The sequence below is a fragment of the Bubalus bubalis genome, chromosome 4, assembly GCF_019923935.1.
Source record: "Bubalus bubalis isolate 160015118507 breed Murrah chromosome 4, NDDB_SH_1, whole genome shotgun sequence".
Lineage (NCBI taxonomy): Eukaryota > Metazoa > Chordata > Mammalia > Artiodactyla > Bovidae > Bubalus > Bubalus bubalis.
This window is the reverse complement of record NC_059160.1, coordinates 162,943,993-163,218,177: the sequence shown is the minus strand read 5'-3', so window position 1 is coordinate 163,218,177 and position 274,185 is coordinate 162,943,993. Positions and strand designations below refer to the sequence as shown.

The window sequence follows — 274,185 nt, the reverse complement described above, 5'->3', positions numbered from 1 at the left end:
TTTTCACAAGAAACTTTCACAAGAAATTCACAAGAAACGCAGGTACAAATTCTTCTCTCAAATGAGTCAATTTCTTTCAACAATGCCAGTCCATTCCTTGAATTCAAAGCTCTGTGGCAAATTCTGGCCTCCAAATTTCTCAGAATCTGACATCTGAAAACACACTTTTCTTTCATGTGGGGTGTGTGTGTGTGTGTGTGTTGTCTGTAGCTGAGAGTTAACTGACCCTAACAGCCAAGAGTAGATGCTATGAGCCTGCACAGGAAGAATCCCCCAAGGCTACAGATGAACTCAAGCGTGGGCTGAAGGAATGTGGAACCAGCATTGATAGCATCTGCTGCAACGACATTTAAGAAAAAGTCACTGACCACAGACTCTCCACCCCCATAAAGGAAAACTTGCTGCCCAGCTTCAAGGAGTGTGCTCGATGGCCTCCAGCTGTCAGCTGCTTCAAGGTCCCTAGTCTTTCAGAGTGACCTTGGATCACCGCGGGCTGCTGCCTTCCTGGGGCAGCCTCTTCCAGCAGTGAGGTGAAGTAGAGTCCAAAGCCCTGACCATTCTGGTTTGAAGTGGACGCTGATGGCGCAGTTGCTCTGTGGCACCCCCAGGTAGGCGGAGGCTTTGCAGTCTCTGCCTGTCTGCTTTCGTCTCCTTCTCTTCACAGGTGCTGAACTCTACTAAATATCACACACCTCAAACTCCATCTATGTGGCTGCTCTTGGAGAGCTGAACCCTCAGCAAAGCCCACCAGATGCCTCTCCCTGTCTTTATTCAGAGTACAAGGAAGGGCAGCTTTTCCCCAGAAAGACCTGCCCGCCCACAATCACTTGTCTCCTCCAACATCAGGCAATTGGCGAAATCACATTCTAAATTAGCCGATACCCCTGGTCATTGTTTATTCCAATAATAGACTCAGTCATTGACTGCTCCTCCCTGGTCATGGGCCAGTCCCTCAATGCATTAACCACACAACCATTAAGAGTTATTCTGCCTAGAATTACCCCAGAAATACTCTCTCCTGGAAACCCGGTGCTCGATGGGTAGGTATCCAGGAACCTCTGTGATAATTAGACCATTCTCCAGTTACTGATGGAAGCCTAGCTCCAGTTCAAGAATGTTTCTGGTATGCATTGCTGACAGAGATCCCATGAGGTACCAGCATGGAATATAAGCACAGTCAAGCTTTTCTGGTCTGACTCTGAACTAATTGCACAAAATAAAACCAAGATCTAAAGCGTTTGCCGGGTGTCTCTTACACTCTAAAACCACACATTCGAACTAATTGCAACCTGATTCTGATTAGATAAGCACCAGGGCTGTCATACGTTTTTGTTTCTGGATGGCAGAGCTCAGTGGTTAAGTCTGCCACCTCACTAGCTACATCACCATGAACCAGCTACCTGGTCTTTTTGAGAATTTGTTTCTTCATGTGTAATGTAAGGATCATGATATTCGGCTTAGAGATCTGTTGTGAGGTTGACACGATGTATTGGGATGATTCCGATATGCTGTGGGCACTTTGCTCAGGCGAGTTGTCGTGACCCTGATAGCTACCTTACTAGGACACCTTCTTAGCAGCCACCATCTTTGAAGGTCTTCAGTAACTAAGAGAATATCAGAATATTAGGCTCACAAAGGCTTGGAAAGTATCACTGGCCTCGTAAAGACCACTAACTTCACGGTGAAGCAGAAGCAGGTCATAGGAATAAGCACTTGTGATATTAGAATATCTCCATATCTTAACGTCTTTCTCGCTCTGACTAAGGAGGCTTTCAGCATCCTGACTGCCCACATCCCATATAAGTAGTTGGGACTCTTATTAAGAGAGACAGAGAAAAAGAGCGTGATGCTTTCTTCTTGGCTCTTCTCTGCATCTCACAGATGCTTGTCATTCCATGGTTTTCAGAACTTGCCAGTTAGTTTTCTAAAAGTTTCAAGAGGTTCCAAGTGTTTAAGACTCTGAGTTTTTTTAAATCCCATTTAAATCTATTCTTATTATTTTTCAGAATTATTTGAACTACTGTTGCTTGTTTCTTTTCCTAAATGAACATTACAATCATCTAGTACCAAAAATATCCTGTGAATATTTTAAAAATAGATTTATAAGTCAACAGGAAGAATTGACATCTTCTCTGTTTCTAGTCAAGAACACAGCATGCATTTCCATTTAATCATGTTGTCTTATTATTCCTTGGTAGAATTAATTCTTAATAAAAACTTTATTTAGATATAGTTCAAAAATGACAAAATTCACCATTTTAAACTGTACAATTTACTGGGTTTTAGTATATGCACAGAGTTGTCCAACTATTACCAAAATCAATTTCAGAACTATGTAGAATTTTAGAATACTCCAAGAAAAACCCTATACCCCTTAGCTATCATTTCACTGTCCTCTGATCTCCCACCCCCTAGAAACCATTACTCTGCTTTCTGTCCCTGTGATTTTGCTTGCTTTAGATATCTCATGTAAATGGAATTATATAATACATGGCCTTTTGCAACTGGCTCCTTCTAACGGGCGGTGTTCTGAGAGGCAGCCTTGTTACATGAATCCGCACTGTTCCTCATCATTGCCTGTTATATTTTACTGGATGGACAAGCCATGTCTTTTTTACCCATTCAACAGCTGATGCACATTGTTTCTGCTTTTTGACTATCGAGAATAATACTGCTATGAGCATGTGTGAGGAAGCATTTGCTTGAGTATCTATTTTCAGTTGTTAGGGGGGTATACCTAGGAGCAGTATTTCTGCCTCATATAATGGCTCTATACTGAAGACTTGGAGGAACTGTTTTCCAAAGAAGCTACACCATTTTACTTTCCCACAGGCTACGTGTGAGGGTTCCAGTCTTTCCACATTCTTAACGACATGTGTTAACTTCCATCTTTTTGATTTACCCATCCTACTAGATAAGAAATGATATCTCATTGTGGTTTTGATTAGTCATTAGTGAACATCTTTTCATGTGCTTATTGATGATGAAGACGACATCTTTAAAAACTTTTCGTTTTGACATAGTTTCACGCTTACAGAAAAGTTATAGAAGAGCCTTCCTAAAAAGTCCTGACTACCCTTCCCCTGTACTCACCCTAACTGTGAGCGCTTCATCCCATTTGTGTTATCATTTCTTCTCTCTGTCTCTCTTTCTACACACACACAGTTTTTTAGTAATCTGAGAGGAATTTGCATATCGTGCCCCTTTATCTATGAATGCTTGTGTGAATTTCCTGAGAACAAGGGCAATTTTATTAAGTATAATTCAGTACATTTATCAAAATCAGGAAATTAACATTGGCAAATTAATGTTATCTAATCCACAGTCCATATTTGAACTTTAGTACTTATCTCGATATTCCCGATTCAAGCCCAGGATCAAAGATTGTACTCTGTTTCTTATTTCTTTAGTTGCCTTTAATCTGAAGCAACTCCTCGGCCTTTCTTCATCTTTCATGGCCTTGATATTTGAAGAGTAGGGGCCAGTTATTTTGTAGAACAGATTTGTCTCATATTTCCTTGTGATTAAATTACATTATGCATTTTTCGCAGGAATTCCACAAAAGAATGTCCTAGGGCATTGTGGCAGGAAGTTTACTTACCCCATCACTGGCAATTAACTTTGAATATTTGGTTAAAAAGGTATCACTTAGTATGCATTGAAAAATTACTATTTTTCCTTTTGTAATTAATAAGCAATTTTGAGATGGTATAGCACTCTGTCCTTCATTAGCTTTCATTCACTGGTCTCAGCATATTGTGCCTTTTTTTTGGACAGTGCTGCATAGCTTGCAGGCAACAAAAGCACAAAGTCCTAACCACTGGAAGCTGGAAAATTTCCAGCATCCTGTGTCTTTTTTAGAATAAGTTTTGGGGTATAATTTATATACAATGAAAATTTTTCTATTTTGCATTTCTAAGGGGTTAGTTTTGACAACTGTGCAGAGCCGTGCAGCCATCAGCATCATAAAAACGTACATTTCCCTTCCTCTACAAAGACTGAAAGGAGAAGGCGATGGCACCCACCTCCAGCACTTCTGCCGGGAAAATCCCATGGACGGAGGAGCCTAGTGGGCTGCGTTCCATGGGGTCACTAAGAGTCGGACACGAATGAGCAACTTCACTTTCACTTTTCACTTTTTTGCATTGGAGAAGGAAATGGCAACCCAGTCCAGTGTTCTTGCCTGGAGAATCCTAGGGACGGGGGAGCCTGGTGGGCTGCCGTCTATGGGGTCACACAGAGTCGGACACGACTGAAGCGACTTAGCAGCAGCAGCAGCAGCACAAAGACTGAAAAGGAGTCCTTCTTAACTATGAGGCAACAGACACAAGCTAGACATGTTCTACTCTAATCTTAAGAAACTCAGTCTCTCTGACGCAGGCCTGGTCTTCAAGATCATTGTCTTGGTAGGAACCCAAAGCAGAAGCCAGTGTTGAGGCCCAAAGCAAAACAACAACCCCTTTGTCCCAGGTGGTACCCACCTCTTCCCTGACTCAGTGAGTGAAAGGACTCCAGGCAACAGGACTCACGGAACAGGAAAACCCATCTGGAAATATTCCCACAAGTATTTCTCTGCACACTCAGAGTTCTGCTTGTCCTCAGCACAAGGCTCACACCTGCCCGGTGGCCTCTCGGGTGGGACGGGGCGCTCTGCCTGCCCGGTGGCCTCTCGGGGGGGGGGGGGACGGGGCGCTCTGCCTGCCCGGTGGCCTCTTGGGGCGCACGGAGCACTCTGCCTGCCCGGTGGTCTCTAGAGGGTAGACCAGATGCTCTGAGACGTGCGCCTCCCCCGCTCTAGAGCCCAGCAGGCAGCACACTCGTGCTGGGCCTTGGTGCTGTCGCCGTGTGCCACCCCATGGGGATGCTCCGAGACCTCCTCTGTTCTCCCTGGACCCCTGGAGAAGTGAGCACAGCTCTCCTTTCCCCACTCCAGGACCCTCCCAGGAGGGTCTCTGTTTTGGGGTCTCCGTTGGTTTCCCAAGTGGCTCAGTGGTGAAGACTCCACCTGCCAATTCCAGGAGATGCAAGAAATCTTCCTTGGGTTGGGAGGATCCCCCTGGAGGAGGGCATGGCAACCCACTCCAGTATTCTTACCTGGGAAATCCCATGGACAGAGGAGCCTGGGGGCTGTAGCCCACAGGGTCGCAAAGAGTTGGATACAACTGAGTGGCTAAGCACACATGCACGCCATTGCCTGTGCCGTTTCCTCTGCTGCCCACCCCAGGTAGTGTAACGAGTAGAATACAGAAGTCCCAGTCAAGGACGCATATGGATCCGTATCTACATGTTCTTATCAGGGAGCCATGACTCACTGTATTGTTCCCCTGTTCAACTCGCTCTTTTCCCCAGGCCCGTGGGATCTTCATCAGTCTGTGTGGCTGTTAGGTATTTTCTATGCCTAGTGTTCAGGCTCGGAGAAGGCAATGGCACCCCACTCCAGTCCTCTTGCCTGGAAAACCCCATGGATGGAGGAGCCTGGTAGGCTGCAGTCCATGGGGTCGATGAGGGTCAGACACGACTGAGCGACTTCACTTTCACTTTTCACTTTCATGCATTGGAGAAGGAAACGGCAACCCACTCCAGCGTTCTTGCCTGGAGAATCCCAGGGATGGGGGAGCCCGGTGGGCTGCCATCTATGGGGTTGCACAGAGTTGGACATGACTGAGGCGACTTAGCAGCAGCAGCAGCAGCAGCAGTGTTCAGGCTAATAATTGAATGTGTTGATGCCCCCAAAGCCTTTTTCTCCTAAAGCTGTTGTCTCTGCCATGGGTTATGAAAATCTGTTTTGAAGCTAAAAGTTGAATGCTGAGTCACTTTTTTCTGAATTACCACAAGAAACATCCCCCTCTCAATGGAGGGATACCAGAAAGTAGAGTAGGGTGGGAAGAAAGGGCAAGTCATTGCCTAATATTTGTCAATACTATCCCATCATTGTACAGCTGATTTGGGAGAAATAAACACATGACTTCATGTTTACCTACCTTAAATATTATCATTATTTACCTACATTTGTCTCTCCTTTTGACCTCTGAGTAAACCAAATAAGAAAATATCTTTATTTACTTTTTATTTTTCTTTTCCAGTAGTGTAGCAAGTGGGAAGGGACATAAAGGCAAACAAAGATGACTGCTGCTGCTAAGTCGCTTCAGTCGTGTCCGACTCTGTGCGACCCCATAGACGGCAGCCCACCAGGCTCCCCTGTCCCTGAGATTCTCCAGGCAAGAACACTGGAGTGGGTTGCCATTTCCTTCTCCAATGCATGAAAGTGAAAAGTGAAAGTGAAGTCGCTCAGTCGTGTCTGACCCTCATCGACCCCATGGACAGCAGCCTACCAGGCTCCTCCATCCATGGGATTTTCCAGGCAAGAGGACTGGAGTGGGGTGCCATTGCCTTCTCCCACAAAGATGACTAGGAAAGCAATAAAGGATTAGATCTTGTGATGGGATGTGAGTTCAGGCTTGGTAGAATAGTGCCTGGGCCTGAGGGAAAGAAAGGGAGCTTACTAAGCAGTAAGGAGGATGGTGTATGAGTTGATTAAACAGAGTAAGGTTAACTGGAGAGAAAAGAAGACCATGTCCTCAACGTTCATCTCAACCTAGGTATGTTCATTGTACAATAAATACATTTATAAAAACGCAATGAATCTAATACTTCTTTCGCTTCTCCTGGGATGTTATGAATGGTTTCTCAGTGTCCGTCCCAGACCTCAGGAGTGGGGGCTCAATTCTAGTGATTCCAGTGACTTCGACATCTTCCGTTCTCTGTGGGATCCGTGTGGGATCCGTGTGGGATCCGTGTGGGACCTGGGGCATCGCTTTAATCAGTATGAGGGAATCAAACCACAGGAAGCTGTCCCCTCCCACCTGTCAGAATGGCCATTATATAAAGCGTACAAATAACCAATTGTTGACCTGGATGTGGAGAAAAGGGAGCCCTCCTGTATTGTTGGTGGAAGTGTAAATTGGTGCTTTCACAGTGGCAAACAGTATAGAGGTTCCTCAGAAAGCTAAAAATAGAGTTATCATACGATATAGCAATTCCACTCCTAGGAATATATTTAAAAAAATGAAAACACTAATTTGAAAAAAAATACGTGCACCCCAATGTCCGAGCAACACCATTTACAATAGCCAACATATGGAAGCAACCCAAATGCCCTTCAGCAGATGAATGGATAAAGAAAATGTGCTGTATACATACATAATGAAGTAATACTCAGCCGGAAAAAGAATGAAATTCTTCCATTTGCAGTAACATGAATGGATCTAGAGAATACTATGCTTAGTGAAGTAAATCAGACAAAGACAAATACTTCATGATATCATTTATGTGAATCTCAAAAATAATACAAAGAAATGTGTATGCAAACAGAAACAGACTCAGTTCAGTTCAGTTCAGTTCAGTCACTCAGTCATGTCTCTTTGTGACCCCATGAATCGCAGCACGCCAGGCCTCCCTGTCCATCACCAACTCCCAGAGTTCACTCAGACTCACGTCCATCGAGTCAGTGATGCCATCCAGCCATCTCATCCTCTGTCATCCCCTTCTCCTCCTGCCCCCAATCTCTCCCAGCATCAGAGTCTTTTCCAATGATGCCATCCAGCCATCTCATCCTCTGTCGTCCCCTTCTCCTCCTGCCCCCAATCCCTCCCAGCATCAGAGTCTTTTCCAATGAGTCAACTCTTCGCATGAGGTGGCCAAAGTACTGGAGTTTCAGCTTTAGCATCATTCCTTCCCAAGAAATCCCAGGGCTGATCTTCAGAATGGACTGGTTGGATCTCCTTGCAGTCCAAGGGACTCTCAAGAGTCTTCTCCAACACCACAGTTCAAAAGCATCAATTCTTCAGCTCTCAGCCTTCTTCACAGTCCAACTCTCACATCCATACATGACCACTGGAAAAACCATAGCCTTGACTAGAAGGACCTTTGTTGGCAAAGTAATGTCTCTGCTTTTCAATATGCTATCTAGGTTGGTCATAACTTTCCTTCCAAGGAGTAAGCGTCTTTTAATTTCATGGCTGCAGTCACCATCTGCAGTGATTTTGGAGCCCCAAAAAATAAAGTCTGACACTGTTTCCACTGTTTCCCCGTCTATTTGCCATGAAATGATGGGACCAGACGCCATGATCTTAGTTTTCTAAATGTTGAGCTTTAAGCCAACTTAAACTTTCATCAAGAGGCTTTTGAGTTCCTCTTCACTTTCTGCCATAAGGGTGGTGTCATCTGCATATCTGAGGTTATTGATATTTCTCCCGGCAATCTTGATTCCAGCTTGTGTTTCTTCCAGTCCAGTGTTTCTCATGATGTACTCTGTATGTAAGTTAAATAAGCAGGGTGACAATATACAGCCTTGATGTACTCCTTTTCCTATTTGGAACCAGTCTGTTGTTCCATGTCCGGTTCTAACTGTTGCTTCCTGACCTGCATACAGATTTCTCAAGAGGCAGGTCAGGTGGTCTGGTATTCCCATCTCTCAAAGAATTTTCCACAGTTTATTGTGATCCACACAGTCAAAGGCTTTGGCATAGTCAATAAAGCAGAAATAGATGTTTTTCTGGAACTCTCTTGCTTTTTCCATGATCCAGCGGATGTTGGCAATTTGATCTCTGGTTCCTCTGCCTTTTCTACAACCAGCTTGAACATCAGGAAGTTCACAGTTCACATATTGCTGAAGCCTGGCTTGGAGAATTTTGAGCATGACTTTACTAGCGTGTGAGATGAGTACAATTGTGCGGTAGTTTGAGCATGCTTTGGCATTGCCTTTCTTTGGGATTGGAATGAAATCTGACCTTTTCCAGTCCTGTGGCCACTGCTGAGTTTTCCAAATTTGCTGGCATATTGAGTGCAGCACTTTCACAGCATCATCTTTCAGGATTTGAAATAGCTCCACTGGAATTCCATCACCTCCACTAGCTTTGTTCGTAGTGATGCTTTCTAAGGCCCACTTGACTTCACATTCCAGGATGTCTGACTCTCGGTCAGTGATCACACCATCGTGCTTATCTGGGTCGTGAAGATCTTTTTTGTACAGTTCTTCTGTGTATTCTTGCCACGTCTTCTTAATATCTTCTGCTTCTGTTAGGTCCATACCATTTCTGTCTTTTATCGAGCCCATCTTTGCATGAAATGTTCCCTTGATATCTCTAATTTTCTTGAAGAGATCTCTAGTCTTTGCCATTCTGTTGTTTTCCTCTATTTCTTTGCATTGATTGCTGAAGAAGGCTTTCTTATCTCTTCTTGCTATTCTTTGGAACTCTGCATTCAGATGCTTATATCTTTCCTTTGCTCCTTTGCCGGGGACCAGCCCCGGCTGATCCAGGGTATTCGAAGGAGAGACGGCTAGGCGAGGGTCAGGGAATAACTGCTTAATTACACTTTAATTAAGGATACAAAGAGTAATAGAATAAGGATAGCTCAGTGAGGAAATTCAGTGGAGAAAAGCGGCTGAAATAAGGATAGCTCAGTAAGAAAATTCAGTGGAGAAAAGAAGCTGAGTGGCTTGGTTTACGCGGAAAATCAATATAACCCGTGACACCAGGTTAGCTCTGACCACGGAGGCCGCAGGCGCCCTCTCGAATAGCGGAAGGTGCCCCACCTTAGACACCTTCTCGAGTGGGTCTTAGAAGCCCAGGCAAATAAATGGTCGCAGAGGACATCCACACTCCAGATGGACGCTCAGCCAGAAGTTAAAGGGAAGAATGACATGGGGAGACCAAGTTTCAGTGAACAAGGCCCGCACTTTATTTTCCAAAGTAGTTTTTATACCTTAAGTTATGCATAGAGGATAATGGGGGAAGGGGTAGAGTCATGCAGCAAGCCAGGCTTTTTTCCTGTAAACTTATCATATGCAAAAGTTCAGGTGATAGACATCATCTTCTGGCCCGGAGGCCTGTTAACATTTTAAGAAACTTATCTTTCTCTAAAGGTGATTATTCCAAAGTCAGGCGCCAGCCTTCCAAAAAGCATTGAACAAAGCTGCATTTTACATTTCTATACACCCATTATATCAATCAATACACTGCCAAGGACACAGTAGGTAAGGAGTATGGAGACTTAGCAGCAAACATTGGCCCAACAAGTGAAAAACCCTTCACCAATACATTTTCTAATCAATCTTTTAACTACTCAAAGGAATCTGTGTTTAGGCAGTTTAGAACATCTCCTGCCTCTCACAGTTGGGAGGCTCTGAACAATCACATGTGGCCGGAAAAACCCATTCAGGCAGGCTAGAGGATTTCCAAAGGAGTTTGTAGGTTGAAACACTGTCACATCCAGGAATTATTAACTGGAGCTGTGAGCTAACTCTTTTTTCAGAGAGAGGTAGTGGGGGACAGCCCCCCGTAAAGTCAGAGGTGTAGGTGAAAGCACAAAGCAGAAAGTAGGCAGACTCTGGTTTTGGGGGTAGATGCTCGAGAATTTCCAGGGGGACTCCTGAGGCTCGATCCCGCCTTTGCGTATGCCGAGCCTCCTTCCTCATGACCTTTGTCATGGGCGGAGTGCCTCACGCCGGCTCCCGGAAGTGATAGAATTCCAGTTGAGCTATTCCAGATCCTCACTCAATATTCAATATGCCGGCTCCCAGCACTCCTTTGCTTTTCGCTTCTCTTCTTTTCACAGCCTACCCAGACAGCCATTTTGCTTTTTTGCATTTCTTTTCCATGGGGATGGTCTTGATCCCTGTCTCCTGTACAATGTCACGAACCTCATTCCATAGTTCGTCAGGCACTCTATCTATCAGATCTAGGCCCTTAAATCTATTTCTCACTTCCACTGTATAATCATAAGGGATTTGATTTAGGTCATACCTGAATGGTCTAGTGGTTTGAGAGGAGATCTAATTTTGGAAAAATTTAGAATTGGATTTGAGCCCCTGATAGACTAGGCACATTGTTTTTCCTTTTTTGTGGGGGCCATGTTGCTAGCCATACAGGACCTTAGTTTGCTGCCCAGAGAATGCTCTCTGTGTTGGAAGCATGGAGTCTTAACCACTAGACCACCAGGGAAGTCCTAGGTACCTTTAAAGGTCACTCAGCATGACCACCTGCAGAATAAGTATAATTGGACTACAGAGCTAAAACAAAAAGGCAATGTAAAGGAAACCATAAGCACTGTATAAATTTAACTACTATTGCTATTTAAGCCAGCCAATCGCTTCACAGGCTTCAAAATTGTCTCCCAAGTTCCCTTGCTACTGTCAAAATTCCGCCTTAGGTTGCGTAAGACTTGTGAGCCTCCACCTGAATCTCCGTGTGTGCTCTTGCCTAAACAAAGATGCACATCCTTGATTTTATGTGGTGTCCATTTGCTTTTATGCCATCGTTAAAGGCACTTGGTATTAAAAATTTCCCAGCCATTGGCATACACAAGCTTGCAGTTAGTGGAACCTGCCAGGTATATCCTTAAGAGAGGGTCACAGTGGTGGGGTAGGGCGTCAACATACGTTGGGGGGAGGCACAAACGTTCAGTCCATAATACCTGTCTAGAATTAGCCCTGTTTGTTTTCTGATAATGTATTTGACCAATATATCCAAAGAGTAAAATATATGCACTTTTAAGTTTGTATGGTTATGGCCTATGTCTTCATTTATAAATAATAATAGGGGCTTCCCAGGTGGCTCAGTGCTAAAGAATCTGCCTGCCAAGGCAGGAGATACTGGTTCGATCTTGATCCAGGAAGATCCCACGTGCCTTGGAGCAACAAAGACTGCAAGCCACAACCACTGAGCCTTACTCTAGAGCCCAAGAGCCGCAATTGCTGGGGCTGCGCTCCAGCACCCTTGCTCCACAGCAGAGAGGCCGCCACCATGAGCAGCCCACACGCCACAGCTAGAGAGCAGACCCTGTGCCCTGCAACTAGAGAAAAGTCCACGCAGGACAAAGACCCAGCACAGCCGTAGATGAATAAATAAAACTGTTAAAAAAATAACTCATAGGAGTTTCAGAAAATATCAGAAATCAAAGCTATACCTGAGGGCTTAAAACAGCTGGCTGATGTGTAGTTGTGCTGGCCCTTTGGTCACGGGTTTCTGACACTCCCGGGGCCAGCACGAAGGCTGCCACTCCTATGGTCCTCTCAAGCTGGGTGTCAGCAGCCACTTATCACACTGGCCCAGTTCCCTGCTACCTTTTACACACATGTCTGCATTAAAACTGAGATAAAGCAAGACAAACTGGAAGTGATAACACATTTCACGAGAAACAGAATGCAAATTTACTCAGAGGAGTGAAGGCTCTTCCTAACCTGTGTTTAACATCTAAACGCCACACCCAGGTCACTCACGTTTCCTAACTTGCCACTGAAGCATCTGAGCTTGTCACCTCCAGAGTCCTCTTGAGGACGCTCCTTCAGTCGCCAAAGAGGAACCTGAGACCTGGGAGAGTGATCCATCTGCCCAAGGTCACATATTGGATTAGCTGCATGCTCCTTTTCAGTCAGTTAACCATGGTTAGTTAACAAAGTCTGAGAGGCATGCATTCCCCTAGTGAATGCCTATAAGGAAGGGTGGATTTGAAAAATAAAAATAAAAGCATGTGGGTTGTTAACCTCGGCCAAAATTGTTAGGCTGATTAGCATCTATTGGAATTTCCTGATGCCAAAAGCCATGGGAGGCTCAGACCCATTGTCAAGGGAGCAGGAAGGGAAAGGAAGAGGGCAGTGGATTTCCCTGGTCTGAAAATCCCATCCAGGAAGCGGCTGCCATCCTGGTGCTCTGGCTCCATGGTGCTTATTTCTTTTTGCTTGAATCCAGTGGCTTCAGGGCCCTTCAGGCAGGTGTGGGAAGAAGACCATAAAAGGAGGACAGTTATATCAATATATGAATCTTTAAAAATTATGCAAATGAACTTATTTACAAAACAGAAAGAAACTCACAGACATAGAAAACAAGCTTATGGTTACCAAAGGGGAACAAAGAGAGGAATACGTTAGGAGTTTGGGACTAAAATATACCTGCTGCTATATATAAAACAGTACACGACAAGGGCCCTACTGTATAGCACAAGGACCTGCTCTTATAATAACATACAATGGAAAAGAATCTGAAAAATAAATATATACACATACATATCTATATATGAATCGCTTTGCTATACACCAGAAATTAACAGAACATTGTAAATGAACTATATTTCAATGTAAAAATTAAAGGTTTATAAAAAAAAGACCACAGGCTTTGAGTCAGCAGACCTGAGTTCAGATCTTGCCTCCTTCTAACCACCTGAAAACCCCAGATAGATTTCTCCATCCCTCTAAACCTCAACTGTCCCATTAGTAAAATGCGAGTGAGCACTCAGTGAGGTGACACATGTCAGCAGTTATGAGGGGCCTGCTGCCCTGGCTCTGCTCTATTCCTACCTCTTAGCCCTCAATTCTTAGGTGGTTCTGGGAGGTTCTGCTCATAGCAAGACTGCGAAGGTTTCTGACTGTCTTCTCTGGTTCTGGGGGGTGCTTTACTTTGCAGGTACTCTGTAGGAGAACGTCAAGGCTGGTGATGCTGGCCGGCATCAGTTCAGGTGTCCTGGCAAATCAGTGATTACGGCCTCGAAAACCCCGAGTGCCTCCATTCAGCTAAGAACCTGACCCCTCCGCCCCACCAGGCACAGAAATCGAAGCTGTAACCCCTGCTAGAGTAGGGCCCCCGACACACTGCCAGCTGTACGGGTGGGTCAGTGCTTGAGCCCTGTTGGCGGCTCAGTGTTTTGAATAGTATTCCAGAAAGAAGGAGCAAGCTACCTGTCCACAGAGCCTCACTGTCACCGCCTTATCTGCAAAAGAAGGCAAGCATCAGCTTCACAAAGGCTGCAGTCTTTGGACAGCCCTGGTCAAGGTCAGGGAGGCGGTGGTTCCCGGGTTCTTTTTTGCGCAGTCACTCTAAGCTGTAAACACATGATCCTTGACCAAATAGCCTTTAATCCGCTTGACAGAAGAGACTTCTGAGCTTCCTTGGGGATGCCTGGGTCTCCGGTTTCTCCGGAACAGAACTTGCTTTTGTTTCTCAGGTTCTGGTAGTTAATCCCAGGTATGTTTGCTTTGGCTCCATTTCTTTGTCTCAGTGTTTCATTTGTGTCTGTTGTTTTTTCACTCCTCCGGATAAGGGTTCCCATTGCCTTACAGGAAAAAAACCAACAACTAATTCACCAGAAATCTTCCTGGTCCATGGCTTGTCAGCTTCGAGCACATTCAACACCTATTCAAGGCGGACATAGCTCACGGCATTTACATTGTCCCTGGATGGTTCAGGAAACACACACCTGTGACATTCCTGCTGTTCTATTGGTTTTTAAGGCTCCTCTGCTGCATCTTTTGGCAAATGGCAGTAAATTCATCTTATTGTATTAAAATAGATGGAAATACTCATTTGGCATAAATTAATATATGGACTATCATCGGCCTCCATCTTTTTGATTTCTGGAGAGTAAAACTTTTTCTTTCCTTTGTTTTTCTTTGACCAGGCCATGCAGCATGTGGGATCTTAGTTCCCTGCCCAGGGATCAAACCCGTGCCCCCTGCAGTGGAGGCAGGGGGTCTTAACCCCTGGACAGCCAGTGAAGTCCCTGGAGAGTGACAGTTCATGTCACAAGGCCTGACAAGGTCTGATCCCCTAAACCCAGAAGCTAGTTTACCCCTGGTCTGAACGCGCGAACCCAAAATATGGCCTACGTTCATTTGAGTTCGTTTTTCTAATGGACGGCATCCTGGCTAACGCAGAAACTGGTCCTCCCGAGGGTGGTGGTGGGGGTGTTCAGCCGCCCTGTGGTGTCCGACTCTGCGATCCCATGGACTGCAGCATGCTAGGCCTCCCGGTTCCCAGCTGTGGGGTATCAGGCTTCACACGGAAAAGCTGACAGGGGGCTGGGTGGGCCCTCAGGGAGGATGGTTCTTTGGTGAGAATCACACTTTCCCTGGCTGGGAGCTCGGCAACTCTCGAGTGCTGGTGCTTTTCCATCTGCTCCTTCACGACCGCCTGTCACCGGGGAGGCTGGAGGAAGTCCCTGGGAAGGGGTGTGTGTGTCGGATGGGGGTGGGGTGGGATACCGACAGTAAGTCTGATTCAGAAAAGGGGCCTGGAGGGAAAGGAAAGGAATAGAAGGTGCAGGTCTCGGTGTAGGGGCAGGTGCACAGTTCTCATCTCTGTTACCTGTGCGATTATCTTCTGGATGTGAAGGAAGCTTCACAGCTGGGTGGGAGGTTTAAGAGAAGTGAAAACAATCTGGACAGGCTCTGGAAGGAATGCAGAGTGACAGATGGGAGATAAGTAATCTCCTTGAAGACTAGTGAGTGGGGGCCGCCCTGATTCTGGGTGCCCACGTTGTAGCAGCCTCCACTGTGGGCTGTGTGATTCTATGGATGCTGAGCAGCTCATGCGGCAGAGCTGAGGCTTGGGACTTGTAAAGCTGCTCCCCAGGTTTGGCCCCAGAGGGTGCAGCGGAAGGTGGGGTGCTGAGGACCTCACTCTGGCTGACGTCTCCCTGGAATCCACCCTCGTTTGCGTGACAAATGGCAAGTCAGAGGAAGTCACACCTCTAACCACAGTAGCCCATATTCCCGGAAACAGCAACTTAGAAGACACAAGAATCTGGCTGAGACTGAGTGGGAAATGTGCCTTGATCACTCTTGTCTGGCTCTATAGGCTCTGTGAAAAATTATCTACAAGAACAATGTCTATTATGGAGACTCCATTTCAAAGCCTGGTTTCCCAAGGCCATCTTAGAGAATGGCATATTCTCTCCCATCATCATCTGCTTAATCCCAAGTGTCAGCAGGACTGAATTCCCCCTGGCAATACTGTATTTCCCATTTCAGAGATGGCTCATCCCAAAACTAAAAATTAGACCAATAGCTGTTTACGAGGAACTCCTGAACACTCTTTGCTGTGATTGTAGCAAGAAAAGCTTAGTTTGTCTTAAAGTGTTGTATATTTATTCTTTGCCGTCTATCAGTTTCCTCGGATGGGAGATCACCGTGGGAGATAAGCAGGTTGGTCCTATTATTTCCATACTTCGGATGGACCTGACGTGACCCACTTGCATTCTTTATCACCCTTTGCTCCACTCCCTGAGACTACAGTCATTTCCCTCGACAGTGCATGAAACTCTGCAATTTACTAGCTAATCACGGGGTTCTCCCAATCTCAGTCCTTGTCCATAAAGTCAGAGCACACAGTCCTCGGAGGGTCCCTCTAGTTCTGAGATGCTGCTGATTACAGCAGTTTCTGTTTAACCAATATAATAACCAGTATAATAACCAGTATAATACAGTTTGTTACAGTAAAACATTGTAAAGGCTCACTTGCAAAATCAACTTGGCAAAAACAATACATAAACATAAGGAGCCAGCAGTGTTTTTTGGCAACATCTCTCTCCCATTGGAAGCAGGAATCTATGTTAATTTTATTAAAAGACAGGCCATCTATAGTTTAGCAAACACGACTCCCCTGGGGTTAAGTGAAGGAAAGTTGTATCTCTGAAAATAAGATAATCCTGGATTGAGACTTAAAAGGTTTCTGTACGATCAGAAAACTGTAAACAGTTACTCAGCCAATATTTATCACATAAATGCATCAGAACTCTTCTTCCACGTGCCAGTATTTCACCCCTTTTCTTAAAGGCCTATCTGTGAAGTTACAGAAAAGAACCAAACTGTAGGGAAGTAAGGTTTTGAGATCATCAGCAAAAGTGTTTACCTAGCAAATATAATGGGATTTCACAAGTCTCATAAAATGTGACATTGAGGCTACCTCTGAGAGGAAATTAGCAAATAAAAGCCTACTTGTACAGAGATCACCCACCTATAGAAGGAAGCTGCTTCCATTTTCTCTCTTCTCTACAATCAACAGCTATAGACCACATGTTGGGAAGGGTGCATTCCCAGTAAGGTATGTTTTCATGCTTGTGGCTTATGGAACCGTCCCCAGTGTGAAAGCAGATGGGATATTATAGAGACAGAACTCAGCAGGGCATCACCGGCACTTCCCAGAGAAGAGGAGGCCTTGGCCACCAGATTCCCAGGGGAGGAGAAAGCAACAAACTGCTGTTACGTGGTGGCACCAGTCATCATCGAAAATCCTAGGATGTGCCTGTTGGCCATCTGTATGTCTTCTTTGGAAAAATGCCTACTCAGGTCCTCTGCCCATTTGGTATGATTATTTGGGATTTGGGAACTGAGTTGCTTGAGATATGTACATGTTTTGAAAATTAACCCTTGCAGGATATATTGTTTGCAAGTATCTTCTCCCGTTCAGTAGGCTGCCTTTTGGTTTTGTTGATGGTTTCCTTCGCTGTGCAAAAGCTTCCAGAGAATTCCTACAGATGGCCAACAGTCATATGAAAAGAGGCTAATCTTTAGGGGAACGCAAATCAAAACAGTAATGAGACACCACCTCACACCCGTCAGAGTGGTCGTCATCATAAAGAAAACAAATCAGCGGCACTGGGGAGGAGGTGCAGAAGAGGAAGGCTTCATGCGCCGTGGATGGGAGCGTAAGCTGGTGCAGCACCATGGAAAACAGCGCAGAGGTTCCTCAAAAAGTTAAAATAGAGCTATAATGCAGGCAGCATAATGCAGTCCAGCAATTCCATTCCTGAGTGTTTACCTGAAGAAAATAGAAGCACTAAGTCAAAAAGATATGTGCATCCCTGTGTTCATTGCAGCATTATTTACAATAGTCAAGACATGAAAGCAACCTAAGTGTCTGTCGATAGAAAAATGGATAAAGAAGATGTGGTATACAATGGATTACTACTCACCCATAAAAAAGAATGAAACCTTGCCATTTGCAACAAAATGGATGGATCTAGGGGGTATTATGTGAGGTGAAATAAGGCAGAGAAAGACCAATACTGTATTATTTCACTTACAAGTGAAACATATGGAAAAGCAAAACAAATGAACAAAGGAGAAGCAAGCGGACTCACAGGTACAGAGAGGAGACTAGTGGCCACCAGGGGGCAGTGCGTGGGGCTTGAGTGAAACAGGTGAAAGTGACTAAGTGTAAACGTTCAGTTCTAAAATAAATAAATCATAGGGGTATAACACACAACATAAAGAATATGGTCAATAAAACTGCTAAGAACTGTATGAAGACAGATGGCTACTAGACTACTGTGGTGATCGTTCTGTAATGTATTTAAATGTTGAAATACTATATTCTACACCTGAGACTAACATAATATTACACATTAAATATACATCTATAGTTAAAAAAAGATGACACCACCCTTTACTTGGCACTGGGTGGAACACTTTAGACACATTTCTCATTATTTTTTCTGGCCAATTCTTTAGGATGGAGATCATCATCTCTACTTAATAAATGAGAAAAATAAGGATCAGAAATGTTAAGAAATTTGCCCCAGGTTTGAGGAGGGGCAGAACTCAAGGAGATTAGAACTTACTTCTGTTTTAGCCTCTAGTCTAAATCTCCCTCTGATTCTGCACTCACCCAGCTCCTCAGGCGGCATTTTCTAAAAGAAGAGACTGGCCCACAGATGCAGTGAGACACAGGAGACAGTGGAGTTTGCAGACGGCAGGTCTGAGTTCCAATCAGGTGCTCTTTTTCATGGGCTCTTGGATAGTGAGAGGGTCTTCTGTCCGCATCTGCAGAGTGGGAGAACTCAGAGATCTTGCCAGGAAGCCCTCCTGACACATACAGTTCCTTTTCCATTTTGTGCTACCCAGTGTGATAAAGGGGCCTTGTTAGGTCAACATTCATATATGGGCTTCTGGGGAGTTTGGTGCAACCCTGTGGGTTCACAGACCAGAACATGCGAGGCTTTCATCCGTAGACCCAGCTTTCTCTGCAGAGCATTACAGCCTAGTACACGGCAACCCCACCAGGACACTGCTCCCCTTAAAGACCTGGCTGCCATGCAAGCCAGCTTCCCCCGGAGAGTGTCTTCACACTGTCCTTTTTAATTACAGCAAGATTAAATACTGGCACAACACTCCTTGCCCAGAAAGTCAATTTCAAAGGAGAGTAATGGAAAATTTTCTCTCCAGATAGTTGGAGCCTGGGATGGCATGGCAAATGCCCCCCAGAGGTCAGTAGTGACTTCGGTGGAGGAAGAGACTGGCACACACTTCTGGAACATGGTGGAGAGCATGTGTGCCCCCTCGCCAAGCATTTATCCTGGCAAGTTGTGCCGGCACAACATGGAGCAGTAAGCTTTGCACCCTGATGGGGACAAATGAACCTGCTTGTCATGGTTATTCTGTGACAGGCTGTGACAATCAATGAAGCTTCTAATGAGGAGAAAGCTTACCGATAAACAGCCTTGTAATAAGAACTGTTGCTGCTGCTGAGTCACTTCAGTCGTGTCCGACTCTGTGCGACCCCATGGACTGCAGCCCACCAGGCTCCCCCATCCGTGGGATTCTCCAGGCAAGAACACTGGAGTGGGTTGCCATGTCCTTCTCCAATGCATGAAAGTGAAAAGTGAAAGTAAAGTCGTTTAGTCGTGTCCGACCCTTAGCGACCCCATGGACTGCAGCCTACCAGGCTCCTCCGTCCATGGGATTTTCCAGGCAAGAGTACTGGAGTGGGGTGCCATTGCCTTCTCCGTGTAATAAGAACACTCCTCCCCTGTTTGCATAGCACCTGACAGTTTCTACAACCCTTCCGACATACATGGTTCAGTTTAAATCTCACGGCAGGCCTGCTGGGTGTTACCATCATTCTCAGTTCACGCAGCAGCAGCAGCGCAGCTGTGGTTCCATGTACAGAGCAGGATCTGGGTGCTAGGAACTGGGCAAGCACTTTTTTGTTTTTGAATCCCTCAGCACATGTTGTTGAGCCCCTACTCTGTGCCAGGCGCTTTCCTGAGGGTTGGGAATAAAGACATGGACAAAAGAGTAAAAGTGCCAGCCCTGAAGGAGCTGATGCTCTAGCTGGGGGAGGGACCAACAATGAGAATCAGGTGTTGAGATGATCAGTGCCTGGCAGAGAAATGAAGTGGGGAAGGGGAGAGGAGGCAGGTATGAGGGCGGGCCTGTGGGCAGATGGTCTGTAGCTGCTCAGGAGAGGACCTCCAGAGAAGGTGACATTTGGGTAACGATCTAGAGGTGTCTGTGGGTCTGCAAGGAGGGCGAGGCCAGTAGGCATGGATCCTGTGACTGCCCTGCACAGAAGACGAGGTTGGAGGGGCCAGGGGGCCAAGGGTCAGGGAGGAGCTGATGGGCCCTGAAGGACTCCAGCCTGACTCTGAGCAGGATGAGAAAATGCTGAATGTGATCTGGCTTTACTTTTAGTACTTTTAACCCCTTTAATTTTCAGAACAACTCGCCAGACGAGGCGCTATTATAGTCCCCCTTTAGATGAATAGTTAAACACAGAGGTTAAGTGACTTGCTGGAGAACACACGGTAAACATAGCAATCAGGAGTCCAGCTCTGGTCCGTCTGCCTGCAGAGCACATGCTCCTATGCCTTCCTAAGTGATACTGACTTTTCAGCCCTAGGAAACTTGGGTCGCCCCTTCAAGCGTGTTGCCCAGAATCACACACCCGGGCAGCTGTGAAGTCACTGGCCTAGTTGAAATTATTTTTCCCTTGCACCAATATGTCATGTTTGTTTATAACTTATCATGTCCATCTTTATGGAAAAAAGTGGGGAACAAATTTGTGAAATATCTTTAAAGTGGTATGAATCCTAGACTTTCCCTGCTATACCAGGCTCTCTCTCTCTCTCTCTCTCTCACACACACACACTGCTACTGCTGCTGCTGCTAAGTCACTTCAGTCGTGTCCGACTCTGTGTGACCCCACAGACGGCAGCCACCAGGCTGCCCGGTCCCTAGGATTCTCCAGGCAAGAACACTGGAGTGGGTTGCCATTTCCTTCTCCAATGCATGAAAGTGAAAAGTGAAAGGGAAGTCGCTCAGTCGTGTCCGACTCTTAGCGACCCCATGGACTGCAGCCTACCAGGCTCTTCCATCCATGGGATTTTCCAGGCAAAGTACTGGAGTGGGGTGCCATTGCCTTTTCACACACACACACACCCAGAGATAAATAGAAAATGAATCAAGGACCTTTATAAAAACCATCTGGTAGAGATTGTCAATCGTGAAAAGGGTAGGCAATGTCCAGTGTTACTCGGGCAAGGACAAAGCTGTTGTAAGATGTCACATGTGTCGGGGCACCTCCACTTGTCCCCACCCTGCTTTAAAAATAACACGAGTAGAAAAGGCCCAGAAAGGCAGGTGGGAAGTGCTGTTAAGTGGCAGTTGGACACACGAAATTGCCATAAAGTGCATATGAAAACTGATAAAATCGGAATAAAGTTATAGTTTAGTTTTACTATGTTACCAGTGTACCAAGGTCAATCTCTGGTTGGTTTGAAAATGTTCCATGGTTATTTAAGATGTTATCATTGGCAAAAGCTGGCTGATGATACACAGGAACTCTCTGTACTGTTTTTGCAAATTCTTGTGAATCTTAAATTATTTAAAGATAAAAAGTTTTTTTTTTTTTTAAGGGGAATGGGGTTCAAAGGCATGTTTGTAGCAGCATGGTTAGTAAGAGTAAAACCTGGAAGCAACGCAAATAGCAGTTTCATCAATAAGAGACTTGTTACCCTACCGCCAGATGGTTTAGGATATTATTATTGCTTAGTTGCAAATTTGTGTCCAACTCCTTTGTGACCCCATGGGCTCATTTGTAGCCCACCAGCATCCTCTGTCCATGGGATTTCCCAGGCAAGAATATTGGAGTGGGTTGCCATTTTCTTCTCCAGGGGATCTTCCTGACCCAGGGATCGAACTCGAATCTCGATTGCTGCTGCTGCTGCTAAGTCGTTTCAGTCGTGTCTGACTCTGTGCAACCCCATGGACTGCAGCCCACCAGGCTCCCCCGTCCCTGGGATTCTCCAGGCAAGAACACTGGAGTGGGTTGCCATTTCCTTCTCCAAGGCATGAAAGTGGAAAGTGAAAGTGAGGTCACTCAGTGGTGTCTGACTCTTAGCAACCCCATGGACTGCAGACTACCAGGCTCCTCCATCCATGGGATTTTCCGGGCAACAGTACTGGAGTGGGGTGTCATTGCCTTCTCCCCGAATCTCTATTAGGCAAGTATTAAAGAGAACAGAGCACTAAGAGGAAAAGAGGAAAAAGCAAAATGCAGAACAATGTATGCAACATGCTATGAATGGTGTTTCAAAAGGTGAGTGCACACAAATATGTCTGTGTAAACCATCTCTAGGAAGACGGATATTTAAGGAATCAGTACTAGCCAGCAGTTGTAACTAGAGAAACTGAGAGTCTGGGAGACAAGGGGAAGAGAGGCTTTTTCTTAAAAGAAAAAGCTTTTTTTTTTTTTTTTTTTTAAATCAGATACATGCAATTACCTATTTGAAAGCAAAATGTTCTGAAATGTGGTGCACCACCAAAAGGGAACCTCATGACCTTTCCAATTATTAATTATGTGTAAATAAAAGCAGGGACTGCATAGTAAATACCTGATGGATTTAAGAAAAAGCTTAAAATCTCTGTATGTCAAAATACCAAATTAAAGGTAAAAATAGAGGTGAGGAAAACTACTCATTCCTCAGTTCAGTCTCCAGAGCCAGTGTCCTAACTAAAACAAAGCGAGGAAGAAATTTTAACATTTGTGACAGCTGAAGATTAATATCTTTAATATATTAAAAGCCTGCTTACTCATCCAAAAGAAAAATATAAACACCATCAAAATAGAAAAGTAGGTAAAAGAAAAGGCAATGGTCTACCCACAAAAGGAGAAATGCAGTTGGCAAATAAACATACCAAAAATATCCAATCTTGCCAATTATCAGGAAAAAGTAAATTAAAACAAAGTAACATTTCCCACCTTTCATGTTAGCAGATAATGAAATAATAATACTTCCAACCCAGAATTTCTACCTCTATGAATATATCCTAAGGAAAGTAGTATAAGTGTGGGGAAATGTTTATCTAAAAAACAAAATTCCTAGGTTGGTGTTCCTAATTCTTAAAAAAAAGTCAGAAACAGCCTGAGTGTTCAACAAGAGGAGGCTGATTAAATAAATGAGAGCCAAGCCATTCTATGGAGTAAAATGTAGGCATTAAAAGAGTTACCATGCAAGATGGTCAGAGTATTGCTACATGAGAAAAGCAGATTCTGTAATGACATTCTATAGCCTATGTATAGTATTATGTACATGTTCTATCTTGGGGAAAAGTGCTTATGATTTTTGCCTTTCCTTAAGGAAAATATACCTGGGGCTTCCCTGATGGCTCAGACAGTAAAGAATCTGTCTGCAATGCAGGAGACCCTGGTTCAATCCTTGGGTCAAAAAGATCCCTTGGAGAAGGGAATGGCTACCCATTCCAGTATTCTTGCCTGGAGAGTTCCATGGACAGAGGAGACTGGCGGGTTACAATGCATGGTATATGGATAGATGATAGATATACCTAGAAAGTTCTTAAAGGAAATCTTCCAAAATGCTGGCAATAGTTCTCTTCAGACAGGACAACCACAGAATTTATTTAAAAAATTTCACAGAATTTATTTTGCTCATCTCCATGTTCTCTTTGTTTCTACCACTGTATGCGTGTATGTGTAAAAAATTCTACAATGAATAAGTAAAGTCCCTTTAGTCTATGAAATTGAACTACAATCAAACAGTGAAAATTTGTCAGGCAGGTTTGGACAGAGCCGGCTGCAGTGCCGTCTGAGGACTGCTCGTTTTCGTGCTCCCTCCTCCCCGCTCCCTGTGGACAGCCCCCATACTTGCTCACAAAGTCCCTTCCGCGTCGGAAGCCCCAGCTCAGCTCCTCTGGACACAGACAGGCACTGCCTTCCTCGTAGCACCTAGCGAAGAGCCGGTGAGCACCTTCTAGCTATGGCACTGGTTAACAGTGTCAGGGTCTTTTTCCGTCGCTGGAATACCTGGAGTCACCTAGTGTGATTCTATCCTGCATGCCTGCTCTGTGCCAGGCATTGGGTCAGTCACTGGGAGGAACATGGACAGGAATAAGTTATGGTCACTAATTGGTCACAGAGCTCTTAGTAGCAAGCAGCAAACCTGCTCCAGTCTGTGAATAGGAGAGAAATCTATTAAAGATGTCAGGCAGCTCACAGGCTTTGTGGGAGGCCAGAGGCACAGGCTTGGTTGCCACGAGGCCACACGGACTCCCAAACCTCACTGCTGCAGCAAGACGCCTGTGCCTGTGTTCACAGTCGCTGCCGCTCGTGCCATGGACGCTGCCCTCGGGACACCTCGCCCTAGGAGCGGCGCCAGCCACTGCCATCTTTCCTGGGGGACTCTGTATAGTGGCAGTTCCCCTGTGTCCTTTAAAGGGGGTCCTGCTCAGTGTGTCTGATTGTGGAACTGAAATCGCACACCTGTGACAAGGATTCTAGGATGCCAAGTCCTAGAGGCTACTTAGGTGTGATGGGACTCACATTGTGTGAGATTCTTCAAACTTGTTTAAAAAGAAACCAAAGGGCTACGAACCATGACAAATGTGCCCCTGGCTTTCAGGAACTCTGAGGCAGCAGCAGGCAGTTAAAACACATGAGGAGAAAGCAGAAGTGTGTAGGGGCCTATGGGGTCCCTGGTGAGAAGGGAAGTCGCCCCTCAAGGGAAAAGGAGAGCTCCCCCAAGCCGTGTTGGGGGTGTAAGACTTATTTTAGGGGAGGTAGAGGCAGGCACTGGAAAAGATCACCATGGCCAGCTCTGAAGAGCTCTAAGAGCCAGTCGAGTAAGAGGTGAACCTCTGTGGGCAGAGGAAAAGCCAGGGTGAAATTTTAGGCACTGAGGCAGGCTGCAGGGGGACATTTGGGGATACAGAGGTGCTACGGGTTGAATCATGTTACCCCCAAATTCATATGTTGAAATCCTAAGCCCTAGTACCTCAGGAAATGACTGTATTCAAGATGGGGCCTTTAAAGAGGTAAAGTGAGGTCGTTATTAAACTGTACCATAATCCTATATGACTGGTATCCTTGTAAGAAAAGGAGGTTAGGACACAGAAGAAAGACCACAGCGAGGAGACGGCCATCTACAAGCCCAGGAGAGAGACTTCAGTAGAAATCAACCCTGCTAACAGCCTTGATCTCGGACTTCTAGCCTCCAGAATTGTGGGAAAATAAATGTCTGTTGTTTAAGCCACCCAGTCTAAAGTATTTTGTTATGGCAGCCCGAGCAAACTAGTAAAATGCTAAGTTCCTCAAATATACCAGAAGGTTCTGTTTGATGCCACTCCCCAAAGGCCATCCTGGGCATGCAGGGCTTTTCAGAAGATCATGGTTGAACACAGAGAAGGAAAGCTGGCCTGATGTAGTCAGGAGCGACGACTTCAGATTGAAGAGGGGTTTTAGAAAGTCTGGGTTGTCCAGGGAACCCTGGCTGCAAGGGTGCTGTATTCTCAAGCCATGGAGAATGGCTTGGGACATTTCTGTTGTCTCAAAATATACCCTCAGGAAGCCTGCTGGGCTGACCACTAAACTATTCTTATGTTCCTTCTTGAAGCCCATCTTCTACACCTGACTTTGTAAATCTTCATTTCTTTGTGTATGAAATCAAAAAAGACACACGCCCTGTGCCTAGCCACCCACTCAGCACAAGGGAAGGCTCAGGAAAAGAGAGTTCTCTTCCTCTGCTCTTTCACAGCAGAGGCAAATGCATATTGGGGTGGGAACAGCAAGCGTAAACATATGATTGGGGTGGAGACCTAATTTATGAACAACTCATAAATCATCTGAAACCATACTTTCCTGTTGATAGTCAAGCCTCTGTAAACACTGAATGTGACCTTGGCGTGTTATCTTTTCTAATGATGCCAAACATGCGGTCACCGTCTCTGATATAAGTCCAGTGTGGCTTTCCCGGGATGCACATGCCTGCAAGGACTCCTGCTCATCACAATGGTAGGTAACTGGGTTTTATACAGAAAAGAAAGATATGTATAGCCTTTATTTTCATAAACTGTGATGGATGTTTCTACTGGGTGCTATTCAGGGTAAATACAACCTGGTCATGAATCTTCTATACTTGAAATACAGTGTGCTGGAGGATGAGCACCTGGGAGCTTGGGAACATCTTTGTGAATTTAGCATTATTTCTGTTCTCTAAGCTGTTATTTCTTCCAGTAATTTTGGGATTAAATTGGGTTTCATATATGCTAATTCTTTAATTCCTTGGCTTTGAGTGAGTGATTTGTGAAATTAAATATAACTTCAGAGCTACAGCACTGTGTCATTTTACAGGAAACCGAACCTGGGGAAGGCCAGAAGCTGCCTCAGGGATCTCACCAGGAGCCTGTGGGGCAGTTGAGCCCTCTCTAGGCCAGCAGTCCCTAAACCTGTCTGTGCAGTGAAGTCACCTGGGGGTCAGTGAGAACTACTGATACCCAACTCCCATCCCAGATATGCTGGTCTAATTGGTCTGCAGTGAGGCCTGCCTGAGTTCCAGGGTTTTTAAGCTGCCCAGGTGATTTTTATGCTCTGCGAAATTTGGGGACAACACCCTAGGCCCTTTTCATTGTTTCATGTTGTATTAAGAAAGAAATGTGCATCAAAATCTGTAAAGACTCATCCAGACCCTTCTCTATCTTTAATTTAAACTTGATCTTTTTCGAAGTATCCTTTCGTAGAATGAGTAAAAGGGAATGGAGTGGGCTGCTCTCAGGATGCAAGGGAAGCAGGAGGAAGTGCCCCCCACCTCGGCAGGAGTAGAAAGTGAGGCTGGAGAGGATCGTCCTTCAGAAACGGTCTTGAGACAGAGCTGGAAATAGTATAAACATGGTGGGATCCTCCCAATTCCACTCAGACCCCCCCTCCTCCAGCTTCAGAGTGAACTTAACCCTAAACTATAGCCCTGGCAGGGCCCCTGCCCAGCCTAAGAATCCCTCTGAGGTCACCTGACTCTTGATCATACAGGACAAGGCTCTTCAAGGCGCAGCGACTTAGCGCAAAGGACACAATTTCTAGGAGCACCACCAGCCTGCTTCATCTCAAGGCTGGGCACCGAGCCCCACCATCTAGAAACTATAACAGATGCCAACTTTATCGCTGCACCGTCTCCTGTGCCTGCAGGTGCCAGGGGCCCGTGTTCACTGAGGACAGGAGAGGAAGCGGAGAAAGGAGGGAGGGGCTATGGAGACTAGAGTATGGGAGCAGGAAGGGAGTTTAGGGTTTCTCTGCTTAGAAGTGGTCCTTGGACCAGCTGTATTGGCATTGTCAGGGAGCTTGCTAGAATGAGGACTCTTTAAATTCCACTGAATCAGAATCTGCTTTTTATTTAATAAAATCTCCCAGGGATTCATATGCACATTGAAGCAGCATTGGTTTTGATCATTTCTCTTGTGCTTCTCACCTGGGACATTTGGTAAATATTCAAAAGCCCACGCCCTACCCTTCAGTGAGCTTGAGACTGGGGGTTCCTTATTAGTAACCCAGGTGATGGCCACCCAAGTAGGGGAACCTCTCTTTTCACGAAGGGAGAGAGAGGGAGAGGAAGAGAGAGAGAAAATGCATGCCAGTGGGAAGCTATTTTTGAGACGGTGTCAGTTGTTAACTGAATAACTGGTTCTCCCCTTGTCACCACGTTCGGATTCCATCTTCCTGTCCCTGAATCACAGGCCTCTGCTCAGAGCTGCAGGAGTCATGGGAATCCTGCTCTCCTCACTCACCCTGGTCCGCAGCCCTGGCTCATGTCCATCGACACCTCTGTTTCGAGACTCGGTGAAACAAGACCTTCAAGATTTCTGTGGTCATTTCCCCTCTTCCAGTAGCCCCCTTTTTGGATGAAGAGAGCAGAAATTTTGCTAATGAGGCTGGCTTTTTTTTTTTTTTTTTTTTGAGAAAACATTCAGGTTTCCACAGTGATCTTAAGCTGAAGATTATTCAAAAGAAGAAAACAGGGAGAGCAGGTGCAGCCTCAAGTCCTGGTGTGAGCTAAACGTACGGAGGGTTTGTTGTGGGAATTCATTTATTTCTTTGATTATAAAATCAAGGCATTTCATTGTGGACAATTTAGCAAATAAAAATCCAAAGAAGAAGTAGTCATAATCCCTTAGCTCAAAAACGACTTGCTAAAATGTGCCACAAAACCGTCAGTCTCTCTGGGTATCTTTTTACATTGTAGGAATCACACCAAGCAAACGGCTTTGTAACCTTATTTCACTTAACGATACATAGTGATCATTTACTCACCTCACTTCATTTCCTCTCGCTTCCTCAGTTGACCGGTGTCTTTTCTGAATCTCCATCTTGTAAAGCAGTCCTGTTCTTGAGCATCGGTGATTTCTGTTTTCCCACAGCAGTGAACATCCCTGAGGAGCAGTTGATAGCCTCTGTGCTGTTCTATTTAGGGCCAAGTCTTAGAAGTGAAAAGACTTAGAAGTGAAGGCAAAGGCTGTAAATAGTCTGAAGACTTTGAACGGGTATACACCCCATAAAAATTGTTCTAATACAAACCGCCCTCGTGCATTTTACTTCCCATCTATGTCTCTATTTCCCTCTCATGTTAGAAATTAACTCATTATTTTTGTCGTCCCGTTATGACTCTATTTTCTCTATGGTCACATTTCTCGTGTTATATGTCAGTGGAATTTCTCATGTGTTTATTCATCATTTCTATCAGCGTCTGTGCCTGTGTGTGTGAAACATCACCTTGTCTTCTTTATCATTTTTCAGCTATGCTTCCCTTTTTCCCATGGATATATAGAAACTCTTCATATATTGATGTTCTCCAAATTTGGTAACTGTTTTTTTTAATTTTATGACTTACAACTTTTACATATTTAAACCTATTTATTTTCTTTTCCTTTTCTGCTTAGAATATTTGCCTGTATTTCTGTGATTAGTTTATGGTCTTATTGTAAACATGTAACCTTTGAATCCTTTTAGAAAGTATTTTATTGTGAGAACTAAAGTAGAAAATGAACTTTTTTTCTTCCTCAAATAGTTCACCATTTGTTCTAATACCATTTATTGAATAATCATTCTCTACAGATTTCAAAGACTAAATTTATTTTAATAATATATATTTATATTTACTCATAAATAAGTATATTTTTTGTTTTTTTTAATTTTGTTCCATTTATTTGTCTCTATATCAGCAACACACTACTTCAAGTAGCATCAGCTCATAATTAATTTTAGACACTTACAGAATAAGTACCCTCATCCCATCTTCCTTTTTAAAAGCTTCCTGGAAATTCCCACCTTAAAGTTTGTTTAGTTTGCTCGCCTCAAAATGATGACAAGAGCAACCTGATGCTTTCCTTTGTTCTACAGATCAAATATCAGCCTAGATGAGCTGATATGTTCATCAGCCATCAGCAATGCCTTTATCATCTGGAAAATGAAGTTCTTAGCCTTGTGGTCTAAGAACCCTGACTATCCCAATTAGCTTCAGCAAGTCTCCAATTGTGGTTTATTTGTCTTCATATCTTTGTCCTGTTTTATTATCTTTGTCATTGTTCTATTATCTTCTTGAAACTCTCTTCAATCCCTTATTTCTGTCATTTAAATTATACGTGCCCTGCAAAGCAGCTAAAAATCTCCTATCCACAAGGGTTTCCTGAACTCCTCTGTAGTAAAATAGCACACTAACATTATTGCTCTGAGTTTTCACTCACATTTTGCTTTTTCCCCAGTTAATTTTAGTAACTTTATAGATCTTGTTTCTTTGTTAGATTATCTGAAGATAGAAGCTCTACCTTCAAACCACCTGTCAGAGCCCAGCAGGGCCCTCCCTACAGGACACTCAGTCAATAATTACCAACTGAATCCATTCATTTTTCTTCCCTGGCCCTTCTTTACTTTACAGAACGCTCTTCTGTTCAGCTTTGTGGTTTTAGCCACCTTTGTGACTTTATGCAATGCCCAGTGCTATTTGATACCTAATGAGAGCTCCGCATCTAATGGTAAGTCCTGACTTTTCAATGTTTTGTTATTTGATTGCATCTCAGTAAATATAAACTATTGGCAGATGAATAACCTTAAATCTGCATGAGATAGAGGGTTAGGGCAGATGTATAAATGGAGTAAAATGAGGTACTTCAACATTCCATTTACATAAGAAAGTGGTTCTCAATCCTAGCTGTATGAGAATTGCCTGGAGAATTTTTGAAGCTTACTCAGCCTACCAGGCTCCTCCGTCCATGGGGTTTTCCAGGCAAGAGGACTGTGGGCTGCCGCTGCTGCCTCCGAATGCCCAGGCCCATTCAAAACCAGGTAAATCAGAATCTCAAGGATAGGATCTACATATTTAGAAGCTTCTTGATTGATGCGTACATGCAGTTAGGGTTGAGAGTCATTGATTATTCCAGTACTTCTCAAACGCTAAATGTGTGTGCAAACCCTCTGGGACTCTTACTAAAGTGCGGATTCTGATTCTTTGGCCTGGAGTCGACTGCGAGTCTTCATGGCTCATGCCCTCAGGTGGTCCTAGTGTTGCTGGCCCCTCAAGCAGACACGAGACCACCGTGTATCTACAGCAGTGGTTCTCATTCATGATTGAACATCTGAACCCACTAAGGGAGACGTCCAAAAATGCGGCAGCCTGGGCCTCACGTCCAGAGACTCGGATTTCTTTGTTCTGCGTTGGTACCCAGGCACAGGCTTTTTTTTTTTTTTTTTGTAAAGTGTCCAAGATGTTTCATATGTGCTTTTGGGGTTGAAAACCAAATAAAAGAGGAGAAAAGAGGCATTTATCCAGAGGTAATATAGCAGCAAAAAGTCACCCTAAGTACTCCTAGGCTCATAATTTGTTGTTGTTGTTTGGTTGCTGAGTCAAGTCCAGCTCTTTTGCGACCCCATGGACTGCAGCCTGCCAGGCTCCTCTGTCCATGGGATTTCCCAGGCGAGCATACCGGAGTGGGTTGTCATTTCCTTCTCCAGGGGATCTTCCTGACCCAGAGATTGAACCCAAGTCTCCTGCATTGGCAGGTGGATTCTTTTTTTCTTTTTTTCTCTACCTCAGGTTTGGCAGGTGTATTCTTTCCTGCTGAGCTATCAGGGAATTTTGGCTCATAATAGCTATCTAATTAAAGAGGGAGGGACTTACATTTTCTTGAAATGTCTGTTCTGAAATGAACTCTGAATAGATTTAATCTTGTTGTAAGGAAAATATGATAAGTAGTATGAGTTAGAAAGTGCTGAATTTAGCCATGAATGAATATATGAGTACTTTTCTGAGATGCTTGTAAAATCACCGAGAGTCTCTCTCTGAGTGGGGTGGAGTACAGGTGGTACCAACTAGCCCCAGTGTCCTTCTCCTTGTTGCGTGACCTTAGGACTCTGCTGATGATGCCACATGCATTATTTTAGGATGCAAGGATCTCAGTGGAGTCACACACGAGCTGAAATCAGACTGGAAGACTGAGAACTGTGAAAGCTGTCGTTGTGACAGTGATGGAATTGAATGTTGCAACACGTAAGTCGCAAGCCAGCCGGGCTGAGAGGGGCAGGCGGCCACTGTTGGGGTGCTGTCTGAGGAACAGCTGCTCCCTCTTTCAAAACCCGGTCCTGGGGCTTCCCTGGTGGTCCAGTGGTTGAGACTCATTGCTTCCAATGCAAGGGGCTCAGACTTGATTCCTGGTTGGGGGACTAAGATCCCACATGCTGAGCAGCCATGCCAAAAAATTTGAAAAACAAACAAAAAGCCCCAAATCCCCAAATCCCATCTTGAAGGAAGTTTAGTTTTCAATCCTATTTCTTTCTTTTCTTTTTTTAAATCATGGTAAAATATACATAACATAAAATTTACCATTTTAAAAAGTAACTTTCAGTGGCATTAAGTATATTTGCGGTTTTCTGCAACCATCTCCACCATCCATCTCCAGAAATCTTTCTTCTTCCCAAACTAAAATCCCAGACCTATTGAACAACAACTCCCCACCTCCTACTCTCCCTCGTTCCTGGCAACCACAGTTCTACGCTGTATCTATGAATTTGACAACCCTAGGTGGAGGTGTCCCCACTCCAGTGCTCTTGCTTGGAGAATCCCATGGATGGAGGAGCCTGGTGGGCTGCAGTCCATGGGGTCGCGAAGAATCGGGCACAATTGAGCGACTTCACTTTCACTTTTCACTTTCATCCATTGGAGAAGGAGATGGCAACCCACTCCAGTGTTCCTGCCTGGAGAATCCCAGGGACGGAGAGCCTGGTGGGCTGCCGTCTATGGGGTCACACAGAGTCGGACACGATTGAAGTGACTTAGCAGCAGCAGGTGGAGGTGTACAGTATTTGTCCTTTTACGACTGGTATTGGGAAGGAAGAAAACTCCCCCCCACCTAGGTTCTTCTGGCTAAGAACTAAATTTACATGAGACTGATTAACAGGAAAAAATCAAATTTATTTTCATATGTACGGGAATCCCACAAACATGAGAGGTTTAGAGACAGAAGCACAAAGGCAGGTAGAATGAGTTACATATGCCATCCTGTGCTAAGGAAAGAGATAGGGGCTTGGGCTTTGCACGGACAGAAGCGTCATTCACAGGATGAAAAGAGTGAGAGTATCCGTTTCATAATTCGATGTTTCAATCAGTTCAGTCGCTCAGATGTTTACCCTGACATATAAATGGGGTCACTTAAATACAATTTGTCTCTGGTAATAACTCTTCTCTGGGAAGAACCCTCAATTTAAATACTTCCTAGGGAGTTGGGGGGTGGCAACAGAAGTTTGTTTTGAGGCTGCGATGTGACTATTGCTTTTAGCTCAAAATAAGCTTCATGAAAAAGTGGCACCTATTGGGGTGGCTCATCCTGAGCACCCACACTGGCTTATGTCAGTGTAATGTCCTCAAGAATCATTCATGTTGTAGCGTGTCTCAGAATGTCCTTCCTTTTTAAAGCTGAATAGTGTTTCACTGCATATATACAGTAAACATTTTTCAGCTTTAAAAAGGAAAAAATTACATTCACTATATTATATCACATATATATTAGACAGATAAATATATTAAATTTAAATATATAATAATACATATTATCTATAAATTTAAATGTATTAAATTATGTCTATATTATATATAGATATCTATAGATAATCTGTATGGATACATAGATATCTATGCTGCTGCTGCTGCTGCTAAGTCACTTCAGTCGTGTCCGACTCTGTGCGACCCCAGAGACGGCAGCCCACCGGGCTCCGCCGTCCCTGGGATTCTCCAGGCAAGAACACTGGAGTGGGTTGCCATTTCCTTCTCCAATATAGATATCTGTAGATAATATTATATACATATGTACACATATATATAATCACATTTTGTTTATTCATGTATCTGTTAATGGGTTCCTTCTACCTCAGACTTATTTCTTTTAGGTCATTTTTGAATTTTGATAATAACTTTTATTATTAAATATCTATATCCATATGGGTTGCTAAAAATAGGAAAGAGTACCCACCAGTCTGAAGCTGTTCTAGAAGGGATCTGGCTTTCCTGCAGCTTTGCCTGGACTGTGGCAATTTGCAGGAACAGGAATGGCTCTGAACACAGGCAGAGGATATGGATGTGAGGAGCAAAGGATGCTCTGTAGTGACCCTTGTACTCTAAACCCGAAGTTGCTTCACTGCTCAAGTTTAACTCAAGTCACCCGAAAGGTTGTGCAGATGTTTTCTTCTGGATGCCAAAGTTCTGGTACTCGGGCCAAAAAAGCAGAAAGTACCTGCAAAGTGGTCCTAATTCTCCTCTTTCCTCAGCAGTTGCATCCAAATCAGCCGTCGCACCTCCACTCCTCCCCATCCCTATCCATCTCTTGTCTTGACATCAGTCTTGGCCCTATAGTGTTTCACAAGGACAAGAGTGGCTTTGATGATAGAAGCATTAGTGTAAAGAAGTGTTCCCCAAACTTGCCCCATCACAGACTCATCTGAGAAGCTTAATGAAATACAGATTCCTGGGGCCCACCTCTGAAACCTACTGAGTCAGGATCTACCGGAGGCCATGCAATTTGGATTTTAATAGGTGCCTCAGAGAGTCTTGTGATACCTATCACCAAGGAGTAGAAGCACAAAGACTTGACTTAACTCAAAACACCTGAGTGCTACTGAAGTTTAAGTACCTGGAAAGTTCTGAATCCATTTGTTGAGCATGCCCCATGCCAAGTGCTAAGTGGAACAAAAGGAATATCAGATCCAGAGACTGTATGTCTGGCTACCTGAAGCAGGTTTGCAGGTATTGCCTTGACTGAGTCATATATTACAAATGAACCTTGATTCTGTGCTCCTGAAACCTGATTTTTGTCTTTTTATCAAGTGTCAATGTGACTCTGGAGTGTGATAGCATCAGCAGGATTAAGCCCAGTGAGCCTTTCCTCTCTGACATCAGAGTACCCCTCCACAGGGCCCAAAGCATCCTTGTCCACTAGATTCGACCCTCCCCACCCCACTCTGGGATGCCGCATCACAGCCATGTCAATGTGATCTTTTTCTAGGGGTCTCATGGACCTAGTGTGGAAAACAGTGAAGTGAAAAGAGCCTTGATGCTGGGGCCAGAGTAACTGAGTCTGAATCTCCATTCCCTTGTATAGCAGCTGTGTGACTCTGTATAAGTTTCTTAATCTCTCTGAGACTCAGTTTCTTCACCATAAAATACGGATAATCAAGTGAATATGAGAATTAAATGAGGGAGTTCCTTGGTGGTTCAGAGTTTGCTGCTGCTAAGTCGCTTCAGTCATATCCGACTCTGTGCGACCCCATAGATGGCAGCCCACCAGGCTCCCCGTCCCTGGGATTCTCCAGGCAAGAACACTGGAGTGGGTTGCCATTTCCTTCTCCAATGCATGAAAGTGAAAAGTGTAAGTGAAGTCGTTCAGTCGTGTCTGACTCCTAGCGACCCCATGGACTGCAGCCTACCAGGCCCCTCGGTCCATGGGATTTTCCAGGCAAGAGTACTGGAGTGGGTTGCCATTGCCTTCTCCGGGTTCAGAGTTTAGGACTTGGCATTTTCGCTGCCATGGGCCTGGGTTCAATTTCTGGTTGGCGAACAAAGATCCTGCAAGATGAGAAGTAAGGCCCCCAAAATTAATTAATTAAATGAGATTCTTCATATAAATTCAGGCTACCCTCATGGCTCAGTCAGTAAAGAACCCTCCTGCCATGCAGGAAACATAAGAGAAATGGGTTGGATCCCTGGGTCGGGAAGATCCCCTGGAGAAGGGAATGGTGAACCACTCCAGGATTCTTGCCTAGAGAATTCCATGGACAGAGGAGCCTCAGGCAACAGTCCATGGATCACAAAGAGCTAAACACTACTGAGCGACTAACACACACACAGATTCATTTAAATTCATTAAATTAAAACACATTTAATGTCTTCTCTAGACCAGTTATGTCCCTCAATCCTGGGATAGAAACTGACTTCAGGTCAGAGCACAGAGCCCCTTCCCTGCCTCAGGCCACCTTGACTATCTCACTCAGCACAGAGCTTCACATGGAGGAGACTGGCACATTTTTTCTACTGCTCAGAGTCTTCAGCCCCCTTCTCCTACAATTATATCACCGCCTATGAAGTTTCTCTTGTGAATTTTTTTTTTTTTTGGTGATACATGTTTTGATAAGATTTTCTCTGGGTGAATTTCTTCACTCACTGCACTCTTTAAGGGACACTATCTAGATCTGAAGCTGCCCAGAAGCAATTGAGCTTGAGGTTGGTGGCCCAGGCCCAGGCTGCTCTGGACTCCCCACTACCCAGGTCATCCACCCTTGGGAAAACCTTCTTCCAGTGTTCCCTTTGGTTTCCATATTACCCTTTGGGAATAGGACTGAAATGTCCTCTTGTGTTAAAATAAGTTAAAGGTCACTTTGTGGAAGGAAGCGTTGTCACAAAGGCCAGGGAGATGGCTATTTTGTATGCACTTTGAAGATGGACAATTTAAATCTGGAGTTTACAGGTGGGTTTCAAGAGGGCAATGAGCCCTAAAATTGTTTGCACCCTTGAATGTGTGGGTGGATTCTCCCCAGGGAGATCTTTTCCAGTTTTCATCAGCTTCTCCCTGGGCTCCATGGTCCCTGACTGAAGTGACCCATTGTTCCCGTTGGCTGAGACGGCTCCTGACATAACAGGCCTCCGTGCCAGCGTTGGGACAACTGTCCCCTTCCCACATTCAGGCAGCAGTACTGCTGGCTACTTCCTGAGCAGCAAGGACAAGAAGCGTCAGGCTGGAGCAGGCTGCCTGGCCTCAGGGGAGTCCAGAGCTCTGGGCCTGTTGGAACTCGCTGCAGTCCAGTATGTGCAGGATGGAATTTAGCCATGAAGTCAGGGATGGTCTGTGTTCATAGTTCAGGCCCTGTGTATTGGGGTGCAGATTTCTGAGAGTGACATGTTAAGATTCCCTTATGTAGGTGAGGGGCACTCCAGACACCTGGAGTGTGGGCGGCTTCCAGCTCAAAGTTAGCCCCCAGGGAGGCTGGGCATCCTGTTCCTTGTAACACGTGTTGTTCTTCTCTCAATGGCAGTGTAGCTATACCTATGGGTTATGACAGAGACAAGTGCCAGGCAGTCTTCAACAAGGAGACCTGCACCTACACAGTGCTGGAGAAGAAGAACCCACTGAAGAACTGCACTGTCACGGCGTGGGTGTTATAACGTGCTTTTCATGGGCCCAGAGCTCCCCACCTGGGGGCCCAGCTTCTCCCAGGTCAGGCTTCATTCTCCTATGGCCTCTAATAGTCTGATTGTATAACCCTACCTATTAGTAAAAAATGTTTTAAGCAAGCACTTGAGTATGTGTGTACTTTTAATTGATAAATTATGTATGCATTGATATAACACACATTATGAAGCATGCAAACAGATAAAGGAGGAAACAAAAATAAATGCTGATAAAAGTTATACAATTTTTCCTCCACTGCAACAGATCATTGTGTGTCCCTCACTCAGAGGAGCGCTGCTGCTTTTCTTGCTTTCGATAATCTGTGCCCTGCTGCCCCAGTGCCCCACTGTCTGGTGGATGAAATCCTCTTTTCTTTGAGGTTTCCATGTTCATTCTTCCTTCCTGCTCTTCAGAGAGCATCTGCTGAGTCCTTCATACACGTCCGTGTTTGCCTGAGGTTAACCTGGGAGAAGTGCCTCCAAGGCCACACGCAGCCCAGTGGGTGTGAAAAAGCCTGGAGTCCTGACTTGCCATTGGGGAATGGCTTGGGTACAGGGCTCCAGTATCGGTTGTCAAAACCGAGGAACTTAAGACGGTGACAATGTTAATCGTCTCTTGCTGTTTCTGTGAACAGAACATTTGTTCAGTCAACAGGTCCTTACTGGGTGCCCGGCAGTGCTCTGGGCCTGGGGATGCAGTAGTGAGCCAGGCCCCTGCTCTCTTGGGGCTTAGAGTTGGGTGTGTGTGTGTGTGACAAATCACAAGCAAGCAAACAGTCCTCTGTTGACAATCCATGGACAGTTGGTAAAGAGCTTTATTTCACCTCTGGCCCCTCACCCCATCTGTGCAAACACACCATGTGGACTAGCTGAGCAATCTCAGTAGGTCCTGGATCTTGGTCACCAGAAGATAATTTAAAAAAAAGTGCCTTGGTCACTTTTAGTTGCAAAAAAAAAGTCTTAATCCAGAATCATCCTCTGAATCGAAAAAGAATGAGGGACCGGAACATTAAGAGTATGCTGCCATTTTGGCTTCATCTGCCTGACAGTGTTCAAGACGATTTACTTCCTCATGGGGCTTTCATGGGCTTCTTAGACATTCCCTCCTGCTCCTCTGTCTCCATAGCTCCCTTTCCAGTCTGGTTTCTCTGGTAACTCGGATGATAAAGAATCTGTCTGCAACGCAGGAGACCCGGGTTCAAGCCCTGGGTTGGGAAGATTCCCTGGGAAAAAAATGGCAACCCACTCCAGTACTTTTGCCTGGGAAATCCAATGGACCAAGGAGCCTGGCCGCCTACAGTCCTTGGGTCAGAGCGTTGGACACGCTTTAGTGAACAGCAGCAGCACCCCTCCGACCCCTCCCGCGACAGCCCCCAGCTTCTGCCTTTGCTTCCTGCTGCCTTCTGCTGAGGCAGCCTCGTCTCTGGTCATTCTTGGGTGAGTTGCATAAGGCTCTACCAAAATCATTTCCCTTGAAAATCCTACTCACATGGTCTTCCATCTTCCTGGGAAATCTGAGGAGCAGGTTAGCAGCTATTAATGGTACTGGGGACTTCTTCAAAAGGAAGACTGCCAGGGACCAGCCCCAGCTGATCCAGGGTATTCGAAGGAGAGACGGGGTAGGCGAGGGTCAGGAAACAACTACTTAATTAAACGTTAAGTAAGGATATAACGAGTAATAGAATGAGGAGAGCTCAGTGAGGAAATTCAGTGGAGAAAAGCGGCTGAAATAAGGATAGCTCAGCAGGAAAATTCAGTGAAGAAAAGAGGCTGAGTAGCTTGGTTTACGCGGGAGACCAATAAAACTTCAAGACAAGAAGCTTGCACCACTTACGTAGGCCGCAGGCGTCCTTCCGTTCTCCCAAAGGAGAGGAGATACTGAGGCCTCCCCGGTCGGATCTTAGAAGCCCAGGCATAATTAGCAAGCATGGCGGGTTCCACGCTCCAGATGGAGACTCAGCCAGAATTTTGAGAGAGAGAGCGACATGGGGAGACCAAGTTTCGGTGAACAAGGCCCGCACTTTATTTTCCAAAGTAGTTTTTATACCTTAAGTTATGCATAGAGGATAATGGGGGAAGGGGTGGAGTCATGCAAGGACAGCAGTTCCTGGGTCTAATCGAAGCCAGGCTTTCAAACTTATCATATGCAAAAGTTCAGGTGATTGACATCATCTTCTGGCAAGGAGGCCTGTTAACATTTTAAGAAACTTATTTTTCTCTAAAGGTGATTATTCCAAAGTCAGGCACCAGCCTCCAAAAAAGCACTGGACAAAGCTGCATTTTACATTTCTATACCCCCATTATATCAATCAATACACTGCCAAGGACACAGTAGGTAAGGAGTATGGAGACTTAGCAGCAAACATTGGCTCAATAAGTGAAAAACCCTTCACCAATACAATTTCTAATCAATCTTTTAACTACTCAAAAGAATCTGTGTTTAGACAGTTTAGAACATCTCCTGCCTCTCACAGTTGGGAGGCTCTGAACAATCACATGTGGCCGGAAAAACCTATTCAGGCAGGCTAGAGGATTTCCAAAGGAGTTTGTAGGTTGAAACACTGTCACACCCAGGAATTATTAACTGGAGCTGTAAGCTAACTCTTTTTTCAGAGAGAGGTAGTGGGGGACAGCCCCCCGTAAAGTCAGAGGTGTAGGTGAGAGCACAAAGCAGAAAGTAGGCAGACTCTGGTTTTGGGGGTAGATGCTCGAGAATTTCCAGGGGGACTCCTGAGGCTCGATCCCGCCTTTGCGTATGCCGAGCCTCCTTCCTCATGACCTTTGTCATGGGCCGAGTTCCTCACGCTGGCTCCCAGCAGTGATAGAATTCTAGTTGAGCTATTCCAGATCCTGAAAGATGATACTGTGGAAAGCGCTGCACTCAATATGCAATATGCACTCAATATGCAATATGCCGGCTCCTGGCATCAGACAAAGATCCTTATTTTAACATCTGGTAATGAACAAACAGACCAATAAAATTCCAATGCGGATAATTTCAAACTGTGAGGGGAGGTGTGTGGTGGTGGTGCAAACAGAGTGGTGGAATGTGGAGTGTAGAGAATTGTGTGGTGTGTGATATGGTACAAACAAATGCTTTGCAGTCAGATAGTGTAGTTTGGAATAGGGCTCTGACATTTATTTATTGAATTTTTAAAAACTGTGGCAAAATACACATAACTTAAAATGTATCATCTTAGCCATTTTGGGGTACAGTTGTGTGGTGTTAAGCACATTCACATGGCCGTGCAATCATCATCACACCGAATATCCAGAATTTCCCATTGTCCCAAACAGAAACTCTGTATCCATGAACACTAATTCCCCTTCCCCAAGTCTGGCAAACCATTATTCTATTTTTCTGTAGGTATCTCATGTAAATGGAACCATATTCCATTCGTCCTTTTGTGTCTTCTGACATTTATTTTTGCATCTGTGCGTTAAAGCTAAATAATATGTACCTTGTGAGGACATCTGGTATGAGAAAATCACTTAGGATAGTCGTCCTTTCAGAGCTTGCCTTCGACAAACCTTTCTTTCATTTAACCTTATCTAGTAAACTGGCAAAAAGACTGACCTGGGGCACAGGAAAACTTGTGCACCTGCACTCTGATCCCTCTGGGGGGCAGGCGAGAACCTTGGGCTGACCGTGACTTGACATCTCGCGAGACTGTCAAACGTGTGGTATGAGGCGTGGGAGGAAGGTTGTGTTCTCGCGAGAACTCTACCTTTGGGCCCTTGGCGTGTGTCTGGCCGGCGGCGGCTTGGGGAAGGCCTCTTCTGAACGTCCAGAGCGACACTCGGAGGTGGTAAGAACCGGAGTGGCCAGTGGGGCGGGCGTGCCTCCTTCCGCTCTCACGCCGCGGGAGGGCTGGGGCGTCGTGGCCGATTTTCGGCCCGACCCGGGCCTGTCTGGGCCTGCTTTTGGAGGCCAGCCTCTCCCTCGACTTGCCTGCCCAGAGGGCGACCTTCCACCTGCCCGGCGGCGTGGGCTTGCCCTCCTTTCTGTGGCCCTCGACTCTCGGCCTGAAGGGTCGCCTCTTCCTTCCTGCCCAGCCTGTCCTTTCTTCGTCCTTGGACGCACTTGGCCCGGAACCACCAACGCCAGCCTGCCCTTCCGCCTTGCCCCCGGCCCCGGGAGTGACAGCTCCGACTTTTTGCTCGCTCTCGCGGAAGTCTCGGCGCGAGGAGGGGCTTGTTTTCCCGAACGGTCCCAGAGTATATACATTCCTAGCCTGTTGGGTGGAGACAGACAGATTGTGGTTTTTTTCGGCCCTCTACCCGCCAACCCACCGTGATTTACGGTACGGTGCTTGTAATTCTCTCCAAAATCCTGAGAGGTAGCTCCCTTATCTCCTTTTTACACATGAGAAAAGCGAGGCTTGCTAGTCCATTGCTTCACTCCACCAACAGTTGTTTAATTCAGCACCTGTATGTTCAGGGTGTTGAGGATATGACACTGAAAAAAAATACGGGCATAGTCCTTATTTTCATGGAACTAAATAGTTGGGGCAGGAACAGCGATCGTGTAAAGAGGCTTACGTGCCACGCGGTGTAACATGGGGTGGTGAGGTCAAGAAGGGCAGAAGGCACAGAGTAAAACTCGACCCTAGAGGCAGAGCTTTTTTCACCATACTGTTCTGTGTTCTCTAATCAGGGTGAGCTTCACTGCACCATAACTGTTTCCACTACCCACTTGGTAATATTTACGGTTGTAGGCACTGTGGAGTTACTTGTGGATGGGGTGGGGCAGGTCATCATTGTCGCCTCATTTCTGCACAGGGGCACTAGTGCGACATTTCTGAACCTCCGAGAACCTGAGTCTTTGAGGAAGGCCCACTCAGATGCTGCAGTGCAGGTGGGCGTGTGGTGCATGTATCTTGAGGGAAGTCACTTGGTTTGCTCTTTGAAGGCTTGCTAGTGTGCATTTGCTAAGTGAGATGATATATGTAAAGTCTAGCAGGGTAACATATCTTACATTTTATTTTTCCCTCCTTTTCTATTGTTCTTGGGTCCCTAGGGAAAATCCTCAAGTTTTATGATAATGTGTTTGTGTTAAAATTAACTTCTCCAATTACCTTATTTTGGGCAAATAGGTATTTTAAAAGTGGAGAAGCATGGTGAGCCATGTAGGGAAAGGAAGATGTGACTCTCAAAGAGGGAGGAGATATCTTAAGAATTAGATCGGACTCCCTACCCCACCGCCATTTTATTTAAAGTCAGTTTAGCTGTGCCCGAATCTCAGGAGCCTCTGTAGGGGTTTCATAAAACTGCATAGGTGATTCTGATACAGATTCCTCTCCCACTAGCTTCTTGGCTAGAATTTTATGATAATTTCCCTCCCAGAGTAAGTGCTAGCATACTTGAAGGCATTCAGAGCAGGCATTGCTGTGACCGCTGAACTTCTAAATCTCGGTCTCTGATTTCAAAGTTTTCTTATTTTCTTAGTTTTTGGTGACTCAGTGTCACAGATTTTCCTCTAGACGCCAAGTTTGCCATTGTGTCCCTAGGGAATATCACAGTATGTGTCAGTGTAGACAGTAAATATTTGTAGAATGAGTAAGAAAAATAACAGTAAAATCTTAACACTTAAATGATCCGTTCAGCATCCATTGTGTGGTTAGAGAACACAGGCTCAGATCTTGGATTAAATCTTGGTTCTTTTACTTGGAAGCCTGTGACTGTAGGTGATACATCTAAACTTGTCAAGCCTTAGTTTCCCTGTTTTAAAAATTGTTTTTGTAATATGTAGGTACCTTAAAGTTTTCTGAGGACTAAATGAGAGGATGTGTTAAAAAAAAATGTCTTGCTTCATAGATACATTAAATACTTACAGAATCCATTCCTCCAGCAACTGTGTACTGAGCACCTCTGTGCAACAGTGAGCAGGACAGCCTCTGTCTGTGTGGAGCGTACCTTCTAGTGTGTTTTCTGAAGTGGGATCAGAAAATAAATGGTTTCTCCATGTCAGATTGTGATAAATACTATGGCAATAACGTTAAAATATATGAAGGGGAAACGTGTGGAAGGAAGACTTATTTTATATAGGATAATAAGGAAGATGACACCAGGAAGAGGAGCAGGCACAGATATCTGGAGGAAAATGCAAGTGCCCTGAGGCATTCCTGGTATGCTGGAGGAGCAGCAAAGAGGCCATTGTGGCAGGGCTGAGTGGGCTACGAGGAGGGGAGTAGTGGGCAGCAAGTAATGAGGTTTCTGCAGGAATCCTGGAGACTGAGGAGGGTGACTTATTTAACTGATGAACTACAAAAAATGTCTTCCTTTATTAGCATACCCATTCTCTTATCAGAAGTAATCAGAAACTATTCTAAATGCTGTATCATATATTAATTACATGTATTAATGTGTTACTTTATAATAATGTATTACATGTATACCATACACATATTAATGATTACATGTATTAATCTCTGACTCTTTCCAAAAAAGTATACCCAGTCTCAGAGAATCAAGACGTGTTTCTGTGAAGGATACACAGTGGCATGTGCTGCTGGATCAGAGCGCATTTTCTGAGTGTTACTGAAATCAGTGAATTCCAGTGTCTCTGTATATGTACCAGTTAGCTTGCGAGTCTTAAGTGATTGTTAAAAGGGACCAACCAGTATGTAAGTACGGGATTAAATTCAGTTTCATGAAGGAACTATAGATTGCTGTGGCAGTTTTATTACTCTTTTTGCTGCACTTTGGCCCTCTTAACATTTTGCTATCAGTTTTTGTTTTGGCTTTGTTTTCAATATAGGTATGTCTAAACACATTGCTGCACGTAGAAGACGCAAGCAGTGCAGATGGCCCGAGCTGATGAGGGAGCCAGGTTGACCACTTCTGCTCTGGTGAATTGTTTTAGTAGCGTTTCTGTGCTTGTCAGTTAGAGGAGCCATATGGTCCTTCTCAGCTTGTCTTCTCTGCTTGCTAAATCCTACATTACAGTCATAATTTGTGAACTTCCCACCTAGTCTACTATTACCTGAAATCCTGGCATGTCGTCCTTACTCTTTGAATTAGACAGATTCACTGGCAAGTCAACAAAAGGTTATCTTGAGGGTCCCTTTAAAACAACAACAACAAACTTGTGGCACGAATGCTTCATTCTGACTCTCTGAGCCATCCCTGATTCTCTTGTCATCCCTGATTTTACTTGGCTTGATGATGCAATGAAATGAGGCTGAGGGTATGTTTGGGGCTAAATATTCCTTTTAGCTAGCGTTGTCTTGAGCCCTCTAGACACGTGACAGCTTGGTTCAGGGAAGGAGTGAATAACTGGCAAGGCAGGCGACACAGGTTTTGCTTGTCAGTTGGTCATAGACAGGAAGTTAAGTCTTTTAATACTTGAACAATTATAGATTTGATAAGAAAATGATCTTGGGTATATTTTGAGTTTTAATTTGGCATTATTTCTAGACCTCTAGGCTTCAGAGGAGGGAAAATATTTTATCATTTGCTTATCTCTGTCAGGAAAACCACAAGATACTTACCATATAAAATTAGGGATAAATTATATTATTACTGTGATGATAGATAAATAACATCTTTTCCTACATTATGGCAAGAAGTTTCAAGTTGAAGATAGGGGACAGCCCTAGTTCTGAAAGCTTACCAAACTTCTGTGATGTAGGCTGGAATTTCTGTGGTACTGTAAAATCAGAGAAAAAAAAAATCCAGAGATGGCTGTAAACACAGTTACTGCTTCCCCTTTAACTCACACATCAGCTCGTGCTTGTGAATCTGTATAGTTGGGCTTTGATGGTTCTGGCATTAGGAAAGGCACTTTATATCAGAGCCTAGCATAAAATCATAGTTTCAGTAGCAATATCCTTGCTAGTTTTGTCTTGTTTGAAAGAAAACGGAAAGTAACAGTTATGGTAGAAACATTTCCACTTCTGAAAAACCTTTCTGAATGGGGCATCAAGTTGACTACTTATGTTTAAAGCAGAACTGTACCATACTTCCTGTGGCTGGTCTGAAATTGAGCATTCATTTCTCATGTAGTCATCCATCCATTTATCAGATATGTATTAAGCCTCTGTCGAGTTGAGGGTTAAAGCACTGCACAGCTCCAGGGACACCACTGTCTGTAGGTCAGTTCAGTAGTGCGTGTGGAGTATGAAGGGGGTTGGTAGCGCTATGATACTGATACCAGGCCCACAGTACGCGGCCCTGCTCTCAGGACCTCTGAGGCCCAGGAGGCAGACGCGGCAGTAAGGACAACATGTCTTACAGGTGTCATACTGGAAAGCCACACGTCACACCCCGCTAACTCGATGTGTATGTCGGTGCTTCACTCGTGTCTGACTCTTTGCGACCCCATGGACCCCTCTGTCCATGGAATTCTCCAGGCAGGAATACTGGAGTGGGTTGCCATTCCCTTCTCCAAGGGATCTTCCCAACCCGGAGACTGAACCTGGGTCTGCCGCATTGCAGGCGCTTCTTTACCGTCTGAGCCACCAGGGAAGCCTCCATAGGTTAAAACTATTGAGAAACGGGATGCTTGGTCAGAAAAGGCTCAGTAGTGGTGACTGTGCTTTTCGACTCAAGTATAGTCAGCAAAGCAGACAGGCGGGGGGAAGGCAGGGGCCTGGCATTGCTGGCAGAGCGAGCTGGGAGAGCCAGACTGGACAAGATGAGCCAGCCAGGTCTACGCGTGAGAAACTGCTGTCCAGAAGATCACGGTGTGGGGGCTGCTCTGGGGAGACAGCAGGAGAGTCAGGCTGAAGTCAGAAGACTCAGAACTTTATTAGAGAAATTTGGACTTTATCCTGTAGGCAGGAGGGGAGCCATTGGACAATTGTAGTTTATGCTCTTTAAATGAGACGATCTACTAACCTACTAGGAAATAGATGGTTCTCTTGTTGGGAGACAGTGAAGAAGTCTTGAAACAGAAGAGAGGTAAAATATCTTATGACTTTTTTCCCCTTTAGAACCTAAACATTTCATAAATATGAAAGGGCAAATAACAAAGTTTAAGGGAGTAAAAAGCTACCTGCAGTGTCTGAATGCGGAATTTGTTTAGATTTTTGTGATTTTTTTTCTCCCTCCAGTTTTTATATTTGTATACTCTTTAGTCACTTCATTATAGTAACAAGTAAAGCTGTCATAAACAGAATAACACTGACTCTCAGTAACTGTGCAGCTCAGTTCAAGTGAAGGAGAGCAGGCATTTGGTCAGGATCTGGTAGAGAGGGCATAGAGACCACTGGTTATGTAGGTGGTGGTCAACAAATTTCCTATTGTATTCACATTGTAACTATTTTAGGGACATATAAGAGAGATGAAAGTTCTTGACATTAGTCGTATTTTTACAGAGAATTGCTTCTTTCTAGCCATTGACTTAAAGTACAAAGGGCTATCCAATTTTAACTTTCATCATTCAGAGGTATGTTTGGCTTTATTTGTATCTTCACAAAATATGCTATGCAATGATATTTTGAATTAAGAGAGAAATTGTTTTCTCACTAATTTTGGTAGTGAATGACATGGGACCCCAGAAACGGTGCATCACAGATGAAGCAGGCACGTCCATAGGTTCTGTTCATCTGAAATCTGAGGGATGCTTAATTGAGGTTTCTAGTCTTCAGTGTCCACTGGCCTTTGCTTTTTGTCAAGTGGTTTCACTTTACTCTTAACTGTTACGAAAGTAGCTTCATATACATAGATGAGTCAGTCAGTTCAGTTGCTCACTCCTGTCTGACTCTTTGCGACCCCATGGACTGCAGCATGCCAGGCTTCCCTGTTCATCACCAACTCCCAGAGCTTGCTCAGACTCATGTCCGTCGAGTCGGTGATGCCATTCAACCATCTCATCCTCTGTCATCCCCTTCTCCTCCAGCCTTCAGTCTTTCCCAGCATCAGGGTCTTTTCCAGTGAGTTAGTTCTTCACATCAGGTGACCAAAATATTGGAGTTTCAGCTTCAGCATCAGTCCTTCCAATGAATATTCAGCACTGATTTCCTTTAGGATGGACTGGTTGGATCTCTTCTCCAACACCACAGTTCAAAAGCATCAATTATTCAGCACTCAGCTTTCGTTATAGTCCAACTCTCACATCCATACATGACTGTTGGAAAAACCATAGCTTTGACTATAGACGGACCTTTGTTGGCAAAGTAACGTCTCTGCTTTTTAATATGCTGTCTAGGTTGGTCATAGCTTTTCTTCCAGGGAGCAAGCGTCTTTTAATTTCATGGCTGCAGTCACCATCTGCAGTGATTTTGGAGCCCAAGAAAATAAAGTCTGTCACTGTTTCCATTGTTTCCCCATCTATTTGCCATGAAATGATGGGACCGGATGCCATGATGTTAGTTTTTTGAATATTGAGTTTTAAGGCAACTTCTTCACTCCTCTTTCACTTTCATCAAAAGGCTCTTCAGTTCCTCTACACTTTCTGCCCTAAGGGTGGTGTCATCTGAATATCTGAGGTTATTGATGTTTCTCCCCGCGGTCTTGATTCCAGCTTGTGCTTCATCCAGCCTGGCATTTTGCATGATATACCCTGGATACAAATTATACAGCCTGATGAGAATTAGTATTTTACAGTAAAAAAAAAGTTGATTTAAAAGGTGTGACAAGGCTGTATAGAATTTTGTCTTTGGCCTCATTATGCAGGTTATAAGGATTATTTTCAGAGAAAAGGGCATCAAAGTAGAGTACCATGAGCATGATAATCATCAGGCAAGTACTCATTGTGTGCCAGGTACTGTCCTAAACATTTTTTATAACCAATTCATATAATTGTCATTGAGTTGACCCATTATTATTGTCCTCATTTTACAGATGGGGAAACTGAGGCATAGATTGGTTAAGTGACTTGCCTAAGGTTACACAGCATCTAAATGACAGGGCCAAGTTTTGTACCCAAATGGTGTAGCTCCAGAGTTCATCCTCTTAACTGCTCCATATCACTGCCTTCCAGGTAGGGCTTTTATTTCACTACTGTATTCCCAGCACCTAGAATAGAGCTTGGCATCTGGTTGGTGCTCAGTTTGTTGAATGAAAAGCATCCATGAGCATTACATGCATAACTGGACTGAGGCCATGTGGGAGCGTGTTTGAGAGTCAGAGGGACACCGGGGTACAGGTAGAGAGGTATGTCACAGATGTGAGGAAATGTCAGAGCCTGAAACAAAAGCCGAGACCTGAACCTCAGCTAGGCTGCCGGTGGTGATCTCAGAGGGAGTCACGAACTACTGCCAGGAATTCTAGTAACAACTTCGGAAACCTTACTGAACCACGTTTGTTATTTCTTTGTAGTGATTAGCAGCAAAATCCTTAAAGACGTCTTGACGATTTGGGGTGTGGATCAGGGGGGACACAGAGGCTAAACGCAGGAGCAGGTGGGCCGCGGAAAGGCTGGAGAGGAGCCCCTGGTGTCCTCGAGGCTCTGCGGGCCGGCTTCGCCCGGAGTGGCCAGTGGCGGTGGCGCCCAAGCGACTCGGCACCAAGAGTCTTGAGGGAGACGGGGTGCGGGTGGGGCGTCCTCGGGCAGCGGGGGGACCTCGGGGGCCTCCCGAGTGGGCGGAGCCTCGGGCCCCGCCCCGCGACCGACGTGCGCGCTCCCGCCCGCCCGCGGGGCGCTGCCAGACGCGCTGGCGGGGCGGGGCGGTCTCCGCGGGCCCAGGGACCTTTCTCACCCCGGTCCCGGATAAAGCAGCGTCCTGCTTGCTGGGCAGCTCGCGCGCCGGCGCCTAGATTGAGAGGAGGTATGTCCAGCAGCCCAGGGCCGCGGCGGGAGCCCCCCGGATGGGCTCCCCTGGGTGGGCTGGGAATGGGCCCTGCTGTGCGCATGCGTACAGCGGTACCGGTACCTGCTCTGAAACAGAGTGAACGCGCGGCTGCGGCTTCCCGGGAGGACCAGACGCAGGCTTCTTCCGACAAGTGTGCTCCTAGAAAGTGTTGGGGAGCCTGGAAAGTCGCATGTGTCACTGTTGCTTTTGAACTAGAAATGCCGTGCTTGGCATTAGATGGTGATGACTAATATTGTGGTTCGTTTTCGGTTATTGCTTCTGAAAGTTGATGTGCTGGGCTTGGTTGCTTATAGGTACATGTATAAAGGTAGATCTGAGTGCAGTAAGGTCTGAAGTGTTAAACGATCTTAAAATATGCTGTCGTGAATTTAGTATTCCCTTATTTTGTGCGTTTCTTCAGGCGTTAACCTTTGCTTACATGCTTTAAAAAATGAACAGAATCATCCTGAATTTCAGAAACTGTGGGCTAGGATGAGATACGTATATATAACCTTTGAGTTAATGATTTGTGATTAAAAAAAAACTTTAGTTTTAAAAACTGACGGGAGAGAAAACCATTAAGAAATGTGAAGGGTAAAATTGTATGTGGACTGTTAGTGTAATTTTTTTCTTGAAAATTTGTACAAATATTCTGATATATGCTGTCTCTTCAGAGGTAACCAAATGGACCATTAGTATTCTAATTTAGCAATTCATAGAAGATAAAAAGTACGTTATGGGTCTTTTAGCAATGATTTAGATGCTAGGATTATAAATGAAAAATGGACATCTTTTTTGGAAAGGAGAGCGATTTGGGAAGGAGTCAAACACTGAGACCTGGAAGGCGCAGTTAGAAATGATACAAGCCTTCGTTTAGACAGAGGATGCAGAGTGATTGTGATAAGATGTGAGGTAAGATCCCAGGGCTCTTGCTCCTGTCTTTCATGCTTGGAAGTGTTTTGGTTCTTCTGAGCCTGTCATGACATGCTGTTTATTTTTGTTAGCATTATCTAAGGAAGAAGATTAAGAAAAATTGGTTTTTTTGAGGATTATGAATGGACTGAGATTCTTAATGGAAGGTGTTCCAGGAGTAACCCGTTGGAATGTTGATTTTAACCTCCTGTTGGCAAATAAAAAGAATATATGGGTGATGCCCTAAAGGAAGAGCAAACTGGTCAGGAGAGACTTCAGGACTTGACCCTAGGAACCCTAGTTCTAAACCCAAATCTTCCCGTTACGGCTGTGGTGGCCCTTTAGATGGCCATTTAAACGCTCTGGGTCTTTGTGGCATCATCAGTGAAATGAGACTAGTCCGTCACAGAGACGCCAAAGGTTTTTCTAACTTTAAATTGTGGTTAGTGTTGGTCACGAGAGGGTTATAGCTCTTTGGAAATTTTATGGTTAAACCATATGACTAGGACTTAGCTCATTTGCGGTTTAGTTGCTCAATTATTGTTCCCTGACCTTTGGATTTCATAACTAGATTTGTGCAGAGTATTGTGCAAATATGGCATATATAGTTTGTGGAACTCTTCTTTGAGGAAAGAAAATGAAAGTTGCTCAGTCGTATCTGACCCTTTGCGACCCCACAGACTACAGTCCATGGAATTCTCCAGGCCAGAATACTGGAGTGGGTGGCCTTTCCCTTCTCCAGGGGATCTTCCCAACCCAGGGATGGAACCCAGGTCTCCCGCATTGCGCAGATTCTTTACCAGCTGAGCCACAAGGGAAGCCCTTGAGGGAGTCTTCAGGGAGAAGGGGTGGGGTGGGGGCGGTTCTCTGGCAGCCGGAGGGCTGTCCGAGTGGGCTGCCCGAGTGGGCGGAGCCTACTTTGAGGAAAGTATATTTTTCCTGGAGCTTTATTTATGTGAGGAACGTATGTATTTCTCCCTTGATGTCTCTCCTTCCCTAAAACCTTGAACAGAAATCCTAGAGGCAGGGACGTTTTAGAAAGCATTTAAACTTTTAACTTGTCTCAAACAAAAACACCCCACACATTTAAGGCAATACTTTTTTTTTTTAAAGTCAATCCTCTTTTGAAGGTAGTAGGGCAGAAACGTGTGTGTAGACTTAGTATATTAATATATTAGAGGGTTTAGACCACTGAGTTTTTGCCATAAAAACTTATGTTTTGCTCTGTTATATAGTGAGAGAGTAGATGGAGAGCTATATTTATTAAACAAGTACCACACCCTGACCACTAAGTCTCTGAGGTAGATATTGTTATCTTCACTTGTTAATTAGAACATTAGGTTCAAAAATGGCAAACAGTTCAAGGTCATAGCATTAATTGATGGCTAATTGATTCTGAGTCAGAGCTTTGTCACTTCAGAGCCTTTTCTAGTTTTGGTGCTTCTTTGTATAGTCCAAAGGTGGAGATTCCGATGGAGAAGGCAGTGGCACCCCACTCCAGTCCTCTTGCCTGGAAAATCCCATGGACGGAGGAGCCTGGTAGGCTGCAGTCCATGGGGTCGCTAAGAGTTGGACACGACTGAACGACTTCACGTTCACTTTTCAATTTTCATGTATTGGAGAAGGAAATGGCAACCCACTCCAGTGTTCTTGCCTGGAGAATCCCAGGGATGGCGGGGCCTGGTGGGCTGCCGTCTCTGGGGTCGCACAGAGTCGGACACGACTGAAGTGACTTAGCAGCAGCAGCAGCAGCAGCAGGGATTCCGAAGGTCCCTATAACTCAGCTAAACCTAATCACAGAAGCAACCAAACGTTAAAAAGTGCAGTGTGCAGGGCTTGGGTTAAGTGCCTATAGGCAGGTATTATCTGTTTATCTTTATTGCAGCACTTTGTATTAATAGCTACTGTTGCCTCCGTTTTTCTAGAGGAAATTGTGGCCCAGGGAAGTTAAGTAACTAGCTCATGGGTCTCAAGGTTGCAGATGTAACTGGAATCCCGGTCTTAGGCCTCAGAGTAATCTCTCCAGCATCACACCTGCTGCACTGGCTCTGCAGCCTGTGGACTTAGAGAGCTCATCCAGGTGTCGCTGAAGGCGGCAGTTCAGGGCTGGCTTCACCTTCTGTGGCTTGAATTCACCTGTGTGGTGGAGTTCCTGATTTCAGCTCTGAGGCTTTCCACCTCACTGCGGTACAAGAAGACAAACGTGCACAGCTTCTTTCTTGGGATCTAGGCTATGGCAGCTGACCACCCCTTGACTGTGCCACAGGAAGGAAGGAGGGTCAGAGTCAAGGGCAGCAGAGGGACAGACACCCCTGGGCTGCGTGTAAGGGAATGAAACAGGCTTGTAAAGACTCTTAACTAACCAGGCGACTGTCTTAGAGGATAACTCTCGTTGTATTTTGAAAACAAGGTGGGTTAATATGTGGCGGAGAATCAGTTTTGTAACTTTGAAATCTCATCCTAATTTGTATCCATAGCTAGTAAGGGGAAAATCCAATTTGTGTGTTTTTACTATATTCTGTTCTTATTAGGCAGAGTGTAGTACTTGTATTGCTTTGAGAAGACCTACTTTTCTACATTGTATGCATTTGAATTTGTTTCCCACATGATCTAGAGCTGTGGGGTTTTTTAACATTGTGAAGCAACATTTTAATTTAATGTTACTGCTTAAAATTTACACTGCTAGGCATTGTGGCATTCCACACATGGTGAGAAACTAAGAGCGGGAAATTAGGCACAGGTGAAAGTTGTTTAATATATTTGAAAGCTGAACATGCTTTGCGTGTAACTTATGTGCAAAGTGAAGCAACTTGTGGTAATGAGGTGACATTCTGCTCTCCGAATATGAGCCAGCATTTTACCCACATTTTGCAGGTTCCTACTGTGTGCTCTGAGCGTACACTAATGGGTGTGTTTAAAACAGGGCAGCTTACAGTGAAAATGAAGGTAGCAAAGTAGCTACAGCTAGTGTTTTAAGAGGTAAAAAAATTTCCAAGGGGATTCCTGTCTAATCCAGTTAATGAAGCCCTTCCGTTTTCAGAGATGATTATAGGGAACCAGACTGTGGCAACAAAATAGCAGGGGGAAGTTAGAAAATTTCCTGAATCTTTGTTATTTTTAGTAAATCTAGTTCCTGAACGTGAATCTCTCTTGCTGAGGTGGTCAGAAGTCAGCCTACTGAATTTCTTCCTCCCTTTGCCTTGTTTCTGAGGATGGGGAATCTCACTGCATTTGGCTCTTCTTAGGTTCTAGCTAGCTAGCCACCTGGCCCTAAACTTCAGCCTGAAGATGCAGCGTAGGCCAAATTCCTTGCGTCTCACATGAAACGTCAGCCATTTGCAGGACTGCGCACTGTGCAGACTGCTGTTCCCCTGAAAGCTGGCTTGCTTCTCTGCAAAGGCCATTTCCTTCAGGATTGTTAGGAAATTTCTTTTGTATGTTGCCTCAAATATCTGCTATTAATCCTTCTCTACTCCTTTTGGGTCATTCTGAACAAGTCTAATTCTATTTGACAGTCTCCAAATATTCCAGATAGTAATCATGTTGTCCCAGAGACTTCTCTTATCTAGACTAAACAGCCTCTCTTCCTGGAGAAATTTTTCATGGTTTTGAGGCCCCCCCCTTTTTTTTTCCTCCCTAAATGCCTGTTTCTGAAGTTTGTTATTCAGAGAGAAATTTCAAAATTAGTCTAATAAACGTGGAACAGATTAGTCCTGTGGCAAACGTTATGCTTTCGGTTAAATGTAGTCATATAGTAAGTAATTTTTTCCTTGAGATCCAGTGTACTGCTAACTCATATAAAGCTTGCTTTCAATTAAAAATATCCATTCTTTTATAAATACTGTATCCTAATGCATATATGAAATTAAAAGACGCTTACTCCTTGGAAGGAAAGTTATGACCAACCCAGATAGCATATTGAAAAGCAGAGACATTACTTTGCCAACAAAGGTTCGTCTAGTCAAGGCTATGGTTTTTCCTGTGGTCATGTATGGATGTGAGAGTTGGACTGTGAAGAAGGCTGAGCGCCGAAGAATTGATGCTTTTGAACTGTGGTGTTGGAGAAGACTCTTGAGAGTCCCTTGGACTGCAAGGAGATCCAATCAGTCCATTCTGAAGGAGATCAGCCCTGAGATTTCTTTGGAAGGAATGATGCTAAAGCTGAAACTCCAGTACTTTGGCCACCTCATGCGAAGAGTTGACTCATTGGAAAAGACTCTGATGCTGGGAGGGATTGGGGGCAAGAGGAGAAGGGGACGACAGAGGATGAGATGGCTGGATGGCATCACTGACTCGATGGATGTGAGTCTGAGTGAACTCCAGGAGTTGGTGATGGACAGGGAGGCCTGGTGTGCTGCGATTCATGGGGTCGCAAAGAGTCGGACACGACTGAGCGACTGATCTGATCTGAATGCATATATATGGAAATCTAGAAAAATGGTCCTGAAGAATTTATTTACAGGGCAACAGTGGAGAAACAGACATAGAGAATAGACTTACGGACATGGGGAGAGGGGAGGAAAGGGGAGATGTATGGAAAGAGTAACATGGAAACTTACATTACTATATGTAAAATAGATACCAACGGGAATTTGCTGTATGGCTCAGGAAATTCAAATAGGGGCTCTGTATCAACCTAGAGGGGTGGGATGGGGAGAGAGATGAGAGGGAGTTTCAGAAGGGAGGGGATATATGTATACCTGTGGCTGATTAATGTTGAGGTTTGACAGAAAAAATTCTGTAAAGCAATTGTCCTTCAAAAAAAAATTTAAAAAAATCTCCATTTTTTGAAAACCATTGTTTTCCATTTTGTCCTCCCCCATTCAAGTAAAAAAACAAAAGCTGCATTTTGTTTTACAAGATTTAACAGCTCTGTAGGGATTGTCTTGAAATCTGTTTTTTTCACAGCCCCATGTTATCTCCAGCTTTAATGTCTTCTGTGTTTTCATCCAGGCAATTAGAGAAAACTGTTGAGTAATTGGAGAAAACAGGGGCATACCTCTAAAAACTTAACAGACTGGTTTTAATCCATAATCCTTGAGTACTTTGTAAAACATAATTTTATGATTCAATTGAGTTGTCCTGTTTCGCCCATGCTTACTTTATCCACAAAGGTAGTATACAGCCTTGTCACAGGTCTTACTGTTGTCCAGATACATCATGTTTACAGCATTGCCTTGATGGGCCAGTTTAATAAAACTACCCAGGAAGGAAATAACTTTGGATTCTAAGTAAAAAAAATTACTTGGAATCCATCTAAGCCCATGGATTCACCGGGCTTAGTGAATCCATACTGGGCTACTGTGATCACTTCTTTTTCTCAATATTTAGAAACCATCTCTGATTTTAGATTTATCCAGGATAGATAGGGCAGGATGACAGTGGTGGGGTGGGGGGGTTGCGGCGGATAGACAGGTTATATTTATTAAGGGTGTACTGTGTGCCAGGTCCTATGTTGGAAGTAACGTTAAGTAGTCATGAATAGTAACTGGGAGTTGGTTGGATAATCATTGGGGGAATGATTGCAAGGTGTTTGTTTGTAATTATAGTGCAATTTGGATTTTTTTTTTTTCTTTTAAAGGAACAAGGTGCAGAATGAGTACCTCACAGGACCAGAGTGGCTGCTCCACTAATAGAGAACCCCTTTTGAGGTGTTGTGATGCACGGAGGGACTTGGAGCTTGCTATTGGTGGAGTTCTCCGGGCTGAGCAGCAAATTAAAGATAACTTGCGAGAGGTGTGATGTATGCTTTTCTTTTCCCTTGTCTGAACTCTTAGCACAGGTCTAGTTAGAGCATAGCCAAGGGACTGGCTTCTCCAAACCAAAAAGTTTTTATCCCATGCCTTGCATCATCTGCCTGAAATGTTGGTGCCTTTGATTCCAAAGGGAAAATGGAGCAGATGTTAGAAGAATCTAGAAATTCTTGTGCCATCTCACAGAGTTCAGTCTAGCTTGCGTTTTGCTTGCTTCTCTGTGTGCGGCTGTGCCGAGCACTGCCATCAGCTAAAAAGTAGCAAAATGAATGGGCTCAGCTCACTGAACTGGTCAGTTGTGTTCCTGATGCACAAAGGATGGCATTTCCACATCCCCTACTGTCTCTTAATTTGGTATTGGCATGGCATGATTCTGTAAATGAGTTAGTTGTTAAGAGCAAGCCAAGACAAAATCTCTGTTCTTTCTATTGGCCTAATAGCATTCTGCTGGTGAATTGGTAGACCAAGTATTACATGACTGAAATACCATTTTACTATACAGAAAATGGTGTTTTGAAATGTAGTTCCTTATGTGGATTCTCGTGGATAATTTATAGCCATTAAGATTTTCTTCTGTAGGATTTTTATATTTATCCCTCTTTTGCATCACTGTTTATACTTCCAGAAACATTTAGCTAATAATTTTACGTAAACTGTCTACCCTCATAGTCCTCTGGCTGCTGACACGTAGTGGTTCATCTCTTCATTAAATTGGCCTGCTGTAAATGTGTTGCTTATTCGTAGGGTGAGAAAAGGGATAAGGGCTAGTTAGTTACATTCTTGTCTTATTTCACTGATGAATTTGTAAAACTATAGGTTTTCAAATTATGTGGAAAACATAGGGGAATCAGTATTACATGACATATCATTGTATTTTCTTTTGACTCCTTTAGGACACCCAAAATAAACCTTATCCTCTTAGAAGGAGGGGTTTTGAGGGTTTTAGAGCTTAAAGATGCTTTTATGACTGAAAATCTTAAACTGGGTCCATGGGGCTTTTATTGTTCCATGGGTGGGCTTTGGGACACTCAACCCTGAAATTATAGGCAAAATTTCAAGTGCATGCATTTTTCTGGGGAGATACTCCATACATGTCATCATTGGATAATCAGAAGGATTTGTGACCCCCAGAAATTTAAGAACCGTACCATTCTGTGGGAAACACTGTTCTTTGGTGAAGCTAACATATTTATGTTTCCTAGGTCAAAGCCCAGATTCACAGCTGCATAAGTCGCCACCTGGAATGCCTTCGAAGTCGTGAGGTGTGGCTGTATGAACAGGTAGATCTTATCTATCAGCTTAAAGAGGAGACGCTTCAGCAGCAGGTCCAACAGCTCTACTGGGTAAGATGACTGCAAGGCCATGATATGCTTTCTGGTTTCCAGAGACTGTCTTTTCGGTAATGAAGCATTAATATAGATTGAATCAAGATCTAATCTCAAGTGTTATTTGCTGTTTGTTAACTTGGACACACTTGGTGCTTTTCATATTGTCGTGGCTCTATGATTTCGTTTTTCTTCTAGTTGCTGGGCCAGTTCAATTGTCTTATTCATCAGCTGGAGTGCACCCAAAACAAAGACCTAGCCAATCAAGTCTCAGCTTGCCTGGAGAGGTAGAGGCCCTTTTTGTGTGTTTTGGTTTTAGCTCTATGACTTTGGTGTATTAAAAAGTCACTTTGTAACTCTTTGCATGACTTGGATTTAACTTAGTGTTAAACTTAATGTGCGTTTGATAATATCATCTTGCTTTAAATATTTAATATCATACTTGGTGGTACCTGGTTAAGTCATCTATCTTTGGTTGAGTTACTCAACCAAACTTCAAATAACTCACAATTTGGTTTTTATTTTGGATGAATTTGAAATAGATATTTCTTTAAAATAGCCAGGTTTTGTTTACTTTTTTCTCCAGATTGGGCAGTCTGACCCTCAAACCTGAAGATTCGACTGCTTTACTCTTTGAAGCTGACATAACTGCCCTGCGGCAGGCAATCACCACATTTGGGTCTCTCAAGACCATTGTGAGTAATGCTCATCTCAGAGGGTTCATAGTGAGCTTCTCAGGTCTGTGGCCTGACACATGGTCTTAAAAATAGCACATTTTCACTATGAAAAGGGACTTTCTTGAGACTTTGGTAAGCTTTAGAAACTTAATGTTCTGATTGAATTTATAGAGCATTAGGCTGGTAGTGCTTGGAATGTATTAATTGACTGATTGATTGTCTCTGAATTCATCTTTGTACCTCTTTAAATACCTTTGACTTATTTCTTAAATTTATGGCTTGAATGGTCTATATAGAGTCAAGTATCGTCTCATTTGGGTCTTGTTAATAGTTGAAATACTACCAGTTCTGGTGAAGGTTTCTTCTGTGAAGATAGTTATGTAGTAGATAAGAGAATTCTCAGATTTTATAACTACTTCATAGGTCACTGAATTTAGTGTGAAGAATATTTATTCTAGTGAACTGTAACACTTTGCTTAGTACTTTTGAAATTTAGGGATTACAAGTTCACTTTTTTGGTATGAAAGCATAACATTAGTAAACACAACTAATTTGCTTTTTATCTTATAGCAAATTCCTGAGCACTTGATGGCTCATGCTAGTTCATCAAATATTGGGTCCTTCTTAGAGAAGAGAGGCTATATCCCATTGCCAGAGCAGGTAAAATGTCATTTTGTTTCTGGTAACTGAGTTTTTATTTGGCTTGTATTTCTTTGGGGTTTTGATTATATCACTTTTTTTTTTTTTTTTTTGGCTATCATTTATATGTAAAAAGGCACCAATGGTAATAAATGAGTTTATACAATTAAATGCTTCCCTTGAGACTGAATGTCAGAAATTTAGAGGTTTTAGAGGTGTTCAATAAGCAAGTAATTGTTATCAATGAGTTCATAAGAAATTATCATTAGCTCTATGACTGGGTTGGTTCTCTTAGGGATCCTTCTCTTTATCATTTACTTCTGAAGGCAGTGTGGGAAGTGTGAATATAGGATCCTAAAAGTTTTGAGTTGAGAAGCTGATTTCCAGCTGTACTCTGTTTTGTACCTGTGAAAATGGAGGCTTAGGGAAATCATTTGACTTGTGCAGGGTCAGCACCGAGCCAAGATTAAAGAGCTTGGGTCTCCTGTTTTTCTGGCACTTTCTGCCGCATTTGACATTGCCTTGTTGAGCAGCAAAGTACTATGTGATTCGCAGAAGTCGGCGTCCAGCACCACAGCCGCCCCTCTCAGTGGATGGCTCCTTGGAAGCAAACCTGCCGTAGGCCGCCAGGCTCCTCACCCGCCCAGCACCGACCTCCAGGCCTGGCTCAGCCACGAGCAGACCTCGGAGGACAGTCAGGTGTGTTGCTGCCTCCATTGTTTCTGAGATAGATGACGAAATAGATGGGTTAGTTATTGACTGATAGCATGTCTTTGGTTTTTAGTTCTAGTCTGGGAAACGTATATTTTAAAAATAACATTTGATGACAATAGTGACACCTTTTCACTGTAGATAAAAAGCTTAGGAAAAAACTATATAAAGAAATGCAAGCTCATAATCCCACATGCAGAAACTACCACTGTAAACACTTTGTTTATGCGTACATATACTTGCATGAATGTATTTCTGTCATTTAATTTCTTCCATAAAATCCCTCATAATATATAGTATTTCATTGATTGGCTATAAACTTCACAGTTTTTCTGAATATAAATAAATTTCCTTTGCATGTCCAGGGGATAATTATTTATATGCATTCTTGATTAGTTCTTTAGGAACAAATTCTTAGAAATTGCGTTCCTAGATTATAGTTCTGGAGACCCTTTAAGGCTTTCAATACATATTGTCAATTTGGGTTTCCAGAAAGTCCATACCAGTTTATATACCTTCTTCCCTAAACATCTCTAACAGTGGTAATCATTTACAAGTTTCTTTCTCTGAATTTAACACAAAAGAACAATTTTACTTTTTGAGTTTCTTAGGTTACTAAGGAGATTGAGTATTTTTCATGTTTATTAGCCAACTTTGATGACTTTTCTAATTATATCTATGACTCATTTTTGTCTTAATTCATAAATGCACATGTAGAAACTACTTGTCTCTTTTCTACAAGATATGGTATAAATGCTTTCTCCTAGTTTGCCTTTTTTAAACTGCAAAAAATTTGTTTTAATATAATTATGTATTTTAATATCTCAGAGAAATCCCATGTCTTTTGGCTGTGTATAAACTTAGAAACATTTTGTAGTGTGGTAAATATAAGTAGAACTCTTATCATTGAAATTCAAGGAAGTCATAATATTCGAGCAAGTAATAATGTGTATTTCTTGTGTAGATGTCTGCTCGAGCCTGCAGTTTCTTGAATAAAGTCTGGGGCAACCTAAAGGGTTTGGAAAACTGGCTCCACAAGAGTCAGCAACAAGAAGTTTCTGAAAAACCAAGTTTCCAAAAGTCTAACAGCTATTCTACTACCAGTTCTTACTCCATGGAAATTGAAAAGGTTGGAGATCTAGAGCCTCTTGATCAAGATGAGATGGATCTTTCTGACTGGCTGGTAACTCCCCAGGAATCCCATAAGCTTGAGAAGCCAGAGAATGGCGGCTGTGAAACCACCAGTGAGAAGTTTAAGCTCTTATTCCAGGTGTTCCAGGAGTTCTACAGTGTGAATGATTGGCTTGTCAAGTCTGATTCCTGTACCTATTGTCAGGGTAACCAGCCCAAAGGTGTGGAGATTGAGAACCTGGGCAATCTGAAATGCCTGAACGACCACTTGGAGGCCAAGAAACCCTTGTCCACTCCCAGCCTGACTACTGAGGATTGGCTTGTCCAGAACCATCAAGACCCATATAAAGTAGAGGAGGTCTGCAAAGCCAATGAGCCCTGTACAAGTTTTTCAGAGTGTGTATGTGATGAAAATTGTGAGAAGGAAGCTCTGTGTAAATGGCTTCTGAAGAAAGAAGGAAAGGATAAAAATGGTATGCCTGTGGATCCAAAACCTGAACCTGGGAAACATAAGGATTCCCTGAACACGTGGCTCTCTCCATCCGGAAGAGAGGCAGCAGAGCAAGCTAGGGCAGCAAAGGCGACGGCTGCTCGAGTTGCTGATCCCTTCCAAGTCATAAGGAACAGTCCCTTGTCAGAGTGGCTTATGACCCCCTCACACAAAGAAGGATGTCCCAACAAGGAAGCGCCTCTTACAGAGGACAGGGCCGGCAAACAAAAGCTCACAAGCCCCTTGGCCACTGCCTGGTGTCCCTTTAACACAGCTGACTGGGTCTTGCCAGCAAAGAAGACAGGAAATCTTAGCCAGTTATCCTCAGGAGAGGACAAGTGGCTACTTCGAAAGAAGGCCAAGGTGAGCCAAGACATTAAAAAAGCACCATTTGAAGTGTATTCAATAGATTTTCTTAATCCCAAACCTTGCAAATAAATAGATCAGATCCTTAACTATCTTAACTGTTAAATACAGCCTAAGTATTACTTTTGGTGCCATGTTAGCAACGGAATGGAACATTTATGATCATTCATACTGAAGTTTGTGTGCATATTCTATACCCCAAATCCCCATCTGGCCTATTTTATTGCGATTTATGGGAACGATGAGGGGTAGAGAAAATAGTTGTCACATTCGCTCTGTTACTAGAGTGCCCAACGTGCGCATCATTCTTTACAGACACTAGACTGTTTGGAAGATGACTTGTTGGTATCATGCCTCCCAGCTGTCATGTAGCAACCCACCCTTTGTCTTGTTGCAGGAAGTATTACTTAATTCACCCCTACAGGAGGAACACAACTTTCCCCCAGACCGTTACGGCCTCCCAGCAGTTTGTGATCTCTTTGCCTGTATGCAGCTTAAAGTTGATAAAGAAAAGTGGTTGTATCGAACTCCTCTACAGGTTGGTATATGCCACTCGGCAAATGTTACAATTTTAGCTGCTTATGATTTGTCTTATGTATGAATTCAGTTTGCTCACCGAACTGTATTTCTGTTAATGGTTTGTGTATTAGGTGAGGTGGGAAAAGAGAGATCATAGAAACTTCATGTTTCACATGAACTTGCTCCATGAAATAACTAGGACATACTTGAAAGTGACCTTTGCAGATGATGCAGCGGTCAGAATTTTTGGAGCCCATATGGTCTCTAATAGCTTATTGAGAAATGAGAGCTTTAAAGTGGGAAGACATTTGCTTTTAATTGTACAGTGAAGTGACTTTTTATGTGGACTTTTCTTTACAGATGTGAAGGAATCAAGTACTAGTCAAGCAAATTTTCTGCAGATTATCACAAATCCATGAGCTGAGTGACTGTGGCTTGCAAAATCATTGTCTCTGGGTCTGATGTAGTTCCTTTTCTCCCCAATTTTGAACTAGTGAAGAGAAATTAGTCATCAAACTATGAATTACTGTGTAAAAGAAAAAGGCGATTTGTTGATGCTGAGGTGATTCAGGTTCTTGCTTTCAGAAGTATTAATTCACCCCTGTGCTAGAAATGCATCTTAGTGGGTAGGTCTTTCTCATAAGCCTCCATGGCTCCTTAGATTGGGTGGTTATTACAAGTACATTAAAACACTGTAGTTTTAAAAATGAAATAGTTCTATAATCAAAGTGTGTTGATGTATTCTAAAGTTAGTAAAATTACCTTTTGACTGGCAGTCTTTGGATGCTTCCCTTATCGTGGGTTTTCTTCCATTAATGGTGAATTCTTCTATTTAATTAATATACTATTGCATTTTACATCATAACCTTGCCAAGATAGTGGTTTTTTCTTACCAAAACACATATTGAAAATCTTGGCAATTTTTGACATTTATCACAAAACATTTTAGCTTAGGTGCCAGATTCTACATTATTTTTCTTCTTTTGAAAGACATTCCGATTTTGCAAGATCTGTCTTTATTTCCTTCACTAAATATTATGAAAGAACATCTCTTTCAGAAGGGCTCCATATTGCTTGAAGACTATATTCAGAGTAGTTCTAGCCTCTTCCAAAATATTCTGAAGAACTGCAGGCAGCAGAGCCCCAGTGCCGACTAATCAAAAAGCAAAGTATGTTGGAAGGTGTACTTGAACTGTTCACTATCTTAAGTGTTATTGGTGCATCCTGTGTAAATGGAAGCTGAACTTGACACCTGGTGCTTTTAACTAGGCATAAATTACACGTCTGCTCACTGCAGGCACAGCATACCTATACCTCTAATAAAAGTGTAATGCAGTGACATTTTAGTGAATAGGAAGTTTTGAACACTTGTGCCTTGGGGTGTTTATTGAAGCTTTATGAAAACTATCGATGTTTCCTTAGTATCCTTAAAGTTATGTCCGTGCTTTAAAAAGTTTGTCTGTAGGAGAGAGGTGGTATTTATACCACGTTTTAAAATTCTCTAAAAGAGACATCTTAGCTGCTTTCCAAACTATTAAGCCACTCAACTTGCCTGTTACTGGAAATACCTTTACAGTTTGTGATGTGGTAATCTAGACAGCCCCTTTGGGGAAACTTCACAGTCCCAGTGTCGTTGCCATACAGCTTCACTAGAGTTCTTAACCACAGCTGAAAGGAGCCTATTTTTAGTTCTTCCAGATACCATTTAGAACTTTAAAAGGTGGTGGGTAAAAACTTAAGCAGCTTTTCCATTATCCTAGGTTGCAGGAAACTTTGTAGTTGAGGTTTAACACGTTGTGTATCCCTAAATTAACATTAATCACTATGCTAATGAGTATGTAAACCATTCTTTTGCATTGATGCATTTTGTATCTCCCTCCATTCATTAAAAGCCTAACAGCCATATAGTTGTCCTGTGTATTTGTAAAACACCTTGTCACAAAATTATATGAATGTGGTATCCTTGGGTTACAAGTACAGCTGAGAAGCACTTGAACATAAAAAGTTCTTATATTCACTTAAAATAAAATGCTGTTTTATTACTCCTGAATTAGCAGATAGGTATGTTATTACTATCTGCTGTTGTCCACTGCTTTTCTGCCAAATTCCTAACTAGATGCGTTCAAAAAGGCTCTACTTTACTTTCTCGGTAATCACAATAGCCACCAGTTGTTTATTATGTATATATGTAACCTAGAGTGCATTATTTGATTAATTTCATTTCATAATGAGAAAACAAACTCAGAAATCAAGTAACTTGTCCTTCCTTCCTTTAGCTTTCCCAGGGCTTCCCCAGAAACCCTCAGCTTGTGTCTGTGCCGTCTCTCTCGTCCCCGCAAGGCTGAGTTGATCCTTCCTTCCCTTAGCTTTCCCAGGGCTTCCTCAGAAACCCTCAGCTTGTGTCTGTGCCGTCTCTCTCGTCCCCGCGAGGCTGAGTTGATGCCGCTCCGGCACAGGACACCAGTGGTGTAACAGCCTGAAACACCTGGAGGTGGTTTAGTGTCAACTCTGTTGGAGAAAAATGTTAACCTAGTTGCTAATGCTGCCAGTAGCCCTTCACGTCATCACAAACATGAAACATCCTTTGCCCTATGGGAGCAGAGATAAGTCAGGAGCGACTTTGGAGAAACATCCATTATGTTAATGTTGGAGTAAGGACTTCAGTTCTATTTTCACCCTTTATTGGGAATACAGAGCAATATTACAGTCTTGGATCATTAAATGAACAAATGTGGCTGATACAATATTGACAAGCACACCTGAATTCTGGGATTAGGTGGTTTTCCAGAAGTGGGTAGGAGCAAAAACAGGTGCGAGATCTTCTTATGAGAACCACATTACTCAGCCGCCACAGGGTGTTTTGTCTTCAACTCACTAATGGCTGGAAGGAGTGCCAGTCCTGGTCAACCATCCATGATCTTCATCACAGCAAGCTGGAATCTCTAGTTTTTCAAATGAGTTGTACATAAAAGAGTAAATGCCTCCAGACTGACTTATAAATTGATCAGGGTGACTACTAAAGTGTCCTCCGTTTGTAAACGAGCAGAATCTTCAGAGTGATTGTTGGAGCACAGAGCCTTTCATGTGCTCCCAGTTATTATATAGAGCATAGAGGCTTGTAAGCGTTAGTCCTGCTAGACCACCTCGTGCTGCCCCTCGAAGACCACCTGGGAGAGGAAAAGAGAAAATACCATTACAGACTTGTGCTGCATACTGTCCCATCAGAGGGTGACAGAGGTTCGTAAAGCTGAGACACACTCTTCGTTTTTATGAAGATTTCGTCCCAAGCAGGAGATTAAGGTCTGAAAATAATAAACCAAGACTGAAATTCAGTAGAAACAGATTCCCCCTAAATTACCTGCTTATATGTAAACTATGTATCCATAGTAACAACCCTTTTTCACTTTTAATTTCATAGTTATCAGCAAGGTTTTTTGACTTTTTTCAATCTGACTTGATCCTAGGACGTTTTTGGACAAGACCTTATGCTTATTATTGAAATCCCAAGCAGATCAGTAATTCCCTGCTAGTCCTAATTTTTAGAACTTCACCGGCACGGTCAACTGATTTAAGGCGGTATGTAAACAAGGCGATACCCTCTTTGGAAACAGTATTAACAGGCTTTGGACTCTGCACAGGTCCTCTAAATATTAACTTTGAAGACTCAGGACAGTGGTGGGAGATAAGATGGCTGTGATCAAGTTCTGAGTTGGGTGCTGATGAAGCACCAACTCTCCCATTACCTGTCCCTATTCTGATGCTTCAGAAAATCTCCCACTAACGAGCAAAGATGTAACTTAGCACCAGCATGTTGTCGTTCAGTCACTCAGTCGTGTCTGACTCTGCTGCGGCCACAAGGACTGCAGCCCGCCAGGCTCCTCTGTCCATGGGATTCTCCAGGCAAGAATACTGGAGTGGGTTGTCGTTTCCTTCTCCAAGGGCTCTTCCTGACCCACAGATAAACCCGTGTCTCCTGCTTGGCAGGCAGATTCTTTACCGCTGAGCCACCTGGGAAGCTCCAGGCATCGTCGTACTAGTTGAAACATTCCAGGATTAGGATTAGACTGAACTATTTTTGCTTAACAAAAGAATTTTTTCACATGGAAAAAGATTATGGACTAGGTATTTCATTTGAAATGCAAAAACAATGTTTCAACCAGTTACCTAAAAATAGTCACCAAGTCTAGTAAAAGGAATGGGGGTACCCAAAGAAGCTTTTAAGAAATACTGCATGTTCTCTTATCAGTTTCACAAATAAGTAGGGATAACAGACTTCAGGTAGTCTGTATTTATCTATGGAGTATTTGTTGCAAGTCATGTGTTAGGAAAGCAGAGGTCCAATGGTTAAGATATACCTTATTAGAAGCCCTTTAGCTACACTCCAATACATTCCATGAAATTCAGTGACGCTGCTGAGTTAGAACACTTCAGACCAACCATTTCTGCAATGCACGTCCTGCCAGATGGCTTCAGGTGATAGATTAAAGAGTTACTCCCTCTAGGAGCCTCTCTAGCCTGAGGACTGTAGATAGCTGACTGGCTTAGGCTTCAACTCTGAAGTACCCTAATTATCTCTCTTAAACAGAAACTGCAGGCATCACCTATAAACAGCCATCAAATATGTAGGAAGGGGGATGAAAAACATAAAAATTAATCACAGAAAATGGGAGATACCTCCTTCAAGTCTATCTCATCTCTCTGTATCTTGCCACACTTAAGATTAGGCATGATAGGTGAATTTGCAACTGTATTCAATGTGGCTGAAAAATGGGCTGACAATGAACTTTAGACCAAATTTCTAGAAATGGAAAAAATAAGCTATGAAACCCAGGAAAAATAAATGCCATCTGGAACAGCATCACTATGGTTCAGTTATTAGAGCTAAACTTTTTGAGTGTAATGAATGTTCTTTAAGCAGGTTACAAAAACAGAAGACTCTCCAGTGTAAACTGGAAACGATAAAGATTTAAGAACTTTGGGACATCAGTGGCATATTAAGTGTCTCAACAATTTATCCCCTAGAATGCCTTCTACTTTCATACCAAAATGAAACAACTTTAGTACAAAATATCATCGTTTTGTACTAGCCTTTTGTACTAGCCTTCTCTGAAGGCTAAGAAAAAATTGTTTCTAGCACAACTGAGCAACTGTTTCTAGCAAGAAGATACCAAACAGGTAGTGTATGATTTAGGAATCATCACAGTAATCCTGACTCAGGGAAAGTCAAAGTTGCTCAGTCATGTCCAACTCTTTGCGACCCCGTGGACTATATATAGTCCATGGAATTCTCCAGGCCAGAATACTGGAGTGGGTAGCCTTTCCCTTCTCCAGGGGATCTTCCCAACCCAGGGATTGAACCTAGGTCTCCTGCGCTGCAGGAGAATTCTTTACCAGCTGAGCCACCAGGGAAGCCTGACTCAAGGGTAGCCTTTTATTATGTTTTAGTTTTAACTCTTTCCAATAATGTCAGGGTTTTCCAGCTGGTTGATCTGTTAAAGAGTTTAAAAGCCTTGGCTTTAGGCTTTCTGTAACAAAACAACCTTTGCCCAACTAAGTACAGGAAGTTGATTAGCAAATACACTTGCTCTGAACACAGTGAACCAAATGAGGCCAATGGTTAATCTCTATAAAGCAAAACAAACATGAGGCTTATGTGTCACAATTTTATCTTCTATCTTTTGGATCCTTATACAATTCTTCCAAAACGGGCAAATGTCATCTCTTCTAAACCTGGGAAAATGAGGCCCAGAATATTTGAGTGCCTAGTTTATTTGGTATAGAGCTGATTACTGGCAGAGCTGACACTCTGAACTGACAGTTACTTCAGCACAGGGCTCAGCACCTTTTTCTTGAAATGGCTGGAAAAGAACTCCACTTTTTACCTGCATGTTTCTAAAGAATGTTTATCTTGCTGTTTCGATCCTACATATTGTAGATACTTTTATAACCATGTAAAATGTTAACTATTTTAAAATGTAAAATACATTCTTAGTCTGCAAACTGTGAAGAGACAGGCATCTGGCCAGCAGGAGTCTGTTGCCCTTGTTTTAGAGGAACGGCCTTACCTACACACTGAGACAGCTTACAAATTCAACAAATTTCTACACTATTTAACTTGTTTTTAAAAAATGCTCTTTAAAATTGTGATAAAATACACATACCATAAAATTTACCATTATTAAGTGTACACTTCAGTAGCATTAAGTATACTGACACTGGGCTACCATCATCCATCTTCTTTCCTTAATGGTTTAGGCTGACTCTAGACTAAAGAAGTACCTCAACTGTTTTCCAAATCCTTGAATCTGGGAGTTTTTAAATAAATTCCTGCCACACAAAATTCTGTGTTTTGTCTTAAGTGGAGTCTAAACCAGAAATCAATACAAGACACTTCTTTGCCTCTGTCAGCAATTTTGATGTGCTGAGTTAAACTAGGCAGCCAGGAACTAGGAACCAATGTTGGAATTCTGGGTCAGCAGATTACTTACCTCTCCTGTGTTTCACATTGCAATGGAAACTGAAATCTGAAAAAATGAAACCTACTTGTCACCTGACAATTAATATTCTTTTTTGCTTTTTCTCTTCTGAGCCATGAGCATTCTTTTCCATAATTTATGTTGGAGATGTCCCAGGCTAGGTTAAAGATGCTATTCCTGCAAGGAAGTCCTGGACACAGGAAACTAGGTTCTCATTTTTTTTCCTGTGATAATCCCAAGTATTCAGCCTTCCCCTTTGTATCTTTAAAATATGTGTAATGTGTCTTAAACGAGGTGGTAATTCAGTCCATTCTTATACTTAAGGCTGCCCCCGACACAGGAAATGCTGTAATGGCTGATGCTGAGTAAGAAAACAGGGACTGGTGAGCACTGAGCTGGAGCTTCAGTGTCCACCCACTGGGGTAGCAGCTCCCCCAACTCAGCTCCTGCCATTTGCGACCATATACAACGTGAGCCCTGTGTCTTCCATTTTTGCAAAAGAAGCTAACATTTCCAGATTTTTGTGTGAAATCTCCTGTTCCTTAAATTTTACTTTGATCTTTCATAAACACAGTTTGGGCTGATTAAACACTTGCTGGCTGAGTGCCACCCCTGTGGTGCCAATTAAGGTTGTAAACTCCTGTCTGACCCTAAAGATTTTCAGTGTGAAAGTATTTTCAGGTTTTTAACCAGGTTTTCTATGCCCACATTTTCATGTCTATAAAAGGTGTTTACTGTCTTCCTGTACCCAGGAGCTCTGTTGATGTGTATAAGAACATGCATGTGTTGCAAGTCTTGTGAGTTCTTAGGGATATAATTCCAAATGTTATCCATTTTCAATATTAAAAAAGCCTCTTGCTCTCAGATATACCATGAAATTTTAGATTTTATAATCCTGTAAGAGAGACTTCTCTGTCATTTCTAGTAAAAATGAGGCAAAAAATGCTACTTGATGTTTGTGATGGAGGAATTACATAAGAACAAAAATTACTTAGTGTCTGACGCATAATAAAGCAATCAAACAAAAGGACTTTCCAGAGGCTTGAGTACAGAACACAGAGAGGCAGTTATGGCATAAATGTAGGCGAAAGCAGAAATGTGAGAGAAACCTGGGGCTGCCACTAGTTTTATGATCTTTTGAAAAAGAACATCTTAACAATGTGCTCATCTGTGAAACTGGGGTGTGTGATTATCACTTCACAGTTTAACAAGTTAAATATTAAGTGGTTATTACTGAGAATAGAACCATAACTCAGCACATGTTCATCTCTTTTCCATCTTAAGGGCCAATTTGATATTTGATCTTCATCCAAGTAATTCTGATTCAACTCTTAGGATTTACTCCTCCCCTGTTCATAACAGCATCATGCACCGCAGCCAAAGGCAGCAGCAGCCCAAGTGTCCACTGACAGATGAATGACAATGTGGTGTGTATGTATGATGGAGTTATTCAGCCTTAAAAAGGAAGGACATTCTGATACATGCTATACTGTTGAGAACGCTATGCTAAATGAAATAAGCCAGTCACTAGAAGAAAAGCACGACACGACTCCACTTCCATGAGGGGCCTCAGGGAATCAAATTCACAGACAGAATTGGACTGGTGGTTGCCAGGGGCTGCAGAAGGGGGAAAGACAGAGTTGTTGTTTAGTGGGCAGAGTTTCAGTTTTATAAGACGAAGAGAAGTTCTGGAGTTGCATAATGATGTTAATATACTTAACATAATTGAACTGTACATTTAAATAGTTTGGATGGTCAATTTTATGTGTATTTTATGAAAATTAAAAAATAAAGTCACAAACCGTGGGATATCAAAGAACACTATACTGCCAAAAAAAAATTCTTTTAAAAACTACGGTATGGCCAAAAAGCATACTTCAACTATATTGAGAGACGATTTCACCATTTAGTGGTACCTACCTGTACATTTATACAACATGCCTGTCATGGTTCCAGCTGCTACTGTGTTAAGGTCATCTTCTGCGCCTCTTGTTTTCTCAATGATGACACCAAATGCACTATAAAGCAAAGCTACAAGGGAAATGGAGCTGATCAGGAATAAAAAGTGAACTGAAAGTCAGTATGGCAATCATATTCAGATAAACGCCTTCTACAGACATCATGAGGCATGTAAACAGTGATCACTGGAGCACTGTTTGTAATAACAAACGCCTAGCAACAAATCAAATGACTTTCAAAAGGGGACTGATTCAGAGAGACTGTCCACATAACGGAATACTATGCACTCAAAATGCAGGAAGGGCTCGTTTACTAACATGTAGAGCAGGCACATGATAGGCAAAGAAAATGTTTGGAAAGAAAAGAAATTTATTAGCTATTTATGGAAAGTAACACTGTGGAGACCCAGGAAGAATATCTTTTTCACTTCCATTTATTTGTTAACAGCTGAACTTAGAATTTAGAAACAAAAGCAAAACACATGCATTTCTAAGAAAAATACGACTTGAAGACAATTGAGATTTAGTTTCTGCACATGTGAAAACTCTAACAATAGCACTATTTAGTTTAACAAGTGTTTCCCCTAAATCGCCCTTCTATTGTGCCCCCAAGACCAAACAGCCATCAATCTATTACCTCTTCTCCTGCCCTTTCTCAAGATTACAGCAAACTCAGCCTCGCAACTCCTCTGCTGTAAGTTTTTATACTTCTACAAAAGCTCTTCTTCCAGTTTCAATTTATTTAACTGAAACTAAACTTGAGCAAAACATCATAACTGATCACATTATAAGGAAAACATCCAGGGTAACTGACCATTCCAGCTTGCTCAGAATTGATATTTCTGGAACATTAATTAAACTGAGCATGTCCAGGGGCTCACTCTAGGTATGCAAGCAGTCTCACAAGCATCGATACAAAGGAGGGTGGCTGCAAGGGGGAGGGGTTTTGGGGGCACAAGCAGCACATGGAAGTAGCCATTTACTAGGATCCCAAATGCAAACCTGACTTTCTAAGTGTGACCATGTACTGCTTCCAAAGCCTGTGACAAGGCTAGGACCTCTGTCACACAAGAGGCTTTTCTTATCTTGTGATAAGCTACCTACAGTTTCTCTTACTTAATCTGCCACCAGTTAAAAGACTTTCAGACTTTCAGATACAGAAAACTTGGGTTGAGGGCATAAGTGCCATAAGTGAGCTTCTTATATGAGTCATGAATAATCAAAAGAGTCAATCATTCATAAACACTACAGTATGAAAGCATTTGTTCCTAAGTGCTACTAAATTATAGCTTCCTTAGAACTGCAAGTATTTCCAATATCTACAAAGGCCCTATTGCAACTCAGGCAATTAGTCTGAGAAATCTCATTAGGTAAACAGGATGATGAATGGGCTATTAGGAAAACATATCAGGAGGGCTGGATTCCTCCTCATATCTACGATAGAACCTTGAACTTTTCCTAACACACAAAAACATCTGCCTTGGCGCTAAACTATCTGCACTTCACTGAGTTAAAATATGATTTTATTTGGTGTCTTGATGGGATAGGAGAGTATGTAGTGTTTAAAATATTTAGCAAATAGTATATTCAGAATGGTATTAGTACATGGCACTATTTTGCTATATATCAATAGTTTATGATCTTTTCCTAAGTAGTATTTACACTACTCACCAGAGTGGATTTAAACATAATTATGAACATCCCAGCACCAGAATTTTAGTTGATCAAACTGTTCATGATACATGTACATTCTTTCTTTGTAATGATGATGATTTATTATAAAGTGAGGTATCTACTTACCCAGAGAACCTAGGGTATTAGCCCAAAGTGCCCCTTGCCTAGTCACCATGTTCAAGATCCTACCAGGGCAGAAAGAGAAAGAATCTGTATTTAGAACCAGTATTTCTTTAGTATTTAGAAAAACCATATAGCATCAATTTTAAATATATAAAACAATACCCAAAGTTTTCTTAATTTTATTTTTTTAATTTTAAAACTTAACATCTCCTTAGAATTCAATAAGGATTGCTTTTACTTTACATAAATGAAGGTTAGGTTAAAAACTCCCAATGTTTTAAGGATAATGTGTAAAGAAAATTCTACTTACTAAATACATAAAATTATTAAATATATAAAAGGTCTGAATGATATACTGGAATGTATTTTACAAAGAAGTTTACAGAAACCGATCTATGTTAAAAAGAAAAAGACATTATAACAGACAAGCTAGCTTATAATTAGTTGCTTAGGGTTTGTGTGGGGGGTAGTACATTCTTAGAATATTAAGAAGAATCAAAGTGTGGAATACTATGGAATACAAAGCAAAATAAAAGACAGATACTCAGAGAAGGAAAAAGCCACCTCATTAGAAACCTGAAGAAAGCGCACTCTGTGTCTGCTCCCACACCAGCACTAAGCGGCCAGGGCGCGCGCTTAGCACACTCTCAGGGGAGCACAGCCCTGCCCTCAGCAGCGCCGGACGCCACCAGAACAGCGGCGAAGGCAGCCGGAGGCGAGGGCAGAGCGTTCCTCTCCCAGCAGTGTAACGCTGCCACAGGAACGGCTGTCCCGGCAGCTGACCGCTGCTGGCAACCACGGAAACACAGGAACAAGCAGTAAAGACCCATTCACATTAATGCTCAATAACAACAAAACTCTGTATTACTTCTGAAGGATTATTTAAAGAATTAGTAATGATTACAAATATTGTTAAATAGTTAATTGCTACATGTTTACTAATGTTAGGTTTAGCACTTAATTGGTTTTCATTTGTGATAAGCTTCTAAAACTATTAATTTTCATTACCGTCTTGCTGGTGGCACTGCAAGGCGGCCGAGTTCTCTGGAGCACGACTGGGCCACACACTCTCATTTACCAGGTCCTTACTTACTTCTCATTGTGAGCATCTCAACAGGTTAAAGGCAGAAAGTAGGGAAACTTACCCAAGATCCCAATAAGGAATGAATCTGGGCTTTGAAACGACATAGATCTTTTCTGGCCTGAAACCTGACTATCTTTCCATGTTTTAAATGCTATCTCTGTCTAAAAAAATCAGAATGAGTATATAAAAGAAAATGATGTATAAGATATAAAAAAATCTGACTTTAAAAAGGCAAACTAATTCAACTCTCTCAAAAATGAATAACTATGATGGTTTTAAGAAACAAAGGTTATCTTTTCTAAGAGACCTTCCAAATTGTTATTTAATAATATGATGCTGGGGATTTGTTTCAAAATAATATGGGAGGGAAGAAAGAGATGGGACACAACTGGTCCTGCTGGTTAATGGCTGTTGAACTTGGGTTATGGTTCATAGCTGTTCACTGTACTATTTTGCCTACTTTTGTATATATTCAAAACGATCCATAATACAAAAAGTAAAAACAAAACAAAACTGGAGTAAAGACTGAATATTACGAATACAAATACAAAAATATTCAAGGATCTGAGCTTGTAAAGCAAGGGCAGTGATCCATACAGTAACAGGAAGGTGAAAGTTTGACAGGCCTTCAGGTTCCCAAGACCTAATTCTAACACACCTGCTGCCATCTGCTGGCTAAGGAACATGGAGCTTAAAGGAAGACACAGAAAAACACATACTGTGTCCTTCTGCTCATATGAAGCATAAAATACGCTTTTTAAAAAAAGCTAAATAACATATTATTTAAGGAACAGCAAAAGGAACTGGTCATGTTTATTTCTTAAGCAGGGTGAAGATACAACATTATGTACACTTTCTGACTTTTTTATTTGCCCTTTCCCTTCTCTACAAACTTCAGTTTCCTAAGATAAGACTATCTTACTCCTTTCAGAACCATCTCTAAGTTCTAGGAATTTCATGGAAATTTTCTGCATTTCAGAAATGGAGGATGAAATCAATGAGAAATTCAATCAAATGACAGCAGATTTAGTAATTACTCTTATGTGCTTCTTATTTCTTCACTTACCACGTCCTATGGTTTTGCACAGCCCTGAACAATCCAAATAATGTACTAGTAATTCAACAATTTGAAAAGCATGTAATATAGGCCTGCAAAATAGAACAGGTGTAGCTGAGAAGTTAGGTTGGAATAGCCCCAGCTGATGGACACGGATTCAAAAATCACTCCTTCTAAAAGCTTAGACCCAGCAACTTTATTCCTAAATTCCTTTTACAATGAATAAAGGGAAAACACCAGCAAAAAACTTGACCAAAAATTATACAGTTCTCTAAATATTGTAATCTCAAGGTCTTGCTCATCAAGCCAACAAAGTAGAGATTGATGCTCAAGCATCCGTGTGTCGTTACATGAGACTTACTGTACGTTTCTTGGTTTGGACCAGGCCATGTTCTGGGTTTCCTTCAATCCTAGCCGTAGACCATTCATTGCCCCAAATGCAGCCCCTGGCAAATCACAGTAATAATTCATTCAAATAATCAGCTTTATATTAAAGAGCAATTATACTTGATTCTTTTTCATTTTTATTTAATAAGAAAAAATGTAAATAATGATTTTTTTTTAAAAACCACCCTGAAGCTATTATTTTAATTGCCTTGGATTTTAAGCACTTTTGACTACCTGGATTTAGGACACTTCACTTAAAAACCACATATAAATACCAACCTGTCATACAACATCCTCCAATGGTAAAGAAGGCCAGTTCAAATCTGCCCCGGGTTTTATTAGCTCCAGTTGGTAAAATAAACTCATCTGTATCCTACAGGGATAATAAAGAAAATCAAGTTCAGCTCCCCTCAACACACGTATTATACTTGCAAAGTGTTTAATTTTTCAAAGGAGTTTTTCACAGAACGTAAAACGTAAATTAAGTAAAACTCCACTATACTTTGTCAAACAAAGACAAAACTTTCTGCAACAAAAGCAACATATAAACCAAAGTGAAATGAAATACGTAACATATACAGTTATGCTCATTAGTTCTTAGGAGAAATTCTTGCTCAGAATTTAGCTTCTCAATGTAAGTTTGATAGATTACACGTAATTTGCCCTCACGATAAATTTGACAATTTAAGAGTGCCATCTCTATAGAAAGGCAAACTGAAAGCTATGAGAGGTAACAAAAAACCAGTCTGGAAGGAGAAAATAACTCATTCTGCAGCTATGAATACTATTTATCAACCACCATTTTACTATATGTAAGACCAAATGATCATAAAAAACGAGCAAAAACTAGAGAAGTACAATAGACTGGATCACTTACACAAGGGCAAAAACACCACTTTAACAGTTCTTAACTGTTTGGAGGGCATATATTCCTTTTATAATCTCGGAAAGCTACTAGAAGGAAAGCTACCCTCCTTCTAGTAAATGCATACACAAAATTTGGTATGAGCTCCCTGCCCTGAAGATCACTCAAGAATCCTAGGTTGAGAAGCATCACTGTAAGAGCACAACAGGATTGATTCTGCAATCAATACTTTTATGAAGAACAAATACATTTACATTTCTGCCAAGCTTTTCATATAAAAATAGCTAAAATAAGCTCCTGAACCATAGCACACACCCTTAACAAAAACTGCTAACAAATAAACATCGCTTTGGCAAACACTGGCCTCTGGTAAATGCCTCACGATGAGGAGAACTGCTCTGCACCAGCTCCGATGGCTTGTGCATGAATTCTTACCAGAAACTGTGCAGATAAATAAGCGCATGTCCTCTCATCACACAGAAACGGTCTGCTGAAAGGGTAAGCAAAGCTGAATAGATTCTATGTCTAACTATATTAAACATATATTTGTAAATTCTGAGTGCTTCCTGACTTTTCAAGTAATGACTTAGTTTTAAATTGTGCTTCTTGTTTAAGGTTTTTAGGAATGCTGTACTTAACATGATGAGGTAAACAATATGATAATTATTTATGATCCAGAAATGGATCCTAATACAAATGGGGGAAAAAAAAGATGGTCATAATCAACATCAGCAGGCACAAGTGCACGGCATCACTGACTCACTCTTCAGGTAATGAGTCAACCTTGCATTCCTGAGATATCCAACAATTACTCTTTGATGCTGTTTGTGTGCATTAAGTAGCTCAGTCATGTCTGACTCTCTGCGACCCATGGACTGTAGCCAGCCAGTCCTCCTCTGTCTGTGGCATTCTCCAGGCAAGAATACTGGAGTCGGTTGCCACGCCCTCCTCCAGGGGATCTTCCTAACCCTCTGGCGTGTCCTGAATTGGCAGGTGGGTTCTTTACCCTTAGTACCACCTGGGAAGCCCTTTTAATGTTGTAACCTGAGTTTTTCTTTTTTTGCAACTTTATTTGTATTGAATCAGCAACTTCTCCAAAAGAAAAAAAAAAAAAAAAAACCCAAACAAAACATCAAAACCCCACAAAAACAAACAACAAAAAACTGAGGCTAATATAAACCTTAAAATGTATAATCCCTAATTTCAAATGTTTGTATTCATTGGACCACTCTTATTTCCATAGGCTTTTGAACAACAATAACCTGATCTAATAAAATAAACTCAGGTAGTAAAGAATTTTTTTTTCAGATGTACTGATTTGGTTTAAGATGAAAAAGATTCCCACATTAATGATCTCTTATAATTTTGTAACTTCTCACACAATATGTTTATGGGGTTCAGAAGCTAACCACTTGTTGCTTTTGCATGTAAACCTTTAATCGGCGCTCCGATCCCTGCTCCTGGTCGCAGGGGTGCACACTGAGCCCTGCTCCTGGTCGCAGGGGTGCCGCTGCTGCTGCACCCTCCCCACCCCTGCCTCTTCCCAGCCTTTTGAAGAAAAGCTGGGAGCTGCTCCCCTTCCTGTTTCCTCCTTCATGAACTAGACATTAAAGACTAGAACATTCAAAAGCAATTTTATCCAAAGGAAAAATCAGAAAGAGACAACACACGTCCAGGAAAAAAGTGTAGGCTCTGAAAAGGACTGAGAACAGCTTAAGCTTATACTCCAGGCTGGCCCTCCACACCAAGGCAGCCTGTATGATTAAAACGCAAACAATAACCAAATAAAGGCAACCCTCAGGGAAGGCAGGAGAGTCTGATCTCCAGACTTAACCACATTATTAGAAATGTCTGGTTTTCAACAACAACAAAAAATCACAAGGCATACAAAGCAATAGGAAAGTATGGGCCATTCAACGGAAAAAAAAAAAAAAAAAAAAAAATCAACAGAAACATCCCTAAAAAACACCTGAGTAGACTGACCAGGCTTTCAAAGGAAAGCCAGATCTAAATGACTCTAAAATAATCGTCATAAAGATGCTCAAAGACCTAAGGGAGATGTGGAGCAAGTCAAGACAATGTATGAACAAAAGGGAAACAGAAAGAAAACCTAGAAAGAAACCAAAAATAAGTTCTGAAACTGAAAAGAATAGCAGCTGGTAAATTCACTAAATGGATTCAAAGATTTGAGCAGGTAGAATAGACAATCACCAACTATAAGACAATAGAAATTACTGAGTCTTAGGATCAGGAGGAAATATAATTGGATAGAAGTGAAGAGAGCCTAAAGGATCTGTGTGATATCACAAAGCAGATGAAAATACAGACTCTGAGAGTCACAGAAGGAGAATGTTTGAAGAAACAATGGCCGAAAACTTCCAAATTTGATAAGAGAGATGCAAGTGAACATTCAAGAAACTCAATAAACACCAAGTAAGATACATCCAAAGAGACCCATACTGGGATGTATTAAAATCAAAAGTTTTGAAAGCTACAGAGAGAGATTCTTGAATGTAGCAAGAGAGAAGCAACTTACATATAAGGATCCTCAATAAGATGATCAATTTCTCAAGAGAAACTTTGGAGGCCACTAGGAAGTGGGCTGATATATAAACCTGTCCTTCAAAAATAAAGGAGATATTAAAAATTCCCAGAAAAATAAAAGCTGAGCGAGTTTGTGACCACTGGACCTGCCCTGCAAGACATGATGAAGGGAGTCCAGCAAAGAACAGCGAGAGGACGCAAGGCAGGAGCTCATGGCCCGATGAAGGGGCAGAGCGTGATAAAGCAAGCAGACGGGCGGTTAGCGAAGCACTACTGTAGGCTGCTCGTGCCTCCACCCTCGTATTTCTACAGGACTTAAAACTGTGAAGGGTTTAAAAGAATTATTAGACCATGTTTTTAAGCACATGATGTATAAAGATAACGATTCTGTGACATCAACGATTGAGGGGGCAGGCACAGTTGGTAAAGGAGCAGTATTTTTGTATGTTAGTAAAGTTAAACTGATATAAATTCTAATTAGTGCTATAACTTTAGAAAAGTGCTATAGAGTATATTAAAAAAAAAAGGTTATGAGAAAGGAATTTAAACAATTCCCTACAAAAAAATCAAACACAAAAGAAGTTATTAATGTAAGAAAGGAGAGACAAAAGTTAGGTTACAGAAAATGAAGAGCAAAACACCAAATATCTCTCCTTAGCAGTAACCACTTTAAAGTGTATTCAACTCTCTAGACAAAAGACAGAGATTAGCGCAATGCACTCAGAAATGTGATCCATTTATACATATGGCGCCTACAACAGATTCACTTTACTTCCAAAGACACAAAAAGGTTGAAAGTGAAAGGATGGAAAAAGATATTCCTTGCAAATAACAACCAAAAGAGCAGGGTGGCTGTATTAAAATTAGAAAATAAAAAGTTTGTAAGAAACAAAGAATGATATTACATCAATAAAGTTTCAACACAGCAAGAAAATACAATTATAAACATTTACTTATCTAGTAACAGACCATCAAAATACATTAAGCAAAGTGTCAGTCACTCAGTCATGTCTGAATCTTTGTGATCCTATGGACTGTGGCCCACCAGGCTCCTCTGTCCTTGGATTTCCCAGGTAAGAATACTGGAGTGGATTGCCATTTCCTTCTCCAGGGATCTTCCTAACCCAGGGATTGGACTCGCATCTCTTGCACTGGCAGGCAGATTCTTTACTGCTGAGCCATCAGGGAAGACCCCATAGTAAAAGATTAGAGCAGAGATAAAGGAAATAAATTACTGAAATCAGAAATGAATGTGAGGATATCACTACTGATTCTAAAGAATTTAAAAGGATTATAAGAAACTGTCATTAACAATTGTATGCCAACAAACTGAATGTCCTTGACTAAATGTACAAATTCCTAGAAACAAAACTCACCAAGAAACAGAAAAAAAAGAGACCAGTAAGAAGACTGAATCACTAATTAAAAAAAAAAAAAAAAAAACTAACAAAGAAAAACCCTGGACCTGATGGCTTCACTGGTTAAGTTTTATCAAACATTTAAAGAACTAACCCCCAATCCAGGGGTTCCCTGGTGGCCTAGTGGTTAGGATTCCAGACTCTCACTGCCACGGGCTGGGTTCAACCTCTGGACAGGGAAGCCGTGGAGTGCAGATGGAAAAAAACAAAAAACTCCAAAACCCTAACACCAATCCTCAAACTTTTCCAAAAACCTGAAGTGGAGGAAATACTTGGAACATTTCATGACTCTGTGTGTGAGGCAAGTATGATACCAAAGCCAGACAAAGACACTACAAAAAACCTACAGACCAAAATCCCCTATGAACACTGATGCAAAATTTTAAAACAAAATTCTAGGAAACCAAAGCCAGCAGCATATTCAAAGGGCTATACATCATGACCACGTGGCACTTATTCCTGGGATGCAGGATGTCCTAACAAATGAAAACTCATCAGTGTAATAAACCATATTAACAGAATGAAGGGGGAAAGCCACACGACCATCTCAACTGATGCAGAAATAATACTCCACAAAATCCAACATACTTTCAGGACAAAAACTCAACAAACTAGGAATAAAAGGAAACTACCCCAACATAATAAAAGGCATACATGAAAAACTCACAGCAAATACCACATCCAAAGGTGAAAGACTGAAAGGTTTTCCTCTAATACACAGGAACAAGGCCAAGATGCTCTTTTTTTTTTTTTTGGTCACTTCTATTCAACACAGTATTAGGATTTCTAGCCAGAGCAATTAGGAAAGAAGAATGAAAAGGCACCCAAATTAGAAAGAAAGAAGTAAAAATTTTTTTCATAGATGATCTTATATGTTAGAAAATTCTAAAGACTGCACAAAACCCTGTTATAACTAATAAATAAATTCAGCAAAGTAACAGGATACAAAGTCAACAGAAAGAGCAGATGCCTGTCTACAAACAATAAACCACCCAAGGAGATCATGAAAACACTTCCACTTACAACAGAATCAAAAACAATAAAAACACTTAGGAATTAATTTAACCAAGGAGGTAAAAGTCTTATACAAGGAAAGCTGTAAAACTTGCTGGAAGTAATTTAAAAAGACAGAAAGAAATGAAAAAATATCCCATATTCATGAATCAGACGTAATATTGCTAAGATGTCAATATTACCCAAAACAATCTACAAATTCAATAATTCCTATCAAAACAGGAACTGACATTTTTGCAGAAACAGAGGAACCCATTTCAAAGGTCATACGGAATTTGAACAAACTCCAAAGAATCAAAACAATCTTGAAAAATGAATAACAATCCTGAAGGACTCACACTTGCTGATTTCAAAACTTACCAAAGCCACAATCATCAATAAGCTTGAATGTACGCCAGTGTGGTACTAGTATACATATGGACATGCAGATCAACGAACAGAATAGACAGTCCAGAAATAAACCTTTGCACATATGGTCAAACGATTTTTGGCTAGAATGTTAAGGCCATTACACGGGGAAAAGACAGTCTTTTGAGCAAACGGTACTGTAAAAACTGGATAGCCATATGAAAAAGAATGAAGTTGGATCTTTACCTAACACCACATACAAAAATTAACTCAAAATGGATCAAAGACTTAAATGGAAGACCCAAAACTGTAAAACTCTTAGAAGAAAACACTGGGGAAAAAGCTTTGTAATAACACATTTAGCCGTGATTTCTTGGATATGACACCAAAGGCAACAAGTGATAAAACAAAAATATTGGCCTTCGTGATTTTTACGCACCAAAAGACAACATCAAGAGGAAAAAGGCAACCCACAGAATGGGAGAAAATATTTGCAAGTTATATATCTATAAGGGGTTAATACTCAGAATATACAGAGAACGCCTAAATACAACCTAAATCAAATGAACTGATTCAAAGTTGGTCAAAGAAGGTGAACAGAGATTTTTCCAAAGACACACAATCGGCCAATAAGTACATGAAAAGTTGCTCAACATCCCTAATCATTAGGGAAACGCAAATCAAAACTACAGTAAGTCACCACTCCACAGTCATTTTAATAACGATTCTCAAAAAATTCCAGATGATAAAACTGTTGGTGAGAACGTGGAGAAACTGCAGCCCCTGTGCACTGTTGGTAGGAATGCACACGGTGCAGCTGCAGGGGACAGCAGTGTAGCCGTTTCTCAAAAGATTAGAAATACGACTGCCATGTGACAGGCAATCCTACTTCTGGATACATAGTCAAAAGAACTGGAATGAGGGTCTGGAAAAGGTATTTATACACCAAAATTCACAGTGGCACGATTCCCCACAACTAAAACACGGAAGCAATGAAGTGTCCACAGGACACGTGAACGGATAAGCAAAGTGGGATATTATGCAGCCTTGAAAAGACGGAGATTCTGACACATGCTACAGGAGATATGAGCCTTGAGGGCATTATGCTAAATGAACTAAATCAGTCACAAAAAAATAAATACTGTATGATTCCACTTATTTGAGGTACTCAGAGTATTCAAAAATCATAAGACAGAAAGCAGAAGGGTGGTTGTCAGGAACTGGGAGGAGGATGGAAAAAGGAGTTACTGTTTAATGGGTACAGAGTTTCAGCTTTACAACATGAAAAGCATGGAACTGGTAGGTGGTAATAGCTATACAGTATCAGGAATGCAACCACTCAACAGTACAGTGAGAGACGGTAAATTTTGTTAATTTTATCACAACCTTAAAAAAAAAAATGAAAAAACAAAACAAAAAACCAACCAAACTCCCAAATCCTTTAATCAGCTAGTGTCAGGAAGAGATGCAAGGCAAATCCGTAGAGTTTGTGGGGTAAAAAGGGTGAATGAGAACCAGAGACTTGATGCCTCTAGAAGCACATATCACAGATCAAGTCAAGGTATCTGCGGTTGTTTTTTTAAATGGTAACGTAGAGGACCAGACTAATAAAATTCTTACCTGTACGAGATACCGTGGATCCACATTTAAATAAGGAGACAGAGGGTTCATACCAGTTACTAGAGAGAAAACAAAGCAATATATTGCAATAAAAATTTAGTTATTTCATTTAGCATTAATTTTGCTCTTGACTCTTCAATGTGTTCTGCAATTCTGATCTACAATGCACGCAAATTATTCTCCCACTTTCCTTGTCTTCTCCTTCCGTCTGGCAGTTTAGGGGCTGACTCCTCCTGGTGCCCTCAATCCTGCAATGGTGTTTCAGGCTCTCACATCAGGACAGGCAGTAACAGGGACCAAATAACTGAAGTAGCAGGAAGCACAGCCCAGTTCATCTAAAGAGCTGATTTCCTTCTGCTGCTGCTAAGTCGCTTCAGTCGTGTCCAACTCTGCAACCCCAGAGATGGCAGCCCATCAGGCTCCACCGTCCCTGGGATTTCCTTTGACTTTACTACAAAAATACCTGATAATTGTGTGTGTGTGTGTGAGTGTTAGTTGCTCAGTCGTGTCCGGCTCTTTGTTATCAATGGACTGTAGCCCGCCAGGCTCCTCGGTCCGTGAATTCTCCAGGCAAGAATACTGGAGTGAGGTGCCATTCCCTTCTCCAGGGGATCTTCCTGACCCAGGGATCAAACCTGGGTCTCCTGCATTGCACGAAGATTCTTTACTGTCTGAGCCACCAGGGACTATACACATTGCAAAGTAAGAATGACAAGAGACAAATCAATTCATGAAGGGGAAAAAAAAATCATTTGGGTTATGTGTTGTGTATAAATATTTTAAGGCAATTCCTTCAGATCTAAGTGTTAACAGTTGCTGACAAAGTTGATTTTCATAATAGAGAATTCTGTCGTCACCAGAAGGATGGGGGTCAGGGCAAAGGAAAATGGGGGCTCTCCAAGGGCCAGACTTGAATTCCACTACCTTTGAAGACAGAAAAATCTATCAAGGAAAAATCAACTTCCTCACATTTTAAATTTAATCTTTGGATCCTCTGTATCTCAGATGATTGTTCTCAAATCTATCCATTACCCAGAACTCTGGTCTTTTCATCAATTCAAAGTCCTATTAGTTCTATATCCAGTATCTATCTTGAATTGTTACTCACCATCCTTATTGCTACCATCCTAGTCCAATCACTACCTAATTGGACTCCTTACTTGCTCCAGTCTTTCCAATTCATTTTCTAAAGGGTAATTAAAGTGATTTTTTTTTTTCAGAAAAGGAAATCAATCTAAATGGCTTCCATTTACACTTGTGACTAAGTCCAAACTCCTTATAAAACACTTCATTAGCTGCCATTCCTTCCCCTCTAATCTCAGTATCTCCAGCCTCACCACCTCCCCTGTAGATTGTAGGCACAATGGCCTAACAGCTGTTCCTTAAACACTTACCTCCCCTCAGACATCTGAATGGTATTCAGGTCACAGCTCAAATGTCAACAACCCTGAGTAGTTTTTCCTAGGCCATTTTTAAAGGGCTTCAGCTCCCATTTGGAGAAGGAAATGGCAACCCACTCCAGTGTTTTTGCCTGGAGAATCCCAGTGACAGGGGAGCTTGGTGGGCTGCCATCTATGGGGTCGCACAGAATCGGACACGACTGAAGCGACTTAGCAGTAGCTCCCATCACCAATCTTAAAATCCTGTTTGTCTTTACACACTTACCACTAACTGAAACACTTTCTTACTTGGCCCATTACTTACTTGGCTCACTTCAATGGAATGGAAGCTCTGTGAAAACATCAGTCATTTAAAAAAATGTAACTGCTGCAGTCCTGCACCCAGAAAACTCCATCTCAAGTACTCAATGAATAGTGTTTACTCCTTGATCTCTTAATTCACCTTGAAATCCTAACGTAAGAATGCCTTTCACATTAAGGCAGTGCTCTTTGTGCTCTGAAACGCATGAACTAGCCATATCCTATAACTTATTATATGCAAGCTATGTTCTAGATTCAGTTTTAACACAGGTGACACTAGGAACTTTAAAAGCCGTTTTTGTTTTTGAGCATAAAAGACCTAAAGAAAAAGTAGAAAGAGTCTCAGGATACAAGTTTTATAAAGCTCTTATCCTTCACCAACTTCCCACTATCTTTAAGTCCACGTTTTACTCATCCAGGTGAATAACCACAGTTAGAAAGTTCCAAAGATCTGGAATACACATTCGTGGTATTTAGGAGAGGGCGCAGGCAGGGTGTTCGTGCCTCGGCACCCTGTAACTTGAATATTTCCCTTCCCAAAATTCCTTCTTGGCTTCTTTCTCATATCTATAAAAAAGTTCAGTTCTCCTCCAAGTTTCTCCACTTGTCTCGACGCATATTTCTTTCTCCCCGTATGCATTATTATAGAGTGTTTTGCTCTGAAGGCTACTACTTCGTGGTTTAGAATATGTGACTTTGTGTTAAAAAGTTACCTATGGCCTCGATATGTGGGAGGAACGGTAAGGCAGGAAGCCTGAATATAAAAGAAAAAACATGCAGTATATCTCCTGGATCCAAGTCAGCCACAGAGAGCTTCTCCGGATCCACGGCTCCAAACACTCGTTCAGTGTTGGAAAATGCGGCCGTGCAGACACACTAGCCCCACTACTGGTACTGAAGCTTGCGGCCGCAGCAATAATAATAATAATAAGAGAGAGAGAGAGAGAGAGAACAGGACACACCGCACGTGTGGGGTGGTGGCAAGAACCAGTGAGAAATGCTCGCAGGCCAGGCCTGATACTTACGCGGGACTCCAGCCAAATCCGCGTGCGAGTAGCCTGCTCCGCCGGCTCCGAAAAAGCCGGCCAACCCCCCAGTGGTTTTGTTGCCACTACCCCCGCCGCCCTCCATGGTGTCGCAGCAAACTGCCCGTCTGCTTCTCCCCGCCGCCTCAGGCCGAGATAGTCTGCTCGGCCGTCGCTCCTCGGTAACAGCGGGGAGACCCGCGTACCACCGGCTCCTTCACACACTGACCTTCCGGGCGCCGGTGCTCGCTAAACCTCACACTTCCGGTTTGCGACAGCGTACGTCCCGGAAGCCGGAAGTACCTGACGGCAGCTTTCCGGTGGTGGGAAAGTGAACGAAGCCAGAATCAGAACGGCTCATCCTGAGGCTGGTAGGGTGCCGGTGGAAGAGGGAAGGCAGGCGTCTGGATAGGGCCTGGTTCGGGAGGCTGTCAGAGCAGGAGCTGCAGAAGCAGTCAGCGGCAGAGGGGGCATGGTGCCGGGAGGCACCGAGGAGGGGGCGCAGTCCGTCCCTCCCAGGGTTAGTGAATGAGGCTGTACGCCCGGGCTGGCCCGGAGACTCAGTGCTGCGGGTCCCAGCATGAGTGCGGGCCCCGGCTGTGAGCCCTGCACCAAGCGACCCCGCTGGGACGCCGCTGCAACTTCTCCGCCGGCCGCCTCGGACGCCCGGAGCTTCCCCGGCAGGCAGAGGCGCGTCCTCGATTCCAAGGACGCTCCGGTGCAGTTCAGGGTCCCGCCGTCCTCGTCAGGCTGCGCCCCGGGCCGGGCGGGACAGCACCGAGGCAGCGCCACCTCTCTTGGTACGTGGGGAAATAAAGCTCTTTGTACTTCTGGCCCAAACCTCTTTTAGGTCCATCTCAAGAGCCAGGGACGCCAGCACCTTCCTCCCCGCTTCCTAGTCTTGTGTACACCACTCTGAACTCTGAGGTCCCCTTGCTGAGCCCCCAAGGCCACTACTAGGAGAATAGGGTCGCATTTTTCCCACGGCGATTGGTGGTGTGAGAAACCTTGATGAACAGTCACTTACCGGGCGGGAAGTGGTAAGATACTCCACCTGTTTTCTTTTTTCGGGTTTGAGTAATTGCTTTAGTCGTTGCTGCTGCTGTTAAGGAAGTTTAATTGTGGATGTGAAGCTTCAGCCTCTAGATGAAAAGAAAGCTACAAAAAAATATCATAGCTTATCTCAATTTAGATTCTTAGTCCCTGGATGCAGAGCCGTTAGTCTTAGCTGGCATTAAACTTGGCTCTGGCATACAATGTTGAATAAAAGTTACTTGGTCTCTGTGTTCAGACCCTAAAGTCGATCAGGAGAGATGGACGATTACGGAAGTCAACATAATAAAGCGTAATGGATGTTCCAGTTCATAAGGGAACGGAACTAATGGTAGAGTCAGGTGTACCTAATCCAGTTTCTAGGCTCAAAGATCATCTCCCAGCCAGAAGATAAGAATTTTATTCTTATAAAGAAGAGTAGACTGAAGAGTAATGAGGGGTTAGCTAGATGAAGAGAAGTTAATGAAGTGATCCCAGAATGCAGCTCATGAATATTTTGGACAGGGGAGAGTAGGGAGAGGTGGGGTTGCAGAGAGAGAGGCAAAGATCAGGTCATACTGGGCATGCTGAGGGTTTTGAGCTTTATTTCTAAGGGCAATAAGAAACTATGCGACCCCATGGACTGCAGCCTTCCAGGCTCCTCCGTCCATGGGATTTTCCAGGCAAGAGTACTGGAGTGGGGTGCCATCGCCTTCTCCGAAGAAACTATTAAAAGGCTTCAATAGGGGAGTGACTTGATTGGATATATATTTTTTAAATATATATTTACTAAAACATACATGGTTTAAAGATCTTTGTTGCTAGTGTGTGGAAAATGAAGAATGGGTTGAAAGGGAGCAGAAGTGCAGGCCCAAGACTAGTTAAGGAGTTAGTCTAGATGGGAAATAATGATTTATACTTGGTTGCAGGCAGTAGTTGGAGAAGGAAATGGCAACCCAGTCCAGTACTCTTGCTTAAAGAGTTCCGTGGACAGAGGAGCCTGGTGGGCTGCTGTCTATGGGGCCGCATAGAGTTGGACACGACTGAAGCGACTTAGCATGCATGCGTGGATTGGAGAAGGAAATGGCAGCCCACTCCAGTATTCTTGCCTGGAGAATCCCAGGGACAGAGGAGCCTGGTGGGCTGCCGTCTATGGGGTCACACAGAGTAGGACATGACTGAAATGACTTAGCAGCAGCAGCCTCTTGCTTCTCCTCCTTCACCCTGTTCTCAGGCTTCAGGAATTATAACAGGAAGCCTGGAGCCAGAGAGAGAACACATTCTCAGTGTCAGAACAGCAGGAGACGCCCTCCCCTCCAGCTTCACTGTCACGCTCTTCATCGTTTTTTACGAAATGATGTTGCCTGCACCCTTTCGGTTCAGTTGCCTTGTCATCAGCGTGCCATGCTCCGTGTGTGCTATAGGAACCTAGTCATATCACACCATCAAATCTTTACAGTTATGGAGAAAGGTATTTTAAATTCTATACCGACTCAAAAAATGGATGTTTTTGCCCATTGCTGGTTTGTACTTTGAGGGTTTTCTATATTTGCTGTGTTTGATATAATGAAATTAAATAGAGAAGATGGAACTGTAGAAAAAGTTTCAGAATCAACTGGTTCATTCTCTCTTTTGTGACTGGAATTAATTTTTTCTCTGAGGTCTAATTTGCTGTAGAAGTATTAACTTCATAAAATCACTAAAGTCGTGGTGTTTAATAAGAAATATCAAATATATATGTACAGTTTTTGTGACAGAAATGATTTTCAAAGTGCTGATAAAAGATTTTGACTAGTTAGAATGTTGGTATTTAGTATAAAATGTGAATTATATGGCACTCAAATACAGTGATAAATAAATGATTGATTTTCCTGTATCTGGGACGGCATCTCATGTTACGGTGTTTGAAGGGACTTGGGTAGATAAGAAGGGTTTGTGACCTAAGGTGCCTACATTCTTACATTGCAATTTAGACAGTAGTTGAGAATGTTCAAGATTTTATGTTTTCTTATCTTAAAGAGCTTCTCTGGTGGCTCAGATGGAAAAAAATCTGCCTGCAGTGCAGGAGACCTGGGTTCGATTGCTAGGTCAAGAAGATCCCCTGGAGAAGGGAATGGCAACCCACTCTAGTATTCTTGCCTGGAGAATTCCTTGGACAGAAGAGCTTGGTGGCTATAGACCATGGGGTCACAAAGAGTCAGATACAACTGAGCAACTCACACTTTCACTGTCATACTAAAATGTTATATACATGTCATCCATATGCAATACATTAAATTTTGAAAGCATGCTTAAATTTCTAATGTTTATATAAATTTGGTTTGCATTTATTTATGGTATATGTACCTTGCTGAACCATTAACTCTTTTGCTACTATCTGCTGGTCATCTGTCTAGTTATCTCTTTGGCATTTCAAATTTAGTGTGTTCATATCGACCCAACCATATCTGCCCCCTACATCCAGTTCTCTTATTGTCTGCATTTCCATTTAATGTTCTGACCATCCTTCAAGTCTCAAGCTTAAAGTTTAGTGTCACTTTTAACCTCTGTCATTTTGAAATTTGTCATGACTCTCACTTCTCAGCTTTTATTCTCTAGTCTTACAAAGACAGGACTAGTTTTGGATCTTGACCAACATTTCTTCAACTTTGCTGATCATCAGAACCACTTTTTAGGGGAAAAAAAATACAGAATCCACCTCCCCTCATACCTCCATCATCACATATAGATTTTCATTCAGAAGGTCTAGATGTGGTCCTTGGATCCGTTTGTTGTTAGCCTTCTGATGATTCAGTAGGTTTGGGAACCGCTGACCTAGACCAGTACCTTCCTCATCGCTTCTTACGATAGACTCTTGCTTCTTGCCCCTTCACACCAGCTGTCTAGGCTGTGTATCCTGCCTGACTGGGAGCCTCCTAGATTTGAATTCTGGCATTACAGCTCTGAATGTGATTTTTGACATGATTTTGTACCTCTCTTTGTGCGTTTTTCAGGAATCTCTGTGGTTCCTTGCTGACCTTTCAGCCATATTTTCTTTTAATATTTCTCTACCATTGGTTCTGTTCTTCTGATTTTTTCCCTTAATGTGACTGCATGTTTATTCTTCAAGAACTGTTTATCAGATGATCCCACTTTCTTCAATTCCCTAAAGTAGTCCTTTCCTCAGAAATATCTTAATTTCTTATCAGGGTCTTTTTGACTTCATTTTACTTTTAAAATCTATTATTATTATTATTTTGGCCTGGACCAGGTCAGTGAAAGTGCCGAATCCTAAACACTAGACCACCAGGGACCTCCCTTAGGATCTCTTTTAATACCACTACTAACTCATAAGTAACATGTACTGAGCATATGGTAAGCAGTTTGCAATGGTTGTTGCTTAATTTAAGCCTCACAATAACCCAAGAGAGACACTATTAATTTGCACGTCTACTGATGAGGAGTCTGAGACAGAGAAGCGGCCCTTCACGAAACACACAGGAAGTCAGAGGAGAGCCAGGGTTTGGACCTAGCTGAAGAATCCGCCTGCAGTGCAGGAGACACAGCGGTGTGGGTTCGATCCCTAGGTCCAGGAGATCCCCTGGAGAAGGAAGTGGCAACCCCCTCCCGTTCTCTTGCCTGAAAAATCCTATGGACAGAGGAGCCTGGCAGGCTGTTTAGTCCAAAGGGTCCCAAAGAGTCGGACAATGAGCGACTAAGCAGACAAGCTGGTTTCAGCGGCTGTAGCCTCATCCGTTAGACCAGTTCTTCTAAGGTCTGGTCACTTTCTCTTCTCTGCGAAATGTATTTATATTTATGTTCCTGTATTTTCTCCCGTTGCTTGCATGAGGAAGGAATGATTAATCTTTTTTTAATCCACAGAACCTAGCTTAATGCCTTCCATGTGTATCTGCTGCTATAGGTGTTTTCTCTTTGAAGGTATGCATGCACATAGATTTTTCTTTTCTTTACAGTTTTCAAACAGAAGACTATAACCAGTTGGATGGACACTAAAGGAATCAAGACAGTGGAATCAGAAAGGTACAGAAACGTGCTTATCTAGAGGGATGAGTAACGTGATGTATGGATGCTGTGTTGTGTTTCATGCTGTTTCTCTCCTTTTTGCTTTCACATCTTTGTTGGCATTTCTGTTGATGCTGTGCCCCAGGGATGGTTAGTATGCTTGAGATTAGAGATGAAAACGCAGTAGTCTCTGTCTTTAAGAGGCTTACAGTGTAGTGGTGCTGACAGACACCAGAAGCATGTGATTCTTACACGTGTGATCAACGCCGCAGCAAAGACATAAACGAGGCGCAGTGGTGGTTACATGCAGAACGGACAGTCAGCTTTACCTTTGCAAGGAAGGCTGCGCAGGAGGTGAATGAAGTGTAACACTGTATTCTAGCTGGTGTTTGCCAGGCACACAGTTGGGAAAAGGGCATTATGGGCAAATGTGCCAAGGTATGGAGTCATGAAAGAGCATGCTGTATGCTCAGGTAATCACAAGTTTAATTATTGCTGTGATATTGTAGGAATGTGTTTGGGTAAGTGACTTTTTTGTGTTGTAAATTCTTTCTATTGTGTCGTAAGTTCTGTTGTATCATTTTTTCTATTTTACAGTTTGCATAGTAAAGAAAACAACAATACAAGAGAAGAATCCATGATGAGTTCTGTACAAAAAGATAACTTTTATCAACATAACATGGAAAAATTAGAAAATGTTTCTCAGCTAGGTTTCGATAAGTCACCAGTTGAAAAAGGTACACAGTATTTGAAGCAGCATCAGACTACGGCTATGTGTAAGTGGCAGAATGAAGGGAAGCACTCAGAACGGCTTTTGGAAAGTGAACCTCCAGCAGTAACTCTGGTACCAGAGCAGTTCAGTAATGCTAATGTTGATCAGTCACCCCCAAATGATGATCACAGTGACACAAATAGTGAGGAGAGTAGAGATAATCAACAGTTTTTGACACAGGTAAAGCTTGCGAATGCAAAGCAGACGATGGAAGATGAACAGGGCAGAGAAGCCAAAAGCCACCAGAAGTGTGGCAAGGCTTGCCGTCCTGCAGAAGCCTGTGCAGGGTGTCAGCAGGAAGAGACAGACGTGGTGCCGGAGAGCCCCCTGTCGGACACTGGCTCTGAGGATGTTGGTACTGGACTGAAAAATGCCAACAGATTGAATAGACAAGAAAGTAGTCTAGGAAATTCTCCTCCATTTGAGAAAGAAAGTGAACCTGAGTCACCAATGGATGTAGATAATTCCAAAAATAGTTGTCAGGATTCAGAAGCAGATGAAGAGACAAGTCCAGGTTTTGATGAACAGGAAGATAGCAGTTCTGCTCAAATAGCAAATAAACCTTCAAGGTTCCAACCAAGAGAAGCTGACACTGAGTTGAGGAAGCGGTCCTCTGCTAAGGGAGGTGAGATTCGATTACATTTCCAATTTGAAGGAGGAGAGAGTCGAGCTGGAATGAATGATGTGAATGCCAAACGACCTGGAAGTACTTCTAGCCTGAATGTAGAGTGCAGAAATTCTAAGCAACATGGGAGAAAGGATTCTAAAATCACAGATCATTTCATGAGAGTGCCCAAAGCAGAGGACAAAAGGTAATTTTTACCATCAAGAGTGTCTTCAATAGGGTAATGTGTTATATAATTTTGTGAGGGGGAGTTTCACAAAGTTATGGTTTGCACTGAAGGCAAGAAATAGTTGTCTTTCTTATTAATTAATAATGCATAATTTAAACTTAGACTCAAATGTTAAATTCTAAAAATCACAGAAACAGAAAAGAAGTAAATCATCAGGTCTTAGTTTCGTGACCTTCCTTCTGAGATCTATGGGAATTGCTCGACCATAAATGCGATAGTAACCACTGTTACCTTGGGCTGCTGTATATGCATTGTCTCTGGCGCTCTGGCAGCAGGCAGGTGGTACTGCACTCACTTCACAAATGAGGAAACTGAAATTGGTCAGAAAATTCACTGAAATTACGTAACTTGTGGGGAGTAAAGCTGGGATTTAAATCCCAGCTTGTATGATTACAAAAAAATGTGAGTATAAAAATTATCTTAAAGCCCACTCCATAATTTTTGTGATCTCTTATGGCAAGCATGCCATAGTAAGTTCACTTCATTGAAAATTCTTGTCTAGAGTCCTAAGAAGTAGCTGATACTCTGAGCCATGACTCGTTTGGCAGTGTACCTGTTTTACAAGGCCCCTTTTTTCAGAAGGTGATTTACATGTGTTTGGAAATTCCTTCCACAGACTATTGAAAATAAGCTCTTGGGTTTTACTGTAAGCCTTATAAGGTTTTTTGTTGTTTTGTTTTTTCTAAATACCAAGGAGAAAGAGCAAGTTTGGCACATTTTAAACAATAACTTCTGGGTAAGTGTTTTTATTTGTGTATCTAAGTGAATTTAAACAGTGAGTGGTTTGTGATTGAATATATATGTTTTGATCTTAGAAAAGAACAATGTGAAATGAAACATCAAAGAACAGAAAGGAAGATCCCTAAATACATTCCACCTCACCTTTCTCCAGATAAGAAATGGCTTGGAACTCCTATTGAGGAGATGAGAAGAATGCCAAGGTGTGGGATCCGGCTGCCTCCCTTGAGACCATCTGCCAATCACACAGTGACTATTCGGGTAGATATTACCTCTTACCTATAAAGAGAGAAGGTGCTAAGTTTCAATTTATTGTGATACTTGTGAAAAACAGACCAATGCATAAAAAGTGTTGCTCTTTTCTGCGTATATAAAGTACTGAGAAGTTTATAGAATAGAGAAATATAATGATAGGTTACTTAACACGGTACTTAGCAAATCCATAAGATGAATCACTGTTAACTGCTGAGGGTATTGAATATTCTGTAGTGTTAAGAAAATTTATTGAATTAAAAAATTCAATTGACAGTATTTATTGAGTACCCACTACATGTTAGATACTAAAACTCAAAATTGTATGTTGTTTAGTATTCTCAAATTATTCTCCAGTTTTGTCCTCTTTCTGAGCTCTAGATTCTTCTAGACATCCCCATCGCTGTCCCTTAGGTATCTCAAACTCAGCATTTCTAAAACCAACCTCATTTTAAAAAATCTGTGGTTAAATGTACGTAATATGAAGTTGACCAATGTAATCATTTTTTACGTGTACATTTCAGTGGCAGTGTTGGACAGCCATTACCACTGTTCATTTCCAGGAATTGTTCACCTTCCTGCACATAAGCTCTGCCTACTAAATAGTAACGTCTCATTCCTCACTCACCCTGGTAACCTCTTTCATACTTTTCATGGGTTCTTTTAAAAAAAAAACCAGAAAAACTTTATTGAGCATTTTAAGTGTTTAGTTATATTTAGTTAGTTTACCGAGTTAGGCAACCATTACCGTAATCCAATCTTAGAATATGTCTGTCACTCTTAGAGTAGTTTTAAATATTCATATTTTAGGAATTCTCTGGCTCGCCAGTGGTGAGGACTCAGCGCTTTCACTGCCGTGGGCCTGGGTTTGATTCCTGGTTGGGAAATGAACATCCCACAAGCCATGTGGCATGGCCAACAAAAACAACAAAAAAAAGAACCCATGCAGGATTATTCATCTCATTTATTAGATTCTATACTAGATTTCACAGGGGCTACTTAAAAAAAATCTCTGTTCTTATACAACTTAGCCTGCTGCTGCTGCTGCTAAGTCGCTTCAGTCGTGTCCAACTCTGTGCGACCCCATAGCAGGCAGCCCACCAGGCTCCTCCGCCCATGGGATTCTCCAGGCAAGAGTACTGGAGTGGGGTGCCATCGCCTTCATGTGATTAAATATTCTGAAGTGCAGAATTCATTAGTGTGGTTAGGTAAAAGTGACATTGAGCAGGGTGATGGAGTTTGAGCTGAGTTCTTAAAGATGAGAGGAAATTTCTGAAATGGAGTTAGTAAGGCAAGGGAATTCCAGATAGATACATAACCTTTATAGGAAAAGGCTGTGCAGTTTAAAACTTTTACAAATGGAAAGCAGTTGATTTGCTGGAACTGAGTATTTGGATGGAAAATGGTGGAAGAGAAGACTTGAAAAGTAGTTTGGGTCCATTTGTCGAGGGCTTTAGGTATCAGAATCTGAGTCTCTAAGAAATTGAATCTATAAGAATTGGAAATCATGGAAATGTCTGTGCAGACAATAGTTGTACTACATACATAGCAAGGTTGATCAGACGGCTATATGTAAGGATTACTGAAGAGAGGATACATTGGAAACAGGAAAAGGTAAGAGCTTGGTTAAGAGATGAAGAGGAAGCAAACAGTGATGATCAAATTGTGCTTCATGAGAGTGGCTCAGGGCTTCTTTTGATACTGACTCAAATTTCTTTTCTAAACTGTATATTTAACTATGAAAAACGTCTTATGAAAGAATTAACGTGTGTTAACTTTTAAAAATGCTTAATACCGTTTTTTTTGTTTGTTTGTTTGTTTTGCTTAATACCATATTTTAGCCAGCAGGTTTTACCAAGAGAACTCATTTTTGTGCAGGTCATAGAATCAGGGTTCTCTTGCTACTGCTGTTTGAAGCATTTCCTTAAACATCAAAATAACAGTGTAAAAAAGTTACCATCTGCCAGCTGTTTAGGTGTGCGGATAGGATTTTCTTACTATTGGATGAGAGAATAAATAGATTGATGAAAGCTTTAGCTGTCATCTCTCTCAATTTCATAGTCCTTCAGTTAGTCTCTTTGCTATAGAATAAGTAAAGTCACTCTAAAAATTATATTTATTAAAATAGCTTTTATTTAAATATAATGATTTTGTATTAGAATTCGTAGGGAAAAAAAGAGTTCTGCTCTTTGAAAAAGTTTGGAAATAACTGAGACAGGGTAGTAATTGTGGGCATATAAAAGAATAAATGCAAATTGTTTTGAGATTATATTGATAGGACACTGTGAATTCTGTAGTATGGGTGATGGGGAAAAGGAGGCATTGATAATGTGTGTGAAATTAAGAAAAGGCTTAGTGACTGACAAGATGTTAATGGTTAAGATTTGGAAAAAAGATTGATCAGGAGAAATAAGTGATATTTTGACTTTTCCTGCTTCCTCTCTCCCACTGCCCACAAAGAAAACCTGAAGCATCTTATACCGTCATTAATTAATCTCTGTAATTACTGTTTGTCAAATATCCAATGAATTTATAAAAGTTTTATTACAAAAGTAATACAGGGTCAATGAAAAATGTTTAAGAATTTGGTGTGTTTTCTTCCAGATTCTTTTTCCTGAATATGGTAGTAGTATGCTACATGTATAATTAATAGTTGTTAAATAGAAGTCCTTAGTTACATTTCTAAGATGCCAGATATTAATAGTTATAGCATTTGAAGTCATAATATAAAGCTGACACCTAGTGTTAGAAATGAAAGATAATCTGAAATTGCATGGACATGATAATGCTTGATTATCTGTAAATGCACTCATGCATACAACACACACTCACACACAAACATGTACACACATATAGGCAAACACATGTATAGGCATGTGCTATACACATGCATACACATATTTAAACTACAGACACCCAAAGATACGTATATTCTCATATATTATGTTCCCCTATGTGTGGAGCTCTACTGGTACCTGTTTTTGTCACCTTAGATTACATGGACGATCTTCACAGTCACCTTTGGGGTCCCCATATGGATTGATGGGTTGGCAGGATTGGTGTCTCAGCCACTCTTGACTCTTGAACGTCCCTTATTGTTTCCTCCTTGGAATATTCTCATCCTTTGGCTTCTTTGACACCATATATTCCTGATTTTCTTCCTGCCTCCTTAAACCCTTGCTTTATTCCTTTTCGCTTTTTTTCTACATGTGGCGTTTAAACGTTAGAGTTCTCCAGGACTTTTTCATAGGTCCTCTTATTTTTTCCTCTCTTGGAGTAGTCTTACACACACTTGTGGTTTTAATGGTTACCTGTATAAAAGGCCTACAAGTTTATTTCTCTTGGGTTGCAGGCTTTTAATGAAGCTGCCTATTTAACAGTCTTTCCTTCCATAGGCAGTTCCTTTTTTTTTTCTCTTTCACCTTTTCCTACTTCTTTTTCACCTTTGGAGTTGAGCTCAATTGCTACTTCTTCAAAGGATTCCCTGAGCTCACCATGTAAGTTAAAGTTGTCTAGAAAGATTCTTGTGGCATTATGAACCTCTCATTTATAGCATCTTACAGTAGAAATTTTATATTTATTTGTGTAATTATTTGATGATCTTCAGTGAAGTTCTGATTCATGCTATAGTATGGATGAACCTTGAATATATATATATATAATATATATGTATATATTTATCCACGTGCATATATACACATTTCAGGCAAAAGGAGAAGGGGGCAGCAGAGGATGAGATGATTAGATAGCATCACCAACTCAGTGGACGTGAATTTGCGCAAACTCCAGGAGGTAGTTGGAAGACAGAGAAGCCTGGTGTGCTGCAGGCCACAGGGTCACACGGAGTCGGATACGACTTAACAACTGAACAGCAGCAACAATGTGTGTGTATATATAGTTGACCCTTGAATAGTTTGAGGGCTAGGGTGCCGACCTTCTGGGCAGTCAAAAATCTGAGTATAACTTACAGTTGGCCCTCCGTATCTGAGGTTCCACATTCAGCAATTCAATCAACTGCTGATTGTGCGGTGCTATGGTATGTATTTATTGAAAAAGATAATTGTGTAAGTGGACCTGCGCAGTTCAAACCCATGTTGTTCAAAGATCAACTGTACATATATAAACACTTAACATATATTAAAAACATACATGTTTGGCTCAGTGTGAATACTCAAAATACAAAGTTAATATAGTTATTATTCTTAAGTTTAGAGTCCAGTGCAGGAGGGGGAAAAGTGTGCTCTAGTATGATGATGAGCCAATAAAATGAGAGAATAAGCTTACTGCCTATTAGAAAATTTTTAAAGACTTCTTATAGGAAATGAAAATTGAGCTGAGTATTGAAGGTTGATGTTTAAATAGATAGTGTTTTGGGTAAAAGAGGATGTTAAAAATTGGAATCATTTAGAATCTATATAGGCAGAAGGGAGCCATTATAGGATTAGAAGGTTGGGGATACTGTAGAAAGATATAATTCCCAAGTGGGGAGAAGGGTTTTATGTGGGATGAATGTATCTGGGAGCAGTTGGGAGTTAGGGAGAGGGATAGAAAGCTGTTACCAGAAATTCAGTCAAGGATTAATAAGGCCCAGGGAACTGGATGGGATGAAGGTAGAGTGCCCAGGACATGATGATTTGGAAACTAACTGAAGGTAAGGAGTGGGAACAGCTGAAAAAGACTTAACGAGATTTCTTGCCTAGGAGCTGGTCTGTATTTTTATAGCATTTACTTCAGCTGATTTCTTTGGATTATTTTACAGAAGATATGCCTAGTTTTTATGCACTTACAGTTTTCTTGCATTTCAGGTAGATCTTTTGCGAATAGGAGAAGTTCCTAAACCTTTCCCAACACATTTTAAAGATTTGTGGGACAACAAGCATGTTAAGATGCCTTGTTCAGAACAAAACTTGTACCCTGTGGAAGATGAGGTGAGAACAACACTGAACAGAACTCATGTTCTTTTAGTCTCTGAAAGATATTTTAATGCTTGCTGTTTGGCTTCTGATTCTGCCATGTTAAAGAGAACTTGGAATAGTTTCTTCATGTTTTTCTTTTCCTTAAAGAATGGTGAGCGAACTGCAGGGAGCCGGTGGGAACTCATTCAGACTGCACTTCTCAACAGGTTCTCTCGGCCCCAGAACCTGAAGGTGTGTTCTTCTGTAATTTTTGTCTCTTACGTGTAGTTCTTAGAGATGAGCCCTGGTTCGACCCCAAAACTTGAAGGTGTGTTCTTTTGTAATTTTTGTCTCTTACATGTAGTTCTTAGAGATGAGCCCTGGTCTTTTCCTTCAGAGATGTTGTTTGATCTTTAACAGACTTAGGTAACAGCATTATTTATATGCAAAGTGCTTGCTTCCTGAGGAACTCTCTTTAGACACGTTCTTGGTTTATACTCCGTCTCTAGGCAATGAGTAGAAGAATTGAGAGTTGTAAATGACTTGCCTGGAGCCACACGGAATAATTTGGAGAACCAGAAATAAGACCTGTTTCTTGATTCCTCATCCAATTTCCTTTGATCCTGGGCTTTGCTTTGCTTTTTGTTTTAGAATTACCCTGCTTCTGAAATGTCTTTAAAAGTAAATCAGGGAAGAATTATGACTTCAGCATTGTTTGCCCGAAGGGAAGCTGAGTTTGCTAATGATTAAACATTGTACTTTTTATTGCTTTTAATAACAGCTTCTAGCAGTTTCATAATTTATTAATCTTACATTTTGGCAATAATTTATTTTTTTGATTTAAAAAATATTTCGTTTAAGTCCGTAAGGGCAGCCATTGGATTGTTTTGAGTATATGTTTATTTTTGGCACTATAGCCTTATATAAGCTTTTACAAGTTTTTACAACTATAAACAGATTTTTTATACTTCTGTAAAACTGGCTTTGTTCTCTTTGAGAAATTAATTTGTTAGGTACTGTTTCTTAGATTTTATACTGATTTTTCATTTATACTTACAAGTTATTCTTAACTTTCTGTACCTTTTCCATCGCTCCCTTTTTTTTTCCTTAGTTCTTGTTTTCCCTTCATATGAAAAATGTACCATAATATATTTTGAAAATTTCATTTCTTAGGGATACTGTTTCTCAGCCTTAAAATTACTTTTTTTAAATGGGAGAAATTCTCAGGGTCTGCCAGAGCTTACTTATTGTTAATATGTTAATTACATGTGCACAAACATAAACATATATTAATTACATATGTACAAACATAAAACTAAATAAATCTCTTTATACTTATATCCAGTTACATCAATTTGATTTTTTCCATTTTAAACATTTTGACCCATCATTTGAGTTGTGTTCATTATCACTGTGAAGACAATTTGTAATCAGTATTTGCTTTTTGCACCGATTTTTAAACACATATCTGAGCCCCAGAATAGTATACTGATAAACTTAAAAATTATACTGTATAAAGAAAAAATTCTTTGTGTTTACTACTTTTTAACTTATCAGAGTTGATGAATGTTGGTAGAGGGAAAGATGGGGGTCTCTATGCAGAATATCAGCTTGCAAATAAATACGTTAGGTCCAGGTTTTTAAGAATTTGACATTCCTGTTCTGCAGTGCATCTTAGGTACTTCTTTATTTAAAATACCAGCTTTCGTTTCTACAGTGTGTTGTTTTCCTGGCCTTTGTGTTCATTCCAAAGTGAATGAATTAAATTCACTGCAGCCATGTAATTAAAAGACACTTGCTCCTTGGAAGAAAAGCTATGACAAACCTAGAGAGCATATTAAAAAGCAGAGACATTACTTTGCCAACAAAGGTTTGTCTAGTCAAGGCTATGGTTTTTCTAGTAGTTACGTATGGATGTGAGAGTTGGACTATAAAGAAAGCTGAGCACCAAAGAATTGATGCTTCTGAACTGTGGTGTTGGAGAAGACTCTTGAGAGTCCCTTGGACTGCACAGAGATCAAATCAGTCAATCCTAAAGGAAATCAGTCCTGAATAGTCATTGGAAGGACTGATACTGAAGCTGAATCTCCAATACTTTGGCCACCTGATGCTGGGAAAGATTGAAGGCAGGAGGAGAAGGGGTCAACAGAGTATAGATGGTTGGATGGCATCACTGATTCGATGGACATGAATTTGGGCAAGCTCTGGGAGTTGGTGATGGGCAGGGAACCTGGCATGCTGCAGTCCATGGGGTCACAGAATCAGACATGACTGAGTGACTGAACTGAGCTGATTCTTTCCAAAACCACATTTATAAACTCTCAAGTACAAGCAGACCAATCAGGAATACTGTCCAGACTCTATATGAAAAACACTAATTTAGGGCCTTTAATAGCCTTACGAACAGGATTATTTAAGAATTTACATATTTTTTCTTTAAACACAAATACATAATAATCATAGTGTTCTAAATTACATTGCTGCTCACCTTTTTAGCAATTCCTTAGTGTGCCATGATTATTTTAAAAAGGGGTAATTAATCTGAATTTCCCTCTCTTGTTTATTTTACGGTAGATTCAGCGTAACAGAGTAATCTATCGAGATTTTCTACTCTCTACTTAACGGTAATTGTTTCCTTTGCTGAAGAAGCACAATGAGAGGGAGGGAAAACATTAAATCCTTCTTATAGAATATAATAATATTTTCGCTGTTTTCTTTAATGCCATTTGATGTCAAATTAAGAGGGATTAGAGATGTTAGATGGCAACCCACTCCAGTGTTCTTGCCTGGAGAATCCCAGGGGCGGGAAGTCTGGTGGGCTGCTGTCTCTGGGGTCACACAGAGTCGGACACGACTGAAGTGACTTAGCAGCAGCAGAGATGTTATAAGTTTATAAAAGCAGCAGTGTCCTCAAAAGTTGGTTTACACTGTAATATTTCTATGAATAATATGTCTGATAATTTGCAAAGAATGGACTTCTTTGTGCTTTAAGTTGTATTTATTGTGAATTACGAACGGAAAAAAAATTACTCGCCTAAGAGTACTGTATGGAGTAGCACCCAGGCTTCCCAGGTGGGGCTAGTGGTAAACAACCTGCCTGGCAATGCAGGAGGCATAAGAGACACGGGCTCCATCCTTGGGTCAGGAAGATCCCCTGGAAGAGAGCATGGCAAGCCACTGCATTATTCATGCCTGGAGAATCCCTGTGGACAGAGGAGCCAGGTGGGCTGCAGTCATAGGATTGCATGAAGTTGGACACGACTGAAGCGACTCAGCATGCACACGGTTTTCCTGGTGATTGGGAGGCCTCCTGGTGGACGACTTTTGAGACTTGAAGACTGAAGTAAAGTAAATATGAGTTAGGAGTTAATGCTAATTATACAACTCCATTAAAGAATTAGAGTATAAATGCTATTTAGAATGTTTTTCCTTACCAACTTTGAGGAGTAATTTGCATATAAGATAGTACATCCTTTTAGAGAATGTAACTTGATGGCGTTTGCCATGTGCTTATACACCTGAAGCTCTCACTGCAGCCAAGACACAGAGTGTTGCTGCCACCCTGCAAAGATGTTTCTCACCCCTTTGTGATCCGTTTCCTCTTTCTGCACTGGCTGCGGGCAACTGTTGATCTGCCTTTTTTTAAAAAAAAACAAAAAAATGAAATATCGGCTTCATTTTATTTGAATGGAATCATGTTTGAGGTGTGCTCGTGTGTCTGGCTTCTCTCACTTAGGTGAAGATCTTTGAGATTCATCTGTGGTGTTGAGTGTATCAGGAGCTTGTTCCACTATATGCATTGTCTATCTGTGTGCTCTTACAGACATTGCTATTTAATATTTTGTTTGAGGTCCTGAAATCAAATACCAGTAATTTGGGGGAAAAAATTCTTAGAATCTTTTCCTTCTTAATGGAAAATGTATTATAGCTGTGAGAGTAAATTAAACTGTTTATCTTGTCATGGTATTTCATGGTTGATGACTTTTCTTTTCCTTTTTCAAGGAACTTGGATATCTTCTTATTTGAAGTAGATTATATACTTTTTTATTGGCTCATTTCTTTTAGCCGAGATGCTTGGTGATAATTGATGTGACATGAAGTATTTTTCGGGAAGCTCTTTGGCAGAATGTTGACTTTTAAAACCTTTCTTCAGTGATGAGGAAGTTTAGGTTTATAGTAATAATCTAGCACGATGTTTTTCAGACTTCATATACCTTCAGTAAAAAATCTTGGGGTGTATATTGCGATTATAAATGGTTTTTTATAAATTCCCTATTATTTTAATATGTATTATAAAATATAATCAAATAGAAATTTAAAAGGATGCGATATAATAGTTCTTTCTGTGTAACTAATGGATTGTCTTATGCCTACCCCACAGGTAAAGTACTGCCTATTCAAACAGTTAGGGTTAAGGAAAAGAAGGAAATGGCAACCCAGTTAGTATTCTTGCCTGGAGAATCCTATGGACAGAGGAGCCTTGCAGGCTCCAATCCACAGGGCCGCAGAGTCCGACACGACTGAAGGGGTGTAGCGTGTAGCATTCAGACAGTTAAGATCACACCAGTAGATGGCACACTAGTTTGACCTCAGTCTCTTCTTTATTGCTCTCTTCCCCAGGGAGACTTTTTGGATTTTCCCTGATTTTCTCTCCTAATGAAACCTCAATGCTAATACACTGTATGTCTGTGTATGTGGTGTGACCCTATTAAAGACCAAAGTCACTATGTTATTACTATTTCCTTTTTTTTAACCCCCAAGATCCAATTTTTGTCCATTTGGATTATATTGCTTCTGTTTCGAGTACATGTTTTAGAGTAATTATATTTCCCCCTCTATTACTTGACCTTTCTAATCTCAGTTTTCTTAAGTGAATACTAAAAATTAGTATGCATTCTGTTCATTCATAACTGCTGATATGGAGTAGCTAATGGTGGAAGAAACTTGTCCAACATTAAGAAATATACTGGAAATAATTCATAAAGGAGACAGGCTATTCCTAGATAATTCACTTTACTGTATCATGACTTTTTATTTATGCTTTTTCCATAGGATGCTATTCTGAAGTACAATGTGGCATATTCTAAGAAATGGGACTTTACAGCTTTGATTGATTTCTGGGATAAGGTAAAAGTATGCTTATTTCTTAAACTATGAAACTAATATAATATCTCTAATGGAGAAGTTTGAGAAAAATGCACATAATTCTGTCATACTAACACCATTATCATCTTTTATTTTTATCAGAAATATTTCCTGTTACTTTTGTGTGGCTAATTTTTAATTGTGCTTTAGTCTCTCATTATATGCGTTTCCTATTGTATTATTGTACCATTTTCAGTATTATCAAATGATTGCATACTATTTCATGCCTAGATTTTGAGAATTTAATGATTCCCATATCAAACACCTAAAGTTGCATCAATTTTACTTGGTTTTAGTGTAGTAATATCTTTATATATGTATGTATATAAATGCATATATATGTTTTCCCAAATCTGATGTTGTTTCTTTAGGTGATTCCCAGAAATTAAATGGCTAGGTCGAAAGCCACAACTTTTATGGCCTGGGATTTATGCTATAGAATCATATTCCCCAAAGGAGTCTGTAGCAATTTAGTCTGCTCTCAGCACGGTGAGGAATACCACTCTGATAGTACTGTTAGAAGAATGGGTTTTATCCACTTTGAATGAATGGCAGTATATATGTGTGTGTGTGTGTGTATATATATATGTATTTTTTTAACATTTTGTTTTGATATGATAGATTCACAGGAAATTGTAAAGAAATATACAGGGAAGGTCTCACTTACTCTTTATTCTGCCTTCCCCAGTGTTGATTGCCTAAGTAAGTATAATTCAGCATCAAAACCAGGACACTGACACAAGACCTTATTTAGAGTGTACTGGTTATGCTCACTTGTGTATGTAGTTATGCCTTAAACTGGATACAGTTGTTAGTTTTGATAGGAAGTAATGCTTGTATTTGATGCCTTGTGATGGCAATAAAACATGCCATGGATTAAAACACCTCTGTCACTCGCTATGAGGTCAGGAAGTAATTTTTCCTCTCTTCTGAATCATTCTGCTCAGACAGGACGTTGTTTCTCTTTTATCTGGTGACCTTGCCCAGAAGCAGCCCTGTAAGAGTAATATGTAGCAAGTTTTGGTGTGTTTAGTGTAGATCATAAAATGAGGTGATTACTAGGTGCTGATGATAGTTTTATAGTTGTCGAGAGAGAGGAGTTATTACATTTTTGACCTTCTAGATTTTACTTACTTTGTAAACCTGTGGGAGGGTTGGGGGAGTCCTCACAGTTGTACCAAATATTCATTTCTGCTTTATTTTATTTAAGTTTTTCTATTTTTGTAGTTATATGTAGATATAAAAGCATATTTAAAATATTAATAATATAAAGCTATGTTGCACAAGTTCGTCATTTTTAGTCTTAATGGTTACATAATATTCCATCAAATGATGTATCATTTGCTTAGCCATTCCAATATTAGAGATTTAAGGAATTCTCTTTGTGTAAATCATGTCTAGATATTAAGGCTCTTCTCTATGGCTGTTATTCTGCCATTGTCAGTGTGCTTAACAGGAGACCTTGGATGTTTAAACGGTTGCGTGTTTTTCTGTCCTTCAAATCTCCAAATGTAGTAATATAGAACTTCACCATGCCACAGCCCACAGGGGTAACATTGCTCGGGATTGCAGGGCTTAGTGAGAAGTAAGTATTAAACAGTTAGACATATATGTGCGTGGAGTTGGAGTAAAAGGAGGTCTTGAGTGGAAGGGAAACAGGTGTTTGGCTAGGTTTTAAATTATAAATGAATTATATTTGCTTTTCATTAACAGTATTTAGGAATTCTTTACTTAAATATCACATTCCACTCTGAAAGGCTTATTTTGCTAAGAAAAAAAATGAAGTTTAAATTTAACATCATATCAGTTTTAATATTTTACACTTAAGTTTATTTGGGGGCTGTTAACATTTATCTTGTTAAACCTTGCTTTGGCTAGTTCTATAAGGAATAGGTTTTTTAAGCTCATACTACCTTAGAACAGGAGGTGTTAATATAAACATCATTAGTGTGATTCCATGCTATAGTTATTACGTAAATGCTGGTATTTAGTGTAAGAAATAAGAGACCCAGAATCATGGTAATCCTGCTGTGTGAGCGCCCTTATTTAGGATGAAAGTGAGAAGTATTGACTAAGCTTTTTTTTATTTTGTCAGAGACCAGGGAGGATTACAGAAATCAATCTGTTATTTTGTAATTTATAATTAAGTATCTAGGTGCTACCGACTTGCAATGGCCGTTATTTAGTATTTTTTTGCATCTTGAATGCTAATATTGGTCTTCCTCCCTGCCAGCTGTTGGAAATGCTGGGAAAAAATAATCTGTGTTTTATGGCCCTCCTGTGTGGTGTTCCACAAAATTAAATTCAAACACTTCTATAATTTGTGTTCTAAATGGATCAATACACTTATTGCTGGCATTCTTCACAGCAAAGTATAGCAAAATGTCCTATATTTTAGGAAAGTTTCTCTGTTAATGCGTTTTGTGCTGTGCTTGGAATCCATGGGATTCTCCAGGCGAGAATACTGGAGTGGGGTGCCATGGCCTCCCCCAGGGGATCTTCCCAGCCCAGGGATTGAACCCAGGTCTCCCGCACTGCAGGCAGCTTCTTTACCGTCTGAGCTACCAGAGAAGCCCATTAATGCATTTTAGAGGTACTTTAAATACTTCCACCTCACATAAACCGTGGCCCTATTTCTTTTTGTTCTCAGTGAATTAGCTTGTGAAATTCACACAGCATGTTAAGGTAGTAGTGATTGAAGAGGGGCGTGGAGGTGGGGTATTTTAAGAGAGCTTGCTTCTGTTTCTGTGATCCTGGTTTCTACTTCTGGACTTGGACAGTACTTAAAAAATGTATGTTTGCCTTATAATCATTCATTAGGCCATCCATATTTGATATATTCTGTGTACTTTTTGAACATATATTTCACAGTAAATGTAAATGTCAATTCAAAATAAAGAACTTTAATTCTAAAATTGGTTTGTATAGTAAATTTTTTCAGTAAATGGAATAGTTGTTGAAAGGAAACCTAAGGTTTTAGGGACTATTTCATCTTCTTTTCCGGTTTTAGTTTTATGTCTGCAGTAGAAAAATAGGAATGAATAGGCCTCTTATTTCCTCACTTGTGTTCAGTTTAGTTCAGTCACTCAGTCGTGTCCAACTCTTTGCGACCCCATGAACTGCAGCACACCAGGCCTCCCTGTCCATCACCAACTCCAAGAGTCCACCCAAACCCATGTCCATCGAATTGGTGATGCCACCCAACCATCTCATCCTTTGTTGTCCCCTTCTCCTCCTGCCCTCAATCTTTCCCAAATCAGGGTCTTTTCAAATGAGTCAGCTCTTCACATCAGGTGGCCAAAGTATTGGAGTTGCAGCTTCAACATCAGTCCTTCTAATGAACACCCAGGACCGATCTCCTGTAGGATGGACTGGTTGGATCTCCTTGCAGTCCAAGGGACTCTGAAGAGTCTTCTCCAACACCACAGTTCAAAAGCATCAATTCTTCGGCACTCAGCTTTCTTTATAGTCCAACTCCCACATCCATACATGACCACTGGAAAAACCATAGCCTTGACTATACGGACCTTTGTTGACAAAGTAATGTCTCTGCTTTTTAATATGCTGTTTAGGTTGGTCATAACTTTCCTTCCAAGGAGTAAACGTCTTTTAATTTCATGGCTGCAGTCACCATCTGCAGTGATTTTGAAGCCCAGGAAAATAAAGTCAGTCACTGTTTGCATTGTTTCCCCATCTATTTCCCATGAAGTGATGGGACCGGATGCCATGATCTTAGTTTTCTGAATGTTGAGCTTTAAGCCAACTTCTTCACTCTCCTCTTTCACTTTCATCAAGAGGCTCTTTAGTTCCTCTTCACTTTCTGCCATAAGGGTGGTGTCACCTGCATCAGATCAGATCAGATCAGTCTCTCAGTCGTGTCCGACTCTTTGCGACCCCATAAATCGCAGCACGCCAGGCCTCCCTGTCCATCATCAACTCCCAGAGTTCACTGAGACTCACATCCATCGAGTCAGTGATGCCATCCAGCCATCTCATCCTCTGTCGTCCCCTTCTCCTACTGCCCTCAATATTTCCCAGCATCAGGGTCTTTTCAAAAGAGTCAGCTCTTCGCATCAGGTGGCCAAGGTATTGGAGTTTCAGCTTCAACATCAGTCCTTCCAGTGAACACCCAGGACTGATCACCCAGGATGGACTGGTTGGATCTCCTTGCAGTCCAAGGGACTCTCAAGAGTCTTCTCCAACACCACAGTTCAAAAGCATCAATTCTTCAATGCACACTTTTCTTTATAGTCCAACTCTCACATCCATACATGACCACTGGAGAAACCATAGCCTTGACTAGATGGACCTTTGTTGACAAAGTAATGTCTCAGCTTTTTAATATGCTGCCTAGGTTGGTCATAACTTTTCTCCCAAGGAATAAGCGTCTTTTAATTTTATGGCTGCAATAGCCATCTGCAGTGATTTTGGAGGCCAAAAAATAAAGTCAGCCACTGTTTCCACTGTTTCCCCATCTATTTGCCATGAAGTGATGGGACCAGATACCATGATCTTAGTTTTCTGAATGTTGAGCTTTAAGCCAACTTTTTCACTCTCCTCTTTCGCTTTCACCAAGAGGCTTTTTAGTTCTTCACTTTCTACCATAAGGGTGGCATCATCTGCATATCTGAGGTTATTGATATTTCTCCCGGCAATCTTGATTCCAGCTTGTGCTTCTTTCAGCCCAGCATTTCTCATGATGTACTCTGCATATAAGTTAAATAAGCAGGATGACAATATACAGCCTTGACGTCCTCCTTTTCCTATTTGGAACCAGTCTGTTGTTCCATGTCCAGTTCTAACTGTTGCTTCCTGACCTGCATGTAGATTTCTCAAGAGGCAGGTCAGGTGGTCTGGTATTCCCATCTTTTTCAGAATTTTCCACAGTTTATTGTGACCCACACAGTCAAAGGCTTTGGCATAGTCAATAAAGCAGAAATAGATGTTTTTCTGGAACTCTCTTGCTTTTTTCCATGATTCAGCGGATGTTGGCAATTTGATCTCTGGTTCCTCTGCCTTTTCTAAAACCAGCTTGAACATCTGAAAGTTCACGGTTCACGTGTTGCTGAAGTGTTAGTTCATCCATAAAGGTTGCCATAAATAACAAAGTCGGGTTGGGATGGGGTGCTGCTGTTTTTGTCTTTTTACATATGTGGCTGGTAAAAGTGGAGAGTGAGAGGGTAAGAGTTTCGGAATGAGAGGACATTTAAAAGTCATATAATGGAAAAAATGAAAGTTGAAAGGTTTTGTTGTGATTAGGCTGGTAATGTATTCCTCTTTGGAAGCTACAGTTTTTTTCTTTACTAAATACAGCATGAAGTCTGTATCTTAAGTAATATCTACACAGTAAATTCTTTATGTCAGCTTAGTGATTGTGTGACTCTTGCCTTTGCTGTAGTTATTCAGATACTGAGTTTGTGTTGTCCTGTCTGCTGGTGTCCTCTGACTTGTCAGAGACAGATTGTGTAAAACCTCGTTCCTGTAAATGAGGGTGTTTGAGTCTATCAGTAATGAACGTAAGCATGCTTGCTTCTGTGCTACTTAATGTTAAAAGGTAAATGGATGTGATACTGAGTTTTGAAGGGTACACACCAAGTGTGCCTGAGTCACCTTTTCCTTCCGAGTTATGTGTTGTTTTACGTTTACAAAACAAGTACATCGGAATTCTTTGTCCCAAAAATTGAGACGTGTGCTGTTTAACTAAAATGACATCTTTGACCTAGATCTTAAAAATTATTATTGACAGAACAACAATAGAGACTCAGAGAAAACAAATACAAGCTTGTGTTAAAATGGATTACCAAAAAAGTCATCTCACATTTATAAAGTAGTGGCTAGAAGGAATTGTTTTGACTCATCTTTTTTATGGGATAAAAAAGTTAAAATATAATATATTGAAAACATTAGACAGAAGTCTTAGTGTGAGTCACCTGCCGTTTAACAGGATAAAGCGCAGCGGTTGTATTTTGTGCATCACTCGGGCACCGTGTGCACTCATATGCAAGTGCTGTCTTCAGACTTCTTGGCCTTCTGGTGCATGCCGTACTGTTATGGACAGCTTACCTAGTAACAGCTTTATCGAATGGACTTTACTTACTTGTGTATTAAAACTTTTACAGCAAGAATATTAGAGGATTTTTTTGTTTTGTTTTTTCTCTCTCCATTGCCTCACTCCTACCGAGTCCCCCCACCAGAATCTCTATAAACATCTATAAACATTTCATGGAACATTATTAATTAATTTTTAGGCTAGTTTTGGAAAAGCTGAGGTAAGGCACCAGGTTGTTAACCACTGTTTCAAATCAGAACAAGCTTCTTTAACCAAGAGCCAGTGAGAATTGTGGCCTTTCACAATAGCCTTTTTTTTTTTTTTAAGTAATGTAGAAGTAAGTTTCTGAATGTATATAATAAACATATTACTCCTTAGCTTTCAGTTCCAAATGGAATTCTTCTTAGCTAATTTATTTTTGGGCCTTTCTTCAAAGCTTAAAAGATTTAAAGTGTCCTTGTTACATTTGTCATAAAGAGCCCGTAGCAAATTCCTAATCAAATGAAAGCAGCCTTGAATATTTCACAAGACTACAGCTAATGTCTTTATTCGTCTAGCTTTCGAACCTCTGATTTGGAGTTCAGTGGAAATTTAACCTTTTTGGACTTCTTCCCTTAGTGACTCACAGTCTCTAAAATCAATAAAGTCTGCATTGCTTTACAACTTGACTTGATTTAATTCATGAGGACTGTAGGAGCCAAAAGAGAACTAAACAGGGTCAACAAAATATTAAATTTTAGATTTTTAAGAAATATGTGGACTTTCCCCTTGGTGTGGTTATTGTATGTTTTTGGGTTGGAGTATATGTTGAGGGTCTCATTCATGATTTATTTTAAATAGTACACATCTCATGAAACTAATTGCTTCAGTTGAAACTAGGCACCTTGCTTTATAGACTTGCTGAGTTATTATGGATAATCAGTCTTGGTTGAGTCTTCTGTGCCCTGGATCATTGAAACAGAGATCACAGTGTTTTTGAAACATTGTTGTATTTATGTGTGTGGAGACAAGGAGGATGGAAATTATAGGCATCTAAAAGTGAAAATTTATTTAGGCAGAATTCCTCCTGTATTCTAATGGAATTAATCTAGTACATTAATGTCCTGTAACTCCAGCCTTACCTATTTTGTTCAAATAGCTATGGAAGCCGTTGCTTTTAAAAGTTGCTGTGTCATTGATTTCATGATCCAGAAATCTACTCTGTTGGAGGAGTGATGATAATTTCATGTTCTAATCTCTTCCATGATTTATATCTCTCTATCAACTAGCTCTGAGGTAGGTTTTTGTTTTTTATGCAATTTGGCATAATACTTTGATTTATAATCATAGCCATCTTCCTGTTAGATGGCTTCTCAGATTGTTTACTCATCTTATGCTTCTGCTTATTAAAAATAAATTCTGTATTCATTTTGGTTAAGCTCTTGATAACACATATAAGATCTCATATTTAACACTAAAGGGATTTTTGTAGTATATATTATCTGAAGATAAAAACAGTAAAAAGAAAGAAAAGCAGTGTAAATCTGGCTTTCAAATTGATGCCCTGTTTCCACGTGTAGCCTGTGTCAGCAGCGCAGTGGAGTGGGTGGTAAAGGCCTGGGCAGGCCCGCTGGCCCCGAGAGGCGGGGCAGAGTGTGCCGGGAGAGCCCTGCTGGCTGCGCGGCGGCTGCATCTCCAGAGGACGGAGCCAGTCACTCCTTCTGTATTTCACTTGTGGTACTAACTGTGAAAAGTACTTACCCATCATGTATTGCTATGGTAGTGACAAGTAATGATTAACTTTATGGGGCAGTCAGATTCTAAGCTATTTGAGCAATTATTCTTTACAGGTTAAAGAAATTTTTAGTAAACTGAGTGGCATAGTACCTTATTGCCTCAGTTGCTCTTTGATTACATGGAAAGCACTAGAAAAAGACATTTCTGCAAGAACCATTTCCACCACAGTGAAACATGGAATATTTCCAAGTGGACTACCAGGCTGCACTATTGGTCTAACCCATCTTAGCCCTGGGACGCCCAACTCAGACATAAACCGAGTGTCCTAATCCTTTCAGATTGTTGTAACAGAATAGACTGGGTGGATGATTTATTTCTCACAGCTCTGGAGGCTGGTGAGTGCAAGATCAAGGCGTTGGCAGATTCGGTGTCTGGTGAGGACCTGCTCCCTGATTCACTGATGGTGTCTTCTTGCTGTGTCCTCACAAGGCTTCTCTGGTGGCTCAGACGGTAAAGTGTCTGCCTGCAATGCAGGAGACCGGAGTTCGATCCCTGGGCCAGGAAGATTCCCTGGAGAAGATGGCAACCCACTCCAGTACTCTCGCCTGGAAAATCCCATGGACAGAGGAGCCTGGTAGGCTACAGTCCATGGAATCCCAAAGAGTTGGACATGACTGAGCAACTTCACACACACACAAGGTGTAGAAGGAATAAGAGAGCTCCCTGGGGTCTCTTTTTACTAGGGCACTAAAACTCATTTAAGATGGCTTCACCATCATGATCTAATCACCCCAAGGCCTCAGCTCCCAAATACTACCACATTTGAGGAACAGATTTCAACATACGCATTTTGGGTGGACAAAACATTCTAACTATAGAACCAGGGCATCTTCTTCCATTGGAAGTAGAATGTTAAAACAGCTTACTGGGTTAAGCAGCCGTATGCTGCTGCTGCTGCTAAGTTGCTTCAGTCATGTCTGACTGTGTGCGACCCCATAGGCAGCAGCCCACGAGGCTCCCCCGTCCCTGGGATTCTCCAGGCAAGAACACTGGAGTGGGTTGCCATTTCCTTCTCCAAGGCATGAAAGTGAAAAGTGAAAGTGAAGTCCCTCAGTCGTGTCCAACTCTTAGCGACCCCATGGACTGTAGCCCACCAGGCTCATCCGTCCATGGGACTTTCCAGGCGAGAGTACTGGAGTGGGGTGCCATTGCCTTCTCCAAGCAGCCATATACATAGCCTCTTTTCCTCATAGTTGATTTTTGTCTGCCTTTTTAACCCTTTCCTTTTTCCTGGCCTGCTGCTTAAGCTGCAGACCATTTCAGCTTCACTTCACATGGAAACTCTTATCCTGTCCAGGCTTAGCCTTGTCTCCTCCTAGAATTAACCCTTCTGCAAGGTTCGCCTTGTAGATAATCTCCTCTGTTTTACTCAATATCCTACTAGGTTATCTGCAGTCAAGACAGTGGTGCTGCTTGTTTTTAAGAGCTTTACTGTGTACCAAGTGCAGTATAAGCAATATGTTTTATTTCATTTGATTTTCACAAATGCCCCATTATATAGACACTGTATTTTACAAATGAACGACTGAAGAGCAAGGACTAGAGAGTACAAGTGCTTTGTTCGAGCGTTGCAGCCGGGATTCCCGCCTGGGCGCCGCTCACTGTGGACGAGTGTGCTGCAGCCCGCGCAGCCGCTGCGGCTGTGGCGTGGCCCACCTGCGTGACCTGCTTCCTGGGGCCTCTGGCCAGGTCTGCAGACATTTGTGGTTCTCGCAGCTGAGGGAGGTTCTACTGGCTTCTGGTGGGTAGAGGGCAGAGATGCCACTCAGCACCCTGCAGTAAACATGACGCCCCCCAGAGAGTTACCTCAGCCAGAGGCCAGCAGTGCCAGGACCACGAAGCCCTGCTCTGCAGTGGCTCCAGGTGTGACCGCTGAGTCGGCAGCAACAGCACCACTTGGGAACGTGACAGAGACAGAAGTTCTCCTTCCTTACCCTGAACCTTCCGAATTAGGAATTCTGAAGGTGAGGCCCACTCATCTCTGCTTTCACAGCCCGCAGCTCATCTGATGTGAAGGTTTGAGAGCTACTGCTCTACTCCAGCATCATTCTCAAACCTCTCTCCTTGCGTCGTGCCTGTTCTTTAACTCAACTCTTTACCTTGGCTGAAGGAGCTTTTCTTATTGGTGGTTTTTCCTTCTTACGTGGAACTTGCTGGAATGAAGAGAAAGAGTTGTTGTTCCCCTCACCCCCATTGCTGATGCTTGTCCATTGTTGAATTGTCTGGCCCTGACCTAGATCTGTGTAAACCCAGGCTCATGACTTATAGAGGTGGGCTGAGGTGGGTCTCATCTGTGCCCTAAGCTGTATGCCATCAGAACTAGCCTCTGACTTGGCTCCTAGAGAGGAACATACTGCCCACACCTTAGGTCAACTGGAAATGGTTCGATGAATGGACAGAACTGTCTTAGAAACCAATTAACCAAATCAAGAGAGGCCTAAGAAGTTCAAAAATTTGAATTATAGGCAGAAAGAAGAGAAAATCTTCTTTAAAAGAAAAAAAAATGTGGCTTTACTGGCCTGTGGCCTTAGATCTGGCATTATTTAAAAGCACTGACTTAGGAAGGGTACCTACCAATATCCAACTGCCTTTGTTCCTTTGAATTCTTTGCCATCTGATTATATCCCCTCTTCCCAATTTTATTTGTTCATTTTTGGCACCTCTTTTCCTCTCAGCCCTATTATCTGATATCAACTTGGGCAACTTCATTTGGTAATCACATGGGTAACCTATACACTAATCTGACTCAAGTCTCTGTGAAACCCTCTATTGTACTAACCCCTGATCACACACGGATCTGACTGTGCCCTGGGCCAGTCCTTGTCGAGCGTCATTAATTCTGCGTCTCTTTCTCACCGCAGCGGCCTGGTTTCCTGCTCGCTCACTCCTGCGGCGCCGCTTCTAAGGCTGTCGCTGCGTCTCTTTTGTTCTGGGCCAGTTTGCCAGGTTGTGGTGTTCTGATACTTTCAAATAAAAGGTTGAATGAGCAAGCTTTGCTGCATTTATATCCTCCTACTGGGAATAGTTCTGAGGAGTCACACAGTAGAGAAACCTGCTTAATTTTAGTTAACTAAATATTTTCCCCAAACTTACTACAAGCAAAATGCCTTTCTGTGTTAGCAACTTACGATTTCCCTTGTAGCTTGTGTCCCATGGAACACACCTAGCAAAACGGTTGTAATCTACTGACTCTCTCCTGTCTTTGTATCTTTTCCTGCCCAGCCTGTTGAATCTGACGACATTTAGTAGTAGGGACTGAGGAGAAAAAACGACTCCTTCTCTTCATTCTAACAAATTCTACTTGAGAAGGAAAAATTGCCAATAGAAAAAGCTCCTTCAGGCAAGGCAGAAAAGCTGAGGGACAGGTACTATTTCAGAATCATGGATAAGGGGGAGCCATGGATACACAGTTCAGTTCAGTCACTCAGTCGTGTCTGACTCTTTGCAACCCCATGGACAGGGAAGCACGCCAGGCTTCCCTGTCCATCACCAACTCCCGGAGCTTGCTCAACTCATGTCCATCGAGTCGGTGATGCCATCCAGCCATCTCATCCTCTGTTGTCCCCTTCTCCTCCTGCCCCCAATCCCCCCCAGCATTAGAGTCTTTTCCAGTGAGTCAACTCTTCACATGAAGTGGCCAAAGTATTGGAGTTTCAGCTTCAGCATCAGTCCTTCCAATGAACACCCAGGACTGATTTCCTTTAGGATGGACTGGTAGGATCTCCTTGCAGTCCAAGGGACTCTCAAGAGTCTTCTCCAACACCACAGCTCAAAGGCATCAATTCTTCTGCGCTCAGCTTTCCTTATAGTCCAACTCTCACATCCATACATGACCACTGGAAAAACCATAGCCTAGACTAGATGGACCTTTGTTGGCAATGCTGTCTAGGTTGGTCAAAACTTTTCTTCCAAGGAGCAAGTGTCTTTTAATTTCATGGCTCAGTCACCATCTGCAGTGATTTTGGAGCCCCCAAAAATAAAAAAATAAACTCTGTCACTGTTTCCATTGTTTCCCCATCTATTTGCCATGAAGTGATGGGACCGGATGCCATGATCTTAAGTTTTCTGAATGTTGAATTTTAAGCCAACTTTTTCACTCTTCTCTTGCACTTTCATCAAGAGGCTCTCTAGTTTTTCTTCATTTTCTGCCATAAGGGTGGTGTCATCTGCATATCTGAGGTTATTGATATTTCTCCCGGCAATCTTGATTCCAGCTGGTGCTTCTTCCAGCCCAGTCCATTCTCATGATGTACTCTGCATATAAGTTAAACAAGCAGAGTGACAATATACAGCCTTGACATACTCCTTTTCCAATTTGGAACCAGTCTGTTGTTCCATGTCCAGTTCAAACTGTTGCTTCTTGACCTGTCAACAGATTTCTCAGGAGGCAGGTCGGTCTGGTATTCCCTTATCTTTTTCTGATAGCTCAGTTGGATACACAGCACTAAGTATAAATTATATGGAGGTTTTCGACTATGCAGAGGGTTGGCAGTCCTAACTCCTGCGTTGTTCAAGGGTCCACTGTAGCGTCCTTTTAAAATCTAGTTCCTCCTTCACCTTTGGTTTCTGCTAGTTTCCAACTCTGGTGGCATCCGCTTACCTGTTTCCTTTGCTCTTGACGAATAGAGGGTTTTACTTTGAAAAAGTAAAGGAGGGAAGGAGAAATGCAGGAAATAAATCATAAATCTTATTAATGGGCCTTAATGAGATTTTACATTATTGAATCTTAACTTGGCCTTTGGTTCTTTGTACCATCTTTTATGTATTTCCTCTTTATTCTGTGGTTCTGAATATTTTGGTTTTTCTGATCTTGACCCATATGCTACTATCTACCTGCTCCTACTTCACACCTCACTGAGAGATATGAGTCCATCTAAAAGGTAGAATCTTTCATTTTTTCATTTTGGGTTTTCAGAATTCTTCATTCATTTTTTTACTTGATATTGAAAGGAAAAGCCAGTCTTATTCTATTCCTCAAACTTACAGGTCCAGAACAGAATTAGGCTTTAGAAACACTTGTCACCATTCTTTTCTGGCCTCATCCTTTTATGCTTGGTTGACGCGTGCTTGTCTCTCAGTGCCCAGGGTAGCTGTCGCTTCTGCTATTGCCTTTTTACTTGTCGGTCTCCCACACCGTTCCTTGATGGAGGCTGTGATTTGTTCTTTGTTAGGCCCCAGTCGCTTAACGCAGTGCCAAGAGCTTTGAATACCACTTAATGCTTAGCACACTCAAAGCTTTTTTATCTTAAGCTCCTTCTCTCTGTCCACTCCTTCTATTAAGACATAATTTATTTCCTAAATACCCCTTGGGACACAGCTCTCTTTCTGTTACACTGTCTGATCCATGCTGCCATCATGACTCAGATGGTGTATTGCAGCATCCGATACAATGACCCCTCTCTCTGTCCAGTGGTGTTCCCTGCACATCCGTGCTTTACGCTGCTCACACATGGTGAGCTCCCTGAAGCCTGTATCTTCAAAGCCTGCGTGACACCTCATCTGTTCTCAGTTCTGTTGGATGATATTTATGATGTTCCGTGGCCTTGCCTCTCCCCATTTCTCCAGCATCATTTCTTGCTACTTTCCTGCTCCAAACCTGGTATTCTAATGACTCCTACTTGCTTATAGTTGTCTGGCATACAGCTGTCTTCTCTTAATCCATGCTTCCAGACAGAGCTCAGTCTTCACCTCCTCTGGAAACTCTTTTCTGTGCTCCCAGCCTCTCCTAAAAACCCTCTTCTGTGCTCCCAGTAGTACCTGTGCCTGCCCCCATGCACTTGCCACATGATACACGATCTGTCTATGAAATGCGTGCATCCTTCATGAAGCTGACATTTTCCAGGGCATCTTAGTGTTTTCTAACTTATGGCTGATGCTCAGTTAATGTTTCTTAAACTTAACTTCAGTGTATTTAAGGAAAACACACAGATGTGGATCCTAAGCCATGGTCTTTTATTGAAAAGATTTAGAAACTACTTGTGTAAAGTCATCGTTGACCATTTGAGATTGGCAGTTGGTAGAGAGAAAAGGTGAGGCATGTCCATATAGCCCTTATTTCTGTTTATATGGGATTTTCACCCTAAAATGTAGGAAGTTTCTAGAGGACACAGACCTTGAACCGCACTGTCTACCTTTGTGTGTATTCCTCACAGTGCACAGTATGATGTCTTGGGTACAGTGGACACTCGATATGTGCTTGCACTAAATGTCAGCACGCTGCCGACAGTGTAAGTTAACTCCCGCTAACGGTAAAGTAGAGGCTGCGTCACCTGGGCTCTCCTCTTTGTTGGATTCCTGAGCGCAGCTAATCCACAGTTCAGGATTCTCTGTATATAAGAAAAGAATGAATGTCCTAGGTAACATTCATTAGATTGAGTCTAGATTAAGACTCAGGCTAGAGTCTCGCTTGAGTTGAGCCTGCGCTCGTAATCTATTTCATTTGTTGTAACTAAATGCTGTATCAGTTGTCAAATTTCTTCAGGTTTTATAGGCTATAAAGCCAAAAGTTATTTCAAAAAGAATATTTTACCATTTTCAAATTCATCTGTATTTTCAAATGAATTGCAGTTACCAAAAAGTAACCTAATGTAATGGATTAAAATTAGGAGCATTTAAAATCCCGCAAACAAATAGGTGCAGGTTTAGTCGTGTGTTTTCGCCACCAGCTGTATGTGTGTTTGGGAACTTGGACTCTTCCTTGCATTGCTCTGGTGACTGTTTCATTGGAGTGGAGTAGCAAGTAGGACTAGACCTGTGCTGTCCAAACAACAGCCAGTAGCTATCATGACTATAGTATGTGACTGTTTAAGTGAAAACTAATTACAGTGAAATAGAATTTGAAGTGCGGTTGCTCAGTCACGCCAGGTGCACTTCACATGCTCAGTCAACGCATGTGGCTGGTGGCTGCCGTCTTGGACAGTGCTCTGTTCTGCCTGGACTAGACTATTCTGAAGGTTTCTTCTGCCTCTGACGTCTTATTAGTCCTGCTAGCTATAAGCTACCACTGGTCAGACCTCCTTATAGGAAGCTCCAGAGGTTACCCAACATTCTTTGATCACATTTTGAATTTTTTCTAGATTGGATGTTACTGAAATAATTGAGTTGTTGCATAGAACTTGCTCAGTTTCTTAAAAGGATGTTTTCTTTGTAATGGCGTTTGTGCCTCCCCCCCCCCCCCCCAAAGTCTGCCACCAGGGGGCGCCCTCAAGCCTTTTGGGAAGTGCGTTTCAGGCTTATTAGAAAGAGTGAAGTGTGAAGTCCAGCCTGTGTGTGCTTAGTTGTTTGGTCGTGTCCGACTCTCTGTGACCCTTTGGACTGTAACCCACCAGGCTCCTTTGACTGTGCGGTTTTTCAGGCAAGGATACTGGAGTAGGTTGCCGTTTCCTCCTGCAGCTCCTGCATTGCAGATGGATTCTTTACCACTAAACTATGGGGGATTCCCTTGGACTATAATATAGGCTATTAATTCATACTGGATAATTTAAGAGCTAAATTAAGGATTAAGCATTATAATATGTATGTATGCACATTACTTGATTGGTATGGCAAATTATTTTCCTACTGTGAGTGTGAGAACCTATCATTGAACTATCTTGAAAATTAGAAGTAAAAATAAGTAACTTTAAAGTATTTCTTATATTTCAAAAATATTATTACATTAAAAACTGTTGAATGTAGTAAAAGAACTAAACTGTTGTTCACTTATATTTCTTAGACAAATTAAGTTCATTTTGCTTTCAAGACTAGAAAAATTACATTAACCATCAGTTATTTCTCTGAAATCTTGTCATGCTGAGTGTGATTGCCTGTCTATAAAAGATGGATAATAGTGTGACTGTATGGTATTGAAAATATCTGTTGGTGTGTGTGTAATAGCCTTGTGGTTTGGTGGTGTTTGCTAAAATGATGGATGGTTATGGCCATGTAGTCGTACAGGAATAGGAGTGAGAGATGAGAAGGACCTACCGGAGCATCTTGTGTTAGTCTGGATCCCTCCCTAAAGACTAATCATTTACTGTAACAGTCTCAAGAAGTAAATTCTTCTAGGAGGCAGAGGATAAAGAGGATGTGTTATTATGTTTTATCCTATGACAAGAACACTTTGTGCATTTTATTATTAGCATGGAAAAAGAGATAACTGTTTAGAGAAGAAGTTCCTTTATGTGTCATAAACCTACACAATTTTATTCTTAATGTTTAATCTAATGAAATTTGTGTAGGAAATGGTGTGACTGGTTTTGATTAGAGGTATATTTTGTTTCAAGAACTGGATGACAGTATTCTTCCTGAAGTTATTGTGTTCCCAAATTAGTTGTTGATTATCTGGGTTTTGGAGTATATGATGGTGAATTTTCTGTACCCATCTATAAAAGCCTGTGAATTCTAAGCTACTGACGGCTAGTTTCCTGAAAGGAGAAACCAGTGCACAGCTCTACCCTGAGAAACAGAGCAGAGATTGGGAGAGTAGAAGCAGAGTTGAGGCGAAGACCTGCAGAAGAGCTCATTCTTACTGCATCCTCACTTTCCCATTTACTGCCTGATGAGCGTTTGGTGATGGGATTGGAGATTAGGAACAAAAAGAGACTATAGAGACACTGCTTTGGGAAAAACCCTGATAGTCTCCTTACTTGCTGCAAGTAATAATAAATCCTTCCTTCCCATGGGGGAAAGAAAAAGAATGAAAGGAGATTCTAATGCTTAGCACTCTTTTTCTCCTGCTGGCAGCCATTAATGGGGAGGAAAAAAAGTGTATAGCAGCCTGATTTGTCCCATATTAAACAACTGTCAGTTTAAAGACAAACACAGGTTATTTGCAGTGTAAGTTACATGATAAATACTTTAAAGACTCTTCTGTATTATCTTTAAAGCAAACCTTTTCACATGCTTGTAATGAGCTGTGATTTTTATCGGTGCTTCTCAGATTTGAGTCCATAGCATTCTGAAGCTATTAGGAAGCTCTTCATAGCTGTTTGAAGAGGAAACCAAAGCACAGGGCGACTGAGAGACAGGGTGCTTGTCACAGCCCTCTCCCCGGAGTGGCTGCCGGCCCTCGGCCTCGGCCTCGCCCGCACTCAGCCTTTTGGGCCGCCGGGCCCTCTGCCAGCACGTTCGCGTCGTGCCTCTTCTGTTGCCATAAGATAAGAATTCTGGAAGTCTTATTTATAAGTCCATAAATTAGCTCACTCATTTGTGAAGTATGCCTTCTTAAATATGAAAATATTAGACTGGCTATTTCCTGAAAACCATTTGGGCTTTATTAAAATTTGGAGAGCACTTTTATTGAAGCCTAATTGTCGTGGGTGATACACGTGAGGGGTCACCCTGTGGCCGGCCTGCTAGACTTGCATGAGCTTCAGAAGTGAAGGCGGATGAGTGAGTTTGTTTTCTCGTAAGCTGTCACAGTCTTCTCTTCAAAACGTCAGCCTGGATCGCACACAAATAATGTTAGAAATATTCACCTTCTCCAGTCGATTGTTTATCCTTACATATTTTAGTGCTATAATTATTTTTTTCTCTAATGTTTAATTTTTGTAGTCTAAAACCATGCCTAAAGAATAGGTGGATCTGCATGATCTTAAGAATTCTGACTTATGTTCTTTCTTTTTAATATTTGAAATATGAACCTCTCAGACTTGGGAAGCTCTTGAGTTAGTTCCAGTAAGTTTTTTGAGGCATATTATAGAAAACCCAGTTCATATGCAGTTTAATTTACCTAAGGAAAAAAAAAGACCTTGTCCTAAGCAAGGGAGATTCTTATGGGCAGTAGAGAGAAGGAAGAGGAAAAGCTTTGCAAAATTACCTAGCTGTGATAGAAAGTGTCAGTTAATTTAACAAAAATTTTTATCAAGAACTTACATGTGAATGTGTTCTAGCATAGTGAATTAGTATCAGTCTTGTGTGAAAGGAACTTTCATACAAGCACTGGAACACATGTCCATAAATATAATATAAAGCAGGAAGTCTTAAGGGTCTTGTGAAAAAACATAGAATTAAATTATAAGAGGGAGAGTTACCTTGTAGCTGGTGCGTCAGTTTGGATAGATGCTGAAGCAGGGCGCTGTTTGAGCAAGACATTAAAAAAGTTAGGTAAGGTCTAGAGTAGGAAGGGTATTCTAGGCAGAGCACAGATTATATTTGTGGAAGCACACGTAGGTGCTAGAGAAGAGTAAATTGCAGAAATGTCTAGTATGTAAAATGCACAGAAGGTTGTGAGAGAGGGAGAGTGTGTGTGTGTGGTAAGACTGGATGAGGATCTAGGGCCAGAGAGCTTGATTATTAATTCAGGGATATACTGTACTGAAAAGGCAAGGAAAAGTCACTGAAAGCTTTCCAGTGGAACAGGGATGCACTGGGGTGTACTTGGGCTGAAACTGAAGGTGGGCTAGCAGCAGGCGGCAGTTAGATTACGGTGGTAATCTCGGTGAGACTGGATGAGGGGCTGAGTCAGGGTGGTTTAGTAGTGATTAAGAGGAGGCAATGAATATACGAGGCCCTGCTGGATCAATCAGCAGGACTTGGCAGTTAATTGATGTGGGGGTGTTGAAAGAAAGAGGAGGCTCCAGAAAGGTTGTAAATTACTGGCCCATTAGATAATAACACTTTGCATTTATATATGAGTCTTTAGAATTTGTTAAACACTGTTATATCTGAGCCTTCATAACTCTGTAAGTTAAACAGAGTTCGAATTATCCTTATTAGGGATGAGGAGATAAAGGATTTGGGGATTTTTTATGTTCATACGAAAAGTAAATGCAGACCCGGCCTGTAGCTGTAGTCTTCTGTTCCGGTTTCTTGGCTGAGTGCTCTGTTCTCTAGAACACCCTCACCTGGGAGCCTGGGAAGAAACGCTCTGTCCTCCAGTGCCAGTGTATGCCCCTGAGTTTGAACGTGGAAAAATTGGCTTGACCTTCTTTGAGCTTCAGTCTCGCCAGATATCTTTATGCTTTCTATTTTGCATTGATATTTACAGGATAAAATGTAATTTAAAAATTTTCCTCAGCTCTATTCAACAAATAATGAGTACTAAATTTTATGCATGGTACTAGAACACACAGTGTATAAAATGCAATCCTTCCATTTGCAGTGTCACAGATTAGAGAAGGAGAGGAGAAAAACATGTAAATAAATAATTTTAATAAACCAGAGTAAGTGCTATCCTATAGGTATGTGCGTGCTTCCCTGGTGGTTCAGCTGGTGAAGAATCTGCCTGCCATGCAGGAGACCCCTGTTCAATTCCTGGGTCAGGAAGATCCCCGGGAGAAGGGATAGCTTCCCTGGTGGCTCAGATGGTAAAGAATCGCCTGCAATGCAGGAGACCTGGGTTCGATCCCTGGGTTGGGAAGATCCCCTGGAGGAGGGCATGGCAACGCACTCCATATTCTTGCCCGGAGAATCCCCATGGACAGAGGAGCCTGGCGGGCTGCAGTCCACGGGGTTGCAAAGAGTCGGACATGACTAAGCACAGAAGCGCAGTGTACAGTTATTTTAGCTTTGCTGTAGTTTTTGTATTTTTCATAATGCTGGAAAAGCAATTATCACCAATTGGGAATGGTTAAGAAAATTGTATATCTATACTGTGGAAAATACTGCGTAGCATTTATCATTCTGTTACATGGAAAGGTGACTTTCTTTTAAGGCAAGAAACAAGTTGCAAAAATACATAGTATACCATTTAGTTTAAAAGTTCATGTAACATCTTAATTTCTGTGTGCACATATGTAGAAATGCTTAGAAGAAGTTTGGGAAGAAGACAAGCGTCTGTTTATGTCTTTGGACAGTCAGCTGGAATAGGAATTGGGGATTTGACTTCATCTGCATTGTTTGACATTTGTAAGCTAGAATGCATTCACATATTACTTAAAAAATTAATGGAAAAGAAGGGTTAAGGCTCGTCACAGGGGTTTGTATCCATGGGGATAAAAAGTACAGCAGCATTAATAATCAAAGAAACATAAAATAATGGTGGTGTCAATTTAGTCTATCAGATTGCAAATAAAACAAGAATGTGAGAATTCACAGTAAGATATGGAGTTGAGTACTTTCTTATACAGCACCAGAATATAAATTGGTAGCATATATCAAAAAACTTAAAAAAAAAAAGCCTGCGCTTTTCAATATAGCATTTTCTCTTATAGAGATATTCAAATAGTTGGCAGAAAGATGTGTGTACAAGGATATTCATTACAATGGTAATTATAAGAGTGGAAAATTGGCAACAACCTGTAAATCTGTCATAAGAGAATTAGGTAGGGAAATAAGTTATGGTATGTCTGAATTATATAATAATATTCAGCTATTGAAAATAGTGATGTAGGATTATATTTATTTATACAAGAAAATGTTCACAATATAAATGAAAACAGAATACAAACTAGAAAGATATATGCCAAAATGTTAGCAGTATATATCTTGATATTGGGCTTGTGGGTTGTATTTGTTTTCTTTTTGTTTATATTCATTTTCTACAGTGAAAGTACATGATTTTTCAAACAAACATGTTGTTTCTGGTGATGTTTATGAAGACTCTACAGCAAAGTGGAAAGTTCTTTTGTCTAATGAAAAAATTATACAGTTGTTAGAATAATGTGCTTTCAAGTGATTTTTTCTGTGTGAGAAGGTAGATAAGTACCTAAGCATAACAAAAACTTAAATGGTTATATTAACTTTAGGATCGTAGGGCTATGAGTTTTTTCCTATTCTCTATTTAGATTTTGGGATGAAATACTTTTTATATTAAAAATTATTAATAAAATTTCATGTTCTGGACTTCTTATATAAACTTTGAAATTTTTTATTAAAGCATGTTAGTAACTTTTAACATTTTTACTAGGATCTACTTGGGTACACATCAATAGATAAAGTGGTGTGGCTTGAAGTGTTTATTATATTTGTTGATTTGTGACTGATTAAAAAGCTGTTTCCTATGAACTGAAGAAGCAGATCTATGGAAAATTTCCCCTTCTTTAAAATAACACTATTTTGCTGATTTTACTGGATACAGTTTCCACTTACTCATTCAAAATTCTATAGTATTATTTATGTCGTACTTTCTGTGTACCAGGTTCTGTATTTAGTCGCATATGACTATGTCTTTAGTATTAGAGCACAGTTCACAGATTTAATTTTAGTTGATCAAGCATTCTGAGGAAGAAGAAATAAGTAAAAATTTATTGTCTATATGTATGCTGCTAGGTTTAAATCACTCATCATGTTTTGACATTTGACAAATTCAGTTACTCTATTGGAGTAGTTTGTCCATGTTTCCATCTGCTAAGGAAGAAAGATAGCTTCTTCACGGTCACTATGATGAAATTGCAGTAATTACTATCCTTCAAGGTGAGGGCTGATGCATTGAGGGGATCACAGAAAGCGCACAGGACTTCCTGCTCTGAGATCCGTGAGGTCAGTGCTCAGGCCCATCGCCGTTTACACTTGTCTCGTCCGTGCCGGCACAGCATCTGGCATATAATAGGCACTGAAATGCTTACTGTCCAGCCGAGCTGATGACCAGATCCATAAAAGGAGGAAATGGGTAGATAGCGTTATAGTTTTGAGAATCTTTGTATCAATTCTGAATGGCGCATATACATAATCAGCTTTTGGGATGAGGATAAAATGGCAGCATGCACACACGGGCACGCACGCACAGAAGCGGTTGCCGCGTGTGCGTATCTGTGCGGACTGTCCAGTAGAGGGCGGGGGAATTTAATGACGCTTTCCATTTATCATCGCGGAAATGCTTGATTTCTTTATAATCATCTTCAGCATTATTGTTATAAGTAATATAATATATGATATAAATAAATATTTACATTTAAGCCTCTTACTTCCCTTGAAGTTAGGCAATGATTTAAATTTTTAAAGCTTTTTGTTACTTATATCTTGGTTTGCATTGTATAGATTAATAGGTTATGTGGATTAATAAATATCAATTTGTAAAAAGTTAAGATCTGCGTGAAGATGCTAATAATATATGGGAGGGCATAAGATCACACTAGTTTTTTAAATTATGCATTCCATCTCAAATGCTAGTTGGATTGGTTACGTTCTCACGTGACATTTTTTATGATCTCATTTGTATTTTCAAAGCCACATTAGACATAGGTCTGAAGTGTTGACAGTTGTGAGGAAGTCCTGTGCAATGATGCTTCATCGCATAAATAAGTGATATTTTAAAGCTTGTGACGGTCAGCAAAGCGTGGCTGCAGCTACTCGTGTGTCAGTTTTAAAAGACAAGGACGGGTACCCAAAGGAGAAGAAGCTGTCAGCCTCTTTAGTCACTTAAGGTTAAATGTCTTTAGGTTAAGAATGTGTGGATATTGGAGAAGGAAATGGCAACCCACTCCAGTATTCTTGCCTGGAAAATCCCATGAACAGAGGAGCCTCTTAGGCTGCAATCCATGGGGTCTCAGAGAGTCGGACATGACCGGGCTTCACTTTCACTTTCTTTAAATAAATTGCAGACATCAGTATACATCCCCCTAATACTTCATTTATATTTATTATATAAATATAGTTTATTATAGTTTTTAATTTTTTCAGTGTATATTTACATGCAACATTACGCACAAATGTATATAAATTTGCTGATTTTTTTCACAAATCCATATACCTTGTGTAACCCAAACCCTATTCAAAATTTAGAACAGAACAATCATGCCAGAGAGTCTCCTCATGCCCCTACCGAGGCAGTCCCCACCTACCTCTCAGATAAAACTACTGTTCTGATTATTTTGCCTCACAGATTAAATTTGCCTGTTCTAAAACTTCATATAAATGAAATCATACAAAGTATAATGCTTCTTTCACTTAGCATGTTTTTAAGATTAATTCATGTTGCCTGTATCAGTGGTTCATTTCTTTTCATTGCTGAGTATTGTCTTTTTTTCCACTTTGCTGTTGATGGATACCTGGGCTGTTTACAATTTTTTTTTTTTTTGATATTATGAATAAAGCTACCATGAACATTCTTATACAAAAAAAAAAAAGAATGTGTGGATAGACACTTCTCTTTATCCCTCCTACTAAATATAGCTGAAAGGTGGAGTTAGACTGACCAGCTAGAGTCTGTGGGGCTGTTGGCACCAGGGTGGTATCAACAGAGGTCTGGTGGGGAGCCAGAACTCTCACCCTCTGCAGCAATCCCCCCAAGAGGTAACAAGATGCATCTCCCCTCCCTGCCCTGGGAATTACCAAGGGCAGGAGAGTTTTCACTCCTGACTGACGGTACTGAGCTGGCTGCTCCTTCCTGTGTCACAGAAGACCTGCTAAAACAGATTTGAAAAGATCCAAAGTCTCAAAACAATACTCCAAATATCCAGGTTTCCATAAAAATCACTCCACCAAGAAGCAGGAAAACCTCAACTAAAATGTGAAGACAATCAACAGACAGTAGCCCTGAGACAACGCAGATGCTGGAATCATCCAACAAGGACTTTAATGCAGCCTTCAGTGAGCAATTACAGACCTGCTTGAAACAAAAAAATAGCAGCCCTAGCAAAGAAATAGAAGCTATATAGAAGAACCAAATGGAAATTTTAGAACCGAAAAATAATAATACCTGATTTTTTTTTTAAACAAATGTAGTGGAACGGGCTCAGTGGAGAATGGAGATGACTGAGGAAGGAATAGGAGAACTTGAAAAAGAGCAAACGAATTACTCAGTCTAAACAACATAAAAAAAATAGACTGAAAAAGCAGTTTAAGGATCTTTGGAACTGTTTAAAAAGATCTAACTGTCATGCCTTTTTAGTACTGAAAGGGAGAAGAAAAAAGCGACAGGGCTGAAAAAATAACAATAATGAAAAATAGCAACTGAAAACTAGAAGTAATAGCTGAAAATTTCCCCAATTTAATAAAAGACATCAAGAAGCTGAGCAAACCTCTTACATGAAACCCAAAGAAATCCATGCCAAGATATATCATAGTCAAACTTATTCCAACTAAAGGCAAAGAAAAGAATTTTGAAAGCGTTCAGTAAGAAATGGCACATTGCCTGTAGGGCAAAAACTGTGAATGACAGTGAATTTCTCATCAGATAACATGGAGGCCAGAGAGAAATGACACAATATTTTTGAAGGAGTAAGAGAAACGAACTGTCAGCAGAGAAGTGTATATCCATTGAAAATATGCTTCAGGACTAAAGAACAAACAGTGATATTCTAAGATGAAAGAGAGGAAGATAATTTGTCATTAATAGATCTGTCCTAAAAGAATGTGTAAAGGAATTTCTTGAAAGAGAAAGGAAATGATACAAGATGGAATCTTGTTATATCAAGAAAGAAGATAGAATAGTAGAAAGAGTAAAAATATAGTAAATATAGTAGCCTTGCCTTCTTGAGTTTTCTAAATAGTGTTTGACATTTTCTGTTTTGCTGTTTTCAGAAATTTTAACACTATCAAATGTGGCTCTCAGTGTATGTAAAAAAATATTAACGTTATAATGGGGCCAGATAAAGGGCCTTGAAGGTAATATTTCTGTACTGCAGCATGTGAAGTGTTGACACCAAAATGAGTAGTGATAAATCGTATATAACCTAGAGCAGCAAGTTAAAAAAAATCTGTTCAAAGCGATGTGCTCAAATACATTTTAGATAAATAAAAATGGAATTCTAAAATATATTCGGGTAACCCATAGGAATAAAGGAAAAGAAGCAGGTAAAATAAAAAGAAAATTAAAAATTAATAAGTGCTAACATATCAGTGATTAAATGCAAATGATCGCGAGTTCACCCATTAAAAGACAGAGATTTACAGAGTGGATTAAAAAAATGACACACTATATGCTGCTTACAAGAAATTATTCCAGACATAACAGTGTAGGCAGGTTGAAAGTAAAAGGCAGTTTTGTTTGTAATAGCCAAAACCTGAAAACCACCAAAATGCCCCTCAGTAGGTAAAGTGGTTAAACAAATGGTGGTATATTCATACTCGGTAACACTGCTCAGCAGCAGGAATTAACTCCTGGTACATGCATGAACTTGAAGAGATCTCAAGAATGTTAAACTGGGTGAATAGAAAAGTCAGTCTTTGAAGAACACATACATATGATCCCCTTTGTATAACAACAGAGTTACAGAGATGGAAAGCAGGGTGATGCTTCCCAGGGTGTAGGGATGGTAGACGGAGGGTGTGACTGTAAATCAGTAGCACAAGGGAGACGTCTGCTGTAGTGGGACACTTCTTCACTTGATGTTGATAGTGGTTAAGCAGATGTGCGTGTGATGAAATAGCGTGGAACACTAGACACATACTGTACCAGTATTAACTTCCTGGCTTTATATTGTGTTATAGTTAATCCAAAATGTAGCCGTTAAGGGAAACTGGGTGAAGAATAAACTGGATCTCTCTGTGTTATTTTTACAACTTTCTGTGAATCTCTAATTATTTCAAAATGTTTTAAAAAGCAAAGAGATAAATTATGAATAAGAAGAATTTGAATCTCTTAAATGCATTAATATATTTTATGCATCGTCGGGTACAGGAAAGCAGGTATCTTTAATGCTTACGTTTAAATTCTAAAATAGTAGAATGCTTCCTACTGTATGACTTTTTAAAATTTAATTTTCCTTTTTATTGGCATTGTTTGTGCTCAGTCATTTCAGTCGTGTCCAACTCTTTGCCACCCTGTGGACTGTGGCCTGCCAGGCTCCTCTGTCCATGGGATTTCCCAGGCAAGAATACTGGAATGGGTTGCCATGCCCTTCTCCAGGGCATCTTCCTGATCCAGGAATGGAACCCTTGTCTCCTGCATTGCAGGTGGATTCTTTAGCCACTGAGCCATCTGGGAAGCCCTTTATTGGCATTAAAGAGGCTTATCATGAAGAGGCTTTGAATCCTCTTTAGCCTTTATTTTATGCTTTTTAGTGTGTTTACTTCCTGTTAGAGATCTGTTGGATTTATCTGTTGTTATTTAACCATGTCACCTCTAACACAGCCTTATTTCTGTTTCCCACTTTTCCACTATATGTAAAATATTCATTTCAATTAGATCAGTATTCTGGTTTTTTAGTATGATGGTAAAAACTATTCATATCTGAGATATGATTCCTTTTCTACTCTTGTACAACTTTGTGTTTTAGCCAGAATTAATAATTGTCTTGTGTTCTTAACTTGCTTAGTTTTTTTAATATACCTGTGATTAATTGAATCCTACACCTTCTGAATTATAAATATCTTTCTGTTCATTTTGAGTATCAGTTTCCCCATTATCCTAATTTAAAGAAGGAGTTGCACATAGGTTTGAGTTTTAAAGCTTTGGTATAAAGAAAATTCTCAATAGTAAAACTTCCTTGTAAAACCAAGGTGAATGTAAATTATCTTTGCTACTTTTTCTGTTTACACACATACAGTGTGTAGCTGTAGGTAGACAAATGCATATTTATTTCAGTTTAGCTCCTCACAGCTAGGGGAATCTTCAGATATTTTTAAAGAGTCTATATCCTCATCAGTCGCAAACATGGTAACATAGAGAAGTGGGGGAGAGCCATGGCGTATAGGCTAGAACACTTGGGTTCTAGTTCTGATTTAGTTGCTAATTCACATATTCAGTCTAGGGTAATGAGGGTAACCTCCTTGGCCTCAGTTTTCTTTTCTCTTTAATAATGACAGGATCAGACTGGATTATAACTGAGACCTCATCTATCTAGTTCAGATGTGATTTCAGATAGACACATGGTTTAATCCTGACTATATATAGAATATCTAAATTAAGAGGGTTTTCATTTTCACTATTTTGAAAGAATTACTCTGATGTTTTGAGAGAAATTGGATTAAATAGGCAAAAGTAATTTCTAAAGCATTGAAGAGATGGGAAATTATAAGACAAAAATGGGTCATAAATATCATTTTTCTTGTACTTCAAATTATGATATGGAAATTGTGGTTTTAAATTCCTAAAGGTCCCTGTGAAAGGAAAATTCTAAGTCACCTGGAACTTTTTGTTTACTATTCAGTAGATCAGATTTGACACATAAAAGTTGCTCTGAAACAACGTGCGGCTTTTATGGTGAGTTATTTAAATTATAGGCTATAGAAGCTTGAGGGCTTCTGAAGAGTTCTTGGTGGGCTAATAGTTTTTAGTTGATGTAACCAAGGGCGGAATGTACTGCTTTTCATTTGCAAATATTTTATTTAGTTGTGAATGTAATATGAGAGAGATTTCATATGTGGGATACTTCATTCCTTTTCAGAGGACATTAAGGTGAATTACATACATTTGGAAATCAATTTATAAGTTCCTTACTGTACCTGTTGTTATACTTTTGTGTGTATTCCATGATGATAATATGCCTTTTTATGGGATCCTCTGAAAAGCAGATATGTAGTTTAATTTTAAGAACAGGTATTTGTTCATTGGTTATTATTCACTGGTAACATATTTTATGGGTTTTCAGGTACTAGAAGAAGCAGAAGCTCAACACTTATATCAGTCCATCTTGCCCGATATGGTGAAAATTGCACTCTGTCTGCCAAATATTTGTACCCAGGTTGGTGGAAATGACTTCTTCCTCAGTAGTTTTCTTGAGACTCACAATTGAATCTTGTTTAAACTTGAATTATGAAGGTCAAAGAGAGAAGAGAGAGATGGAAACAGTTTTTGCCAGAGTCTGATGATTTTGCTCTACTAAGGAAAAGGTTAGAGGTTATAGGGAACGCTGCGAGAGGACATTAAAAATGCAGCATTCAATTTCTGAGCTTCCGTTCAGTGTTGATGTTTGCTTACTCACACTTCTGTTTCTGTCTTTAAAACAGTCTTTAACTTTCAGAAAAGGATAGGCAGTATTTCAGAACACACTAGTCGATTTAGAACATTTTATCTGCAGAATGGTTTAATACCTACTCGTTCCTCTTCTTTCCCCCACTGTAAAGCAAATGAATTCACCGTACATTCTTTTTTTTCCTTTTTTATGTATGTGTTTTTTAAATGTTTTTTTTATTGTGATAGAAGTCACATAACATAAAGCATGCTGTTTTAACCATATTTAACTGTACAGTTCAGTGGCACTAAGGACATTCACATTGTTATGCAACTCTCACCATTGTCCATCTCCCCAATTTTTCGCCTGGTAAACTGAAACTGTTCCGTTAACCATGATACAGTCTTAACTTTTAAAATGAAAGAATCTGAGTTGTTTGGTTTTATTTATTGCTACATAACAAACTACCTCAAAATTTAGTGGTTTAAAGCAAGAAAATGTTATTATCTCAAATTCTGTTGGGAATGTGGAGCAGCTTGACTGACGGGTCCTAACGTGGGCTCGCTCCTGGTTGCGGCCACGGTCACGGCCAGCACTGCAGCCATCCCAAGGCCTGGGCCCGAGGAGCCACTTCTCAGCGGGCTCACTCGCATGGCTGCTGGCAGAAGGCCTCATTTCCTTGCCATGGGACTCGACATTGATTGGGTGTCCTCATGACATGGTTGCTAACTTTCCCAGAAAAAGCCGCCAAAAAGAGAGAGAGAGAGGAAGGATCAGTGCTTTTTTGGACCTTGTATCTGAAGGCACACACTGTCACTTTATTTTTTCCTCTTTATTAGAATTTTGTCACTACATCTAGCTCATACTCTGCCTCTCAAGGAGGGGGATGATCAGAGAATTTGTAGACTGCATTTTCAGATAGTTATAAGAGATTGTTGGTTTATTGTTCTTAATTGTCCTCCTGTATTTCTCGCAACAGTAGCTTGAGTTTGCCTCTGTCTTTCATTTCTAGGGCCAGCCCCTTGGCTGCACGGATGCTAGCCAGGTTTCTGCTAACACTGGTGATCCATAGGAGCCCTAGGGACAGTTTGGGTGGAGCAGTTCCTGAAGGTGTAGGATGGTCCCACACATTGCAATCTGTCATTGGAACACCCCAGAAAACACAAACATAGTCTTTGGGGTAACCAAAAGCCGTGTCCAAATACCTGATTCCACATGTTGAGTGTTTTTCAGTGTGCCGTATTTGTTAGCATTATACTGTGACATTTCCAATTTTACATAGCAATAATTTCACCTCATTAGTTCATTTTACAGCTCTTCTTGTTTATATTGGAAGTTATTTGCTTGCTTATATTTCATGTTCGTTCTTTTCTCTTTTTCTCCTTGGTTTTTCCCCTAGGTCATAAAATTTCTCACTACCTCTTGGAGTCTGCACCTTGTGAAGACTTTCCTACCTCTCCCAGCCAAAGTTAATCATTCCTGTATCATTCAAATCATCCTTAGCACATTATTGTGTAATTTATGTCTTTATATATCTCCTTCCCTACATTATATTCTTCCCGAAGGGAGATCATCTTTGTCTCCCAAGGTCTAACGTAAAGAAAGATAGCACTAAGTCATGTCCGACTCTTGCGACCTATGTATTGTAGCCTGCCAGGCTCCTCTGTCCATGGGATTATCCAAGCAAGAATACTGGAGTGGGTTGCCATTTCCTTCTCCATAGTGCCTAACTAAATGCTTCTTTAATTCACTGTAGTTCATAATTGACAGAATATACTCTGTTTTGGGGGCTTCCCTGGTAGCTCAGCTGGTTAAGAATCCACCTGCAATGGAGGAGACCCTGGTTCAATCCCTGGGTTGGGAAGATCCCCTGAAGAAGGGATAGGTTACCCACTCCAGTATTCTTGGGCTTCCCTGGTGGCTCAGATGGTAAAGAATCCGCCTGCAATGCAGGAGACCTGGGTTTGATCCCTGGGTTGGGAAGATCCCCTGGAGGAGGGCATGGCAACCCGCTCCAGTATTCTTGCCTGGAGAATCCCCATGGACAGAGGAGCCTTGTGGGCTACAGTCCATGGGGTCACAGAGAGTCTGACACAACTGAGTGACTCAGCACAGTACAGCCTGTTGATAGGGATCACTTTCTCCTCTGCTCCTTCCTTCATGCTTTAGAGAGAAGGTGTATTTAATGGGATATGTATTCAAGAGCACCCAAGTTTGTAATCTATAACAACTCAGGTGCCAGAACCCAAATCCGATTCATGGCTGCCGTCTTCTTTCCTGGCTTACAACTGTTGTCCTTCCGTTAGTGTACTAACGGGGAGCACATTTTAGTCTTGTCCTCCGTCCTCGACTACAGAGTAAACCTCTGCTGTAAAAGTTAACATTTCAGTTTGTTATCCAAATATATCTTTGGCAAGTTAAATTGTGTATGTTGTTAATGAGTTATCATATTAGCATTCAAAATAATGTACATATTAATATTGATTCCTGTAATATGATCAGGACAATTCTCTGCCTGTTGTTTTGAGATTAATGCAGATATCCAAGATTCTTTCTGGGTCTTAATGAAGGGAAAAGGAAAAGCACCTCTAAATATCATATTGGAGCATTTTGAAATTTAACAGCTGATATGTAAATTGGCTTTCCCAGCATGTCTTTAAAACCTTACAGTTTAAACATTTAAAATAAAACCCACTGAACACAATACTCATGTAGAATATGCTAAAAATAGAAGGTAAGTTAACTTGGATTTGGTACAACTTGAAGACATATCAGACATAAAAAACTTGAGGGAAAAATGTCCTGCATCTTCCTTAACTTGGTTATGTAGGAAATGCCCATGTTGTTGCAAGTTATATGTAAATAAGTCTGTATACGCATTTTCCATTAATTGCTTTAATAAAATTAGCTTTGGGTCTTTTAAATTGTCAATGTGAAGTGTGATTCAGAATTAGAAGGAAAGTACTTATTTATTGATTTATTTTCCATAGATCATTTTATTTTGGACTGAAATAGAAAAATCAGTCTGTCCAATAATCTTTAAATGAGAACAAAATTTAGCATATGTAATAATAGCCAACCTCAACATTACATTTTTCTCTTCCATCCTTTGTTTTAATTTTTCATTACAAGGTAATGTGTTTTTACTTCTTACTTGCTAAAGGAATCTTGTTTGTCACTAATACAAGTAACGTTTGTGTTCTCTTCACTGTCGTTATTATTGATTAGAAATCTGCACTTTGTCAAACAAGTACATTTTCCCAATCATCCTTAATGAACTGCCCTTGACTTCAACAGTATTGCTGATTTAGGGATTCAGGAGTGTCCTGAAATTATTTCTACCTTAATTTAGCAAATGCAATTTGGTGCCTCTGCTTTTGAAATTGCTAAACTAATTATTGCTCTTCTTGTCTGTATTTCTTGTTTCCTCTATCAGCCAATACCGCTCCTGAAACAGAAGATGAATCATTCCATCACAATGTCACAGGAACAGATTGCCAGTCTTTTAGCTAATGCTTTCTTCTGCACGTTTCCACGGCGCAACGCTAAGATGAAATCAGAGTATTCCAGTTATCCAGATATTAACTTCAATCGGTATGTTTTCAGAGAACACCTTTTTAACAGTAAAATACAAAAGGTTGGCATGGAGTGATTTGCCAGACATTTTATGTACAATTACATAACTTAATCTTTATAGTACGATGCGTTAAGTGATACTTTTGGCACTTTGCAAGTAAGATGATTAAAATTCATCGTTACAAAACGTGCTTAGGGTCCAGGAGCCAGAAAGTGACGGAGATAAAGTTTGATGTCGGGTCTGTCTTACTCCAAGGCCCTTGTTCTTTCTACCCTGTCAGGTTGTCCTTCCCCTCTAAGGGCCCTGGATTCTTCATGCCTGTTTGATGTGATTATTTATTCACCGGGCGTTTGTTGTACATTATATTTCTTGTATGCTGAAATAATTTAAGGCTGCACCATGAATCTTCCTTTCTGTAAAGTGAAAGTGAAGTGAAGTAAAAGTCGCTCAATTGTGTCCAACTGTTTGTGACCCCATGGACTGTAGCCTGCCAGGCTGCTCTGTCCATGGGATTCTCCAGGCCAAAATACTGGAGTGGGTAGCTGTTCCCTTCTCCAGGGGATCTTCCCAACCCAGGGATCGAATCCAGGTCTCCTGCATCGCAGGCAGATTCTTTACTGTCTGAGCTACCAGGGAAGACTCTGTAAAGTGTGAGTTAAAGTTGACTTTCACTTTTTACAGATGTGATTAATTTATTAATGTAATGTTTTTAAAAGAAAGACAAAATAATGTTTAAATTTTTATTAAAGTAGTATATTGTAAAGATATTGATAAAATTTCAGATTGTAGCCGTTTCCCCAAATTATCACTTCTCCATAATGTACACAAAAACATTGTAAAATCTTCTTGGCAGATGAATATAATTTTTTTTCTTCCTACACCCTTCCCCTCCCCCACCCCTCCAATCTCTGTTTTTCACATGAGAATTATCTTTATGGGGTCTGTGAGTAGAATGTGAATTTTTTCCCCAGTGTCAGGAGCGGGCCTTCAGAAAATCGTTACAATATATGCTCCTCTTTCCCAGTTGACTGTGTAATATCCTCATCTCCTGCCCCTGAGGGGTGGGGCAGCAAGGACAGGGAGCAGAGGAGATGCAGTCATGGAGCAAAGTTACATGACTTTGCTCAACGTTGACAAAGTTCTGTTTGCTGTTCTGTATTTGTGTTCAAAGTTCGTTGGCATGGTAATGCAACTTCTTTTAGTTTACCTTTTTGATGTTGTCTCATTAAAAACTTTATTTCAAATTAATTTAGACATGTAAAAATGTTGCAGAAATAGTACTGAGAATTCCTGTATATAACTCACCTAACTTCCCTTTATTGTAATGTTATTATGTAACCATAGGAAAATTATCAAAGCCAGGAAATTAATATTGGTATAATACTGTTAACTGACCTTGTTTTAATTCCAGCTGTTTTTCTGTACCAGAATCTTCCCACTATCCCCCGTGGCATTTACAGTAGTCCCCTGTTATCTGTGGCTTGCTTTCTATAGTTTTAGTTACCTGTAGTCAACTGCAGTCTGGAAATATTAAATGGAAAATTCCAGAAATTAAAAATTCATTAAGTTTTAAATTGCACATCATTCCGAGTAGCATGCTGGAATCTTGTACCGTCCCACTGCCTCCCGTCTGGGACTTGGATCATCCCCTCTTAGTCACTTGGTAGACTGTCTTGGTTATCCGATCAACTCTTGAGGTATTGCGTTGCCTGTGTTAGAGGAACCCTTATTCTAGTTAACAGTGGCTCCCAAGCACGTGAGTAGTGATGATGGCAGTCTGAATGTGGCGAAGAAGAGTTGTAAGACTTCTTTCATGGGCTTGTGAAGGTAAAAGAAATGCATGCGCGTTTGCTGTTAGAGTCACAAGTTACGGCCACTCTGCTTGATAAGTGCTTACTTAAGATGGAAAAGGCATTAAATATGCACAAGAGGGTGTTTTGAAAGCAAGAGACCACATTCACGTAACTTACTATATTGTTATAATTGTTCCACTTTTTATTAGTTATTATCATTAATGTCTAACTGTGCCTGATTTGTAAATTAAACTATCATTCGGTGTGTAAGTATAGGAAAAAACTACGGTACACACAGGGCTGCATACTGCCCGGTGCTTTAGGCAGCTCCTGGGGAGTCTGGGACTCCCGGCAGGGAAGTGCTGTAGTTCTCCAGGTCTCCTCTACCCTGTTCTTCAGTTTTCCCTTTTCTTTCATGATGTTGACACTTTCAAAAACAACTCATCAGTTATTTTGTACTGTGTTCTTCAGCCTGGGTCTGACTGACATTGTTTTCACACGTGGAGCGAGGTCACTGCGTTTTTGACGGAAACTCAGGAGAACTGATGCTGTGCCCTTTGCTGTGCGTCGCGTCAGCGGGCTCTTGATGTTGGTCTGTCTCACTGCTGGTGATCAGTGACCTCACTAAGGCAGTGTCTGCTGGGCTCTTGCTCTCAACTGTACAGTTACAGACTCTTTCTTTGGGATTAATAAATATCTTGGGGTGGGGGTAGGATTTGTTGACACTCTGCAAATGTTTGCATTGTACTTCTCCCCACTATCTTTAGCATCCATCGGTGGGTCTTATCTCTAACAGTTATTACTGCAGTGTTTGCCTATTGTGATTTTTTTTATTTCTCTCCTTCCTTCTACATTTATTGAAATTCTGTTGTAAAGATGAGCTATCCCTTCTTACCCAATTTTAGTATCAGAATGGACTTACATATATTTTATTCTGTGAGTTAATATTATTCCATTTGGCCATTAGGTCTCCTTCAGGTTGGCATCTGTGTTCTTTTAAAAAGCCCCCAACCTTTTTTTTCTTATTAAAGTGTTTTTTTTTTACTTTCTGGCCTCATAAGGTGCCAGGCTCATCTTATATTTTCTATTACCCAACTGTAAAATCGATCATTTTCTCAAGGAACCCTGGTTCTCCTTTTATTGGAGAATGGTGCTTAGAGACTAAGATCTAGTTTATAGGTGTACTCAATGTTACTAGAATGTCACTGTTTCTTCTTCTTCTTCTTTTTCGTTTTTTTTCTTTTTTCTGGCCAAGCTGCACAGCTTGTGGGATCTTAGTTCCCCAACCAGGGATCAGACCCAGTGAAAGCACCAAGTACTAACCACTGAACCCACCAGGGAATTCCCATTGAGTGTCATTGTTTCCAATGCCACTTGCTTTATATAGACGGCATTTCTGACCGCTCCACAAGGCAGTGGAGAAATGGGGTCACAATTCTTTGCAGTGACAGAAAGTTACCCAAATGCTTCTCTCTCTTATGATGAGAAAAATTCTAAAATTTATCTTATTAGTACTTAATATAAATTTTTATTAAAAGTAACACACTTTGGTATGTTTATTGTATTTTACTTTATTTCTTTGGCAAATGAAAGTAAAACATTTGAATACAGGAATACTTATTATACTGTAATAATTCTTAGACAATATTTGTAATGCTTTCAAACATTAAAATATCAATGAAAATCTCTGTTTTTGCATACAGTTTTTTCACAGCAGTACTAAGGAAGAGTGAGACAATAAATAATGAAAGATTTGAATAAGAGAGTTTCTTTAAAATATCAATACGATTGTATTCGTTTTATATCCTGTCTTCTTTGGTTGTGTAAATGCCACTTGTGAAGGGCATGTTTTTAGCCTGACTTCCCAAATTGCTGTTTAGCTAGTTTTGAGAGGATGGTATGTAGTCATCTAGTTCCAACGAGCGCTCGCAGTGCGCTCCAGTGTGTTGAGTGCCCTTAGGGCGCGAGGAGAGGGACAGGCCAGTGTCTGATCTCTGGGCCTCCTGTCCTTCACACAGCTTTCATTCCTCTTTGAAACCTTACCTGACACTGCCTGTTTCTGATAGTTCTTGTCCTGCCAGGATAGATGCGCTTCTACTCTGGCTTCCTATAATAGCCTGTATGTACTTATGTAGTATAAAGCGGGCGTCCCCGCCCCACTGGGCCTCAGACCGGTTCCAGCGCATGGCCCGTTAGGAAGCGGGCTGCAGAGAAGGAGGTGAGCGGCAGGCAGGTGAGCAAGTGCAGCTTCGTCTGTATTTGCAGCCGGTCCCCATCACGCGCGTCACTGCCTGCACTCTACCTCCTGTTAGGTCTGCGGTGGTGTTAGGTTCTCATGGGAGTGAAACCTGCTGTGAACTGCCTGTGTGAGGGGTTTAGGTTGCGTGCTCCTGATGAGAGTCATCCCGAAACCATCCCCCTGACCAGGTCCATGGAAAAGCTGTCTTCCACAAAACTGGTCCCTGGTGCCAAGAAGTCTGGGGACCCCTGATATAAAGAATAGGAGCACAGCATTATGACACTGTACTAGAGAAGAATATAATCGAATAAGGAAAACCTTCCTTGAGGAAATAACTTTTGAACTAAGTATGAAAGAGTGAGCAGGAATATTTTTACCAAGGAAGAAAGGAAAGTTGATTGCGTTCTGGGCAGAGGGACACAGCATGAACAGGAGCTGTGGAGGCTGGACGCGGGCTGGACGTAGCCTGCCCAGGGGCTGAGAACGCCAGTGTGGCCGCAGCCTGCAGGGAGAGGGGAGGCTGCAGAAGTAAGCTGAGGCCAGGAGGCTGTGCTGGGGAGGCCGTCCTGAGGCATCAGGAAGCCGTTAAAGGGCTCGATATAGGGGAGAGGGGGGCCGGTGCACCTGATTCGATTTAAATTTTGCAAAGTTTGTTTTGACTACAAAGGGGAACTGAGTGGACAGGGGCCAGACAGTGGAGGAGACTACTGCAATGCCGCAGGAAAGAGAAGACGGTAGCCAGAATAGGGTAGTGGTGGAGGTGAAGCTAGGGAGGCGTTCGGAAAAGAAGCCAGCGTGATGGTGCTGGGTCGGGTTGGCGGGTGTCTGCGGGAGGCCCCGCGGCGCTTCCTGGGTTTGTGCGGCAGGCGTGTGCCTTCAGAGCTGCCTGCGTTTCCTGCTGCACCACCCACCTGACGCTGTTATCATTGCTTCTTTAATCCTTTCAGTGGGACAGAGAGCTTATCTGCTCTGTTCTTTGTTGTTTTCACAAAATCTTATGCATTGTAGTCCTTCGGTGAATCCCTGTTGAATAAATGACGGTAGACTTTATAGATGAAACATTGAGAAATCGAGTGACTGGTTAGTGGCAGTATGCTATGACTGTAACTTCGTCGGCTTGATCTCAGCCTGTGGTCTTTTACTTTTCAAACTGCATTGTATTCTTAGCAATTATGAGATGTTTTATCTTTAAGCCACGTATAATTAAACGTTTTTTACCTTTGATTTCTTTAGTATTTGGGATAGGGTTAAGAGAAAACAAAGAACCTTGGTATCTGCAATTGTGGTTGTATAAAGAACCTGTTTTTTAAATATAGCTTTTGTGCCTGTTTGAAAAATTATTAAAGAATTTTTCTTTACAAGTAGACTCACTGTTAGTTATGAGCTATTTATCTCTCACAGATTTTCTTTTTTAATATAGAAAAGGAAATGGTCAAATTTTGTATGTAAGTAAAGAAGTGGAAATTTAATTTTGTCAGAATATAATTATCTATTTCCATGAAGAGTATTATAGTAATAAGGATTCTCCAAGGAGTAAGTAGCCTGTTTATTTGGAATAAATGTTTGGTCAGCTCTAGGATCTGTCAGAGATGCTATGAATTATGAAATTTCTATCTGGAATTCCAAAGACAATCCCAGTGATTTTGGAGTTGTTATTCTGAGTTTTGGTAAGAAGTAGCTCTAATAATGGTTTAGAATTAGCGTTTCAGTGACCACTTAGAGTTTGTTTCTGTAGAATGAATAGTCAGCTAGTAATATATGTTGATGGTTCCTAAGATAAACCTTTGATGTCTTAGTTATAAACTTTCAGTTATAAATCTTCTCAGAAGATTCTTTGATTTAAACAGATTTAAATTTTTTGATAAGAATTGTGAATCAGTTCAGAAAGCCTCTTTTCTCGATAAGTTATTTTTAAACTGTATTATGGGTATTTTTAAAGATAACCCAACTTCAGTACATAACAGTATCTGGTTTTTCTCTTTTTTTCACCTGTTTAACCCAGTTTGTTTTTCCCTAGAATATTTTAAAGCAAGTTCCAGACATTAAATTTTACTCATTAAGAATTCAGTATTTAAACTTGTCACAAATAACTTCAGTACTATATCTTGGTTAAATGTTTGTAGCCCTTTTCTCAGAAAAGCTTAAGGTTCTCTGTTGGTAACTATAAATATACATTCCACATTAGGTAAAACAAGAAAAAGCATAAGAAAGGGAACAGACGATATGTGTGGTTAGAATCAGTAATTGTAGGTTTTTAAAAGAAATAAAAAACTGTATATAAACTGCGATGTCAATTATGTTAAATTATCTATCTCTTAATATACTTTGTGTTTATACCTATACATAATAAATGTATGTGCATAGAAAATGGACTGACAAGAAAATGAGTCAAAATATGATTACCATCGGGTGGTGAGAGAAACACGTTCGTACACATCTATATGTTTTCAGATTGCTTTTATAATGATCATATATTACTTTTTTAATCAGAAGAAAAATCAGTTGAATAGGAGGAACAAGTCAATTCTCAGAAATGGTTAATAAAAGAGGAGACGGTTTTTGTAATTTGATTTCGAGAGTAGAATCCCACAGAGATTTTGAGCCTTTCCAAAATAGCTAGTGTGGGTAACTTCTTCCTTCCTGATTGTAGCCCTGTAAACACAGGATCGTTGCCTCCCCTCACTCTCGGTTGGCCATTCAGCGTGTAGCGGAGGCGCAGGAGCGCAGGGCCGTCTGATGGCTGCAGCGCTGGCCGCCGTCTGCCCTCAGCAGTGACAGGGGCGGTAGGTTTGGGATGACTGACAGGTAGAAGTCAGGAGGTCTTGGGAAGCCTTGACGTCTGTGACTTCTCATTTCCTGCTGCCATAACCAGAATTTATATTAATTTTAATATATGTTTTATTTTTAAAGCATCTTTGTTTGTCATCTAGACTTTTGACAGGAGAATGCTGGTCTTGGCACCATCCTGTTGTTTCTTTTCATTGTGCATGGTGATTTACCCTGAAGACTGAGCTCGTTGGCTCTGAGTGTCAGCATGTTAGGCTTGATGGGAAAAGAGGCTGAGCCATTTTTCTTAATGAAGAGAATACGGGTTAGAACAGTGTAAGTGTTTTATGTAAATAAGTGTTGATTTTTTTTTTTAAGCTGGGCATTATGTAATGACTTATTCTATCCTCTACTTAGCATTATCTGAAGTTTTTGCATAAAAATATCAAATAACTAGTATTTATTAAGTGCCTGCTATGTACCAGTGACTGTACTATTATTTTTTAATCTTCATGTCAGTCCCTATAAATTCAATATTGTTTTCTTATTTTTCAGATGAGGAGTTGGAGGCTTAGAGAGGGTAGTTCACTTCACCAAGTTAACTGGTATAATTGGAGTTCAAAACTCAGGGTATGGTTGGCCTTTTTTACCTCATAGCTAGTCAGAAATTTACCTCATAGCTAGTCAGAACTATCCTTAGAAATAATCCTTGATCTGTAAGAATTCTTTCCAATCTAGAATGACCACAAAGGAAATACGCTTACAGCATCCCAGTCGTATTCTTATCAAATAAGAGTTTAAGTAGCAGAAGTGGGACTTGAACACTGTCTTCTGTTCAGACTTAGTGCTGTTTCATTATGTCTCCCCTCCTCCCAAGAGCAGATGCTCTGAGTGTGCTCCAGAAATGAAAAACAACCAATAGTTCCCCCTTTTTCTTGTGGCTTATGGACAATCAAGTACCTAATTTGATGAGCCATTTGGTAAGCAGATTATGGAGCATTTTGTTGTTGGCATGTTTTCTTTTTTTGCCATAGTTGCTATTTATGATTATAGTTTCTGCCAGTTGGGAGTTGTGTATGTGTGTATTTTGTCTTAAAAGGCTAGCTAGTTAATTGAATAAGAAAAATGGTAAGAGTATGTGATAGAAGGCTGACGTCAATAAATTGAATAAGTCTTCCCTTTTTATTTATTGTTGTGTTTTTCCAGCCCTGTTTAGTTATGTTAAACACCCCTGACCTTTTCCCCTGCTTGCCTTTCAGGGCCTAAACATTCTTATAAAGGCTTCCAATGTGATTAGCATTGATGCTTCTGAAATTGCTTAGAAACTGATGGTCAGAGATTAATTGTAGGTTGCAGCAGTGGTCAGCCCAGGAGGCTTTTACATCTGTCTCTTCCCTGGATTGGAAATGCTGCCGGGGCCATATGGCGCACTGCTTCACAGCAAAGCCAAGAATGACTCTCGGGCTGGGTTCCGGGTTGTCATTTGCCTCCGCTTTAAAGTGGAGGTTGTAGTGCTTTGGGTTTGATTTATTGTGTACTAATAGGATTGATCCTTAACTTGAAATCACATGGGAGTGTGTGTGTGTGTATCTAGAATCCAATTCCAGTAATGTTATCAGTATTCCATTCAGGGAAAGATTTCATTAAACTATGTTTTTCTTTATATGTATGGAAAGAAAAACAGTTAATACGTAGCTGACCCTTGATTGACTTACTGAAAATGAGAAGTTTTGTTAGAACAAAAGGTCTAAGTGGCCTTCTCCGTTTGTTTCCTTTGATAGTCTGTAGTTATTACTCGGTTAAATGCTAAAATGTCTTCCCTGCATGAGGAGGGATGGTATGGCCTAGTTTACGTGCATTCTCACATGTACGCCTGCTGGCTCAGAGTGTGACTTTAAATGTGTATATATCCAGGGACTTCTCTGGCAGTCCAGCGGTTAAAACTCTGCTTCTGCTGCATGGGACGTGGGTTCAAGCCATGGTCTGAAACTAAGATCCTACATGCCGTGTGGCAGAGCCAAAAAACCAAAAACGCCTTGGGCTTGAAAATCTAAATTAAAAAAAAAAAAATGATATCGAGGAATTAAAAACATTTGGGTGGTGCTTGATGATTACGGGAAGATCTCCGTCTCTGAATCTCTGTCGCTTTCTGTGTTTGTCGCTCTGAGTGTGTTTTTCTGTGAGTTTCTGTCTCTCATGCCCTCCCTCCGTCTCCAGCCCAGTCTCTGCTCTTTCTATTCTCTCCATCTTGCCAGCCCCATCTTTCTGTCTCTTCCTTCCTCAGGCTCTTTCCTCGGTACTTTTGTCTCTTCCTCCCCCTGCAAGTGCTGTCCTTCAGATAGTACATTGCTTTGGTAGCTTTCAGTTCTGTAGAGTGCCTGTGTTTTTACGTTATTTTCACTTGCTGCCTCATTTATTTAGGTGGCTATGCACAAATCTACAAATCGCAATCTGAGAATTGATGCAAGAGCTTTAAACTCGCCTCATCTTTGCCGTTCTGCCTCCTCGTTCTGTCCCAGACCTCAATCCCCACACACTCCCGCATCAGAAAGCTGGGAAAGCATATTTGGTTACACAGTGATTTGAAATTAGAGCAATGAAGGAAAAGACTGTGTTGAGATTCTGTTTGATTTGGACCTGTAAGATTTGGACCTGAAAAATAAGCAGTAGTGCTCATATGTAGTGGGTGATAATAACAGCCATATAATCCTTCCAGGAAAGTCCATATTGCTCGGGTAATAAATCTGTAGTCCCAAGAGTCTCTTAAGGTTAATAATTTGTCATCATGGTTATGAAATATGTGAACTTTTATGTAATTTTATAAACAACTGACCACATACTGAAGCTTGGGATGCCTTTTATGTTTGGGGGAATTATTTCTTAAGGGCAGTAGTCATTTTCACTCACTATGCAACAGTTCTGTGCAAGAGGAGCTTTTTCCTCTTAATTGAATTGAATACTACATCAATTCATCTCTTAAAAAAAAAAAGGTGAAAGCTGCCTTTATAGTGATATTTATCCTGCTTCCCTCTACTAAGTGATAAACCTTGGAAAGGGATTTTGCAATGGATCCCAAGGTATTCATTTAGTAAATCATATTTATTTGATACAGGATGTTTAATTAAACTGCCAAGTGGCTCCTTCATTTTGACTATCATTTTGATTTAAACAAACTCTATTCTGGCTGACATATTGCAGAAGAAACCAAACTGAAACCTGTGTTCTCATGGATTCTTCCAGCAGGCAGCTAGATTTTAAGAGTATTTTTAATAAATATTTTGGAAAATACCTTCTTTTAGAAGAGTAAAAATTATCACATAGACACTCAAACTATTATTTAACGTTAATTATATTTCAGATTTGGTTAAAATGCTCTCTGATATTTAGCATTCTTTTCAGGAAATAAGGGTTTATATAAATTGTTTTCTCAGAAATAGACCCTGAATAAAGAATTTCAGATCATTGACATCTGCATTTCCTTCTCTTTTCCTAATTCATTTCATTTGCTCAATAGGATTTTCTCATAGAATTAACTTTTCCCTCTCTGCGTAGTTACATAAGCTTGTTTTTCTAACCATGGAAAATTTTACCCATTTCGGCACTTATTAAAGTGAACTTTTACTTGAAGGGTTTCTGGTTTTAAAGCAAAAGTATGTGACTAGAGGCAGATGACTAATACTTCATCATTTATAGCCAGAGAATTCCTTTATGGTTTTTAAATACCTTTGTGAAGCTAGCTGTTGTGCCTGAAAGCATGCATTTGTGTTGGAAATCTTTTGGTGAACTACTTACTCAGGTCATATACTTCCAAAGCCTTGCTTTTCTTTCCTCAGGATAAATTGCATTATGTGTTACCAATAACAGTGCCACATCATTTCAAAGAAAACTAAATTAAGCTGTGCAAGTCCAGGTTGCTGGAAGCCGGATGACATAGGGTGGCCAGTGTCTCGGTTACCATACCAAGGGTATATCTGTTTAATCACCAAGGACCGCTCAGTCCGCCAGTGTCCTGTCATAGCTGCCCCGCACCGCCAAGCAATCTTGTGGATTTTTTTCCTGATACCATTTTGTTCAATCATGTAATGACCTAGTAATATTATGGCCAATAATATTTGCCGTGGGGGAAATGAGCATTAACTCCTTGGCCTGATTGTCTTTAGGGGACCAGATGGTGCTTTCTCCCCGCAGGAAGACAGACTGGAGGAACGTGGTTGTTACAGAGTGCCATCTGATTTGAACAACTTTGAGGAAGCCTGGTTCTCATCGCTTTCAGTCCTCTCCAGATGCTGTTTGAGTCCAGACAATTTCCCAGTTTTCTGTCGTTCCAGAATCATCTTCTGGAATAATTACTTCTTTTGTTTTGGTAGCAATATAGATTTAGTTTTTTGTGAATCATTAAGGCATTTAAAATCATCTTTACCCTCTTTTATTTCTGGTCTCTTTCAGGTTGTTTGAAGGACGTTCATCAAGGAAACCAGAGAAGCTTAAAACGCTCTTCTGCTACTTTAGAAGAGTCACAGAGAAAAGTACATCCCTTTCATTCTTGTAATTTTTATCACTGATGGGGACAGTTCAGGCAGGTCAAAAACTTCGTGTTCAAAGTACACTTTCCTGCCCAAACCACATTAAAACTAGTAATGCAATATTATAACCTAAATTTTATGCATATGTTGTGTGTATACGTAAATGTGTACTGTAAACGTGTGGGTTTTATATACTCACAAATTAGACCAGCATAACATAAGGTAATGGATGTTCATGAATTAGTACTTTCAAAAGAAAGTATATTGACTGGGAGATACATTTTGGGTATTCTTTATTTAAAGAAACATTGACTGGTATAATTAGTTTATTTGCAGAGGCTACCAGTTCATTGTCTTCCTGCACCCCTCTCGTTGGTGCTCCTTTATGCCCTTATAAGGTTCTTGTGAAACAGTGTTTGTACTTCGAGTTCATGTCTTGTCTTCCTCTGTAGGCCCCTGAGCATCTTGTTTTCCCAGAGGCTAATCACAGCACTTGAGATAGCAGTGGTAAATGTCTAGCCAACACTGGTAGTGACCAGCTAGTAACAGATTGGCGTTGCCACTCTTATCCTAGGAGCTGGGGTGACCACAGACAAGTTTTTTTTAACATCTCTAAACGGCTGTTTCCTCATCTGTAAAATAAAAGAATAATGATGATTTACTTCATAGGGTAGTTAAGTATTAATGAGAAGTTACATGCTTAATAAATGTCAGCTATTACCGTGGGTACCCTTTCCTGCAAATAATTATAAGTTTGCTATTGTTAAGTAGAGCAGGTTAACTCTGTTCCAGTGAAATGAGTTCTTTTTAGTTCTGGTCTTCCCAGTTGTGTGATTGTCTTAAAGTATCACACACTGAATTATTAATGTCACTGAATAATGTAATAATAATAATATTACTGAATTATTTTAAGGTCATTTTTCTCATATCCTTCCCTTAGTAAGTTATCTCACATCATAGTGTACCTAGGATTGTTTTCCTTTTGAATTTATTGCTGTTGGGCATGGTTCAGATTTGAGGAAAAGAAATCGATGATCAGGATTTTGATATTTTGGGGACAAATTCATAGGCTTCTTTTGATAGTGGGCTATTTATTTCTTAGCTTATCATTTTTAGTTTTGTGCCCTGTACTGAATGAAATAGTAAGGAAAGAAAGTGAAGGTTCACTAGGGCTTATGAGACATAAAACTGAGTTAAAATTTATACTAATTTGTTAGAAAAGTAAGTATATTTTTTGCTATTGTAAATCTAAACAGAATGAATACCATTACTATATCTTAATAATTTGAAGTTTATTTTTCTGTCCCTGAAGTCAAATCATGCATGTCTGCTCTAAAAGCCAACTTGCCTTTCCAAATTTTAGGATTTTAAGTATTTGAGGGAAAAAGCTAAAATTTTGTTTTTTCAGCTAGAAATTTATAAATCATTATAAATATTGGGAATTCGGCTGAAAAAATAAATGATAATTAGACATTTTATTTTCTGACTTTTTCACTGTACATGGTAATTTGGTTCTTTGTAGAAATATGGTATGATATGCTACAGGTTTTTAGGATGTGAAGCTACAGACTTAAGAAGGAAATACTAGGTAGAATAAAAGAGAGGTTTGCAATTTAATAATTACTTTATATATCAAGTTCTGGAGTTCTACTGAATAGAACGTATAGAAACCTATTTAAAGTGCCATATTTCATCAGCTCTAGGACATGATCTATGACAAGAAGTTTCATTATATTGTATACCACTAAGAATGAAAAACACTCAGGCTGACGAAGTTGCAGGAGATCTCTTACAAAGCTGGGACACCAGCGCTCTGTACCTTTAGCCTAAGGATAAGTGAGAGATTACTTTGCCATGCAGAAAGGTGACAGCCAAGAAGCTGCAGGGGTCAGCCTAGGTGGAGAGGGCACCCAAAAAACTCTTCCCCGAGAATACGAACCGTGAGCTTCAAGTCTGGGACCTGAAGTCTTATTACCAGGGTGATCCGTAGAAGCCTACAACAGAAGGTTTAATTCAGACCGATCTCAAGTTGGTGGTGTTCCCAGAAGATGGCAGAAGCAGGTGTTCATCTTCTTTGGAAAAATTCAGCTTTGATACAGACCAGTAGCAGTGGCTAGATACCTTTGACTATGTGAGGTATATTCGTAGTTTCAGAAACTTAATATATGAAAATATGCTTTTTAAAATTGATAAAATGCAGTTCCATCAAGACCAACGTTTTAGGGTTGTCAGTCTATATAATGATAGTGAGGCTCTTGAGACTGAATGATTTTAAACAGCTTTCTGAATTATTTTCAATATAATTTTAGATAAAACTATCTTATAAATGAAGTATTTATACCAAGTGATGACTCATATGTAGTATATTCTGTGAGTTTATTAAGAGAAATATTTGATTAACCAAAATAATCTATTCTGGTATAAAAGATGCCTTTTTATGAAAGAAAGGTAATAGGCATGTTCTCAAGGGGTTTTTTTGGGGGGGTTATTAATATATATCTAAAGAGTCATATTCTTGTGCCTTTTCTCTCGCTTTGTCAGAAATGTTCATTTTTAAAAATTCTCTTGGTCTCTCCTAGTATACATGAGGGCCATTTAATGTTCTTATTTTTCTGCTAAATTACTGAATGATGATACAGACTTTAGTCTCCTATTACTAGAGTCCCTGCTCTAGTGTTTGAATTATGTGACTTGTGGATTTTAACCATGCTAGCCATTTGTCTTAAAGGAACTTAGACATCTAGAGAATATTTTGTAACTCGTGTTAACAAAGTTCTGTTTTCTACTGTAACTACCCCATGTGATTTTTGAGTTGTTGCTGGTTGTGGCTGAGAGCACAGAAGTGTGGAGTCGCCCAGAGGGAGGAGAGGGAGGAGAGGGAGGAGAGGGAGGGAGGAGAGGGAGGAGAGGGAGGAGAGGGAGGGAAGAGAGGGAGGAGAGGGAGGAGAGGGAGGAGAGGGTGGCGGCCTTTCCCTGCGGCTCCAGCACAGTTGTGGCTAACAGCTCCTGGCAGCTCTCTCTCTGCTTAAGAGCATTCTTTTTTTAAACAGAAATGGCCTGGCCTTCTTAGTTTGTTCTTTGATTTGAATCCAACAAATTACTTCTGGCCAGCTGATTTATTTGTTGCTTTTGCCACTAGTTAAAAAAAAAAAAGTAAACCTACCAAAGAAGGATCTTATCCTCTAAAATTTACTGCATTTGATCCTCTCATATCTATTGCTCCTTGAAAACTATGTCATCACTCTTCTGTAACCTCTTAGAATACAGTACTTCTTCCTTCTGGCTAAGACGCCTTGTAAACAGAGCAGCTGCACACCGTCTAAGCCCTGAATTTAGCTGTCACGCCTCAGAGTGCGTGCCGACAATTTTCTTTTTTAATCTTAGACATATTTATTATAAAACGCATAAATGTATTGACATTCACCAGTCCATAGGTTTAGGGTTAAGACTTTTTTTTTAAAAGGACACTACAGATTAAAATTCAGTTTGTCTTTGTTGTATAAACTGTATCCAGTATGCGTCTGCCCCCCAACGGTCTTTTTTTTTAAGTATATGCAGTTTGGAAAACGTAACCAAAAAGCACCAGCACTCACATCCTACCCTTGTGCTGTTATCTGTGTAGTTTTGTGCCTTAGGGAGGGCTTACTATTTTGTAGAAAGAATTCCTACTGTAAGGATATTATTTTAAATCAACCTTCTCTTGTATTCCAACACTAGGCTTAGTATTTCCTGACTAGTTTTATAGCCTTTGTTAGACCCATTCTTTTACTAAATATATAGTCTTTTCAAACTCAAAACTTATTTTGGATATGTTTCTCTTTTATTGCTTTTGTAGAACCCACTGGGTTGGTGACATTTACAAGACAGAGTCTTGAAGATTTTCCAGAGTGGGAAAGGTAATAATAATGTAAATCTCTGTAATCGTAGCATTAGGACTCTTTCACCATGAGAGGATTCAATTTTATAGCCCCTGAAAAGATAGTCTTCCAGCCTCTTGATTGCCCTAGGACCAGGGAGTTTCTTCTTAAAACGATCAGTTGACAGCTCTCATTAGAAAGGTCATGCCTTTTGAATCAGTCTGCAACCCTTTCATTTCTACTCTTTTGCCTTAGTTTTGTCTTCTGAAACAAAGTCCTGTTTAGAATTTAGGAGTTTTCTGTGAAAGACACTAATATTAAGCACCAGTATTTAATATTCCTCCTTACCCTCCATTTTATAGTTAGTGTTGGTATTTTATGGCATTTCTTTCTGGAGGACAAGATTAGTGCATTTTTAAAATTAAAATAAAGTGTAAATTGTACTTATTTAGAATTTGTCTGAGTGACAAAGAATCTTGGAGTTTTGCTGTCCACCTGTGTGTTTGTGTTTGTCGCTCAGTCGTGTCCGACTCTTTACTACCCTATGGACTGTAGCCCACCAGGCTCTCCTCTGTCCATGGAATTCTCCAGGCAGAAATAGTGAAGAGGGTAGCTATTCCCTTCTCCAGGGGATCTTCCTGACCCAGGGAAAGAACCCGAGTCTCCTGCATTGCAGGCAGATCCTTTACCATCCAAAGAATTTACCATCAGAGAATTGGCAATTTTGTAGAAGTTTCTAATTGCCTAGGGTTTTTTTCCTTATATGTGCTAAGGATAATAGTAACCAATGTGAGTTGATTCAGATTTGTAAGTTCTTAGTGCCCCAAAATAGTTCTAACCTGGAACAAATCCCCAGAGCACTTAAAGCAGAATGGGTCTACTTTCTCAGTGCATGTGAGGACATGATCTGACATACTAAAGGCATAGTTTGGATGTGCATTCATGTTAACCAGTGCCTCTTCATTTTCACTTTCTAATGATTTTTATCATAGTTTGTAACTGTTTTGTTTGGAATTAATGATGAAAGGGAATTAGTTATTGTTCAAGGAATTAAGTTGAAAAGGTATATATGCTTAGATGACTTTCCTGTGTTTTCATCCATCAAAGATGTTTATTTGTGAGGTGAAAGAAAAACAGACTTAATTTAGGAGGCTGACTGCATGGCTGAGATGATATTATTATAGCAGAGGGAAGTGGAGAAAAGATTAAGCAGCCAAAAGAAAGACAAAAACAAGAACAAAATTGAGTCAGAAAGGAAGAGCCATGTATAGCATTTTGGAATCATAGCATATTAGAGATAAAAGGGACCCAGGAAGTCATCTGACCCAGCTGCCTACTAAAAACAGTCACCTCTGTAATACCTGTAACAGACAGAGACTAGATAGCCCTGGCAATGGGAAATCCACTGTTGGGCCGCACTCTTCCCGTTGTGGGCTGCTTGTGTTATTATCTGATACTCGAATTCATTGAAAAAGTCTGGCTTCCAGAAATCCCCTACCATGCCAAATCCCATTCCTGGTTCTTCTTTCTGGAGCTACAGTAAATCTAATTTTCTTTCACATTTGACCCTCCTTCATGTATCTTAATGTTTTCTTGATCCACCCCCCACCTCTAACAATGCACATAAGTACATATTAAACTACTCATTTCACATGTAATATGCATTGTAAACCCTTTAAACTCTGCTCTTAACATACCCTAAGCAATTGGCCCTTAAAATATGGTGCCTAGAACTAAAAGTAACAATCTGCTGTGTTATCTGCCCAGAGTAGAGTACAGAAGGTTGCTTTTCTTAGCTCTTTTATTAGTCTCTAATAGGAGTACATGTTTTATTCATGTCGCTTTGGTGTAGGTTTTATAGATCTTTCAGAGGAGTTGTTTTTAACTTAGCTCAGAATCTCTCCTCTGCCTCTTGCGTTTGTTTGGCACTAATGTCAAAGGGCACCTGTTTGTACACCATCTGGGAGTGAAGGGATTGGTGAGCTTGCTGTGTCCATAAGATAATTCTGCCCCTTAAGGAAGATCCAGACAGTCCCCTTAACCTAGATAGGCAGAATTTAACTTGATACTTTTCAAACTTTTTTTTTTTTTTTTTTCATTTCACTGATCTCTTGTTTTAGTTGCTTCATAAGTGAGTTGGAGAATGCAATTAAAATCCATCTCTGAGATTCCACAGAACCAGAAACATGCGTTCACTTGGAGAGAGAGGATGAGGAAGAGATGAGGACTGTTTGGTTTTCCCAAGAGCACAGGGCTAAACGGGTGCCAGGAAGCTAGAGGCTTTTCTGAGTTCCAAACTTCTGGCATTATAGTTAACCCTGTGATTATCAATAAATATCTTACTGCTGCTGCTAAGTCGCTTCAGTCCTGTCCAACTCTGTCCCCGACTCTGACCCCATAGACAGCAGCCCACCAGGCTTCCCCGTCCCTGGGATTCTCCAGGCAAGAACACTGGAGTGGGTTGCCATTTCCTTCTCCGATGCATGAAAGTGAAAAGTGAAAGTGAAGTCGCTCAGTCGTGTCCGACTCTTCGCAACCCCATGGCCTGCAGCCCACCAGGCTCCTCTGTCCATGGGATTCTCCAGGCAAGAGTACTGGAGTGGGGTGCCATTGCCTTCTCCGAAATATCTTAGTAGGCTTAATTAATCACAGAGAACCAGAATAATATTCCTGGGGCAGTGGTGTGAAGAATTTGCTGGGGACAGAAGGGGAAACCTATTAGGAAGTTGAAGGGTGCTTATTAAAAAAAACTAGTTTCTAGCAATTTTGTAATTTTATTGAGAATCACAGAGAATAGTTGACAACAGATGAGATTTCTGGATCATGCTTCTTTACCTTTTCCATAGTATCCTCAGAGATGATCTCCCTTGGAATAAAATAGCTAGGAAAGGAGGATTTCTCCCCCCCTTCCAAAAGGAAACTAAAAAGAATCAAACTTATGGTACTAACTTTCTCCAAGAGATTTGGGAAGTAATTTTTCTAAACGTATAGTTGACCTTAGGCTTTCTGGATTCAGATCTTTGTTGCTTCATTTACTAGTATTAGGTTACTTAAATGCTTATTGCACTTTTGTTTCCTCATCTGTAGAAGGGAGATAGTAATAGGTATGTTGTGAAGATTAAATGAGTACAGATGAAGCTTTTAGAACTACACAGAATAACCCAGATTGGAGCCTTACTAGAAAGATATTTGGACTCATTGATACCAGGATGAAAGCAAATCCCAATAAATAAATAGAGCTTCCCAGCTGAATTGTTGTTTTTTTTTAATGTAATTGTTCTAAAAATTTGCAAGTCCCCTCCAAAAAGTTTATGCCATGCTATGAAAGGGGTTTATATCTGTTACATTCTGTTGAATTCTATTATTGTTTATTTATTTTTATTCAGTAAATAATCAGGAGAAAAAAAAATCTTAAGAAAAAATGTCATCATCAACTGCTATTAGTAAAAAGGAATTTTTAATATTAGTTTTATGTGACACAGGAACCTTTATGAGGAAATGAAGACCCAAAGAAACAGATCTATGTATTTTTATGCTAGGTTTGGTGAAGAATAGAGTCATGCAGGAATATGGTGTGTGAAAAAGCATGGGGTGATTGTAGTACACCGCAGGAAGCAGCACGGTCTGCTTAGTAGAATTCTTCTTGGCATTTCTTTGTCTTCAGAGATAAGAATGCTCCTTTCTTCCAGGCATAGGTAGTGTCCCTCACGTGAGAGTTTTATGGCTTGTTTCACACAAGAAGGATGAGAGGGGTAGGAAGTCAGAGTGACCTTTCTGCTTCTGCCATTTTCTCAAACTTCTTCAGCTTAAAATATTCAATATGCCAGGGTGCCAAATTTGGGGGTAGTTTATCTGAACCCTATATACACCTTAGTGACCGTGGTTTATGAAAAGGAAAGAAAATAATTGTGACGTACAGGTACTACGCTTACCTTATCAGTTTCATTAATATAAAAATACCATAGATCAGGATTTCTGTAGGAGTTCTGTAGCATGTCATTAAGACACCTCCCTACACACACACACACACACACACACACACAATTTCCAAACTAGTGAAAATAGAGCCCCTCTGAGCATCGTATGTAATTTGTGGGGTCACTTTTTTCTGTATTTTTCCTTAGGTTGCCAACTCTAGCATAATAATAACATTTCTTAGATCCTAAGTTTTACAAACATTTTGAGAAATTTTTCAACTTTTAAAAAAGGAGAAACTTAAACTGGTACAGCCACTGTGGAAAGCAGTATGGTGGTTTCTCAGAAAACTAAAAATAGAACTACTGTGCACCCAGTAATTCCACTCCTGGGTATATATCCAAAAGAAGCCAAAAGCTCATTTGAAAAGATACATGTACCCTCATGTTCATAGCATGTTCACAGTTGCCAGGATACAGAAACAACCCAGTGTCCATCAGGAAACGACAGGTAAAGAAGTTGTGATACACACATGCACGCACACACAATGGAATACTACTCAGTCATAAAAAAGAATGAAATCTTGCCCTTTGAAGCAGCATGGATGGATTTGGACGGCATTATGTTGAGAAGTGAAATAAGTCAGACAAAGACAAATACTGTATCATATCAGTTATATGTGGAATCTAAAAAATACAATAAATTCCTAGATACAACAAAGAAGAAGCTGTCTCACAGATACAGAGAATAAACTAGTGGTTACCAGTGATGGCAGGTATAGGGTGGGGAGCTGAACATATGAACTGTTGGTTGTTAGATAGGCCCAAGGATGTTACAACATGGGAAATATAGTCAATATTTTTTAATAACTGTAAATAGAAAGTAACCTTTAAAAATTGTATAAATATATTTTTTAAAAAATAAAAGGGGAGAAACTGGTATTTTGTAGGGGCAAACCAGTTTTCAAAACAGTATATGATCCCATTTTAATTTAGATATGTATATTTATATATTGAGTAAGAAAAATTGGGGGAGACTATCCCAGGAATGTGAAGAGAAAGCATCTATTTCTGATTTTGAGATTTGGAATAGTTTCAGTTTTCTTTTCTAGTTAAACTGTATTGTCAGACTTTTCTGTAGTGAAATACTTACCATTAAAAAAATAAGTGAGGAAATATCTTTTTAAATCACAGATGTGAAAAGCTCCTGACTCGATTGCATGTCACTTACGAAGGTACCATAGAAGGAAACGGCCAGGGCATGCTGCAGGTAGGTGATTCCCCGTGGTGCGGCGGGGGGAGGCTCTCCTGTCAGGCTTCTGCCAGCGAAGGAAATTTGAAAAGCTGTGTATTTTCTTCTAAGTTGATTTAATGCAAACAAGCATAATAGCAGAATGGAGAAAACCACCGACCAGATCACCTTGACAGCCGTGGTAATGCTGTTATCCGCGGATGTTCCTTCACTGTATCTTACATGTGCCTCTTTAAAAAGCCTTTGACAGAAAATCCCAAGATCTGGACAACATCAGGCCTCTTGGTTCAGACACAGATTGTAAATTGACAGTGGAGGAAGTTCCCAGGGTATAGTCTTGACAAGCTGTCACCAGACAGTTTTGTTCTTTTTTCTTTAAAGGCTCTTGCTCTGCCCTAAATAATGACCAGCTTGAGATGTTTTTCTGCCACCAAGCCTTGTTTGGGTCTAGGAGGCAGACATCTAAAGCTGATGGATAAGTCCTCTCCCATATGTGATAGTTTCAGGTATGTGAGCCAAACACACTTGCTGTCTCCCTTGCTGACTCTTGATGTCCTGTTTCAGAGCAGGTAATTTTGTCCATCTCTCAATTTTTATTATTCTATGTCACTGCCATTACTTAAAAATATATTTTTGGAAAAAGGAGTTAACAAATAAAACGTTTTGTGTATCTAGCTTTAAATTGTTGTAACGCCTAACCCCAACATGTGCTTTCCTTTTGCTTTATAGTGATCTTTAAAAAAAAAAAAAAATCACTAATCAGAGATGAAATGTTTGTGTTTTATCTTATTTATGAGAGCATTGTAATCCTGATTTTCTTTGAAAGAGACTTGTACACCATTTCATTTATACTAAGAAGAGCTGATTTTTCTTCAGAGCCTTACGTTTATATAGGGTTAGAAGTTAAATAACGCAGTTATTAAATAATGGACAGTTTGTTTGAATGTGGACTATTTTTTTAAATATTTATTATAAAATGACCTGACTGATTTGCATTTGGCTAGTTATTTCATGCATATGCTTTAGGTAGGTGCCTACATTCTTTTTAGAATGACCTTTTATTTAGACATATTTGTATTTAATATTTTCAAAGAGGCAGACTGTATTTTGTTTTAAATCACCTTCATCCAGTGATGAAGATTATAGACTAAAATACTTAGGATAACTGAATTAATTTTTGTCCGGTACTTAAGTTTTTCTAGAATTTGTATTTAATAAGTCCCTTTTCTTCTATATAATAAAGCAATAATTTTGAAATAGGGCTAAAATTTGTTTTGAATGACTCGCTTTTTCCCCCACATTTCCATCTTGACAAGGTTCTTACCTACATTAACATCTTGGATTAACTGGGGGAGGCTTAATACACATGGAATAAACAAGCTACTGCTTGTTAGCACCACAGGAATGCTGACCTTTCCTTACAGTGCAATTCAGCAAGGAGTTATTCAGCAACATTCAAGGCTGAGATTCTCCCCACTTCCTTGGAATGTATTATAGATGAAATGTGAAACCTTGGTGATTAAAAGAATACCATAAAGGTTTCTATTTATTTTTCTCCCTACCAATGCCATGTATCCCCAGGAGATCAGGGAGTATTGTATTGCAGTGCTCCAAAGCTCCTGGTGTAGGGTATAAATTACATTATGCTGAATGGCAACAACAACAAAACCTCTCTAAGGAGTGTTATCATTTCTCTCTTTTCATCAAGTTATAATTCAGAAACTAAGTAAGCTGAACAAGTAGCTTTAAAGTAAAGTGAGTTGGAAAAAGGCTAAAAATAAAGAAGCACTCATGTGCTTGTTTTCATGTACTGGAACAGGTTTCTCACCTGTAATAGAGAGCCGTTAATTAAGAACTTTTTTAAGTAGTAGAAACTTTGATTTTCTAAAAGACTCCTGCTTTCAGAGGTATACTGAGTTTAGTGTATTTGTTTCTGTGCATCCCTTTTAAGTAATAAATGTTGGCCTTTTATTCAAAGAATGAACAATAGCATGCGCATTAACTATATTTCGTTTATCATTTTCAAGTACGATATAGATTGAATAGAGCTTATCTTTTAAATTTAGTTATGCATCTTGTTCCAGTAACAATTAAGTTTAGCTGATCTCAGACCTTCTTTGTTTCTCATTTCTATTCAGAGTATCATGATATTTAGCCAATCTCTCAGTTTTCAAGAGCTGTTCATTTTATTTCTTTGCTGGGTCTCATTTCCCTCCCACTGACCTGTTCGAGGGCCTAGGAGTGCTTGTCTAAACTATTCAGTATTTACCTAACCAGTCTTTCTGCTCTTACTTTTCCAGTTCATTCCTTAAACTCTGGTCTAAATTATCTTCCTAAAACACAGATACAGTTGTTCTTTTTCTTAGAATCTTTCTCAGAATCTTCAGAATTAAGTATAAATTTCTTGGCCCCCAGACCAGCTCATTACCAACTTTAACTCTCCACATACTGTACTTTGCAGATAGGCAAAGGACTCTGCTTACACTCTCTTCATACAGCTCTTTGCATGTGGTTTCCCCATGTCCTGGTGCAGTGATTCCTTCAGCCTAAATGCCAGGAAATTCTCAATGGAGTGCTGCATCCTTTGTAACGCTCCCCTGTTCTCCCCATGCTCCACTTCTAGTTAATTGTATTATTTCGGAAGTAACAAATACATCCTAATAGGTTCTTTGATAATCATCTTATCATTCTAACTATGTGCCTGACTCCCATCTAGACTATAACTGCTATGAAATCAGGAACCACGTCTTATTCATCTTTGTATTCCATAGTTCTCAGCATGTTTCATTAATATTTGAATTGAACAATTTAAGCAATGAGTGACCCAATGTATAAAGACTTTATGTGTAGTAGGTAACTATTTCTAATCAGTAGACTAGTTTAATGAAAATTATTTTTCTATATCAGCTAAAGTTTTAATTTCGATTCATTATGCCAGAATATAAACCCAAATCTATATGATTCACTGTGGTGACTTACTTCAAAAATTTGTCCAGTCATATTTTTCAGTATTTTCTAAGTTCTTGTGTAATGAAAGAAGACCACTTTATCTTCTCCTGATTTCCCTCTTTTCACATGTATTTCTACAAGTCAGCAGATTCATATTCTTGGGAATTTCCTGGTGGTCCTGTGGCTTCCACACTCCCAATGCAGGAGACCTGGGTTTGATCCCAGGTCAGGGAGCTGAATTCCACATGCTGTAGCTAAGACCCAGTGCAGCAAAATAAATAATAAATATTTTAAAATTCATATTCTTGTTTCACTTTTGTAAGATAGGCCTCACAGTACCGTTTCATATAATTGCTTTAAAGAATACAAGTTTTAAGAAATCTTACATGATAGTCTGAAAGTATATGTGAAATCATAGGAAATCTTTGTATTCATCTTTGCACCCTGTTTTTGGCACCGACCTCCTAAAACCCTGTGATCTCCTGAGAGGTGAGAGCACTGGGAATACCTTTCATTCTAATATTTGGTCTCTGACCCCAGTTCCTAACTAAGAGTGTCTGAATCCCTTGAAATTTCCCAGTATATCTTTTGTTCTAATAACACAACTCTTGGTGGGCTCCTGGGTACCTTCAGTATGCGGTCTGGGCACCAGAAAGACTAAGCCATGATTATAAGTTTGGGACTTTCTGCCCCACCTCCCATCCTCTGGGAAAGCGAGAGGAACTAGAGACTCAGTTAATGATTGGTCATGCGAATGTGTTGAAGGCTTCCATAAAAATTTTCGAAGTACAGGATTTGGAGAGCTTTGGGGTTGGTGAACGTGTGGAAGTGCTGGGAGGTGACTTGCCTGGAAAGGGTGTGGAATCTCTGTGCCCCTTCCGTGTACCTTGCCCTGGTATCTGCATCCGGCTGTTCATCTGTGTGTGTGCTTAGTCGCTCAGTCATGTCTGACTCTTTGCAACCCCATGGCCTGTAGCCCACCAGATTCCTCTGTCCATGGGGATTCTCCAGGCAAGAATACTGGAGTGGGTTGCCATGCCCTCCTCCAGGGGAGGAGGGATCCACCCAGGGATCAAACCCTGTTCTCCCATGTTGCAGGCAGATTCTTTTCCATCTGAGCTACCATGGAAGCCCTGTTCATCTGTATCCTTTACAATAAATCAGTAAGTGAAAGTGTTACCCTGAATTCTGTGAGCTATTCCAGCAAGTCATCAAATCTTGGAAGGGGGTAATGGGAGCTCTGATTGATAGCTGGTGAACGAGAAGTACCGGTGTCAGTCTGTGGCTTGGAATTGGCATCTACACTGGGGCAGTCTTGTAGGACTGAGTCCTTAGCCTGTGGGGTCATTCACCGACTCCTGGTAGAGAGTGTCAGAACTGAATTGGGTTGTAGGACATCCAGCTGGTTGTTGCAGAATTGTGGGAAATCCGTGCATCTGGTGTCAGAAGTGTCGTGAGTGTGGCAGTAGTGTGACAGTAAAGAAGAGACCCAGCAGTGAGTTCTCCTATACAGTATAGAAGTCTCTGTTACATTACTTACTAAATTCTGGATTTTTCATTGTATAGGACTGTGTATGTACACAAGTTTGGTGTGTATGTGTAATCTCAGTTCAGTTCAGTCGCTCAGTCATGTCCGACTCTGCGACCCCATGGACTGCAGCACACCAGGCTTCCCTGTCCACCAACTCCCGGAGTTTACTCAAACTCATGTCCATTGAGTTGGTGATGCCATCCAACAATCTCATCCTCTGTCGTGCCCTTCTCCTCCCATCTTCGATCTTTCCCAGCATCAGGGTCTTTTCCAACGAGTCAGTTCTTTGCATCAGTTGGCCAAAGTACTGGAGTTTCAGCTTTGGCCTCAGTCCTTCCAATGAATATTCAGGACTGATTTCCTTTAAGATTGACTGGTTGGATCTCCTTGCAGTCCAAGGGACTCTCAAGAGTCTTCTCCAACCCCACAGTTCAGAAGCATCAATTCTTTGGCGCTCAGCTTTCTTTATAGTCCAACCCTCACATCCATACATGACCACTGGAAAAACCATAGCTTTGACTAGATGGACCTTTCTTGGTAATGTCTCTGCTTTTTAGTATGCTGTCTAAGTTGGTCAAAGCTTTTCTTCCAAGGAGCAAGCGTCTTTTAATTTCATGGCTGCAGTCACCATCTGCAGACATTTTGGAGCCCAAAAAAATAAAGTCTGACACTGTTTCCACTGTTTCCCCATCTATTTCCCATGAAGTGATGGGACCAGATGCCATGATCTTCGTTTTCTGATTGTTGAGTTTTAAGCCAACTTTTTCCACTCTCCTCTTTTACTTTCATCAAGAGGCTCTTTAGTTCTTCTTCGCTTTCTGCCATAAGGGTGGTGTCATCTGCATATCTGAGGTTATTGATATTTCTCCCGGCAATCTTGATTCCAGCTTGTGCTTCCTCCAGCCCAGCATATCTCATGATGTACTCTGCATATAAGTTAAATAAGGGTGACGTATTATACAGCCTTGATGTACTCCTTTCCTGATTTGGAACCTGTCTGTTGTTCCATGTCCAGTTCTAACTGTTGCTTCTTGACCTGCATACAGAACTCCTCAAATAGAATACGACAGAGTTAGAAACCATTTCTTACGTGTTGCCCCATAGAGCCTGGCATACTTTTGAGGACAATAGTAAGCTTAAGACAAATAATCCTGGCAAGCTGAGTTTGCTTTCTCTCATTGTTGTTCAGTTGCTAAGTCATATCCAACTCTTCGAAACCCTGTGGACTGCAGCAAGCCAGGCTTCCCTGTCCTTCTCTATCTTCTAGAGTTCACTTTCTCTTGAGGATTGTCTAACCCACCCACCTTTATTAGTAGGAACCTGGGGATCCCATCATAGTGCTCCATAGAAAACTTACATGTAATTTTAAACTAAATTTCAAGTATTAATTTCTGGTTAAACTAAATTTTTTTATCTTCATTTTTCCTGCCTTAGGTGTATTAAAACAAAAAGTTTGTAATATTTATGCAGTTTGGGGCTTGTGATTAAATTTAGAAGGAAGAAATCTTTGTCCCTTAAAAAGTTATTATACTGTGTATAATAGAGTATAATAGGTTCATCCTAGAGCCTATTATACAGGGTGAACTAAGTCAGAAAAAGAAAAACAAATGTCATACACTAACACATATATATGGAATTTAGAAAGATGGTCCTGATGAAATTATTTGCAGGGCACCAGTGGAAACGTCCTCTGTCCACGGGATTTTCCAGGCAAGAGTACTGGAGTGGGGTGCCATCGCCTTCTCCGAGTGGAAACGCAGACATAGAGAACAGACTTATGGACATGGGTGGAGGGTGGGCAGGAAGGAGAGGGTGGGATGTATGGAGAAAGTAACCTGGACACTTATATTACCATATGTAAAATAGACAGCCAATGGGAATTTGCCATGTGGCTCAGGGAATTCAAACCAGGGCTCTGTAGCCTAGAGGGGTGGGGTGGGGAGGGAGGTGAGAGGGCAGTTCAAGAGGGAGGGGCCATATGTATACCTATGGCTGATTCATGTTAAGGTTTGGCAGAAACCAACATAAGTCTGTAAAGCAGCTATCTTCAATTTAAAAATAAATTAAGTTTTTAAAAAGAAAAAAAAAAGAAATTACTCACAAAAGGTTACCTCCTAAACTTTTCAAATCTTTAAGGACAAGGGTTTGATTGCCATTTTATATAAAACAGATACAGGCTATGCACCTTGAAGACATCAGGGGTTCAGTTCCAGACTATCACAATAAAGCAAGTCTCATGAATTTTTTTGTTTCCAATGTTTATAAAAGTTATGTTCACACTATACTGTGGTCTTTTAAGTGTCCAATAGCACTGATGTCTAAGGAAATGTGCATGCCTTAATTAAAAAGTACTTCTGGCCAAAAAAAATTCCAGCCATCATCTGAGCCTTCAGCAAGTCATGATCTTTTTGCTGGTTGAGGGTTTGAAATATTGCAGGGATTACCAAAATACGACACAAAGTGAGCAAATGCTATTGGATAAATGGCACCAAGAGCCTTGCTTGGCGCAGGGTTGATACAAACATTCAGTTTGTTTTAAAAAAAAAAAAAATTGCAATATCTGTGAAGTACTATAAAGCAAAGCACAATAAGATGAGATATGTTTGTGTAATTATATTTATGTCATATGAAGTACATAAACGGAAATTGAGTAGTGAATGGTAGAGAAATGACCTTAAAACCTTTCCAGATAAAACCTCCGTTGATTTGTAGCCCTTGGAGCACAAATAAGGTTTCTAAACAAGAGCCCATATGATTACATTGAGGCTTTTGCCTAAAAGCTCTGTATTCTAAGTTCATTCTAAGGTTTTGGAATCCAAAGGAATATTCCGAGATGCCAACTGCAGTGGAGTGGAGAGAGTGCAGTCAGCCGTAACCCAGTATCCCTGGGAAGACTGAAAAATTGGGGATTGGTTTATATGGGGAAGGAAAGCAAGGGCAGAGCTTAGAGGGAGTACTTCTTAACCATAAATGTAGGTATTTTAAATCAGCATTTAACATGTCACATTTCCCCAAATAGGTGGATTTCGCAAACCGTTTTGTTGGAGGTGGTGTGACCAGTGCAGGACTTGTGCAAGAAGAAATCCGCTTTTTAATCAACCCTGAGTTGATTGTTTCACGGCTCTTCACTGAGGTGCTGGATCACAATGAATGTCTTATCATCACAGGTTAGTTCTGAGACATCTGGACAATGGAACAGTTCTCTGTCTGTGACGATCATGAAGACTAGAGGCCACTCAGTTATAGCTTTTCTTTTCTGTGGACATTAGTCCCAATATTTAAAAAAAAAAAAACTTTTTATTTTGTATTGGGGTATAGCCAGTTAACAATGTTGTGATAGTTTTTGGTGAACAACAAAGGAATTAGTCTTAATATTTTATTTCATTAATTTATACTTGTTTTTTTTTAATTGTTTCATTTTCATAATCTTGAGTGAGATATTTTATCCCCACATTTTCTTTCTTGGTTTCTTTATCTGAAGAACAAGGGTAAAAATGGTTCAGTTACTCTCTAGTTTGAAATTTTTATGATACAGTACCCTTAAAAAAAAGATAGTGATTTGTCTTTGAGCATGAATCCTATTACTATCCTTTTATTATACCTCCAGAGTGATTCATTGTACTTCAGTATGAACACACTAAGTAGAAAAAACAGTTGCAGTTTGAAGAGGGTCAATACAACAGTGAGCTTTATAGAAGGGAAATAAATCAGTAACCTTATATTTATTCTAATTTCTAATCTTAAGAGAAAAAGTATGATTATCATAGTGCCTTTTTGACTTATGTTAACATGGGAGGAGAAAAGATGGAAACACAGTCAAATTTATACTTACAGGCCTATTACCAGGATTTACAGCATTTTCCTTAAGTTTCTCTAGATTGTAATATCGCTATGTCAGAGTATTTGCTTGTGTATAAGCTATAAAAAAAATGATGGTTAACTCATAACTCTTAAGAAACTCTTGATCAGCCACTGTAGGGAAGTTAAGGCTTTTTAATTCAGGTACCTAAAAGCATGTACTGTGTCGCGTCCAACTGTTTGCAACCCTGTGGACTGTGGCCCACCAGGCTCCTCTGTCCATGGAATTTTCCAGGCAAGAATACTGGAATGGGTTGACGTTTCCTTCTCCAGGGGATCTTCCTGACCCAGGGATTGAACCCATGTTTCTTGTGTCTCTTGCATTGGCAGGAAGATTCTTTACCACTGTACCACCTAGGAAGCCCACCTAAAAGAACATTCCCATGTAAAAGCCATAACCAGCCATCAGCTGCTGATGCTTTTTTTCTTTCTGCAAAAGAAGATTCATTTCCTCTTTCAGTCTATTCCCACTTTGAAATTAGTGCAGCAGACTAACAGACTAAGTGTAGAAGAATTTGGTTGATTGTCATTCTCAAAGATGACAGTGGGATGAAAACCGTGTCCTGTTAGTTCTGTCAAATGTATAACTCAGCTAGTCCCTCTACCAAGAGGGCTGTGACGGGACTAAGACTCTGGGGCCACACTGTTTACCTCAGATACATTTGTAGGCAGCCTACAGGGATGTACCTAAATTTTGTCCCTTATGTTCTGCTTTCAGGATTTCCTCTTTGTCTTGCAGCTGTTCCATGATGTGTGTATCTCTCTGACTTTATCCTATTTGGATTCATTGAATGTCTTCAATGTTTATATAAATTTGGTACATTTTTGGCCATTATATCTTTAAGTATTTTTTGTGTCCCTTTCTCTCCTCTCTCTTTCTAGGACTCCTATTATGCACGTGTTGGTTCAGTTCAGTCGCTCAGTCGTCTCCGACTCTGCGACCCCGTGGACTGCAGCACGCCAGGCTTTCCTGTCCATCACCAACTCTCGGAGCTTGCTCAAACTCAGGTCCATCGAGTTGGTGATGCCACCCAGCCATCTCATCCTCTGTCGTCCCTGCTCCTCCTGCCTTCCGTCTTTCCCAGCATCAGGGTCTTTTCCAGTCAGTCATCTCTTCACATCAGGTGGCCAGAGTTGGAGTTTAGTTGCTACCTTTGGTGATAGCCCATTGGTCTCTGAACTCTGTTCATTTTTCTTCATTCTTTTTGTTTCTGAAACTGGATAATTTTAATTGACTTATCTTTGAGTTCACTGACTCCTCCTTCTGCCATCTCTAATCTGTTTTTTAATCCTTTCAGTGAAATGTTTATTCCAGGTATTATACTCTTCAACTATAGAATTTCTATTTGATTCTTATCTCTATTGAGATTCTCTATTTGTGAGGCATTGTTCTCATATTTTCATTTAGTTATTTAGACATAATTTTCTCTAGGTTGTTTGTTTGTTTGTTTGTTTGTTTTTAACATATTTAAAACATTTGACTTAAAGTTTCTGTTTAGTAAGTCCAGCATCTGAGCTTCTCAGGGACAGTTACTCATGAATACTTTTGTTCCCTGAATATGGACCCAACTTTCTTGTTTCTTTGCATGTCTCAATTTTTTGAAAACTGCACATTTTAAATGTGGCAACTCTTGGAATCAGATTTTCTCTTTTCCTCATGGTTTGTTTTTGTTGCTGTTTGTTTAGTTACTTTCCTAATACTGTGAAATCTATATTTCATGTGTGGTCACTAAAGTCTCTGGATGGTTAGATTAGTGGTTAGCTAATGATTAGACGGAGACTTCTTTAAATGCTTAGAACTTATAAGTCACTCATTCTTTGCCAAAGGGCTCTGTGTTTTTGTTGGGGCTCACCTTCACCACTCTACCAGGCAGTTGACACTTCTTCCTGCTTGCATGGAGCTTCAAGATCAGAGTGAGGCTTGTTATCAAGATAAACACAACTTACTGTGTTTACCAATATTCAGTCAATTTGTCTTTAATAAACACTTCTCAGACTGCTGCAAGCCTTTGGTTAATTCCTACAGTTCAGAAAAAGAGGATTCTCACAAGTTTACCAGTGTTCTTATTATCTTTATGGATAAGGAATTCTGTGAGGTTTTATGCTGTCATTTTTGCTGATGTGTCCTGATCTTTTAGAAGTGCTTGTAGGTGAAAGGGCTTTCAACAAGTTATTCCACACCTTTTAGGTAATGCTATATTATTTTTTATAATATCCTAGTGATTCTGCTGTTTTGGTGAGGTAAGGCAAAAAATAAAAATTGTTGATTGAGTTTGTGGAAAGTTTAGAATGGAACTTCAGCAAAGAAATTTCTTCTTTGACAGAAACGCAGCTATAACCTGAAGTTAATAACCTGAAGCATTTCATCCAGTATTCTGAGGTTGATCCAAAATGCACTAAAAGAGAAAGATAAAACCCTTTTATTCTCAGCACTGTCTCAACTCACACACTGGTTGTCTGTCTGCATTTGTTGTGTATTATGTATGCAGAGAAGAAGGATGCAGTTAGAAGTTATTAGGGGACAAAGTGTAAGGAAGTACAGAACAAAAAAATTAAGCTGTCGTAAATTCATTGTTGGGCTTATGAATACTTTGAATATTGGTCTCAGACTGTTTTAGAGGGTGCTGAAGGTCTGGAATGTGATTGTCTCCAGTATTTGAGTGTATCAAATAATACTCTTAAAAGATTTTTATTTTTATTTTTTTATTTTTATTTTTTTTAAGATTTTTAATTTTTAGCTGTTAAGCTAGGTTTGAACTGAAGACTCAGAACAAAATATTCCATCCATTTTTAAAGATGAATTTGTGAAAGATCTGTTGGAGTGCAGGGCATTTAAGCTCAGAGCTGATTGTTTCGTTTCCTTCACTTCTGTCGTACTAGAGAAGTAGTCTCTTGTCATTTCCCATTAATGTTTCTCTAAATAAAAGATGTAATTTCCTTGGGACTAGTAAAACATTAGATTTTTTTTCTTTTTTGAGGATAGTTTCTCTCCAGTCTAAAAAAGCTTCATCACTCTGGAGTTAAATCTGGTCTAATTTACCTGTAGCCATTGCAAAATAGATGGAAAACCGCAGATCCATGACTCACCTTCACATCTGTAATTACCTCGGGCTAAGGACACCCGGGGTGACTTCAACTCGGCATTTTCCCCATATCCACTTAACTCTATTTTAGTGCCTCCTAATTAATATCTGTGATGTGATGTTCCCTTAATGGAAATGGCCATTTCATCATCTATTTGATGTTGGATTTCTGCCATCTCCCTTCTTTGGAGACTCTTAACCATGTACTGCAATCTGTCTGCCTGATCAATTCCATTCCTTCAATGATTCATCCAGGCTCAGTGAGCTAATGGCTGTGACTGTGCTGCCTGAATCTGTAGAAGAGTTTGAGAAATTGGAAATAAATTAAATTTATCATCATTGTGGGGCATCTGGTTGGTATCAGAATTTTAAATGAATATGAAACAGGTCATGCAAACAGGCAAATACTTTTATCCAGACAGTGTTATTCCTCTACTTGCTGTAATTCTCCCTGGAGCAGTCATGAGTTAAAACCTTTCAATAAGTATGGATAGAGGGAGGGAATTAAAAACTCTGATCTTCCCCCTGCTTTGCTTTTCCCCTAATGTTCCCCCAGAACATCCAGTAAATAGCTTCGGTACTAAAAGGTTTTACTGTGGTGCTGTCATATTGTTTTGATATTTCTGTGAGAACATAAAGAAGATGCCTAGACATGAAACTTACACTGAGCAGAATGTTGGTATGCTTAATATAAAACCTGCCCTCTAGTGAATCAAATTGTCCTAAACATCACAGGTCCTTGTATCTTTTGTGAGTATCAACAGAACTGATAGAAAGGACAAAAGTGGACCCATTGTTTATAGTACTGGTACTTTTCATTGAGGAACACTAGAGGTGCCCATCGCTACAAAAGCAGCCCTCAGTTCAGTTCAGTTCAGTCGCTTAGTCGTGTCTGACTCTGCGACCCCATGAATCGCAGCACGCCAGGCCTCCCTGTCCAACACCAACTCCCAGAGTTCACTCAAACTTACGTCCATTGAGTCGGTGATGCCATCTAGCCATCTCATCCTCTGTCGTCCCCTTCTCCTCCTGCTCCCAATCCCTCCCAGCATCAGAGTCTTTTCCAATGAATCAACTCTTCTCACGAGGTGGCCAGAGTACTGGAGTTTCAGCTTTAGCATCATTCCTTCCAAAGAACACCCAGGACCCATCTCCTTTAGAATGGACTGGTTGGATCTCCTTGCAGTCCAAGGGACTCTCAAGAGTCTTCTCCAACACCACAGTTCAAAAGCATCAATTCTTTGGCACTCAGCTTTCTTCACAGTCCAGCTCTCACATCCATACATGACTACTGGAGAAACCATAGCCTTGACTAGACGGACCTTGGCTGGCAAAGTAATGTCTCTGCTTTTGAACATGCTGTCTAGGTCGGTCGGCCCTACATCACTACTGATGAACCAGCTCCTTGGGAAGGATCCAAATTCAGTTGGAGTTTGGCTTTTCTTAATTTTTGTTAGTCATGGGAATGAAAGGCAAGAGTGTTCTTTCTGCTGCATAATCACCACTGTTTTAATGATACTAATAAAACTGGGGTAGATGGTTTTTGAATAAACCTTCTTGCTAGGGGCATAACCCATTAGTAAGTAGAATTTCTTTAATCTCCAATTATTTTTTGCTGTTCTCATCATAAATTTTCATTACTAGTAAAAGAAAATAAGAATTTTTCTTACTACTAAATCTAAAACTCATAAAGTTGTAATAAGCTCTTGAAAAGATTTAAATGGGTTCCTTAAGTTTTTAACTTAGGTGAAGATTTATCTTTGAGCATGAAGTCTTAAGGCTATCCCTAGGGAGAGCTATCACAAAGGTCATTCAGACTTTTGTCTCTTCTTTGCTGTTATCACTGTTTACCTTTGCATTTTCAGAAAAGTTTATCAATAAATTTAAATTTTAAACAAGCTAAGGGCAGTTGTCTTTCAGAACAAACAACATAGTTGTGAAAGATGTTTACTTAGAAAACTCAGGATTTAATTTGTTGAGAGCAAAAGCATCTGTATGTACATTTTTGATTTCCCAAACCTGAAGGAAATAAACTTAACTTTGTTTTCTTAGGAAAGAAGACAGAAACCGTTCTAAAATGCAATAGAAATTGATCATTGGTATTTTATATTTTTCAACCACTTTTCAAAAGACAGGTGTTTGTTTTCTGTAATTAAGAGGTCAGAGTAGGCATTATTATTATTATTATTAACGCTAAGAATAATAAACAGATTTGTCCACTGCAGGGCCAAAGACAGAAGAAGGTTGTTCTCATCTCTTGGTTTCCCATCATGCCAGTAGACCAGGCTTCTCCCCAGCCTTGCATAAATGGAGTCAGGTGTCTCCGGCTTCTCTAGCATGTGTCTGCGTGCTCAGTCGTGTCCAGCACTCTGTGACTGCCAGGCTCCTCTGTCCATAGCATTTTCCAGGCAAAAATACTGGAGCAGGTTGCCGTTTCCATCTCTGGGGGATCTTCCCAATCCAGGGATCAAACCCATGTCTCTTCTGTCTTCCGCATTGGCAGGCAGGTTCTGTACCAGCTAAGCCACCAGGGAATCCCTTGGTTTCTCTACTCTCTAAGAAAGTTAAGTCTGATGACACCAAATACCAACTGAAGGTATTGAAGGGTTTTAAATTTGTTTTATTTTTTGGTTTTCCAAGCAATTCTGTGAGATAAACAATATAAAAATTATTGGCAGGCTTGATTTTTTGATGTTGAAATGAAGTCCAGTGAGATTAGGCTACTTAAGGATTCACTTTGGGTGATTCCTCATAGCTCTTACCATGTCATGCTCTTGGTAAATGAATTTTTAAATATATGTCAATTACATAATACTTAGTCCAGATTAAGTATTTCTGGATTCATTTTAACCTCAATGTACTTCCTGTTTTGCTCGTTAATTACGTTTATGCAACAAGTACTTACTCAGCTGCTACTGTATTCTTACATTGTGCGTGCGTGATAAGTCACTTCAGTCCTGTCCAACTCTTTGAGACCCCAGGGACTGAGCCCACCAGGCTCCTCTGTGCATGGGCTTCTCCAGGCAAGAACACTGGAGAGCGGGTTGCCATGCCCTCCTCCAGGGGAAGATGCTAATGTAGACACAAACATTAATAATTTATAATTCCTGCCCTTGAGAAGCTGTCAGTCCAGTGAAGACAGATTACATTTTTAATGGTTTTATTGAAGTATAATTGGCATATAACAAATTATATATATTTAAAGTGTACAATTAGGTAAGTTTTGACATATGGCTACACACATGAAGTCATATTTTTGCCTGTGTTTTAATTGGGGTATTTTTTTCTTTTAAATTAATTTCTTTATTTTAGTTGGAGGCTGATTACTTTACAATATTGTGGTGGTTTTCGCCATGCATCAACGTGAATCAACCACTGGTATAGTTTTTTACCTTGAGTTTTAGAAGTGCTTTATATATTTTAGATAAGTCTTTTATCAGGTACATGAAATAAATCTTTTCATTATCTTCAATGACTTTTGAAAAACAGAAGTTTCTAATTTTGAAGTCCAGTTTATTAATTCAGGGTTTTGGGTTTTGTTTTGTTTTGGAGGGTTTTTTTTTTAAATTCTTTCTGATTTGATTACTGTAGTTTTATAATAATTTGTGAAATCAGTGTGAGCCCTCCGGCTTTGTTCTTCTTCAGAGTTGTTTGTTGAATTTATCTACAAAAAAGCTTCTTAGAATTTTAAAAAATGATTTTATTTATTTACTTCTGTGTTGTGGCTGCGCTGGGTGCCCGTTGCTTTGCGCGTGCTTTCTCCAGGTGTGGAGCGTGGGGGCCTCCCGTCAGTGGCGGTGCCTGGGCTTCTCACTGAGGCAGCTCCTCTCATGGTGGAGCAGGGCTTCTAGGCACACGGGCTTCAGTAGTTGCAACTCACCGGCTTAGTCGTTCCGCAGCCTGTGGAAATCTTCTTAGACCAGGGATCAAACCTGTGTCCCCAGTATTGGCAGGCGGATTCATACCCATTGCACCACCAGGGCAGTCCTAGAATTTTAATTAAGACTGTTTTGAATCTACAGATCAATTTGGGAAGATTTGACTTTTAAAAAAATTTTATTGAAGAATAGTTCTCACAGCATGTTCATTTCCTGCGTGCAGCACAGTGACTGACTGGTGTGTGTGATAGTTTCTTCATATTCTTTTCCATTACAGTTTGTCACGGGGTATTGAATATAGTTCCCTCTGCTCTACAGAAGGACCTTGTTGTTTCTCCACACTTTATAAATGATTTTCCTTTCCTGATCCCAAACTTCCAGTCCTTCTCACCCCTACTCCCACTCCCCCTTGGCAACCACAGCCTGTCCTCTGTGTCTGAGTCTGTTTATGTTTTGTAAAAGTGTTCATTTGTGTCGTGTTTTATATTCCATGTATAAGTGGTATCATGTGGTTTCTGTCTTGCTTTGCTTAGTATGATAATCTCTAGGTCCATTCGTGTTACTACAAGTGACATGACTTCATTCTTTCTGATGGCTACGTCATGTTTCATTGTGTGTGTGTGTTGGGGGCGGGGCGTCGTCTTTTCTCAGTTCTTCTGCCGCTGAGCACTGCGGCTGTGTCCACGTCTTGGCTGCTGTAAACAGTGCTGCTGTGCACGTAGGGGTGCGTATATCTCTTCTTTGAATACACTTGTCACACATTCTTTAAACTGGGACACTTTCTCAACCTTGTGTTTGTTCACCTTGATATTTTTAAAATATATAAGCCAGTTACTTGGTAGAATATCTCTTTTTGGGGGTTGCCCAGTGTTTTTTCATAACTAGATTCAGTTTATTCATCTTGGTAGGAACCGCATGGAAGTATGGGCTTCCCTGATAGCTCAGTTGGTAAAGAATTCACCTGCAGTGCAGGAGACACCAGTTTGATTCCTGAGTCGGGAAGATCGGCTCAAGAAGGGATAGGCTACCCACTCCTATATTCTTGGGCTTCCCTTAAGGCTCAGCTGGTAAAGAATCTGCCTGCAATGCAGGAGACCTGGGTTTAATCCCTGGGTTGGGAAGATCCCCTGGAGGAGGGCATGAGAACCTACTCCAGTATTCTGGCCTAGACAATTCCATGGACTGTGTAGTCCATGGGGTTGCAAAGAGTTAGATACAACTTAGTGACTTTCACTTTGCCACTGAAGTATATCTTTTAAAGAGAAAAGTAGCACCATAAAATCCACATACAACTTACATGTGTAGGTAACTTACAAGTTAGCCCTTCGAACACATGTTTCCGTCACTTTAGGGGACCACATCTGTGGATTCAGGCAGCTGCAGATTGTGTAGTTAGTACTGTACCATTCACCACTGAAAACATGCACAGTGTAAGGGCACGCATGCAGCTCGCACTCACGTTGTTCAAGAGTCAAGTGTACTAAAAGTGCCATTAGTCTTAGTTCTCAATGTTGTCTGGTTTCTCTTCTTTTTTATATGTGAAAAGCATTGTCTTGCTCAAGGTTTTCAGCTTTTAATATTACTGTTTGTTGATCTTATCAGTTATTGAGTTGACCATAGAAGTTGGAGTGAGCTTAGTTAACTAGTAGAACACTGTAGACACCGTCCTTATTGATACGTTCAGGTCCCATGAATTAGAAGCCTGTGTTAAATGCCAAGCTTGGTACCTGTTCTTATCAGATGTTAATTATGCTTTTCTCCCTCCCTGTCTTCTCATGCATAATATCCTGGTTTTACAAAGCCCTTTGAAGTATTTTGCCTATTGATAGGCAAATCCTAAATTTAATCTTATTGGTACTTTTCTTAGGGAATGTTTTTATGTAAAATTTATTTTCTCAACAATGCAAATTAAATATTACCATCGGATTGCAGACACTGAAGACAGTGGACTTTTGTAAAACACTATCTTTATGTACTCATAAAAGGAAAAATGAATATGACAGACTATTTTATTTTCTTTGTTGATTGGACCATTCATTCACTGTATGTTAAATATTGTGGTTGCCTCTGGAAGCATCATTTTTTTCTTCATGTGAAATAATAAGTCATTAAGACTAGTGGAGTTTTTTATCTGCTTGTTTGTGTGTTTCTTAACAGAGACCCTTTAGAAGGTGTAGTTTTTAAGAAATATTTTTTCTGAAAAATAAGAGTGGCAGATTATTTGTTTCAGGTACTGAACAGTACAGTGAATACACAGGCTATGCCGAAACATACCGCTGGGCCCGGAGCCATGAAGATAGGAGTGAAAGGTGAGTTCATTTCTACTTTGGTATCACATGGCCAAAAGCTAAGGAATGTGGGCTTGACCCTGGTACATTCTGTCTTCCATCTACTCTTACTTGAGAAATATAACTTTCTTCTTAGATTCGATAGTACAGTTTCACTAGTAGTTAAAACAGATTCACCATCTCTGTATACTCAGAGAAGAACAGAGAAAGAAAAGCCAAATATCTAAACCAAGACCAGGAAAGGCACAACTCTCTACAGGTGTCTCTGCTGCTAATTGTAAGCATCCACTGAAGGTTAACTTCCAACAACACACTTATTTCGAGTGGATTCTAATGACAACTTACAGCCTTTAAACAGCCTTTTTAGTTGTCCTTAACTTCTGTGAGATTAGGTAAGTGGGGGAAACCTAGTTGGGACAGTTTGCCTGATGCCACAAAACGATTGCGAGCAGAACCCATGGAGAACTTTGCTGCTGCTGTCTCTGGTTTCTTATTGCAATACATTCTTACACTTTGACATTTTTTGCTTCCCCAGGGGCAAATTTTTATTGAAAACGTGTGTGTGGCAAGTGTGTATGTGTTTCAGTGGGAAGAGCCATTGTAGCAGAAAGAATCAGCCACCGGCCTTGTAGCCATACAGCCTTACTCTTTGTAATGTCCCAAGTCCAGTTGCTAGTCTTTCTTTGTTTTGGGTAAAATATATGGCTGCAACAGTCACTAAGGTGGATTTTTAATTCTTTATAATTATTTACAGACTAGCATGAAGGCTTCTGTTGCTGTTCTTTAGTGTGAAGCATTGATGGGAATATCATTTTATGCATGTTCATAAAGAGATGAATATTAAGAATTTCATGTTTCAAAAATCACCATCTCATCCAACTTTTCCTGTCTCCACAGGCAAATTGTTATTGTTTTCTTTGACTTCTTTGCCTTTTAAAAAATAATTTTGTGCACTCAGCAGTTGAAGGTAGCAGGTAGAATTTTGTAATGAATTGTTACACTTTTTTTTCCCATAGCACTTGACTCCTTGGGACTAGTTTTTGGACAATACACGGTGATGTTACAAACTCAGTGATTTAGAGCAGTTCTTCCAGAACAGAGGAAAGAGCTCTTGTCCAGATACAAAGGCCAGGTCTTTAGTGATAGGGGGAAAACAAAGAACTAAATCCCTTTGGTTTGACCACCAAATCTTTTAACCTCGAAGACTCACTGTGAATGGTGTATCTGTTTACAGTATGTTCTGTCTTTTCATTTTACTGCTTAATGCTTGGTACTCCACAATACGTGTGCCTTGGACTTCCTGATTTGCTGAGGCATAAAGCCATTGGTTGGTTGGTTTGTAACGTATTAACCCCTTGGAAGTCTCCGACCCTGCCCTGGCGGGGCTTGTCTGGTGAGTGCCTTCCCCACTCCTCCCCACCCCCTGTGTCCTGCCCCAGGGACGACTGGCAGCGGCGCAGCACTGAGGTCGTCGCCATCGACGCCCTCCACTTCAGACGCTACCTTGACCAGTTTGTGCCCGAGAAGATCAGACGGGAGCTTAACAAGGCCAGTAACCTTATTTCTTTGTTCATCTGGCAGTGGTATCTATCTGCTGCCATTTTATTAATGCTGAAATTAATGCTTTCTGGTAATTCCTGCAATGTCAGGGCGTCTGCCCACAGCGCTCCCGATTTAATGGGTCTGTCAGCTTGGACAGGATGTACTTTCCATTTTGTAATTGTTTGATTACTGATGCCAGATAGACTGTTGCTTGATATTAAGCCCCACACATGCATTTATCTCATCAAGTACATTTAGCTGCTTTGGAACATTATCATTTTAAAACGATATAGAAATGAATGAACCTTGAAAGTTTTTTTCAGACCTACCCAATGAAACTTTCTCTGCAAGGTATGCTATCAGGATTAAAACAGATAAACCATGAAAGTCAAGTCATTGTTGTTCTCATGTTGCTAAGAGTCATGTAAATTATTTATTTGGTAATTTGACATATTTATGACGGAATATATAGCTTTCTGTGCTTAGTTTTATCTCCTGTAATCATTTTATTTTTTTATTATGTTACAGAAATATAAAAATGAGCTAGACCTATTGTTAGTTCAAGTTTTTACTAGTTAACCATAATAAATAAACTAACATACAATAGCATTCTAATTCTATTCTCTAGGTAGATAAGGCCTTACCAAAACTGTTGCTTTTTTCTTTAGTTCCTCAAATTACTCTCACAGCCAAGACTGACCCAATTCTGAAAACCATTTTTTAACTTCCATGAATAGGATTTGGTCATGAAATTCATTATTAAGATAAGGTTTGTGGTTTTGCATGACTCCCATGTGCCAGTCCCTACACAGACTTCGGTAATGAGAGCCGACTGGGCGTACCATGGCAAGGGAGTTGGGAGTGCTGTTGGACTGGCATGTGGGCCTCAGAATATCATCTTCGCATCTTTTCCCTGGGTCTGACCACAGGAATGGCCTCTGTGTGGTGCTCTGCTAATTCCAGCTCAAGTACCTTACCTTTCATATTGTTGTCAGTAAAATAACCAAATAATCCAGAAAGGCTTTTACTATGCTTAAAACTTAGGGGATATTTCCAATATAATTACATTTGTTATCTTATATCCTAGTGTACTTGAGAATCTAATTTGCTGTTGAACATATTTTTAAAATATACAATTAGGTTATTTTAACATTTGAAGTTCTCAAAGGAATCGCATAAAAGTTTGAAGAGTAAATGCATTATTTTCCAAAATTGAACTTACATACAGATTCCATTTTACTTTAATTCCTCAGAAAAGCTGTCCAAAAAGACTGTTCTTTGATATGTCAATAGTTATAATTTCTCTTTTATATGACTCATGATACTAAGGAATATCTTTTAGGTACCTTTTAAACGTGAGCCTGCTTTCACTGTCTAAACTCTTGCCTTAAAGCAGTTGTCTCCAAGCACATGGTGTTTTTATTACGTAGTATATCAAGTAGAATGAGATTTATATTTAGCTTTTCATCAAAAGTGTTTGTGAATGTGTCACATGGTCATTGATAGTAGAAGACATTTATAATCAGTGGGTGTGGGGGTCCTAGGATACCAGGGAGGCCCTAATGCAATCTAGTATCCTTATAAGAAGAGATTAGGTCATACAAAAAAAAAAAAATTAGGAGTGCACGCAAATAGAATGAATCCCATGTGTGGGTCTACACGCAGGTGACCGTCTGCATGCCGAGGAGAGGGGTCTCAAAAGAAACCAAGCATGTTGACACCCTGACCTTGAACTTCTAGTCTCCTAAACTGAGAAAAGTAATGTCTGTTGTTTTACTCGCATAGTCTGTGTGGTACTTTGTTATGGCAAGAAATATATGGAAAGTTTAGAGAGACATGTATGAAAAGGAAATGTATTTAACCATTATTGTACATTAACACACATTTCAAGGTTCTTTTTTTTTATGGATAATATTTATATTCCCACAAATACTTTCCTGCAGGAGCTGGATCATTGACTTTTACAAATATAACCCTGGACATAAATAAATATTCTCATTTTTAATTCCCTATGGCTAACCGATGACACCACAACTTGGAGAGCATAGTAAATTAAATGTTTTACATCTCACTGTGTTTTGTAAACTTAGGTTTAAAGCAGAACTCTATATTAAATCACTTCAGAGATAACTTGTACAGTGCCTTTTTTTTTTTTTTTTTTTTTTGTATGCCAGAAAGAAACTAGACAGGAACAGAAAAACTCCATTTTTCCAAATGAAGCCATAGACCAGTTTTCCCCATCAGAATTCAGTGTGGATCTCTGAACTCTCGGGGCTTGCCGCTTTCAGGCATCACTCAGCTTCCCAGGTGGCGCAGTGGTAAGGAGTCTGCCGGCCAGTGTAGGAGACAGGGGTTGAGTCCCTGGGTTGGCAAGATTCCCCTGGAGGAGGAAATGGCAATCTGCTCCTATATTCTTGCCTGGAAAATTCCATGGACAGAGGAGCCTAGTGGACTGTAGGCCATGGGGTTGCAGAGAATCAGACTAAACTGAGCGACAGAGGATATACACACACAACAGATAACAATTGAAGGGCAGCCCCACAAAGCGCTTTATCATCTCTGGAAACAACTGACTCTATCCAGGCTCCTCCCAGCCTGTTGGACCCACATCATGACTGACGAGAAGAGTCGGTTTTTAAAGCGACGAGTCAGACTCCTTTCATCTGACTAATACTGTGAAGCGTGTTTTAAACCTGTGAAAGGTCAGCTAGGTAACATTCTCTAGGAGAACTGTCTTTGGATTGGAAAGATTTATGACTCCAGGTTGTAAAAGTGGCAAATAGCTCAGCAAAGGAAGAAAGAAATCATCTGTGGAAAGTTGTGTTTAGCTGTGTTAGACTCAATCCAATAAGATTAAGTAACAAATATATTCCATGGAGTCATCTGGATCAGAAATTTAACAAAGTGAGGAGACCATCTGGGCAGGAAATCACCATTTACCTTTTAAAAACTAATGTATTGACTTTGTTGTTTTTGTTATTATCACCAAATTCAGGAGTGGATTGTTACAGTGCTTGGTTAACAAAACCGAGCAGTCCTTGCTGTTGCTAGTTCAAAGAAGTTCAACATCTGATCATTTATAATTTTTTCTTGAAGTCTGTGTTACTTTACTTTTCAGGAATATTGGTTCAAAATGTATCATTTTTAGTGAGTTTTCCCTTCAGTTTCTCAATGTATAGAATCAGAATAACCATAGAAATATATAATCTAATCTCTGACTTCACACATGGGAAATCTAAGGTCTAAATGATGTTTTCATTTTATATTGCAACTTGAAAAGGCAACATCTATTTACTAAGGTTACAGTTATTTTAAAGACAAAAAATCATCTATAATTTTACCTTTCAAATAATTGTTTTCATTTTTGTAGGACTTTCCACACAAATGTTAAGTTTCATATAAATGTGTTCAAAAGTGATATAAATATTGTATTTATTTAATTTATCCATAATTATATTTTTCAAACTTTCTAATGATCTTCATAATAATATGTTTAATGGCCATAAAATTAGTTGGGTTGAATATGAGGACTTAGCTGATATACTAAGACTTAGCTATTAGTTTCTTAACTAAACTAATAGGTGGTCCCAGGGTTCTCTATTATATGCAGTGTAGTAAACATCTTTGAGGAGCTGCCCTGCTGGCTCAGATGGTAAAGAATCTGCCTGCAGTGCAGGAGACCTGCATTCAGTCCCTGGGTTGGGAAGATCCCTTGGAGAAGAGAATGGCTACCCACTCCAGTATCGTTGCCTGGAGAATCCCATGGACAGAGGAGCCTGGCAAGCTCCAGTCCATGGGGTCGCAAAGAATCAGACATGACTGAGCAACTAACACTTTCACTTTAAACATCTTTGTACAGTTGTTATTTAATCAAATAAAAGAAATTTACAAAGAAGAAATTTATAAAATTGTTACTGAATCTAAGGATAATTTTAAGACTTAATATTACTTTATATTCTTCTAAAAGGTTCTTCAGTTCAGTTCAGTTGCTCAGTCGTGTCTGGCTCTTCGACCCCTTGGACTGCAGCATGCCAAGCCTCCCTGTCCTTCACCAACTCCCAGAGTTTACTCAAACTCATGTCCATTGAGTAGGTGATGCCATCCAACCATCTCATCCTCTGTCGTCCCCTTTTCCTCCCGCTTTCAATCTTTCCCAGCATCAGGGTCTTTCCAGTGAGTCAGATCTTTACATCAGGTGGCCAAAGTATTAGAGTTTCAGCTTCAGCATCAGTCCTTCCAGTGAATACTCAGGACTGATTTCCTTTAGGATGGACTGGTTGGATCTCCTTGCAGGCCAAGGGACTCTCAAGAGTCTTCTCCAACCCCACAGTTCAGAAGCATCAATTCTTCGGCGCTCAGCTTTCTTTATAGTCCAGATATCACATCCATACATGACTACTGGAAAAACCATAGCTTTGACTAGACGAACCTTTGTTGGCAAAGTAATGTCCTTGCTTTTTAGTATGCTGTCTAGGTTGGTCATAGCTTTTCTTCCAAGGAGCAAGCAGCTTTTAATTTCATGGCTGCAGTCACCATCTGCAGTGATTTTGGAGCCCAAAAGATAAAGTCTGTCATTGTTTCCATTGTTTCCCCATCTATTGCCGTGAAGTGATGGGACCAGATGCCATGATCTTAATTTTCTGATTGTTGAGTTTTAAGCAACTTTTTCACTGTCCTCTTCCACTTTCATAAGAGGCTCTTTAGTTCTTCTTTGCTTTCTGCCCTAAGGGTGGTGTCATCTGCATAACTAAGGTTATTGATATTTCTCTTGGCAGTCTTGATTCCAGCTTGTGCTTCATCCAGCCCAGCGTTTCTCATGATGTACTCTGCATATAAGTTAAATAAGCAGGGTGACAATATACAGCCTTGACATACTCCTTTCCTGATTTGGAACCAGTCTGTTGTTCCATGTCCAGTTCTAACTGTTGCTTCTTGACCTGCATACAGATTTCTCAGGAGGCAGGTCAGGTGGTCTGGTATTCCCATCTCTTGAAGAATTTTCCACACTTCATTGTGATCCACACAGTCAAAGGCTTTGGCATAGTCAATAAATCAGAAATAGATGTTTTTCTGAAACTCTCACTTTTTTGATGATCCAGCACATATTGGCAATTTGATCTCTGGTTCCTCTGCCTTTTCTAAATCCATCTTGAACATCTGGAAGTTCACAGTTCACATACTGTTGTAGCCTGGCTTGGAGAATTTTGAGCATTACTTTGCTAGTGTGTGAGATGAGTGCAATTGTGTGGTAGTTTGAACAATCTTTGTCATTGCCTTTCTTTGGGATTGGAATGAAAACTGACCTTTTCCAGTCCTGTGGCCACTGCTGAGTTTTCCAGATTTGCTGGCATATTGAGTGTAGCACTTTCACAGCATCATCTTTTAGGATTTGAAATAGCTCAACTGGAATTCCATCATCTCCACTAGCTTTGTTTGTAGTGATGCTTCCTAAGGCCCACTTGACTTCAAACTCCAGGATGTCTGGCTCTAGGTGAGTGATCACACCATCGTGATTATCTGGGTCGTGAAGGTCTTTTTTGTGCAGTTCTTCTATGTATTGTTGCCACCTCTTCTTAATATCTCTGCCTCTCTTAGGTTCATACCATTTCTGTCCTTTAAAAGATTCTAAAGGCACTTAAAAAAAAACCCATGCTGCAGCCCATGGGGTTGCAAAGAGTTGGACACCACTGAGTGACTGAACAACTGGGCCTTGGTTGTGGCATGTGGGGTCAGGTTCCCTGACCAGGGATCACACCCAAGCCTTCTGCATTGGGAGCATGGAGTCTTAGTCACTGGGCCACCAGGGACTTCCCTTTAGGCACTTTTTATATTTGTTTTTAAGAAGTCACTGTATTCTAAAACATAAAATCATTATCAATATGAACTATGTATTAGTTTGTTAGACAAATATGTTATATTGACTTAATGTAAACAACTCCTTAGGACAGTAATTAAATTATTAATCTAGAAAACAGTATAATGTATTACACTATAATGAAGGACATAATTTAGTGACATTCTCTTAGGCCGGCTAAAATTGGCTTTGCAGCCCGAGTTCTTCAGTTTGTGTCTGCTCGTGCATGTGTGTTGCAGGGATGTTTGCACAGAATATTCACCTGAATACCATCTATTTCCTGGGCCCAGTTCTGGGCCTCTAGGTTTTGAAAATTATTTTCTTTGTTTCCTTTTTCAATTTCTTGGCTTCCTTCCCATATCTCTTTTTACCACTTCCCAGCTGGGCTCTAGTTTTTCATTGTAGATACCAGTATTTTCCTCCTGCCACTTGCTTCTCAAGGCTCCCCTCAGCAACCTTCAGGACTCCAAAATTCCCTCTCTTTTTACCTTCCCATCAAAACTCATTCACTCAGTCGTGTCTAACTCTTTGCAACCCCGTGGACTATACAGTCCATGGAACTCTCTAGGCCAAAATATTGGAGTGGGTAGCATCTCCCTTCTCCAGGGATCTTCCCAAACCAGAGACTGAACCCAGGTCTTCACATTGTGGGCGGATTCTTTATGAACTGAACCACAAGGGAAGCCCAAGAATACTGGAGTGGGTAGCCTATCCCTTCTCCAGCAGATCTTCCCGACCCAGGAATTGAATCGGGGTGTCCTGCTTTTCAGGCAGATTCTTTACCAACTGAGCTATCAGGGAAGCCCCATTCTGAGCAAGGAATATTTATTGGTATCTTCTACTTACTGAGGTTTGAATGCTTCTTCTTTTTCCCACTTTTAAGTAGTTTATTAGTAAAAAAATAAATAGCTCTGTTATGGTGAATGTTAGGTCAGGCTGTGATGAGAGTTTAATAAGCAAGGTTTCTTTTACTGCTCTGATTAATCTTCTCAAGTGCTTTGGCTCATGTGGAGAAATATTTGCTGCCAGTGTGGAGCTCTTGAGAACTCCTAGCACATTCCCCTATGAAGAAGGAACTTGACAATTCTTTTGCCATCTCTATCATTACCTGATCTTTGTTTCTTACCAAAGAAGCTCAGTTATTATCCTGATTAGTGGCCCCATCCTGGTCTCTGACATGTGAGGGATCTCTCACATGGGGAATGGAGAGAAGCAAGGGTTGTCCCTCTAAAGGGGACTCAGAGGAGTTTGCTGCTCCTCTCTGATTTCTGACCTTGGAAGTGGTCAGTTTAAACACAATAAAAGAATTTTGTAACAACAGCCAAGATATGGAAGCAACCCAAGTGCCATGCCCATCATCAGATAAATGGATAATGTATACAATGAAACATTATTCAGCCATTAAAAAGAATGAAATTCTACCTTTTACAGCAATGTGGATGGGCCTAGAGAGTATTTATGCTTGGTGAAATAAGAGAAAGACAAATACTATATGATATCACTTATATGTGGGCTTCCCTGGTGGCTCAGATGGTAAAGAATCCACCGGCAATGCAGGAGACCTGGGTTTGATCCCTGGGTTGGAAAGACCCCTGGAGGAGGGCATGGCAACCCACTCCAGTATTCTTGCCTGGAGAATCCCCATGGACAGAGGAGCCTGGTTGGCTACAGTTCATGGGGTTACAAAGAGTCGGATATGACTGAGCGACTAAGCACAGCACAGCATCATTTACATGTGGAATCTAAAAAGTAATACAGATGATGTATATGCAAAACAGACTCACAGATGTAAACCTAGTGGTTCCGTGAGGGGTGGGGAGGGGTGGGGGCACGTTAGGGCTATGGATTGAGAGATACACACCACATAAAACAGGAAAGCAGCAAGGATATACTGGACAACACAGGGAATTATAGCCATTATCTTGTAATAACTTTTAATAGAGTATAATCTGTGAAAATACTGAATCACTTTGCTGTATACCTGAAACTAATATAATAAATCACCTCTATAAAAAGGAGCTTTGTATTTAATCATTAGTTACTCTTTTACCTATTTTACATCATTTAATTTCTATCTGATTACCTTTTTAAAGTTTTATTTAATCAAAATAAATGCAAGGTAACTTCAGTTTTATAGTTTCTTTCTGTTGTGGCCATTTTTCAAGATTTTTTTTTTAGTAAAATTGGTTAGATTTTGCTTCTGATAATCTAAATATTTCAAATTCTCTGTTGTTTGGCTTTAGTTTTACTGAGCTATTTTTGCTTATTAAAGAAAATTTAGCGCAGATATGTAGAGGTAGCAGTGTTGGAAGAGACTAAAGTCGTTCTGATGGCATAAAGCAGAAAACATTAACTAGGAGGCTAACAAGTTTCCCTCCTCACCGAGGCGTGTTTGCAGAATTGGACAGGAAAGCAAGTGGCAAAGTTATGTCTATTCTGACAGAAAGTCTATTCCCTTTGTTGGCATAAAGGCAGAGAATCTGTATCTTTCAAGAAGAACCTGCTCAGAAAAATTGAGCTCTTTGATAGTTTTGACCTGAAAGAGATTTTCAAAAGCTCTATGCATCTGATTATACAGGTAATTTGTGAGTTCTAGTGTAAGCTCTGTACCACAGCATTGAATAATGGTCTGGTACCAACTTATAATTAATATCTGCCAGGATTTACAGCCTTTGAGGAGGTGGAAGAAATAGCCTTGTTAATCCATCCAGACAGTGTGTAAAATAAATTTTTATACCTTTGTAGCAACTTCAGAGTGTGATTTACAGTATTACGTGTGGGTTTCGTAGAAGCATCTTTCTTTATCCTTGGTTTTTCTCTGGGAACATCTGTCACACATGGTTCTTTTTATTTTATTTACTATTATACATAAGATATATTTCAGGCTTTGCTTGGTACTTGAGAAAGCCCAGGGGATATTTGCTTTGCTATTATATTAAACTTCTTAACATAGTCTGATAGTTTCAGAAAACTAAGAACCCTTAGGAGGCAGAAAGACCAACTAGCCTGACAGCAAAGAAATGGAAATCAGAAACTCTAGGACCTTAAACTGCAATCTTCTTATATATAAAATGAGCTGTTCATTTAATTAATATGCAGCCAGCATCCTCAGGATATATTGTACTTTTTGCAGGTAACTGGCAAATTTTAAAATAAAATAATCTAGCTTAAAATACAGTTGTGAAACTAGAGTCTTGGAGCTGGAAGGGATTTTAAAGGTTATCTTATAGCCAAGCATAGGAGTCCCTTTTATATATAGGGACTCATTTTATATATAGTCGCTTAAGTGTTTCAGTGGCAAGAAGCACATTTAAAAGCTAACCACAGTTATTAATCTAGTCCCAATAATTCAGAGAGTGCTGAGGAAGCATAATAGTAATAACTCTTCACTGTAATGAAAAATAGTAATCAAAAGTTTTCAAATAAAACACTGTCTTAAATGCCTTTCTGTCTATTAGTCCCTCATAGTTCGTAACTGGAATCCCATTAATTCTTGAAATATCTCTGATACTTTCATTTATATTTGTTTGAACTGGGGAAGGGGGACAACTGAGACCCCCTTAAGGGGGTATTGGCTTTAGGGCTTTGATTTGCCCAGCATCAGAGCAAATCAGTAATTAGAACTGATCATTTCTTACTCTCTTCCTTCTGTAATCCCAGGATTTTTTCTTTTTTCCCTTCTCCTTTGGCCCCTAGGGAAAACAGGAGAGAGAGAGAGAGAGAGAGAGAGAGAGAGAGAGAGAGAGAGAGAGAGAGAGAACATAAGCTTGATAATGGATACTGATCCTAGAACATCAGTCAGAAATACCGCTAGTGTCTAGTCACTCACATTGCTTTGATGTTTCTTTCATCCTTCAGGCTTACTGTGGATTTCTTCGTCCTGGAGTTTCTTCAGAGAACCTGTCTGCAGTGGCTACAGGAAACTGGGGCTGTGGTGCCTTTGGGGGTGATGCTAGACTAAAAGGTGAGTGAGTCAGTTGTTATAAGAAGGGTAATAGTTCTTTGACTAAGGATTAGAGTTAGTCCTTCTAACCAGATTTCTATTGGTCTATCATAATAAGGGACCACAACAATCTAAAAGAAAAGAAAAAGAATATTTGATACAATCGTTTTTTTATTGTGTATGCAGGAATCTGTATTTTTATTTTTAAATCTGTATTTTTATTCCCTGGAGAGGTCACTTATGTCTTTGATCTATCAGACACAGCATTTAGTTGAATAAAGAGGCCAAAATGACTGTGAAGTTTCAACCCAAACCACCCACGCAAGCATATCCCTTTACAGTAGTGAGTTTTATGGACAGAGCTATTTCACTGAGTGACTCGTTCATTCACCAGACTTAACGGCAGGTCTCTGCCACTCTCTAGGGACTGTGGTAGGTTCTGAGAATACAAAGGTGAATAAGATGTGGTCCCTGCTTTGGAATTCACGGTCTAGCATATGAGAGAGAGGCATGGACAAATGCAACATACAGAAATGAGCGCTTTAATAGAGGTGCATGATGTGTGGGCATACAGCCTGGGAGAGCTGCATGAGGAGGCATTTGGTACTCCAGAAGGATAAACATTTCTTGCACTTTAGGTTTGTACCTATCAACAGAGCTGTTGGTTATTTATCATTTTATGACATTTTTTTTCCTCTCAAGAGTATCAGTTATAGAAAACAGTATTATATTGTTACTTAGGATGGCTACTATTCTGTGTCAACCCAACTGGTCTGACACAAGCTGAGGGCACTGCAGTGTAGCCTTGACATGCCTTGGAGCCAGTGCCGACCCCACAGGGCACGGGCATGCATCCTCCGCTAGACCACCCCTACTTCAGGCTCCAGCGGCAAGTCTGAGGCTGGGCTGTCCTGCGCAGGGCCACCTGCACCTCTGATCCGCCAGCTACCAGTGGGGAGGCTCCCTCAAGCCTCTGAGGAACTCACAGAACCCGGGAAGGCGCTGTGGCAGCTGTGTTACACAGGATAGGACAGGGTGAGGTGGGAGGGGGTGCAGAGCTCCCGCGCCCCGCCCCGTGGTGTCAGACCATCTCACTCTCCCAGCACGTGAGTGTGCTTGTCAGGCGACTCCCCCGACCTTTGGTGTCCAGAGTTTGTATGGGGGCTCCATCACATGGGCGCCATTGGCCATCACTGGCCACGCTCCAGCTCTCCCTCTCCCGAGAGTTCAGTGACGGAAAGCACAATCCTCAAGCAGTTAGAGGCCCACTGGCAGTCACTGTCACCAGCGTAACAAATACCCTATCACTCAGGTCAGTTCAGTTCAGTCAGTCAGTCGTGTCCGACTCTTTGTGACCCCATGGACTGCAGCACGCCACGCCTCCCTGTCCATCACCAAGTCCCGGAGTTCACTCAAACCCATGTCCATTGAGTCGTGATGACATCCAACCATCGCATCCTCTGTCGTCGTCCCGTTCTCCTCTTGCCCTCAATCTTTCCCAGTATCGTGTCTTTTCAAATGAGTCAGTTCTTCACATCAGGTGGCCAAAGTATTGGAGTTTCAGCTTCAGCATGAGTCCTTCCAATGAACACCCAGGACGGATCTCCTTTAGGATGGACTGGTTGGATCTTCTTGCAGTCCAACGGACTCTCAAGAGTCTTTTCCAACACCACAGTTCAAAAGCATCAATTCTTCAGCGCTCAGCTTTCTTTATAGTCCAACTCTCACATCCATACATGACCACTGGAAAAACCATAGCTTTGACTCAGGAAATGGCAAAGGTTTTAAAGCTCCTGCAAGGAACCCAGGACAAAAATCGGACAGATTTTTTGTTTATACTACAGTTGACAAAGTAACAAGAAAACAAAGCAAATATAAAACAGCCAACTGGCCTTGAGAGCTAAACTATGGATAGTTTAGCTAGACAGATACAGATGAAATCCTTCTCAAATCCTTCTCATTGGGAATTTCTCTGTAGCAGTTCGTGTAATCATTTCACATTAGTGGAATCACATTATGTATGCTATGCTCTGACCTCCTCTTTTAGAAAGCCCTATTATGGTCTCATGATGGCTTGCAACAACCAAAAACTGTCCACAGTTTTTAATAGCTACGTAGTATTCTGTTGTATGTACCTATATGCCATTGTTTATTTCACCAATTCTCCATTCATAGTTTGTTTATTTTATATAAGCAATACTATAATATATAATTATATATGTTATACATAATTATTTTCTTAGGATTAATTCCTAGAAGTGAAATTAATGTCTCAAAGGATAGGGATACAACATATTTTAATATTAACCACAAACTGTTCTTCTGAAAGGCAGTATCAGTTTACCGTGTCTTCTTTGCAAAGGCAATCTCACCACTGTAGGGTTTTTTCAATCTTCTTAATTTCTCTGAGGTTCAATAGTTTTCATATATTTTTTTGGTCATTTTTGTTTTGCGAATTGCTTGTTCATGTCATCTGCCCATTTAGCTTTTAGTCAGCAGATTTGGTTTTCATTGGCTTGTAATAACTCTTTGTATATTAAGAAGTATTAATTATCTGTCATCCAACTTAGCAACTGAATAACATATGTTACAGGTATTTTTCTCTGTTTTTTCATTTATTTCAGCCTGTTGAGTTGTGATCAGCCTATTGTCCTATAGGGTTAATTTTTATGTGTTTACATTTTTGTGGCATGCTTAAAAAAATTTCTTCTATTCCTTATTCTAAAGACTTTCACAGACATTTTCTTCATATTCAAAAATAAAAACCACATTATTAGTTTCAGTGTTTTGAATGTCTATAGGAGAAAGAATTTCTGGTTTTTATTTTATGAAATTCTTTATCATCCTGAATTTGTTTGAGGAAACCTGTTTTTCACTCTGGACTTATTGATCTTATGACAGACACTTTTTTCTGTTTTTCTCTTAAGTAAAATAAATGAGTAGATTCACATCATCAATCCAGAAGCCAGGTCTGCCACAAGCCTTGGTTGTTTGTGATGGACAGTTTGAGAAGCTTTATAAATGTGTTCATTTTGTTTCTTTTCTTTATGGTGTAAAAAAGCCTTTCAGACTGCAGTTTTGCTTGCTCTGGTGACTATTGAGGGTAGTATTCCAAGATTTTCATTGTGTAATTTATTTTCACAATTATCAACAATTTCTGTTGTGAGCATGTATTTTTTTTTTCCAGTTTTATTCAAAAATAATTGACATACAGAATTATAAAGTTGAAGGTGTCCAACATAATGATTTGACTTACATCATGAAATTAGTATCAAGTAGGTTTAGTGAATATCCATCATCTTATACAGATGCAACATTAAAGAAGTAGAACAAATTTTTTTCCTTGTGATGAGAATTCTCAGGATTTATTCTCCCTTGCAACTTTCATTTATGATGTACAGCAGTGTTAATTATCTTGATCATGTTGTACATTACATTCCTAGTACTTATTTATCTTGTAACTGAAGTCTGTACCTTTTGGCTACCTTCATTTAATTCCCTCTCCCCCCACCTCCTACCTTTGGTAACCAGAAATCTGATCATATTTTCCTATGCGTTTATTTGTGTTTAAAGTATGATTGACCTACAACACTGTTAGTTCTTGGTACACAACAGTGATTCTGTGTTTCTATATATTTCAAAATGATCTCCATGATAAGTCTGGTTGTCTTCTGTCACCATGCGAAGACCTTACATAATTACCGACTGTATTCCCTATACTGTACGTTCATACCCATGACCCCCTCCCGCCTCCCTTCTGGCAGCCGCCGGTCTGTTCTCTGTATTTGTTACTGTTTCTGTTTGATTAGGTTTGTTCATATGTTTTGTTTTTAGATTCAGCCCATAAGTGAAATCGTACAGTATTTGTCTTTGGTTTATTTCACTTAGGATAATACACTGTGCTGCTGCTGCTGCTGCTGCTAAGTCGCTTCAGTCATGTCCGACTCTGTGTGACCCCATAGACGGCAGCCCACCAGGCTCCGCCGTCCCTGGGATTCTCCAGGCAAGAACCCTGGAGTGGGTTGCCATTTCCTTCTCCAATGCATGAAAGTTAAATGTGAAAGTGAAGTCGCTCAGGTGTATCTGACTCCTAGCGACCCCACGGACTGCAGCCTACCAGGCTCCTCCATCCATGGGATTTTCCAGGCAAGAGTACTGGTCTAGGTCCATTCATGTTGTTACATAGGGCAAGATTTCATTGTTTTTTTATGGCCAAGTAGTAGTTCGTTGTATATATACACCACATCTTTATCCATTCATCTATTGATGGGTACTTAGGTTGCTTCCATATTTGTAAATAATGTTGCAGTGAACGCAGGGGTACATATATCTTACAAGTTGCATTCAAGTTGTCTGGAGAGAGTGGAATGGTTATTATCGGACTTCAGAGATACCACTGAGTTAATGGATTTGGAAAATGGCTCTGGGAACTTTTTTTTAAACTCTCTGGGAGTTGCTGATAACCAGCCAGGTTTAAGAAATACTGCGTTCTCTCCTTTAGTGTTGCATAGTCACCCTTCGATCTGTGGCCTTATTTCTAAGATGAGGAAACCAAGGTTTTATGCAGAGGCTAATAAAACTGCCCAAAGAAACACAGCTAACAATCAGAACCAGCATTCATATTTGGCCTATTTTCTTCAAAAACCAGTACTGTGGCTGTGGTTGGCATTAGACAACACGCTGAAAGCATTATGTGTTGTGCTGAGTGCTTTCCTTAGATGTGTTAGTTCATCACAGCCGACTAGGTATGAGGTATTTTTGTCTTTGTGACGTAACTGAGGCAACGAGGTCAATAGCCTCAGGTCACAAGGATAGCAAGTGGCAGGACTAGGATTCAAACCAGGATTGACACCCAAGAGTTCAGTGTCTGTGCTCTTACAGTTTCATCTGTATTGGCCACAAACTCTGTATCTAGATTTAGATTTGGAAATTGCCACTCTAGAGATGGTGGCTGAATTCTTGATGTGAGTACAATTAAGGCACCAAAGATTGAGGCTTTCATAATATCCACTGGAGGATTGGGAGTGGTTGGTAGGGTCACATGGTGAAGTCGCTCAGTCGTGTCCGACTCTTTGCGACCCCATGGACTATAGCCTACCAGGCTCCTCTCTCCATGGGATTTTCCAGGCAATAGTACTGTAGAGGGTTGCCATTTCCTTCTCCAGGGGATCTTCCCCACCCAGGGATCGAACCCGGGTCTCCCCCATTGTAGCAGATGCTTAACCATCTGAGCCACCAGGGTCACATGGTACCAAGGTTAAAAACAGCAGCCAGGGCTTCCCTAGTGGTCCAGTGGTTAAGAATCCACCTTGCAATGTAGGAGACACAAGTTCGACCCCTGGTCCAGGAAGATCCCATGTGCCACAGGGCAACTAAGCCTATGTGCCATAACTACTGAGCCTGTGCTCTCGAGCCTACGCGCCACAGCTACTGAAGTCCGAGCACTCGAGAGCCCGAGCCCTGCAACGAGAAAAGCCCCTCAGTGAGGAACCTGCGGGCTGCCACTGGAGCCCCCGCTGGCCACAGCCAGAGAAAGCCCACATGCAGCGACAAAGACCCAGCACAGCCAGAACTAAATAATACTACTTTATTTTATATATATATTTTTAAAATAGAAACAGTAGCCAGAGCGCAAGACCAATTAGAAAATAAGAGTTGGCCTAGAAGAGTGAGCAAAATGCTCCAGGGCTGGTAAACATGTTTGAGCTTTCATACTAATCAAGACATGAGCTCACAAAACAACTTGGGTTTCATGAGAAGGACATGAGTAACACTTTCAAATCTATACTAGCTTCCTGCTAGTATGTATTTAAATAATGTAAATAAACAATTTGAGGAAATTCCTCTAACAGACATATGGTAAGTTGGCTTGGAGTGTAGCAGGATGGCGCGACATGGCAGCTTTCCAACACAGTGGGTGAGGGAGAGCCCTGGGTCAGGCCACCCCGTTCAGATTTCAGCTCCACCACTTTCTCGCTCTGTGACCTTAGACAAGTTGCTTAATCTTTTGATGCCCTTATTTCCTGATTTTCAAAATGGAGATAATGCTAAAATTTACTCCGTTTTTGTAAGGATAGAGTTAATCTTTGTGAATCTTGAGCTTATCCTTGAAAAGGTGCTAGAACATTCTGCATGCTAGAGTGTAGAGCTCACTGTTAGCAGTTGTTACTGATGTTACCTGTTGACGGCCTCAGACCACACCTGTGTACAGGTATCCATGCTTTTACTCATTTTTTGTTCAGTTCATTTGTTATGAGATGACACTGACTGGTTTTTTGATATCAGTGTAGTGTGTGTGAGTCGATGAGTCATGTCCGACGCTTTGCGACCCCATGGAATGCAACCCGCCAGACTCCTCTGTCCATGGAATCCTCCAGGCAAGAATACTGGAGTGAGTTGCCATTCCCTTCTCCAGGGCATCTTCCTGACCCAGGGATCAAACCTGAGCCTTCTGCATTGCAGGTGGATTCTTTACTGTCTGAACTACCAGGGAAGCCTTTTTTGATTATTCATACTTATTTGAAAATTTTATTGCTTAAGATTGATGCCAAAAAGAAAATTAAAACCAAACTCCCTGCAGGTTAATTTAAGTGATTACTTTGGCACCTAGTTGTGCTTGAATTTGGAATTTGATGCTTTTGTATCGTTCTTGGAATCAGTCCACACATCCTATTAGATCTGTGATTTATTCTCATCTAACTTGTGATGCAGGAGAGTTCACTTAAATCGTGAGACATAATTGTCTAGATGCGCAAAGACCTTGGCGATATAGTGATGTCTGAAGACAGTTTTGTTTAAAATGATTTTTTGTTAGTGATTACTGATGGGTTTAAGGTCATGATTGTTATATTTCTGAAAATTTACTCTGTGTATTTATAGTCTAAGATCCAATGCAAGAAGAAAAGCTGTAATACAGGCTGTGGAATTCCATACTCTGAAAGAGTCTTTAGGGACGATCTGATTTGACTTCCTCTTTGCATAGACGGGGAAAATGCAGGCAAGAGAGTTAAGTGACTTGGCCAAAGTCCTAGAGCTTAGATAGCTAGCAGAAAGGTGAGGCCTGAGCTCAGGTCTTCAGTCTCCAGTCCGAGCTTGTCTGCCACATGCTTTTGTTATCATCTGACCCAAACAGAAATGGATGGGAAATAAGAATGTAATGTAAATCGGTTCTCTTATTAGGATTCAGCCTCTTTTTGGTAGGTCTGTGAAACTTAACTCTGTGAGCCTATCTACAGGGACAGAATGGCCTGTGAAGCATTTAAAAAATAAACTTTATAGGGAGAAAAAATAAATAAATAAACACTATAGGGAGATATATTTTAAATGTTCTTATTAATATTTTATTTTCATAAATGATCTAGTATTTCTGTATGTAAGGGGAAAACAAGACTAGAAGGACTTTTCTTTGGGTCTTTCTCTCCTCTTAATAGAAAATACAGATAAATTTCATTCAAACCAAAAGATAAGAAATACCTCTTGGTAGAAGAAGATTACAACACATTGGTTTTCATTTTTATATGTAGTTTAGGTTAATTAGGAACCTTTTAAAATTGAGTGTACTGAAGCTTTAATGTTTGCGTAAGTTGGTTAAGCAATTTTAATTAAAATGTATCTGTATTTTGGGATCAGTTACTCCAAGATTAATGAGGCCTAGTCGTGGTGCCTCACATGTTATGCACACTCAATAAATATTAGTTTGGAAATTAGGAAATACTTTTGTATTCAGAGTCTTGTATGTATTATAACATCTTAGATTCTCAAATCTGGGGATACTCAGCCATATCAAATATACTAGTTCAATTTTTTAAAGTTTTTTATTTTGGTTTGATCTCCTTGCTGTCCAAGGGACTCCCAAGAGTCTTCTCCAACACCACAGTTCAAAAGTATCAATTCTTTGGCCTTCAGCTTTCTTTATGGTCCAACTCTCACATCCATACATGACTACTGGAGAAACCAAAGCTATGACTAGACGGACCTTTGTCAGTAAAGTAACATCTCTGCTTTTTAATATGCTATCTAGCTTCGTCATAGCTTTTCTTCCAAGGAGCACATGTCTTTTAATTTCATGGCTGCAGTGATTTTGGAGCTCAAGAAAATAGTCTTTCACTGTTGCCCCATCTATTTGCCATGAAGTGATGGGACCAGATGCCATGATCTTAGTTTACTGATTGTTGAGTTTTAAGCCAACTTTTTCACTCTGCTCTTTCACTTTCATCAAGAGGCTCTTTCTTTAGTTCTTCTTCGCTTTCTGCCATAAGGGTGGTGTCATCTGCATATCTGAGGTTATTGATATTTCTCCTGGCAATCTTGATTCCAGTTTGTGCTTCATCCAGCCCAGCGTTTCTCATGATGTACTCTGCATAGAAGTTAAATAAGCAGGGTGACAATATACAACCTTGACGTACTCCTTTTTCTATTTGGAACCAGTCTGTTGTTCCATGTCTGGTTCTAACTGTTGCTTCTTGGCCTGCATACAGATTTCTCAGGAGGCAGGTAAGGTGGTCTGACATTCCCATCTCTTTAAGAATTTTCCACAATTTGTTGTGATCCACACAAAGGCTTTAGCATAGTCAATGAAGAAGAAGCAAATGTTTTTCTGGAATACTCTTGCTTTTTCTATGATCCAACAGATGTTGGCAATTTGATCTCTGATTCCTCTGCCTTTTCTAAATCCAGCTTGAACATCTGGGTTCTCGGTTTGCATACTGTTGAAGCCTGGCTTGGAGAATTTTGCGTATTACCTTGCTAGCGTGTTGAGATGAGTCAATTGTGCAGTAGTTTGAGCATTCTTTGGCATTGCCTTTCTTTGGGATTGCAATGAAAACTGACCTTTTCCAGTCCTGTGGCCATTGCTGAGTTCTCCAAATTTGCTGGCATATTGAGTGAACCACTTTAATAGCATCGTCTTTTAGGATTTGAAATTCCAGCTCAGCTGGAATTCCATCACCTCCACTAGCTTTGATTGCAGTGATGCTTCCTAAGACCCACTTGACTTTGAACTCCAGGATGTCTGGCTCTAGGTGAGTGATCACACCATCCTCTCATCTGGGTCATGAGGATCTTTTTTGTATAGTTCTTCTGTGTATTCTTGCCACTGTCCTTCATTGTGCCCATCTTTGCTTGAAATGTTCCCTTGGTATCTCTAATTTTCTTGAAGAGATCTCTAGGTTTTCCCATTTTATTGTTTTCCTCTATTTCTTTGCATTGATCACTTAGGAGGGTTTTCTTATCTCTCCTTGCTATTCTTTGGAGCTCTGCATTCAGATGCATATATCTGTCCTTTTCTCCTTTGCCTTTTGCTTCTCTTCTCAGCTATTTGTCAGGCCTTCTCAGGCAACCAGTTTGCCTTTTTGCATTTCTTCTTCTTGGGGATAGTTTTGGTCACCAGCTCCTGTACAGTGTTACAAATCTCCGTCCATAGTTCTTCAGGCAGTCTGTCAGATCTAATACTTTGAATCTATTTGTCACTTCCACTGTACAAGTGTAAGGGATTTGATTTAGGTCATACCTGACTGGTGTAGTGGTTTTCCCTACTTTCTTCAATTTACGTCTGAATTTGGCAATAAGGAGTTCATCATCTGAGCCACAGTCAGCTCCCGGTCTTGTTTTTGCTGACTGTATAGAGCTTCTCCATCTTCAGCTGCAAAGAATATAATCAATCTGATTTCAGTATTGACCATCTGGTGATGTCCATGTGTAGAGTCGTCTCTTGTGTTGTTGGAAGAGGGTGTTTGTGATGAGCAGTGTGTTCTCTTGGCAGAACTCTGTTAGCCTTTGCCGTGCTTCATTTTGTACTCCAAAGCCAAACTTGCCTGTTACTCCAGGTGTTTCTTGACTTCCTACTTTTGCATTCCAGCCCCCTATGATGAAAATAACACACATTTGAAGAATACAGTATTCGTTGCCTTTGTCTGCTCTTTCCTCATAATTAGGGTGAGGTGTGCATTCTGGATCAGAGTAGTGCGCAGGTGACAGTATGTAGAGGCACTTGGTGGTCATCTGACCCCACTGGCGATATTAACTTCGGTCACCTAGTCATGGGGTTATCTGATTTTTCCACTGTAGCGATATTTTTTCCTCCCTTGTAGTTAATAAGTAGTCTGTGGGAAGACGCTTTGAGACAAAATTTCCCTTAGGTTTAGAATCCTTTATTGATCTTTGCCTGATCCGGTCTTTACCATGATGAATGCAGAAAAGGGTTATCTCGTTCCAACACTCCCTCTAGACTTTCCAGTTAGGCTGTAGCTTTCTCACATGAGCAAGAGCCCTTCTTCTCCGTTTATTTATTATGTATTATCATTGTGGACTCAGTATTTTTTCAATGATTTGTAACTTACTACTATACATAATATTTTGGTGCTTCCCTCGCCCAGATTTGGCTAATAGATGCTCCTTCAAACTGGCTTCTGTATCCTTAGGACAAGCACTCATCAATTTCTCCCCATCTGGTTTGGAGTACTTCTTCGCTTCCTGGTATAATAAAACATTCTGGGTTTATCTTGTACCGATCCTGTCCCAACCATGGCATCTAGTATTCCTTGAGGAACCTGGCTCCTTTCGGGGGAATGGCATTAGACCACTGTCTGGGCACTAGGGGTGCTAACTGCTGCTGGGATGTCTTCTTTTTGGCCCTTTCAGCAGACAAAACTACAAAATACACATAGACACACACACAGATGTTCATAGTTAAAAGTCATGAGTACATACCGTACCTTTCATTTCCATTGATAACCACGGAGTTACTTTTTTGTCTTTCCCATTCCATGTTTGTATGTCCCCTCTTCCATTCTGAGAACTATAACTCCCAGCAGCATCAACAAATCAACTCATTTATTCAATCCTGAAATAAATTTTATTAATAGTCTCAGAATTGTTTCACCTATACTGCTATGGTAAGCACATCTAACAAAGAAAGTCTGGGATTTGTTTGCAGTTCTTTCCTCCTTGTCCAAGACTGAGGGCATCTCAGTCAAATACTGTGTTCATAAGTTACTTGGGCCAGTTCTTATGTTCGTTCTTCCCTTTTCCTTTCCCTGTAGTGCTTTTCCTTTGAAATAAAATTAGGCTCGTTTATTTCCATTTGCTTTCAGTTATAAGCTTCTCCCCATTCCCATTCTTAGCTTTTATGTTTTGAAGATGCTCTCAAAAATCAAAATTATATTTTGATTATATTTATCCTCCATAGTGTTTTAATTTGATTCCTGCCTCCCCTTTTATGAGGGAAAAGATATGTTACTAGAAACAGGGCGTTTATTATACCTATGTTCATTTTTGATATTTAAAATAAATTTTGTCTATTGAAATTAAGATTATAAAGGAATTTAATTTTTGGAAATACACTCTAGGCTCAGTGATTTGTACCTGTGATTCCTGGGGACAGGGGTTCTCCATGATTTTCCCATGCTAGCACACTGGAGTTTATGTCCAGTGTTATCAGTAACATTTGCTCCATGCTCTAGTGATTGGGTGGAGGCTGGAGTGGGGAAGGGACGGGGGTGTCTTCTGGAGCCCATTTGGAGAATGCCTGCTTGCTGTAGAGTTCACAAAAGCAGTAGAACCTCCCAAGTACATTGGTCAGGGAAAATCACAGACCTTTGATACAAAAAACCAGTGACTATGTAGTAAGATAAATCAAGCAAGCAAACACAAAAATTTTAGTTCCAGATTAATGTCAGTGGGGAAAACCACTTTACCGCCTTAAGTGTGCTGCTTCAGATGCACCTTCCTCTGTTGTTTTCCCACAAAGGTGCTTATGTGGGAATTCTGTGGCTTAATTAGATTCTCAGTAGCATGTCTGGAAAGTCACACAACCAGATGATTTATATTCATCCTCTATTTGCCATTTCTAATAACGTGTATATTAGGCTTATAAATCTTTAATCCAGGATATAGCTATGGCATGCCAGCTATAATTTAGCTGGCTGAAAGAACTCAAGGTATCCTGATGGGAAGTGTCATAATATAGCTGTGTTTTCCTCTGTGCTTCAGCCTTAATACAGATCCTGGCAGCTGCTGTAGCTGAGCGAGACGTGGTTTATTTCACCTTTGGGGACTCAGAACTGATGAGAGACATTTACAGCATGCATACATTCCTCACTGAGAGGAAACTGACTGTTGGTAAGTAGGCATGGTTGGTGTCTAGACGGATTGTACACCATCCAGGAGGAGCACTTGCTAACTCTGGATAGATCCTAGTGGATAAGAAAGAATGGAAATGTGACTTCGGTGGAGGTGGGGGACAAGGTCTCAGAGGGACAACGCTTGCAGACCTTATTTTTCTGGCAAAATTTCATCCTCAATATTCAATGAGTATGTCAGCTTATTAAATTAAGGCCAAGATGTTGGAGTTAGTGTCCATTTTTACTTTTGTATGTATGGAAAACTGAATGAGGGGATGGTATTGAAAGGTACATAAAACCTAAGAGGCCTTACTCTGAGTCATGTTTATCAGACAGGCCAGCAGATGCTCCTTCTACTGTGTTTCAGCTGGACCTGGGAGGCCTTCCTGTCATGGGAGCTAAATGTAAAATTAAAGTCGCCATGAACTCCGAAAAGGATGCATGGATGATGTACCATGTATAGCCTGCATATATATACCATGTATATATTATGGGCTAATAAGTAGTTTCTTTAAGGTATTTAAAAATGTTTAGCTTTATATCAGGAAAGCCTTCCAGGCTTATGGACCTCATGCTCTATTTTCAAAAGCCAAATTTGAGCAAATGTTATTTAGGATAGAACTGGGGTGTTCTGTAGTCGATTTATCTATCTACGTATCTTAATGTGCAAACTGGTCTGGCTTTCTGCTCTTCAGGAGAAGTATATAAGCTGCTGCTACGATATTACAATGAAGAATGCAGAAACTGCTCCACCCCTGGACCAGACATCAAGCTTTATCCATTCATATACCATGCAGTTGAGTCTTGTACACAGACCACCAACCAGCCAGGACAAAGGACTGGGGCCTGAGGAGCCAAGTGACTAGACGCTTCTTCCACTTGTGTAACAAGAAGGTGTAACATGTGAACTGACATGATATGCATGTGTATATAACCCGCATTTGTGGGCAAGGATGCAGTCCCTTCCGCCCGTGCAACTGTCAGGACATCTACACCTCCTCCATCCCGACTTACATAGACTGAGACATACTTTGTTTGTTTTTTTTTCTATTTCAGCCCTGATCCTTTTATTTTTCTTTCTTTTGCCCATCAGACTTCTTGTGAAATTTCATCAGAGTTTGTGCTCAGCCTGGCAGGTGTCTTTTTTGATGCCTAAATATACAAATCACCTCTGCAGCTCGCAGATGCCACGGAAGGTGGTGGAACCCTAGGAGCCGTAACTGAGTCCGCTGCAGAGCTCCCCGTGAGCCTCTCACCCCTACCCTGTCATGACTGTGGTGGTGGAGGTTTTCTGATTTTTGAAATAAGAGTTGGGTTTGTTACATAATACGGATCTCCTAGGTTAAGAGTTTTATATTTAAGAATACTTTTCAAAAAGTTATTTTGAGATACCACCTTTATTTGTAATGGTAATTTGCCTGTCCCTTTTCCCCTGATCAATTTTTATTGACTGTTTTTGGAAATTGACCCAAATGAAAGGAAATATGAGAATAAAAGAGTTTCCCAAATGGTGTTTAAAAAACAAACAGGTTCAAGAGACTTGAAGGACCTCGTTTCTTGGGATTTTTTTTTCTTTTTCTTTTTTTGAATTAGGATTATTGTTTGTTCCTTGGTGCTTGAGACATATTCATATAACCAAAGTTTAGGAACTGGGAACTTCATGGTGATTTGTACATATTGAAGTTTCTCTGGTACTCAAAAGTTATGTAGTTAATAAATTTTCATTAACAAGTCATTTGTCAAACTCTTACATCATCTAATATATATATATATATATACACATATGTGTTCTTTTCTTTAAGTGTGTCTACATGCAAGCACATAAAATATAAATAAAACTGGAATTGTGGAAATGATTAGATTTAGGCTTTATTAGGGGCTCTGTTTAAAATCTTTTATTTAAAATTGTGTCCATTTAAAACCGGCAACAAGCATAAATTGTAATGTCTCTCAGAAGTTAAAAAGCCAATGCCAGTTCTGTGCTAATTGAGAGCAGAGTTTAATCATAAAAGCACTTATTATTTCTAAAGAAATTCTAAACCATACTATTGAAGTTCTAGCTTACAGTCAACTGTCAGGAAAAGCTGCTGCTAAGCTGCTAAGTCACTTCAGTCGTGTCCGACTCTGTGTGACCCCATAGACGGCAGCCCGCCAGGTTCCCCCATCCCTGGGATTCTCCAGGCAAGAACACTGGAGTGGGCTGCCATTTCCTTGTCCAATTCAGGAAAAGCTATTGGTGGTCAAATCCTGTTAATAAGGAGTTTTAAGTAGATGGTCCTACACCTGGTATTAATATTGGCAGGGTAAAAAGGGGCCTTGGCCAGCATCTGCAGCTCTTTTTATTTGTATACAGATGCTAATGGAATTTGGCACTGAAGTGCCTGAAGACCGTCACTTGTCATTAACGAAGTTCTTTAAGATTTTTCATCATCTCTGAGTCCAAGATATCTGGCTTTTTTTCTACTGGTACTAAAATCCTTCACATTCTATGCTTTGGTTAAGCATTCATGGTATATTTCATTTCTTTTTATCTATCTCCATATTCTTTTCCACTTATCCAGCCCCAAGACTAAGTGAACAGTTCTTTAAAATGTTACATGAACAGTTTAGGAGGTTCATGTGGTAGAGATATCATTAAATCCAGGTAAGACCACCCCCCACCCCGAGCCTAATATCACAGCACACACATTCTACGACTCAGCTCTTAATGCTGAACAGGTTGGTGACCAGGCCATCTGACTGCCTTTCTCCTGTTGAGGGGTTTTCAAGAATAAAACCTGCCTACTTCTTTGTCTCAGTACATTCTTGAATTGTGACTGCATGATCAAATGGAATGTACAGAGAGAACTAATGTCCATTTTTTTGAGGTGGAGAGGGAGGTGGAAAGAACTGATTACTTTGTTCCTAAAGCATTAGTCGCTCAGTCATTTCCGACTTCACTACCCCATGGACTGTAGCCCACCAGGCTCCTATGTCCGTGTGATTCTCCAGGCAAGAATACTGGAGTGGGTTGCCATTCCATTCTCCTGGGGATCTTCCCAACCCAGGGATTGAACCCAGGTCTCCCCCATTGCAGGCAGATTCTTTATCATCTGAGCCACCAGAGAAGCCCTTGTTCCCAAAGGCCTTCTATAAAAAGGAAAAAATCAGACATCTAATTAACATATCTATTTTAAGACATTTAGCAGCACCTTTTTCTCTTTCATTAGGGATTATTGTTTTATTTCATGTTGTTTGCCCTTCTCGTCTTTAATCTATTGAGGCACGAAAGGATGTCTTTAGTGTAGAATTCTTAGGTTTTTACTATAACTCACTCACTTTTCACTTTCTGTCTGGCTCACTCGAATGTATAATAGTGGTTTAAGGACACAACGTGGAGTCATGGAAAAGGCGTGAGGTTTAAAATCAAGCAAGCTGGGTTCAAATGCTGGCTGTATCCCTGGCTAACATTGTAACCTTCTCTAAATAAAGTGAAGGCCCTACTTAACTCATTTAGAAAATGGGCTATTAGTACCTATTGAGAAATCAGATCAGATCAGATCAGTCGCTTAGTCGTGTCCGACTCTTTGTGACCCCATGAATTGCAGCACGCCAGGCCTCCCTGTCCATCACCAACTCCCGGAGTTCACTCAGACTCACGTCCATCGAGTCAGTGATGCCATCCAGCCATCTCATCCTCTGTCGTCCCCTTCTCCTCCTGCCCCAAATCCCTCCCAGCATCAGAGTCTTTTCCAATGAGTCAACACTTCGCATGAGGTGGCCAAAGTACTGGAGTTTCAGCTTTAGCATCATTCCTTCCAAAGAAATCCCAGGGCTGATCTCCTTCAGAATGGACTGGTTGGATCTCCTTGCAGTCCAAGGGACTCTCAAGAGTCTTCTCCAACACCACAGTTCAAAAGCATCAATTCTTCGGCGCTCAGCCTTCTTCACAGTCCAACTCTCACATCCATACATGACCACAGGAAAAACCATAGCCTTGACTAAACGAACCTTTGTTGGCAAAGTAATGTCTCTGCTTTTGAATATGCTATCTAGGTTGGTCATAACTTTCCTTCCAAGGAGTAAGCGTCTTTTAATTTCATGGCTGCAGTCACCGTCTTCAGTGATTTTGGAGCCCAGAAAAATAAAGTCTGACACTGTTTCCCCATCTATTTCCCATGAAGTGGTGGGACTGGATGCCATGATCTTCATTTTCTGAATGTTGAGCTTTAAGCCAACTTTTGCACTCTCCACTTTCACTTTCATCAAGAGGCTTTTGAGTTCCTCTTCACTTTCTGCCATAAGGGTAGTGTCATCTGCATATCTGAGGTTATTGATATTTCTCCCGGCAATCTTGATTCCAGCTTGTGTTTCTTCCAGTCCAGCGTTTCTCATGATGTACCCTGCATATAAGTTAAATAAACAGGGTGACAATATACAGCCTTGACGAACTCCTTTTCCTATTTGGAACCAGTGTGTTGTTCCATGTCCAGTTCTAACTGTTGCTTCCTGACCTGCATACAAATTTCTCAAGAGGCAGATCAGGTGGTCTGGTATTCCCATCTCTTGAAGAATTTTCCACAGTTTATTGTGATCCACACAGTCAAAGGCTTTGGCAGTCAATAAAGCAGAAATAGATGTTTTTCTGGAACTCTCTTGCTTTTTCCATGATCCAGCAGATGTTGGCAATTTGATCTCTGGTTCCTCTGCCTTTTCTAAAACCAGCTTGAACATCAGGAAGTTCACGGTTCACATATTGCTGAAGCCTGGCTTGGAGAATTTTGAGCATTACTTTACTAGCGTGTGAGATGAGTGCAATTGTGCGGTAGTTTGAGCATGCTTTGGCATTGCCTTTCTTTGGGATTGGAATGAAAACTGACCTTTTCCAGTCCTGTGGCCACTGCTGAGTTTTCCAAATTTGCTGGCATATTGAGTGCAGCACTTTCACAGCATCATCTTTCAGGATTTGGAATAGCTCAACTATTGAGAAATACTATACATAAAATGAACACAGGTCTGGCATATGGTTAGTTCTTAATAAATGCCAAATATTATAGTTGACCAGGAAACATTTATGGGGCACCTGTTGTATATTAGGGACTGTGCTCATTGCTCTGTATATTTCAGCCCATTTTCCCATGGGCTAACAGATGCCCAGATTAGGGAATTACCGTCTGAGCTCCAGGAGTTCATTATGAAAGGAGACTTACCTTGTCATATGATAGAGCAAAAGCTTTGACACCCTTGATCTCTATCAGGTTCTCAATGTAGCATACTCTTCATCATGAATGACTAGTTATCAGTGGGGTATATTAAATAGTCTCAGAGAATTAACTCTTTTCTTGATGGTTGAAGTGACATTAAAGGCAGGGAGAATCAGTATTTAAAAGGGAGATTGTAAAGATCTAACCAAGCTCCAGGATTGCCATGTTGAATATATTCCAAAGCAATATACAGTGCTTTGGATACCAAACATTAAGTTGCCCCAGTCCAAGAATATGATGGTACAAGAATTCACTGGATTATATTCTTAAACACTTCAACAGGAAGAGAAGTAGTTTCATAAATTCTCACCTGTTTTCTTCAGTCTTCTCCAATCTGTGTGTTCATGGTTCATATGTTTTTTGATCAAAGGAAGAAGTGAGTCCTGGGATGTCTGCTTCAAAGACAAGCAGAGATTTAGAAGGCTTGTATGTCCTTCTCTCAACCCTGTGGATCTGACCCAGTCCTTTGTCTGGAGGGAAGGGAAAGACCAGCCATTCCTGGAACTTGAGCTCAGGATATTTAATCCTGTTCTTTGGGGGCAGGAAGTGTGTCCTGATGTGATACCCATTAGAACAAACTGCCCAAATCCACTGACCCACGACTCTTCTCTGTGCTCACTGGGGTTCCCTTAGTCCCTCCTTCCCAGATTCACACAGATCTACAGAGCCTTTAGAGTGGAAGGTTTCCCAAACAAGACACCAAAACTGTTCATGTGACAGCTGTTTTTACTTTTCCTGACTATATTAAAGATAGGGCTAACAGGTCACGATGATTTTGAACTTGAGGATAAGGACTGACAGTGAAAGTTGCTCAGTCGTGTGCGGCTCATGGTCCATGGAATCCTCCAGGCCAGAATACTGGAGTGGGTAGCCTTTCTTTTCTCCAGGGGATCTTCCGAACCCAGGGATCGAACCCGGGTCTCTCGCACTGCAGGCAAATTCTTAACCAGCTGAGCCACACAAGGGAAGCCCAAGAACACTAGAGTGGGTAGCCGATCCCTTCTCCAGGAGATCTTCCCGACCCAGGAATTGAACCAGGGTCTCCTGCATTGCAGGTGGATTCCTTACCAACTGAGCTATTAGGGAAGCCCGAGGATAAGGAGAGATCTGTGCTAATGTTTACGTGATTTTTCTAGGAAGAGAATAAAGAAATTCTGGTCCCCTTGTCAACACCTCTTTAACATACATGCTCTCATTTTTAAAATATACTCTGTGTCTGAGGCATTTGTTTAAAATTTTCACATGTAGATTTGTTAGTCCACATTCAGTATTAGGCATGTAGAAATAATGGCCTAAGGAATCTTCCAAAGGTAAAGAATGCTGACTGCATTAGTTTATCCTCCTTGCCAGGTTCCTGAGGTCGTTTCCTTTCATTCCCTTTTCCTAGTTCCCATCTTCCCTCAAAAGAGCTCAAATCAGGGAAGATGTCTCGAATTCATTCATTCACATATTCGTGGACACTTAGGAGTGCTTACTCTGGGCAGCCACTGAGCTCTGTCCAGGGATGCAAAGATGAATACTTGTCCTCTGCACTCAGATCTAAACTGAGGCACAGAGAGAGGGTGAGTGGGATAAAACCCTACAAATAGCATTTTCTTTTCACTACTTCGTTTCAGCTCAAATCTGGAAAAACCAACTGAAGTTTTATGTTAACAGTTATAGAAACGTGAACAGGCCCGTGGGTAATGTCAGATCACCAGTGTTCAGCACTCTTGCACAGCTTTCTCTGTTGGAGAGGTGTATAAACAAATGGCTAACTTAGAACATTAAGACGGGCAGCCTAACTGGCCTTTGCCCACCTGATATGGGCTCTGTCACTCAGCTCCTTGTCATCTCAAGTGCCTGCCGTCTCTGGTTCTTGGATTCTGAGAAAGAGACACTGGAGGCTAAAAAGTAGATTTCCTAATAGAAATGTTACTTTTCCCTATGATGAGTCCATACAAGGTCAGTAGAAGGTCAGCTTTCTTTTATTTTAGCTGGAATTATTAATATATTGCCTCAGTTTGAATATGCATATTTAATAGATGAAAAATGAAAATTAGCTTTTACTTGATATCAAGTGAAAAAAGGAATTTTACATGGTATCAAAATATTTCAAAGTATAGGAACCTTGGGGATAAAATAATAAAGGGTCCTTGGTGGTAAAAAGATGGGAGACCATGTCAGAATGTTGCTTTTTCTATTAAGATTTGTCACATATAAGGTTGGGCTTAAAATTTCAATATTTAGGAAGAAATATACTCATTGCAGAATTTATAATATTCTCAAAATTATATCCTGATCTGCTCTTGAACATGTATGAAGCCTCTTCATCAGAATCTTGACCTCCCGAGTATTCATTTACTCCACAGATACTGTATTTTATTAATTCTAAAACAAACATTTTTCACATTGTAGCATCTGAAATCCAAGTACTTTTAAAACAGTATATTATAATTTACTTTGCAGCATTTTTTAATGATACATAAAAGTATTTTTGTAACATTAAAGTATTTTGACAGGCTTCCCTGGTGGCTCAGATGGTAAGGAATCTGCCTACAGTGCAGGAGACCTGGGTTCAATCCCTGGGTCAGGAAGATTTAGAGAAGGGAATGGCAACCCACTCCAGTATTCTTGCCTGGAGAATCCCATGGACAAAGGAGCCTGGTGGGCTGCAGTCCACGGGGTCACAAAGAGGTGGACACGACTGAAGAATTAGCACACAGAAAGTACTTTATATCTGTGGCATCTTATATTTGAGGAAACACGGTAATTAGAGTGCCAACCATATACCAGTGAGTTTCAAGCGTTGGGGCTGAAGCTGTGACCAGGATAGACGAGATTGTTGTTGTCAAGTTTATATTGTAGTGGACAGCACAGACACGAGACTAATATAACCTAGACTGGGCAGTCAGGAAATGCTTTTCTTTTTAAGAAGAATTTCAGACATATAAAAATAAAGGAGAGTAATAAACCTCTGCTGCTGCTAAGTCACTTCAGTCGTGTCCGACTCTGTGTGACCCCATAGACAGCAGCCCACCAGGCTCCCCCGTCCCTGGGATTCTCCAGGCAAGGACACTGGAGTGGGTTGCCATTTCCTTCTCCAATGCATGAAAGTGAAAAGTGAAAGTGAAGTCGCTCAGTCGTGTCCGACCCTCAGCAACCCCATGGACTGCAGCCTACCAGGCTCCTCCATCCATGGGACTCTCCAGGCAGGAGTACTGGAGTGGGATGCCAACCTCTACATATGTATTATTGCTCATTTTGAACATTTATCAACTCATAGCTAATCTCACTTGCTCCTTGTTCCTATTACCCACTCCAATTTTTTGAAGTGTTTTTTTTTTTTTTTTTTAAACACAGGATTTAATGAGATCCAGAGCAATAGGAAGGGAAGCAAAATATGTAAAGCAAAAACTGACAGGAATGAAGGGAAATAGACAAATATAAAATTTTAATTAATCACTTCATAATCCCTCTCTCCACAATTTATTAAACAACTTGATAGAAAATCAGCAAAGGGAATTCCCTCATGGTCCAAACACTTATAAAACACTCAATGATGACAGAATGCATGAATTTTTCAAGTACCTGGGGAATATATGCAGATAGCCCATACCTAGGCTGTAGATACACCTGTCTGCAGCAGAGTTCCAAAGAATAGCAAGGAGAGATGAAAAAGCCTTCTTAAGTGAATAATGCAAAGAAATAGAGGAAAACAACAGGATGGGAAAGACTAGAGAGCTCGTCAAGAAAAGTAAAGATACCAAGGGAACATTTCAAGCAAAGTGGGCACAATGAAGGACAGAAACGGTATGGACCTAACAGAAGCAGAGGATATTAAGAAGAGGTGGCAACAATACACAGAAGAGCTGTACGAAAAAGACTTCATGACCCAGATGACCAGGATGGTGTGATCACTCACCTAGAGCCAGACATCCTGGAGTTCAAAGTCAAGTGGGCCTTAGGAAGCATCACTATGAACAAAGCTAGTGGAGGTGATGGAATTCCAGCTGAGCTATTTCAAATCCTAAAAGATGATGCTATTTAAAGTGCTCACTCAATATGCCAGCAAATTTGGAAAACTCAGCAGTGGCCACAGGACTGGAAAAGTCAATTTTCATTTCAATCCCAAAGAAGGGCAATGCCAAAGAATGTTCAAAGTACCATACAATTGCACTCATTTCACATGCTAGCAAGATAATGCTCAAAATCCTTTAAGCCAGGCTTCAACAGTACATGAACTGAGAACTTCCAGGAGTACAAGCTGGATTTAGAAAAGGCAGAGGAACCAGAGATCAAATTACCAACACTCGCTGGATCATAGAAAAAGGAATTCCAGAAAAACTCTGCTTCATTGACTACACTAAAGCCCCTGACTGTGTGGATCACAACAAACTGTGGAAAATTCTTTAAGAGATGGGAATACCAGACCACCTTACCTGCCTCCTGAGATACCTGTATGCAGATCAAGAAGCAACAGTTAGAACTGGACGTGGAGCAATGAACTGGTTCCAAATTGGGAAAGGAGTACATCAAGGCTGTATATTGTCACCCTGCTTATTCAGCTTATATGCAAAGTACATCATGTGAAATGCCAGACTGGATGAAACTCAAGCTGGAATCAAGACTGCCAGGAGAAGTATCAGTAACCTCAGATATGCAGATGACACCACCCTAATGGCAGAAAGCAAAGAGAAACTAAAGAGCTTCTTGATGAAGTTGAAAGAGGAGAGTGAAAAAACTGGTTTAGAACTCAACATTCAAAAAATGAAGATCATGGCATCCAGTCCCATCACTTCATGGCAAACAGATGGGGGGAAAATGGAAACAGTGACAGACTTTACTTTCTTGGGCTCCAAAATCACTGAAGGTGGTAACTGCAGCCATGAAATTAAAAGATGCTTACTCCTTGGAAGAAATGCTTTAACTAACTTCGACAGCATATTAAAAAGCAGAGACATCACTTTGCTGACAAAGGTCCATATAGTGAAAGCTATGGTTTTTCCAGTAGTGCTCTGAGAGTTGGACCATAAAGAAGACTGAGTGCCAAAGAATTGATGTTTTTGAACTGTGGTGCTGGAGAACATTCTTTAGAGTCCCTTGGACTACAAAGAGATCAAACCAGTCAATCCTAAAGGAGATCAATCCTGAATATTCACTGGGAGGACTGATGCTAAAGCTGAAGCTCTAATAATTTGGCCACGTGATGCAAAGAGCCAGCTTATTGGAAAAGACCTGATGCTGGGAAAGATTGAAGGCAGGAGAAGAAGAGGGAACAGAGGATGAGATGCTTGGATGGCATCACTGACTCTGGGAGACAGTGAAGGAGAGGGAAGCCTGGTGTGCTGCAGTCTGTGGGGTCGCAAAGAGCTGGTCATGGCTGAGTGACTGAACAAGGCTGAAAACAAACCTCAACAAATTTAAAAGAATTGCAATTATATAAAATGTGTCCTCTGGCCACAAGCAAATCAATTAGAAATCAAAAACAGAAAGCTAAAATTTCTAAACACTGAGAAACTAAACAGTACACTTCCAAATAATTAATGGGTTAAGTCTCAAGGACAAGTTTAAGATAAATGTTCAACAGATGAAAGTGAAAAATATATACACACTGCTATATAAAACAGATAACCAACAAGGACCTACTGTATAGCAGAGGGAACTATACTCAATATTGTGGAATAATAAAGGAAGATAACCTGAAAAAAAATATATATATATATGCCTGAATCACTGCTATACACCTGAAATCAACTATACTTCAATTAAACAAAAGATCTAAAATCAATCTAAGCTACTACGTCATGAAACTAAGGACAAAAAGCCAATAAACTCAAGAAGAATGAAAAAATTAATAAAAAGGTGAAATGAATAGGATAAAAAAAAACCGAGAAACACAAAAGAAGCAAGAAGCTGTTCTTTGAAACGGTTGATCATGTTGACAAACTTCTCATAAGACAAAGAAAATATTCAAATTGCTAATATCAAGAATGAAATAAGAAATATTACTACAGATCCTGCAGACATTTAAAAATAGTAATGTAATACCACCTACATACAACTCTATACATTTATTTGACAACTCTGACTAAATGGAGCAATTCCTCAAAAAGTACAAACTTCTACAACTCACCAAATAGAAAATGTATAATTTGGTAGCCATATAAATATTACAGAAATTGAATCTGTGCTTTTATAACTCTCACAAAGCAATCTTCACACCTATATCATTTCACTGGAGAATTCTACTAGCCGTTTAAAGAAGAATTAACATGTCTATACAATATCTTCCTGAAATAGAAGAGGAGGGAAAACTTCCTAATTTGTTTTATTATGTTGATGCCAAAGATGTTAAAAACACAAACAGAACTACAGACCAGTATTTCTCATGATTTAAGATAGAAAAATTCTTAACAAGTATTAGCAAATAGAATTCACCAATATGTCAATAGTGAAAAATCATACACCATGACTGAGTGGGATTCATCTCAGGGATGCGAGGCTGTTTCAATTAATGTAGTCCTATCAAGGCTAAATAAGTCATATGACCATATCAGTAGATATGGTCTTGACAAAATCTAAAATATATTTGTGATAAATGCTCTCAGTAAAGTAATGATACAAGAGAACTTCTTTAACCTGACACACACAGAAAACCTACAAAACTCTCCAGTTAGCATTGTGCTTCATATTTAGAAACTAGAGGCTCTCTTCTTAAGATCAGGAATAAGGCAAGATCTCGTACCATGTCTATTCTATGTTATACTGAAAGTATGCATTCTAGCTAATGCAATATAACAGTAAAAATATATAGATAGGTTGAGAAGGAAGAAATAAAACTGATTTTGTTCCCAGTTACATGATTATTAATGCAGAAAATCCCAAAGATGAACAAAAATATTCCTGGATATTTTTATAATATCTGGGAATTATTTTATATATAATATTATATATTAATATATTATAAACTTATATTTTAGAATAAGCTATTATATTAAGGTTTCAAAATACAAAGTTAATATACAAAAGTCAATTGCATTGCTATATACCAGCAACAAACAGTTGGAATGTGAAATTTAAACTATAGCAACATTTACATTAGCACTCCAAAAATAAAATATTAATAGTATGAGTCATAAAACATGTACAAGATCTGAGGAAAACTACAAAACTGATTAAACAAACCAAAGGTGATAAACGAATGGAGCCATAACCCACGTTCATGGATAGGAAGACTCAATACTGTTAGGATGGCACGAAACACACTCATAGACTCATGATCCATAGACTCAATGTAATCTTGGTCAAAATCCCAACATGTTATTTTTGGATACAGACAAATTGATTCTAAAGTTTATATGGAAAGGCAAAAGATCCAGAATACACCGCACAATACAAAACAAGCAGAGCATCATCGGCAGGCTTACATGAGCTGACTTCCATTCTGAAAGTACAGTAATCAAGACAGTATGACTGACCTAAGCACAGACGGACAGACTAATGGACAGAATAAAGAGCCCAGAGATAGAACCCCATAAATACAGATGATTGACCTTTGGCAAAAGAACAAAGGCAATTCGGTGGAGAAAGGACAGCCTTTTCAGAGTGTTCAAACTGGACATTCACATGCAAAAAAATTAATCTAGACCTTACCCGGGTTTGACCCCTTGGGGGAGAAGATCCCCTGGAGAAGGGAATGGCAACCTACTCCAGCATTCTTGCCTGGAGAATTCCATGGTCAAGGAGCCTGGAAGGTTACAGTCCATGGGGTCGCAAAAAGTTGCACACAGCTAAGCAATTAACACTTACACAAACATTAAATAGGTCATAGGCTATATGTAAAACACAAAACTAAAATTTCTTGATGCTAACACATGCCAAAGTCTAGGCGACTTGACTGGTTATGAGTTTTTAGATACAACACCAAAAGCATCATCCATAAAAAAAAAATAGATTGGTTAAAACGAATAACTTCTCCTTTGCCAAAGATACAAGAAAGGAAGTGAAAAGACAAGCCAGACTGGCAGAAAATATCTGTGAAACGCACACTTGATAAAAGACCTATACATTCCAAAATGTATGAAAAACACTTAAAACTCAACAATAACAATCCAATTTAAAAAACAGAGTTACTACACAAGTATTACAATGGTTAAAATCCACAGCACTAATAATATCAGATGCTGGCAAGGATGTGGAAATAAAAGAACTCTCACTCATTGCGAGCAGGAATGGACAATAGTACAGCCACTTTGGAAGACCATTCGGCAGTTTCTTACAAAGGTAAACAGAAGACTTACAAAAGTCTTACCCTATGCTCTAGCAGTCACATTCCTATTTACTCAAATGAGATGAAAACTTACGTCCACAGAAAATTTTGCACATGAATGTATATAGCAGCTTCATTTATGACTGTCAAAACGGGAAGCGATCAAGAGATCCTTCAGTTGGAGTAGACTGTGGTCCATCCATACAGTAGAATATTATGCAGTGGTAAAAACAAATGAAATATCAAACTACAAAAAGACATAGAAGAATGTCAGATTCACATTGCTAAGTGAAGGAAGGCAGTCTGAAAAGGCTACGTATTGTTTGGCTCTAACTACGACTTTTGGAAAAGGTGGAACTATAGAGATAGTAAAAGCAGCGGTGGCTGCCAGGAGTGTGGAGTAGGGAAGGGAGATGGGGAAGACAAGCAGCGAGAAGCTGGAGCAGGGAACTTTCAGGCTGATCGGACTATGTGATAATGTAACATTAGATACATAGCATTATGGCCTTGTAAAAACCCACAGAACCGGAAAACACAAACAGTGAACACTAAAGTGAACTAGCGACTTTAATAATAGTATCAGTATTGACTTACCAGTTACAAATGTACCACACTAATACAAGAAGTTAAGAGGGGAAACTTTGGGGAAGAGGGAGTGCATGTGTGTATATATATACACACACACATATATATACACACACACACACTATCTGCTCAACTTTTCATAAACCCAAAACTGCTCTAAAAGATAAAGTCTCTTTTAAAAGAGGGAGAGAGGGAAGGGAAAGAGACAGAGAGAGAGAGAATGAAAGTATGAGTTGACCGTGGAGCCAGACTGCACAGCTCTGAGCTGCCTCTACGATCTCACTAGGAACAGCGGGGCGGCTGACAGCATTCGAGTGCCCAGAGTCAAGGTTGGGGCGAAACACCTACTGTTTCTGGGCCTCTTGATGATGGAGGTCTTGAGACTTCTTCACTAACTACTGAAATGTCATCCTCTGTACCTTCATGTATCTATGAACATACTAAAACTCTCCCTTTTTCAAATAGTAAAACTAAATCCAAAAACCATTTGCTCCATATACTGGAGTTTTAGAGTTTGCAGTCTTTGAGGATATAAAGGGGCCCAGAGAATTCTACATCTAGCAGTAAATGATTTTAAGAAAACAACTATGCTCTAGATATACCATACTTTTAAGGATTTTTTTGTTCTTGAGAATTCCCACGTCCCTTCAGCCTTCCTCCAAGTGAGTTAAAATTCAATCTAGGAATAGTAAATGCTAAGCAAATGGGAATGAAAGGGCAGCCCTGAGGGCAAACGCCAATAATTGCACTATATTACTGTACTTTGGCCCAACACAGACGAGGGAATGACTGGCCAGATTAGAAAAAGAACCAACTAAAACCAAAACAAAAAAAGAAAATGAAATCGATTAGTTAAACACTGGATTAGACACAGTAGAAGAGCTTAGAGTGGCAACTATATCTGAAGAAATTACTCAAAGTGAGATTCAGAGTTGAGTCAACGGATAAAAATTAAATGAGGTGGTGCATTTGAAGGCCTTCATGGGTCTGACTTTTGACTCAACAGTGTTTTTGTGAAAGATAACCCAGACCTATTCTTCTAGGCTCTGACCACCCTTCAGTGTTCTGTGAAGCCTCAGCCTCCAAAGTACCTCTTTGCCAACCCATTCCTCCAAGATCAGCTAACACTGGATTTTGTGGCCAGTACCCTGTCTCCAACAAGAGCTCTCAGAACCTTCAATCATTCAAATAAGGCCATTCACGAGCCACTGGCCAACCTGTATTTGTGAACTTCTAACACCTGACCCTCTCTGGGCTATTTTAATTGCAACAATGTGGCTCTCTAAAGGATCCATGCCACTTGTGGAAGCTGGTGAGGCAGAAACACAAGGGCACCAGATGCCTCCTTGCAATACCAGTGTAGTGACTGTCTCTTGCAGACTTCTGAATGATAGTACAGCCCACTCCAGGAAGCGGGGAGTCATGGGCTGTGATCAACAAGCCTGATCTGGACTCGAATCCAAGCTCTGAACACCTGGCTGTGGGGTCCTATCAACCAACAACCACTGAGTCCCAGGTTCTTCCTCTGAAACTGAGGCTGAGGACAGCTATCTGGTATGGCTATCGAACGAACTAGAAGGGAGCAGCTGTAAAGCATTCATCCTGGTGCCAGCATCTAGTGGGTACTGGTACTAGAAGCCTGTATTTATTTATTTGGTTTTTTTTTGTCACTTCTGTACTTTGCAGCATGACTTAGTCCTCTCTGCTAATGCTGTTCTTTTTACTTCTCACACTTAACCCTCCAGTTAATGGTCTCAGTGGCTCAGGGACTTTGCTCCAATAAGGCAACTTCAGATGCCAGGACATAAAGTGGGAGGTGCCTGAATTATCCATGGTGGGTCAAATGCACTGTCTTACTTTGCACCCTTAAGAAATCGATTATCATTATAATAGCTGAGTAGAACAAATGCTTTCTGCCACTTTTAAAATCCCTATGGGTTTCTCTGGCTCATTATTGAAAGGATCCAGCCAGTTAGAAGACAAAGGAAGGCTTAGGCCTGCACCAGGATGGTAATAACACCCAGAGCCAGGACCCTGGGCAAAGATTCAACATCCGGTTGGTCTGATCAACAGTTGTTAATCAGAACATGAGATTGTTGATCCTGAGCTAGCACTGAGTTTCAATCAAAGTATGGCATGTATTCTCTATCTGCTTTGGCTTTTCACGGGGTTGTTTAAAAGATTAAACCATTGCTACTTTGCCTCTAAGAAAAATTTCCAGTCCCTCCATAATATGTTTTGGTTTAATACCATTTACAGGAATTGATCATTCTCTTGCATTTATTGCCTTCAGGGGGAAAAAGGGGGGCCTTTAGATAGAAATTTTCTTTTCTGCTTCCTGTCAAATTCATGGAAACTGCCACCCTCTGTGAGTACACCTGGAGGGTACTAGTCTGCCCCAAACATTCCCACAGTGAACCAGGCAGCCGCTCTAATTGCATGGAACACCCTGATGCTGATTAAACATCAGCACGGCGCCTGGAGAATGTTCTCCCTCCTTCCTTGATTTCCGTCCTTAGGAAACAAAGAAACCTACGTTCCTTAATACAGCAGATAGACACTGTCAAAATCAGATTCCAGCCTATGTTTCCAGCTCAGCTTCCCCTCAGTCAGCTACTTTTTCATTCTACCCCTTCTTCTACTAGGAATTTCCGTCCTTCCTTCTCTTTTCAAACGAGTAAGTTCTACTCATCTTAGAAGATCTGGCACAAATGTGACTTCCTCCAGGAAGCCTTCCCTGACCTTCTCAGCCAGTCTTTCTCCTCCCAACCCCATGCTACCCACAGCCCCTCACCATATAGATCAGTGCTTCTAAAACTTTGGGGTTTCTGATAAAATGCAGATGCTGATTCTGAAGCCTGGACTGTGCATTTCTAACAAAATCCCAGATAATACTGATGCTGCTGCTCTATGGCAACACTCCAAGTGGTAAGAATACAGAGCTCATAGCACAGGCTTTGGTTCTTTAATTAATTTATTTTTGGCTGTGCCAGGTCTGCGTTGCTGTGAAAGCTTTTCTCCAGTTGCCGAGAGCGGGGACTGCTCTAGGTGTGGTGTGCAGGCTGCCCACTGCAGTGGTTTCTCCCGCTGTGGGGCGCAGGCTCTAGGGCGCGGGGGTCCGTGCTTGAGGCTCCCGAGCTCTAGGCCACTGGGTCAGAAGTTGAGGCGTGTGGGCTTAGTTGTTCCGCAGCGTGTAGGGTGTTCCCAGAACAGGGGTCAAGCCTGTGCCCCCTGCATTGGCGGGTGGATTCTTTACCCCTGAGCCTCCAGGGAAGCCAGGGCTTTGGTTCTTGTTTGCGGATCTCTGGCTCCTCCTGCTTCAGCAGGACAGTGACTGAGTGCCCAGCAGGAAGCGAGCGCAGTGCTGTCTGTGAAACTGAACATTTGCAGAATGAGGATTCCTCCCAGCCACCCTCACTGACAGCAGCTTCCCCACCTCCATTTATACGAGCACTTCATAGATTTTTATGCTCCTTTCTTTTTGGCACATCTTTCATTGTTGGTATTCTCTTTATTTTTAAGACAGACTCAGGCTGTGGGTTGCTTTTTAACTCAAGAAACAAAACAGATACTTAGAGAAACAATGCACACACCGCCCACCCCCACCTGGTCTGGCCGACTTTATTAAGCTGATGAGGCTGGCAGCTTCTTTCGCTGAAAGCCTGCATGATCACACTTTCACTGGCCTTGTTTACACACTCAAACTCTCACTCCCTGTGCTTTGCGTCTTGCGTCGTTGCTTAGTTAGTATAACTCAGATCAAATGGAAGTGGGACTTGGATGTCATCCTCGTCAGATTCCAGTTAACTAATGCACATCCTTGCTTTAGATAAGGATGATGGAAGAGGTATAAGGCTTGTGAAGTATGAGGGGCCCTCATTGATCCCATCCCAGGACAGTATTGGGTAGTCTTGGCATGATACGCCTTCAAGATGTGAAATGAGATATTTCCTGCTATATCTGGAAACAAGAATATCACAGCCACCAGGGATTCCAGCCTTTCAAAGATAAATTTCTGAACTCAATTCAATACTGGCTATCTGATAGCCATCAGCCGCTTCCCCAATAAGCAGGTGGGGGGAACAAAGAAATCTCAGAGAGGCAGCCAACCGCCACCCTACAGGTAAAGGAGGAATTAGGGGTACACTAGGAATTAGGCTACCATCTATGGGGTTGCACAGAGTCGGACACGGCTGAGGCAACTTAGCAGCAGCAACAGCAGGAATTAGGAATTTAACTCAGATGACCATTATATCTACTACTGTGGGCAGGAATCCCTTAGAAGAAATGGAGTAGCCATTATGGTCAACAAAAGACTCCGAAATGCAGTACTTGGATGCAATCTCAAAAACGACAGAATGATTTCTGTTCGTTTCCAAGGCAAACCATTCAATATCACAGTAATCCAAGTCTATGCCCCAACCAGTAACGCTGAAGAAGCTGAAGTTGAACGGTTCTATGAAAACCTACAAGATCTTTTAGAACTAACACCCAAAAAAGATGTCCTTTTCATTATACGGGACTGGAATGCAAAAGTAGGAAGTCAAGAAACACCTGGAGTAACAGGCAAATTTGGCCTTGGAATACGGAATGAAGCAGGACAAAGGCTAATAGAGTTTTACCAAAAGAACACACTGGTCATAGCAAACACCCTCTTCCAACCACACAAGAGAAGACTCTACACATGGACATCACCAGATGGTCAACACTGAAATCAGATTGATTATATTCTTTGCAGCCAAAGATGGAGAAGCTCTATACAGTCAGCAAAAACAAGACCAGGAGCTGACTGTGGCTCAGATCATGAACTTCTTATTGCAAAATTCAGGCTTAAATTGATGAAAGTAGGAAAAACCACTAGACCATTCAGGTATGACCTAAATCAAATGCCTTATGATTATACAGTGGAGGTGAGAAATAGATTTAAGGGACTAGATCTGATAGACAGAGGGCCTGATGAACTATGGACAGAGGTTCGTGACATTGTACAGGAGCCAGGGATCAAGACCATCCCCATGGAAAAGAAATGCAAAAAAGCAAAATGGCTGTCTGGGGAGGCCTTACAAATAGCTGTGAAAAGAAGAGAAGCGAAAAGCAAAGGGGAAAAGGAAAGATATAAGCATCTGAATGCAGAGTTCCAAAGAATAGCAAGGAGAAATAAGAAAGCCTTCCTCAGCAATCAATGCAAAGAAATAGAGGAAAACAACAGAATGGGAAAGACTAAGGATCTCTTCAAGAAAATTAGAGATACCAAGGGAACATTTCATGCAAAGATGGGCTTGATAAAGGACAGAAATGGTATGGACCTAACAGAGGCAGAAGATATGAAGAAGAGATGGCAAGAATACACAGAAGAACTGTACAGAAAAGATCTTCACGACCCAGATAATCACAATGGTGTGATCACTGACCTAGAGCCAGACATCCTGGAATGTGAAGCCAAGTGGGCCTTAGAAAGCATCACTATGAACAAAGCTAGTGGAGGTGATGGAATTCCAGTGGAGCTATTTCAAATCCTGAAAGATAATGCTGTGAAAGTGCTGCACTCAACATGCCAGCAAATTTGGAAAACTCAGCAGTGGCCACAGGACTGGAAAAGGTCTGTTTTCATTCCAATCCCAAAGAAAGGCAATACCAAAGAATGCTCAAACTACTGCACAATTGCACTCATCTCACATGCTAGTAAAGTAATGCTCAAAATTCTCCAAACCAGGCTTCAGCAATACATGAACTGTGAACTTCCAGATGTTTAGGCTGGTTTTATAAAAGGCAGAGGAACCAGAGATCAAATTGCCAACATCCGCTGGTCATCGAAAAAGCAAGAGGGTTCCAGAAAAACCTTTATTTCTGCTTTATTGACTATGCCAAAGCCTTTGACTGTGTGGATCACAATAAACTGTGGAACATTATGAAAGAGGTGGGGATACCAGACCACCTGATCTGCTTCTTGAGAAACCTATATGCAGGTCAGGAAGCAACAGTTAGAACTGGACATGGAACAACAGACTGATTCCAAATAGGAAAAGGAGTACGTCAAGGCTGTATATTGTCACTCTGCTTATTTAACTTATATGCAGAGTACATCATGAGAAATGCTGGGCTGGAAGAAGCACAAGCTGTAATCAAGATTGCTGGGAGAAATATCAATAACCTCAGATATGGAGATGACACCACCCTCATGGCAGAAAGTGAAGAGGAACTAAAAAACCTCTTGATGAAAGTGAAAGTGGAGAGTGAAAAAGTTGGCTTAAAGCTCAACATTCAGAAAACGAAGATCATGGCATCTGGTCCCATCACTGCATGGCAAATAGATGGGGAAACAGTGGAAACAGTGTCAGACTTTATTTTGGGGGGCTCCAAAATCACTGCAGATGGTGACTGCAGCCATGAAATAAAAGACGCTTACTCCTTGGAAGGAAAGTTATGACCAACCTAGATAGCATATTAAAAAGCAGAGATATTACTTTGCCAACAAAGGTCTGTCTAGTCAAGGCTATGGTTTTTCCAGTGGTCATGTATGGATATGAGAGTTGGACTGTGAAGAAAGCTGAGTGCCGAAGAATTGATGCTTTTGAACTGTAGTGTTGGAGAAGACTCTTGAGAGTCCCTTGGACTGCAGAGAGATCCAACCAGTCCATTCTAAAGGAGATCAGTCCTGTGTGTTCATTGAAAGGACTGATGTTGAAGCTGAAACTCCAATACTTTGGCCACCTCATGCGAAGAGTTGACTCACTGGAAAAGACTCTGATGCTGGGAGGGATTTGGGGCAGGAGGAGAAGGGGACGACAGAGGATGAGATGGCTGGATGGCATCACTGACTCGATGGACGTGAGTCTTAGTGAACTCCAGGAATTGGTGATGGACAGGGAGGCCTGGCATGCTGCGATTCATGGAGTCGCAAAGAGCGGGACACGACTGAGCGACTGAACTGAACTGAGGAATTAGGAATGTGATCTTGATTGTTCAAGCAGGATTTGGCCCCAGGCAGCTGAGATGCACATGAAAGGAATGTATTCGGTGAGCCCAGAAGCTTGCATCTTCCCATACAAAGAAGAGCACTAAACTCCTCGGATACCTGGTTTTCCTTAATTAACAGACTGCCTTCCTCCACTCCTCCTTGTTACAAACTTCCGTATATCTTGACTCCTTTTCCCATCTCTGTGGAGCAATCTCTCTGGGTCACTTGAGATGCTGTCTCCTGGGCCTGAAGTCCTCACAATTCCCAAAGAATACATCTAACTCTCAACCTGCAGCTTGTGGCTATTTTTTTAGTCAACAAGAGTTAAAAAGAATGTCAAAAGAACCCATTCCCCTTTTCTTTTTCTCTTTGGCTTGCCTTAGGCTCAATGGGTAACAAACAAAACTAAACTGTATCATAAAGTGATCCAACAACATACAAGGGGGATGACTTGCAGTGCACATCTGCGGTGATGCAGTTCCGCGCCTCTTTCAAATATCAAGCAGCCACAGATGTCCCACCCTGAACGAAGCTTGCAGAGGTCATCTGTTCTAAACCTATTTTCAGATAGGGAAATCCGAGTTTCTGAGAAAATAGGCAGATAGCATTCAAGCCAAGACCAGAAACCAGGACTCCTACTCACTCCTCTCTTGCATCTGGAAGCCCTTGCCCCTGACCTGGTACTGAGGGCCAGTCCCCTGCAAAACACTTCAGGTGTCCAGGGGACTCTGAGGCCCCTTTTGGCCATTGTGAGATAATTTTTCTTTTTTCCTTTTTTGGATCCAGGTACTTCACTATGTACTCTGGATTTCCATTGCTCTTCTTCCACTCGACTCACCTTACGGCAGCTCTAACTCCAGCGTTAACTTCTCTCTTCTCAGCCCTGGGCCCAGCACTTACCACTAGACACGCCTTGTAAGATGCTCGATCAGTAGCTTGTTGTTTGCTTCTGCGTCTCCGCTGCACAGACTGTGAGCCTCTTGAGGTCAGAGATCGTGTCAGGCTCACTGCCCTTAGCACACTATCCGGCATACAGCAGAGGCTCAGTGAAGCGAGTGTCTCCTCGTCAGGAAGAGGAGGACATTCGTGCACTCAGAGGGCATTCACATTTTGCATGCAGGTCTCTGACAATCACTGACTAATGTCTGGCTGAGGCTTGGCTTTACCCTTTGGATAAGGATGCTGAGAGGAGCTCTTCCATGATGACTCATGTATCTTATAAATTGGTATTAGTGTTCAGACACAGCTAAGCTACAACATTCTGAGAAACAGAAAACCATAATTCATCAAAGCAAAAGCCATCATACATCTACCACCCGTTCATAGCAGAAGTGATCAGATCTTAATGACTAAAAATAGTATCTTGTAAGACCAGTGCACACCTTTATCCTGCTCCCTAGGTGAAACAAATACTTCACACTGGGTTATTTCATCCACAGTTTATATCCTAGACATTGTGACTAGACCAGGTTGACTCAGTGATAGTTCTGGGACTCATATTATGTCCTCAGTCACCTCCTTTATCACAGCTTTTCTCCTATGAGGAAGCAATAAGGCACTGATGAACTGTGGTGAAGGGCTGGGCTCCCAAAGGTTTGGAGGTGATGAGTTTACCTTTAAGCACCAAGGAACTAAGAGCACAGCTCCTCAGCCTCCCCAGAGATTTGTTTCTTTAACCATGCCGTGAACCAGGGAACTGTCTACCTCCAATCACAGCTCGGCCCCTCCCTCTTAGTTACGGTCTGGTTCATGTTATCATCTTAAAAAGATGAAAAGCCAAAGAAAAGAAACAGAGCCAGCTGTAAATGCTTATCAATAATTAAAATTTTTAAAAAGATGTATACTAAAAATATGATGCAAACTTTCCTAAGGAGACATGGCTGGCCTGTAAATCACACTCAGCTAAGCCCTCCTTTTATATTCATGCAAAATTCCAGAAAAGTCATAGTAGAGAACACTCCCCAGCAGCACTTGGGAGAAAAATAACTGCCTTTCGGAAAGAAAAAAAAGGAGATATTCCCAAAGATTGGGATTGCTGAACATATAGTCACGATGAAGTTTTTCATCTGCTTAATAATCAAATGTCAAGTCACAGCTTCCTGGACAAGACGGTGGAGTGGAATGACCTTGAGCTCACCTCCTCTCATTACACTAAAGTCTCAACTAACTGCTGAAGAACCATCGATTAAAAAGACTGGAATCTAACAACAACAAAAAAAGATAGTCAACATCCAAAGACATAAAGAAGAACCCACAACGAGACGACAGCAGGTGTGTGCTCACAATATAATCACATCCCTGACACCCAGGGAGGGGGCCATAAACTGGAGAATAATATATTGCAGAAGTTCTCCTACAGGAGTCAGAATTCAGAGCCCCATGTCAGGCTGCACAGCCTGGGGGGTCTGGCAGCAGGAAGAAGAGCCCCCAGAGCATTTGCCTTTGAAAGCCAGCAGGGCTTGATTGCAAGCACTCCACAGAACTGGGAAAATGGAGACTCTGCACTCGGAGGGCACACTCCACTCATGTGCACCAGGATCCAGGAAAAAAGCAGGGACTTCATGGGCGCATGGGCCAGACACATCTGCCGGCCTTGGAGGGCCTCTGGGGGGAAGCATAGCAGATGGCTGACTCACCCTGAGGGCAAGGGCCCAGGGTGGAGACATCAGGGGGCTCGTTGGGACGCGCTCTCCGGGAGGCCGCATCTGACACCAGGACCGGGCGCCGCTCAGCAGCCTGTGGCTCCAGCACTGGGACGCGTCAGGCCACGCAGCCAGCAGGGAGGGACACAGCCCCACGCATCGGCACACAGTCGACTCTAGATACAGCACTCGACACAGCCACATGTTCATCTCAATATAAGCAGAAAATGCTTTTGATAACATTCACCATCAATTAATGATAAAAACTCTCCAGCAGACACAGAGGGAACATACCTGAACATAATAAAGGCCATATATGACAAACTCACTGCTATCATGCTCTGGCAAAAAGCTGGAAGCATTTCCTCAAGATCAGGAACAAGAAAAGGATGTCTACTCTCGCCATTTTTATTCAACATAGTTTGGAAGTTTAGCCATAGCAATCAGAGAAGAAAAAATTAAAAGGAATCCAAATTGGAAAGGAAGAAATAAAACCGTCACTGTTGGCAGATGATATGATACTAAACAGAAAATCCTAAAGATGTTACCAGAAAACCACTAGGTCTCATTGATGAATTCAGTACAGAGGCAGGATATAAAATTAACACACAGAAATCTGTTGCATTTCTATACACTAACAACAAAAGAAAACGAAATTAAGGAAATAATCCCATTTATCAGTGCATCAAAAAGAATAAAATACCTAGGAATAAACCTACCTAAAGAGGCAAAAACCTGTACTCTGACAACTATAAGACATTAATGAAAAAATTAAAAATGACATAATATAGAAAGAAATACTATGTTCTTCAACTGGAAGAATTAATTTTGTTAAAATAACTATACTACCCAAGGCAATCCACAGATTCAATGCAATCCCTATAAAATTATCAATAGTATTTTTCACAGAAGTAGAACATAAAATATTAAGATTTATAGGGAAACACAAAACACCCTGAATAGCCAAAGCAATCTTGAAAAAGAGAAATGGAGCTGGAGAAATAAGGCTTTCTGACTTCAGAATATACTACAAAGCTACAGTTATCAAAATACCCTGAACTGGCACAAAAACAGATACATAAATCAATGAAACAGAAAAGCCCAGAATAAACCCATGCTGCTGCTGCTACTAAGTCCCTTCAGTCGTGTCCGACTCTGTGCGACCCCATAGACGGCAGCCCACCAGGCTCCCCCATCCCTGGGGTTCTCCAGGCAAGAACACTGGAGTGGGTTGCCGTTGCCTTCTCCAATGCATGAAAGTGAAAAGTGAAAGTGAAGTCGCTCAGTCGTGTCTAACTCTTCACGACCCCATGGACTGCAGCCTACCAGGCTCCTCCGTCCATGGGATTTTCCAGGCAAGAGTACTGGAGTGGGGTGCCATTGCCTTCTCCAAAACCCATGCATCTGTGGTCAATTAATCACAACTAAGGAGGCAAAAACATACAATGGAGAAAAGACAGTCTCTTCAATAAGCAGTGCTGGTAAAACTGGGCGACTACATGTAAAAGAATGGGATTAGAACATTCTCTAATACCATACACAAAAACGAACTCGAAATGGATTAAAAACCTAAATGTAAGATTGGATACTATAAAATTCCCAGAGGATAATATAGGCAGAACACTCTTTGACATAAACTGCAGCAATGTTTTTCTGGATCCATCTCTTACAGTGACAGAAATAAGCCCCCAAATAAGCAAATGGCACTTAATTAAACATAAAAACTTGTGTACAGCAAAGGAAACCATGAACAAAATGGAAAAAGACAACATATGGAATGTGAGAAAATACCTGCAAATGATGCAACCAACAAAGGATTAATTTCCAAAATATACAAACAGTTCTTAAAGCTCAATATCAAGAAAACAAACAACCCAATCAAAAAATGGGCAGAAGATCTAAATAGACATTTCTCCAGAGAAGATGTACAGATGGTCAAAAGACACATGAAAAGATGCTCAACATCACTAATTATTAGAGTAATGCAAATCAAAACCACAATAAAGTATCACCTCACAGCAGTCAGAAAGGCCATCATAAAAAAGTCTAGAAATAATAAATGCTGCAGAGAGTATGGAAAAAAGGGAACCCTCTTATGCTGTTGGTGGGAATGTAAGTTGGTGCAGTCACTATGGAGAACAGTATGGAGGTTCCTTAAGAAACTAAAAATAGAGCTATAATATGATCCTGCAATCCCACTCTTGGGCATATATCCAGAGAAAACCGTAATTTGAAAAGATACATGTACTCTAATGTTCACTGCAGCATTAGTGACAATAGCCAAGACATGGGAGCCTAAATGTCCATCAACAGATGAAGGGATAAAGAATAGGTGGTGTATAACCACAGTGGAATATTAGCCATCAAAAAGAATGAAATAAGGCCATCTGCAGCAACATGGATGGTCCTAGAGATCATCATCATACTAAGTGAAATAAGCTAGACAGAGAAAGACAAATATCGTATGACATCATTATATGTGGACTCTAAGAAAAATTATACAAATAAACTTATAAACAAAACAGAAATAGACCCACAGATACAGAAAATACACCCACAGTTACCAAGGGGGAATGGGGCGGTGGGGGGGAGAGGACTGGGGAGTGATAAATTAGGAGTATGGGATTAATAGATACACACTGCTGCTGCTAAGTTGCTTCAGTCGTGTCCGATTCTGTGCGATCCCATAGACAGCAGCCCACCAGGCTCCACCAACCCCGGGATTCTCCCGGCAAGAACACTGGAGTGGGTTGCCATTTCCTTCTCCAATTCATGAAAGTGAAAAGTGAAAGTGAAGTCACTCAGTTGTGTCCGACTCTTAGCAACCCCATAGACCGCAGCCTACTAGGCTCCTCTGTCCATGGGATTTTCCAGGCAAGAGTACTGGAGTCGGGTGCCATTGCCTTCTCCGAGATACACACTACTATATATGAAATAGATAAACAACCTCCTGTATAGCACAGGGAAGTATATTCAACATTTTATAATTTATAAAAGAACTTGAAAAATAGGTATGTATCATATATACAACCGAACCACTTTCCTGTACATGTGAAACTAGCACAATATTGTACATCAACTATACTTCAATTTTTTAAAAAAGTTAAGCCCCAAAGTTGGTCCCCTTTAAATATCACTTTTGCGGACAGCCTTACCCAGGGTCTAATTTTTCTGAAGGAAGAAAGCTGGAGGATCTGGATGTGACAGAGAGCAGTGCTTCTCAAATTGGATATGCGTATCACCTGGGGATTCTTTAAATAGGAATTTTGATTAAGTGGATCTGGGTAGGGCCTGCTAACAAGCTCCCAGGTGAAGCCTCTGGTTTGTAGACCCCACCCTGAAGAACATGGACATTGACAACGACGGAGCCCAGTTCCTAGAAGATGTTGAACACTTGAGCTCCTGAGTCTCTGAGCTTAAAATATAAGGCCTGTTCCTAAGGTTTCCTTAAAGGTCAGCAGAGCCCCTCTTTCTGAATAATGACAAATCCTCCTTCCCTCTCCTGGGTCAACCAGTGAGAATATGCTGCAAACTTTTTCTTTTTCAGTGGAGTTTAAATAATAAGACAAAGTCTATATCCAACTATGTGTCTATTCATTGGAAGAACTGATGCTGAAGCTCCAATACTTTGGCCACCTGATGCAAAGAGCCAACTCATTTGAAAAGACCCTGATATTGGGAAAGATTGACGGCAAAAGAAGAGGAGCACCGCAGAGGATGAGTTGGTTAGATAGCATCACTCAATGGACATGAGTTTGAGCAAACTCCAGGAAAGCCTGGCATGCTGCAGTTCATCGGGTCGCAAAGAGACATGACTTAACGACTGAACAACAACAGCCATGTATCAACAGCTCAGTTGTTTCTTATTAAATCAATTTGAATGCAACCAAGAATGGCACTGATTATTCCCTAGAGCCATCATCTCTACGGCTACACGGTTCATATCATACAAGGACACTACCCCAATTTTATTAACTAACCTCAGCCCACACTTCATCCTTGCTTCCACTGGAAGTTAATTATACTGCTGCAGTTTCTAAGTCACGTCACTTAGGGTTGCCCAAATCTTTTTCCAGGAAAAAAAGATTAATGAGAGTTGTGGAAGCTAGGTTTCTTAACTTGTTATAATGCAAAAGGCCAGTAAACCAAGTGGCCCTGCGTTCATAATTTGTAGATACACTGGAGTTTAGGGGTCATGGATTAAACTGAACCTGCCAGGCCAAGATTGGGGTGACCTGTTCAACATGGCAACATTTAAGGTGAACTGGGAGAGTCTGTTACATCATGGGAAATGCCTATATTCTTAAGAAGTGACTCTGCAAGTTGTGAAGACAATCTAGCCACGACCGTATTAGAAGTTTGAAAACTACACAAGGAAGATAGAAAGAAAAACTCTACATGATAAACTCAACTGAGTGGGTAAGTTTGAGTAAAAGGATAGGATATGAATATTTTTATTATAATTTTCTGTGCTTTCAAACATTTCTGTAAAGAGTATTTATCGACATTGCAATGGAAAAAAAAACATCTTGACTCTAAAAATCAATTGAGTTAAGAGTGCCTGTCTTCTGACTCGCTAACACTTCAGTGTTATTTCTTCTTGTTCCCTTCCTTGGGTTTCTGTTTTGCCTTTCCTGCATATACAGGGTCGAGGACTCAATGAACCTGCTGAGAGCCACCTATGTATTCTGAAACCGCCATGAAAGCAGGGACTGCTTGGGTCTCTCCCTCCATTAAGCTTATGTTAGTTTTCCAAGGGTAATGAGGAAATATTCTCTTGGCCTCAAAGAATAGTGTGGCCCAGCCCTGCACGAGGCAGGGCTTCTTAAGAGGCAGTAACCATCTCACAGAGAGACATGAGGGGTCTTGGGCACCCTCCAGGATCCTGGGATGCACACCCGACTGCTCTTCCTCAGGACTCAATGCCCCGGCCCAGCTGATCCCTCTCACGTAATACTCCATCACGTGGCTCTTCCCCAGTCCCCACAGGTACGACTGCAGTTCACACAGGTTTTTACTGTTCTTTCATTGATTGGGGTGCTTCCTCCTTGCCTCAGCCTTGTTTCCTCCACCACCTTCCAGAACGACATATTTTTATTAAAACAAAATATGACCATGTTCCCTACTTAAACAAAGCTTTGAGGGTGCAAATGTCAGCTAGAACATTAGAGGCTCTTTCCTTGGGCCTGTCTGATATCTCCATTCTGACTTCTGCTTTGGAGCACTAGATGCCTGGCCAGGGAGAACCACCCTCCAACTATCTCCCCAGACCTGCCCGACCCATGCTTGCCCCCCAAGCCTTTGCTCCTTCAGTCCACCAGTCTTTCCTTCTTTTCCAGGAAGCCCTCCCTGATACATCTGTACTCATCCCGATTCCCTAAGAGGGCAAGCTTGACCGGCTGTTTGGCGCTGCTTGGGTGAAAGCCCCCCATATCTAAGTGCTCACCTGTTGTGTGGGAGTTCAAGCTGATTGCCTCCATTTTACAGGAGACAGGCCCCTCTTGAGAGAGTCACGGCTTTCTCACCGAGTTGGCCGCGTCTCCCCACATCAGAGGCCTGGACTGGATTTCCCGGGATACTCCTTGACAAAGCTCACCAGGAGTGGGCGCAGGCCCGTCTCCCAGGTACCCATCTCAAAAAATGGACTGGCTCCTTCCTGTCCCCTCCTCCAAACACCTCCAGGACCTACAACTCATCCTGAGCGTGAGCGGGGCCGGCTCTAGCAGAGACGTGAGACTGATTAGCCGAGAGTCCGTTGCAATGCCAGGTCCGGGTTCAGAGCCTCCTTAGAGGGGCGTTACCGGCTGGGCGCGCTTGGTGGGTGCCCAGTAAGGACCAGAAGAGGCAATGAGGAAGGGGTCTTTTTCAGCCCAGACGTCGGGTCTTCGCTGGAACGCACTGCGGGGCGTCACCCCCAGGGGGAGCCCGAGGCCCGCCCCAAACAGTGCCCCAGCGATCTTGCGGGGCTGTCTCAGGTCCTCGCTGCTGGGTTCTTGTGCAGCTTTGTCCTAGGATCGTGTCCCTCCACACACGTGGGGGAAGGGATGTCTGGCCCTAACGTGCCACTGCAGCCTCCCCTCCCTTCTCTACAGTCTCCAAAACCCGCGCTCCAGGAAGTGACTCTGCATCCCCTAAACAGTCAGGCAAGGTCTCAGCCCTAGCTCTTTCCCTCTTGCTGCTTCCGCTTGCTCGCCAAGTCATCTGTTAAACTCCACCTTCTGTAAAACTCTTACTGGTAGTTCAGGACTCCAGCCCAAAGGTTTTCTTACCTCCCTCCCCACCATCCCCACCCCATCCCGCGAGGGACTCCCCGAGCTCCCGGTCCCACCGATTAATATCAACTGGCCCACGCGAGGCCAGCACGCAAGCGGCGTCCATGGGCTCATCTGGGAAGACAGTGGTTCACCCGCCGGATGCCTACCATCCTGCTGGCGCGGTGGTGGTGATTAATGAGTGGGCTGGGAGATCAGCTGCAGGCACAGGCCGGCCACGCCCTCTGGACCCCTACAATGAATACAGCATACCCATTAAGAAATAGGAAGTGATCCTACGAACTGAAATTAAAATAAAGATCCTGAAGACCAGTAGGAAAAGGAAGCAAATTGCAGAACTGTCATTTAGTGGGTGCATCTTATGTTTTTAAAAGTGTGTATCCGTACGAGTAGACTTGGATAAATGCATAGACAGTTTTGTAATGATGTTTACCCAGTTGAGGCCAGTAATTATCTCCAGAGGGGGACAAAGGTAAAGCTGAGGCAGGTGGAAAGGAGATTTTCACATTTTGCTCTGAATCCTTTTGTATCGTTTAAATTCTATAAACAGAATAAATAGACAACCAGAAAAAAATACAACCAGAATATATACCAGAATAAATGCAAACTTGCACACAAGTTCTATCAGAAGGGGGATGGGGAGGTTTCTGTTTCTGAAGATCTTTGCAGAGCCCACAGCCAGGCCTGGGACCTTCTCAGTCTTCTGAGAATGGCAACCATCCTCCTGGGAGCCTTAATTGCCCCAAATGTTTTCTTTAATCAGTATAATTAGCAGAGCATCCATTAGGCTGAAAGGCTCCTGCAGCAGCTGCTTCCATTTGTCGCTGACCCTCAGCTCTTTCAGTGACTCAACTCCCCTCCATGGCTCTGTATTTCCTCTTGTGACTCTGAGGATAACTGTGGGCAAATGGGAGGCTCTCGAGCCTACTGATTTGCTAGGGTTTGGTTCTTGCCTGCCGTTTCATCTTTTTTGAAACTTTGTATTTTATATTGGGGTATGGCCAATTAACAATGTTGTGATGGTTTCAGGTGAACAGCAAGGGACTCAGCCACACATATACAGGATACACATGCATGTATCCATTCTCCCCCCAACTCCCCTCCCACCCAGCCTGCCACATAACCTTAAGCAGAGGTCCATGTGTGTGCTTGTTAGTTACCCATTTTAAATCTTTCTTCTTTCTTCAGTGGCTCATTGGAGGCTCCAACTTGTATACTGCTCTTTCTCCTGAATCTGTATCTCCTGTTTTGCAGTTCATTGACAGATTCCACTGTCCACCTAGTCACTAAAGCCAGAAAATCCATCGGTTACCTTTGCCCCCACACTCACACCCAGTCAACCATTAAACCCGTTAGAACTGACTCCTAAATGCCTCTCAAATCCATCCCTCTTTCTCTAACTCTACTGCCAGCCCATGCATTATTGTGCCTTCCCTGGATTTTTGCTCTCACCTTTTACTACTCCATTCGCCCTCCAAATGCCACGGAAATCTTTCTAAAAAACAAATCTGACCATGTCCTTCACAGCTTAAAATCTTACTGGTATCCAGTACCCTACTGAATAGAGTCCAAGTCCCTTAACATGGCAGACAAAGCCCAGTGTCACCTGGCCTAGGCCACGAGTTCTCTGCACACATCCAGGCAGTTACCATTCCCCTAGTGCCTCATCACTCTGCCTTTGCATACTGAACTTTCCTGCTGGAAGTCTTCTGTGCACACGTGTTGATTTTTTTTCTTTCCCTGTATCCACTGCTATTTCTTGTGCTACCTGCAACCCATGAACCATCTGCATGGCTTCTCAATCCAGGTATATTTCATATGGCTGACTCCAGGTCCCCTCTTCCTCACTTAAGGCGAAGCCAGATCATTTAATATCTCTCTTCTTGGAATTTGAATTTTAAACATCATAAGATCCTTGAAGAGTTAGTCCATTTCTGGCTCAGTCCTGCTTCCTGAGACTAATTCTCCAGTTTTCCTGTGATTCTAGTTGTTCTTTAGACAAGTTTCCCATCAGTTCCTTTTTCCTAAGCTAGCCAGATAATTTTCTGGTGCTTTTAATCAAAGAACTCCGAATGAACCCAGCCCTTCTGCATCAGAGAAACTCTTACTTATCCTTTAGAATCCAAACTAAATATCCATTTACTCATTCAACAAGTATTTACTGAAAATGTGCTATGAATTGGGCACTATGCTAACTGCTGGAGATATAATATTAAACAGTGTGGTCCTTGGCCATATGGACCTTCAAATATCTCCAACTGAACAACTTTTTTGGAAAAGGGACTTTAGGTGCAGGATAGAGTTAATTATATGACTCCATTCTGGCACCCTACCAGTATTGGTATGGGCAATCACTTAATTACCTCATATCTGCATCCCTCAATCATCCCACAGGGAAACTCTACTGTGTTGAGATTAAAATTCAGAGGTGCAAGTGTGGAAGCAAGGAGACCAGTTTGGGGGCTGTTGCAATAATCCAGGGGGAAGTTGATGGTGGTTTGAACCATAGATGAATATGTTCCTCTACCAGGAACTCTTATGTATAAACAAGATCAAAGCCCAAGAGAAGTACAGCAGGAGCTCCTCAAACTAACAAGTCATTGATAATGGGATACAAGTCACTGATAATCAGAGAAAAGTGGATTAAAACAATTATATGACACTGTGTCTGTTTTTCTGGCAAAAATTATGGCCAGATACTGCCCACTGATACTGGGATATGCAGATTTAAAAATTCTCTTGCACTGTTTATGGGAATGTAGAATTGAGAAGTGATGTAACACTGCCAAATCAAGTTAAGTATACACATAACCTGGACTTCCCAGGTGGTACTAGTGATTAAGAACCCACCTGCCAATGCAGGAGACAGAGGAGATGTGGGTTTGATCCCTGGGCTCAGATGTGGGTTTGATACCCTGGAGAAGGAAATGGCAACCTACTCCAGTATTGTTGCCTGGTAAATTCCATGGAGAGAGGAGCTTGGTGGGCTACAGTCCATGGGGTCGCAAAGAATCGGACACGACTGAGCATAGCACAGCTATACACATACTCATGACCCAGCAATTCAGCACCCTGTTAAATATTCCAGAAAAATTTCCACACAGGTTCTTAAGGGAATGGATAGGAAAGTGTTCACTGAGGCAGCAAGGAGGTGAAAGCAGAGTAGGTCTCCATAATTTGGATAGTGGATGGATAAAATTTGTATAAGGTTTTGTGATAAGCACTTAATATGCCTTATCTCATCTTTTCTTCAAAATAACCCTAAGACTGGGACTTTTAACAGTATCGTTTTACAAACGATAAAACGGAAACTATCCTTCCATACGCAAACCGTCGTTTATTTTCTGGCTCACTCTCCTTAGTGTTCGAACGAAGACATTGGGGTTCAGGGGCTCAGCAGAGTGCCAAGTTTCCCAGACAAATGGGATCCTCTCTTCCTGGCCCCGGGAGCTTTCCTGTCTGGGCCTTCAGCACCGCGGACAGCGCCAGCGGGGCAGGGCTGGGCGGGGCGTCCTCAAATACGTCAAGACGCGTGGAGTCTCCCAGGCGCTCAGCCCACGTCGCGGCGTCTCGTGACCCAGGTAATTGGTACCTTGCGCTACGCATCATCTGCTCGCAGCCCCCTGACCCGCAGCCTCTGGATCGCGCTGCCGCGCCGACCCCCATCGGCCGGGTGAGCGCGGCGGCCCCTCCCCTCCTGGTCCTTGCGCCTCCTCTCCTCTTGCTGTCTCTCGGGCCTCCCCTCGGGTCCTCTCTCTCGGGTCCTGGGGCGCCGCAGCCCGGAGCCGGGGCCCCGTGAGGCGGGAGGAGTGAGCGTGACCTTGGCTCCGTCTTTGGCTGGCTGCGGCCTCCCCAAGGACACCCCCCAGCCCTTCGCGTTCATTCAACCCTGCCAGTGCAGTTCTTGTGAAACGTTTTGCGTAAAGGAGCGAAACTCTACCGGTGGGGTTTCAGACATCAGCGTTTGGTCTCTAGCTCAAGACTGCAGACTGTCCACGCCTTTCGTGGCCTGGGGAGGGGCCTACTGCCCTTCCCTTCCTGAAGGAACCTGGGCTGCGGAGAACAGCGCTGGGGATGGGGATGGTATAGCGTTATGTGCTTGGTGGGACAGGCAGGCAGCTTCGAAGTCTCAGGACCTCGTGCGGGGAGGCGGGAGGTGGCCAGGGCCCTTATATACGGCTTTAATCGCGGTTTCTGCTCACAAATGGGGAAACTGAGGCCCTGAGAGAGGCAAGACTGGCCTGAGGTGGCAGCCAGCCTGAGAACTGCTTCTCCATCTCTCAGGGAAATGTGGGGGATGAGACGAGGTCCCAGCAGGGTACCATGATGCCCATCCCTGCGTCCCCTCCCCACATATCCTGTAGCATATTAGGACAGGCCCCTTTTACGTTTGTCCTTTTCCCTCCCCTGGGCTTTCATTCAGGCCCTCCTGCTCTGCCAAGGAAATAAGCACACCCCCTTTCTGCCCTGCTTCCTACCACAGGGTCTGCCTCCTTGACCTTCTCTTGGGTTCAGTAAACTAAGGTTGGGACTTGTTCCTGAGAAAAGGCCACCCAGCTCCCAGAACAGGGCGCCATAGTAGGCCGACAGGAGGGTGAGTCTAGGCTCTGCTGCTGCCCAGCTTCCCCAGGTCTGGGGAAGGATCTGTTAACTGATCTCTACAATGGGCGTATTGCAGAGCAGTCCTCAGCAGGGCAGCCCAGATAGGGGCTTATGTGAAAAAGGCTTGGTGACCAGGGATTCTGCAGTTGTTCTGGGGGTGGGGAAGGGGATGGTACTGACTTTGTCCTTAGGGAGGAGACCACCAAGACCTGTCCAGAGCAACCTGCTTGTTAGTCCACTGGAGGCTGAGCTGGGCTCTTCCCTTTCACCTGAGTGGGCAGGGCAGGCTGGGACTTTGACTGTAGATACTGAGGTTGACTCTGTGCCCAGAACCTCCAGGGCTCCTGCATCCCCAAGCCCTGCTAGGGTTGGGGCAGGGGTGGTTGGCTGGCTGCCCTCCTGTCAGGCTGGGTGAAGGCCGCAGCAATGTGCCGTGGCTTTCCCGATTACTCAGTATTTGTAAAACACAGTGTTCCTGCGCTGGGCTGGGCAGGACACAGGCAGGCTCATCACTGCCCCCCCCCCCCCCCCCCCCCCCCTGCCCCAGGCCATCCCATCTCCCAGTGGGAGTGGTTGCTGGCAGGAGCAGCTCTGTGTTTACATCATGACTGGGCAGTGTAGGGGGGCACAGACTCCGGAACCACAGGGCCCCACCACTCGCCAGCTTAGCCTCGCTGTGCCTCTGTTTCTGTATTTGTAAAATGGGACGATAGAGTGCCCACCTCTTGAGACTGTTGAAAGGGATGGAGGAGCCCAGTGCTGCCCCCAGGTCAGTGCTCGCTCACTCTGCTCTTATTCTCATTCCCACATGGGTATCTTGCCGTCAGGCTTTCTTGCCTTAGGGTGCGGATGTTAGAGTTTCCGCATTGGGTTGTTTAGCGTCTTCTGATGTTCTGGACCAGTAGAGCCTAGGCCCTATGGCCATCTGGGCAGCGGCAGCAACCCTGTATTTGCCCGGTCTCAGGAGCTATTAGAGATTGAGAAGGGGTTGGCACCCTGACCCTCTGACCGCAGATCTCAGACCTTGAGGCCCCACCCAACACCTGGAGGGTGCCACTCCAGGAGGAGCCAGCCCCTGGCAAACCCTCGCTAAAGCCTAGTGCCACTGGGCTGGTGGGGCGGGACAGGCCGCTGAGTGTGTGGAAAGGGAGCTTCCAGCGCCTGGGACTCAGGTTCCGGCTGAACCCATCTCCTTCCTCCTTGCAGTGCAATGCATTTTTGCTTTTAAATTTTCCTTTGTTTGGACTTGCCCTGAGGAGCCCACTGTCCCTCACTCAAGGAGACCACCCTCCCCTTCCTTTGCCTCCTGTAAGTTTGGAGAGAAAAGGGGAGGAGATGGGCTAGGAGGGCTGTGCCCTGCCCTGCCTTGGAACATGACTCCTTGTAAAATAGAAGGTCCAGCCAGCTGTTTCTGGAGACTTGGTTGAACTGGTGGGGAGGGGAGTGCCCTGTGGGCTGGGCACACCTGGCCCCAGGGGCATTGACTTCCGGCCAAGCCTAGGCAGGGAGGTACACTTTCTGGGATTGAGATGCCTGCATGGCCCCTGGTGGGGTGGCTCTGGTGCTACACCCCACTCACAGGCTGGGATTCTCTGGTCAGAAGGGCATCAGCAAGTATTCAGAGGGAGCTGTTCTGTGTTCGGGCAGTGCTGGGGAAGAGAAGGGATCTCTGCTTACAGTTGTTTTGGAGGTTCTAAGAGGAGGCTCTTCTCTTAGAATCTCTGTCTTCTGGGCTGGGGGGAACGAAGGCCCCCCACCCCGCCCCGCCATATAGACATAGACTCCTGAAAGCCTATTGTTCATGCATTTTTCCTGGGGAAGAGCAGGTGGCTTAGTGGGGTCAAGGGAAGTCACTCGTCACTTTTGGTCACAATGACTGGAGATCCAGCAGAGCCGTGGGCCTTGAGATAGTACAGCTCAGCCAGACCCCTTTCTTCTGGCGTTTTCCTGACCAGGCATGGTGCACCCAGTCCTTGAAGGACCTCCCTGCCTGAGTTCCAGGGTGGCTAGGGGGCCTGGCCGATTGTCTCTCTCACCAGGGACTTGTCTTGTACTACCTAGCCCAGGGTCACCTGCCCGGTAGGCCCACTAAATGCCGTGTGAATGGACAAGTGGCTGCCAGAGCCTCCTTCCATCCTGGTCCTGTGGCTTGTTTCTCTCTTATTGCCCGTGTCCAGGATGAGTCAGCTGAGGCTGCTGCCATCCCGGCTTGGGACACAGGCCTCAAGGCTCCTGGCCCCACATGGAGTCCAGAGGTTCAGCTGGTGCAGCAGGTCGTCTGGGCCACCAGCTCCCTTCACAAGCAGCAGAGCTGGAGGTGGTTCCAGTTATATGGAGGAGATGTACTTCGCCTGGTTGGAAAACCCCCAGAGTGTTCACAAGGTTGGCACCCCTCTGTGTGGGGGAGAAGGTCCTGAGGGCCGTGGAGGGGGCAGTGGGGAGAAGCAACTTGCCTGCTGAGTGACCCTGGGTAAGTTTCTTTGCCTCTGAGGTCCACCATGTCTTCGTTTGTAAAAGAGTTGGTCCTCATATTAGGAGAGGAAAGCTCATTGCTCTGCTGTTGCGGAACCAGCCAGTGGTCGGGGGTCTGGCTTGAGACGCCCAGATGATGCCCTGCTCAGACACCCTGTTTCTGAGAGCTGCCCCTTCCCCTCTGTCACACTGCACTGTGCCAGGTGGCCCCTGTTATGTCGTTAGGAGCATGAGTGTTTTTATGTATATATTGAGCCGGTGAAATAAGTACACACTGATGGTAAAAAAAATAATAATAATGAAAATGAAAAAATAAAATCAGCTGCCAGGGCAAAAGTAAAAAGTGAAGCTGCTCTCTGTCCATTCACAGTCCTCAGAGGAAAGTCATACACTCACATGACTCAGGACAAAAAGTACTAAGTTCTACAGTGAAAGCCTTCCTCCCATTCCATCTGCTCTATTCCTACCTGTCTGGTCCCCAGCCTATTCTTAACTTCTTCTGTATCTATTCAGATTTTCTTTAGATAAACTTATTGCAAACATAATTCTGGATTTCCCTCACCTTTACACAAATAAATGACATGTAATGTCCACCGTTTTGCTGCAGGCTTTTTCCATTCAGCATGCATCTCTAAGATTTTCAATGTCAGCACCTTAAGAGCCTCGTTTTTTCCCCAGCTGCGTAGTATTCCGCTGTTTGGATGGCTGGGCCACACCCATCCCCAAGGACGGGCATCTGGCTCACCTCCAGTCTCGGGCTGCCAAGCCTGGCGCTGTACTGCGTCATCTTGTGCGTTCGTCACCTTGAGTGTGTGCAGCTCACCATGGGATAAATTCCACAAAGTGGAGTTGTTGCGTCAGAGGGCGTCTGGACACATAATTTTGATGGATGTTGCCCAGTTGCTTCCCACAGGGTGCGTGCCATCTTATTCTCCCACCAGTACCGTGTGAGAGGATGCCAAGGAAAGCTCTTCCACGTGTGTTCTGCTGGGACACAGAGGTGCTGGTGCATTTGTCCATCTGCTTTTGGTTTCTTCACAAAGACTAGCAAACCATGCATCCTCTTCTGTTTTGTTCCTTTACAACATATCTTGGCAATATTCCACAGCCATAATAATAGATGCATCTTTTTTTAAAACAAAATCTTCCAGAATCTAAATTTACCATTTATTTAAATGGTTTCATATTGAGCACCACTTAGATTGTTTTTATGCTGCCATTTTTATCAACTTTCCTGCGGGGAACATCCTTGTACCTGTAGGCACACACCTGTCCAAGTACATCTGTAGAATAAATTGTTGGCAGTGGAATTTCTGGTTCAAAAGATACATACATTGAAAGTGTTGAGGACCTGCCTGCCAGATTGCCCTCTACAAAGGCTGCCTCTAACCCCAGTGTGTGAGGGCATGTTTCCCCCAGGGATAGAAGTATCTTTCATGCCTGAAGCCCCTTGATCACAACTTATAACTCCCCTGCCAGCCCTCTACCAAGCTGGGTCCTGGAGAGATCTGAGCTCTGGATGGGGGCCTGGGCTGGTTGAGAGGGATCTCTGGACAGGGTCTTAGGAAGGTCCTGAGAGCTATGGTGATGAAGGAAGACCATGTCCCCTGGGGTCCCAACTACTCTCAGTCCCTAACTTGGCTGTTTTCTTATTTCTGCCCCCATCCAGTCCTGGGACAGCTTCTTCCGGAAAGCCAGTGAGGAAGCCTCTTACATCCTGGCTCAGCCCCAGCCCCTTTCTGTCGTCTCTGAAAAGAGACTGGCAGCATCCAGCCGGACCAAGACCAGTAAACTGGTGGAAGACCACCTGGCTGTGCAGTCCCTGATCCGGGCCTACCAGGTGAGTGACTGGGAGGGCGCAGGCTCCTGGGTGGGGCAGGTGCTGATAACAAGAAGACTGGCTCAGCTCCGCGCCACCTCGGAGCCCTTCTCCGAGCCCTCTGTGGGTGGCTCTGACTCCCCGTCCTGCTCTTTGCCACATTACCATTCACATCGCTTGCCATCTCCCTTCATTTTTTGTGCGGACTGGTTTGTTTGTTAGTGGTCTTTCTCATGGAGTGTTAGCTATCTCCCACACCACTGTGCCCCAGTACCTGGGGGTGGGGGTACTTAGTGAGTGATCAGTTTCAGTGAGTGTTGAATGAAAGATGAATACACTGATCCTTGTTAATGTCCGTTTTCTCCTCTTGACTGGGCATTCCAAGAGGACAGGGCTGATGTCCAGCAGGTGCTTAACTAGTGTGTGTGGAACGAATGAATGAATAAATGAATAGTTCATTAAGCAGCTCTCCCACCCATCAGTTGCTCTGTCCTGGAGACTTAGGCTCCCTGTGGCTGGGTTCCCAGGCTCGGCCCCCGCTATGTCAAAGAGTCCTGATGATGTTCCCTATTCTTGGTCTTGACTCAACAGTACTAATTGGAGGGCTGTTCTGGGTGTTCACTCCATAAAAATGTAATCATTTAGGATCTCTCTGGGAATTGGCGGCAGAAGGTATTTCATAAGAGAAACTTGTCTTGAAGACATGCAGAAGGAAGGGTAAGGGCATCCTGGCAGAGACTCAGTGGGAGGGTGTCACACAAGTCACTGCAGGAACTTGGGGGGAAAGGGAGGCCTTAGCAAATGGAAAGGGCGCCTTGCCTCTGAATGAGGCACTCTGCGTGGGTTGGCAGCTGCCCACCCAGGGCATGCCAGCTGTGCTGGGGCAGAAGAGGGACAGTGCACAGGATCAGGCTCCCCTATTGGCCTCAGGACCCATGGATCGTGGGCCACTTGGGAGCAAATAGCATTGGTTGTAATGATGTTTGTCTTGGCTGGCTAAGAGGCAGGAAGCTATCTAACTGTTGACTTTGAAAAAGAAGAACAAGGAACATAAAACTTTATATGAAATATAAGGTATCATTCAGAGTGCGGCCTGAGGGCCTTATCTTCCAAGCATAGTCTCAGTTCTGCAGCGGGTCTGTGGTCTTTCGTCGTCTGAGATCACAGCACCAGGGTCCTTCCAGCAGGTTGGTCTCTGGATTCAGGAAGGTTACTTGGTACTGGCTTGATAAAAATCTGCCTGATGGTGAGTACTTACGGGGTGGGCTGCAGCGCCTCACAGGCCAGCTCGGGGCTGAGCTCTGGTTTGACTCACCTGCATACATCTCTGAAAAAAACCCAAGCTGCTGCTTATTTGCAAATGTATAGAATGTAGAAGAATCATGTCTCAAACCCTCAAGCCCATCATTACAGTGCCGCTCTTGATTCATGTGACCCACCTCCCGCTCCACCCACAGGCCACTGATTATTTTGAAGCAAATCCTAGATGTCATTTCATTTCATTCATTGAACGTTTCAGCATGTATTTCCAGAGATAAAGTCTCCTTTAAAACTTTACAAATATACATAATGGCATTATCACTGCTAAAAATAGTAATAATCTTTAATGTCATCAGATACCCAGTTGGTATTCATTTGTGCCTGTTTGTCTTAGGATGTCTTTTTTCTGCTTATTTGAATCGAGATTCAGATAAAGCCACCGGTTGTGATGTTGACATGGCTCTTAAGCTCTTGCTCTCTGCTCCGCAGGCCCTTCTCCATTTCTTCTGTGCTCCTTGTTTGTCCTGTAGAGTTTTCTTGAGTCTGGATGTTGCTGATTGCATCCGCATGGTGTCACTTTGTCTGATCCTTTGCCCCATGTAATTTCTGTAAAGTGGTGGTTGTATCTAGGTGCTTGACCCAACACAGATTTGATTTCTTTGTTGCAAATCAGCTTCCTGGTGGTGATGGCACTTCATCAGTTAGCGGCTAAGGGTAATTATTTCCTGGATGCATTAAGTCATTAGGAGCGGTAAAAGTGGTGATAGTCTAATTCTGTCTTTGTTTGGTACCTGGAATATTTCCGTGGGGAGAAACTTTGCTTTGTTAGCTCCATTTGGCCTCAAGTACAAATTGTATAGGGAGGGTAGAATCAGTGCTTGATTTTTTTCCCTTTTATTGATGGATTTTCAAAATTATGATTTGGTTCCCTAGCATCTTCCAAATATGGCAAATAAGGGTTTTTCTTCTTTTTCTTAGTATGATATGAATGCATGGATTTAAACACATTTGATGAGTTTCAGTCTGCTACAGATATTCTCCTTGTTGTTGCTCAAAATGTGTCCTTATTCCCAGCCTCAGTGGTGTTTGGTGGGATAAGATGATTTGAGCTCATCTCATACATTTCTAATAAGCCAGTTCTCCAGGGAGTGAGGGAGTATTTGCTGTTATTGGTCTGGATGTGACTTTTGGGTTCTTTTGATGGTTAGAGACAGGAAATACATAGTTTTTTTTAAAGATACCATACTTTATAGGTTTGTACTGATGCTTCTATACACGTCAAATATAGGGCTTAGGGTTTGTCTTTGACCTCATCAATCTTATATCACCATCTCCTTTTAAAAATATAAAAAATAGAGGTTCTCAAAGATGCAATACAATGACTTATTTGATTTTTCTCATAATCCATACATGACAAGGTAAGAATAGAATTCTAGTACTACCACTGCTGGTTGGTAATATAAATGAATTTATGATCTTTTCATTTCTGCAGTCCTGTTTGCCTTTGGGGAGCATTCTGTTAGTCAATTGAAATCATTCCTCTCTATATAGTTATGCCACAAAATGGATACATTAATTCATTTATATTACTTTCAATTTTTAAAACTTAATTTTGTTTTTAAAAAATTTATTTTTTAATTGAAGATAATTGCTTTACAGAATTCTTAATTTTGTTTTATAGTGATATAAAATATTTATAAGATTCCAAAGGCAAGATATAGTCTTAAAAGTCTAGCTTCCAGCCCTGACACTCTGCCCTATTTTGTCCTTTCCCTGTAGGTAATAATTTTTCTTATTTTTTGGCTTTATTATTTTACTACATATTTTTCTAATGCACACATTTATTTGTAGACATTCAAATGGATACAAATAATGCAAGTCCATATATTTGCTCTTGTCTTTCCTTTCATAGATGATAGGTAGTTTATCACAAACATTTTTATGTAATTTGCTTTTTTGCTTAAGAATATTTTGTGGAGACAATCTTATTGTAGCAGTTAGGAATTTTCCTATTCCTTTGAGCAACTCTGTGCCTGCATGAATTTCCCATTTCCATTTGTCAGCGTCCTGCTGATGGACATTTGGGAAGTTTTCGAATTTTGCAATTACTAATAGTACCATGGTAATTATTTTTGTGTATGCGTTCTTTCCTGTTTCTGAAAACTGCACGATGTACTTTTAAACCGAGGTGAGCTCCTGCCGCCTCAGTTGCTGTGCTGGGGTTTCACAGGCCTGCTAAGGCCTGGGTGCTGGGAATGTGGAAACTTGAAATTCTGAAGCCAGAAGTGAGGGGCCCAGAGTCTCAGTCTTGGTGGGGGTCTGCCAGGCTGCGCTCCACTCTGCCTTGGCCTTTTCTCCTCTCCAGATCCGGGGCCACCATGTGGCCCAGCTGGACCCCCTGGGCATTCTGGATGCGGACCTGGACTCCTTCGTGCCCTCAGACTTAATCACCACCATCGATAAACTGGGTGAGAATCGACACCCTCTCCTGTTGCCCTGGCAACGCGAGCCAGCTGATGCCTGTGCCTAGTGAGGGGCACTGAGCCTGCGGTGCCCCTGGGTCTCGGGTCTTAGCCATCAGCCTGAGAGGCTTTCTTCTGACCCTCGCCCATCTATGCGTCGGGTCCCTGCAAGGGAGGGCTCTCCATCCTCCCCAGCTGGTGCACCCACTCAGCAAGTGTGAGACACCTGTCTAGGCTCATCCTTGTGATGGCAAGCTCGGTTCTGACTCTCACGCCCTGTGCGCTGCGGACAGAGGCCCTTGACCTTTAGGCTGGACGTGGTGGGAGGGTGCTGGGGGCACTGTTAGGAGGTCTAGGGATGCAGCTAGGCTTACCTGCGCCTCACCTCCCTCTCTCCTGTCTGCTGGACTTTGCCCCATGGGCCTCCCAGCCTTCTACAACCTGAGGGAGGCTGACCTGGATAAGGAGTTCCAGCTGCCCACAACCACTTTTATTGGAGGCTCCGAAAACACCCTTTCTCTACGGGAGATCATAAGGCGCCTGGAGGTGAGCACTGGCAGGCGTGTCGGGCACACCTGATGAAGCTCTCCAGCGTGCCTTAGAGGGAGGGAGGGCACTGCCTTTCCTGTTCCAGACCCTGAGGCTGTCCGTCTTCTTCCTGGCTCCTTGTGGAGTACTCCCCTGTCCCCACAGAGCACATACTGCCAGCACATTGGTCTGGAGTTCATGTTCATCAATGATGTGGAGCAGTGCCAGTGGATCCGGCAGAAGTTCGAGACCCCGGGCGTGATGCAGTTCTCCAGCGAGGAGAAGCGGACCCTGCTGGCCCGGCTAGTGCGCTCCATGAGGTCGGGCCCCCAGCACCTCCCTGGGAAGCCCCAGTGGCTGGGGGGCCTGCTCCAGGGCTGTCTGAGACATCCCAAGCCCTAGCTGATGAGGAGGTACCTGGCAAGTGAAGGCAGGGCTGGGTGGGGCTCCAGGAGATCATGACACTGAACAAGGATGGAAGTGACATAAAGATGTCCTTGCGTGGAGTGAGTGTAGCAGGGACTTCCTGCAGGTAGGGCAGGGCTGGACTTCTGTGAAGCTGGATCTACCCAGGACTGTGGGGCCCTGGCGGAGCCCCTGACCCAGCTGCTGGGAATAAAGTGGCTCCCTGAGCAGTGACATGTGGGCTGGAATTTGAATTGAGCCGTGAGGAGGTCTTTGGAACATGATGAGAGAGCTCCAGGGCACATGTGTGCTGGAGGGCAGCGAGCCGAGAACAGTGGGATGGCTAGTTGCAGCAGTTTGACTGGAAGGGGAAGAGAAGGTGGTTCCCGGGAATGGATGCAGCCAGAGGCCTCTGGTTAAGCTGGGAGGAGCCTCAGCCTCCCCCAGACCTATGCTCCTTGCTGGTGGGGCATCATGGTGTCTGTGCCAGGCCCTGGACTGTGCAGAGAGATGTGACTTCGTAGCTTCCTCTGTCCTGGCACCCTACTCCAAGCCCTCAGGAATAGCCCCCACGAGCCCCTGCCTCACCACCCTTTTCTTCCCCTCCCCAAGCAGGTTTGAAGACTTCCTGGCCAGGAAGTGGTCTTCAGAGAAGCGGTTTGGCCTGGAGGGCTGTGAGGTCATGATTCCGGCCCTGAAGACTATCATCGACAAATCCAGTGAGATGGGGATCGAGAACGTCATCCTGGGGATGCCCCACAGGTGGGTCCTCCCTGCCTCAGCCTTGTGCTTCTCCCCCAGGCCCAGCAAGCTGAGATGGATGTGAGGCTTTGAAAGTCAGAGTAGGGGTGTTATTGGGACCTAGGGGTAGAGGCAAAGGGTTCTGGAAAGTTCTGAGTCCCTGGGCCCTGGCTTGCTCATCACAGGAAGAGCTGAGCGTGTGGCCAAAGCCTCTGGAACCGGGTTCTCTTGGGCTCAGTTTCTCACCACACTGCCACCATCCCCAGCAATACTGAGATGACAGAAGGGGCTATGTCATGCTACTTGAGGTTCCTGTGGAGTGGCACAGCCCAGAAAAGTGAGGGCAGAGCCTGGACACGTGGGCCTGGGTTGGCCTCACCTGGTGGGAGGTCTCTGGAGGTCAGCTGAATGTCTCTTTCCCTGGCTGCTAGCTGACCACTCATTTCCCTGGGACTTTGATAAAGACTTGGAAGGTTGGCCTGGCCACTGGGCAGTTACCTCTAAGCTGGAGCCTGTGGGATAATGAGGAATATAGCCAGGGTGGCCAGGGGTCCTGCTGAATGGGCAGGGACAGGACATGCTGTCTGTCTGAGGGGCAAAGCCTCGGTATTTCCCATGCCCATTTCCAGCCACTCACAGGGGGCCAGTCCCCTACTGCTTCAGCACTGGGGCATCACGATGAAGTGTGAGGAGGGTCCCCATCTGTGGGCTGGCCTGCCAGGAGTCCAGGCTTTGTCTCACAGGCTCTGTGCCCTGGAGGGAGCAGAGAGGACCCCGTGGTTTCAGGACGGCTTGGCTTCAGTAGAACTGTGGGGGGTGGGGAGAGAACGGTGCTGGGCCGCGCTGGCGCTGCACGGGCTCCTGGCCTGAGGAGGCTTCTCGGGGCCAAGGACTGCCCTCGGCCAAGCCTCCATGGTTGAGAAGGGGACTCTGAGACTTGAGGGCTTTCCCCAAAGGGGCTGAGGGGTGTTCATCTGGTTCCTGTGTCCATACAGCCCTCCCTCCACAGAACAAGAGAGAAGCCCACCGGAAGAGGGCTGCCCTTCTGTCATAGGGCCCTGTGGGGCTAGAGGTCACACCAGAGTATGCGCAGGCCTAGGGCTGGCGTCTGCTGCTGGGCTGTGGAAGTGAGTTCTGAGTCACGCCTTGTGCCTGCCTCAGGCTGGTGTCCACCCCTGCATATATTGCCCCATGATGGGAAGTTCAGGCTGGATTGGAGAATCCCTGGACCTAGCTGCTTCCCCACAACCCCCCTGGACCACCCCCTCCCACCCACCAGACCTAAGCTCGTCTGGACAGGCCCTCTGGTGACTCCTAAGGGCAGAAATGTCACCTCTTCTGTATCCTGCTCCAAGATGCTGCTAGGCTGGGCTGGCGAGCCGTGTGGGAGTGGTTGCGTTGTGTTAGCAGGTTGGGATCAAGATTCTGGGTTGGGCTCAGCTTTGGGGTCAGGGAGGGGGTGAGTGGACACTTGGCCATGAGGCTGGGTGGCTCCCTGCTCATGAAGGCCTCCTGAGTCTGAGGGGTGTGGGTGTCTGCTGGCCAGGGAGAGCTGGCCAGCTGGAGCTGCTCACATGCCTTGCAGATTGAGACAGGGTCAGAGGGCTGGGGTCCCAATGCCCACGCTGTTCCTGCGTGGCAGGTGGACAGGGAGCATGATTATGCTGGGGTGTGTTGAGGGAAGTGGCCTCTGTGCCAGGTGAGAGCCCTGTCCCCTCTGGCCCCAGGGGCAGGCTGAATGTGCTGGCCAACGTTATTCGCAAGGACCTGGAGCAGATCTTCTGCCAGTTTGATCCCAAGCTGGAGGCGGCGGACGAGGTGGGTGCCAAGTGTGGGCACCAGAGCCCCTGGAGAGCTGGGTATTTGGGAGATGGACAGACATGCAGAAGAGTGGGAGAAAGGCCGGGGGTGTCAATGTGAGGCTCCTGAGGTGCCTTGGAACCAAGTGCTCTGATCTCGGATAACTAGGAGAATCCTTGGATGATCTGGGCCAACCTGCTATCTCCAGCCAAGGAAACTGAGGCCCAGAGAGGTGCAGGGGAGTGCCTGAAGTTACTCAGTTCAGCCCCTGTGGCTGTGTCTCTGTGCCCAGAGCCCTGCCTGCCCGTAAGGACTCCTCACTCGCTTGTTTGCCCAGCACAGTGTTGGGAGGTCAGGACAGTTTCCTGTGCCCACTGATGAGCAGAGGGTACAGCTTTCCACCCTCACCCACTTCCTGGTATGTTTACGTGTCATGTAGGCCGCGTATCCCATGATTTTGTGCGTGCTGGGCCCTCAGCCACGTTGCCGTCTTCTCTTCCTCTCGCTGTCTCTTTCACGTCCTGCCCATCACCCCGTCTGATGGCTCTCCTGGTCCTCCAGGCAGGACAGCTGTCTGTGCCTCCTCTGTGCTCCCTTTGCCTGAAGAACTGTGTCTGCTCTGGCCTTTTCTGTTCTGTGTGTGTGTGTGTGTGTGTGTGTGTGTGTGTGTGTGTGTCTGTTTTCCCATCCAGGCTGGTAGCAAGGTGAGGGCAGGGACCTTACCCCGAAGCCTCAGCACCCAGCACTGGAGGATGCTTTGTTAAAATGAGCCACGTTAAATGACTGCTCTAGAGCCATCCAGCACGTTAGACCAGAGCAGGACTAGAATCCATATCTGCTGGCTCCCAACTCAGGATCTTTCCACCATCATGTCCATTTTGCTCAAGCACCTCCGTTCTCTGAGTCTCACTTTGCTTTCCTGTAAAATGGGGATAAAAATTCCTGGTCCCAGAATAGGTTGTGAGCAATTACAGATGACATGAGTGAACTATAAAACCTGGCCAAAGAGCTCTTTAAACAAATTTACTTTTTTCTTAATTGAAAAAACAATGTGAGCATCATTTGAAGAAAAGATTTCCTAGTGAGAGTAAGTTTCCCTTCTGAGGCTGCTTTCCTGCTCCCCGGAGGCTCTGCTGTGGTCAGTTTTCATGTTAAGGTGGAACATTCCAGAAACGTTCCACGCAGTGCAAACGCATGTAGGCGTCCAGCACAGCTTTATTTGTAAGAGGCCAGGGGAGCAGCTCGAGACGCCGCTGGGCGCCTTGCTGTTTTCCCTTAATGAACCGCCACTATTTTAGAGCTGCACGCCAAGCTCCCCGGGCTTCTAATGCCCCTCTGGTTTCCACCGTCTCTTGTTGATGAGCGTTAGGTGGTGGGATGAGTGTTTTTGCACATATTTGTGTGCATTTCTAGATAGTGTCTGAGAAATGCCGTGGCTGAAGCTGAGGAGGCAGGACTGAATTGCCCTCCAAACAGCTTGCAGACGGCGGCGAGTCTGCCTACTGTGTGCGAGTCCCAGGCCACGCCCCCCTTCCCTGACTCCATCCACCCTTTCCATCTTTGCCAATGTGATGGGTCCAGGAGTGACTGCATTTGAACATATTTCTCTGCTATGAATTTGAGTGTCTTCTCACATGTTTTTAAACCATGTATGCCTTTTCCTGTAAATTCCTTTTCCTGGCTTGTGCTTATTTTTCCCTGGGGTCTTGGTGAAAAGTGCTTTACGTATTGAAGGAGTTAGCCCTTTGCTTGCATTTGTGTGATAGATATTTTCCCAGCCTGATTTTTTTGCCCCCTAATACTGTGCGTGAATCTTCTTCCCCCTTGACAAATATATTAGATTTTGGCTGTCTTATCCTCTGTGGCTTCTGAGGTTTGTGTGTTGTTTAGAAAGACTCCTCGCTCTAAGATCATAAAATGTGTCATGTTTCCCTGCTACTGTGTTTTGTCTGCCGTGTGCACATTCTTGCTTACTTTGGTGAAAGGAATTTAGTAGGGGTCCTGCTCCAGTGTTTTTCCAGAGGCCTGGCCCATGGTCTTAACTCCAGTTAAGAGCTGTCCTTCATTTCTTGGCCTTCACTGTCGCTGGTTGGCCCCGTCCTAAGGGTGCTTTACCCATCCCCAACTCTGCCATCATTCATGCGGAGAGTATGGTTGCTGATAATGTGCAGGGGCTCTGATGAGGGATCACGACCCAGGGAACCCGCCGGCTTTTCTTAGAGCAGCTGGAAGACAAGCAGGGCGTGTGCCAGGGTTGGGGGAGGAATGCAGGCGTGGGTCAGGGACAGCACGACTTTCCCAGGGAGCAGACTCCAGGGGATGCCCCAGCCCCGCTGTGGACTTGCATGTCTGGGATGGTGGGGACTTCATCACAGGCCACCTCAACCTTCAGGGTTCTGGAGATGTCAAATATCACCTCGGCATGTACCACGAGCGGATCAATCGTGTCACGAACAGGAACATCACTCTGTCGCTCGTGGCCAACCCCTCCCACCTGGAAGCTGTGGACCCCGTGGTGCAGGGGAAGACGAAGGCGGAGCAGTTCTACCGCGGGGACGCCCAGGGCAAGAAGGTGAGCTCTCCTGGGCCCTGAGGACCTGGGTTCTGTGGGCCGGGCTCCTGAGGGGTGAGCTCCGAGGGGTAGACTCCAAGGTTCAGGGTTGGGGCTGGGCGGCACAGGCTGGAGCATGGGGGGGGCCTCCTGACTGATACCCTGTCCTGCAGGTCATGTCCATCCTGGTCCACGGGGACGCTGCCTTTGCTGGCCAGGGCGTGGTCTATGAGACCTTCCACCTGAGCGATCTGCCCTCTTACACCACCAACGGTACCGTGCACGTTGTCGTCAACAACCAGGTGAGAGCCAGGACTGCATGCTGGCCCTGGCAGTGTTACCTATTCCTGGTCCAGGCAGCACTCTGAGGAGAAGAGTGGGACAGTCCTGCTTCTAAGCCCACTGCTCTGCCACTTAGCAGAGTGTGCCTTCAGCGAGGTGCCTGATCTCTCAGCCTTGGTTTCCTGGTCTGTGGAATGGGAGGAGTGTACATCTGTGTGTGTGTCTCTGTGTGTATCTATCTCTCTGTCCTTCTCTCCCGCGTCCCCAAGTATGTGGGCACACACACACATATATATGATAAAGCTGTCGGGACAGAGGAAGATGGGTATAACCAGCACCTACCCCAGAGGCTGCACATATAAAATCAGATGCTGCCTTTAGCTCCATGTGACCCAGTCTTAGAACACGGCTCTCACAGCTTTTGCTTTTAAGGCAACTGTGGTTAACGACAGCTCTTCTGAACCTGTAAAGCCCTGGGTTAATGGCTTTATTTGCATAGTCATTTAAGTCATTTAATCTTCACAGTATAACCCTGTGAGGTAGGAATTTAATGAGCCCTTTTAATCAATGAGGAGACCGAGGCTTTGGGAGTTTAAGTGCCTGGCCCAAGGTTGTATAGTTAGTAATTGGTGAGACTGGGTTTTATCCCAACTTGGGCTCCCTGCTCCCACTGTATACAGATGATTGCAGGAGAAAGAGCGGGTGTGATTCGCCTGGTGGTGCTGCTGTCTCCGTGATTTCAAGGTCACCCACTGTTACCTGGTCATGTCCCCATCACCTCCCGGCCACGCCTGATGGACCTCAAGGCAAAGGCACCCCTTCCCCAGCCGCCGGACCCCCGGCCTTCCAGGCAGCTGTAGCTGTCCAGCTCTCAGTTCTTCCTGCTTCTGCAGATTGGCTTCACCACGGACCCCCGGATGGCCCGCTCCTCTCCGTACCCCACCGACGTGGCCCGCGTGGTCAATGCACCCATCTTCCACGTGAATGCAGATGACCCAGAGGCTGTGATATACGTGTGCAGCGTGGCAGCTGAGTGGAGGAACACCTTCAATAAAGACGTCGTGGTAGACCTGGTGGGTGAGGGGGGCCCCGGCTCGGTGGGCTCAGCTGTCCCTGCTGTGCCAAGCTCGCCAGGGCTGCAGCATCTTCAGCGGTCACGGCTGGGCAGCAGGTTGGGTGCCACTGGGCACAGTCTCTGCAGAGGCCTGGCGGGGGCATTTGGTGACGGGTGATCATGAGGGCTGGTGAGGTTTTGAAGGGTGTGGCCTTCCAGGTGTGCCCCAGTGGGCAGTGACTGTGTCAGCCACACTGCCTGGGCCTGGGGACCCACCCTCTGCCCTGCAGGTCTGTTATCGCCGGCGTGGCCACAACGAGATGGACGAGCCCATGTTCACGCAGCCTCTCATGTATAAGCAGATCCACAGACAGGTGCCTGTGCTGAAGAAGTACGCGGACAAGCTCATCGCTGAGGGCACGGTCACCCTGCAGGAGTTTGAGGTGGGCCCCGTCAGCACCTTGCTGGAGCCGAGACTCTGAGGGGCTGCTGATGTTACCAGCCCAGGGCTGGGGGCTGGCGATGGCCCCGGTTATCCAGGGGGACAGAGGACCAAAGACACTTACAGCCCGGTGGGATGCAGTCAGTGTGGCGATGCATGGAAGCCCACCCAAGGCAGGAGTCCAGGAAGGCTTCCTGTGGGAGGCGGCCCTGAGCCGGGTTGTCCCCAGTGTTCTCTGTGGATATGCTGGCCCTCCCTCTGTCAGGTGCTCCGAGAGCAAAGACCGTGAGTCTTTCCTGGGCTCCCACAAGTCCCTTGCCGAGTGCAATCCCATGGACTCTTTCCAGGATCCCCGGAACTCTGGGACTTTAAACTCTGGCCATAAGGTCCCTCTTGGGCTTCCCTGGTAGCTCAGTTGGTAAAGAATCTGCCTGCAATGCAGGAGACCCGGCTTCGATTCCTGGGTTGGTTAGATCCCCTGGAGAAGGGAATTGCAACCCACTCCAGTATTCTTGCCTGAAGAATCCCATGAACAGAGGAATCTGGCAGACTACTGTCCATGGGGTCGCAAGAGTCGGACACGACTTATCGACTAAATCAAATCAATCAAGGTCCCTCTGGGTTAGGGGAAGACCATTCCTCTAGAGCATGGTCAGAAGGACCAGTCACGCAGCCTGTGACTGCCCAGGGCATCATTGCCTCAATCCAGGCCTTCACTCTTATTTCAGGAAGAAATCGCCAAATATGATCGGATCTGTGAGGAGGCGTATGGCAGGTCCAAGGATAAAAAAATCCTGCATATAAAGCACTGGCTGGACTCTCCCTGGCCTGGTGAGTGAGCGGCGTGTGGCTGAGAGCCCCCTGGGGCTGTGGGAGAGGCAGGCCTAGGGAGATGGGCTGGTCAGGGGAACTAAGGCCCCACTGCCTCCCAAAAGTCACAGAGTCTCTGCCCTCTCAGGCTTCTTCAACATGGATGGGGAGCCCAAGAGCATGACGTGCCCAGCCACAGGTGTTCCTGAGGACACGCTGACCCACATTGGTGAAGTGGCCAGCTCTGTGCCCCTGGAGGACTTTAAGATCCACGTGGGTGAGGTTGCTGTCTGGCATGGGCCACTGTCCCAGACATCAGGCCCCAAGAAAGTGGTGTCAGGAGTCAGGGAGGCCCAGTCTCATCCCTGCTTGGCTGTGGGCAGACCAGCTGAGCTCTCTGTGCTTCCTTCATGCCCGTGAGGGATCTGTGATAATAACTCTTCAGGTGAACAGATGTGGATGCCATGCTCCCCAGTGAGTGCCGCTCACAGGCCTCCATGGACACCTTGGGTTTCCCCAGTGCCTTTGTTAGGGGTACCCCTGGATCAGACAGGAGGAGGGCAGGAAAAAAAGGCTTCCCGTGGAGGGGGCAGTTGGGTCTAGAATGTTGGGGGGCAAGTGTGCCAAACTGGACAGATGATAGAGGGTGACCCTGGTCTAGTAGCTGGCCACTGGCTGTGCTTCTTGGCTGTAGCCATTGTGGCCTCCACTCAGGCAGCCTGAAGAGCCCCCGTGGTGGTAGTAGGGCCCCCTGCACCCTCTGAGCAGGCTGTGGGTGCTCCAGGAGGATCCCGCCACTTCTGGGGCCCAGGTGTCTTGGGGCACCGGCTGTGTGCAGTCACGGCAGGTCTGTGTGGGTGTGGGGCCGACGGCACGCCAGCCTGGGCCAGGTGCCTGGGCTCAGATCCAAGCGCCTTCTGTGTGAGGGTGAGTGAGTGACTTTCCTCTTCTGAGCCCGTCTTCTCATCTGAAAGGCAGTGAAGTCGGTACCTGCGTTTCATTGGAGAAGTGTCCCCTGCTCAGCGCGTGTGGCACACGCACGTGGCTGACGCTCAGCTAGTGGCACCTCCTCCCTCCCGCAGGGACAGAGGCAGTGGGAACAAACGCGCGGCCAGCCGAGTACATTGGCTGGAGTGGTGGGGCTGGAGGAGGGTCCCCTGCGCCCTGCCAGGCCCCTGGCCTGTGGGGAGGGTACACAATGAATATGCACACACCTGGCGTGGGGCCTGGGGACCACAGCTGTCCCAGGCGAGGTGGCCAAGCTCCTGCACCCCTCAGGCTGGCCCTTCCCTCCCTCAGGCCTCTCTCGAATCCTGCGGGGCCGTGCAGACATGACCAGGAAGAGGACGGTGGACTGGGCGCTGGCAGAGTACATGGCCTTCGGCTCCCTGCTCAAGGAGGGCATCCACGTGCGGCTCAGTGGGCAGGACGTGGAGAGGGGCACGTTCAGGTGAGGCTAGGGGCTGGAGGAGCCCAGGCCCCGTGGGCGTTAGCCTTGCTGCTTGGGAGAGCTGAGAGTTCAGCTGTGCTGGGGGTCTCTCAGTTGGCCCAGGGACTTTGGATGATCATTTCAATGAAGGCTAAGAGGAAAGCTTCTTAGAACTGATTTTTTTTTTTCCAATCCCTGGCTGAGTGTTATGGTCTGGAGGAAAAACAGAAACCACTGACCACCGTGCAGGAAAGGCCCACTTTTGTTTTCCCAACACCCACTGGCAGGACAGCTGCCTCCACATGGCTCCAGCAACTTGTGGCAAATGAAGGACAGGCCCAGGGCCACTGGAAATCGGCACACATTGCTCTATACACACTCCTGAGCGTGAAATTCACTGGTATCCTAATCACTGTTTGCTCATCGGCCTCCCAGGCTTGAAGGCTGGGTACGTTTCAGGAATGACAGGTTAATAACTTGGCAATTCGAGTGATTGTTAACTCCAGTGTCCACAGATTGATTTGCTCATTGTGTGTTTTGCTGAACTTCCTCAAAGGATTTTCCTTGTCGGACCAGGTGCTATAATGAGCTGCATCCGTGCCTCACTGAGGAGATGAACATGGTATTTCATGGTATTTCTACCCCCATGCTCCACCATTCAAAACTAAGGAAGGAAAATCTCAGAGTCAGAAGGGATTAAAACAGTTGATTGGCTGTTTGAGCCCTTTGAATAGATGTGGAACACCTATGATTCAGCAAATGGAGAACAGCTCAAAGAAATATTTATTCAGATAGCCAGGCCATCTGAAAGCTCCTGGCCTCCTCTCTGCCCCATGGGGCCAGCATGCAGACCTGACTGCTCTGCGTAAGCTCTTGGTTGATGTCAAGTCTTCTGGTCATCAGTGGTCCTCAAGATCCTTTGTTTCCCTTTGAACTACTGTCAAGCCAACTCCCCACTGCCATCTTTCTTGTTTGCAGTTTAGAGTTCAGATGAGGACTTTACACTTGTTGGCTGTCCCCATCACATTTCCTCTGTTTGGGACTCCAGATGTTTGGGACCCCAGATGTTTGGGATCTCAACTCATTCTCTGCCATGTTAGTGAGTCCTGGAGATGTGGCTTCCACAATTCAATAGGCTGTCTATGCCTCCCTTGTCCCAGTCCCTCATCACTGCTGGCCCTGTTCAGCCAGGGCTCAGGGGGCCACTCTGCTGCACCCTGCATTGCACGTCAGTCCTCACGAGGCTTCGCGTTCAGCCAGGGGCCCCTCCTTATGTGCTGCAGTTCCTGTCTCCTGTGATCCTGGGAGCTAGCAGGGTGGGCAGGGGGACAATGCCCCTGGAGTATGGCTTCCTAGGGCCCCAGGTTCCACCCAGGGCCTGGAGTATGGAGGTTGGCATGGCCGGTCTCATGGGACCCTCCTTATGTAGGAAGCTGAGACTCTTCTGTCTGTGCTCCAAGACCCTCAGGGCGTGTGTGAGGCAGGTGCTGCTGGGAGGGGAGGCTGCCCAGAGGAGAGGCCGGATGGCCCTGGCTGTCCGGCGGTCGCCAGCCCGTGGGGCACTGCAGGTGTCTTGGCCAGTCCGCCGCCTCCCACCGCTTCCTGGTCTGTCTCTCTCCAGCCACAGGCACCACGTTCTCCATGATCAGGACGTCGACCGGAGGACGTGTGTCCCGATGAACCACCTGTGGCCTGACCAGGCCCCCTATACCGTGTGTAACAGCTCCCTCTCGGAGTACGGAGTCCTGGGTGGGTCAGAGCTCTGCCTGCAGCTCAAAGAGGGTCTGGCCCCTCAGGGCATCTTGTCTTTGTTGTTTCTACCACGGTCTGGAGGTGGCAGGGGCTGAAGGAGCTTGGAGGGCCCCGGGTGGACCTGGCTCATGGGACAGCCCTGAGGGACAGTGGTTGGGCAGCCTCGACCTGAGGCCACATCAGAGATGTGGTCCTGTCCCATCTGGCCCTCAGAGGACCAGTTGAGGGTCAGTCTTGCCTGGATGGGGACTCTGGATACCAGAGCCTATCCCTGGGTGGCATAAGTGGGCCCAGACAAAAACTGCATTGAATCCTCTAGGGGCCGCTGCTGCTGGCTGGCCCTGAGCCTCCTGGCCTGGCCACCTCCACGTTCCTCACCTGCCTTGTCTTCTGCGCCGCCGCACCCAGAGGCCCTGTCCTCAGGCTAGGCTCTTCCTAGGCTCTGGCTCCCCAGACTACACCCTCAACTCTCCCTTGGCTCAACCTTTAGCTGGCCTGCTTCCTCTGAACCTGCCTCCTCCCAGAAGCAGGAACCCCCGATACTGGCCACCCCTTCTGGGGAGCAGCCTCTGGGGCTGGTCCTGCACCCCTGCTCATTTTGCAGGGACTCCTTGGCAGGTGGCCCCTGCGGCCTCTGCAGGGTATCTTTGGACTTGGCTCCTGGTCTAGCTAAGGCTGAAGCCAGCTGTATGTGAGGTCAGGGCTGAGGTTGGCATCTCCGGGCCTGTCCTATGCCATGTCCCATGCCCCATGGAGTCCCCGGCTCTTCCGGCCTCCAGGGAAGGATGGGCAGGGCAGGCACAGTGGGTGAGGACGGGCTGGGCTGGCCGGAGCCCCAGCCCTTGGTGACAGCGTGTGGCAGGCTCTACCTCTGTGTCCTCTGTTTAGGTTTCGAGCTGGGCTACGCCATGGCCAGCCCCAACGCCTTGGTCCTCTGGGAGGCTCAGTTTGGTGACTTCCACAACACGGCCCAGTGCATCATCGACCAGTTCATCAGCACGGGCCAGGCCAAGTGGGTGCGACACAATGGCATCGTGCTGCTGCTGCCCCATGGCATGGAGGGCATGGTGAGGGCCTCACAGGAGGGCGTGGCTGGCCTGGAAGAGGGTGGCTGGACCCTTGGCCGCTTGCAGAGTTGAGGGGGTTGTGTGCCTTCCAACCCCTGGGAACCACAGGACGCAGGGTGGGCCTGCGTGGGTCTGCATCAGCACTACTGAAGGTGATGATGCTACTGCTCTAGGTCAGAGACGGAACGGACGTGTCCGCGTGCCTGCTGTGTGCGTTTAAAACTTTCTCTGTGTATCAACTCCTCCAATCCTTACAACAGCCTAAAGAGGCAGATCCTGTTCCCACTGCCAGATAAGGAAGCTGAGACACAGAGAGGTAGAATAGCCTGCCTGAGGTCACACAGCTAGCCGCTGAGATTTGAACGTCTGTTGTTGGAGGGGCCACAGGTGGGGGAGAAGGAGGATATGCAGGTCATCAGGGGAGGGGAGGGAGGTGCATCGTGAGGTCCCACCCTGGTGGCTGTGTGGCCTGACCAGGTAGAGCATGGCTGGGGCTTGGTCACTGCCTGGCTGGACTGGATGTCCTGCTCAGCTTGGACTGGTCACACATTCAGGGGTTGATCAGCATTGCTCAGAGCTAGGTCTCATGGTGCTGGGCACTTCCCATGCCATGTATTATCCTGTGGCATCCTCACCAGATCGGTTCTGTTCCCGTTTCACATGCGAGGAGAGAAGTCCTGTGACTGCCCAAGGTCCCTCAGTTGTAGAGGTAGCTGGCTTCTCACCTGGAGCCAGGCTGGATGAGGAGCTGAGCTGGCCTGGCTGGTACCTGTGGCTGTGGGTCCATGGGGCTTTGCCCCTAAGGGAGGGGCAGCCACCCCTGTCCCATGGGGAGCCAGCTTGGAGGACCGTGGGGTGTCCTGCTGCTCTTATGGAGCAGAGCAGCCACGTGGGTGAGGGTAGGAGGAGGAGTCAGACCTGGGTTTGCAGTTGCCCCTTTCTGACTGAGTAACCTTGAGGTTGCTTCTTAATGTCTTCGCCCTTCACCTTCATCTACGTTACAGAGCTGCTCTCAGAACAGTGAATAATGTGGGTGAGGTCTGTAGAACGATGTCTGGCACACAGGGAGCACTCAGCGAATGGTCACTGCTGCAAGGCAGAACTTTCTAGAGAAAGAGCATCTTGGCCTTTTCACTTTTCCTTCTGCCCTGTGTGCTCACACGTTTTGGCTCTGGCTGGACCCTCCTTCCTGCTCTTCCCACATTCCTTGCTTTTCCTATGGTTCAGATTCTGGAGTTAGGCATCTCCTCCAGAAGCGCTCTAGACCCTGCCCTGAGCCCCAGGTCCCCATCTCTTGTGACAGACCCCTAATCCCCCTGAACTCTGGCCAGCCTGGCCATCTGGCATTTGTTCCAGGGCCCAGAGCACTCTTCAGCCAGGCCTGAGAGGTTCCTGCAGATGAGCAATGACGACTCAGATGCCTACCCTGTGAGTACTGCCCGCTCCCCGCCCCTCCCCAGGACAGGGCCACACGCTGCTACTCCTGGCAAGGCCACGATATGGGTACCACAGGCAGGTCCCCTCCCAGCTGCACCCTGTCCCTCCAGGCATTCACGCAGGACTTTGAGGTGAGACAGCTCTACGACTGCAACTGGATCGTGGTTAACTGCTCCACGCCGGCCAGTTACTTCCACGTGCTGCGCCGGCAGATCCTGCTGCCCTTCCGCAAGCCGGTGAGCCACCGACCCTGGTCATCGCTGGGATAACGCAGGGGTCGAGTGCAGGGTGCCCTGGCCGAGTGGGGGCAGGCCGGCAGCCAGCCACCGTGTTTCCCTTCCAGCTGATCATCTTCACACCCAAATCTCTGCTGAGGCACCCAGAGGCCAAGTCCAGCTTTGACCAGATGGTATCTGGTATGTGCCTGGGCAGGTTGGGGAGGTGGCTGATGGGGGCCCATGGGGCAGCCTCTGTTTCTGTGGCTCTGTTGGCCCTGTAGCTTCTGACATGGTCCCTGCCAGCAGCTGGATTGGGAGGTTGGTGCAGCGGCCAGATGTCTGAGCCTGCCTGGGTCACTTGGGCTGAGATCCAGGCTCAGGAGCATGCACTAGCTCCCTGCGGCTGCTCAGGAGGGCCAGCCTGGCTGCGCTGGAAGAGCTCAGAGGCTGGAGGTCTGCTGCAGCTCTGCCTGGTTCATGGGATGCTGAGTGTCAGTCATTCATCCATCACTCATGAGCCCAACAGGCATCACTGGCCCTGGGGACCTGGCACCCCCTCCAAGAGCTCTCAGCCCTGGTGTTGGAACTGAGATGTGACCCAATAGAGGTTGAAGGGGGCAAGTTTAGGGCTTTGAAGCTGGTCACAGCAGAGCTGTCTGGGAAAACGGTCCTGGGCTGTAGGGGAGGGGCGGGAGCTGGTCCGGGGACCTCAGTGGCGTGCGCAGGCGCTTGTTCTCACTTGCGCGTGTGTAGGCATCTCCTCAGATGTGGCCAGTGGCTAAGCCAGCAGTGCAGAGCCCTGGCATTAGGCTGGACTGCCTGGGCTGAACACTCAGTGCTGGTGAACCCTCTGCCTCAGGGTCCTCACCTCGGATGCAGTGACCTCACAGTAGCTTCCCTGCCACCTGGCATGAGATCAGGAAGGAAAAATCTGTGGGACTCTGCTGGGAGCTGGGCTCTGGGGCTGAGGGAGGAAGAACCGTGCCAGGGTTTACTTTCCAGTTTGATGACTGGGGGAATTGAGTGTGCCCGGGAGGTGCATGACTGGCTGGAGAGCAGGTCTGGGATAGACAACAATTCTGTAGATGGGAATGTGATATCACCTTCTCTGTCCTCTCCAGGGGTTCTCCCCATCAGTCCCCCATCACTTTAAACTTGGTGTTCCCAGGGCTTTGCCCTTGGCTGCAGCTGCTGTCTCCACTCCTGTCCCCGGGACGTCTCAGGGTGTCTGCTATCTCCTGTTCTGTTGTTTGGCTCAGGAGGTTCATGTTGCAGATCTAAATCTGGGGCTTGACTCGGTGGCCAAGGAGAGCCTGGAGGAGCCAGGAGTGTGGACTTGATTCCCAGGCTGCTCTGGCCCCTCTGGGGGCCGACGCCCCATCCATGTCCTGTTGGTCCCCAGGAACCAGTTTCCAGCGGGTGATTCCTGAGGATGGGGCTGCGGCGCGGGCTCCTGGGCAGGTGCGGCGGCTCATCTTCTGCACGGGCAAGGTGTTCTATGACCTGGTGAAGGAGCGGAGCAGCCAGGGCCTGGACGAGCTCGTGGCCATCACACGCCTGGAGCAGGTGCGCCTGGGCCCCTCGGCTGCTCGGCGTGGTGGGCAAGGCCCAATTGCCAGTCCACTGGCTCTGGGCAGCGTGCCAGGGCTGGAGCCAGTGAGCAGGGTGGTGGCTGCTCTCTGGGGGGCCTGTCTGTGGGCAGACCCCCCTTCCCCTGGCTATGACCTTCATTCTTCCTGCCCTGCCCCAGATCTCTCCGTTTCCTTTCGACCTGATCAAGCGAGAGGCAGAAAAGTACCCGGGCGTGGAGCTGGTGTGGTGTCAGGAGGAGCACAAGAACATGGGCTACTATGACTACATCAGCCCACGCTTCATGACCATCCTGGGCCGGGCGCGGCCCATATGGTACAAGGCTGGGTGCAGGGGCTGCCCGCCACCCACCCCTCGTGTTTGCCAGGGCCCCATCCTGGCCTGGCCTGCCGCATTTGCTGTGTGAGCTGGCACTGGGCACTGCCCTTCTCCGGGCTGTACTGAAACCCGAGGAGCTGGCCCCCGAGTCCCTGCTGGCTCTGTGACGGTCAGTGGCAGAGCGTCTTCCCCATTAAGGATCCTCTTCAATAGCCGTATGGAGAGCAAACCTTTGTGTTTGTTCTGAGGCCAGAACTGAACTAGAGAACCTCCCGCATGTCTCAGATCTCCTACCTTTGATCTTAGGCCACTGACTTAGCCCCTTGGAGCCTCAGGCTCTTCATTCCTGCAGCTGGGTGACGATAAGCATAGACCCCATGCGGTCCTAGGGTAGCCGCGAAGCCAGCCCAGCCCTTCCCCTGAGCTTCTCTCTCCTCCTCCAGGTATGTTGGCCGAGACCCAGCGGCTGCACCAGCCACAGGGAACAGGAACACTCATCTGGTGTCTCTGAAGAAGTTTCTGGATACTGCCTTCAATCTCCAGGCCTTTGAAGGCAAAACATTTTAGAGCCTGTCTGAGTCTTGCTGTGGGGTTTCCTGGGGACATGGTGGATGTTAGGGGTTGGCTGGCTCTGCTGCCCAGGAGAGAGACTGTCAGGAGCCCCGAGATAAAACCTACCCATATGGTGATTGAGGCCGAAATGTAGGTACCACCAGCTTCAGTATTAAGCCATCTTGGGCTTTGTGTTTATTTCAGAATCTCTTAGGGCTGAGAAGCCAGAGGTGTCTGATAGATGGGCTATAGCTGTGGAGTGTTTCTCCAGCTGCCCTGGTCTCCAGGGTTTCATGTGGCTTCTCTGTCTGTGTCATTCACGTCTCTGCAGACAGCCAGCCAGCTACCGAGGAGCCCATGTCTTTGGTTTCTCTCCAGCCCGGCAGACTTGGCTGCTGCTCACCCTGTCCTTGTTCATCTGTAGATTCAAGCACCGTTCTCTGTTGTGCTCTTAGAAATAGAGACTTTAGCAATGACAGCCAGGTGAAGCCAAACCATGGTAGGTGATTTATATGGGCTCTGTTTTATGGGGCTTGTCATAATGAGGTATGTCAGCTTCTGTGTGAAATATGGTTATATTTACCATGTACCAAAGTAGAAAACCAAATAACAGAGAAATTAAAAACTGCTTAAGAGAGACTTCCTGTTGTCACTTCTTGTTGTAAAGTTGGGGGTGGGGCAGATGGATTAGGGAGGGTAGAGGATGGGAAGAAAGGAAGACTAAGCATGAAGGGGCAGATTCACCCTCCTGTGGGCAGATTTTCCTCTGAGCATCGGCAACGTTTACAGGTCTGTTGGCATCTCCACTCTTTAGCCTTTTGTTGGTTTTGCATCCCTGCAAAGACGCCAAGGAAGAAGCAGCACAGGAAAGATGTTTTGCTTTCTACAAATCATTTATCCACTTATCCCTTCTCAGAGCACTTCTGTCTAGGCGCTGGGATCCAGGCTGAAACAAACACCTGTCTTGGAGCACAGCAGGACAGACGTTATAAACAGTTCACAGTTGGCTCTCCATACCCATGGGTTCCACGTGGATCCAAGAATGGATCACAAATACCTGGGGAAAAATATTCCAGAAAGTTCCTAAAAGCAAAATTGGAATTTGTCACGTGCCAGCTACTGTGATACAGTGCATTTACATTGTATTTACAATGATTTCTTGGCATTCACACCTTATTGGGTATTGCAAGTAACCTAGAGATGATTTAAAGCACATGGGAAGATGTGTGTATGTTACATGCAAACACTACACCATTTCGTACGAAGGGCTTGCGCATGTGTGAAGCTTGGTACCTTCAGGGAGGTCCTGGAACCAATCCCCCATGGATACTGATGGGCAACTGTAATTCCCTGAGTTATGGGTTATGTTGGAGGTAAGTGCAGAGGACTGTGGGAGTTAGGGAAGGCTCCCTGGAGGAGATGGTGTTTAAAGGAAATGTCCTACAGGAAAGCTGGAAGACATGATCTTATGGAGCAGGCCCAGAAATACTGGTCATGGGCTTGCAGTAGGGAAACCTGAAGAGAAAGAGCAGTCTGAAGTTGGAGGACAGAGTGTTAAAATTCCATTTGCTTGAATACAGCTTCTTGGAGTACATACTGAATCACACTACAGGAGCATTCTAAGTGATACAAAATCAAAACAATTAGAGCTGCCGTTGATAGTATGTGTGTCCTGGGCCCTCTGCTGGGGGTTCTACATATTCACTAGATGTTCTTTAACCTTTACCATGGCTTTGCCTGCTGGGAAGGTGCCCATTTTACAGATGAGGAGTATTCATGAACTTTGACGTTGAAGGTCATTCGCCAAGTCTACTTGGCCTCTGTCTGTAAGGCTACACTACTTCTCTTGGAAAATAGCCTCTTATTCCTGGCCCTGTGGAGATCTAGTGGTCTGGGGTCTTTCCCTGCGGTTGGGCTGTGGCAGTGGGTGGGATGTATCCTGTGAGGCCCCTGGCCTGGGACAGGAACCCTCATGCTCTGGAGCTGGGTTGTTGGCATGTCCTCCTCGCTCTCAGTACAGGGAGGCTGCACACGGCTGGTGGGGACCAATGGCTGAGATTGCTAAGCTGAGGAAAACCAAACACGTGAAACGAGGCTCCAGACTTTACCAAGATAATAACTAATGCTAGGAAGTAAACGGAGCTCACAGAGCAAAGGCTTTGTGTGAACTGTAATAACTTCAGAGAGCAAGCATGATCTCGCTCCTATGAAGCTATAACAGACTATTAAAGAAATCATCAGATGTTTAGAAAATACCAAATATTGCCAACACAGAAACATCAAGAGATGGGCTGAGTGATTTCCTTCATTATAAGCCATGTCAGTTTTGTCAATACCCTTCGGAGTTCAATTCCGGGAAAGAATATCTGATTGGCATTTCTTGGGTCATCTGTATCTTTCTTGGAGGAATTTGATTGACAACTTGTCCAAGACTCTGCTCAAAAAATGGAAGAGGAACTAGAAAATAAAATTGGGGTGTGGCTTCTAGAAGAATGGAATATGGATGTTGACCCGAAGAAGTGATAGATGGGCATCTGCTCTTGCTGCCACGAGGCGGGTGTGAGAACAGCAACAGTTAATGTTTATTAAGGACTTTCTCTGCTCCAGCCACTGTCTAGACTCTAGACTCTCCAGACTCTAGACTCTCACTGTATGCCTTGAGATGTATGTTACTTTCATGCTGCCTGTTAGAATGCTGAGGATCAGGGAGGCTGAGTAATGGTCCTTAGGTCACTAGCTGGAGTTCCCATCCAGAGGGTGGGGTCTGGTGCCCTTACCCTGCGTCATGAGCCACACTGCTGCCTTGACTCAGGCTTCTTCCTAAGGGTGAGTGAGAGTTAAGTGAGGCAGTGTGGCCAAGCACCTGCCACAGCGATCCAGCCACAATGGTTGCTCGGTGTCTAACTAGGTGGCTCGGAGCGGGTCTAGGTGAGCTTGTTGGGTTTTCTTCGTATGTGGGAAGTGATAGGAGGTGATGTGAGTTATTGTTTCTTTGAAAACCCAAGGAGACTTTCATACTAAGATAGCATTCTCAAGAATTGGAGGACAGAGTTGAGTTCTATTACAAATTATCTGTCTCCCATGCTGTTTCTCACCTCTCTTTTCCAGCTGAAGTGCAAAGTGAAAAATACTCATTTCCTTCTCAGAACTGCTGGACCCAAAAGAAAGGCCAAAGAAACAGATGCTCTGCTTTTCTGCAGAGGAACTTAAAAACCAAACTTCATCTTTTTCCTGATGGGGAAAGTAATATATGTCCTTTTAGTAACAGTGAGATACTCCAGATAATAATAAAGCATAATAATCCTGAATGTTTCCAGACAGATCCACGGTGTGCTGGGATCTGGGCTCTGCTCCTTATTTTCTTTCATTTTGATCCTCATAATAGCAACACGAGGAAGCTGTTATTACCACCCCCATTTTGTAGATGAAAACACTGAGACCCGTGGGACTGAGTAATTTCTCAGCCGCACAAATCCTAAGGAGGGAGTTAGTGTTCACACCCTGCTCTGAATTTCCACCCTGAACCATGCTTATTGAGTTGGTGATGAAGAAAACAGCCTTCTTTTTATTTTTTTTTTCTGTGTCCCCATTTCATTAAGTGACACACGCGTTTCTGTCTGGCCAAGCTTCAGAGCATTTTCTCAAACATACGTGTGCCCAAGCTCATTGTGTTCAGTAAAGGAATTGGGGAGCATTCTTTTGTTGAGACCTTACAGCCCGTAGGAATGTGCTTTGACCACCAAGGGCGCAGTCCAGGCTGCATCTCTGGACACCAGGGTGGGCACCCCTCACTTTACTAGCAAATCAAGCTCCCTGGGAAACAGAAACAATCACTGAGACAAACTGAACAAGCTGGGAGAGGGAGTGATTTCCCCAAACATATCACCATTACAATCATTTTCCTCAGGCAAAACTCCACAACACATATTCCTGTTTCTTTGCCGACAGCCCTAATGTGTTCTGACAGCTTTTCCGTGTCTGATGAAGTGAGTCCTGGTCCCAGTCACCTCACGGCCTCTCCCTGTCCCCACTGGCACATGGCTTGGCCATGCTGTTCTCTGAGCTTCTTCTAGGTCACGAAGGCAGACTGGGCTTGAGTCCTGACTGCCCAGCAGCCTTGTGGCAACAGGCAAGTTGCTTTACTCTCTACAACAGTGTTTTGTTTTGTTTTTCCAGTGGCTTAGTTTAAAATGTTTAACTTAATCTCTCCAGAATCTGTTTTTATTTTAAAATTTATTCTAACTGGAGGGTAATCACTTTAGAATATTGTGATGGTTTTTGCCATTTATCAGTATGAATCGACCATAGGCATACATGTGTCCCCTCCATCCTGAGCCCCTCTCCTGCCTCCCTCCCCACCCTATCCCTCCAGGTTGTCACAGAGCACCGAGTTTGAGGTTAACAGTGTTTTTAAGGCTCCAGCTAGCAGGCTTGGTCTCTGGCAGGTTGTTGAGAACTCATTAACATACATGAAGAGCTAGGCAGAGTTTCCTAGCCCAGAACGACTAACCCAGGGAAGCCCGGCAGCCTGCAGCCCATTTTTGGCCTGGAATTGAGACGAGGAGGAGGAGTTTGCTGTCTGAGGATAAAACAGGAAAGTGCTTCTGCCAGAAGGGTGGAGGCAGAGACCCCGAGGGGACAGAGAGGTGGTGGGGGGAGGGGGGTTGTTGTTGAGGGCCGTGTAGCCAAACATGAAGACTGAAAACCCGAAAACCCTTGCTGGGGGCGACAGAAGCCCTTTCCTCTCTCCCTAAGGAAACGTCCATAAATGTGACTTTGTGCACGGCTACCTCTAGGCACGTGGCTTATTTGGGGGTGGCTAAGAGGAAGATGGAGAATTCAATGGACAGAGGAGCCCACTGGAGTACAGTCCATGGGTTGACAAGGAGTCGGACATGACTGAGCAACTAACACACACAAGAGGAGGATGAGCTGAGTGTCAACAGTCAGCTCCTGTGGGGGTAGGGAGTTGATTCAGGTCTCAGGCTGGCCCGGGGGTCCCTGGAGTTTCAGGGAGCTGCCCCCGTTCCCACAGGCCCTGCAGCTGCTCTGAGTCACGCTCGTTTAATCTTGCCTAGCATCATGTTGTGCTTGGTGGCTGACATTTTGGTTCCAGGTGATAGGAAACCTGACTCACACTGACCTAAGAAAAGCCCATCACTCTTACCTGAGGGTGTCGTGCTCTGATTAGCCGATGTGAGTTTCAGCTGCCGCAGAGCAGGGCTTGGGATCCCAGTCAAACCAAGAGTAGGGGAGAGGTAACGCCCGAACAACAGGGCTGTTCCTGGAAGAAGGTGGAGGGGAGGCGGCAGAAGTGGACAGCCACTGCCCACCACAGTGGCCAAAGGGGAGAGCCAGGCCTCCTCTTCTCCATGGACCCAGAGGTGTTCCAGCTCCTGAGAACCCAGGGAGATACTTTTCTCCAGCAGGTCAACTGATTCCCCAAAGGGAGATGCTAAGAAATTGTCAGCAACAGTTTGTACTAAGCACATTTCTCCGAGGCATTTAAATACTTTCCCAACATGCTTTATTAAGCGAGAATGCCACACTGCCCCTTCAGCAAGGGCTGACCGCTGATAGCTGAGCCGTCTGTTGTTGACCAATGTGTTATTGGGAGCTGGCTTCCTGGGTGACACTGTGCCAGGCTCTGGGGCAGGAGGCACAGAGACGTGGAAGATGACAGGGCTGCCACTTTGAGGAGCTCTATGACCCTCTTGGCACTAGTCGTAAAGAACCATCTGTCAGTGCAGGAGACATAAGAGATACGGGATTGATCTCTGGGTCTGGAAGGTCCCCTGGAGTAGGAAGCGGCAACCCACTCCAGTATTCTTGCCTGCAGAATCCCATAGACAGAGGAGCCTGGCAGGCTACAGCCCGCGGAGTCACAATGAGTCGGACAGGACTGAAGCGACTGAGCACTCACACATACATGACCCTCTCAGGAGTCAGACACACACAGACACAAGATGCTGGGCATTCGTTCAGAGGCTATGGAGAATGAAGGCTGAGGGAGACCGCAGGAGGGAGCCCACCAGGCTGCTGGGGAGATGCGGTGCGGAAAGATGATGATAAGAGGAGCTGTTTGAGCCGGCAGCATCTACCAGATGAAGTAGGGCCCAATGAGGGCAAAGGCCTACGGACCTGGAGGGCCTGGTCTGGCCACTGAGCACTGTGGAGTGGATAGCAGCCAAGTGGAGAGGGGAGTGAGGCCCGCATCATGAAGGACTCTGATGCCCGGCTGAAGAGTTTAGGCTTTATCTTAAAGCCATGCAGGGGTGTCTCAGTCCTGGTTCTCAGCTGTGAGCCACAGAGCTGACTCTGGCTGAGACAGATTCAAAAGGAAATGTGGGAGGGGAAGCCAGGGAGCTCACAGAATTGCCAGAAAGGCTGAGAAAGCTGGCTGGCTTTAAAAAAAAAAAACAAGGGGACAAGAATCCAAGCCAGAGGAAGAGCTCAAGTCACACAGAAAAACAGACCTGGAAGGACTCTGTGACCATGGCTACTGAAATGGTGGCCTGTACCACCAGCCTCATTGACTGCTGGATCCTGTGGTTGGCCTGGCTGCCCTGCTGCCAGTGGAAACTGGATGTAGCTGCCACAGCTGGGGCCACAGAACACTGTATCTGTACTCTCTTTATCCTGATGCCAAGAGGTCTAGAGTCGAGGGCTGGGTAAGGCATCCAATTGCCCAGGTGTGGGTTCCCTGCCCATCAATTCTCGGCTTCCACCAGGGCCCAAAGGTGGGATCTCCAAGCACAGCATGATGCCAGGCAGCCCAAACACACCAAAAATGCACAGGGAAGAAACAGGGTCTGATTTATACTTTAGAAAGGTTATTTTGGCAGCAGCGTAGAGAGCGGTTTTCAGGAGGGGATAATGGAGATAGAATTACAGAAGAATCTAGTGAAATAGTCTAGGCAAGAGATTGAAATTCCAAACCAGGGCAGAAGTGCTGTTGAGAAAAGGGCAGATCAGCAGTGTTTTAGAAGCAGAAACAGAGAAGATGGTGAAAGAGTAATTGGCTGTCCCCACGTTTCCAAACTGAGTAAGTAGGTTGTTGACCATCACTTTAATTACTGTGGGGAATCCAGCTGGAGAAATAGAGTCAGGGAGCAGATGTGCTGGGTTTACCAGAGGTGGTCTATGAGTTGCTGGAGATGTTCACGAGATGTGGGACAACTGATGGGGTTTTGTTTTTTGCTACTCAGTCTCTCTGTATTCCGGAAACAGGTCCTCTCTTTTCCTTTTGGGAAACGAACCTTTCCCACACACAGTCCCTTGGGTTTCAATAGGCTTGGGTCCCCCTCTTCTCAATTTCAGAAATGTGCATGTCTTCCAGGCCTAATCAACCCAAGTCACTGTGATTAATTCAGAAATGGACACATGACCCAAGCTGAGCCAATGAGAGTTGGGCCCTCAGGCTTCCACTGGAGCATTTGGGAAGGTAAAGTTTTCTTCAACTAGGGCTGTTATGCTGCTGAAAGGCCAGGCTGGAGCAGCTGGTCACCCTGTCGCTACTCTGGGTCAGCTTACGTGCGCATGAAGCCAACACAGAAGAAACCAATTGCAAGAGATGCAGAACTGATTGAGCACTGGAGTCCAGCCACGCTGGAAGCTGCACATGGAGTTTTCAGTTAGAGGAGCCAATATACTTCCTATTTTCTTAAGCTAATTGTACTTGGCTTAAGACATTTGAAGACGAAAATTTCCTGATTAGACCACTGGGCTTTGACATCTAGCGCTCAGCCAAGAAAGGGCTGGGAAAGACGCTGGGAGGCTACCGCAGCGACTGTAGAGAGTGAAGGGAGAGAGGACCACGGACAGAGTAATTCTGTCGCTGTTGTCCAGTCACTAAGTTGTGTCTGACTCTTTGCAGCCCCATGGACTGCAGCATGCCAGGCTCCCCTGTCCTTCACTATCCGCTGGAGTTTGGTCAAATTCATGTCCATTGGGTCTGTGATGCTATCTAACCATCTCATCCCCTCTGCTCCCTTCTCCTGCCCTCAGTCTTTCCCAGCCATCAGGGTCTTTTCCAATGAAATGAGTCAACTCTTTTCATCAGGTGGCCAAAGTATTAGAATTTCAGCTTCAGCATCAGTCCTTCCAATGAATGTTCAGGGTTGGTTTCCTTTAGGATTGACTGGTTGGATCTCCTTGCAGTCCAAGGGACTCTCAGGAGTCTTCTCCAGTACCACAATTCAAAAGCATCAATTCTTTGGTGCCTAGCCTTCTTTATGGTCCAGCTAGAATAATGGGGTGAGCCAGTATGAGGAATGTTGCTGTTCAGTTGTCAAGTCGTGTCTGACCTTTGCGACCCCATGGACTGCAGCATGCCCGGTTTGCCTGTCCTTCACCAAACTCCCAGAGTCTGCCCAAGTTCATGTCCATTGAAATATGTGGGTACTGGTATAGAAAGATGTTTAGAAACACTTCTAAATCCCTTCACAGTTATACACAAACAAGTAATCTTTCTTATAATGTGCTAATGCTTGGAGCAGATTGAGAAACATTTTATATAACATAGTTAAAAACACCAGACTAGTTTTATTTTGTACTTCTACAGAAAACCACCAAGACACTATTGGATGTTTTGGAAGCATTTTTCAAAACCAGAGGAAGTAGATGTCTCTCTGAAGACAGTTTCCAGGAAGGCACCCGCTATTCAAACGCCACGGGCTGCGTGGGGCTAGAGCCGCCCCTGCTCACTTCAGACAGTGTGGTCATCAGCAAGCAGCCCTGGATATTTTTTCTCTGTGAATCATGGTCTTTAGTACATTTAACTCATTTAACCCATTTCCCCAGCGGTTCTGAATTCCTAATGAATATTTAACTGACTGGAACATTTTAAAGACAAGAATCTGTCAAGCCTTGGAGCCTGATCACCAGCTGCTATGAGCCTTCTTTGATGTTATTTAGGCTGTTACTTGATTTTGGTGAACTTTGAAATTTGTTACCCAAGCCTGATTTATTTTATATGCACACTTTAACAGGATTATTGCTGTCCTCTATTATTGTTGAAGTAGACTCTCAGGAGGTCAGTTTGGGGAAAATTACAAAAATAGCTTGAGTCCCATTCCAGCAATGGGAGGGGGTGAAGCTGAATGCTTAGGCTGAGGACAGGGGCTCAGCTTCCAGACGTAGCCACCTCTCACTGGTGTGAGAGAGCCTGGTTGAGTCCCTTACCTCCTCTGAGACTCAGTCTTCCTGCCAAATGAGAGAAAATGCTATGTAGGGCTGTATAAGGGTCTTTTAAGGGTGAGATGAGATGGGGTACAACAGGAGGTTAGAACAGCATATGGCACTTGGCAAAGGGTCCATAATTGATAGATGTCAGTAAAGAAGCTCAAATTTTGCCTTTTCCTGTTTTTATTGTATACTAATAACATAGAAAATACTGATTCTTTAAAAATCAAACAACATAGAAATATATAAAGTAAAAATAAAAATCTCCCTCCTATCAATTTGCCTTGATTGCAAGTGACCCTGGGCAAGATTCCTGACATATATTTACTTGTACAAATCTGTGTACACGCACCATATACACACCATGCAATTGGTCACATATATGTGATACGGACATCTTTACAAAAGCAGCACCTAAGGATAGATAGAGATAGTATCTTCTTTTTCAAGTTGTTCAAATAGTTTGGAGCGAGGAGGTAACTGACTTTTTTTTGGTAATGGTTTTATAAACCACAATAGATGTATAATCACGTCATAAAATTAACTCATTTTAATGTATACAATTCAGTGGTTTTTAGTATATTCATGGACCTGCATAGTCATCAGCACGATCAATTATAGCATATTTTTATCATGTCAAAAAGAAACCTCACAGTGTATCACCTCCTCAATTCTCTCCACCCTCCCTCTCTCTCCAGGGTCTGATGCAGCCACTAAGCTGCTTTCTTTCCCTGTTTGCCTATTTGGATATTTCATACAAATCAAATCATATATTATGTGGTATTTTATAACTGGCTTACTTCACTGAACATGAATATTTTCAAGGTCCTTCCATGTTGTAGCATGGACCAGTATTTTGTTCCTTCTTATGACCAAACAATATTCTATCGTATGGATATACCACAGTTTGTTTATCCACTTATCAGCTGATGGACATTTGGATTGTTTCCAACCTTTAGCTATTATGAATAAATGCTGTGAATAATCATAGGCAATTTTTTGTCAACATGTTTTCATTTTTCTTGGGAGAGGAATCTCTGAGTAATTCTATGCTTTACTTTTTAAGGAACGATCAGGCTGTTTTTCCAAAGTAGCTGCACCGCTTTACTTCTCACCATTAGGGTACAAGGGTTCTGTCTTCTTTATATCCTTGACACATGTGTTGATGTTTTGATAATAGCCTGATGTATGTAAATGACATTTCACTGCAGTTTTGATTTTCCATTTCCCATGATGGCTAATGATGCTGAGCTTCTTTTCATATGTTGTGTCAGCCATTTGTTCATCTTCTTTGAAGAAATGTCTATGCAGATCCTTTTTCCATTTTAATACTGGGTTGTTTGGTTTTTTATTATTGAACTGTGAGAATTCTGTATGTATTCTAGATACAAGTCTTTTAACAAATGTATCATTAAATTTTTTTCCTCCTATTTCTATAGATTATCTTCACTCTCTTGATGCCATCCTTGGAAGGACAAAAGTTTCGAGTTTTGATGCAGTGTAATTTCTTTTTTTTCTTCCTTGCTTGTGCTTTTGCTGTCATATCTAAGAAACCATTGCCTTATCCAAGAGCCACGAGGGTTTACCCTTGTGTTTTCTCCTGAGGGTTTTATAGGTTTGGTTCTTACATATGAGTCTTTCATCCATTTTGAGTTATTTTTTTATGCAGTGTGATGTCAGGATCACACTTCATTTTGCACATGTTGTCCAAGTGTCCCGGCCTCATTTCTTGAGGTGACTGACCTTTGGATTTGCCTCCACGTACTGAAGGCAGACTCTCTCTTTTGTTCCAAGAGTCTTTTAGCTGATTCTTGTTTGTTTGTTGTTAACAACCCTCTACTCTTTTGGGATCTGGTTTCTCTGTCAATCTAGACCCAGAAGCGTTATTTTTTTAAACATTATTTGTGTTATTTTTATTCAATGTTATTACATACAAATTTAAATACACAAATAAAAAGTGAAAAGCATGCCTCGTGAGGCTGTCTTCCTCTCGCTGCTCTCCCTCGGCAACCCCAAGCCTGTTTCTCGGTATTTCATGCAGATTCAGTGTATCTACATGTGTTCTTTCTCCTTTTTTCACAAGTTTTAACAGTATGTACACTCTTATGAGCCATGTTTTTCATGCGATTTTTGCCTTAAATAATATCTCCTGGAGCTTGTTCCATGACAGTGCTCCAAAGATCTCTCTTGGTCTTTTTTGCATGATGAATAGGCTTCCATTGCTTGAATGAACTGCGGTTTATTTAACCGATCCCCTGTTAGTGGATATGGGGCAGCTGCCAATCTTTTCTTATTACAAGTCATGCTGAAAGGATTTTTTGTACATGTAAAAATTTGTATGTGTATAAGTGAAAAAGACACATGTATACCAATGTCCATTGCAGCACTATTTACAATAGCCAGGACATGGAAGCAACCTGCTAAGCTGCTACTGCTAAGTCGCTTCAGTCGTGTCTGACTCTGTGCGACCCCATGGACTGCAGACTACCAGGCTCCTCTGTCCATGGGATTTTCCAGGCAAGAGTACTGGAGTGGGGTGCCATTGCCTTCTCCTAGCAACCTAGATGTCCCTAAACAGATGAATGGATAAAGAAATTGTGGTACATATTAATATATACAATGGAATATTACTCAGCCATAAAAAGGAACACATTTGAGTCAGTTCTAGTGAGATGGATGAACCGAGAGCCTGTTATACAGAGTGAAGTAAGTCAGAAAGAGAAAAACCAATACCTTATATTAGCACATATATATGGAATCTAGAAAAATGGTACCGATGAACCTATTTTCAGGGCAGGAATAGACACTCAGACATAGAGAACAGACTTATGGCCACAGCAAGGACAGGAGAGGGTGGGACGAACTGAGAGAGTAGCAATGAAATATATATATGACCATATGTAAAATAGATAGCTAACTGGAAGTTGCTGTGTAGCGCAGGGAGCTCAACCTGCTGCTCTGTGACAACCTAGAGGGTTGGGATGGGGTGGGAGGTGGGAGGAATTCCAAGAGGGAGGGAACATATGTATACCTATGGCTGATTCATGTTGTTATATGGCAGAAACCAGCACAACATTGTAAAGCAATTATTCTCCAATTATAAATAAATACATTTCTAAAAATAAAAAAATTGTATGTGCACATGTATATCTTTAAGATAAGATGAATCTATTGAATCAAAAGATGCTTTAAAATTTTCACAAATATTGCCAGATACCTCTGCAGACCTTTTATCGATTTATACTGCTGTGGGACTTCCATAGCTGTCCAGTGTTTAAGACTTCAGGCTTCTAATGTAGTGGGCATTGTTTTGATTCTGGTCAGGAAATAAGGATCTTGTATGCCACACAGCATGGCCAAAAATAAAAAAATTTTATGCTGCCGCCAGCAACATACACATGCCTGTTTCCTACATCCTTTTCAACTGGGAGGCTATATCATTTTTGATGTAATATCTCAGTTTTGATTTGCATTGATCTTATTGGGACTGAGGTTAAACATCTTTTCCTATGTTAAGGACATGGAACAACAGACTGGTTCCAAATAGGACAAGGAGTACATCAAGGCTGTATATTGTCACCCTGCTTATTTAACTTATATGCAGAGTACATCATGAGAAACGCTGGGCTGGAAGAAGCACAAGCTGGAATCAAGATTGCCGGGAGAAATATCAATAACCTCAGATAAGCAGATGATACCACCCTTATGGCAGAAAGTGAAGAGGAACTAAAAAGCCTCTGGATGAAAGTGAAAGAGGAGAGTGAAAAAGTTGGCTTAAAGCTCAACATTCAGAAAACCAAGATCATGGCATCTGGTCCCATCACTTCATGGCAAATAGATGGGGAAACAGTGGAAACAGTGTCAGGCTTTATTTTTGGGGGCTCCAAAATCACTGCAGATGGTGATTGCAGCCATGAAATTAAAAGACGCTTACTCCTCGGAAGGAAAGTTATGACCAACCTAGATAGTATATTGAAAAGCAGATATATTACTTTGCCAACAAAAGTCTGTCTAGTCAAGGCTATGGTTTTTCCAGTGGTCATGTATGGATGTGAGAGTTGGACTGTGAAGAAGGCTGAGCCCCGAAGAATTGATGCTTTTGAACTGAGGTGTTGGAGAAGACTCTTGAGAGTCCCTTGGCCTGCAAGGAGATCCAACCAGTCCATTCTAAAGGAGATCAGTCCTGGGTGTTCATTGGAAGGACTGATGTTGAAGCTGAAACTCCAATACTTTGGCCACCTCATGTGAAGAGTTGACTCATTGGAAAAGACCCTGATGCTGGGAGGGATTGGGAGTAGGAGGAGAAGGGGACGACAGAGGATGAGATGGCTGGATGGCATCACCGACTCGATGGACGTGGGTTGGGTAAACTCTGGGAGTTGGTCATGGACAGGGAGGCCTGGCGTGCTGTGATTCATGGGGTCGCAAAGAGTCGGACACAACTGAGCGACTGAACTGAACTGAAATGATAATTCCTTTTCTGTGAATTGTCTCTTCATGTCCTTTGCCTTTTTTTCTGTTTGGTTGTTAATCTTTTTCTTATTGATTTGGGGGAGCTCCGTATAGATTAAAGGTATCAATTGAAAATACTTTTCCCTATCTGTACTTTCCTTTTGATGTTAGTTGCATTTTTAAAAATACAAAAAATTTTTATTCTTATCAAGTTAATTATCTATTTATTTGTCTATGTCTTTGGGTTTTGAGTTCATACTTAGAAAGGGATTCTTTGTGCCAAGTTTATAAAAAATTTCAAGTTTGTGATTTTATTTACTATATGTAAATATTTGCTCCATCAGGAATTTATTCTGGGATAAAGTTGAGAGGAATCTAGCTTTCTGAAACATTTTTAGAAGTAGTGCTCTTTATTTTTTTTTAACTAATTTTTTAACTAATTTTTTTAACTAATATGATAATTAACTATCATACCTACATTCCTCTCTCAATTTCAACTTTCCATTCTATTTTTGACTACAGCTGCTTGTACATATTTCAATGTAAACTTTATAATCAGTTTTCCTTATTTCCAAAAATCCCTGCTGGCAAACATTACATTTCTAGATTAACTTGAGGAGAGTTGATTTTTTCTTTCTTGGCTGTGATATGCTGCTTGCAATACCTTAGTTCCTTGACCAGGGATCAAACTTGTGGCTCCAGCAATGAAACTGCTGAGTCCTAACCACTGGACCACCAGGGAATCCCTGAAAGTCATTCTGTGATGAGTCTGCTTGGATATCTAGGAGGAGGAAGGAGAAATAAGGAGAGGGGCTTTTGAACACAGCATGGGCATTCCAGGAGGTGGAAGGCAGCAAAAAGAGAGATGTGGTTTGCGCTGAGGAACTGTGAGCAGTATGGGGGTTTCCAATCTGGGGTATCCTATACCAGACTGCTCTGTGTGTATGATGAATTCTAGGTCAGTGATAGGACTTAAAAGGCATGAAATAAAAGGCATGAATAAGTACAATGAATTCAGGGGATAACTTGTAGCCCAACAGTTACAGTAGTTCAGAAATGTGCCTCTAAGTTTAAAAGGTAAAAAAAGAAACACTTTATAAAAAATCATAGGTGTGGTTCTTAAGCTAGGTTCCCCGGTTCAAAAATACTCATATTAGTAACATTGGTTCAACTTGCTATGGGCTCACTCTCCTGGAGAGGGTCAAGTGTGTGTGCCTCTTTGAGTGGCTATACAGAGAGGTCCAGAGCTGAGACCCGGAAGAATGGGAAGTGCCAACACCCTCTTCATGCAAGACTAACAGGTTGGGGGAAGCTTAGCCTGGACTGCGTTTCTGATGCCCTCAATATGTGGTATTTAAGACCAAAGGCCTCTGACTCCAGGGATGCACTGATATTATGGTCTCTTGCCCGCAGTTTCTGGACTCCAGTCCTAAGCTTTGGTTTAATTTGGCAGTAATGGAACCCAGGGATATGCATTTTAACATGTGCTTAGGCAATTCCTACCCAATTAGACCCTCTGCACTCCGAGAAGAGGGGCCTTAGGATTCTATAGCAGAATCCACAGATGTCTGCAGGTTGAACAGGGCTGAGATCTGACACGTCGTCTCTAAGGTCTGCCTGCCCTCTCCATTCCCCTTCCCTGCCCTCCTCCCTGCCCCCTCCTCCCCCCGCCCCATCTAGAATCCGCTACCTACCCAGCCAAGCAAGGCTACTTGCAGTGGCTTTTACCCAAAGTTTAAAAGACCCAATCATGTGAAAGTAAGTCGCTCAGTCGTGTCCGACTCTTTGTGACCCCATGGTATGTAGCCTGCCAGGCTCCTCCAACCACGGGATTTTCCAGGCAAGGATACTGCAGTGGGTTACCATTTCCTTCTCCAGGGGAACTTCCTGACCCAGGGATCGAACCCTGGTAAAGGCAGACTCTTTACCATCTGAGCCACCAGGATGAACCAAACTGAAAGTGAAAGTCGCTCAGTCATATCCGACTCTTTGCGACACCATGGACTATATAGTCCGTGGGATTCTCCAGGCCAGAATACTGGAGTGGGTAGCCTTTCCCTTCTCCAGGGGATCTTCCCAACCCAGGGATTGAACCCAGATCTCCTGCATTGCACATGGATTCTTTAGCAGCTGAGCCACAAAGGAAGCCCAAAGAAAGGCAATGCCAAAGCATGCTCAAACTACCATACAATTGCATTCATCTCACACTCTAGCAAAGTAATGCTCAAAATTCTCCAAGCCAGGCTTCAACAATACATGAACTGTGAACTTCCAGATGTTCAAGCTGGATTTAGAAAAGGCAGAGGAACCAGAGATCAAATTGCCAACATCCGCTGGATCATTGAAAAAGCGAGACAGTTCCAGAAAAACATCTACTTCTGCTTTATTGACTATGCCAAAGGCTTTGACTGTGTGGATCACAACAAACTGTGGAAAATTCAGAAAGAGATGGGAATACCAGACCACCTGACCTGCCTCCTGAGAAATCTGTATGCAGGTCAAGAAGCAACAGTTAGAACTGGACATGGAACAACAGACTGGTTCCAAATCAGGAAAGGAGTACCTCAAGGCTGTATATTGTCACCCTGCTTATTTAACGTATATGCAGAGTACATCATGAGAAGCGCTGGGCTGGATGAAGCACAAGCCGGAATCACGTAAGTGTGGGTTTTTATTAAATGGATATGTGCGGTGTGTGCTAAGTTGCTTCAGTCGTGTCCCACTCTTTGTGTGCCTATGGGCCATAGTCCCCCAGGCTCCTCTGTGCACAGGATTCCCCAGATAAGGATCTGGAGTAGGTTGACATTTCTTACTCCAGGGGATCTTCCCACCCAGGGATCAAACCCGCGTCCCGTCTCTGCTGCATCGGCAGCCAGGTCGTCATCACTAGAGCCACCTGGGGAGCCCAAGCCCATACAGGCTAATGATTTTTGTATGTATCTGGGCAGCCCAGATACTGTGGACAGGAGCCCACAATATCAGTGCATCCCTGGAGTCAGGGTCTTTGGTCTTAAATATTATACATTGAAGGAATCAATAATGCAGGCTGAACTGAGCTTCCCCCCAACTTGTTACTCCTGCATTAAGAGGAGTTGACACCATTCTTCTCGATCTCAGCTCTTGACCTCTTCTGAATAGCTGCTCAAACAGGAACATGCACTTTCAAAAAGATCTATAGCTATGCAGCCAAAGGTAGTCCAATACCTCACTCAGAGAAGGAACATTTCCTATCAAGAAACCACACCCTCCGCAGCATCCGGCCCCTCTGCCCCAGGGAGGGGAAGCCAGGGCCAAGGGCAGTCATTGAGCTCTTTGCTCTGCTGTTTCCTTTTACCAGCTTAGTGCCACTCAGCCTGGCCTGCCCTGACTCGTCCTCTCGCAGGGTGACCTCTGGCCCCCATGGAGGAGAACACGGGTTTCCGCTCCAGACTCAGAGCTTCAGTTCACATCCAGGATTGACACCCTTGATCACACTACCACGCTGCTGCTGCTGCTGCTGCTGCTGCTGAGTCTCGTCAGTCGTGTCCGACTCTGTGCGACCCAAGAAACGGCAGCCCACCAGGCTCCCCTGTCCCTGGGATTCTCCAGGCAAGAACACTGGAGCGGGTTGCCATTGCCTTCTCCAGTGCATGAAAGTGAAAAGTGAAAGTGAAGTGGCTCAGTTGTGTCCGACTCTGTGCGACCCCATGGACTGCAGCCTACCAGGCTTCTCCGTCCCTGGGATTCTCCAGGCAAGAGTACTGGAGTGGGGTGCCACTGCCTTCTCCTACCCTACCATACAAGTAACCACAAATAGACACTTTCCCATCAACAGGACAGGGAAGCCCGGCATTCTGCAGTCCATGGGGTCACAAGAAGTTGGACGTGACGGAGTGGCTGAACAACAACATCATGAACTGCTCAAGAGATGTGGGGAGGAAATCTCTTCATGCCTTATTGCCAGTGACCTGGGCCAGCATTTTCTCATCTTTTGCCTGGATCTGGCCAACTCTGTGTTTCTTCTGGAAACCTGGAACCCACAGGGTGTACACACATTGTCGTTTGAATTATTCTCCTCCGTGGTGCCACAAAGCCCACAAGCTAGGGATGAATGTTTGGTGAGGGGAGATTTGAGCATCAAATCCCAGGAGATTACCTTGCTTCCGAGGATGTTTGGGATACTCTGGAGTCCTTCAGAGTCCTTCTCATCTTTCACTGATCCAACAGCCCAGCAGCTTACCTTGGAGACTGACCTGTGACACAGCTCTCTTGACAAGTTTTGCGTCAAGGCTTTAAAGGGTGAACCCCCAAGAGCAAGTACAGCCAGGCGGAAGCAGCCCCGGGTGCTCCTAAAAAATTTCCATTCTTTAAAAAATTTTAAGGCTAGATGAAAAAAGCTTACCAATTCCAAATTTCATTATAAGACTAATAAGATAGTTCTATGCTTCTAATGGCACCCCACTCCAGTACTCTTGCCTGGAAAACCCCATGGATGGAGGAGCCTGGAAGGCTGCAGTCCATGGGGTCATTGAGGGTCGGACACGACTGAGCGACTTCACTTTCACTTTTCACTTCCATGCACTGGAGAAGGCAATGGCAACCCACTCCAGTGTTCTTGCCTGGAGAATCCCAGGGACAGGGGAGCCTGGTGGGCTGCCATCTATGGGGTCGCACAGAGTCGGACACGACTGAAGTGACTTAGCAGCAGCTGCATGCTTCTAACTTTAGTCTGAAAAGACACTTTCTTTACACGTTCCAATAGGAAAGAAATTGATTCGACGTCTTACAAAACTTAAATGTGATTTAATCAAGTGGCACTTTAAGAGCATTAAAAGGCAGTCCAAATGTCTAGTTTGTTGAAGCATGGAGTACTTTTGCCTTCATTTGGGAACAAGCCATGCTTCCTGTGTCACTGCAGGGAGATAGCTTTTGAAGACGGGAGGCAGAGGGAGGCAGAGGAGAAGGATAAGTAACGGTTCCTTAGATCAGAAAATGATTCCATTTCCAAAGGAAAAGCTCTTCTTAATCAATGACAGAGCTAGGTTATATAGACAGACCACCTCTATGCCAAATTATTGATTTCATTTTAAATGTTTATTTGAAAAGTACCCCGCTGCCCAACACACACACACACGCACATACGCATAAGCAAAGTAAAAATAAATTCCATCGCTGAAACCTTTCACATAAAGGAAGAAATGATAGTCCTGCAGGCCTCCTCTCTCCACCCCACCCCCCACCCACCTCTCCAAGCCTACCATGCAGAAGTAACCCTGGGATTCTCATGGTAATGCCGATTCATGTATCATGTAACTCTGATCTAATTGGAGCACAGCGTCCTGGGCACACATATCTCCCAGGAGCTGTCTGCACTTGTTTTCTTTTTTCTTAGACTCTTGTGTAATTTCCCCCTCACCAGCCTTTCTGCTCTGGCCATGGGGAAGGGAAAGCAGGTTGGGTGCATGGAGGGTGGAGGCTGCTCTGAAGCACAAATACAGACCAGGGTGGGAGTGTGTCAGAGGAGGGCAAAGTGACTGCAGAGTGGACCCCTTGTACCAGTTAACACTGAGGAGCTGAAGCTACCACATCAAATGCAGATGGGGAAGCCTGCAGTTTTATTTCCCAGCCTTAAGAAGTTTTGGCAGTAAAAGTGGGAATCACTATTCAAGCAGGAACAAATTTCCTGATTCAAGATAGAATGGTTAGACAGTCAGCAAATGTTTCAGTCACATGGAAGGAAGTTCAACATAAAATCTGAAGTTTAAAAAAGAGATATGTAATGGATATGTATGGCATGATCCCAAATTGGTGAAATCTATTTCTATGCATGGCTAGCTCTTAATGAACATCCAGACACAATGGGAAGAAACCCAGATTGAAATAAACCAAAATTATCAAGTTTGCTTTACCTGCATTGTTTCATGTTACTGTAACGAAATGTACTTCTCTTCTAGTGAAAGGTTTGTATGAAAACAATCACTTAAACGGATCTTTGAGAAAAAAGGGACTAAATCCAGAGTTACAAAAGCCATGTGACAACTGGCACCAGACACCAGGAAGACTTGTTTTTAGTCTCAGGTTCACAGGAAAGATGATTAAATATTTCCAGAGTCCTAAGCGATTCGTCATCTCTGAATAAAATCTGGTAAGTGAAGCTTGGGCTGAAAATGAAAATTCTATCCCTTATTTCATCACATGCGAGAAAGAACTTGTCCAAGTGGTTTCATGGAGCCCCAGGCTCCTTTGAAGCTCTGGGCTGCTGGTGGGGGTTGAGGTTCCCTGGAGCAATGGGAAGGATGGCTCTCCAGGTGCAGTGAGGCTGTAGGGAGCAGGGTAGCCGCCTCCCTGTGGGATGTGTGCCCAGAGCCAGCTGCTGCCTATTGCAGGCCCTGAAAGCCCTTCTCTTTCAACACAGTGCCCAGAGTCTTCTGCATCCGGCTGTCTTCAGTGATGCTTTCTTACCATGAGCTCATGTTTAACATCGTTAGATCAATGTCTACATTTCTCCCCTCTCCTTTACTCTACAGCTAAGAATGCATGCTACAGTTGGTACATAGAGCCTAAAGGAAAATGAACACCATTGTGACATGGCTGAGCTTGGCACTGACCACAGCTAAAACTCTTCTTTAATTTCATCGACTTTGTTTTCCTCCAGAGGGAATGGGGACCAACTTTCCCCTTCTCTCCTGGCCTCTTTTGGGCCCTCTACAGACCAGCCTGTGGGTCTGGCTAATGCAAAAGAAGGCAGAGATCATTTGCT

General features: G+C 42.7%; 5 protein-coding genes, 2 long non-coding RNA genes and 1 other non-coding gene across 23 annotated transcripts; 5 read left to right on the top strand and 3 right to left on the bottom strand.

The window, feature by feature from the left end:
• The first annotated feature begins 25,705 nt into the window (after nt 1-25,705).
• On the top strand, nt 25,706-36,663 carry MSMB (microseminoprotein beta). The gene is made up of 4 exons (XM_006065689.4): nt 25,706-25,859; nt 29,767-29,863; nt 31,269-31,374; nt 36,402-36,663. Exons 1-4 carry the CDS (start codon nt 25,857-25,859, stop codon nt 36,529-36,531), a joined length of 336 nt encoding a protein of 111 aa, XP_006065751.3. The 5' UTR covers nt 25,706-25,856; the 3' UTR covers nt 36,532-36,663.
• A 3,545-nt stretch (nt 36,664-40,208) lies between these two features.
• Nucleotides 40,209-62,701, top strand: NCOA4 (nuclear receptor coactivator 4). 7 transcript variants are annotated; one of them, XM_025284921.3, is made up of 10 exons: nt 40,209-40,346; nt 54,769-54,923; nt 56,143-56,283; nt 56,464-56,552; nt 56,852-56,960; nt 57,513-57,602; nt 58,029-58,280; nt 59,257-60,276; nt 60,677-60,817; nt 61,159-62,701. In XM_025284921.3, the coding sequence occupies exons 2-10, from the start codon at nt 54,783-54,785 to the stop codon at nt 61,162-61,164; spliced, it is 1,989 nt and encodes a 662-aa protein (XP_025140706.2). In that variant the 5' UTR covers nt 40,209-40,346; nt 54,769-54,782; the 3' UTR covers nt 61,165-62,701. The 7 variants fall into 7 exon arrangements, with proteins under 7 accessions (XP_025140706.2, XP_025140708.2, XP_025140710.2 ...); XM_025284923.3 differs by having other exon boundaries at nt 40,212-40,343; XM_025284925.3 differs by lacking the exon at nt 40,209-40,346 and adding an exon at nt 40,398-40,841.
• Nucleotides 62,702-63,462: 761 nt separating this feature from the next.
• LOC102396103 (mitochondrial import inner membrane translocase subunit Tim23) lies at nt 63,463-84,345 on the bottom strand. Its single transcript, XM_006065684.4, has 7 exons — nt 84,092-84,345; nt 81,367-81,425; nt 73,837-73,930; nt 73,532-73,616; nt 71,033-71,091; nt 69,195-69,305; nt 63,463-63,965 (listed from the first exon to the last, which is right to left on the bottom strand). The coding sequence occupies exons 1-7, from the start codon at nt 84,195-84,197 to the stop codon at nt 63,850-63,852; spliced, it is 630 nt and encodes a 209-aa protein (XP_006065746.1). The 5' UTR covers nt 84,198-84,345; the 3' UTR covers nt 63,463-63,849.
• On the bottom strand, nt 71,623-71,822 carry LOC112584797. Its single transcript, XR_003109195.2, has one exon. It is a non-coding gene; the product is annotated as a small nucleolar RNA SNORA74 (small nucleolar RNA).
• Nucleotides 84,346-84,353: 8 nt separating the features above from the next.
• On the top strand, nt 84,354-196,004 carry PARG (poly(ADP-ribose) glycohydrolase). 5 transcript variants are annotated; one of them, XM_044942431.2, is made up of 18 exons: nt 84,354-84,462; nt 89,077-89,143; nt 89,723-90,709; nt 91,567-91,750; nt 96,547-96,669; nt 96,805-96,888; nt 101,689-101,763; nt 129,001-129,093; nt 132,740-132,897; nt 144,125-144,204; nt 148,037-148,097; nt 153,167-153,242; nt 160,724-160,871; nt 170,754-170,832; nt 172,251-172,359; nt 182,066-182,171; nt 194,139-194,267; nt 194,965-196,004. In XM_044942431.2, the coding sequence occupies exons 2-18, from the start codon at nt 89,106-89,108 to the stop codon at nt 195,117-195,119; spliced, it is 2,685 nt and encodes an 894-aa protein (XP_044798366.2). In that variant the 5' UTR covers nt 84,354-84,462; nt 89,077-89,105; the 3' UTR covers nt 195,120-196,004. The 5 variants fall into 5 exon arrangements, with proteins under 5 accessions (XP_044798366.2, XP_006065741.4, XP_044798363.2 ...); XM_006065679.4 differs by having other exon boundaries at nt 84,410-84,891; XM_044942430.2 differs by lacking the exon at nt 84,354-84,462 and adding an exon at nt 84,900-85,131.
• A 15,303-nt stretch (nt 196,005-211,307) lies between these two features.
• On the bottom strand, nt 211,308-226,637 carry LOC123465732. 2 transcript variants are annotated; one of them, XR_006641021.1, is made up of 4 exons: nt 225,673-226,637; nt 225,381-225,506; nt 223,395-224,452; nt 211,308-211,724 (listed from the first exon to the last, which is right to left on the bottom strand). It is a non-coding gene; the product is annotated as an uncharacterized LOC123465732 (long non-coding RNA). The 2 variants fall into 2 exon arrangements; XR_006641022.1 differs by lacking the exons at nt 225,381-225,506; nt 225,673-226,637 and adding an exon at nt 224,813-225,317.
• Nucleotides 221,686-254,450, top strand: OGDHL (oxoglutarate dehydrogenase L). 5 transcript variants are annotated; one of them, XM_006065676.4, is made up of 23 exons: nt 227,617-227,893; nt 231,000-231,204; nt 232,964-233,134; nt 236,739-236,841; nt 237,266-237,381; nt 237,529-237,683; nt 238,384-238,530; nt 240,237-240,327; nt 242,702-242,881; nt 243,034-243,162; nt 244,036-244,215; nt 244,487-244,639; nt 245,367-245,469; nt 245,597-245,725; nt 246,748-246,898; nt 248,499-248,626; nt 249,518-249,696; nt 251,053-251,124; nt 251,244-251,369; nt 251,477-251,549; nt 252,754-252,917; nt 253,102-253,256; nt 253,703-254,450. In XM_006065676.4, exons 2-23 carry the CDS (start codon nt 231,001-231,003, stop codon nt 253,824-253,826), a joined length of 3,033 nt encoding a protein of 1,010 aa, XP_006065738.4. In that variant the 5' UTR covers nt 227,617-227,893; nt 231,000; the 3' UTR covers nt 253,827-254,450. The 5 variants fall into 5 exon arrangements, with proteins under 5 accessions (XP_044798361.2, XP_044798359.2, XP_006065738.4 ...); XM_044942425.2 differs by having other exon boundaries at nt 227,673-227,801; XM_044942426.2 differs by lacking the exons at nt 227,617-227,893; nt 231,000-231,204 and adding an exon at nt 221,686-222,367.
• On the top strand, nt 222,378-224,283 carry LOC123333470. The gene is made up of 2 exons (XR_006550891.2): nt 222,378-222,937; nt 223,288-224,283. It is a non-coding gene; the product is annotated as an uncharacterized LOC123333470 (long non-coding RNA).
• Nucleotides 254,451-274,185: the final 19,735 nt, after the last annotated feature.

Coding starts and splice junctions, on each gene's coding strand:
- MSMB (XM_006065689.4), top strand. Junction 29,864..31,268: donor TGAGAGCTCCGCATCTAATG/GTAAGTCCTGAC, acceptor GCATTATTTTAG/GATGCAAGGATCTCAGTGGA. Junction 31,375..36,401: donor GGAATTGAATGTTGCAACAC/GTAAGTCGCAAG, acceptor TCTCAATGGCAG/TGTAGCTATACCTATGGGTT.
- NCOA4 (XM_025284921.3), top strand. CDS start 54,783: ATGAGTACCTCACAGGACCAGAGTGGCTGCTCCACTAATAGAGAACCC. Junction 56,961..57,512: donor TTGGGTCTCTCAAGACCATT/GTGAGTAATGCT, acceptor TTTATCTTATAG/CAAATTCCTGAGCACTTGAT. Junction 58,281..59,256: donor AGACCTCGGAGGACAGTCAG/GTGTGTTGCTGC, acceptor TTTCTTGTGTAG/ATGTCTGCTCGAGCCTGCAG.
- LOC102396103 (XM_006065684.4), bottom strand. CDS start 84,197: ATGGAGGGCGGCGGGGGTAGTGGCAACAAAACCACTGGGGGGTTGGCC. Junction 73,931..81,366: donor ATCCACGGTATCTCGTACAG/GTAAGAATTTTA, acceptor TTATCCCTGTAG/GATACAGATGAGTTTATTTT. Junction 69,306..71,032: donor TAATACCCTAGGTTCTCTGG/GTAAGTAGATAC, acceptor TTTCCCTTGTAG/CTTTGCTTTATAGTGCATTT.
- PARG (XM_006065679.4), top strand. CDS start 84,672: ATGAGTGCGGGCCCCGGCTGTGAGCCCTGCACCAAGCGACCCCGCTGG. Junction 96,670..96,804: donor TGTACCCTGTGGAAGATGAG/GTGAGAACAACA, acceptor TTTTCCTTAAAG/AATGGTGAGCGAACTGCAGG. Junction 172,360..182,065: donor TCAGACGGGAGCTTAACAAG/GCCAGTAACCTT, acceptor TTCATCCTTCAG/GCTTACTGTGGATTTCTTCG.
- OGDHL (XM_044942424.2), top strand. CDS start 227,642: ATGGGATCCTCTCTTCCTGGCCCCGGGAGCTTTCCTGTCTGGGCCTTC. Junction 237,382..237,528: donor AGATCATAAGGCGCCTGGAG/GTGAGCACTGGC, acceptor CTGTCCCCACAG/AGCACATACTGCCAGCACAT. Junction 246,899..248,498: donor GTGGAGAGGGGCACGTTCAG/GTGAGGCTAGGG, acceptor GTCTCTCTCCAG/CCACAGGCACCACGTTCTCC.